We start from the raw sequence: 288,358 nt of genomic DNA on the forward strand, positions 1-288,358 counted from the left end.
GATGTGGGCTTGCAGGTATATACAAGTTGAGCCACACAGGATCGCATTTATGCATAAGTGTGCAGATAGGGTAGCCACAGAAACTCGGCACCAAATGTGCATATGCAGTGATGAAGGCATCCACGGGAGGTTAATACTGTGGGTGAGGGAAATTGTAAAATTGGCATATTATTAGTCTCTAGTGTTCATATGCTAGATAATCAAGAAAGGAGTGTACATGCAATGTGCAGGTTCACAACATGTGTATTATTACAAGTATATCATGCTTTATACGAAAGTTAAGAGGTGTCGTGAGCATGGTTTGGGACAAAAAAATGCATGTTATCCCTACTGTCGAACAATGTGGCAAGAGGAGTAGATAATGAGAGAGAATTTTTGGCATAAGATCCACCGGCCGAAAGTCTGAACATGGAACAAGAACAAAAATGGATATGGGCTGCTAATCATTGTCAAGGGTACTCATAATGAAAACACATGATAGGGATTCCGAAAAAGAATTTGGAATGAGACAGAAAGCTCTCATCTACTAAGGGTAAAAACCAAATTGTCATGTTTAAATGTGTGTGTGTGTGTGTGTGTGTGTGTGTGTAGTTGTTTTAACTTATATAATACGACATAAATGAATTTTTACATTCAAAAGACAACTGGCTCTAGAGAAAAGGCAAAAATTAGTACAAAAACAACTCAATCTAAGAATTATCTTTATACATGGCATACGAGAATCAAGCTACATTATAGTATACAAGATGGTGATCCAATAAAGATTTACTTCCCAAGTGGTAGGAGCAAGTGTATTCTTGGACAAACAATAGCATTAAGCCACAAAAAAATTCCAAGAAAGGAGAGAGTCCTCACCTGCATTCATCCAAACAAGACAACAGATTTGTTAGCCTTGGATGTGTATTACAGGTGTCAACGGACTATATCAATTGTTATCCATGTCCAGCTTACAACTCTTTTGCACTTAAAAACATTGTCCAAAGTGTTCATGTCTTTCAATTCTTTAGTTTTTATTGTACAAAAAGTTTATTATTCCATTTATTGGAAGTAATTATATGTATGGATTCTATATAACCCAATTTTTATAAGACCTTAAATAGATATATAACATATATATCATTTTGATCAAAAGGCCATCACCCCTTTTGATCCAAGTGTCTTCATACCTATTTTATCCCATAGGTTAGTTTTTCAAATATTGCTTTGCCATATTACCAGGCCCTAATTCCTCTTTTCACAAGTATTATAAAGCATAAAGTAATCTAATTAACAACTTGAGATATGTTGTATGTGCCCGGACCGCACATGGCTGCACATGACCGCATTAATCACATTGGGAGTGTCCGGCATGTCTTCGTGTACCTTCATGTGGGAATAAGCCCTTAGAAGGAGGGGATCTCAAGAGGCATAATCAGGAAGGGCTACGTGGATATGAAAGGGTGCTCATTATTTCTACATAAGGAAGGGTTTCCTTTGTACGCTGTATCGGGCTTTCTCATAATCAAAGGCTATGGAATCTGATGTATTCTTATTCTCTCTCTCTCTCTAATGTTGTGTTGTGCTTCTCTCTCTCTCTCTGCATTTCTGTGAGCACAGTCTCGTAATAGGCAGCCATGCCTATTACACTTGGCAACCACGCGCGGAGCGGACTCCCTTTTGTTGAAGAAGGAGGTAGTAGATTTGATGATCGTGAGTTTCCATCTAAGGCGGATGATGACAGTCATTGGGGTGCTTCCAAGAAGTTTGTCCCTGATCCACGTGCCAATGGTGCAAGCCGCAAGGTCTTTAAATACGATTTCTATTCTACAACGAATGGTGTCCCACTGGATAGCTCTGACTCAGAGAGCTGGGCTGCTTCTAAGAAGGCTGTATCTTCGAGAGGGTATAATGTCACTGGTCAGAGGGACAGGGACTTTTGGAACGCAAGAGAAAAGGATGGCATGGATTCTGAGATTTGGGCTCGCAGAAACGCTGATCATGCAATTGAAAGGCCACGACTAGTGCTACAGCCCCATTCGCAGCGCTGGGGAAACATTGTGTTGCAGGCGGGACTGAGATGAGAAGTCGCATACAGGCGGTGTGGTGTTGCACGGCCTACTGGAGGATAGCCAGATTGTGTCGGTCGACGTTGTTGTGGGAGTACTGCATGTGGTGGTCTAGGTATTGCTCATCGGGTTGGTGGGCAAACACAATGCGGAGCAGTCTGGAATTCAGAACGTCAACAATTTAAGGCAGTCCATGCAAGTATCACATGCGGTTCACTCGGTTGCACCCAGCCGGTAGTGGGGAAAGCGGTATGTTGCGATGGCGTTCAACTTTTTAGCGAAGTTTTGTGCAGCTTTCTTCTGAAGCCCGGCACCTGCGACAAGTGCCAGTGTGTGGTGATGCGGCTCTTACAGAATGTGGTGGCTGCCTGCGTAGATCAGCTGAAAAAATAAAATAAAATAAAAATCATCAAATAATCCATACTCACATGTTCACACACTATCATTATTCGCAAATAAAATCCATCTCAGCATTTCACCAATAAACAAGAATGCAGTCGGTACAAACTCTAAATGATGCGGTACATTGTGGAGCGCAAGTTGCGGCATCCAAGTTGCGGGTCCGAGAAGGAAATTGGCTCCGATTTCGGGTTGCGGCATAGATGAAGATGGTTGGTCCAGGAGCAAAGAGCCAAAGAGCCAAGAAGCGGCCTCGACAATCATTCTTGCATCACACTTCTCGAATTTCACAAAAACCAATCAAGGGATGCAATTGAGGGTTCGCGCAGTCCACCGTGCGTACCAAGTGTATGTGCCCGGACCGCACATGGCTGCACATGACCGCATTAATCACATTGGGAGTGTCCGGCATGTCTTCGTGTACCTTCATGTGGGAATAAGCCCTTAGAAGGAGGGGATCTCAAGAGGCATAATCATGAAGGGCTACGGGGATATGAAAGGGTGCTCATTATTTCTACATAAGGAAGGGGTTCCTTTGTACGCTGTATCGGGCTTTCTCATAATCAAAGGCTATGGAATATGATGTATTCTTATTCTCTCTCTCTCTAATGCTGTGTTGTGCTTCTCTCTCTCTGCATTTCTGTGAGCACAGTCTCGTAATAGGCAGCCATGCCTATTACATATGTACCAAAAAAATTCCATTGTTGGGTTAAAGCATCGGCACCCATCGTAGCAGAGGAGAGCTGCGAGACCTTCTCCAGGCCCACCTTCTCGCAGAGGTGGGCAAGATTTTCAATGTCCAGATCCTTGCACGAGGGTACTACCAGATCGAGTTCGAGACTTCCGAGATGGCCTCCAAGGTCATAGCTATGAGTCCACTGGCCATCCGAGCATCACGCGCCCACTTTTGACAGTGGCGACATGGTTTTGACCCGACTTCGGATGTGCTAGTAGAGGAGGCAGACATCCCCATCTCAATCTGCTTTCCGGGTTTACGGAAGGAGTACCTTCCACTTCTCTCCAGGATTGGCTTCGCCATCGGGACTGTCCTGGAGACACCTCGTACGGCAGCATCAGTAGCTGCCAAGGCGGCTAGCATCCCTTCAGTTCGATTTTTGGTCAGAGATACCCACACGCTCCCGAAGGTCATCCTTCTGCCTCGGGTGAGTGGGGGTTGGTTTAGACAGAGTGTGGAGTACTCGGGTCTCCCGAACCAGTGCTTCATTTGCAAACAGATGGGCCATCTAGCAAAGGCCTGTCCACGGAGGAGGCCACGACCTGCACCTCAGCCTCAGCCCCAGCCTGCGAAGGCTGGGCCGCAGCCACAGCTAGTGGCACAGCGCACAGATTCTGAGCCACCCTCCGAGCCTAGGGCTCCAGCGGAGGAGGGATGGCAACAGGCCCGTGGCCGTTGACGCCAGGGGCCACAGCAGCAGCCTGGCACTCAGAGTGGCCCTCAGGTGCCTACTCAGCAGTAGTGGGTTCCCACGGGGAACCGCTTTGGTCCTCTTGAGCAGGAGGAGCCCCCTACGCCAGCCTCCACATCAGCTTCACCCTCGTCAGCCACCCCACCTTCAGATTTCCCCTCTTCCTCCTCATCCCCTCCCCCCCCTCTGCTCCCGCCCACTCCCCACCTCGCCCCCCTGTCTTTGTCGCCCCACCCCGCTTCGCTTCTCCTCCGCCTCCCCCAGCTCCTTCTCTCCCTCCTCCTGCTTCAGTGCCACAGTCGACTCAGGAGACTGGTCCCTCTCCGGCGGCTAGGAGATCTCTTGGCATCGCCTTTGCCACCAGCCGCCTAGCGAGAGAGGGTCAGCCCTTCTTGCGGCCCCCTCTGCAGATTCAGACATCTTCCCTTGCAGCTATCCCTCGTGGTCTGATGAGCATTGACCTCCGACGCCGCTGGGATTTCTTCGATTACGGATTCACTCGCTTTCTTTGCGATTTCGCAGCAGACCACGAGGCAGCCTGCTTCAGGGTCCACGCTCTGTTCCTCGCCGCTAGGGCGACAGAGGCCTTGGACTCAGCAGTTGGTTTCTCCTTTCCCCTCTGTGGTCGGACCGAGACAGAGTGGTCCCTAGACTCAGTGGTGGGATGGTTGCATACACAGATTCTCGAGTTCTCTCACCACATGGAAGAACTTGGAGTTACAGATTTGCTGCAGACTTTGTGGCCACTGGCCAAGTTTGCAGTGACACCCCCAGACTCAGCAGGATGTAGGCACATTGTGGTGTACTTTTTTGCTGATACACAGTGTTTGCCTTGCTATGTATACATTCATGAGGACTCCTGGACAGAGGAGGTTGCTTTACGCACGGCTCGCTCTGCATGGGCTTGGGCCAGGCACTCACTACAGGCTCGCCTATCTAGAGGACACTCGGATGCGGATTACTCCCCATCCAAGCCTGCCTCAAAGATAGCCCGTCTTGCTGCTGCGGCAGCATCTGTTCTCTCTCGCTCCCCATGAGGATCGTCTCGTGGAATGTGCAGGGATTAGGTGGGCCCCAGTTTCAGCGACAGCGGGGCCGATTGCGTCAGGAGCTTCAGCGTTGCCTTGTGGGAGGAGAGATTGATCTCCTTATGCTTCAGGAGCACCATTTGTCTGAGAGCCGCATTCGGCGAGTGGTCAGATTTTGCGGGGACGTTATGATACCTTTTGGTAAGCTGCTTTTGGACCTGGAGGCATCCAGGGTGGGGTATGTATGACTATTGCGGACTCATTGCAGCAGGCCATTGTGGGCCGAGGGATTATTGTGCCAAGCAGGACTCAGTGGATTACTTTGCAGGTTCAGGGTGGGCTTGTGGGCTTCCTGAACATCTATGCGCCCAATGTGGCGAGTGCTCGTGCAGAGTTTTGGTCACAGATTGTTGAGTCTTTGCCACAGGTTGACCATTGGTGTGTAGGAGGGGACTTCAACATGTTGGAGGACCCCTCTGACAGGATCGGAGGCAACCATGCTACTGTACAGGAAGTCGAGTTAGCAGCTTGGGAGAGGTTGTGTATGACTTTGAGGGTCTCGGATACATGGCAGCATTCTAGCTTTGTGAGGCCTCCAAAGAGTCTTGCCTTCTCTAGGTCGGACTGCAGAGTGGCAGGAGTGAATCTATCGCGGATAGATCGCTTCTACACTAGTGACCACTTCAGCGACTTGGGGGGATCAGTGGGCATCCTGGCAGGGACATCCTTCTCGGACCATGCACCATTGATCCTCACAGTTGCAAACAGGCAGAGGAGTGGTAGCACGATGCTTCGCATCCCAGAGCGGGTCTTGTTGGACTCAGCACTCAGAGAGAGGGTAGAGGCTCTCTGGACAGAGGGCATGGACAGCCAGGCTCTACCTGCAGACAGAGTGGCCTAAGGCCTAGCTCAGCTCATCCACTTTTTTCTCCAGGAGTCTTTGGCTCGACGGGCTGCAGCGAGAGAGGAGGAGCAGCGTCTCAGACGAGGCATTGCTTCACTACAGAGGATGCAGGAGCAGCATCTAGACAGTCCATGGTTGGAGGAGAAGCTACAGCAGTCTCTACAGGAGCTTGCTTGCACAGAGGATAGGTGCCATGAGTTTGCCTTTCACCGACAGGCATCTCAGTGGACTCAAGTGGGTGGCAGAGTGACAGGTGCTTTTTTTGAGACAGTGGGACCTCGACACTCGCATGCCAAGGTCAATCAGCTGAGGAGACCCGATGGGTCACCTGTTTGTGAGCCTGAGGATATGCGTGCAATTGCTACTGACTTTTACCGTGAGCTACTGTCGGCTGAGCCCCAGTCAGAGAGACAGGATGCCTTGTCTTGTGACTGAGGAGATGCGCCAGAGGCTAGAGCTGCCTCTTCAGCTTGAGGAGCTGTACACGGCTCTTAGGGCCCTTCCTCGTGGTAGCTGTCCAGGTGAGGATGGGTTGACTCCCAGCTTCTTCTTGGAGTACTGGGACCTACTTGGACCAGATCTTTGTAGTGCCTTTGAGTACATTCTGCACGCAGGAGTGATGCCGGATAGCATGAGTGAGGGCCTGATTTACCTCACTCCGAAGGAGGGTGGCTCCTTGGATGAGATTCGACAGTGGCGCCCCATCACCATCCTCAACTCAGCCTAAAAAATTCTTGCCAAGGCTCTGAGTTTGAGGATTCAGCCACTTTTAGAGAGCCTTATACATGGGACTCGGACAGGTTTTTTGAAGGAACGTAGTATCCTTGACAACATCTTCACTTTCTGGGAGGCTTTTGCCTGGCACGTCTCCGTGGGGAGGACCTTATGATTCTTCTTCTCGGTTTTGAGAAGACATACGACAGAGTTGACTGGGACTTTCTAGAGGGCACGCTTCGCAGGATGGGCTTCTTAGATGCTTGGATCAGAGGGGTGTCAGCTTTGTACAGGCAGGCTCACAGTCAGGTGCTTTTGGCAGGAGGTAGAGGTGAGCGCTTCATGCTCACACGATGGGTCAGACAGGGTTGTCCTCTTGCCCCCTTTCTCTTTCTGTTCTATGCGGAGGCGATGAGCAGATTTTTGGTGTCACAGCAGGTAGGTTTGAGGGGCTTAGCACTCCCTATACGGGGAGATGAGCTTCTGGACGCTGAGTTTACTGACGACTCAGCCTTGTACTTAGAGGGCCAGGAGGCCAATTTACACAGATGTGGGCAGGCTTTGGAGACCTTCTGCTATGCATCGGGCGCATTGATCAACTGGAGAAAGATAGTGGCTTTCTCGGTTGGTAGTGCTCCTGTGCCAGATTGCATGCCAGGAGAGGGTTTCAGGTGGATTCCTCTAGGGACTGCAGTTCGGTACTTGGGTTGTCAGGTTGGTTTGGATTTGTCCCCCGAGCAGCAGATTGCTCCTCTCCTCCTGTCCATCAGGAGAAAGCTGTTACATTGGAGCTCAGCACGACTTTCGCTGGCTGGTAGAGTAGTAGTTGCCAACAAGGTGTTGTTGGCGACTATGTGGTACATCACTTCTTGCTGGATCTTCTCGAGTTCTAGCATCATCCAGGTAGAGAGGCTGATCAGGAACTTCCTTTGGTCAGGTCGCGACACTCAGATTGCCCGAGCCAAGGTGGCTTGGTTGGTCATCACACTTCCTTGTTCTCAGGGAGGGCTTGGGATCATTGATCCAGCACAGCACAGCAGAGCCCTTCTTGGGAAGTTCGTTGTCAGAGGACTTCTCCCAGGCGAGGAGCCCTGGAAGGAGTTCTTGCTGCAGAGGCTTCGTGCCAGGGTGCCTCAGTCAGGAGGCCCTTGGCAACCTTCGACCAGATGGATCTTTACAGAGTTGCGCCGAGTTGGTCTGAGCAGGAGACTGGAGGACCGATTCGCTATGAGTTTGCTTCGTTCTTGGGAGCTATTACGGCGTGGCCTAGAGCAGAGACAGCCGACGTGCACGGAGGAGCGCCTACGGCAGCCCCTCATCTGGAACCCCATGGTTAGCACTCAGAGAGGCCACTTGGTTGGGAATAGGCCTCATGTTTCTTGGGGTCCCATGGCAGCAGGTCCAGCGCGCTCTCTAGGTGACTGGCTAGAGTTCACAGGTTTGTCAGAGGAGGTGCAGCCTATCCAGCTACAGGGCATGAGAGGGGTTCAGAGCATGTGTCAGGACATCTCAGAGTCAGTTCCAGTTGAGTGGCTCATGCCTCTTGAGCGAGTAGCACCACGGTGGATGGGAGCCTTCACACAACTGGAGGTTCTCATTTCAGTCAGGGCTTGCTCAGAGACTGCTGTCCCAGCCTTGTTCTTCGAGCTTCAGGGTGGGGGGCGATTACAGCGAGTTGCAGTCTCTCTCTCTCTCTCTCTCTCTCTCTCTCTCTCTCTCTCTCTCTCTCTCTCTCTCTCTCTCTCTCTCTCTCTCTCTCTCTCTCTCTCTCTCTCTCTCTCTCTCTCTCTCTCTCTCTCTCTCTCTCTCTTGCTCCTCCCTGTCCCAATGTTAACTATAGATTATGACTAAGTAGCAAACACAGTTCGTGGAGAGTCAGCGACACTGTCTTTGGGACTTTCCCTCGGCCCAGCAGGTGTGGCTACGAGTTCTTCGGCTGATGCCTGCCCTCTCCACGGCTCGACAGTACACTTGGGGGACAGCGGCGTGGTCCACCCTCACGGGCCCGGCACTTCAGTTTGAGCTATCTTCCACCAGCAAGATGATAGTGATACAGGGGGGGCGACCTACACTCCAGCCTGCTACAGACCTTACTCCACAGGAGTGGTGCAGTGAGAGAGAGGAGTGTTGGGAGCTCATCAGCGGCCTAGCTCTCTGGTTCATCTGGCGGGCCCGTTGTTTTCGCATCTTTGAGGCTCGCCTTATGCCACCAGCAGAGACTGTTCGTGACTTTTGGCTAGAGCTGATCCATACTCTCAGAGGACAGCTTGAGGGACTATAGGGCAGCTCCGACCGCATGCGGAAGTGCCGCGAGGCTTTCCTTCGACTCTGGCGCCCTGGGCCTTTCTACACCATGGTCCAGGGGGTGCTCAGATGGCACTACTGTCCACCTATGTGGCTTTTCCCTCCTCCCATCTCTTGATTTAGCCCCATTGTATATATGCTGTTTTTTCATTGGGAGAGTCTCCCCATCATGCTTGTTGTAGCCCTCTCTTGCAGAGGTGGATGTAGCCCTATGGGCAGTTTTCATTAACTAATAGAAGGATCTTTTTCTCGGAAAAAAAAAAGTATCATCAGGGAAATATTTCCAAGCAAGGACACAAAAATCGAGCCAAAAAGATAAGAGTTTTCAGAAGCCAACTATGTCCAGAGGCACAAGGAGGTAGTAGTGAAAGCTTCCCCAGAAAATTATGAACCGTAGCTAAAACTAATCCAAAAATATATATCTTATGTATTGAGACCATATGGTACACCATGTCAAGCAGCAACATTTTTCTACCATCCTCATGTACTTACTGCAAGTTTTGACACCATCCGGTTGATATCTCTTCCAACTCCAAAATGAAGAAAAGCCGCCACCAACATGCAAATCCAATCATCTATATTATAAAAAATCGATAATAGTGTTACATCATCGACCTACAATGCATTAACTAGAAACATAGTGTGGGCTAGCAAGTGAACTCCCCAATCCATTTAACAAATGATACCCAATAATACAATATATTCAAGGCTAAGTCATCGACCTGTAAAGTATTAACCAGCAACATAGTGTGGGCTAGTAGGTGAACTACCCAATCAATTAACCAATTGCATCCAGTAAAACAATATATTCAAGGCTAAGTGAGGCTAAATTGAGTCAACAAAGAAGTGGTCAAGAAAAACCATTTTCAATAAAGGTATCTCTCCTAAATAAACCAAGTATTTTCAACTTTATGCAGTTGACCATAGTGAATACTACATCAGTATTAGTCTTTTAAAATGATGTGAAACCATCAGATTCTCACCCAGATCATATTGCAGGCCAACAAGCAAAAACAATGACCCTATCCCATAAAAAATAATACCATGATTCATGAATAAATAGGAGGAGGAACACCTCTAGCCAGTAGATCCACACCGTAGTACAGCTCAAAAAAACCAGAGCCAAAAGCATAAACTTGGTTTTGCACAGCCATTAAGTACACCCTAGGCAACCATATACTGTAATTTTAACCTTTGTTAAACCCAACAGATTTATTCCAATGCCACAGTCCAAAATCATTTAATGCATACATCAACATTGTAACCAATTCACGGCCAAAGCAAGAGAAGAGACAAGTTATATATGTTTTCAATAACAACACCAGTACGGCACCAACCAGAGCAATTGAGTAACGCCTGGTGAGCTCCAAAATGTAACAGTTTAGGATATGAAACTCAGCAACAACCAGGCATCAATGATTTCCACAATGTAGACAAAAAGACAGTAAGCAAATCACGCTCCTCACTTCACATTGTGCAAGCCAGACAAGATTCAAGGCTAAATGAGGGATGAGAGGATCCCTCACCTTTGTAAATAATTTCCATCAGTTGAATAAGGTTAGTGATGATTGTCGGCTCAGCTCCAAGAATTAGCACAGCACGAAGGAGATTCAAACCTCTCCTTAATGAATCGTAGGAAATGAAAGTCCGCCCGGTCTGTCTAACGTAGAAAACATTCCCAAGGCTTCATATATAAGATCAACTACAAGATGGATATTGCAGCTCCATGTGTAGTATGCAGATACACCGCGATGGCGCATGTGGGGGAGAGGAGAGAGAAGAGGGAAGAAGGAGAGGGGGACCATTGAAAGAGTTTTCATGCGATAGGCGGGGGCAACAGCTTGCATCAGAATGGGCTCACGCTTGGGATGAGAGATTGCATTTAAGGATGTACACAAGATGATGCCAGGGGTAATAAACCCATTTAAAGCCAGTGTAGGGTATTGTTCTCCCCCACGAGACTTGGCAGTTTAGTCAAATGTAGTTTAGGGATGAGTTCCATTAGATGTGTACAAGCAAGATGTCCTAAGCCAATAGAAAGGTTATACAGATATGACATCGGCTTCATTTTGTGACATTGACTCGGTTCCTTTTGGTATTTTTTGATGACACCTCTCATTATGTGGCGGATTTTGACATGCCGACCATCTTCCTATGGACGGCTATACTTGCGACATGCATGGGTGAGGTACCTCTATCATAGAGGAGTGACACCCGGCATCGGCACTGAGCACACCGATCATGCTCTATGATACGGTTTCGGCTTTGAGCACCTTTGACAGCTATTCAACTAGCACATTTCCATCCGATGGCAAAAATCGGCATCGACATTCCCAATCTACATTGACACGTAGCTATCCTTTGGCATGTAGACAAGGTACTACGACATGGTAAGATTATCCAACGATATCTTATTAAGTTTAAAAATTATCCTTTTGAAGATGCTAGATGGATGTAAGGAATACGGTTTAAGGATAGTATGAACCTTGTCAATGCTTACAATGCTACACTAGAGTAAGCAAACGTAAATGCTTTCTAAATGAACAATGTTTTTGTCTTATAAGACTAATCCTCTTTTGTGCACAAATTTAAATAGTATGCAAGCTTAGAATCATGTTTGTGATGACGACGTCACGCAAACACCAAGTAGAATTTGTCACTTTACTTTGGGTGTATGATATGGATTAAAGCAGACATGATTGCGGCAACTACGTCTCCCAAGCACCAAATAGACTAGTTATTCTTTCTAGAATAATGTTGTATGGTGAAAAGGGATCCTCTATCCTCTAAGAAACGTAGATTAATGACTAAGACCTTATCTCTTCTACCTTATAGTCAAGGACAACTATGATTTGAAGAGAGAGATATTGTCATAAGATCTAATATCTAACCAATCCAAATGATTTTCTCATATTAAACTGATTATTTAATGTGGGAGAATAAACAGGAACACGGGTTAGAATATAGACATGTGCTTATGAATTTGTCTCAACACGGGGCTAAGTGTAAAGGGGTCTAAATGAGAGATGATATGTTAAAGAGAAATGCTACCTAATGGAGCTTAAAACCTTAGGATCAGCTTCATTAAAGACCTTCAAAAGTTAAAAGTCCTTTGACCTTATGCAAGCTAGGGCTGACCTTGAGGTGGGAATCCTACCCAAGCATGAGATGCTTGTCGTGCTTGCCCAAGCTTGAGGTGCTTATCATGCTTAAATGACCAAGGTTCTTGAAGTGTTCAATTCAAACATGATCTCTCAAGAGGCATAAACAATTTTCAATTCAAACATGATATCTTAAGAAGCATAAAAGACACATGTCAAGATCCTCCCTATTTGGCCCTCATGATGTGCTTGAATCCTATTGGATAGGCTTTAAAGGGGTCCAATGAGAATTTAGCGCAGTTAAAATAAATAATTAAGTTCTTTTTCTCAAATAGGAAAAAGAGGACACATGTCCAAATGATATAATTTAAGAGAGAGAGAGAGAGAGAGAGAGAGAGAGAGAGAGAGAGAGAGAGAGAAAGGTGGACCAAGCATGAGAGGGGGTATACTCTCCCACACCCACCACTCTCTCATTTTGTGAAGTGTAAAGTGCAAGAGCTCCATCTCCTTCTCCAAGCTTGTTGAGAAGTTGAGAGCCTACACCAACACTCTTGGCTATGGAATGAAAATCCAACCAAGAGACAAGTTTCAATGCTTAAGCTTTCTATCTTCTTCATCTTCATTACTATACTATTATGCTATGCTAAGCAAGAAGAGTGATGACAAGTAAGAAACTATTTATTTCTCCTATGAATGATTCTTCTTCCACTTCCCTACCCTCATGCCCCGCTAGCTCTCTTCACCTTCGAAGGTGTTTGAGGCTTTGGGATTGAGGCTTGGGATAGTTAATGCATTTTGCAAAGTTTATGTTATGCTCATGATGCATGAAGCTTTCTATCTTCATTGCATCATCTAGGTCACAAGGAACACAAAGATTGTATTGTATCAAGTCTCTCTTGATGGGAGAATCTATAATGCAAACGCCTTTTGGAGGGGGGACCGGCTCCAAGTAAATCCGGTCAACTATTTTCATGTTCTCTCACACTCTCTCTTGAAAAAGTATTGTTCATGCCAAGTTAATTAAGTACTATGTTTATGTTGCTACCATCAATTAAGGTCACATCTATGTTCTCAAAGTAATCTCACAAAAATGCTCACTCTAATTCTCTTAATTCCATTATTCCCAAAGTTTATAGGCCATTTCCATTACATTGGTATCATAGCATTTGGTTTCTCTTTTCTTGCTTAAGAAGAGAGGTCCTTAAGTATCCTATTAATGGTTGATTTTGTTACTTATATTAGGGTAAGCGGGACTAGGATCTTTTATCGGTTTTGTTGAGCCCACTATGTGGTATATGGTGCACACCTCGAGAGCTTTGCCCATGGCTTTACCATTATTGAGTCATAAGAAGCCCGAACGGAGGTGTAGATACTTGAGTGCTAATTTTCAAATGCTAAGAGGAGTAGCAACTAAGGTTTTTAATTGCCAAAGAATACACTAAGTAAACACATAAGTATGATTAGCATGGCTGACAATAACCAAGAGAGTAGAATGAACATTGATAGCTTTGATTTTGCACATGAAGGTGATAATGATGAATCAATGATGCCCCCATGTTTGTCAATTATCTTGTTATTAGGTTGCAGCAAGCTATAGGAAACCATGCTTTGCAAGCCGAAGTTACTCAACAACTTTGTGCTTATGGGATTTCCCTTCCTCTCCAAGAGGAGAGAGAGCTTAGGAGGCCTCTTGATGAGACCCCTAAAAGAAGACTCTCTCCCATACGAGAGAAGGAATCCAAAGAACAAGTAAGTAATGAATCTCTAAGTACCTCTGAAGATGTGGCTCCATAAAGACGGCGGTCTAGACGATCACCAACTCCTCCCAAGAGGAAACAGTCAACACACAGTCCTTCTCCTCGTAACTCCAAAAGGGAAGAGAGGAAACAAAGGAAGAAAAGGTCAAGAAAGAGGTCACCCTCTTCTCCTTCTTCTTCACCTTCCTCCTCTTCCAATGAAAGCTATGGCTATTCTCCTAGAGAATACAAGAGGGGAGAACATCACAAATCATACCCTGTATGGAAAAGGTCGCAAAAGCTCAAGAAGTTTAAAGAGGGAGGAAAGAGTATCTCTTTTCTCACCTATGATGGCACTTTTGGTGCCATAGACAAAGTATTGGCGTTCATCTAGCAATTTGATGCATCCTTTGGAGACGAGGGCTTCACAGAGTCCTCCAAGCTACACCATGTAGCTACGCACTTCCAAAAATCGTCTCGTCAATGGTGGGCTAGCCTTCATGGCAACGATGAATCCCCAAAGACATGGAGAACTCTACGAGTTTCTTTCATGAAGCAACTCCTTGCAAGCGATGCAAAGAACAAAGTACTTAAAAAATGGCACAGTTTGAAGCTTCTCTCCACAAATATGTGGACAAGTTTTGGGATTTACATCTCAAGGCTACTATCTTCCAAAAGATAGACTTTGCGAAGCAAAAGGCAACAATGTTGTGGGATTACCTGAAGAAATGGCCGAGTATGTCAACTCCCAATGACCTGGTTATATCACCGAAGTAATCCACCACACCATGGTTGCTTCCCGTATCAATTTCTAACAAGGGGCTAGACGGAATGTCAAGCCCATAGAAAACAAAAACAAAAGTGATGCAAAGTGGAAAATCAATGCCCAAAATTCTTCCCAAGGCAATTCCAATAACAACAACAACAACAATCGATCCAAGGAGAAGGGAGTTTACAAAGGTAAAAACAAAATCTCTCCTGAAGAGCTTGAAGCTTTTCGCAAGGACCATAAGCGTTTTAAGTGTGGGGAGCAAGGGCATGGTTATTATTCTTGTCCCAAGAGAAATGCTCATAGTGAAACTCCTAGAGCTTCCACCATGGAAGCTCCAAAAGAGGATCCGCATTGCAAAGGATCACCTCTCTCCTATGCTTGGGGAAAGGTAAGGTAACATGATCCCTTTATCTTGTTTGACCCTAGCTCTACTCACAACTTCATATCAATGAAGTTGGCCACCTAGTCGAGCATTCAAGCTTTTGAGATGGGAGATAATGTAACTATTGACACAGCTTCCAAGGGACAGCAAGCCTCCATTACTCCCTTGATTGGGAAGTTGAGGCTTTATCTCCAAAGCTATGTCGACAAACAAGACTTCTTCATCTCTCCTCTCGGCTCCTCTCAAACATGAGGATGCTATCCTAGGGGCACCATGGTTCAACCACATGGCTGCCAACATGAAGTTCCCTGAAAGGAGAATCTACTTCACCTACAAGGGAAAGAGCATGTATATAGATGCTAATGAGTCTAGTCATACTACACCACTTGTAAATTCACCAGCTTTTGATAAGTCAATGAAAATCTCAGTTTCTGCGTACATGATTTTTGTCAAAGAATCCACTAATGACGCTAATGATTTATCAAATGAAAATGGTAGGAATCAAGAAGAAATACACTTGTCTACTTTTCTAAATGGATTCCAAGATGTTTTTATCGATGATATCCCTATGGACTTACCTCCAAAACAAGGGGATGATAACCATCGAATTGAGCTCCTACCAGGAAGCTCATTGCCTAACAAGCCTCCTTATCGAGTTTCCCAAGCTCAACAAGAGGAGATCATGAGGCAAGTACAAGAATTGGTAGACAAAGGGATGGTGAGGCCTAGCTCCTCTCCCTTTTGTTCTCCAGTCCTTTTAGTGTAAAATAAAAATGGTCAATACCGTATGTGACGGTGGACTATCGAGCACTAAACCATATCAATATCAAAAACAGATATCTTGTGCCTTGGGTAGAAGATCTGTTTGATAAGCTACAAGGCTCTACCTAGTTCGGTAGGATTGACCTTAAAAGTGGCTATCATCAAATAAGGATAGTGGATGAAGATACCCTAAAGACTTCAGTTCGTACAATGTTTGGTCTTTATGAATATCTAGACATGTCTTTTGCCTTAGCCACATTCAATCGTTTGATGGAAAAAATATTTAGACCCTATCGCAAGTTCACTGGAGTGTTCTTTGATCATATCATCATCTACTCCAAGTCCTTGGAGAAACACAAGCAACATATCCAAGTGATTTTTCAAGCATTGAGGGAGAACAAGCTTTTTCTCCAACCAAAAGAAAAGCAAATTTTTCCGTCAAGAGATTCAATACTTAGGTCATATTATCTCTCAAGATGGTATCCGTATGGTTCCATCAAAGTTAGAGGTAATAAAAGCATGGCCTAATCAAAGGAATCTACATGAGCTAAGAAGCTTTATTGGTATGTGTGCATACTATAGATGCTTCATAGCAAAATTTTCTCAAATAGCAGGACCATTACACGACTTAACAAAGAAGAACGTTAAGTATTCATGGACTCCTAAGGAGCAAAATGCTTTTGACAAACAGTCATTGCCAATCCCTACTTCACCATGGGAGAGTATATCCACGGATTTTTTCTTTATACTACCCAAGTTTATCCATGGGAATACGGGAATATGGACAATAGTTGACAGATTTAGCAAGCAGGCACATTTTATTCCTGTCAAAAAGACTATTAAGACACACCAAATGGCAACCCTCTTCATATCTCATATTTTCAAACACCATGGATTATCAACATCCATCATGTCAAATAGAGATCCTAGAATAATTAGTAATTTTTGGAAAGGTCTCTTTGAAAATCTAGGTACAAGATTGAATTTCTCTTCGATGTATCACCCACAAACAGATGGCCAAAGTGAGATAGACAATTGGTCTTATGATACTTGACCTACTAAAGACTTATGTTACAGAAGTAGATCAATGCTCACAATGGGAGAAGTACTTATCCGTTGTAGAGTATGCGTACAATAATATTGTCCATACTACTACGGGAAAAGCACCTTTTGATATCATAGAGGGAAAACTTAAAAGTCCCTTGCTTCTTAAAGTACATGGGAAGATCTTCGCTGCTGATGAGTATAGCCGTGACCTACAAGAATCTTTTTAAAAGGTTAAGGAGGCTATATCCATCTCTTAACAAAGGCAAAAATTTGTTGCTAACAAGCACAGAAGGGCCTTAACGTTCATAGAAAATGATTGGGTCTTACTTAAGTTTCCCAAGGCTTGATTGAGGCAAATGACAGGCAAAAATCCTACGGGCCATCAAAAGTATTATGATAAACTAGCAAAAAGATACTATGGTCCTTTTCAATTCTTGAAGCCAATCAATGACATGGCTTAACAACTCAAGTTTCACAAACATTGGGTCATACACGATGCTTTTCATGTGAGCCTACTTAAGCCCTACAAAGGAGAGCCACCAAGAGAACCAATTATTGAAGACCCTCCAGAAATCGAAGACCAAGAAGAGGTGCTACAACCCAAAGCTATCCTTCGGCATGAAGATAAGGTATTATGACATGGTAAGATTATCCGATGGTATCTTATTAAGTTTAAAAATTATCCTTTTGAAGATGCTAGATGGATGCAAGGAACACAACTTAAGGATAGTATGAACCTTGTCAATGCTTACAATGCTTCACTAGAGTAAGCAAATGTAAATGCTTTCTAAATGAACAATATCTTTGTCTTATAAGACTAATCCTCTTTTGTGCACAAATTTAAATAGTATGCATGCTTATAAGAATCATGTTTGTGGATGAAGAAGTCACTCAAACACCAAGTAGAATTTGTTACTCTACTTTGGGAGTATGATATGGACTAAAGAGCAGACATGCTTGCAGCCACTACATCTCCCAAGCACCAAATGGACTAGTCATCCATTCTAGAACGATGTTGTAGGGTGAAAAGGGATCCTCTACCCTCTAAGAAATTTAGACTAATGACTAAGATCTTATCTCTTCTACCTCATACTCGAGGACGACTATGATTTCAAGATAGAGGTAATGTCATAAAATCTAATATCTAACTAACCCAAATGATTGTCTCATATTAAATTGATCATTTAATGTGGGAGAATAAATGGGAACAAGGGTTAGAATATAGACATGTGCTTATGGATATGTCTCAACATGGGGCTAAGGTTAAAGGGGTCCAAATGAGAGATGGTATGTTAAAGAGAAATGCTACCTAATGGAGCTTAAAGACCTTAGGGTTAGCTCCATTAAAGACCTCAAAAAGTTAGTGTTAAAAAGTCCTTTGACCTTAGGCAAAGCTAGGGCTGACCTTGAGGTGGGAATCCTACCTAAGCATGAGATGCTTGTCGTGCTTGCTAACTAAGGTTCATAAGGTGTTTGTGGGAACCTTGCCCAAGTTGAGGTGCTTCTCATGCTTAAATGACTAAGGTTCTTGAAGTGTTCAATTCAAACATGATCTCTCAAGAGGCATAAATGATTTTCATGCTTAAATGACTAAGGTGCTTGAAGTGTTCAATTCAAACATGATATTTTAAGAAGCATAAAAGATACATGTCAAGATCCTCCCCATTTGGCCCTTGTGATGTGATTGAATCCTATTGGATAGGCTTTAAATAGTTCTAATGAGAATTTAGATGCATAAAAATAAATAATTAAGTTCTTTCTCTCAATGAGGAAAAAGACGACACATGGCCAAATGATATAATTAAAGAGAGAGAGAGAGAGAGAGAGAGAGAGGGGGGGGGGTGGACCAAGCATGAGAGGGGGTATACTCTCTCTCTCTCTCTCTCTCTCTCTCTCTCTCTCTCTCTCTCTCTCTCTCTCTCACACACACACACACACACACACACACACACACACACACACTCAATGTTGTGTGAAGTGCAAAGTGCAAGAGCTCCATCTCCTTCTCCAAGCTTGTTGAGAATTTGAGAGCCTACACCAACACGCTTGGCTATGAAATGCAAATCCAACCAAGAGCCATGCTTCAATGCTTAAGCTTGACATTTTCTTCATCTTATTACTATGCTATTATGCTATGTTAAGCAAGAAGAGTGATGATAAGTGAGGAACTATCTCTTTCTCCTATGAATGATTCTTCTTCCTCTTTGCTACCCTCATTCCCCACTAGCTCTCACCACCTTCGAAGGTATTTGAGGCCTTGCGACTGAGGCTTGGGATAGTTAATACTTTTTGCAAAGTTTATGTTATGCTTTCCATCTTCATTGCATCACCTAGGTCACAAGGAAAAAAGATTGTATTGTACCAAGTCTCTCTTGATGGGAGAATCTATAATACAAACGCCTTTTGGAGGGAGACTGGCTCCAAGTAAATCTGGTCCTCAACTATTGTTATGTTCTCTAACACTCTCTCTTGCAAAAGTAATGTTCATGCCAAGTTAATTAAGTACTATGTTTATGTTGCTACCATCAATTAAGTTCACCCTCTATCTTATCAAAGTAATCTCACAAAATGCTCACTCTAATTCTCTTAATTCAACTATTCTCAAAGTTCATATGCCATTTCCATTACAAAAAAAATTACAACTTGCAACCACTTTTTTACATATTGGTATAAACTAAACAGAATTTGGAGCGTGAAGTGAAGTAGAATCAGTCAGTATTGCTCAAAAAATCAGTATAAGAAAAAGTTCCAACCCTAGGTCCTATTTTGGCCATCAAAAACTAGAGCCAAGTCAAACTCTTTTAGTATCTCAGCTCGTGACAACCATAACCAGCTCTCTGCAAGCATAGTATTGTCATAGCAATTATTGCTCTATTATAGTAAGTAATCACAATCGGTAAGTTTTAGACCCAACTAGATGACCAACTCCTTATGCAATAGCAGAGTGGGACAACCTAAACCATACAGTAAATCATCAAGGGATGATTGATAAAATTCAATTATACTTTATTATGAAGCCCTGTAGTAAATAACACGGGTTGATTAATATAATTCCCTTTTATATTATGCATGCTTAATTAAAATTATCATGCTAGACCTTGCAATAGATAATCCCAGATACCATATTTTTTCACAAAGTAAATGATGATTTGCTAAAGGCATTCAGAAACCATTAGAGTCAGTTCAGCTCCAAACTATAAATCAACAGTTCTCTCAACTAAATTCATATCGAAGTAGCGTTTTCCAACCATCGAGGCTTATCTGTTGGAATTAGGGTTGTAGAGAGACACACACAGCTTGGAGAAGACGAAGGAAGCTCAAGGCACACAATAGAGAGTGTGTTACTTAGTATGCAATGGAAAGATAGATGGCCCTAGAGTGATGGGCGTATATGCAATGCTCGGGGGAAAAAACCTCCTAAAGAGGGAAAGAATGCCCCGGCGGTCCTAGTGTGTTCACAAACATCACTACCACATGTATATGGTAACAAATCCCCCCTCGAGTGATGTGATGATCAGTCCACAAAGGGGAGTAAGCCCAAAGTTTTGTGGAAAGCTTCAAGCTTCTCACGAGGAAATGCCTTTGCGAAAAGATCTGCAAGGTTGCCTTGTGTTGGCACATAAGCCAAGTTGATCTCTCATGCTGAGAGCATCTCCATGACATAGTGGTAATGCACCTCAATGTGCTTTGTGCGAGCATGAAAAAGTGGGTTCCTCGCAACTGCCAATGCGCTCTGACTGTCAGTGTAGATAGTGTTGGCAATGTCCTGTCCAACACCCAAATCAGCCATAAGGTGCCTGAGCCATACACTCAACCGTAGCTGTGAAGACTGCCCTATACTTAGCCTCACAACTTGAAGTGGCCATAGTACGTTGCTTCTTGCTCAACCATGATATACATGAACTGCCAAGCATGAAACGAAAACCACTTGTGGACACTCACGTGTCGAAACAACCAGCCCAATCTGAGTCCGAAAAAGCATGTAAATATGGTGGCAATGATCCCCCCTTGGGATAAAACAATCCAAGATGTAAAGTGCCACTAAGGTAGCAGAAATCCTCTTGACAGCCTGCCAATGCTTAGACCCTGGGCTATGCATAAATATGTTGACTTGTGAGACTGCAAACTGAATATCCCGCCTCATGTTTATTACATAAATGAGGCAACCAACAACAGTTTGATAAAGAGTGACATGAGCAGGATCCCCAGCATCATGTAGACTCAACTTGAGACCTGTTTCCATGGGAGTGGCAATAGGTTTGCAATCCTCAAGTCCAAACTTACATAGCAATGTCTCTATGTAAATTTTCTGACACAAGGCAATACCACCATCACTTTGCTTAAACTGTATACCCAAGTAATGATGCAACAGCCCCAAATCTTTCATCTTGAAAGTAGCGATCAAATCAACCTAAAATTCAACAATATGTCTATTGTCTGGTCTAGTGATCAGCAAATCATCGACCTAAAGAACCACAATGAGAAGTACATCACCCTCACGCTTTACATACAATGTGCTTTCTGTTGGGCTTTTACAAAAGCCTCGTTTGACCAAATGAGTGTCAGCTTTCTCATACCAAGCACGAGGAGATTGCTTCAACCCATACAAAGCCTTCTTACATCTGCACACTTTGTCCTCTTGTCCTTTTATGACAAAACCGCGAGGCTGCGTTACATAAACTTCCTCAAATATGTCACCATTCAAGAAAGCAGTAACAATGTCTGATTGATGTACATCCCAACCAAATGAGTTGCCAATGCACTCAAAAAATGCACAGTAGTCATACGACAAGTGGGAGCAAAAGTCTCTTCATAATCTATGCATTTTTGCTGTGCATAACCTCTTGCAACAAGTCGAGCCTTATGGCAATCAATCTCACCATTCGGCTTGCGTTTCAACTTGCAAACCCACTTCGTACCAATGGCCTTTTTGCCAGGAGGCAAATCACATAAAGTTCATGTGTCAATTTTTATAAGTGCACCATATTCTGATTGCATGGCAGCCATCCAATTTTTTGAATTTTGTGCTTCATCAAAAGACAGAGGCTCCTCAACGTCATGTAAGCTAGACACAGTCAAAGCATAACAATTTGATGCATAAGATGCACGGCGAGAGCCTGAACGAGTACGACTAGACAAAGGTACATCCAATTTATTGTCACGCAAAGTGTGCACAAGCCATTTGGGCATACCTCTACCCTGCTCATTTTCAGCCCATTCCTCATCAAGTACATCATGTACATCTGCAATAGGTTGATCTATAACATTTTCAGAAACCCCCTAGGCTGTACATTTGCCTCATTGGAACTTACATTCGTATTTCCACCACTGAAAAGAGGCAACAAAGTGTCAAAAATGTCCTTTGAGCTTACATTACTGTCTCTAGTACATGACAGCAAGGGCTGAATAGAATCTTCCACAAACACTACATCTCGTGAGACCAGAATACCTTTTGTTTGTGGATGATACAACCTGTAACCTTTGCTTTCACCACTATAACCAACAAAAATACATTTGACACCCTTATCGTCCAATTTTTTGCGTTGTGTTTGTGGCACCAAAGCATATGCCAAACAGCCGAAAACACGCATGTGCTCAATAGAAGGTTTTCTATCATGCCATGCTTCATATGGAGTAATAGACTGCAAAGCTTTCGTAGGACACCTGTTTAGTACATAAGTGGCACACATGATGGCCTCAAGCCAAAAAGAATGCGGCAAAGCTTGACTTTTGACCATACATCGTGCCATTTCCGTAAGTGACCTGTTTTTCCTCTCAGCAACACCATTTTGCTGAGGTGTATAAGGCACTGTACATTGGTGTTTTATCCCACGACTACCCAGAAATGCATTGAATTCATGAGACATATACTCCCCCCCTCGATCGGAACGGAGGGTGACCATAGTACATTTCGAGACATTTTCTGCCATAGCCAGAAATTGTTTGAAGCACATAAAAACTTCGCACTTCGCTTTAAGCGAAAATACCCATGCATGCCTAGAGTAATCATCAATGGAAGTCACAAAGTAAAGGTAATTGCCCAAGGATGGAGTTTGCATGGGCCCACAAACATCACTATGCACAAGCTGCAACCTGCATGTTGCTCGAACTAAACCATCCTTTGGAAACTTAGAACGTTGCATATTACCCAAAATACAGCCTTCATAAACATGTTTGACAGGTGCTTCAAGAGGCGGCAAAGAAGCAACCATATCAGATTTCTGCAAACGCAGCTCTGGAAAAATTCAAATGACCAAAACGTGCATGCCAAAGTTTTGCATCTAAAATAGCCCTTGAATCTGCAACAGCATTTGCAAAAAAAATTCCACACTTGTCATACAAAGTGAGCTTATACAGCCCACAACACAATAAGCCAAATGCAACAATTTCATCACCAAAACTGAGATCATAACTGTACATCTATCATCCACAAATTTGACTACAAGTCCAAGTCTAGCAAGTGCAGATACAAACAAAAAATTCTTCTTAATCCCAAGTACATAAAGTGCATCAACAAGTGTGAAAGAACTGCCATTAGCAGCAATAAGCACAATCTTTCCAACTCCTTGGACTGGATAAGAGGCATTGTTGGCACAAGTGACTGAATTCCCATGAGGGACAGACTCGAGAGAGGTGAACAATTCACGATGTGAGGTAATGTGCTTTGTAGCACCATTGTCGAAATACCATACATGTGAATCTGCAGCAACTGAAATGCATGCATCATAGACAACAAGATTGTAAGTGCACTCTGCACTAAAAGCCCTTTCTAAGATTAAGAGTCCTAGATTTATTGGAGGTAGAACTAATCTTCTTCTTTTCCCTCTCTCTCTCTCTCTCAAAAGAAGCTTATTCATATTACTTGAAAAATCTCTGAGAGTGCCCAGATGATTATAAATCTAAGAGAACTAAAGCAATAATTTGGAACTGTGAGAACCAAGTACAACTAGCTACATGTGCAAATGAAAAAAACCAACAACTACAAGAAAAGCCTTTCCTAAAGATAGTAAAATTCCATGGTAAGCTAAATGGAGAGAAGATGACAACAACCTTGAAAGATAGGTCGTTCCATCAAAACCACACTCGCAAAAACTCTCTCTCTTTGTCTCTTAAAATATTCCACACACACACACACACACACACACACATATATATATATATATATATATATATATATATATATACACACACACACACACACACACACACACACACATATGAGTGAAGGGTAAGACTGCATCAATGAAAAGCAAATTGTATGAATGAAAAACCTTTTGACAATGAAAAATAAAAAAACTTATTTTGTTTTTTTTCAACAAAAGACTTTCAACTCTACTTGAGTAAATCATAGAAAAAAGATAAATTTGAGGAGGGTTTTGCTTCTCAATGCAAATTTGGCTTTTAAAGATATATTTAGATTTTTTAAAAAGTGATATTTGTCAAGACCATTATTGATATTATTTTTACAAATTGTGCTATTTTTTATTTTAAGATTTAAAAAAATTATTCTAAAGAGGCATTCCTATACTCGTTCTTAAAGTTCTTGAAAAATTTGACACCTCCACGTGTCACAAGAAATTGTGCTACCCCCTCCCCTCCCCTCCCCTCCCCCATTGAGTTGTTGATTGTTTCAATGAGTGTGTGTACGCATGCGTACGCGAGACGTGCGTACATGAGAGAGAGACTGAGGAAAACTCAAAGGCTAAGTATGTTTCTACAAATAGAGAGGGACTCGCTTGCTTATGGCAAAGTTAATCCGCCCACATACCAACTCCAAATGTAGTTCAAGTTCGTCACCGGGAGAGAGAGAGAGAGAGAGAGAGAGAGAGAGAGAGAGTTGGTAAAGAGAGAAAGTTTGTGAAATCCCATTATCAGATTTGACAAGAGTACATTTGATTGTGTGAATCGTTTTCTAAAATCATGGCTAGGCCACTGTGAACGTACGGGCATGCGTGTGTGTGTATTTGCACGCGCACACACGCGCATATGTTTCCACTTTTGAAGAAGGTGAGGGAGGGGAGTGCCATAGTTACTTCTTCACGACCACAACAATGCACAGGTCACATACTACTGTATATATGTACATGCTGCCACCTTTGAGGGAAGGTGAGGGAGGAGAGTGTCACGATTGCTTCTTCTTAGCCGCAGCAACGCGCATGTCACATACTAGTAGCCATTATCAAGGTATGAAACACAGGAAAGCTAGGTATGTTAGTTAACAAGTGAAACATTCTAAGCCAGCAAATAGTCAACAAAAACCAGAAGTGGAATGTTGTTTAAACCTGTCTAAAATGCACGGGATCATCTATCTCTTCCAAAGCCTCACTCTATCTCTTCCAACTCCAAATTGAAGAAAAGATGCCACCAACATGAAGATTCAGTCATCTATATATTAAAAAAATGGTAGTCATATTACATCATCGCCTTTCAACGCATTGACTAGCAACATAGTTTGGGGCCAGCAAGTGAACTCCACAATCCATTTAACAAATGATACCCAATAATACAATATATTCAGGCTAAGTCATCGACCTATAAAGTATTAACCAGCAACATAGTGTGGGCTAGTAGGTGAACTACCCAATCCATTAACCAATGACATCCAGTAAAACAATATATTCAAGGCTAAGTGAGGCTAAATGGAGTTAAAAGAAGTAGTCAAGAAAAACCATTTTCAGTAAAGATAGCTTTCCTAAACAAACCAAGTATTTTCAACTTTATGCACTCGACCACAGTGAATACTACATCAGCATTAGTATTTAAAAATGATATGAAACCATCAGATTCACACCCAGATCATATTGCAAGTCAGCAAGCAAAAACAGCGACCCTATCCCATAAAAAGCAATACCATGATTCATGACAAAGTGGGGGGGGAGCACCTAGCCAGTAGATCCACACCGTAGTACAACTCAAAAAAAACAGAGCCAAAAGCATAGCAAAATTTGGTTCTGCACAACCATTAAGTACACCCTAGGCAACCATATACTGTAATTTTAACCTTTGTTAAACCCAACAGATATATTCCAATGCCACAGTCCAAAATCATTTAATGCATACATCAACATTGTAACCAATTCACCGCCAAAGCAAGAGAAGAGACAAGTTATATATGTTTTCAATAACAACACCAGTACCGCACCAACCAGAGTGATTGAGTTACGCCCGGTGAGCTCCAAAATGTAACAATTTAGGATATGAAACTCAACAATAACCACGCATCAATGATTTCCACAACGTAGACAATAAGACAGTAAGCAAATCACGCTCCTCACTTCACATTGTGCAAGACCAGACAAGATTCAAGGCTAAGTGAGGGATGAGAGGATCCCTCACCTTTGTAAAGAATTTCCATTAGTTGAAAAAGGCTGGCAACAATTGTTGGCTCTACTCCAAGAATCAGCGCATCACCAAAGAGATTCGATCCTCTCCTTAATGAATCATAGGAAATGAAAGCCCGCCTGGTCTATTTAGCGCAAAAAGACATTCCCAAGGCTTTGTATACAAGATCAACTACAAGACAAAGATTGCAGCTCCATGTGTTGTATTCAGATACACCACGATGGCGCAGGTGGGGTAGAGAAGAGAGAACAGGGAAGAAGGAAGAACGGGGGCTAGGGAAAGAGTTTTCATGCAATAGGCGGGGTCGACAGCTTGCATCAAAATGGGCTCACGCTTGGGATGAGAGACTGCCTTTAAGGATGTGCACAAAATGATGCCAGGGGTAATAAACCCATTAAAAGCCAGTTTAGGATATTGTTCTCCCCCATGAGTCTTGGCAGTTTAGTCAAATGTAGTTTAGGGATGAGTTCCATCAGATGTACACAAGCAAGGTGTTCTAAGCCAGTAGAAAGGTTATACATATATGAGACAAATATGTTATACGGGGATGACATCAACCCACGACCAACCAACACACATGACTTAGATCCCACCTAATGCATATAAACCAAAAAAGGGCTATAAGCCAAAAAAGGGGGGGTTTGACCCATAGGCAAGCCATAAGTTTTTCTAACCTCTAATGCTCCCAATAGGAAGTCGGCACAATACAAGGCATTATAACCATCAAATCACAATATTGAGACCAAAGCAAAAGTGAATGTGTGTGTGAATTCATGGAGAATCCCTAGTAAAGCAAAATGACCAATTGTGTGTGTGTGTGTGTGTGTGTAGAATTTACTAGAATTATGCAAGGTGAAGCTTCACTTTAGCATTCTAAAACAATAGAATGCAAGAAAAGTGAAGACACCCTTACACCTGTTCTGAGAATGTCCGGCAATCGGAGGCTTCACAGGCTCCGTCTATAGATGGGTGTAAACCCATTTGGACATTAAACACGACCTTGCGATGGGCTCTAGACGCATTGATAATAAGGATCTCCTGACTGAGATTTGTATAGTAAGAGCGACGTCTTTAAAAATAGTTTTCCAGTCTAGAAATGCAGTACTCTTTCAAAAAAAGTGTGATCCTTTGTACAAAGAACATGTACTGGAAACTTGCTGGTGGCTTATCCTTAACAGAAGAAAGTTGCAATGCAAGCTTCGCAAGAAAGTGTCGGAGGAATCCGTAACAAATATCTTGAAATGTGTAATATATTATAAGGGTTTGTGTATGGTCAATGGTTTCAAATCCCTTGAGGGGCCTTGTGCCCATTGAACAGACCATTTGGCTTTCTAAAGGAAGCCTTAGAGGAGAGTTGGCTTAGGCAGACTTTCAATGTTTTCACTGATGATTGAGAATTACCTTCAATGTTATTTCAGTTTTAAAATAGTAAATGGATTGTTTTATTTCACCCTCACATTGCCTCGTGACATGTCTTTACTTTTCTTGCATTCTATTGCTTTAGAATGTTAAAGTGAAGCTTCACCTTGCATAATTCTAGTAAATTCTATAGATGCAGGCACGCACACACACATATGGATATAAATATATGTGATTTTTTTTTATTTCACATTTCATTTCATAGCCTCACATGGCTTGACTTTTCTTACATTCTACAACTTAATTCTAGTCAATATTTGAGAAAGTCTTTTTAATAAGCGTTCGTTTAGCCAAGTTTCCTTCCCACAAAGAAGCGAACCGGAAATACTAGCATAAATTAAAAATTTACAAAATCTTTGAACTATTTTCTCACATATTTTACTTTTTTTTTTTTCTTTACCATGGTTTTCAATCGGCTAATCTCTATTTTCAACCGACTCAAGACTAAGCTAAGGCAATCCTTTCCCGAACATTGATTCGAAATGAACTCAACTTAATAATTTAGCACTTTCTTATTGTTTTAAAAAGCCATGGTGACCCTTTTACTTGTTTGTATATGATGGAAACCCCTCTACAAAGGATATGCCAAGGGTTGCATGTATTATTTTGTGTTAATTCAAATTTAGCTAGAATGAGCATTTCTTTATAATTTTTTAAAAAAAAGTCAAGACATATCAAGATGTGAAATGAAAGATGAAATAAAAAGATCTATTTAATATTTTACAATCGAAATAACACATTAAGATAAGTCCAAATCATCAAATATTGAAAGTATGCGTAATCCAACTCTCCTCCGAGTCTTCTTCTAGAAAGCCAAAAACTTAGAAAAGAAAGTCCTAGGCTTGAAATGAATGGACAATTTACAAATCGTAATAATCTCTTAAAACAAAAAGTTGAAAAAGAAGTCCCCCGACTCTTCTATTGTGAGTTTTGCAACAACAAAAAAAAGTGCACTTTTCTCCCCTTTTTTTTTTTTCAGTAGTGAATGGATGTATTACAAAGCAACTTCACGAATCACGAGTCTTGAGGGACCGACGGTTACATCAAGAAGTAAGATTGTTAACCCATTTGCGTTATAAGAGCCAAGCACGTGAGGATGTTATTCTTGCAATTTCAACGAAAAGACTAAAGGGATCATGGCACTATTTTCTTTTCCTCAAGTTCCTACTCTGTCGCCCGTTGAGAAAACATGAAGTCAATGTCCTCCTTAGTCCTCCCCCCTCCACATTCACACATGAGCTTTTGGAGAGCAAAGAATGCATGCATTCAAGAAAGTGACGCATACCTTTGCTCTCGCCAAGAACAACGCTTTGAACTTATTCTACACAACTAAAAAATCCCTCTTATCTACCACCCCCACAATCATCTGCATGTTGATTTATTTGTATATAATTCATATGTTGGTAAGCAACCCTCAGGACAAAATGACGCGGAGCATTTAAGAGGGGGGGGTGAGGGGATCAATGGACGAAAAGACCGTGCGCAGTCGTCGAGGCGATGCACGTCATAGATCTCTTATTAAAACTAAACCCGGCCAAGAACTAAACCCGGACACAGAGCCTGTCCAAGTTAGTCCTAGGGGAGTCCAAGTTTTGCGTTTATAACATTTGGTAAAATGGCTTTGGTTTTAAACGTGCGCGGGCGGGCGTAGTGGTTAGCCCATGCTTTAAAAAACATTGAGGGGCGACGTCGCGGTTCAAATCTCAGCTCCCCAACGACGCTGCCATTTTTTGGTGGGCTTGCTCGCCTCGAGATCCTCGCCATAGTTCTTTGCCGTTGATCCCCTTACTCGCCCCCACGTGCCCCACTGTGTCACTTAGTGTCGCGGGTGAGCAACATTATGGGAATTTGAAAGGTTCAATTAAGTGGGCAACACAAGCTATAGAAGAGAAAAGATGAAGATCTTTTTTGACTACTTATAAAATCTAGAGAGAGCTATTAACAATACAACAAGGTGAAAATTCAATATGGCCTACGTAAGGCTACTTAGAAGAATTTCATAATAGAAGGCTTCTTTGTGAGAGAAAAATAAACAGTGACACTAGTATTTTGGAACATCGGGTATCACAATAAATTATTATGAATTTTGAAAAAAGTGCAACAATGAACTATTAAGATTTAATATATTTCAAAAGCATAAAAATTAATGTTTGACACAATACTCAATGCCCCTCTTCAAAGACAAAGGTACACAAATGTCAACACCCTCTCACAAAGGCCTAAAAGAAATACATTCAAAAACTTTATTATCATTACCTTGCCAGATGGCAATAATCAGAATGCTTCATCCAATGGTCGAGAGATGCACTCAAAATCCAACCCTTTACTAACGACTCCTTATGTATTCCAAAAAAAAGATCTAGAGAGAGCTTGGTAGAGAGTGAATGGAGGGTGATGCAAGTTCAAAGGAGGAAGAGAGCCTAAAGATAGCAAAGGAACAAAGAGTCAAGACTCAAGAAGGATAACATAGCCTTAAAAGGCATGCATGAGAGGTTCAAAGGAAGAGGAAGCCCATGCTAGGAAAGAGAAAGAGAAAGGGGGGGGGGGGGAAGAAAAATGCTACAAATCTATGCTACAATGCTTATGTCTTTGTTTTATCAAAGCGTGATGTGAAGCTTAAATGCTAAAATGAGCAACCTGGTTAAGAGATAGACGGTTCATCAGAGTCCTCTAGGTTGTTGTGCTCGTGGCAAGGGTCGTTCAGCCCAGTGGCAACATTGACTGACTATTCAAGTTTGGCTTTTGTGTTAGCTTGCATCTACTAAGGTTCAATTGTTTCTCAGTATGTTGTGCTCCTCTGATGGGGTAGTCTGGCTCATGGACATGGTGATGTTGGGGTCTTCACAAAATTCTAGGTGGTGGATTCTTGATTCTTTGGTCTCTAGCTAGTTTTCTTTGGTATTAGTCTTTTTTTTCCTGATGGTTTAAAAAAAATTAAAGAATGTAGAAGATCTTTCTTCTTATGATGTGGTTTCTATGGATGGCTTGTGGAACCTCAAATGTATGCCAAGTGAATAAATGCACACAATTTCTTGTATTTACGAGAAGATGATATGTCGAGTGTGTATGGGAGAGGGAATAATTTCACAAGCACTATTGATATCAAGCACGGTTGCCCACTTTCACCAACTCTCTTTGGGCTAGTCATCGATGAATTGGAACACATAGGATGGTACTTGAGTCTATGCAACAAGAAGACATGGATTGTGGCTAGACAACTTTTGCTTGAATAGTAAGCTAATTTTCAGTGGGTCTAAAACAAAGGTTATGCTTGTGAAAACTCTTAACAAGGAGAATCCAGACATTGTGTACAATAAAGATCCTCTTGAGATGGGGCAGAGCTTGGAGTACCTTGGTCTTGAAGTTTTGGCTAATCATAAATGGAGTAATTTGTTGGAATTAGGGTTGCAAAGAAACATACACAACCTGGAGAAGACGAAGGAAGCTCAAGGCACACAATAGAGAGTGTGTTACTTGGTGTGCAATGGAAAGATAGATAGCCCTAGAGTGATGGGCGTATATACAATGCACGGGAGGAAAAACCTCCTAAAGAGGGAAAAAATGCCCCGGTGGTCCTAGTGTGTTCACACACATCACTACCACATGTATATGGTAACAAATCCCCCTGGAGTGATGTGGTGAACGAGAGCTGGCACATGAGTAAAGGGAAGTGCCGTGCCCTGAGGACATGGTCAGTCCACAAAGGGGAGTAAGCCCAAAGCTTTGCGGAAAGCTTCGAGCTTCTCAAGTCGAGCCTTATGGCAATCGATCTCACCATCCGTCTTTCGTTTCAACTTGTAAACCCACTTCGTACCAATGGCCTTTTTGCCAGGAGGCAAATCACATAAAGTCCATGTGTCATTTTCTATAAGTGCATCATATTCTGATTGCATAGCAGCCATCCAATTTTTTGAATTTTCTGCTTCATCAAAAGACAGAGGCTCCTCAACATCATATAAGCTAGACACTGCCAAAGCATAACAATCTGATGCATAAGATGTATGGCGAGAGCCTGAACAAGTACGACTAGACAAAGGTGCATCAAATTTACTCTCACGCAATGTATGCACCAGCCATTTTGGCATACCTCTAGCCTGCTCATTTTTAGCCCTTTTCTCATCAAGTACATCATGTCATTAAATATCTAATATCTAACCAACCCAAATGATTTTCTTGGAATTAGGGTTGCAAAGAAACACACACAACCTGGAGAAGATGAAGGAAGCTCAAGGCATACAATAGAGAGTGTGTTACTTGGTGTGCAATGGAAAGATAGATAGCCCTAGAGTGATGGGCGTATATACAACGCACGGGAGGAAAAACCTCCTAAAGAGGGAAAAAATGCCCCGGTGGTCCTAGTGTGTTCACACACATCACTACCACATGTATATGGTAACAAATCCCCCTGGAGTGATGTGGTGAACGAGAGCTGGCACATGAGTAAAGGGAAGTGCCGTGCCCTGAGGACATGGTCAGTCCACAAAGGGGAGTAAGCCCAAAGCTTTGCGGAAAGCTTCGAGCTTCTCAAGTCGAGCCTTATGGCCGATCTCACCATCTGGCTTTCGTTTCAACTTGTAAACCCACTTCGTACCAATGGCCTTTTTGCCAAGAGGCAAATCACATAAAGTCCATGTGTCATTTTCTATACGTGCATCATATTCTGATTGCATAGCAGCCATCCAATTTTTTGAATTTTCTGCTTCATCAAAAGACAGAGGCTCCTCAACATCATATAAGCTAGACACTGCCAAAGCATAACAATCTGATGCATAAGATGTATGGCGAGAGCCTGAACGAGTATGACTAGACAAAGGTGCATCAAATTCACTCTCACGCAATGTATGCACCAGCCATTTTGGCATACCTCTAGCCTGCTCATTTTTAGCCCTTTTCTCATCAAGTACATCATGTCATTAAATATCTAATATCTAACCAACCCAAATGATTTTCTCTCATATTAAACTGATCATTTAATATGGGATAATAAACGGGAACAAGGGTTAGAATATAGACATGTGCTTACGGATCTATCTCAACACGGGGCCAATGGTAAAGGGGCCCAAATGAGAGATGGTATGTCAAAGAGCAAGGTTAACTAATGAAGCTTAAAAGACCTTAGGGTTAGCTTCATTAAAGACCTCCAATGTTTAGTGTTAAAAGTCCTTTGACCTTAAGCAAACTAGGGTTGAGCTTAAGGTGGGAACCCGGGGTAAACTTAAGCAAGCTAGGGTTTTGCTTGAGGTGGGAACCTTAAGCAAGCTAGGGCTGTGCTTGAGGTGGGAACTCCATCTAAGGTGCTTGTCATGCTTGATGACTAAGGTACTTGAGGTACTTGTCCCATTTAATGAGGAAGTTGTTTGAGAAGCTTCCTATGCATGGGGGTAAGATGCTTGAGTCAAAAAGAGAACCTACACACTTAATGAGGAAGTTGCTTGAGAAACTTCCTATGCATAAAAATCTCGAAGTTAGGGGAATTCTAAAAGAGCACATGGGACACATGTCAGACTCTCACTAAGCTTAACCACATGGTGTGATTGAATGCTATTGGTTGGGCTAAAGAGGGGTCCAATGAGCTTCTACTTCCATCTAACAAATATCTAGATATTTTGAAGCTCTCTCTCTCTCTCTAAGGGGTAAGGAGGACACTTGTCAAAAGACTACCCATGTATTTGACTGCATGCTGCATGTGATTGGCTAGGGGGAGAGGGGTTTAATGAGCTTGCAACATGCAAAAAGGTCACCACTCGCCCAAAGCAAGGAGGAGGGGTGCTAGGGGGATATACTCCACACAGACACTCATTTGCAAGGCATTCTCACTTGGTGAAAGTTGAGGAACACCACCTCCTTCTCCAAGCTTGTGAGAGTGAAAGCCTACACCCACACTCTTGGCTATGGAATGCAAATCCAACCAAGATTCATGCTTCAATGCTTAAGCTTTCCCTCTTCTCCATCTTCATTACTATGCTATTATGTATGCTAGCAAGAAGAGTAATGATAAGTGAGGAACTATTTCTGTCTCCTATGGAATGTTTCTTCTTCCTCTTCCTTATCCTCATTCCCCGCTAGCTCTCTCCACCTTCGAAGGTGTTTGAGGCCTTGGGATAGTTAATGCTTTCTTCAAGTTTATGTTATGCTTGTGATGCATGAAGCTTTCCATCTTCATTGCATCACCTAGGTTACAAGGAACACAAAGATTATATTGTACCAAGTCTCTCTTGATGGGAGAAACTATAATAGAAATGCCTATTGGAGGGGGGACCGGCTCCATATGAATCCGGTCCTCATCTATTGTCATGTTCTCTAAACTCTCTCTCTTGCAAAAGTATTGTTCATGCCAAGTTAACTAAGTACCATATTTATGTTGCTACCATCAATTAAGTTCAACCGCTATGCTCACAAAGAATCTCTCAAAAGTGCTTTACCTAATTTTCTAATTCCACTACTCCCAAAATTTATAGGCAATTTCCATTACACTCGTATTAGAGCGTTTGGTTTCTCTTTTCTTGCTTAAGAAGAGAGGTCCTTAAGTAGCCTATTAATGGTTGTTTTTGTTAATTATATTAGGGTAAGTGGGTAGGATCTATTATCGGTTTTGTTGAGCCCACTATGTGGGATATGGCGCACACCTCGGGAGCTTTGGTCTTAATAATGGAGTCTTTTTAGACTTGCCTACGGCTTAACCATTATTGAGCCATAAGAAGTCCGAAAGGAGCTATCCCTCGACCATTTCACTATGTTAGACTCACTCCACTAATCTCCACTACTCTCTATAATTAACCAATTCAAGCCATGGGTGTAAATACTTAAGTGCCTATTTTCAAAGGCTAAGAGGAGTAGCAACTAAGGTTTTGAATTGCCAAAGCATACACTAAGTAAACACTTAAGTTTAATTAGCATGGCTGACAATAACCAAGAGAGGACAATGAACATTGATAACTTTGATTTTTCACATGAAGGTGCCAATGATGATCCACCCATGTTTGTTAATTATCTTGTTCTAGGTTGGAACAAGCTATGGGCAACCCCACTTTGCAAGCCGAAGTTACTCAACAACTTCGTGATTATGGGATTTCCTTTCCTCTCCAAGAGGAGAGAGAGCTTACGAGGCCTCTTGAAGAGACCCCCAAAAGAAGACTCTCTCTCATACGAGAGGAGGAATCCAAAGATTAAAAAAGCAATGAATCCCTAAATTCCTCCGAAGACGTGGCTCCACGAAGAAGGAGGACTAACCGATCGCATAGTAAATGAAGATGTCCTAAAGACCGCATTTTGTACAACGCTTCGCCTTTATGAATATCTAGTCATGCCTTTTGGCTTGACTAATGCACCAGCTACATTCAATCGATTAATGGAGAAAATTTACAATATCGCAAATTCACTGGAGTGTTCTTTGATGATATCATCATCTACTCCAATTCCTTGGAGGAACACAAGCAACATCTCCAAGTGATTTTTCAAGCATTTAGGGCGAATAAGCTTTTTCTCAATCAAAAGAAAAGTGAATTTTTCCTTCAAGAGATTCAATACTTAGGTCATATTATCTCTTGAGATGGTATCCGTATGGATCCATCAAAGTTGGAGGTAATAAAAGCATGGCCTAATCCAAGGAATCTATGTGAGCTAAGAAGCTTTATTGGTATGTGTGCATACTATAGGCGAATCATAGAAAAATTCTCTCAAATAGCAGGACCATTACGTGACTTAACAAAGAAAAACGTTAAGTATTCATGGACTACTAAGGAGCAAAGTTCTTTTGACAAGCTCAAAGAGAAGCTTATCTCCCAACCAGTCCTTATGCTTCCGGATCTCTCAAAGCCATTTGAGGTCCAATGTGATGCTTGTGGTGATTGCCTTGGAGCAGTTTTGCTTCAAGAAGGGCATGCCATAGCATATGAGAGCCGAAGGCTCAACACGGATGAACGGGTCTTAGACATTTATGAGAAAGAGCTGTTAGCTGTTCTACATGCCCTAGACACATGGAAGCACTATCTATTGGGGACTCCATTCATCTTACGAACAGATCATCAAAGTCTCAAGTACTTCATGACGCAAACAAAGCTTTTAGACAAACAAATGAGGTGGGCAAATTTTCTTTCACAATTTAATTTCCACATTGCTCACATTGCTGGTAAGCACAATCAAGTGACTGATGCACTTTCACGACGACCAAAAGTTAATGATGTGTCAATAGCAACTCACAATGATCTATCTTCTATGATAGATGAGTATGCTACCGACCCTGACTTTAAAGACATAATGTCAGACCTTGCTTTGGGGAAGAAAGAGGAACCATTCACCTTGCAGGATGGTTATCTTCTCCATGGAAATAGGCTACGTGTTACCCACTCCCTTCGTGAGAAAGTCATGTATGAATCCCATGCTCCTCCCTATGCGGGGCATAGAGGCATTCAACCTACTCTTCGAGGAATAGAGACGTACTTTTATTGGCCTACCATGAAAGTGGACATACAAGAGTATGTTTCAAAATGTGTAGTATGCCAAAAGACCAAGTATGATAGAGGGAAGCAACCTGGATTACTCCAGCCATTGCCAATTCCTAATTCACCATGGGAGAGCATATCTATGGAATTTATCTTTGGATTACCAAAATCTATCCATGTGAATACGGGAATATGGACAATAGTCAACAGGTTTAGCAAGCAAGCACACTTTATCCCTGTCAAGAAGACTATTAAGGCACACCAAATGGCAACTCTCTTCATATCACATATTTTCAAACACCATGGAGTGCCAACATCCATCGTGTCAGATAGAGATCCTAGAATGACCAGTAATTTTTGGAAAGGTCTCTTCAAAAATCTAGGTACAAGATTGAATTTCTCTTCAGCCTATCACCCACAAACGGATGGCCAAAGTGAGATAGCCAATCTTACGATTCTTGATCTACTAAAGACCTATGTTACAGAAGTAGATCAACGCTCACAATGGGAAAAGTACTTACCTCTTGTAGAGTATGCGTATAATAATACTATCCATACTTCCACGGGAAAAGCACCTTTTGAAATCATAGAGGGAAGACCTAAAAGTCCCTTGCTACTTAAAGTACATGGGAAGATCTTCGTTGTCGATGAGTATAGCCGTGACCTGCAAACATCTTTTTAAAAGATTAAGGAGGTTATATCTATCTCCCAACTAAGGCAAAAAGCTGCTGCTGACAAGCACAGAAGTGCCTTAATGTTCAAAGAAAATGATTGGGTCTTACTTAAGTTTCCTAAGGCTCGATTGAGGCAAATGACGCAAAAATTCTACGGGCCATCAAAAGTATTATGCTAAACTAGCAAAAAGATACGATGGTCCTTTTCAAATTTTGAAGCCAATCAATGAGGTGTCTTATCAACTCAAGTTACCTAACCATTGGCTCATACACATTGCTTTTCATGTGAGCCTACTCAAGCCCTACAAAGGAGAGCCTCCAAATGAACCAATTATTGAAGACCCTCCCGAAATTGAAGATCAAGAAGAGGTACTACAACCCGAAGCTATCCTTTGGCATGAAGACAAGGTACTACGACATGGTAAGATTATCCGACGGTATCTTATTAACTTCAAAAATTATCCTTTTGAAGATGCTAGATGGATACAAGGAATCCAACTTAAGGATATTATGAACCTTTTCAACGCTTACAATGCTACATTAGAGTAACCAAATGTACATGTTTCTTTTAAATGATCAATGTTTTTGTATTATAAGACTGATTCTCTCTTTATTGTGCACAAATTTAAGTAGTATGCATACTAAGAATCATGTTTGGGATCACGACATCTCTCAAACACCATGTAGAATTTGTCACTCTACTTGGGAGGATGAAATGGACTAAAGAGCAGACATGCTTGCGGCAGCTATGTCTCCCAAGCACCAAATGGATTAGTCATCCATCTTGGAATGATGTCGTAGGGTAAAAAGAGATCCTCTATCCGCTAAGACAAAATGACTAATGACCATGACTTTATCTCTTTTACCTCATAGTCGAGGACGACTATGATTTCAAGAGAGAGGTAATGTCATTAAATATCTAATATTTAAACAACCCAAATGATTTTCTCTCATATTAAACTTATCATTTAATATGGGATAATAAACGGGAACAAGGGTTAGAATATAGACATGTGTTTACGGATCTATCTCAACACGGAGCCAATGGTAAAGGGGCCCAAATGAGAGATGGTCTGTCAAAGAGCAAGGTTAACTAATGAAGCTTAAAAGACCTTAGGGTTAGCTTCATTAAAGACCTCCAATGGTTAGTGCTAAAAGTCCTTTGACCTTAAGCAAACTAGGGCTGAGCTTGAGGTGGGAACCCGAGGTAAACTTAAGCAAGCTAGGGTTGTGCTTGAGGTGGGAACCTTAAGCAAGCTAGGGTTGTGCTTGAGGTAGGAACCCGACCTAAACTTAGGCAAGCTAGGGTTGTGCTTGAGGTGGGAACCCGACCTAAACTTAAGCAAGCTAGGGTTGTGCTTGAGGTGGGAACTCCACCTAAGGTGTTTGTCATGCTTGATGACTAAGGTAATTGAGGTACTTGTCACATTTAATGAGGAAGTTGCTTGAGAAACTTCCTATGCATGGGGGGTAAGATGCTTGAGTCAAAAAGAGAACCTACACACTTAATGAGGAAGTTTCTTGAGAAACTTCCTATGCATAAAAATCTCAAAATTAGGGGAATTCTAAAATAGCACATGGGACACATGTCAGACGCTCACTAGGCTTAACCACATGGTGTGCTTGAATGCTATTGGTTGGGCTAAAGAGGGGTCCAATGAGCTTCTACCTCCATCTAACAAATATAGAGATATTTTCAAGCTCTCTCTCTCTAAGGGGTAAGGAGGACACTTGTCAAAAGACTACCCATGTACTTGACTGCATGCTGCATGTGATTGGCTAGGGGGAGAGGGGTTTAATGAGCTTGCAACATGCAAAAAGGTCACCACTCGCCCAAAGCAAGGAGAGGGGGTGCTAAGAGGATATCTCCACACACACACTCACTCATTTGCAAGGCATTCTCACTTGGTGAAAGTTGAGGAACACCACCTCCTTCTCCAAGCTTGTGAGAGTGAAAGCCTACACCGACACTCTTGGCTATGGAATGCAAATCGAACCAAGAGTCATGCTTCAATGCTTAAGCTTTCCCTCTTCTCCATCTTCATTACTATGCTATTATGTATGCTAGCAAGAAGAGTAATGATAAGTGAGGAACTATTTCTGTCTCCTATGGAATGTTTCTTCTTCCTCTTCCTTATCCTCATTCCCCGCTAGATCTCTCCACCTTCGAAGGTGTTTGAGGCCTTGGGACTGAGGCTTGGGATAGTTAATGCTTTCTTCAAGTTTATGTTATGCTTGTGATGCATGAAGCTTTCCATCTTCATTGCATTACCTAGGTTACAAGGAACACAAAGATTGTATTGTACCAAGTCTCTCTTGATGGGAGAAACTATAATGAATCCGATCCTCAACTATTGTCATGTTCTCTAAACTCTCTCTCTTGCAAAAGTAAGTACCATATTTATGTTGCTACCGTCAATTAAGTTCAACCACTATGCTCACAAAGAATCTCTCAAAAGTGCTTCACCTAATTTCCTAATTCTGCTACTCTCAAAGTTCATAGGCAATTTCCATTACATTATCATGTACATCTGCATCAGTAATAGGCTGATCCGTAACATTTTCAGAAACCCCCATAGGTTGTACATTTACCTCATTGGAACTTACATTCGTATTTCCACCACTGAAAAGAGGCAACAAAGTGTCATAAACGTCTTGTGAGCTTACATTACTGTCTCTAGTACATGACAGCAAGGGCTGAACAGAATCTTCCACAAACACTACATCCCGTGACACCAAAATACCTTTTGTTTGTGGATGATACAACCTGTAACCTTTGCTTTCAGCACTATAACCAACAAAAACACATTTGACAGCCTTATCATCCAATTTTCTGCGTTGTGTTTGTGGCACCAAATCATATGCCAAACAGCCAAAAACACGCATGTGCTCAATAGAAGGTTTTCTATCATGCCATGCTTCATATGGAGTAATAGACTGCAAAGCTTTCGTAGGACACCTGTTTAGTACATAAGTGGCACACATGATGGCCTCAAGCCAAAAAGAATGCGGCAAAGCTTGACTTTTGACCATACATCGTGCCATTTCCGTAAGTGACCTGTTTTTCCTCTCAGCAACACCATTTTGCTGAGGTGTATAAGGCACTGTACATTGGTGTTTTATCCCACGACTACCCAGAAATGCATTGAATTCATGAGACATATACTCCCCCCCTCGATCGGAACGGAGGGTGACCATAGTACATTTTGAGACATTTTCTGCCATAGCCAGAAATTGTTTGAAGCACATAAAAACTTCGGACTTCGCTTTCAGCGAAAATACCCATGCATGCCTAGAGTAATCATCAATGGAAGTCACAAAGTAAAGGTAATTGCCCAAGGATGGAGTTTGCATGGGCCCACAAACATCACTATGCACAAGCTGCAACCTGCATGTTGCTCGAACTGAACCATCCTTTGGAAACGTAGAACGCTACATCTTACCCAAAATACAGTCTTCATAAACATGTTTGACAGGTGCTTCAAGAGGCGGCAAAGAAGCAACCATATCAGATTTCTGCAAACGCAGCAAACTGGCAAAATTGAAATGACCAAAACATGCATGCCAAAGTTTTGCATCTAAAATAGCCCTTAAATCTGCAACAACATTTGCAAAATTTTGTCCACACTTGTCATACAAAGTGAGCTTATATAGCCCACGGCACAAAAGCTCAGATGCAACGATTTCATCACCAAAACTCAGATCATAATTGTACATCTATCATCCACAAATTTGACTACAAGTCCAAGTCTAGCAAGTGCAGATACAAACAAAAAATTCTTCTTAATCCCAGGTACATAAAGTGCATCAACAAGTGTGAAAGAACTGCCATTAGCAGCAATAAGCACAATCTTTCCAACTCCTTGGACTGGATAAGAGGCATTGTTGGCACAAGTGACTGAATTCCCATGAGGGATAGACTCGAGAGAGGTGAACAATTCACAATGTGAGGTAATGTGCTTTGTAGCACCACTGTCGAAATACCACACATGTGAATCTGCAGCAACTGAAATGCATGCATCATAGACAACAAGATTGTAAGTACACTCTGCACTAAAAGCCCATTCTGCATCAACATCAGCATTACAGTCTCCTTTTATAGAAGACTCAACAATGGCTGCATTTGTAGTGGAACCAGCATTTGCAGTGGAACCACCCTCTTTCTTCTTAACCTCTTTGGCCTTTAACTTAGGACATTGCTTGATCAAGTGATCATTAGATTTACAATAATGGCAACGCAGATTCTTTTTGCCCTTATCACCAGAATCGCCAGACGATGTGCTGCCAGCAGAAGCATTGAGAACAGCAGTTTTGCCACTCGCAGCAGAACCATAAGAAGTGACTGCATTGCTGTTACCACCCTTTCTTTGAGAAGCAATAAAAGCCTGTTCAACTCCACGCTGTCTAGTCCTGTTTTTTTTGGAAAGTGACTCTTGCAAGAGCAATGTGCATAATGCATCAAACTTGACAACTTCTGGATTTCCTTGGGTCATAAGTCTCCAAGTACTAGCAAAAGTCTGGTAAGAATCTGTTAAGGCATCAAGAACAGTCTGCAAAAGGGAACTGTCTGAAATGACTTCACCTGCAAAAATAAGTTGTTTATTGATATCCTTGACACTAGCAAGGAGAGTGTCCATATCATCTTCCTCATGCATAATCTTCGACTCCAGCTCTTTACACAACAAAGCAATTTTAGCCTCATTGCGGCTTGCATAAAGACCAGCCAAAATATCCCAAGCCTGTTTTGCAGATTTTGATGAACGAATGTGAGGAACAATGGTGCGCTTCACAGACAACGCAATCAATGCATGAGCCTGCACATCCTTTACATCCCAACAAGGTTGTTTTGCTGTAGGCAAAACAACTCTAATAGTAGCAATCCTTGCAGCAAGACCTGCAATATCCTAAACATCGCCTACATCCTCAGAACCACGACGTACATGAATGCCCTGCACAATATTCTAGACGCCCTTTGACACAAGAACGTGTTGCATCATATAAGCTCACATAGGGTAATTGTCCCCATCCAACCTGTCCTCAACAGCAAACATCTTGAAGATTGTTGTTGTCCGCCATGGTAAATGTTGCACCTACTGTGAAAACTGCCCGAAAATAGGAGAAATGGAGCGGGAACAACACGTGCTAAATAGCACAAATTGTAGAAGACTGTAAGGCACCTGTTATGCAAAAAACGACATTGACAGAATTATTGCACAAAATGACAAAATAGAATGTGCAGCATGGGCCGAAATGAGCCCGAATCCAAAATCCAAAATATTTGTCGACCTGCGAGCGCTCGCCAAACCTCACTGTAATCGGAGAAAGTGAGCAAGCGTGTGCTGGAGACCTGGTGACTAAGCCCGGGAGGACGTAACCTACTCTGATACCAATTGTTGGAATTAGGGTTGCAGAGAAACACACACAGCTTGGAGAAGAAGGAAGCTCAAGGCACACAATAGAGAGTGTGTTACTTGGTGTGCAATGGAAAGATAGATAGCCCTAGAGTGATGGGCGTATATACAATGCACGGGGGAAAAACCTCCTAAAGAGGGAAAAAATGTCCCGACAGTCCTAGTGTGTTCACACACATCACAACCACATATATATGGTAACATGATTGTGCTACACAATGCTTGGTAGATGCAAAGAGAACCTATTTTGCATTTGAGAATAGGTGCAATGCTGGAGAGATTAAATGTTGAGTTCTTAAGAAGTATCTCTTTGCAGCTTGGTGACATTGATACATCTTTATGGAGTTGATGTGTAGATGGCAAGAACAAGGGCACCTAGGTTTGTAATTACTAGGACCAGTTACTATGGTGACTAGTACAATGTACAGCCAATCGGAAGGCTATAAATAGGGCCCATTACTCAGTTTTATGGGCTATTCTTGGCTATTGATCACTTCTATTCCTTTTAGGAGCTAGTATCGGAGCTTTATATGCTCTTGTATCTTGTAATCCTAATGAATCTCTAAGCATACTAGACTCATTGTTGTACTTGTGTCTACTAATCTGAATACACATTCCAGTTTCAGTCTCCAGTTCTAGTGTTCATTCTCATTTCCAGCTCCAGTCTTGTCTGATCTAAAGTGCTAAGCTTATCTGAACTAATTCTAACTATCAACCTGGAATAGCTTTCATAAGTGTTCAATTCATTCCATTTTGGCGATCATGGTAGTTTGATCTAAGTTGCTCTTGATAGAAAAACTACCTTCCAATTGGTGTTAGAGTCATCAGACATCAGTCATGCTGCCCAAAAGAGTTGCACGGGGTAGAAGGCCAATTACCAGATTTATGGATTATCCGAATCGTGTCAGTCCAATATAGGAAGAATCAAAGCGAGGCTCTGAGACTGAGAGAGAACCTGGGAATGAGATGGATGTTCCTCTAGGACCAAGGATAGTTGATCAATCAACAAGATTCTCAGTACTCAACTCATTCCTGGCACAGACAAGCAGAGCGAGCAAAACGATGGAATCGATCGCATGGATCTCAACACAGTCAAAAACATACTGAAGAAAGTGGGGGCATCAAGAGAAGTCATAGATAAGGCACAAAGAAGAGGGTAGAGGACACAATGACTGAGATTGAAAAAGATAATGACTAGGAAGTTGATACCGACCATTACAATAAAAGGTGGTCCAAAGACAAGAAACCAAGTCACAAAGCCATAACCAGTCGCGTTGAACATTCCACTAACATAAAAAATTCATTTCTAGTTTTCAAAGGAGGCAAGAAGGATGACCCCGATGTCCATATTCAGACATTTGAGCAGTATGCAGAACTAAGGATATTGACAAAGATGAATGGGGGGTATATTTTCCTTATACGCTAAAAGAGGCGGCCAAGAAATGGTATTACCACCATTACCTAGCTTGCCAGCTCAGGTCCTATAATAAGCTCATTAAGGCTTTCTAATTGGAATACTCAGACAACAAGGGAGATGAGGACATCCTATGCGAGCTATACAAGATCAAACAAGGCAAGTTGTTGGTTAGGAGCTACGTGGAAATGATAAAATAATAAACCAGACAATTGCAAGAGCCTCCATCAAAGAAACAAATGAGAGCCTCGTTTCTAAATGGGGAAAGACATAAGGATGCAAATTAAAGACATGGTGGTTCAGTGCAGAGTGCAAGAAAAAATTTGGACTGTCAGATCCACTTACTTCTAGAGTGCCATGCCACCACTAACAAGGGACCACAAACCATGATGACTCTGGGGGAGCAAGGGAGGAACCTCAAAAGCCTCTATCACCTAGTCCACATAGCCAAGAAAATGATGCAGTAAGAGAATTAAGTCGTAATGAACTTCATTGAATTCATCCTAAATGCTAATGTACCATTTACCTGCTAAAGAGGCTGAGCTACCAAGGTTCTTCCCAGCACTATATCCGACATATCCATAACCATTTGATCAACAAAGCTACATTAATATAGTCGATAAACTAAGGGAGTGGTATGAAGGAGCCACAATCGAATGGATAGCCTGGAACCAGGTTCTAGATGAAGCTCTGAAGAAAGACCAAGCTAATGATTTTGATATGAGCTCTACATAATTTCAAACTAAAGATGGGACAGTGGCGGGTCCAGATTCATAGGCTCCTCAAGCTCACCAACCAACTGCTCCAACTCATAATTGTATATTCAAAGATTCCATAGAAAGAGCTAGCTAGCCGAGCATCCTCTGAACCCCAGGTCAAAGAGATGGATGAGATTTTGTTTGAGGCCAGAATTAAATGTAATCAGTCATTACCAGAAAGATAGGTTCACATGGCTTCATATTGCCACAAGCTAGCTAGAGCAAGACTACCAGAGGACAAAGGATTCTCTATGATACTCACACAAAAACGTGGAATACCCTCACACCATACGAGTTTGAAATGAAGAAAGCACAAAAGGATCAACTCAAACAAGAGGCTCTCTATCGCCTGATTTAGAGGGGAAATCAAGAAGGTTTCAGTGCACCACCTAGAGTTCTCTACCGACCATCGAAGAAGAAGGCTCCAAATAAAAAGAAGTGAGTTCATTTGACTGACATTGCGTAACTTATCAAAAGTGACTAGAAATTTTGGTTTATACCAATTACTGTGATGACTGGTACAATGTATAGTCAGTCAAAGAGCTAGTCAAAAGACTATAAATAGAACCCATTAATTAGCTTTATGAGCTATTCTTGGCTATTGATCACTTGTATTCCTTTTAGGAGCGAGTATTTGAGCTTTGTATGCTCCTGTATCTTGTAATCCTAATTAAGCTCTGAGCATACTTGACTCACTATTGTAATTGTGTTTATTAATCCGAATACACATTCTAGTTTCAGTCTCCAGTTCAAGTGTTCATTCTCGTTCAGAGTATTTGGCACAAGTTGATCCCTCAATGCCTCGCATGTGGGTCAGACGAGGAGGATGCAAGGATGATTCACACTTGCCAAGTGGAAAGGGAAAGTTATTTAACATGGATATGAAGCTATCTCGAAAGGTCAATAACTTTTGTATCATTAATGCAAAGGTTATGACCAAGTGGGTGGACTTGTGGACAATGGCAAAGGCAAGGCGTTTGCAGGAAAGGGAAGCATGGAAGCAAGCGCATGGAGGAAGGAAGGCACCCCCACCGCCTAGACACCTTGCATGTTTCCCAGATCTCATTAGTGCCGAGTGGATTCATGAGAGAGTGACCGAAGCAAAATCACGCGGAGAAGACATCACCAACAAAGAATAGGAGTATGCACGAGGTTGCATACCAAAGGTAGAGTACTCATATACTTAAACCATATTGTATAGTTTTTTCTTGCTTTTATCTTTGTAACTGATAAAGGATATTTTCTTATTTTGGAGTGCCTTTCCTTTAACTCTATGTGGTAAAAGGGTCAACACTTTCGTACACACCACATTGATGAGCATCAGACCACCATGGACTATGGCAGCATGGGCAATTTTGACACATATGGTGATGAAGCCACGTATTGTGGGACTATTGAAAGGATACTAAAGGTTATTTTTAGAACCTTTCATACCCTCATCTTCAAGTGCAAGTGGTTTGCAAAAGTGTCTAGACGGCATGAGAATGGCATGTACATGATGGACTCTAGTGTGTATCACACAGGGAGGTATGATAATTTAGTTTTGGCATGCAATTGTGAGCAGGTGAGTGACTACCTTCTTTACCCTTATTTGCTTGTAACATTAATTATACCAGTGTTACTCACTTTGAGCTTCTCTTCTATAGGTCATCTATATCCCAGCATTCCACCAACCAAAACTTTGGTTCGTAGTTCCCGTAACACCTTGGGGGAGAACCATTTTTTCCGCTACTAAAGTGAAGACCATCTTCGACCCTCTTCCATCTCCTACTTTTGAGGGGGAGACAAAGATGATTCAAGTCCCACGGCCACGAGTCTTAGCAAGGATGATTGCCATGATGATGATGATGATGAGATGGAGGATGACGAATTCAAAGATGATGAAACCAACACATCCACAAACAAAACTTCTATTTTTCTCTTTATTGATTTAGGAGCCATGGGCTTAGAATTGGATGACGCTTCTTGTAGAGATCTTTTGGAAGATGATTCATAAATATTTTGTATACTTTAAGTTATGAAATTTTTTTGTTATGTCGTCCATTCACCTCACCTCTCTCCCCCCCTCTTTCTCTCTCTAATTTTGTGAAGCATGCTAAATTATGTTAATCAAGTGGTAGTGATTAATCTAATTGATAACAAAAGTGTAGGCCATGTGCACTTTGTTGCAAGACAAAGCTTTAAGAAACTAACATAGGTGCTACCATTTGGTAAAATGTGGGCACAATTCACTCTATCATGCCCATGCCTCGACAGAAGATGTCATCCATGTTTAGCTTCTCATCTCTAACAGTGCTTGATTTACATGGAGGCGCATGCATAACTTTAGGATGGAGAAGGCCCTTTGTAGTTTCATGTTTATCCACATAGCTAGCTATTGTTTCATGTTTTAATATATTTTTTTCTTTTTTTAAAACTTTAATATAATAAGGCTAAGGTGAGTGGTGAGACGTTGATGAACTCTTGCAAAGGAGATTTCTTTCCCCTTCTATGATGTGTTATAGGTTCACCAAGGCCGATGGCTTCCATCAAGGGGGCAACAGACGCATGAATTTCAGTAACTGTCACACTGGCTTTTGGATGATGTGGCTCAATTATAGTAGGGGAAAAGGGTGGATCAACATGCAAGGGTCAAACAGAGACCACATAGCATGGTAGGGATGTGGTAGCCTCCAACCACTATAGTAGATCTTCGTCAGACGCGTCAGGTGGGGTAGGTTGTTCCAGGTCGGGGTTGGACTCCACTGACAAAAAACTATGATGAACCACTGGATCCATACCTTCTTCAAGTCGAATTGGCTACATTGGGGAGCCTGGAGTATGTATCCACTTGGTGTTTTTCCCCCAATCGTGAAGGGCTTTAGTGTGCCGCAGCCATGGTCTACCGATGAGCAAAGGAAATCTTCCCTCAACCTGGGGAAGACCACGACAAAATCCAAGTTAAATGTGAAGTCTTGTATTTACATAGGCACCTAGTCCACTATGCCCTCTGGGTATACTACCCTCTGGTCGGCCAATGTAATTGTGAAGGGAGAGGGGCAGGTAGGCTACATACCTTAAGCCAACATAGTGAATTCCGAAATCAGATTGATGCCAGATCCACCATCGACTATGACAACGAAGAATTGGTGCCCAACAATAGATACAATGAGACGAGGACTCCTATATATAATTGGTGAGGGGAGCGGCGGGATATGAAATCATGTAGGACTCTGAGGACTGTACAGAGAGGTGCCTACCACTAGGCCTTGCACCCGGGTATAGAGACTGAATGGCTGAAAGGGTGTCACTTCTTAGATTTGCATCGAGCTTTAGCATGGCATAAAGGGAGACTTCCTGAAAGGTGTTCTTCTAGATAGTTTCCGTTGTAGGCTTCTCGCTTTTGGTCAAGGTGTTTTTTGGGACTTTCATCTGCTGCAAGTCAACTACTGCTTCCAAGAAGGCCCCATCAATATCAGATATCATAGAAGTCGGTCGGCTATTGGCACCACGGGGTGGCTTGTAAGACGTTGCAGACGGACTAGGTTGTTGAGGAGAAAATGGAAGAGTTAGACCTTCAGGAAGACTGAGGCCTATGGCTGCTCGTTTGTGACCTAGTGAGGACACCAATGGGCTCCTCCACTTGTTGCACACTATCCTTAGGGGTAACCACGTGTGTATCAAGTGATGGTTGAGGAATGGTGCTTACCGCAATAAGGTTGATCTTTGAAAATGTGAGCTCTTGTTGGTTTTGACTGAGGTTGGAAGAGGTGGATGCCCGTTGCTTGGGACAATCTTTACTGTAGTGATCCTTAGCCTCAGGGCAATGACCGCAAGGCGAAGACCTTTCAGGCAAGGGATGCTTGCTTTGGTAATGCCCATAGTCCTCGCACTTGTAGCACAAAATGGGGCGATTGTACGGACGTGGCGGGGGACAAGGTGGTCTCTGCTCTTGCTGCACAAGGGTGGAAGCCGAGGTGTAGAAGATCTGAGGACTTGCGGGGGCACTAGCACTATAAAAAATTTGAGATGGAAAGGCGCTTTGCATACCTTGCATAGTAGGAGGGGTTGTCACAGAGGGGGCATGTGGTTTGGATGGCCATAGGGAGAACCATATTGGATGCGGGAGCCAAGCCGTGTTGAAGCGTAGGGGTGAGGTTCTGCTGTACTTGCCGCAATCCCTTCAGATAGTAGCACTCCTTGTCATCATGGCCGGACTTCTCACATAAGTGACAGTAAGCTCGAAGCGGGCATTCCTACTGAGGATGCACGGGAGAACAACATGAGCTACACCAGATCATAGCCTTAGATTCCTGATGAGCCTTGAGCTCCTCCAGGTCCTGCTTGATCTGGTCCAAAGCTTCTTGATGTGGAGGCTTCTCCCATCGAAGAGAAAATGATCTCTCCTCTTGAAGAGCTCGTTGTAACTTCAGGGCTTCGAGCTCCTTGCGTAAAGAAGTCAAAGGGTCAGAGGGACTTTCCAAAAATATTGAGACAGTCTCTACTTGAGGATAGTCAATGAACAACTTCCTGGTCCCCTCTATCCTAGTAGCAACAACAATAAATTCTTCCAGAGTGGCTTTAGGTCAGAGACTCTCTTTGAGTTCTTGTTGAGAAGTCAAGAAGAGCCTTCTCTACCCACTTCTCGACCATGAATTCTCCTGGTTGTTGAGGAAGCTTTGCGACTAGAGACTTTGTCCTTGTCATGAGTTCTGCAAAAGTCTCATGTGGCTATAGCATGAGGTTGGGCAATTTTTCCAAAAACTTTTCTTGGAAGTCCCTTGGTTTGAAAGCTTCACAGAGCTGCCTTTGTAATGTGGCCCAAGTCATAAAATGTTCTCAGCAAAGTGCTAATACCATTTATCGGCTAAGCCATCCAAGGTCGAAGGGAAGAGCACTAGGTAGGTGTCTTCTCTGTTGAGCCCACGACCCCTGCAGAGGGAGACAAATCTCATAGCATGGTCGTCTGCATCCTTTGTGGAGAGTCCTTTGAAAGTCGAAAACTTTATATTCACCTTGTGAGCTCCTCCATGGCTGCATGTTTAGGAGCTTGTTGTTCAAGAGCTTGCTGTAACACAGGGGGTGAGAACTGTACTGGGGAAGGTGACCTGGGAGGTGAAGGACTGTTTGAGAGAGTGGAGGTAGCCGCGTGGGAAGGTAGAGCTAACATGGCTGGTGGACTTCTACTCGGCACAAAGGGTTGGCGCTTTCGATCTTCAGAGGACTCAGTAATGGACTTTGGTGATATTTGGATTGTCTCATTTGTGTCATGCAATAATAAGAAACCACCCAAGCTTTGGGCACTAAGACTTTTACTTAGCTGGTCCAGACTCCACTAGACCAGTGTGAGTGACCTGGATGAGAGACTAGCCAAGGACGAATGACTAGACCGGATTAGAGACTTAACCAGGACGAGTGAATAGACCAGCTGGTCTAGGGCTGAGCTAGATAGACCAAGCTGGACTACTCTAGTCCAAACTAGCAAACCAACACATGCAAGAACTTAAACGAGCTAGCTCCTTGACCTGTAGGCACAACGGAGTAAAACTTCAGGTGAGGTCCCACCGGGCGTGCCAAAAATGAGAGCACATGTAGAGGTAATAACGTGTAGTGTTCTCTACTCCTTAGTGCAATGTGCGTGAAATCTCACTCCAACAGAATGAAAACACTGTAGACGAAGAACAAAATGGCAAACAAGTGAGAGCACATGTAGAGGGAATAATGTGTGGTGTTCTCTACTCCTTAGTGCAATGTGCGTGAAATCTCACTCCAACGGAATGAAAACACTGCAGACAAAGAACAAAATGGCAAACAAGTGACTCAACAATAGACTCGACAATAGAACCTGAACAATATGGAACTCGACTAACTTAGATGAACCTGTACATACTCTGGCATGTCAACACACTCTGCTCCAAGCCCAGAACTTGTGCAGGGAGGGTGTTGTGTGTGATGTAGACTCGACTCGACGCTAGACTCAAAACTCATAAACCATCTAGAACCATCTATCCGACTCAAGCAAATGTGAGCATATATACAACCCTAAAGGGCAACTAACAGATAACATCAAACATCTCTGATTGTCCAGCTGCACCTATCCCCAAACTGTGGCAGAGAAGAATTGGCCACGATGTTCTCTAAATCACCACTACTGCCACGTGTCAAGTCCACCAAGTGTGAACTCACGACCAATTGTAACTGTCTTGTCTTTCCGTATAGAGTAACACTGTAGCCCAGATCCAAATTGTGATTGCCTTTTTTCTTTCCAACATTGAACATCGGATGCGAGACGACCAGTCTTAGTCTCCTCTCTTGTGTGGGGTATGGACACGTGTCAACTGTAGAGTCTCCTCTCTTCTCTCTTGTGTGGGGTAGTGGACTCGTGTCAAACTTTGGTTGGAGGTATGGAAGACTGACATAATGCGTTTGCAAGTTGCTGGACTAGCATTTAAAACTAACATCAAATATATGAGCTTGGGCAGCGCCCGTGCACGGCCCACGCTTTTATTTTGTCCTTTTTGTAAACTTTTTGCGTTACCTTCCTCTCTTCTGCTACAACAACCACTTGATGCCTCCACCAAAATTTTTCCTGAGGTCCATCTACTTCCTTCGTGTTCTCAGCCCTTATTATTTCCATCAGCAGTGCTTCGCCATAGCCACGAAGCAGGTTTGCAAGCGCGAAGACGACATAAATTTTGCCGTATTTTCTATTTCCTTCCATCTGGCAGCAGCAGCGACAACAACAACCAAATAACAAAATTATAGTCTATAGAACATCTGCCTACGGCTTGTGTTTAGGAGCCAATCAGATTTTTTGTCGCTCACGATTGCCAGTTCTAATTCTTCTACCTCGCAAATCTTTGGAGGCTTAAAAGACGGAGAGCAAAGAAGGCTTTTCTTCTTTAATTTTTTTTTGTAGATGGTGCTGCTACAAACAATGCCAGAAAATCACTACGATGGGTGGTAATTGATGGTTAGCTTCCATCAGGAGCAGGCATTGCCATTTTACCTCAATCCTCATATGCAATCTCTCGAACTTGGTGCATGAATTTTCCATTTCTTGCAGTTGACCTCGCCCATGGAATTTTGTGGATAGCAAATTCATGCGCCAAGTTCGAGAGATCGCAAATGAGGATTGAGGCAAAATGGCAATGCCTGCTCTTGATGGAAGCTACCATCAATTACCACCCATCACAGTGATTTTCTGGCATTGTCTGTAGCAGCACCATCTGCATAAAAAATTAAAGAAGAAAGCCTTCTTTGCTCTCCGTCTTTTAAGACTTCAAAGATTTGCGAGGTAGAAGAATTAGAATTGGCAGTCGTGAGCGAAAAAAAATATGACTGGCTCCTAAACACAAGCCGCAGGGAGATGTTCTATAGGCTATGCTTTTGCTATTTGGCTGTTGCTGCCGCTGCCGCCTATGCAGATGGAAGGAAATAGAAAATGCGGCAAAATTTATGCCGTCTTCGCGCCTGCAAACCTGCTTCACGGCTATGGCAAAGCGTTGCAGATGGAAATAATAAGGGCTGAAAACACAAAGGAAGTAGATGGACCTCGGGAAAGAATTTGGTGGGTTGTTGCAACAGAAGAGAGGAAGGTAACACATAAAGTTTACAAAAAGGACAAAATAAAAGCGTGGGCCGTGCACGGACGGTGCCCAAGCTCATATATTTGATGCTAGTCTTAAATCCTCATTGCGATCTCTCGAACTTGGTGCATGAATTTGCCATTTCTTGCAGTTACAAATTTGATCCATGAGCAGGCCCTTGGCATCGAAAGTGTATCCAAGGGCATCGAAAGTGTATCCTGCTTAGTGCCTCTTATATCTAATTATTGTGCTTCTGATCGCAACATTAAGGCAAATTGAGATTAGTGGTATTTCTTCAGCTCGTCTACGCTTTTGCTTTGCATATATGGCTCACCTCCTTCATGCACCAGCAACCTGTGTGAAGCTAAGCTTTTGGCCCTTTTATTAAAGATTGGTACTGTTGGCCATTGACGACTTCTCCGCATGAATCGGATACATACAATTTTTCAAGCAATTGCTTTGAAATGCTCAGAGTGACCAAGTTTGCTGGGATGTTGATGAAAAGTGGCCGGCAGAAGCAATTTCAGGATGACAGTTTGTAAGATTTGGCACGACCTTAAGCGAAAAACCTGTGGATGAAAGCACCCTATTTGTCGACTTCCCACAGAGCCCAGAAATTACCTTCCGTTGCCATGGATCGAATCCAAGACTTAATGATGGCTGGCACAAACATTTTTCATCACGAAAGGAAGCCATCTTGGCCTGTCAATAGCTATGTCAGTAGATCCACCATGCAAGCTGTAAGCGTCTATCGTGTTAGCTGGCCTATAATTTTCATTCCCATATGTTCTTGCTTAGGTGCATTGTCTCTCTGCAGTTGGAGTCTGATGCTGGAGCTCCTCCACCCCAAGCCTGGAGGCGGAAACTGGACTCTCATGCTAATTTCTTGAAAGAGTTTACTCTTACATTCAAGGAAACATTTAAAATGGTAGTAATTCACTTTTCACACTAGTGACAGGATAGATAATCCAATTTCTTGGTTTAGCACTCATATATTCATTGCTTTCAGATTCGACTAGGATTGAGAGTATGGCAGTATGCTCGATCTGAGCGTGCTAAGGGAAGGGTAGGTTTACCCATTGTTCACCTCAATGTGAAATTAAATGTGGCTTTAAAAAAGACATGAAAACTGTATGCTTTAGGATTACAACTGGTAAATTTTGTGACTACTTGCAGAAAGCTCCCATTGACCCGTTTCGAACCGGGCCAAAACCAGCTGCTTCTCATGGTGTCCCTTTGGGAGGGATGGGGTAAATACTATGCTTCACTTTCTCTTTTTTAAGTACTTTGTGTGTTTTAAGTTCTTTTTAAAAGACAGTATTTTGTTTTTCCAGGGGAGGGAGCATCAATAGAGGCTTTAGAGGTGAATTTCATCAATTTCAGCTTTTGCCTGGTATTTGTAAGGAAGAAGTTGTGCCTGGAAACCAGTTCTCTGTAAGTCTTGCAAATGCAGGCTAAACTCTCGACACTGTCTTGTTGGTTGACTGAGTTATTCACTAAGTTTGCCTACGTGGTTAGGTTTTTGTAACTCGTGAGAATGGGAAGTCGTATTCATCTGTTCTTGGAACTGGGATTTCTGGAGACAAACGGTATGGTTTTAGGTAGTTGTTTTACCACATTGGGGTTTCTCTGCTCATAGCCTTCTGAATTGGGTTGGCATTTTTTGTGTACAAGGAAGAAAGATGACAGTGATGGTGTGGCTTCCTGGGACTGGAACTTGCATGGTCAGCATTGCTCATACCATGCTTTATATCCGCGCGCTTGGACTATATATGACGGTGAGGTTTTGTGTTTGTTTTGTTTTGTTTTTCCTTCCTGGTCATGTTTGAGAAGTTTTTTTTATGCTCTGTTGTCCCCGTGCAGGTGAGCCAGATCCAGATTTAAAGATTTCTTGTCGCCAAATTTCTCCCTTTATACCACACAATTACAAAGAGAGCAGCTTACCCTCTTGTGTGTTCTCTTATACTGTAAGGATTCTCCAGTTGTTTGCCCTTTTGTACTGACAAAGTATACAAAAAGTCTTTCTTATGCCAATGGCTTTTGGCGCAGTAGTTCGATGTGTGGCTGTGTTTCAAGGAGGGCGAGCTATGTCCTCCGTACGCTAGATATGCCCAGATGTATCTATGAATGTATAGTTAAGAAATTATGGATTGCGTCTTTGGAGCGAGTATAGATATTTTGTCCACATACTTTTGTATGAATGTGTGCTCCTGTGATTGAGTGTGAGAGCATATATTGATACCTAAGTTGTACACCCCATCCTTTATTGAGCGCCGATGATGCCAGTGGAAATGTGATAGGTTTCAGTCAATGCTATGCATGATGTTCTTTCTATTTATTGTCTCATTCATGACCATTGCCAACTTCACAACGCTTGGCAATTCTTTAGAATTGCAGAGTGTGAGCCATATATATTGAACAAACTTGCAAGTAGACAATACACGAGTTATATGAGAGAGAGCCCCTGCACCAGACGTACTTCCCCCATCTCTGCCATACGCTGTTAGCTACTGCTGGCATTATCCAGCACCTGCTGCTGCTTGCCAGCAACCCCTTAAGCTGCTGATATACCCTTGCGCCTCAGCCGCTCACCCGGGCCCTCATGCTGTCTTGTGATGCCCCTTGCTGCTGCTCACTTTTCTCATTGCCGCTTGCCACCCGGCAACACTTCCCATTAGTGCCGCTTATCCTCTCCTTGTTACCTCGCCGCTTGCCTATCCTCTTTTCCGTCTTCTGCTTCCCCTTTGGTGATGTTGGGCAGGTTTAGAAGTGTGAAAATCTGCTGCGGAGCTCCTTCACATCTATATTTGTAAAGATTCTTACTACAACTATCATACTCAATATATGTGATTAAGACCTATAATTGAGCTTGAACTCAAGAGACTAGAAGAATGTTGCTTGGCTGATTGAAATTGAGTTACAATGGCCTCCTTATATAGGAGATGAAAGGGCATGAATGAAAAGACATCTCATGGTGAATAGACATGACGGTTAATAGAGAGACACGTCTCGTTGATGAATAATTGCAACCATTGAATGGAGAGTCGTGACCATAGAGCAAAGGGTTATGGATAGTCGTTGAAAGAGTGTGGCTGTTGATGAAGAAGCATGTCCTGTCCTGGGGCGAAGAGTAGTGACCTGTCAAGAGTAGGGGTCCTCTTGGGCTAGTCACTCTTTGCATCTGCATCCATGAGAATTGTGAAGATAGAGTGTGATGTAATAGTCTCAATCGTGACATTTCCCCCATTAAAAATGAAGCCTTGTCTTTAAGTTATGTCTAATCTTGTGTCAAATAATTTTATAGTAGCAACGGAGCCCGAAGATGGAGGCGGGGGGAGGTGGTGGCGATGCTGAAGTTGAGGTGGAGGGGGTTGCTCAGAGGACTCCTGCTGAATATGCGTTGTGGGTCGAGATCCCCTGCGAGGACAACTCTTCATCTACATCACCATGCAGAAATGGTGTCTTGACATCCAATTGTTCTAATCAAGATCCAAAAGAGTAACCAAAGCAAGCCACACCTGAGTGGTTGTCATTTTCACAACAGAAGAAAAGACCTCTTGAGAATGTGCATTGATTACAGAGCTCTTAATAAAATCACCATCAAGAACAGATTTCCGATTCCAAGGATCGATGATATTCTTGACCGACTTCAGGGATCCTCTTGCTTCAGCAGGATTGATTTGAAAAGCGGATATCATCACATCCGAGCCGGGAGATATCTACGAGACAGCGTTTCGGACGAGCTTCGGTTTGTATGAATTTTTGGTGATGCCTTTTGGCCTTACCAATGCTCCAGCGACTTTCAACCAAATGATGGATAGGATTTTCAGAGAATATAGATCATTTGTCGGCACTTTCTTTGATGAGGATGAAGCAGAACATTGATACCATCTGCTACAGGTCTTTCAGGCATTGCGAGATCACAAGTTAGTTATCAATGCCAAAAAGAGTAAATTTTTCTTGCCGGAGATGCACTTTTTGGGACACATCATCTTAGCAGCAGGAGTACAGATGGACCCGGCCAAGATTGAGACTATACGTGATTGGCCCGAATGTTCATGAAGTTAGAAGCTTCTTGGGCTTGTGTTCTTACTTCCGGCGGTCCATTCGAAAATTTGAAGAGGTAGCTTCCCGCTTGCACTTTCTAACACAGAAAGAATAGTGGTTTGTACGGTCCCATACGTTTTGTGCACGTACGACGATGTGCGGTACTAAACGAACTAAAATTTTTTATGATGTACGATGACGCTACGTACGTTCAAAATAAAAAAACAAATAATTCTTAAGTCTTAAGGCTTAGGCCCTTGGGTTTAAACTTTACACTTGAAGAAACTTGACATTTGTACAAATTACAATTTACAATACTACAATGTAAAGAGTCAAGACTCAAAGACTAAAGAGAATGAGCATTACATAAACCAAAATGATCATTGATAAGTAGAGAGTCAAGACTCAAGACGATACAAAAAAGTGGGGGGACCAAGGGGACCAGGGGCTACAAAGTACTCAAAAAGTGGCACACCATAATGGAGAGACTAAATAGTAAAGTCTAAAGTAACTAATCTAAGAGCTTCTAGTCACTAGTGCTCTGTCACATACTGGTGACATGGCATGCCCGGACACACTCACACCGGCTAGCAGCAAGGCACATGCCCGGAATGTACACGTGGCAGACAGTACGGTAGTTCCACAATTTCCGGCGCGATTCCCGTGACAGGCTGACGTGGCATCCGTACGAAATTTCCGTGAATTACGGCGCAAAAAGCGGGCAGCTGTACAGAAATCTTGCTTTTGTGTTGGCTGAAAATTATTGGCAGCTTGTGGCTCCAATGCTTTATTTTTAGAAGCTTTTCACTTACAGCTTTTGGGCATCCTGTAAGGTGCAGCGGATGTGAATGTTGAACTTTGCTCAAGATGAGTGCTCCGAACTGTGCTCAAGGGTTCCTTTTAATTACGGAAGGGAGAGCCTTTCGTTCCCTTAGTGAGAGAGTGCTAATGATCACAAACAAAGTGGTAAACACTGTGAATGAAGGTGCTGAAACTGAGAGATAGAGAGAGAAGAATACGACACCAGAATGTTGTCAAACCCTCCTCCAAGGGCCCCACTCTCTATGGCGAGAGGGGTCTACTATTGATTGCACAAATCTCTACAATGGTCTGAATGCAATGGTCTTGCCGACGATGTCGACGACGATGATGACGACGACGAGACGGGCTGAAAACTGAAAACGCCAAGGGCTGAAATCTGCAAATCTTGTATTTGCTGAATTTTGACTCTGTCGGTGACGACGGCGATGATGATGGACGACGATGATGCGTTGAAAACGTAGATGCTGAAATCTGTGAATAGCGGGCTGAATCTGCAAACGCTGGCTGATCTGATTGTGAGGCGAGGATCCTCTGCGAAAAGGTGAGATCTACGAGGTTTGGGGGCTGTTGTACGGAGTCTAATCGCTGAAAATGTAAAACGCTGATGCTGTGGGCTGAACTGTTGCGGGGAACCTGCAAAATGCTGGTAGATCTACAAGTTGCAAAAACGCCAGGGCTGTTCCTGCAAAAACGCTACACAATTTGCTGTGAAGTGCTAACGCCAAGCTGATCTGCTGTCTGCAAAACGCAAAGGCTGATATGATGAAAACACTAGGCTGTCCTTGAGCCAAAACGCTAGTCTTGTTGAGAAGGTGCACTGTGAGCGGTTGGACTCCTGCTGCCTCTTCTGCCAGAAAGTGCTAGCGCTAGTTTTCTTATATATTAGCTTGGCCAATTTTCCCTACCTAGTTTCCCAACAAAGTTACTTATTAATAATAAGTGAAAAATGGCTAAAATAGGGAAATTAGGTTCTGTGCACTGTAAAATGCTCCTGATGGATTCTGAGGGTAATGTTGATGATCATGCTGTGAGAGGATATACATCTACTCTAAGTGCTTGGACATGCGCGATCTGTGAACACTCACAAAAGTGTCAGAACACTTCCTAAGCTAACTGAACCCTTGTCATGAAGTAGTTGTCCACGCACACATAGGGCTAGATGTGCACGTGACATCCCCTCCTTTTTAAAGTGAGATACTGGTACCGAACTGTATGGCGTCGAGGGAGATCGCCAACAGCGTCTGGAATCATGGAAAGAACTCTTCACCGGCCCACTCTTATGCGTGGGTCATGCGATACTTGAACTTCATAAAGGTCTGCAACGCTTGCTTCTTTGGGCCGGGCCAAAAGCGACAGTCATCTGTGGCTCCTTCAATGCTTCAACTTCGTCTATAGTCATGCGTCTACCTTCTTCAAGAATCTCCGAGGATGAAAATTCCTGAAACCACTTCCAACACAAAAACATGAACATACCCATTCCATGTAAAGTGACTGGAAAAAGACTATTCTTCTGAAAAGACTGTGCATGCAATGTAGATGAACATAGAGACGGAGTGCCAACCCGTTCATCAAACACACGCAAACAATGGAATCGAAACTTGTCTTTCTGTTCTTAATCTATGAACTGTGGCAAATCACAATGGAAATGCCGATGCTTGATGCTCAATCTTTCTTGTGCTCTTTCGGATACTGTGTCATGCCAAGGAAGAGACATGGAATGTGAATTCCTTGGGTGCAAACATTTCATCTTTTCATGAGTAATCCGCATACATCCATGCTCATTCATGAGTGAATCGTGTTCATTGTACCATATGGCATGCCTATGAAAAGGGATCACATAAGAACAATGACTAAAATACAAGAAACCATCACGAATGAAACACTCAAACAATGCGTGCTGACTAATCATGCGCACACATAATACTTTCTGTGGGGGTTCTTGGGACCTAGACTCAAGAGCCAAGATCGGTTCTTCGTGATTGATCGAATCTGCAACGAGGTTAGCTTCACTAGACAAAGTCTCAACTAAACTATCATTCTTGTGAACAATCACATCTTTATCATGCAAAACATATGTGTTGTCCTTTGGAGAAGACAAGATTGAGAGAGTCTCCTTCTCCTGATTCTTTTCAAGCTTTGCCTGCACATCAGAAATGAGAGATGAAGAATGAACAACTTGCTTTCCACAAATGACAATGGGAGAGTCACTCTTGGCATTGAAAGTGAAAGTATTAGCTGCCCAATCAATGAGAGGATTATACTCACAAAACCATCGAATGCCAAGAAGCATATCACATCCTGAAAGAGGAGACACTACAAATTTTTTGCGGAAGGACACTTGTTGAATAGTGACTAACACATCAAGGCATTGTCCTGTAATGAGAGAGTCCATACCGGGAGCGAAGCCCGACACCTTGAAAGGAGATGTCTTGCGAACCTCGCGCTTTTGACAAGAAAGAGACTAATCACATCATGCATACTACCAGAATCAAAACAAGACAACCATGTGTTGACCATTCACATGACCATAACACTTCATGAGAGACTCATCAATGGGAGGATCATGAGAAATTTGGGACACAGTCGTGTTCTCATTTATTGCATTGACAGAGGATGTGGGTTCTATGGGTTCTTTAGATTCATTAGAGTCAAGCTTAGGACATGTTCTTTTTATGTGACCCTTGATGTGACAATGATAACATTGACCTTCCTTAGAATAAATGCTTTGTTCTTCCGATGTGATGTATCCTCCTAAAATTCCTTGTTCTGCCTTTTCATCTAGAGTGAGCTTAGGTTTAGCAAATGTGTTTGCTTTACTCTTAGGTTCATTGAAAGAGTTCTTCTCTAAGAGACTAGAGGAAGATTGGTTAGAAGAGTTACCATTCTTACCGTTCTTACCGTTTAGGTTTATTGAAAGAGTTCTTCTCTAAGAGACTAGAGGAAGATTGGTTAGAAGAGTTACCATTCTTACCATTCTTACCGTTCTGAGGGTTTTGAGAAGTCTGAGTAGTACCTTGAGAAGTCTTGGTCTCCTTCGGCTTTCCCTTATTGTGCTTCATCTCCTGCACGAGTGCAATCGCTACCGCCTTGTTGAGATCTATTGGATTGAGTACTTCGACATCATACTTGATATACTCATCCAATCCATAAAGGAATGCCTCCTTGCGCTCAGCATCCATTTGTGTAATTGGGTGCCGAGTTGCAAAACACGATTAGAGAAAGACATAACTGGCATACCATTTTGCTTGAGACCGTGCCAATCGTCCTTCAATCGTGCTAGGTACTGGGGTGGCATAAACAGCGCCTTGAGCTTGTCTTGGAAGTCGGCCCAATTGAAGGAAAGGGGCGCGCCTTCATCGGCTGCCTCTAGGTGCGCTGCCAACTGTGCCTCTTGCCATGCGTGGTACCAATTAATGGCATCACCGGCAAGGTACATGGCTGCCTTTAAAGCCTTGCTATTTCCTATCTTCTTAGTTGTCGCAAAATAAGCATTAAATTGATGTAACCAAGAATGAATAATAGTAGCATCCATCAAAAGAATCCTAAAACACATCAAGAGAGGCATAAGCTATAAAAGACTAAAGTTGAAGAGATTAAGCACAAATTGTAAAAGTTTAAGGCTTGCCGCTTACTTGGCCAAGAACCCTCAAAGCAAGTCTTTGAGAGTCGGCAATTGATAGCCAAAGCTCTCCCACCAAAATAGAGGCTTCACCAAGGATTGCGGCTTCCAACACAAGTTGGAAGTAAATGCGGTGCCTCGTTGGTCGCTATAGTTGATTACCTCTTGGAGAAATGCTCCAATGTCCTCTTCTTTTAGCACCTTAAAGAGGTAATTGTTGCGCTTCTCAATAAGCTCTTGATTTGCAAAGAGTTCCGGCTTCTTGTAAGCTGGATGCAAGAGAGCCGCAAAGTAATGGATCGGTCTCTTCATCCAATCCCACCACTTTTTGATTAGGATGAGAATGTCGTCTCTCTTGGGAGAGTCCTCGAGGTAATCACTACAAGAAGAGAGAGGAAATGTACTAATTAGAGAAACATACAAGTAGATATATAGAGAATGTATTATGTAATATGTAGTTATACCGTGTTCCATCGGGAGGCCCATCTAGGATTGTAGACTTCTCAATCTCCTTGTAAGCTTCCTCCATGAAGTGCCATAGAAGTCCAATAGTTGCCCCCTCCATGTCGGTCATGCGGAGAGCCTTGTATAAGGGCAAGATCGCAATGACAAGACCCTTAACTTCTTGCCAAAACTCCTCCCGCAAGCAAAGCCGTTGGATGGCTTTTGCATCTTGTTGTGAAGCGATGAACTCTCCATTCATCCATTCCTTGAACTCATTGGAGACCATGGTCTTTTGTATTTTGTTTTGCACATCATAGAGCCGCTTTGCACCACCACTTGCAAGCGTTTTGCTTGCCCCCCACCCGCTCAAAATAGCGGCAATGCTTCTCAAAGGCTTCATGAAGAGGAGGCGACATTATGTAGTATGTAGCTACTAGTATCAATAGATTATAGAGAGAGAGAGAGGGAACTTGGAAGGATGGGGTGGGGGTGGGAGAGAGAGACAGGGAGACGTGAATTTTGAGAGCTGAGATGGGAGCTTGAGAGGGAGAGAAGATGGAGAGCTTGTCACTTGAGAGCTTCAATGGGAGCTTGAGGGGGAGAGACCCAAGGGAGAGAAGATGGAGAGCTTGTCACTTGAGAGCTTCAATGGGGGCACATGGGAGCATTGAGAGGCTAGAGCTTGTAACTTGTGTTGGAGAACAAGGTGGAGGAGCTGCTTAAATGGGAAGAGGAAGAGCATGGGAGAGGGAGAGCATGAAGCATTATGCATGGGAGAGGGAGAGCAATGGGCATTGGGCATTATGCATGTCACATGTGGTACATGGTTGCAAATGTGCTCCAAAACAACTTCAAAAAACGGCTAGTAATGTTCACTTTTCAACATTCAAACTGCAGCCAATGGTCATAAACGGCTACTAAAATCGGACAAACGGATCATACGAAACGTACTAAACGGAACGTGACCGGCCGCGCGGAACAAAACGTTCGTATGACGAACGAGAACAACCGTGACAAGGAGTCCCTTTATCGTAGGGACTACCTTTCAGACATTGAAAGAGAAATTGACTACTAGACCAATATTGACTTTGCCGGATTTGCAAGAGCCATTTGAAGTATATTGTGAGAAGAAGGCCATGTGATTGCCTATGAAAGCTGATCGTTTCAAGGCCAGAATTGATAGTATATATTTATGAGAGAGAGCTTTTGGCAGTGATCCATGCTCTTACTCAGTGGCGACACTACCTACTTGGAGCCGATTTCACGGTCTTCACTGATCATTAGAGTTTACGCTACTTCTTATCACAGAAGCAGCTTTCGGAAAAGCAGATGCGGTGGGCTAACATCTTGTCACAGTTTTACTTCCAGATTGTCCACGTTCAGGGACAAAAGAGCTTATGGCAGATGCTTTGTCTCGGAAGCCGCTAGTCTTGGCTATTCTCGCGATTCATAAGGAGGTAGTAGCGGGATATTCCATACGGGATGGCTACTTGATGAAGAAAACGATATTGTGCGTTACAGAGACGTTAAGGGAAAAGGTTTTGACTGAGTGCCATTGTCCATCTTTTACGGGTCACCGCGGCATCGACACCACCTTGAAAGATGTGGAACGTTACTTCTTTTGGCCGAGACTCAAAAAAGATGTGGACCACTTTGTACGCAGTTGCTTAGTATGCCAAAAGGTCAAGTTTGACAGTCATAAAGCATAGGGATTGTTACAGCCTTTACCCATTCTCACCCGCCCCTGGGAAAGTATTGCTATGGATTTCATTTTTGATCTCCCAAAGACACTTAGTGGACATGATGGCATGTGGACTGTCATCGACAGATTTAGCAAGCAAGCTCACTTCATTCCAGTGAAGAAACCAATCAAGCCGGATCATTTAGCGAGACTGTTCATTGCACAGATTTTCAGACTACATGGCATGCCTGAGACAATAGTTTCCAATAGAGATCCCCGATGGGCTATTTGGGAGAACATTGGCACACGGTTGCAGTTCTCGTCATCATTCCACCTGTAGACAGATTTGCAATTTTCGATAGCAAATTCAGTTGTTCTGGATTTATTGAAGTCTTACATTTTTGATCAAAAGACTCGATGGGAATTTTTTTTGCCCTTGGTGGAATTTGCCTACAATAACACGATCCACTCTTCGACGGGGGAAGGTGCCATTTGAGATTATTGAAGGTGCTTCGAAGATACCACCCTTCCTTAGTACGAAAGATAAGATTTTTGAAGCCGACCAATATACGAGGGACTTGGGACACTGCTATTGCCAAGGTCCGGGAGGCTTTAGCGAAATCTCATAAAAGACATAAGAAGGCAGCAGATTGACACCGTCGCGATTTGAAATTAAAGGAAGACGATTGGGTGCTCTTACGTTTTGAGAAGACACGCCTAAGAAAGAAAAAGGGAAAGGAGCGGCTTTTTCCAAAGCTTAGCATGAGGTATTTACTATACTGGCTGTCACGTGACACATCCAACCCTATGTGTCCGTGGACAAGCTACAGCATGACCAGGGTTCAGTTCAGTCAAGTCAGTTGTCACTGGAACCGAATAATAGAGATCGATAGCAAAAGATAGAGAAAGAGATCTTTGTATTGATGAATCTTTGTAGAGTTTTGATACAACAGAGGAGCAAAATATATGGGCGCACTCCGTTGTACGGAGCTCGAACCTCCCGACCACCCCCGAGCTTTAGTTCGCTTGCATGCAGCGTCTCACTCGCACTCGCACTCTCACTCTCACTCTCACTCTCACTCTCACTCTCACTCGCACTCGCACTCGCACTCGCACTCGCAGAAGAAGAGATCGGTGAAGAATCCCCAAACGCACCACCCGTCGTGCTTTTATCCTTCTTTTCCTCGAAAAGCCTGCACGATTTTCGTACCAAGTATATACGAGAATAATATAAGAACGTGATCGCTAAGTGATCCGTAAAGGTTAGATTTCTATCATGACACTTTGCACAGATCCTGTTTCACACATTGATTTCTGCATCGCCTACAAAATAGCCAAAAGAACATACTCGTGTAACCAATTCAACATGATAATCAAAGTAAAAAAACAGCCAAAAGAACATACTCGTGTAACCAATTCAACATGATAATCAAAGTAAAAAAACATAATTATATACCTTCATAATCTCAATTGCCATACTCTACCATGAAGAAACAATCCACTTCTTGGTTGATAGCAGGAAAGAACAAAGCAATCCAGGTACTCAAAACGACGGGAATAGGTCTAGTCTACAAGGCAACGCGGACAGAATTGCAAAAAACGTCTGTGTTTGGCTAAAAACACAACTTTTAGGTCGCGACTCATAAAAGCTCTATTTTTGGATCTCCACTACTTTTTCCACTTATTTTAAGTCTACCCATGCATTTTAAGCTAAAACACATAAATATAAAATATTGATATTAATAAAAATCTCAATTTTACTGTTCATAGACAGACTATCTGTTATTCATTAATCTTTATCAAATCCGTCTTTAGTGTATTATTTAAAAAAATAAATATATATGTTCTCTCTTAATATCTCAACTCATTCGTATAAGCTCTATTTAATAGACTATTCAACAATCTTTCAAATCGTACTAACGAAAGATATGCCCTGCTACATTCTTTTCGACTTTAAGAACTTCAAAAACTAGTCCTATTACATTCTCCCCTTATCAAAATTAACTCTGTCCTCAGAGTTGGTCTAAAGAGAGGAAAATTCTGTTTGCAAAACACTAAGATCAATCCATGATGCATTCTCTACTGGATAGTTCTGCCACTTAACCAAATTTTCCACAATGTCTCTATTTCTCAGATGTTTAAAACGCCTATCTAGTACTAAGTCTGGTTCTACAGTCAATGGTCCGTCATCTTTCAACTTAGAGTTGTCCTCTAAAACATGATGCACATTAGGAACATACTTTTTCAATAAACTCACATAGAATACATGATGCACTTTAACATGAGAAGGCAATTCCAATTTGTAACCTAATGAACCAATGCGCTTCAAAATTTTAAATGGACCAACAAATCGTGGAGACAATCTTCTATCATTTCCAAGAATCAAACGAGACTTCTCAGGAATAACCTTTAAAAAACCATATCACCAGTTTCATACTCCACAACACGATGTTTCTTGTCATAATACAGTTTATGTCTCTTTTGAGATTCTCTAATATTCCCCCTGAATTTGGCCAACTCTCTATCCATTTTCTCAAGCATCTCACGTGACAGTTCTACCTTATTCCTCGAATTAAGAAAATGAATAGGTGTAGGATAGTTATAGCCATACATTGCCTCAAACGGAGTCATCCTAATAGATGAATGATATGAACTGTTATATGTAAATTCAACCACCAAAGGCAGATATTCATTCCAATTAGATTGGTTTTCATTGACATACATTTGTAACATATCTTCTAGAATACGATTCACTCTCTCCGTTTCCCCATCTGTTTGAGGATGAAAAGCAGTAGACATGCGTAACTGGGTACCTATAGAGTCAAAAGTCGCTCTCTAGAAATGAGAAGTGAACTTAGAATCTCTGTCAGACACTATGCTCTTGGGCATGCCATGCAAACGAAATATCTCTTTCATAAACAAGTATGCAATGGTCAATGCAGTATAAATTATTTTTACAGGAAAGAAGTGAGCTTGTGTTGTGAGTCTATCTACCACCAGAAAGATCGAATCATACCCTCCACGAGTAGTAGGAAGTCTAATGATAAAGTCCATGGATATACACTCCCACTTCTGTAAAGGAATGTCTAAGGGTTGAAGGTCACCAGGCATCCTCTTATGCTCAATCTTAACTTGTTGACATTGAAAGCACTCACACACATAATTCTTAACATCCAATTCCATATGCAGCCAAAAGAATAAGGTTTTAATTTTTTCATATGTCTTATTTAATCCAAGATGACCACAAAAAGGTGAATTATGACACTCATGCAGAATTTGACTCTTAAAAGCAGAATTTGCAGGAATACACAAGCGGTCATAATAATACAGATTTTCCTTATACAAGTGATATCTGTTCTCATACCTCTCACCAATATTCTCACTCAAGAATTTCAAAATAGGCATATAAAAAGAATCATTTTCAACTTCAGCATGCATATCATCAATCAAATTGAATCGCACAACAGTCAACAAATTACCCATGGGCATACGACTCAATGCATCTGCAACTTTATTTTCTTTTTCACACAAATACTTCAAATCAAAGTCATACTCAGCCAGTAATTCAATCCATCTTCTTTGTCTGTTATTTAACAATGGATGAGTGAAAATATACTTCAAGTTTTGATGATCAATACGCAATTCAAATTTTACACCAAGCAAGAGATGACGCCAATGCTTCAATGCATGAACAACAGCAAGCAATTCTAGATCATGTGTTGCATAGTTCAATTCATGTCGTCTTAATTTCCTAAACTCATATGCAACCACTCTTCCTTCTTGTGTCAAAACACAACCTAATTGTTAACTACTAGCGTCACAGGACACAACAAATGGTTTGCCCATCTCAGGAACTTTTAAAACATAATTTTCCGCTATTTTAGCCTTCAAGGTCTCAAAAGCAGTCTCACAGCTAGAAGTCCACACAAAACCCTTGTCTTTCTTGGTCAATTCGGTCAAAGGACTTGGTATCTTAGAGAAATCTTTAATGTGTGCTCTCTCATATTGTGCTAGACCCATAAAGCTTCTTACATCTCTTACTAACATAGTCTTAACTTTATCAAGATCAATGTGAATCCCCTCTTTAGAAATCACTCTTCCCAAATACACAATCTGATCCTTTGCAAAAGAATACTTACTTGCTTTGGCATACAATTTATGTTCATGCAAAACCTCAAATGTTTTCTTTAAGTGCAATGCACGATCTTCTTCATTCGTAGAATACACAAAAATATTATCCAAGAATACCAGAATTAAGTCATCAAGATACGGGTGAAAAATATTATTCATTAAACAGATGAAAGTTGTTGGTGCATTAGTCAAACCAAAAGCAAGAACTCTAAATTCATAATGTTCATAACGTGTACGAAAAGAAATCTTTAGAATGTCCTCGACCTTAATGCGGATTTGATGGTAACCAGAACGAAGATCAACCTTTGAAAATATTGTGGAACCACTCAAATGACTAAGCAATTCATCTATGTGAGGAAGAGGATATTTGTTCTTAATGGTCTTTTTGTTTAATCCCCTATAGTCGATGCATAACCTATATATACCATCCTTTTTCTTTTGGAATAACACAGGACTACCCCAAGGAGATACACTAGGTTTAATGAAACCCTTTTTCAAAAGATCATCAAGTTGTATCTTGAGCTCTTTAAGCTCATCAATATCGAACCTGTATGGAGATCTGGAATAAGGTGTCGCTCTTGGATATAGATCTATGGCATGGTCTACCGCTCTAGGCAGAGATATACTAGGAAGATCGTCCGGAACACATCCTTAACTTCATGTAAGAGATCCTCTATAAATTCTCGATTTGTCTCTTTATGTTTATCCCTAGATTCTCTTTAATCTCATTAGCAAACACAAGCAACGTCTCACACAAGCAAACACAAGCAACGTCTCATACTCTTATCTAAGTCACCTTATCAATTCCATTGCCAAAACTAGATTTAGAATCTCTTTCTTTCCACAAAGAGTGTGACTTATCATCATCAAATGATTAAAGATATATATTTTTTTCTTAACAATCAATCAAAACATGATTTTCAATGATCTAATTGATACCAATGATAACGTCATGCATATCAATGTTTATGTTATAGAAATCATCTTTATGATTTCGACTCTTCAAAGAAAAAAAAAACAAATTTTCTACTAACTCTTTCGTGGAACTATTATTACCACTAGTTAAGTCCACAAGTCTTTTAACTTCTCGATTTAATTTCAAGTTTAATTTATCAATCAATTTAGACGATAAGAAGCAATGAATACTATCCAAATCAATTAAGAAATTCAAATTTTAATCTCAACTTCTACGCATAAATTCGATCTCACAGAAGCTTTCAAAGGACGTATCAAAGACATAAAACATCACAAAGAAGAGGTAGATGACTTACCTTTATCGTACGCATCGCCAAAAGTCTCCAATTGAGCCATCTTGGTACGTATTGTCTTATCAGTCACCTTGCTCGAGCATTCGAAAGTCTCGTGGTCGTGTTCTCGATATTGAAAGTATAATCCAAATCTTTGAGTTCTTCAATCCACGCTTCTAAATCTTCGCATATCTTTCTTATGCCATCAAACTCTTTAAGCTTAGCCTTCGTTAAGAATGATTTGGTTGTCGCTTCTCCCATATCGTCATCGTTTCTTTTGGCGGTACCCCAGTGCCACCACCATGATTATTGTTTCCAGGTGGATTAGCATGGTTTTCACCTTCATGTTGGCCATCAAGGTCTACATAGATATCAAGCTCTCGTGCTGCTTTGCCCCGCAGAGCCTCAACACGCTCCCGATTTGCAATTTTCAGATCTTCTCATAGTCGCCGAATCAGGTCTTCTTGCTCCTTCATCCTCCTCTCGTATCCTTCCATGTCCAGAATCAACCGCTTGCTCTGATACCAATTGTCACGGGAACCGAATAATAGAGATCGATAGCAAAAGATAGAGAAAGAGATCTTTGTATTGATGAATCTTTGTAGAGTTTTGATACAACAGAGGAGCAAAATATATGGGCGCACTCCGTTGTACGGAGCTCGAACCTCCCGACCACCCCCGAGCTTTAGTTCGCTTGCATGCAGCGTCTCACTCGCACTCGCAGTCTTACTCTCACTCTCACTCGCACTCGCACTCGCACTCGCAGAAGAAGAGATCGGTGAAGAATCCCCAAACGCACCACCCGTCGTGCTTTTATCCTTCTTTTCCTCGAAAAGCCTGTACGATTTTCGTACCAAGTATACCTACGAGAATAATATAAGAACGTGATCGCTAAGCGATCCGTAAAGGTTAGATTTCTATCATGACACTTTGCACAGATCCTGTTTCACACATTGATTTCTGCATCGCCTACAAAATAGCCAAAAGAACATACTCGTGCAACCAATTCAACATGATAATCAAAGTAAAAAAACGTAATTATATACCTTTATAATCTCAATTGCCATACTCTACCATGAAGAAACAATCCACTTCTTGGTTGATAGCAGGAAGAACTGTATGATATTGTATGTCTGTCTGTCCCTGTGTACACTACACTGCTGCTGCCTTCTATTTGTTTTCATCATAACTTTTACAAACGAACTCAGAACAAAGCAATCCAGGTACTCAAAACGACGGGAATAGGTCTAGTCTACAAGGCAACGCGGACAGAATTGCAAAAAACGTCTGTGTTTGGCTAAAAACACAACTTTTAGGTCGTGACTCATAAAAGCTCTATTTTTGGATCTCCACTACTTTTTCCACTTATTTTAAGTCTACCCATGCATTTTAAGCTAAAACACATAAATATAAAATATTGATATTAATAAAAATCTCAATTTTACTGTTCATAGACAGACTATCTGTTATTCATTAATCTTTATCAAATCCGTCTTTAGTGTATTATTTAAAAAAATAAATATATATGTTCTCTCTTAATATCTCAACTCATTCGTATAAGCTCTATTTAATAGACTATTCAACAATCTTTCAAATCGTACTAACGAAAGATATGCCCTGCTACATTCTTTTCGACTTTAAGAACTTCAAAAACTAGTCCTATTACATCAGTCTAGAATAGGAAGTGATCTGGTACTTTTGTGAGTCTGTTCGTAGACCGTGCATGTCCAGACACTTAGATTAGATGCATATCCTCTGGTTGCACACCGCATGATCATCAGATTCCAGTCAGATCCCATCAGTAGCATTTTTACAGTGCATAGACCTATTTTCCCTATTTTTGACATTTTTCACTTATTATTTTTAAGTGACTTTTGTTGGAAAGTAGGTAGGGCAAATTGAGTAAGTTTGTATATAAGCAAACCTAGGCTAGCACTAATTGGCAGAAGAGGCAGCAGGAGCACCTTGCTCAACAGGCAACTTCTCAGCAAGACCCGTCCCGGCAGGAGACTTAGCGTTTTCAGCCAAGGATAGCCAACGTTTTTCTACATTGCAGATCAGCCCCAGCGTTTTGCATTGTAGACCAACCCGGCGACAGCAAGACACAGTAGAAGCCTAGCGTTTTTGCAGAAGCACAGAATTCAGCCCTAGCGTTTTTGATTTGCAGACCAACCTCAACGTTTTTGCAGATCTTCGCGACGGAATGAGCCCTAGACTCAGCGTTTTCAATCTTCAGCCTTTAGACACCGTAGGTCAAGTCCTGAACCTCGCAGATCTCACCTTCCTGCAACAGATGTAACTATATCAGACCTTGTAAATAATTAATGTATTTACGAGAAAAGACTTATCTAATTAGTTGTGTGCACATCAGAATAGATCTAGCAGTTTCTGGGGCCTCAGGTGGGCCCAAGTTTGGGCCAGAGCACCTCAGGGAGACCCTAGCAGAAAAATACCCTGAAGACCTAGTGATTGGGAAATCGGTTCTTCAATGAAGGGGTAAGCAGTAGCCTCAGATTTTAGGTTCAGAAAATTACGTGCGCTAGTGCAAGCATAGGAATGAGATGGGGTCCTTAGAACAACAGTAATCCTAAGGCGTGAATTATTTTTACGGCCTTAGGATAAGTGAATTAAATTATTTTAAAATTGTCTATGCTGGACCAAATGGCCGGACAAGTGCGAACAGGTAATGCCAGAGCAATGCCGGTACGGCATTGCGCTGGGGAGCAGCTAACATTTTCATTTGTTGTATCTATGTGTTCAGTTGTGCACTTAATTGCACATTTCATTAATTAGCATAGAACTTTTAAAGTCAAAAGTTGAATGGTTTTTAAATTATTGAGTAAGTGTGTCACTTGGCACACTTACCCATGCAATCTCTCTCTCTCTCTCTCTCTCTCTCTCTTCATGCTAGCGTCCTCTCTTCTGGCTGGCTATATGAGAGCAGCCCCTCCCCCTCTTGCCAGGTTGGCAGTGCTCCTACCCCCCCTATTGTGAGTATGCTCTACGCATTGGAGCCCTCCTTGGAAGCTTGAGAGCAGCCCCTTGCGACATATGTGGTGGTCTCGTGCTCCCATTGTCTAGAACAAGGGTTCTCATAGCCATAGCCAGCTTTCGGTAAAGTTTCATCGTGAGAAGTTGCAACGGGCACTCTCTTCGTAGAGTGTGGTGGCTGTAAATCTCTGTTTTCAGCCCCTAATCATCTCTTTTAGGGTGAATTTCAGCAAAATACACATAGAATCTAGTTCTTCTCTACCTACACTACGCATACACAAAGTTTGGTGCGATTCCATCGTGAAAAAGGTCTCTATTTCGGCTTTGGAAGGTGCTCAGGTAACATTTTCAGGTTATGTGCAGAAAATAACAGCAAGCATGTGTGCGTGCATTTTGCGTATTTCTCCCTTGTTTTTGTTGCAGGAATGATTATGCAAAAAGGGACACAATTAGCGGAAGGTAGACTCTCATTTTCGAGAGCTTCCGTTGAGTTTTGGTGGAAGATAGACTCTCATTTTCAAGGGTTTCCCAAAATCTCATAGCAGAGGGAAAATCCTCTTAGTATTCTGAGAGTAGCTTTCGCACTCTCTCAGTCAGAAGCAAAAAAGAAAGAATAGAGGACGGGCAATTGCCCTGTTCCTGTGCTTGTAAAGATTCTCCCTTAGTAATAAAGCTAATCTCTTTATGGGGGGGACCAGTCCATCTTCTGGTCCCCTATGAAGTGTCAAGCTCTCTCTCTCTCTCTCTCTCTCTCTCTCTCTCTCTCTCTCTCTCTCTAATTCTCTTGAATATTTGAAGTTCAATTAAAAGTCAGTTTACGCTTCCGTATTTTTGTGACAGCAGATCCTCGCCGCATGGTCAGACTCCGCAAGGTTTACCGATTCAGCCCGGAAAACATAGATTTCAGCATCTACGTTTTCAACGCGTCGTCGTTGCATCGTCGTCATCGCCGTCGTCACCGACATAGAGTCAGAATTCAGCAGATAAAGATTTGCAGATTTCAGCCCTTAGTGTTTTCAGATTTGAGCCCGTCTTGTCGTCGTCTTCATCGTCGGCAAGTCCAAGTATTGTAGAGATTTGTGCAATCATAAGTAGACCGCTCTCGCCATAGAGAGTGGGGCCTTCGGAGGAGGGTTTTACGACGTCTCTGGTGTCGTATTCTCTTCTCTATCTCTCAGTCTCATGCACCTTCATTCACAGTCTCTATTCACTTTGTTTGTGTCCATTGCACTCTCTCACTAAAGGAACGGAAGGCTCTCCCTTCTGTAAGTAAAAGGAACCTTGAGCACAGTTCGGAGCACTCATCTTGAGAAAAGTTAAAACATTTATTCCGCTGCACCACATTACATTGGTATCAGAGCTTTGATAGTGTTCTATATCACTGAAGGAAAAGTAACTCTGCTCCTAATGGTACGCTAAAGTACGATGATGTTACTAGTGCACGTTTGTCAGAGGAGATGCGTCGAAAGACCATGACTAGCTCGCATCATGGCGAAGCTCATTATGTGCAAAGGGATGATAAGCAACGTAAGGGCCATTCTTCGCAATGTGAGTCCAAGAAAGAGGGCAATAAAGATGCATCAAAGGGTAGATCAAAGTCTCGTGGTTTCCGCAATGTTCAATGCCATTATTGTGATAAGTTTGGTCACATAAAGAAGGATTGTTATGCTTGGAAGGATAACAAAGAGAAGGGCAAAGGTAAAGGCAAAGATCATGATGATAAAGGGTGGGAATGAGCAACCTTGGTGTGAGCGCAAGGCCGCCAAGGGGTGCGCCCGCGGAAAAGAGCAGAACTCGGGTGAAGAGAAGATCCTTCTCTAACACAGATTGCAAGCGAAAGAAGACCCTCAAGAACCTCAAGAACTCAAGACCCCCAAGACCCCCAAGAACCCAAGTTCCTTGTGAACTTAAGAACCCAAGACCACAAGAACCCACGAGAACCCAAGACTTCAGTGGATGGTCATCACTCGAAGCGGAATGGATACTTTGCTTAGAGGTGATGAGCATGAGAGAGGCGAAGAAGAATTTTCCCCACCAGGAGGTTTTTCCGACCCTCCCCCTTCCCCATCTACGCCAAGGATTGCACTAACTCCTATGGAGGAGTTGAAGCAGTTGTTTATGGAAAGAAAGTTAGAACGCGAAGAAAGAGAAGCAGAAAGAAAGGGCTACGAAGAAAGCGTGGCAGCCATAGAGCGTAAGTACGACTTGGAGGCCAAAGAAAGTCAAGCCAAATTGGATCGCGAGAACCATGAAAGACAAGCAACATTTGATCGCGAGACCAAAGCAAGACAAGAACAGAGCGACCAATACATGAAAGAGTTCTTTCGACTCTTTTCTATTGTGCAGGCGCAGTTTGCATAGATTCAGGAGAAGGGGACTCTCTTGGTCTCGTCTTCTCCAAAGCATGATACACAGGATTTGCATGATGATTTGAATGATAATGATGAGCATGATGATTTGGATGACACTGACAAGCATGATGATTTGCATGAAGAAGATGTGATTGTTCACAAGAAGGATGAGTTAGTGGATACTTTTTCTAGCGAAGCTAATCTAGTTGCAGATTTGATCAATCACGAAGGATCGATCTTGGCTCTCGAGCCTAGGTCCAAAGCACCCCTTCAGGAAGAACTGATCTTGGCTCTCGAGCCTCGGTCCAAAGAACCCTCACAGGAAGTATTATGTATTCGCATGATTAGTACGCACGCATTGTTCGAGTGTTTCATTCGTGATCGTTTCTTGTATCTTCGTCAACGTCTTTATGTGATCCCTTTTCCAGGCATGACATATTGTACGTTGAGCACGTTTCACTCATGAATGAGCACGAATGTATGCGGATTGTTCATGAAAAGTTGAAAAGTATGTATGTAAGGAAGTCACATTCCATGTCTCTTCCTTGGCATGACACATTCGTAGAATGAGCACAAGGAAGTATGAGCACCAAGCATGGGCATTTCCGTTGTGAATTGCCACAGTTGATTGCTTTAGATTAGAAGAGAATGATTCGATCTCATTGTTTGCGCGTGTGTAGTGAACGGTTTGGCACTCCGTCTATTGGTTCATCTACATTGCATGCACAGTCTTTTAGGACGACAAGATTTTTCCACTCACTTTACATGGAATAGGTATGTTCATGGTTTTGTGTTGGAAATGGTTTCAGGAATTTTCAGCCATGGAGATTCTTGGAGAAGAAGGAAGCATGACTCTCGACGAAGTTGAAGCATCGAAGGAGCCACAGAAGACTTTGTGTCGCTTTCGGCGTGGCCCTAAGAAGCAAGCGTTGCAGACCTTTATGAAGTTCAAGTACCGCACGACCCACACATCAGAGTGGGCTGGCGCAGAGTCCCCTCCAGGATTTTGGATGCTATTGGCGATCTCCCTCGACGCCATACAGTTCGGTACCAGTACCTCACTTTGAAAAGGAGGGGATGTCACGTGACACATCGAACCCTATGTGTCTGTGGACAAGCTACAGCTTGACCAGGTTTCAGTTCAGTCAAGTCAGTCTAGAATAGAAAGTGATCTGGCACTTTTGTGAGTCTGTTCGCAGACCGTGCATGTCCAGACACTTAGATTAGATGCATATCCTCTGGTTGCACACCGCATGATCTTCAGATTCCAATCAGATCCCATTAGTAGCATTTTTACAGTGCATAGACCTACTTCCCCTATTTTTGATAGCGACAACAAGACACACAGAAGCCTAGCGTTTTTGCAAAAGCACAGAATTCAGCCCTAGCGTTTTTGATTTGCAGACCAACCTCAGCGTTTTTGCAGATCTTCGCGACGGAATCAGCCCTAGACTCAGCGTTTTCAGTCTTCAGCCTTTAGACACCGCAGATCAAGTCCCGAACCTCGTAGATCTCACCTTCCCGCAGCAGATCCTCGCCGCACGGTCAGATTCCGCAAGGTTTACCGATTCAGCCCGGAAAACGCAGATTTCAGCATCTGGGTTTTCAGCGCGTCGTCGTTGCATTGTTGTCATCGCCGTCGTCACCGACATAGAGTCAGAATTCAGCAGATAAAGATTTGCAAATTTCAGCCCTTAGTGTTTTCAGATTTGAGCCCGTCTCGTCGTCGTCTTCATCGTCGTCGAGATCGTCGGCAAGTCCAAGTATTGTAGAGATTTGTGCAATCATAAGTAGACCGCTCTCGCCATAGAGAGTGGGGCCTTCGGAGGAGGGTTTTACGACGTCTCTGGTGTCGTATTCTCTTCTCTATCTCTCAATCTCATGCACCTTCATTCACAGTGTCTATTCACTTTGTTTGTGTCCATTGCACTCTCTCACTAAAGGAACGGAAGGTTCTCCCTTCCGTAAATAAAAGGAACTTTGAGCACAGTTCGGAGCACTCATCTTGAGCAAAGTTCAAACATTCATTCCGCTGCACCTTACAATGGCCCTTTCCAGATAAAAGAAAATATAAATGATGTCTCCTTTATACTGAAGCTTCCCGATTCTTGGAAGATTCACAATGCATTTTATGTGAGTCTATTGAAGCCCTTTAAAGGCTATGTGTCGGATGATGGGGAGCCAGATGAGCAACCCGAAGTGGAGGAAAGTGAGGAGATACTCGTTCTAGAACAGATATTGGTACACAAGGACAAAAAGATAAAAAGTAGAGTGATTAGGCGGTTCTTGGTTAAGTTCAAGAACTATCCTGCATTGGATGCGAAGTGGATGGAGGAGGAGGACCTAGCAGATACTCCTCAGATTTTGAAACTTTACCTTTACCTTGAAGCATTCGGTTTAGCATAGTCTACTCCGATAGAACCCCGATTTCAGCAAGGGTGAATCTAGTGCAGCGGGTTTGCACAAGAGGGGAGTCACTCCGGTCCTTTGTCAACGGATTATCCCGATTTTGAATAGAGTCAGTGATGTCCCCTTTGGGTTTCAGGGATACTAAAGGGCTGAGTAGTATTTTACTGTATGACTCTATAATTGGAATTCCTGAAAATGGAAAATGATTGATTTGTATTTGACTTGTTTGAGTGCAAGAACTGAAAGACGAAATGACTGCAGCATTTCGGTCTCATAAATCTCTATAGACATGATTGCAATAAGGATTAGTTAATCGGGCATCCGTGAGGTCCCGAATGGATCTAGATGCGATTACTAAATACGTTGCCGATTGATCATGTTCTGAGATTTGGAATGAATTTGTATATGATTTGTCATGTGATGTCTTGTGATGCCAAGTGATGTTCGGTGATGTGACTGTCGTCTTGTACAAGTGCTACATGTGTTGTGATTAGTGCGACGGTACTAACAGTCAGTGTCTACTGAGACAGTTTATGGCCTCTGTTTGTTTTGCAGGCGTGATCGAGGGCGATTACAATTCTTTCAACAGGGGGGTATGTCACAAACTGGTGACATGGCTGGCCCCTGGACACACACACCTTGCTGACACAGCCCCAAAAAATGCACCGGAAAACGCATTGATAGGCTGACGTGGCAATGCCGTACAGATTTCCGCAAAATCCGCTGACTGCTGATGTGGTAGGATCTCCGCAAAACGCGCTGAGTTGCTGACATGGCAGTACGTACCGATCTTCGCAAATCACGCTGGCTGAATTTGGGGCAGCTTTTGGATTATAGTTGCTTTTGAGTTTAAGAAACTTTCGAGTTTGAGATTTTGGGGCTCTGCTTTTGGGGCATCCCTTGTAAGAATAAATAGGTCCAAGGGCCTCATTATTCAGGGCATCTGGATGCAGAGTGAGTGTGAGTTCCCGCGGACTCTTGTACTTTGCACGCATATTAATATAAAAAGAAATACCGAAAGGGGCGCCAGTCTTTGGGGCCAATATCTCTTGCCACGGAACTACGCCGGGCCGTGTCGTCTTTTGTGAACTGTTTTAAAGTGAATCTCTGTTGTGTCGTGGTAGAATCTTGACTTGGGGTGTCCAAGTTTGTTACATGCCCGAATAGCAACCATATCATCTTGAATGTCAACTATTTCATCATTGAGCTGATTTTGCCCGGTTGCCCATCAATTTCAAGTTGATTTCTAGCCCTCTGCCTATCATTGTACATGTCCTGTCCAGCATCTTAAGCTCAAAGATGATAGGCTGATTTTCATGCATAAAACATGGCTGGTCAGGTTGAAACTTAACCTTTTTTTTGTCCCTATTACTAGGAAGCACATTAGTCAACAATTTTGACTCATTGAAAACTACATCATGGCTGTGTATAATCTTTTTAGAGAGAGGATCCAAGACTTTATAGCCCGTTTCTCCCTCATCTTTATAACCCATAAAGATACCTTTAATGGACTTCATGTCCAGCTTTGTCTTTTCTCTACGAGTACCTGTACATAGGCTTCACAGCCAAAACCCTTATGGTTTGCTTGACCAAACCTCCTCAAGGATGTCATTATCTAATGCAAAGCTGGGAGACCTGTTGCAAATATGAATTGAGATTTTCAACGCCATTTCCCAAAACTATTGAGGGAGAGCAACAACGGACAACATGCAACGGACTCGCTCACACAACGTACGATTTATCCTTTTAGCCACCCATTAGAAGAGGGATTATAGGGAGTTGTAAGCTCTCTTTTTATCCCTTCTTTCTTACAAAACTCAACAAAGGATTTTGATACATACTCAGTACCATTGTTAGTTCTCAAGCACTTTAACTGCTTGCGTGTTTGTGTGCATACATAGGCATAAAACCTTTTAAAAGCACCAAAGGCATCATTTTTGTTTTTTAAAAGATGCACCCATAGCTTCCTAGAAGCATCATCAATGAAAGTGATAAAATACTACATACCACCATAAATTTTGACAGGCATATAGCATATGTTAGAATGCACAAGTTCAAGCCCATGAGACTTTTTAGTACCTGCAATCGGGCTTTTTATACCCTTTTTTTCCACACTGATAACATGTGACCTCCTGCTTCTTGTCCTTCCTTTTGCTCTGGCTCCTAGATCCATTAGAGGAGTTACCTGATTGCTTACGCCTCCCACTAAGCTGATATGCACCACTTGTTCAACCACAAGACTTTCTCCGTATCTCCTCATTTGAGATAGAGCCTCTGATTCCATCATAAGTGAGAGTAGGAGAGTTACTCAAAGAGACCACTAGTGTCTCCCATGAGTCAAGAAGTGTCATCAATACGATTTTTTTTTTCCACTTATTGTCGAAAGCATGTAGACCTGTGTCCTGGAGCTGACTCAATATACCTGTAAAAGCACTCAAGTGCTCGGAGGCGGCCTTCAATTTATCTAACTGAAGGTTGACTAGCTTCCGCATAAGATGCACCTGGTTAACCACAGTTTTGTTCTCATAAGTGGCCTTAAGCTTCTCCCATATGGCAGAAGCTGGTCATGTAGAGCGTCGCTCCACCATCACTACCCTCTTATCTCTCTAAAAACTTTTCTGTTCCCTTGCCTCTCTAATCTCCGTGTCACGGGCACATCTAACCCTATGAGCATGTGGACAATCTAACTCCTATTTCTAGGGTTTAGGATAGCTAGGAAGTGTTCTGGCACCCTTGTGAGCTTGTACGCAGGACTTGCATGGCCAAGCACTTTAGATTAGTTGCACACCCCTGATTGCACACGAGCTCAGCCAGTGTTTGCTAGGTGTAGGAAATGGGGAGTGTTCCCATACAGTATCATTAGTACCAAGCCTAGGTAGTAACTGCATACGAAGCACCTCTTATTAATGATGCCTTAAATTATTGATAAGTGACATTAGGCTAGCATTTGCAGAAGTCGTGGGTTTTTTTATGAGCCCGCTCAACCTAAAACTTTTGCCCTATATAGCATTTTTGCTAGCAGCATTAGCTCATCAGCACCATAGCGTTCTTCCATCAGGAGTACAGATCGGCCTTGGTGTTTTCCAGATTCCAGATCAACATTGGTGTTTTTGTACCCATTAGCATCGCGTCAGAAGACTAGTTCTAGCGACAGTATCTTCAGATCGAGCTCAGATCAGCCAGTGTTCACAGATTTCAGCCCATTCCCATCGTCATCATTAGCACCCTTGACATCCAATAGAAGATCAGTCATAGCCTTGTCAGTTTACAGATCCTATACGAGAACTACTACCGTTTTGCCCTTAGCCTCGCAGATCCCATCAACATCTTAGCATTTAGGACCATTGTATCAACATTTGTGCAATCTAAAGCAAATATCTCTCGAGCGATAGAGAGGGGGGCCTTGGAGGGGGTTTGGACCCCATCGAGTGTCTGTCTTCTTCTCTATCACTCATAGAACCTTCACTCACAATATCATTCTCTCTCTTCTCTCTAGTCGTTTCATCACCATAAATCACTTCTGCTGCACATTACATTCCGGCATTACCTCCTTCATATGAGAAATCTGCGAGTGTGATGTCGTCTTCAAGAAAAATACCCATCTTCTGTCACAAACTGCTGACGTGTCAAAGCCCTGAAGAAGGGAGCCAACTTACAGATGCCGGCCGAGGGGCCTAAACCCTAAGAAGAACAAGTAGCATAAGAAAAAGAAGAAGTCCTACCAACTTATGGGGACCCCGTCCGATGGGGCCCCAGTGACATAAAGGGATCAAAATAAAGCAGGACTCTCACACACACACACACACACACACACACACACACACACACACACACACACACACACACACACAAAACTGATGACATGGCAGTTGTACGGACGCTCCGTGTTTTGCGCTGACTGATGACGTGGCAGTTGTACTGAGTTCCGCAAATCGCGCTGGCAGCTTTTTAGCATTGCTTTTGGACGAAAGCTTTTGAGTTTTGAAGGCTTTTCATGTAAACTGCTTTTGGGGCCTAAGGCCTTTAAATATGTGCTAAGGGCTCATTCTTTGGCATGCTTTTTGGAGAAGGTGCAGAGTCTGGAGTACCGGCTTGTACAATGTTGATGCAATATAAAGAAATACCGAAAGGGGTGCCAAGGTTTGGGGCCAATACTCTGTGTGGTGGAATTCCGCCAATCCGTGTCACGTGTCGTCTCTCTTTCTCTCAGTTCAGTTGTTATTGAAGTGCTAAAAGTCTGTTCAGTCTGTTCTTTGCTATTGGCACGTGGTGCTCGTCTTGTGAGAGTGGTATCGGAGCATCAGTCGTGTGCTTTTCTGAAAGCATACCGGTCCTACCAAAGAGTAGACAAAGCAAACCAGAGACTAATGGAATTTTATTTGAAGTATCTTCGGTCCCGACCTCGGACTTATTAGCCACTCCCACCCTTCATACATCGCGCATCGGGCGCAACTCTTGTCTTTACCGCTCATGTCTTACAGGGCATAAGCCAAAAAGATCACTTGTAAGAGAAGGATCCAAGATTTGTTACGAGTCACTGCTTTTCTCAAAAGCAGTGCCATGCAGATGTTGATGTCTACAGCTACCAAGCCGCACACTCCAAGGACTTGGCAAGCTTTCAAGAAAACTTTTTGTCCGAAGTTATATGGTTTCTGACATCTCTCTTCAGAGTGCAACTTTTGGCAGAGTGGGGTATCGTGAAATGCTTGCCATGGAAACCCTAGTAGATTACAACTTGAAATTTCTCGACCTCTCTCAGTAGATGTCTCTTCACGAGCAGATGACCTTGGAGGTCCAGTGCGATTGCTATCTTGGGACTACCATCGCTGCCAAAGAAAACATTGTCTGTCCAAGAGCTGATGGACCATGCTGTGCTCGGCTACGACCTTATGGAATGAACCTAACCCTAATTTTTGGTGCAGGTTTTAGGATGGAAAGTCAGTCGACTTTTCGAGCTCAACAGATGTCGAGATTGCTTTTTAAGTTTGAAATCTGTCTGAGAACTTGTTTGGTGATCCTGTTGGAATTTGTTTGAAATGGATGGTATTTGTTTTGAACCTGTTTTGGTGCCGATCTGAAATGTTTGATTCTTGTTTTAATACTGGTTTCATTGATTGGTGATTTTACTCTCGTGTGGAGAAGTGAGAAATACTGTTTTGGTATTGTTTGAACCTCGGAACGACGCAGGCCGATGCCTGGGAAGCGTTTCGTTGTATGTTTGAAAACCTCGGAACGACGCAAGCCGATGCCTGGGGAGCGTTCTGTTGTATGCTATAAAACCTCCGAATGACGCAGGCCGATGCCTGGGGAGCGTTTGTTTGTATGCTTGTAAAATAATTGTTGTTGTGACTCCCGGCCCGGATCTGGATGGTTATGCGGGAGGAGTATTAAGAAGTTAGAGCAGTGGTTACTCTCAGCAGCTCCAAACGACGCAGGCTGTGGTATGGGGGGCGTTTGGTTGTAAAAGGCCTCTATATCTCTTGACCCGGACCTTTTTAGGTTATGTGGGAGGAGTGATGAGGGAGTCGTTGAATATCTCCCGGCCCGGACCTTGTTAGGTTATGCGGGAGGAGTGTTCATCAACGACTTTATGTTTCTATGTCTTGTAACATGCATATGTGAGCATTTGTGTTGCATTGTAATGTGCCAACCACTGAATATTCCTAATTGGTTGAGATTGCATGGGTTGTAATTTTAGTGCATCAAGACACCCGTGGAAGATCAGTGCGGTCTGGTGTGATGGCTAATTTTACTACGTCGGAATATCAAGAGTTCCGATTTGGACAAAAGGAGAAGCCAACTCCTTGATCAAAAGAGCCGAAAGGAGAAGCCAACTCCTTGATCAAATGAGCCGAAAGGAGAAGCTAACTCCTTAACAAAAAGAGCAAACTAATTGTCCCTCGGAACGACCCTTGGAAATTTTTGAGCTAACTTGAGTTGTTTTGCAGATATGCTGTAATCGCGGACTATTACTCTCTTGCAAGAAGGGGAGATGTCACAAACTGCTGACGTGTCAAAGCCCTGAAGAATGGAGCCAACTTACAGATGCCAACCGAGGGGCCTAAACCTTAAGAAGAACAAGGCATAAGAAGAAGAAGTCCTACAAACTTATGGGGACCCCGTCCGATGGGGCCCCAGTGACATAAAGGGATTAAAATAAAGGAGGACTCACGCACACGCGCAAAATTGATGACGTGGTAGCTATACGGACGCTTCGTGTTTTGCGCTGACTGATGACGTGGCAGTTGTATGGAATTCCGCAAATCGTGCTGGCAGCTTTTTGGCATTGCTTTTGGACCAGAAGCTTTTGAGTTTTGAAGGCTTTTCATGTAAACTGCTTTTGAGGCCTAGGGCCTTTAAATATGTGCCAAGGACTCATTCTCTGGCATGCTTCCTGGAGAAGGTGTAGAGTCAGGAGTACCGGCTTGTACAGTGTTGATGCAATATAAAGAAATACCGAAAGGGGCGCCAAGGTTTGGGGCCAATACTCTCTGGGGTGGAATTCCGCCACTCCGTGTCGCATGTCGTCTCTCTCTCTCTCTCTCTCTCTCTCTCTCTCTCTCTCTCTCAATTCAGTTGTTATTGAAGTGCTAAAAGTCTGTTCAGTTTGTTCTTTTCTATTGGCACGTGGTGCCCGTCTTGTGACATCTTCTTACCCTCTCAAGGGCCGGGAGATCTTGCTATTGGAGTGGTATATGTTTTCGATTGCATAGTAGAATGTATAACAGAGGATATGTATCAATGCATTTGACAGACTCAACTCAAAGGGAGATTACTGCCTGTCAACTCTTTGTATGAAGCACCTCTGGGGCAGATCTGGTGTAGGAATGTGATCTGGCTTGATGTCGGGTGGAGAATGGGCACCATGCGAGAGATTTGGGGCGGGTTTGCATGCAAAAATACAGATTTGGCTGTGCGTTCAAGGCTAAAAACGCAGCAGATCTGCAGCAAAGATCTGAGTCAATGATGGGGAGATAATGGGGCAATGATTGGCAGCAGAGGCACGTACAAGAGGCAAAGGCCACCTGCAGGGATGGGGCTGCAATTTGACTAGAAAAACAAAGGTAATGGCTGCAGAGAAGGGGTGCGATGGCCTCCAAAATGCCAGGTAGCAGGTATGGCTGAAAACACTGGGCTCTCCTTCAGATAGCTTGCGTTAGAGATGACCTGAGGGCCTCCTTTTATCCCAGTCCCGTGACCTTGAAATTCAAAGCTCAGTTAAATGGCTCACAGCATGTGCAATATGCAGACACAGTTTCAGTGCGGGCCCTGTTTCTTACAATTGGCTGAACCATTTGACCCTGGCTCTGGGCCGCGACTTGTTCCTATCCTACTCTCCATGCTAGCGGTGTTGGATGAATTTCAAGAATTACCTTGTAAAAGCCATCTATGCAAAAAGGCCAAACGACTGACAACCTAATCTAATGGACTCGTGCAGACATGCAGGTCCAGCGAACAGGTACACAAAAGTTCCCCATACAAAGTCCCCTAGGTTCCATAGACATCGCTTGGCTCTGGGAGTAGGTTTAGCATCTCCATGGGGGGCACACTACACAGACCTAGTGTGCACCTAAAAGGCTATGTTTATGTCCTTTCACTCTGATTTGGTTTTTTATATATACAGAAGTGCAAAACGTTGCCATTATCTGCTGCCACATTAAGTACAGAAAGTAAAGAATTTTTTTTTACTTGAGCTCGTACTTTTGTGTGTACTCTTCAACCTTTTTATAAGATTATGCCATTTCCGCTTAAAGGGTCTTTCATTAGATTTTCATCTATTCTTTGATTCGCACTTTCAGCTTGTAAACATGGGCAAAGATGCTGCAACTGTGAGCTTGCTTTTTACGTGGACGGTAAGTGGCTCCCCTTTTCATTATCTGGAGTGCTATTATTGTCATAATTGTCATTCTTGTCTAACTTTCCATTGATGCTACATACAGAACTCTGTTGGTGGAAGCTCTGATTTGTCTGGTGGTCATCACAACCATCCTTTCATGTGAGCTTTTTTTGCTAGGGTTCTGTTTGAAAGTTTTTGTTATTTTTGGTGGTCTAAACTTCGTTCTTAATTTTTATACAGTGAAGAGGATGGCGTTCGTGGCGCACTTCTTTGTCATAAGTAAGTGTTGTCTCCTCTTTCTAATTTGCATGTGATAGTTCTGTTACTAATGCTCAATAGCTTTGGTTCTTTGCTTTGCAGGATAGGGGATACTTCTCTTCCCCTAACCTTTGCAATTGCAGCTCAAGAGACTCCGGATGTTTCTGTGTCTGTGTGTCCTTCATTCACATTGGTAGGAAAAAAGAATGGTTTTTCTGCAAGGCAGATGTGGTCGCAGATGAAAGAGGTCTTATGAAATGCCGTTCTTTTCCATGAGCTCATAATATTTTTTATGTATGCTAATGATGACTTTATTTGGCAGCATGGATCATTTGACTCTGGTAATTGGGACATTAAACCCTCGCCAGCTTCATCTCAAGGGTCCTCAATTGGAGCTGCAGTTGCCGCAAAAGTGGTGGTTCCACCCCATGAAAAGAAGACTGTAGTATTTGGCTTGGCATGGGACTCTCCAGAAGTAAAGTTCATCAAAGGAAAATCATATCACAGGCATTTTCTTAGCCCTGCAGAAATCTCATGACACTGTAGAGGCTTATGGTTACCAAGCTTGTTATGACCGATCACCTTAACAAATTATGCTTTTACTTACTGTAGAGCCTTGTGGTTAGTGTGGTGTTTGAGAGGGATATATCTTACATCTTGGATTCCATGCTACAGTCAAAGATGGCGACTGTTCTCACCATGACAATGTCAAATAATAACCAGTGCATGAAAAATGCCATTTAAGCATGTATTATGCCTACGTACCAACATTTGGTGATGACATATTTTCACACATTTTCAACATAAAATGCTGTAGATTCTTAAATCAAAAGTATCATCTTTTGGTCATCAATCAATTATCCCTGCATGGGTTGTTCTAGGCATTGAGTGAGGGGCAAAAGTTCTTTGAAATAGACTGAGGATGATTCCTTTTCTAAGTGTCCTTACAATGATACCTTTTCTTGAATACAGAAGGTACACACAGTTTTATGGAGTCGATGGAAAAGCTGCTGGAAATCTTGTTCATGATGCCATCTGTGGTATGATTTTACTTTCTTTGAATTAGTTGCTTGTGCTTCTATTTGTATAAGTTGCAAAGCAAGATTATTACAGGGCAGGTGAACTTCGTCGTGACTGTTAAACATTTAATTTAATACGTTTTAAGTGGTGTAGCTTTGTGTTCGCAATTGTGTAGGGATGATCAAGTTGAAAATGTTGTATTGTTTGAGGTCGCTATATTGAGGTTGTTTCTGACCTTCATAGAACGACCTCCTTACACTATGGGTGAAACCCAATGGTTGTTAGCCTATCATCTTACAAAGATGGAGTATGTTCTCAAATAAGGAGGCCTCAGCTTTGTGTACCATACAAGGCTGCCTAATATTCATAACATGTACAAGGTGTTTTCTAGAGTCATGAGGCTTCTGCTTTCAGAGTGCATGTCGTTGATATATCAAGCTCAACACATGGTACGCTCGGATGACTTCTCACCTATATTTATCACTAGCACGAGGTAGCGGACGCAAGGGTCATCGCGAGTGGTTTTACAACTAGACTTCAACTACATGGTTCACCTACCGAGAGTGATCGCCGCTTATCTTGCTAGCTCTCTCACTAGTGGTTTCACATTGACTGCTCTACATAGTTCTCATTATGTTGTATTTTCTACTTTTGCTTTGTAGATTTTATCTTCATTTTTGAGTAGTGAGAAATAGCATTTTTTTTGAGTCTCCATCTCCATTGTGTGCTCTCTTGATAGTTCATGAGCCCATATTGCTGCAACATACATCAAAGCTAGGGTGACCAAAGTGTCGAAGAGCCACTCCTTGGTGCGGGGCTCGTGAAAGTGTGCGAGATGACATCTCTTCTCTAGCATGGCCAAAGTTGCATATTTTTGTCCCTTGCCGCCTTTGCCATGGTGAAGCGCTTGTTGGGAATTGTGGGCTTTGTCCTATGATGGTGTGTATCTCCTCTATCCTACTGGGATGCATAGGTGGCACGGAACCATGTGGTAGCATGTGGAAAGTTACCTAAGGGTGTGGGTATCCATGGGGGTCATTGTAACAGACTTGGACACTCCAAGTCAAGAATCTACCGCGACAGGACATGAATTCACTTCAAAACAGTTCACAATTTGATTCGACACCGGCGGCCCGGCAGAGTTCCGTGCCAAGAGGTATTGGCCCCAAGCTGGCGCCCCTTTCGGTATTTCTTTTTATATTAAATCTGTTGCACAAAGTACAAGGGAGTGGGAGGGTCTCACTCTCAGACTTTGTGTCGAGATGCTCTGAGAAGTGGGAGCCCAGACCACGCTTATAAAGAGTTACAAGGAATGCCAAAAGCAGAGCCCCAAAAGCTGCCCAATAAAAGCATTCACAAATCAAGCAACTTTTAAAAATAAAGCTCTTTCTCTCTCTCAAGCTTGCGTGGAAATTAAAGCAACAAATTGCGTAGGATTTCTAGCCCGAATCTGCGTAGAAAAAGCAGCCCGCACTCAGCCATGAAATGCACTGCAAAACGCGCAGGGTCCGTACGGCAGTGCCACGTCAGCATTCAACAGATTTTCCGGGCATGTCATCCAGCCGGGGAGGGTGTGTGCCCCAATGTCCAGGGCCATGCCATGCCACGTCACCCATTTGTGACATACCCCCACTTGAAAGCATTGTAATTGCCCTTGATTACGCCTGCAAAACAGATAGAAGCCATAAACTATCTTAGCAGACACTGACTGTTAGTACCGATGCACTAGGAACACACACCTAGCACATGTACTAATTGATAGTCACATCACATGACATCACTTGACATCGCAGGACATCACATGACATCACTTGACATTGGAGGACATCACATGACAAATCACATTCAAGAATTTCATGCGGATCTCAGACCATGATTAATCGGCAACGTATTTAGCAATCGCATCTAGATCTAGTCGGGACCTCATAGATGCCCGATTAACTAATCCATATTGCAATCACGTCTATCGAGATCTTTTAGACCGAAATGCTGCAATCATTTCGTCTATCAGTTCCTGCACTTAAACAAGTCAAGAACAAGTCAGTATTGGGAATTCCAGTTCATAAAGTTATACAGCAGAATACTGTCAGCTCACAGTATCCCCGAAACTCAAAAGAGACATCAGTGACTTTAGTATCAAAATCGGGGCAATTTGTTGACAAAGGAGTGGAGCGACTCCCCTCTTGTGCATACCCACTGCACCAAATTTTGCCAGCTGAGTTCGGGGTTCAATTTTGGAATAGACTAAACTAAACCAAAAGCTTCAAGGTACAATCTGAGGAGTATCTGCAAGGTCCTCCTGCTCCATTCACTTCGCATCCAATGCGGAGTAGGTCTTGAATTTAACAAAGAACCGTCTTATCACTTTACCTTCTATCTTTCTGTGCCAATATCTGTTCTGGAACTAGTATCTGCTCGTTTTCCTTCACTCCGGGTTGCTCATTTGGCTCCCCATCATCAGGCACATCGCCTTGTAAAAGGCTTCAAGAGACTCGCATGAAAACATTGTGAAGTCTCCAAGTGTCAGGCAGCTTAAGTCTAAAGGAGACATGATTTATCGTCTCGGAAATCTGGAACGGTCCATCTTATCTCATGCTAAGCTTTTGAGAAAGCCGCTCCTTTCCCTTTTTCTTTTTTAGGCGCGCCGTCTCAAAATGTAAGAGCACCCAACCGTTCTCCTTGAATTTCAAATCGCGACGATGTCGATATGCTGTCTTTTTCTGAGATTTCCGCAAAGCCTTTCGAACCAAGTCCAAGTCCCTCGTGAACTGGTCGGCTTCAAAGAAAAATCTTATCTTTCGTGCTAAGGAAGGGTGGAACCTTCGTAGCAAATTCAATAATCTCAAATGGCACCTTCCTTATCAAAGAGTTAATAGTGTTTCTGTAGGCATATTCCACCAAAGGTAAAAAAAACCCTTTTTCCCATGAATTCTTCAGATTCAAAGAAGAAGATTTCAACAAATCGAGTACCACTGAATTAGCATTGTCCGTCAGTCTGCGGGTAGAAGTTGAAGGAATGATGACGAGAACTGCAACCTCGTGCCAATGTTCTCCCAAATAGCCTTCCAAAACAAACTCGTGAATCTGGGGTCCCTGTCGGAGACAATCGTCTCAGGCATGCCATGTAATCTGAATATCTGGGCAATAAACAATCGTGCCCACATTGTGTTTTCGGGAGATCAAAATGAAATCCATTGCAATACTTTTCCTCCAGGGGCGGGTGGTTATGGGTAAAGGCTGTAACAATCCCTGTACTTTATGCCTGTCAAAACTTGACCTTCTGGCAGGGAGTACCTTTCGCTCCTTTTCAGGATAGGATTAGACATTGGGACTGTCCTGGAGGCACCTCGCACGGCAGCCTCTGTAGTTGCCGAGGCAACCGACATCCCCACAGTATGTGTCCTGGTTGAGGACACCCACACTCTCCCGAAGGTCATCCTACTACCTCGGATGAGTGGAGGTTTGGTTCCGTCAGAGCGTGGAGTATTCGGGCCTCTCAAACCAGTGTTTTATTTGTCGTCAGATGGGCCATCTTGCAAAGGCTTGTCCACGGAGGAGACCCCGACCTATAGGACCATCTTCGGCTGCTAGGAGATCTCTCGCTTTTGCCACGAGTCGCTTCGCGAGAGGGTTTTCTTTGTACCCCCCTTCTGGCGCAGACGTCCCCCTTTGCAGCAGTTCCTCGCGGACTGACGAGCTTCGACATTCGTCGTCGTTGGGATTTTTTTGCCTACAACTTCACACGGTTTCTCAGCGACCCCTCACTAGACTTTGACGCAGCTTGCTTCAAAGTTCATGTATTGTTCCTTGCAGCTAGAGGGATAGAGGCCCTGGACTCTACGGTTGGCTTCTCTTTTCCCCTATGCGGCAGGGATCAGTGTCACAAAGTGATGATGTGGCTGCCCGCTATACACACACACCCTCTGTTGGAAATCCTAACCCTAGCCCTAACTGCAGAAATCAGAAATTTGCTGACGTGGCAAATTGACACGTGGCAGCTGTACGAACCCCCGCGAATTGCAGCGAGATTTGCGGCAGAAGGACAGAACAGCGGCAGATTTTTGGCATTGCTTTCCTGCTTTATTTTCTATGCTGGTGAATGTGCTTATTTCTACGCAATTGAGAGAAAGCCTTTGCTTTATTTGCTAAAGAAAAGCCTCTTGCTTTAATTTATTAAGCAAGAGAGAAAGAGAGAGAAAAACATTCAGGCAAAGATCAGCCGACTCCCTCGTCATCCGGAGATGTGGGAAGGGATCACAACGAAGATTCCGGCAAGGAGTATGGCCCGCCTTGGCCTACTCAGGCGGAGCTTCGAGAGATGGAGCGTCAACAATTGATTGGCGACGCAACAAAGATGATGCTTAATTTTGCCAAGGACCCGAAAATGGCAAAATATATGAGCAAGACCTCTTTGGAGAAGGTGCACACGCAGTGGCAGAAAACCACAGAACCACCCCGAAAACCCACTCTCAAGAAACCTCCTACTTCCAAGAAGTATACAGAGAAGGAATTAGAAGAGGTGGTCGATGCACGAATTGCTCAGCTTTTTGATGCGCAAAACAAAGCTAAAAAGCACAGCAAAAAGGAGAAGAAAGGCACTGACTTCTTGGGTTATTTGGGTCGTCAGTCAACATTTGAAAAGGCAAAGAAACAGAAGAAGCGTGTTCGATTTGAAGGAGTACCCAGTTCTTCTTGTTCTTCTTCTTCTGACAGTTCTTCTAGCTCATCTGACTCGAGCGAAGAAGACCAAAAAGGTAAAAAGCAAAGCAAGAAACAACGCTTCGGAAAGGGCAAGAAAAAGGCAAAGAAGTCTAAATCTCGCCCAGTTAGAGACAGTTCTACAAGGGACTCGTCTACAGCCAGTTCAGACTCTGACGACAGCAACTTTTATGCAAAGAAGAAAGAATTTTTATAATGCCAACCAGTATGACTTTCTGGAAGACAAAAGCAAGAAAGTTCGAGAGTTTAAGGAAGGTGGATAGTCAATTAAATTTGACACGTTTTCGGGATATAGAGATGCTTCGAAGGCTTTGTCTTTTGTACAATAGTTTGACATCGCTTTCGCGGGAGGACGCTACTCAGAGCACTCTAAGATTCGGAGAGCTGCCTCTTACTTTAAGGGGAATGCTCGAACTTGGTGGTCCACGCTTCCTTTAAACAAGAGTGCGCCAGTTAAATGGATGAAATTTAAGAAGCTTTTCATTTCTTCTTGGCTGACTCGAGAGTATGAACACGATATACGAGCTGCTTGGAACCATCTTCGGATGACCAAGAAAGATACAGTGGACGCTTATTGCGAGAGATTCTGGAGCTGTTTTCTACCCTCCTCTTCATTCAAGAAGACCTCGTTCAAGGAACAAATTGAGCAGTTTACCTTGGGTCTACCTACAGAGATCTGACATCACTGCTTGAAACAGAAGTCAGCTTCTATTCAGGAGTTGATGAGTCATGCGAAACGGGGTTTTGCGATCCACTCTGGTAGTTTGACTTACCCCACGGATGAGATCATGACACAAAGAGCTGAACAGACTTCGACAAATGAAAGTAGAAAGAGAAAGAGCAACTCAAAAAAGAAAGATGCATGACCTAAGCTTACTCCTCAGGAGAGAGCTCGCTCATCAGGGAAGGGAAGTGCTTTGGATGCGGGGAAACTGGACATATCTCTGCGAAGTGCCCTAAAAAGGCACAAAAAGAACAGAATGACAAGGACGACGGAAGAACTGAGAGTTTGAGAGCAGCTGAGGAACATGGAAGAAAAGGCAAGATGAAAACAGGATTGGTTCCAGATTGCGTGGGTAGCGATTGTAAGGTGCAGCGGAATGAATGTTGTTCTTTCTCAAGATGATTGCTCCGTAATGTGCTCAAGGTTCCTTTTGTTCTTAGGGAAGGGAGAGCCTTCCGTTTTTAATGAGAGAGTGCAATGATCACTCACAAAGTGAATGGACATTGTGCATGAGAGTGTGTGAGATTGAGAGATAGAGAGAGAAGAGAATACGACACCAGAGCAAGGTTGTAAGGTATGTAGTATTCGGTACGTGTTCGGTACGTACTGTACGTTGTACCGTATGGATTGGGCCATAAGGTACATAAAATTCGTAGTATATTTTTTAAAAGCTAAAAATACAAAGAATTTCAAATTTATATACAACCTATCTAGTTTAAAAACACTGCACAATACTTAAACATAGCCACAACTTTCAAAAAACACTTAAAATCACCCCACAAGTTAAGTAACGGCTAGATAACTCTGCAACACAATTAACGCACACTTCCAAGTTGAATACAAAACTTACAATCTTTCGCGAGGTCAGGACTCTAGAGTGTCTCCTTGCAGACTCCAAACACAAAGAGAGGGAGGGAGGGAGGGAGAAAGAACCTTATCGGTGGCGGCAAATCCTTCCTTGGTCTCTGTGCAGAGACTCTGTTCTACTCTCTGATTCTCTGTTGTGATAATAACCAGTATAGGATAGGTGGACTTATTAAAGGCCTCGCCCACCTAATCCGACCACGGGGAATAGGCACTGCTGGCGATTTTTTTTTTCCAGAGGTTTATTTTTTCAGAGGTTTTTTTTTTTTGTGTGGGTACGTACGGAATCGTACGGTGCGTACGGATACCGTACGGACGTACCGTACGGTACGGAACCATACCGTACGTACGTACGGAAACAACCTTGCACCAGAGACGTTGTAAGACCCTCCTCCGAAGGCCCCACTCTCGTTGGCGAGAGTGGTCTACTATTGATTGCACAAACTGGTACAAAGTGGATGCACATGACTGATGCAAGTCTAGGCTAGGTCGATGTCGACAACGGGGATGACGAGACCAACTCTAGGGCTGAAACTGATGCACTTTTATCTTCTGTCTAAAACCGCCAATGGCTGAAATCTGCTGAAAACCAAAACGCTGGTTTGGGGCTGATTCCTGCTGGTTGAAAACCGCTGTTTTGGGCTGTCCAAACGCTGAAAATCTGATGCCATGCACTGCTGAAAATGCTGGGGATGTGGGCGATCATGGGCTGCTGAAAAACGCCAGCAAAGGGGGAAAACTTGCGGCGATGGAGCCCTGCTGAAAACGCTAATGTGGGGGTGTTGATGGCGATGAGCATCTGCTGAAAAATGCCAGCCAAGGGAGGACTATGGCGATGCTGATGAAAACGCTAGAGGCTGGGGTGTCTTGCTTGGAGGGAAAACGTCACCAAGGGGGGGATCTTGCTGAGAGAGAGAGGGGGAACTTGTTGCCTGCGGCCTGTGTTCTCCTTGCTCTTCTGCCAATTAGTGCTAGCCTAGGTTTGGTTATATACAAACTCACTCAATTTGCCCTACCTACTTTCCAACAAAAGTCACTTAAATTAATAAGTGAAAAATGTCAAAAATAGGGAAAATAGGTTAACTGCACTGGAAAATTCCCCTGAAGAATTCTGATGGGAATGCTTATGATCATGCTGTGTGCAACTAGAGGATATGCATCTACACTAAGTTCCTGGGCATGCACGGTCTGCAAACAAACTCACAAGAGTGCGAGAACACTTGCTAATCTAGACTGACTGGACTGACTGAACCCTGATCATGCTGTCAGCTTGTCCACGGACACATAGGGTTGGATGTGTCACGTGACATCCCCTCCTTTTCAAAGTGAGGTACTGGTACCGAACTATATGGCGTCGAGGGAGATCGCCAATAGCATCCGGAATCCTGGAAGGGACTCTTCGCCAGCCCACTCTAATGTGTGGATGGTGCGGTACTTGAACGTCATAAAGGTCTGCAACGCTTGCTTCTTTGGGCCGCGCCGAAAACGACACAAAGTATTTTGTGGCTCCTTCAATGCTTCAACTTCGTCGAGAGTCACGCTTCTGTCTTCGTCGAGAATGTCCATGGCTGAAAATTCCTGAGACCATTTCCAACACAAAACCATGAACATACCTATTCCATGTAAAGTGAGTGGAAAAAATCTTGTCTTCCTCAAAGACTGTGCATGTAATGTAGATGAACAAAGAGACGGAGTGCCAAACCGTTCACCATACATACGCAAACAATGAGATCTAATCTTTCTCTTTTGATCTAAAGTAATCAACTGTGGCAATTCACAACGGAAATGCCATGCTTGGTGCTCATACTTTCATGTGCTCTTTCTACAATTGTGTCGTGCCAAGGAAGAGATATGGAATGTGACTTCCTTGAATGCATACTTTTCAGCTTTTCATGAACAATCCACGTACATTCGTGCTCATTCATGAGTGAAACGTGCTCAACGTACAATATGTCATGCCTAGGAAAAGGGATCACATAAAGCCGCTGACGAAAATACAGGAAACGATCACGAATGAAACACTCGTACAATGCGTGCTGACAAATCATGCGAACACATAGTACTTCCTGTGAGGGTTCTTTGGACCTAGGCTCGAGAGCCAAGATCGGTTCTTCGTGATTGATCGAATCTGCAATGAGGTTAGCTTCGCTAGAAAAAGTATCCACTAACTCATCCTTCTTATGAACAATCACATCTTCTTCATGCAACTCATCATGCTTGTGAGAAATCACATCTTGATCATGCAAATCATCATGCTTGTCAGTGTCATCCAAATCATCATGCTCATCATTATCATTCAAATCATCATGCTTTTCATCATGCAAACCCTGTGTGGCATGCTTTGGAGAATAAGAGACTGAGAGAGTCTCCTTCTCCTGAATCCGTTCAATCTTCGCCTGCACATTAGCAATGAGAGATGGAGAATGAACAACTTGCTCTCCACGAATGACAATTGGAAGTCACTTTTGGCATTGAAAGTGAACGTATTTTATGCCCAATCAATGAGAGGGTTATGCTCACGAAACCATCGAATGCCCAAAATTTTATCACATCCTGAGAGAGGAGAGATAAAAATTTTTCTACGGAAAGCAGCTTGTTGAACCGTAAACAACACATTAAGGCACTCTTTCGTGATGAGAGAGTCCATACCAGGAGCGAAGCCAAAGACCTCGAGAGGTGATTTCTGACTAACCTCTACGCGGGCTCTCTCAACAAGAGAGGGAGTGATCACATCATGCATACTGCCTGGGTCAAACAATATGACAAAATGTTTCCCCGTCATATGACCATAACATTTAATGAGAGACTCATCAATGGGAGGGTCAGGAGAAACTTGGGGCACACTCGTGTTGTCATTGATTGCATTGACAGAGGAAGTGGGCTCTGTGGATTCTTTAGATTCATTAGAGTCAAGCTTAGGACATGTTCTTTTTATGTGACCCTTAATGTGACAATGAAAACAACGACCTTCCTTAGAATATGTGCTTTGCTCTTCCGACGTGATGTATCCTCCTAAAATTCCTTGTGCTATCTTTTCATCTAGAGTGAGCTAAGGTTTAGCAATTGTGTTAGCTTTACCCTTAGGTTCATTGGAAGAGTTCTTTTCTGAGAGAGTATTGGAAGATTGGTTAGAAGTACATCAAATTCAATCTAAGAGGAATCTTTTCCATGATAAGAAGAATCCTACTTCTACGTTGTCTAACTCTACAATCAAATTGGTTTCTAGTGCTGCCTTCACATCTTTTCTTTAGAATAAGATTATCTAAATAAACATATTTCGTTGGTATTCTAACAAAATTTGATGTTTCAAAGAGGAATTTACAAACACACATAAGCAATCATGATAATACAAATAATCCTTATGTAAGCAAAATTTCTTCTCAACCATCTCTCTTGATTTCTCAGTTTAATTTCAGGTATAATTTCTCAGCCAGATTAGAGGACAAGAATCAATGTATACTACTCGAATCAATCAAGAAATTCAATTTCAAATCTTAAATTTTATGCATGACTTTGATCATAGAAGCTTTCAAATGATGCATCAAATACATAAAGCATCATAAAGAAGGGTTAGATGACTTACCTTTATCATCCGCATCGTTAATAGTCTCCAATTCAACCATCTTAATACATATTTCCTTATTAATGGCTTTGTTCGGGCATTTGAAAGTCTGGTGGCCTTACTCTTCTTGAAACTTGATTGATCTCGCAGCTTCTCCCGTATCATCATCGTCTTGATCATCGCTCCTCTTTCGTTTCTTCTTCTTTGATCCTTCATCTCTTGGAGACGACGATGGACCGTTTCCATGTTTAACTTCCATCTTCTCCTCCACTTTGTCTTCCTGCACCAGCTATTCTCTTTCCTTTATCCGCTTTCTCATATCTGTTAAGATCTTCATTGAGCCATCGAATAATCTCCTCTTGTTCCTTCAATCACTGCTGATATGCTTCCATCGCTACCCCAGGATTGAAACCACTCTGATACCACTTGTGACGCGACACGGGAGAGCGAAATACATTGATAATAAACAAAGAATATACAGAGTACGCAGAGTAAACAGATGGAAATAAAGAGTTTGTATGGATATAAAGTAATCATTACAAGAAGAGCATAGCTCGTTTCATAACCTCCCGACCACCCCCGAGCTATCTCAATCACACTCTCACTCTCACTCTCAATCTCAATGTTGTGCACAATCTCAATCTCAATCACACTCTCACTCTCAATCTCAATCATAATCACACTCTTAATCTCAATCTCAATCTCTTGATGGCAACAACGATCATAATCGAAATTGCAACACGATCACAATCCCAATATCATTACACCCTGCATCGTCTACAAAATAGCCAAAAGAACATACTCGTGCAACCAAATCAACATGGTAATCAAATTCAAAACATCATTTTATACCATCATAAAAGATTATAATCACTTCTTGATTGGATCAAACAAAAGAGATAGTACCTGTGTATATCTGTTTGTAAGCTAACCTGTTGCTGTTTGTAGGTTATCCTGTTGCTGCTGGCAATTTGTTTCTGTCTAACGGTAAGGCTTTGGCCTCTCAACCTATGGGTTGTGGGTTCAAATCCCCCGTTGGGTCACACTCTAGAGGGACACCTTGTGCTCACCTGGTGTTCACGTTGCTAGGGCTCTTGCCCTTGGACACTCGAGTGCATCCTCCTCCTGGGGTGGGTCACTCGAGGAGGAGGTTCCTAGCTGGTTGCTACGAGTTCTCTCCGCCGTTCCCAGCATGTGGTGCATCAATTAGGTGGCCATGGTGATGCCTACGCGTGGCTCTTGCCCGATGGTACGCGGCCCTTGCCCGACCATGTAACATGGCTAATATTTGGAAGGGATAAGCACCTCCCCCTGTGGGCCCTATGGTGTGTCGAAAAAAAAAAAAAAAAAAAAAAACGAACTCAGAACATAGACTTCCAAATACTCAAAACGACGGGAACATGTCTGGTCCTCCTTGGCTACTATTCTACCTGCCTGGGCGCGACCTGCTGCTGCACTGCCGCGAACTGTTGCTGCCCTGCCTGCGCGCGCAATAGCAGCAGCCCTGTCACGCGCCCTGCTGCCTGTCTGGGTTCGCGCGAAATCCTGCTGCTGGCCTGCCGCGCGCCAACCTCTGCCATGCTGCCTGTGCGCACCCTGTCCTGCCTGCCTGGCGAACTGCCTGTAGCCCTAACAGCCCACCTCTGCAAACCCTAACTTCGTGAAACCCTAATTCCACGAAACCCTAATCCGGTAAACCCTAATTCCGTGAAACCCTAACTGCCCCAAACCCTAATTGTGCGCATCCTTCTACCGCCTGCAAGAGAGAGAGAGAGAGAGAGAGAGAGAGAGAGAGAGAGAGAGAGAGAGAGAGAGAGAGAGAGAGAGAGAGAGAGAGAGAGAGAGAGAAAGTCCAAGCTTCCTTTCGGGTCTTCCTTTTCCCGTTTGCCAGTCCAGCCCATTCTTCATGGCGGCTTTGTCGGTCTCGAGTGCTACACACGGCGCTCCATCACCACTTTCCTGTCGCGTGGACTGTACTGGCGACGTGTTGACACGAATTGACTCCAAAATACAACACTTGGCACAGCATGCCTTGGTTGGCCGGATGATTGGACAGTCTCCACCTCGCTCTTCTATACGTGATTGGTGTCAGATTGCATTGGGCACTACTCAGGGACGGGTCTCGGAGCTTACATTTCTTGGCAGGGGCATATTCATGGTACGTCTTTCAGATCCCGCAACTGCCTCAGCTCTCCTGGCTCGCTCTCCGATACTCTCTGATCGTAGGATGATATACTTGACGAGGTGGTATCCCGAGTTTACTACTGAGGAGTTTGACAGTCGACACCTTATTCCCAGATTCCCTCTGACGCTCTCCTTCCCGGATATGCCTCTCCATTTTATTGATGAGCATCTCCTTCAGATGATTGCTGCTCATTTTGGCACAGTAGTTCCAGGATCATGCATCTTCTCCTTTGGCCCACCTCGCATTCAGGTCCTGGTGTTTGGGGATACTTCATTACCAGATACAGTTACTGTGGTTGTGCGCGATCGAGACTACTCTTGCCAAATGGTAGTCACTGGCCGCCCAGGATAGTGCTTACGTTGTCACTAGATGGGACACTTGGCACGAGATTGCCCCACCCTGCCACGCCATCGGCGACAACAACAGCCGGCTCATGGCACTCATGCTCAGCCACGTGGTCAGCGTCAACAACCGGTTCCTCCTACTACTACTCGAGCACCTCAGCAGCCTGCAGGTGCTCCTCGAGCTTCGACCCTCCATGTTCCTCCCTCCGCTTCAGTTCCTACTGAGACTGCATGGCAAACAGTGGGTCGTAATCATTCCTTCCGTCCTCGTCAGCAACCTACAACGCATGCAGCCCCCAGAGTTACCTCTCCTGCTCCCTCTCAAGTTTCCACCACCCCCTTACCCCTTGCTTCTCCTCGCCATTCTTCTTCTTCAGCACAGGATCACTTACCTCTGCTACCAGCTCCTCCTTCACTTGCCGTTCCCCCGCCCGCTCCTTCTCCTCTTCCCGAGGTCCCTATTCCCATGCAGATGGATCATTCCCGGCTATTACCTCTCCCTTTTCCCCCCCCCCCCCCCCCCCCCCCCCCCCCCCCCCCCCCCCCCCCCCCACCTTCTGGTCCTCCCCCTCCCTCAGCCGCTCATACTTACGTCCCACGCAGTTTTCTCAGCTCCTGCCCTCTTTCCTGGGGCACTCATCGGGCTGAAATGTGCGGTGACTTAGAAGGACCATTGCGGGTGCAGCTCTACCTTATGCATCTCAAGCCAGGTTGTGTTCCCTCTTTAATAGGCAGTCGCTCTCAGCCCACCCATTCTTTTTTCCTTCCATTCCACGCAGCTCAGGAATGGTCTGAGGATCAGGTTCTACATTTTGTGCATGCCCAATCTATGGCTCAGCTTCATTTATGGTTGTCTACTTCCGCTCCGGATGTACTGTCTCCACACTTCCCTTCCTGTATTGGTGCTATGGAATGGAGTGATGTTTATGCTTGCTATTCATTGCCTATGGTCATTCATGTATCCTCAGATGTGGTGCTTCCTATGTCTATGCGCATTTGGGGTGTCAAAGCTGCAGCATCGGTAATGCAATGTAAACAAGCTGAGGTCCGCAGTTGGTGCAATGAGACACCATATTTTAGAGAGGGCTTGCGGGTTGCTTTCCTACCGCCCGAAGCTCACCCCTTGGATGGCCCAGCTGCCTCCAAGAAGATGCGTAGTTAGTCAGATGCTTTACCAATTCTTTCATGCAGACTATGGATTTACATGTAGTTTCTTGGAATGCTAATGGTTTACAGACTTCTCGAGAAAGAGGTTCCCGCAAGCTTTTACTTCGCAGAGATTTACACGCTCATGTAGTAGGCATTGTGGATATATTACTAGTACAGGAGCATAACATTGCCACTCCCTTTGGTAATCTCATGCCCTCGGGCGCTTACACTTTTTGGGAGCCTGCTCTGGGCATTCATGGACAGAGTTGCGGTGTATGCATTTCAGTGGGGCCACATTTCTTGGCCTCAGTTCAGCAGCATGGCACCCTTGTCGCTGGCAGAGCAGTCTATGTTTCTATTGGATTCGGGACTCTATCATTGGTTTTATGTCAGTCTATGCACCCACTACTCCTCGGGAGAGGGCTACTTTTTGGTCCTCCTTGGCTACTGTTCTACCTGCTGTAGACTCTTGGGTTGTTGGAGGCGACTTCAACAACGTCGAGATCGACTCTGATTGGCGATCCATCACACCTCCAGTTCTATCATCCATTTCTCCCGATGAGCAGTCAGCTTGGGATCGATTTCTTCTAGCTATTCAAGGTGTTGATGCTTGGCACATCCCCTCTTTTGGTCACCACCCTGCTACACTTCATTACTCGTGGGGGTTTCAGAGACAGCAGGGGAGATTATTAGAGCGACTTGATCGTTTTTACATTGGCCCTTGGGCAGCAGCTCTAGGTGGATTTACTACTATTTGGAGAGGGACCAACCTCAGTATCAAGAACTCTCAGTATGTAGTAGTGTTTGTTGTGATGATACAGCATGTGCATGCCCCTCGTCTATCCTCTTAGCTTGCTTGTCCTCTTTGGTGACAAACTCAAGATCTCTCTCATCATGAATCACTACATTAATAAGAGTTAGGTTAAATCAAATGGCAATTAAATATTATGTTATCTTAAAAAGATAACTCAAAGTTACAAATAATACTATCAAAAGGTCATGTCAATGGAAGTGTACTCTATAGGGTTAATGTATCCCTTGTAGATGGACATCTTGACCTCTATTGTTTATCTCCTTCACTAGATCCTCTGCACAGAGACGAGGCTGCCGCATCCCTGACAGTGTTCTTACCACCGAAGTTTTGCAGCAACAGATTCGTGACTTATGGTCCACGGGTGCAGATTTTGTGGCAGAACATTATGACATTGGTTGCGGGGTGACAGATAGACTGCTTGAGATTGACTCCGCCGTTCCTTCACAGTGGGACGCAGTCATGCAAGGCAAGGTTCAGATGCCTCCACATAGTGGCTGGGAAGGTCTCTTTGCTCAGAGCACTCTCTTGTTAGTTTGTTTGGACACCATGCTGTTCACAGTTGATACAGACTACTCTCAGGGGATTCATGCTAGATTGACATATGATACTACCTCTCCGCACCTTGTCTATCCCGGTGCTCAATGGGAGGCCATACGAGTAGTTGGCTCTCGCGGGAAGCGTCGTTGTGTTGACCCTCGTTTCGCTTCCGCTGATGTCGCCCTTTGGAGGCTTTGGGTGTGGGAGGGTCGTGCCCTATCTCAGCTATATTGGGACCCAGGAGAGTGGCATTGGCCTCACTCTAACCCCACCAGTGCACCTGTATCATTCTTTGAGTACACTGTCAGAATTGGAAGATTAGCATTGATGAGACAACACCCAGAGCAGCCCACTCGTATGCGTTTTTGGTTACATTCAGGTCTCTCCCATGCCTATCTACAACAGTTTTGGTCAGCCATCTGGGATTTACATGCGGCTCGTCGTATTTCTTTTTTCATGTGGATGATTGCACATGGAGGACTTCTAGTTGGGACTTGGCTAGCTACTATGGGTCATGATCCGTTATGCACTCGATGTCCTTCGCGACTACATGGGTCACCTGCACACTGTCTTTGGTCATGCTCCTCTTCTCATATAGTGTGGCTAGCAGTTTGCTTTTTACTTAGCCGAGCCGGTGTTCAGCATGGATTTCTCACTTGGGGCTCTGTCTCATGGTTGATGCCGATGCCCGGACCGCATCTTTTCTACGAGGGCTCAGACACAGATCCAGCTCTTACAGGTGGCCAGATTACATGGCATTATGCCCCTCCTCTGTGGTTTCTCCTCCACCATCACACAGACCACCATGAGATTGTTCTAGTTGAGTTGTCACTATAGTGGCTCTCACCCTTACCTTCAGCTTGTACACCCCACGTGATAGGCTATTTTGGCATCCGTTGGGGATTATATTGTACTCAGTAATATACAGCCCTGATTTTTCCAAAAAGAAAAAAGAAAAAAAGAAGAGTTATCGTTCTTATCGTTCTGAGGGTTCTGAGAAGTTTGAGAGGTACTTGTGGAAGTCTTGTTCTCCTTAGGCTTTCCCTTGTTGTGCTTCATCTCCTGTGCGAGAGCAATGGCTACCGCCTTGTTGAGATCGATTGGATGGAGTACCTCGACATCGTACTTGATATACTCGTCCAATCCGTAAAGCAATGCCTCTTTGCGCTCATCATCCGACTTGCGTAATTGGGTACCTAGCTGCAAAACACGATTAGAGAAAGACATCAATAGCATACCATTTTGCTTGAGAGCGCGCCAATCGTCCTTCAATCGTGCTAGGTACTGAGGTGGCATAAACCGCACCTTGAGCTTGTCTTGGAAATCAGCCCAACTAAAGGAAAGGGGTGTGAATTCGTCGGCTTCCTTTAGGTGCGCGGCTAACTGTGCCTCTTGCCATGCGTGGTACCAATTGATGGCATCACCGGCAAGGTACATAGCTGCCGTCAAAACCTTCCTATTTTCTGTCTTCTTAGTTGTCGCAAAATAAGCATTAAATTGATGCAACCAAGAATGAATAACGGTAGCATCCATCTTACCATCATACTTACTGAAAGTCAACTTCTCTGTGACTGGGTTGTTGGAGTCCGCATCTCGACTTGCGCCACTTGAGGAACTACCAACATCTTTGGTTGGTTCAGACTTCGAGGCAAGAACTTGTCGAACCAATTCTTGAGTGTGTAGGTCTCTTTGAACCTCACGATCGGCCTCCAAGGCTGCTCGTCTTGCTTCGGCTTCCTCCTTTCTTTGTGCTTTTCTTTCTTTTCGTGCATCGTGCTCGCGTTCCAAAGCAACGCGAGTCGCTTCTTGTTGTGCCAGCGCAACGCGATTCGCTTCTTGTTGTGCCAGCGCAACGCGAGTCGCTTCTTGTTGTTGTGCCATCATGTCCAACAGCGACTTGACCATCGCCTCCATAGGATTTGGTACAATCCTTGACGTAGATGGAGAAGGGGAGGATCGGAAAAACCTCCTGGTGGGGAAAATTCTTCTTCGCCTCTCTCATGCTCATCAACTCCAAGCGAAGTATCCATTCCGCTTCGAGTGATGACCATCCACTGAAGTCGTGGGTTCTTGTGGTCTTGGGTTCTTAAGTTCACAAGGAACTTGGGTTCTTGGGGGTCTTGGTTCTTGGCGTTCTTGAGTTCTTGAGGTTCTTGCGGGTCTTGAGGTTCTTGAGGTTCTTCTTTCACTTGCAATCTATGTTAGAGAAGGATCTTTTCTTCACCCGAGTTCTGCTCTTTTCCGCGGGCGCACCCCTTGCGGCCTTGCGCTCACACCAAGGTTGCTTTTTCCCACCTAACATCGATTGCCGGCCGCTAGGTGCACGGTCCGCTCTCAATGAGTGAAAAGAGGCACAAGGGGAGGCTGAACAAGCCATCTTTCCTGAGATTCCTGTCACTCTTCAAAAACACGATTAGGAATCGACACGCCCAAGTGAACTTGGGTTCGTGCGACCTCAACAAGCAAAAAAATTCTGTGATTCTTTTGGTTCTTTCCTTGAGTGATACAGAACCCTACCAAAGTTGTGATACCAATGTAAGGTGTAGCGGAATGAATGTTGTTCTTTCTCAAGATGAGTGCTCCGTAATGTGCTCAAGGTTCCTTTTTTTCTTAGGGAAGGGAGAGCCTTCCGTTTTTAATGAGAGAGTGCAATGATCACTAACAAAGTGAATGGACACTGTGCATGAGAGTATGTGAGACTGAGAGATAGAGAGAGAAGAGAATACGACACCAGAGTCGTTGTAAAACCCTCCTCCGAAGGCCCCACTCTCGTTGGCGAGAGTGGTCTACTATTGATTGCACAAACTGGTACAAAGTGGATGCATGTGACTGATGCAAGTCTAGGCTAGGTCGATGTCGATGACGGGGATGACGAGACCGACTCTAGGGCTGAAACTGATGCACTTTTATCTGCTGTCCAAAACCGCCAATGGCTGAAATCTGCTAAAAACCAAAACGCCGATTCCTGCTGGCTGAAAACCGCTGTTTGGGCTGTCCAAACGCTGAAAATCTGATGCTATGCACTGCTGAAAATGCCGGGGATGTGGGTGATCATGGGCTGCTGAAAAACGCCAGCAAAGGGGGGAAACTTGCGGCGATGGAGACCTGCTGAAAACGCTAATGTGGGGGTGCTGATGGTGATGAGCATCTGCTGAAAAACGCCAGCCAAGGGAGGACTATGGTGATGCTGATGAAAACGCTAGAGGCTGGGGTGTCTTGCTTGGAGGGAAAACGCCACCAAGGGGGGGGATCTTGTTGAGAGAGAGAGGGGGAACCTGCTGCCTACGGCCTGTGTTCTCCTTGCTCTTCTGCCAATTAGTGCTAGCCTAGGTTTGCTTATATACAAACTCACTCAATTTGCCCTACCTACTTTCCAACAAAAGTCACTTAAATTAATAAGTGAAAAATGTCAAAAATATGGAAAATAGGTTAAATGCACTGGAAAATTCCCCTGATGGATTCTGATGGGAATGCTTATGATCATGCTGTGTGCAACCAAAGGATATGCATCTACACTAAGTGCTTGGGCATGCGCGGCCTGCGAACAGACTCACAAAAGTGCCAGAACACTTGCTAATCTAGACTGACTGGATTGACTGAACCCTGATCATGTTGTAGCTTGTCCACGGACACATAGGGTTGGATGTGTCACGTGACACTAATCCGAGCACGATGGACGAGAGTACAGAACTTTGCCGAGCTTGGGGCAAAGTGAAAGACCAAGAGGCCCTGATCTTCTTCTATGGAGGAGCCAAGGCCAACTTCATTTCACCGAATTGGCGGCGCGGTTCGAGATCACTCCCGATCGGATGGGACCACTTGCGGAGGTTGTTCTAGCGGCACCCGGCAGGGACGTAGCCATTACACCTGTCATTGGCAAACTTCGGTTGCATTGTCGGGGGTATTTGGGGCATTAGGACTTTTACATAATGCCTTTGGAAGGTTGTGATGTTCTCTTGGAAATTCCCTCGTACCACAAGAACAACGCCATGGTCGACTGTCGGGTGAGAAAAGTGACATTGACTACAGAGAAGGGCAGAACCATTGTGCTTGACATTAAACTGAAGGGCGAGTCTGTCCTATTGTATCGGCTTCGGCCATTTCCAAATTAATGAAATCCAGTCTGTTTGTTTACTCGATCTTTGTGAAAGAATTGAGTGATGAGGATAGGACAAATATGTATGAACTTTATAAAGAACGCCAAGATTTTTCCCACTCTCATGCCGATTGCTTCTCAGAGGGCCTGCCAGGCGAGTTACCACCTGCTCGTCCCGGATCATACCATTGATCTGATTCCTGGAAGCACACCACCGAACTAGCCACGTTACCATGTGAGCCGAGCACAGGACGAAGAGATTATGAACCAATTGAAAGACCTCTTGGAAAAGGGTCTTGTCCAGCCTAGTACTTCACCGTATTGCTCTCCAGTGTTGTTGGTTTTTGAAGAAAGACGGATCTTGGAGAATGTGCATCGATTATAGAGCTCTCAACAAATCACCATCAAGAACAGATTTCCAATTCCGAGCATCGATGATATACTCGACAGATTACAGGGATCCTCGTGTTTTAGCATGATTGATCTGAAGAGTGGATATCATCAGATCTGAATCGCGCCGTGAGACGTCTACAAGACAATCTTTCGGACAACTTTTGGATTATTTGAGTTTTTGGTGATGCCTTTTGCCTTAACCAATGCTCCTGCGACATTTAACCGGATGATAAACCGGATTTTTCGAGAGTACAGGCTATTTGTTGGCACTTTCTTTGACGATATCATTGTTTTTTCCAAGAATGAGGCAGAACATAGAGATCATCTGCTTCAGATCTTTCAGGCATTACGAAATCACAAGTTAGTGATTAATGCAAAGAAAAGTGAATTTTTCCTACCAGAGAAACACTTTTTGGGACACATTGTGTCAGTAACAGGAGTGCAAATGGATCCGACCAAGATAGAGGCTATCCGTGATTGGCCCGATTTGAAGAATGTCCATGATGTTAGAAGCTTCTTGGGACTGTGTTCGTACTACTGGCGGTTCATTCAAAAGTTTGCAAAGGTTGCTTCCCCTTTGCATATCTTGACACAGAAAGGAGTCCCTTTCTCGTGGGGACCCACAGAGGTGACTGCCTTTCAGACTTCGGAAAAGAGAAATTGACTACGGGACCAATTTTGACTTTCCGGACTTGCAGAAGTCATTTGAAGTATATTGTGATGCTGGTGGTCGTAGTCTGGGTGCGGTCTTAATGCAAGAAGGCCATGTCATTGCTTACGAGAACCGATTGTTGTCAATGCCTGTTGTCAATGCCTGAATTGACAGCACAAATTTATGAGAAAGAGCTTTTGGCGGTTATCCATGCTCTTACTCAGTGGCGGCATTACCTACTCGGAGCGGTTTTTACTGTCTTTACAGACCATCAGAGTTTACGCTACTTCTTGTCACAAAAGCAGCTATCGGAAAAGCAGATGCGGTGGGCGAACATCTTGTCACAGTTTCACTTCCAGATTGTCCATGTTCTGGGACAGAAGAATGTGGTGGCACATGCTTTGTCTCGGAAGTCGTTGGTTCTGGCTATTTCCGTGATACATCATGGGAGCTTCGAGGATATGGTCGACCAGTATGCCACAGATACAGATTTTGCAGACGTTTTCACACGGATACGGGATGGGGAGACAATAGAGGGATATTCCATTCGGGATGGCTACTTGATGAGGAAAACCATGTTGAGCGTTACACAGCCGTTGAGGGAAAAGGTTATGACCGAATCCACTGTCCACCTTTTACGGTTCACTGCGGCATTACTACCACCATAAAAGGGGTAGAGAAATACTTCTTTTGGCCGAGACTCAAGAAGGATGTGGAAGAGTTTGTGCGCAGTTGCTTGGTATGCCAGAAGGTCAAGTTTGACAGGCATAAAGCACAGGTTTGTTACAGCCTTTGCCCATACCCCCCTGGGAAAGTATTGCAATGGATTTCATTTTTGATCTCTCGAGAACACAGAGTGGTCACGGTGGTATCTGGACTGTTATTGACAGATTTAGCAAGCAGGCTCATTTCATTCCACTGAAGAAAACAGTCAAGCCGGATCACTTAGCGAGATTGTTTGTGGCCCAGATTTTCAAATTACATGGCATGCCTGAGACGATTGTCTCCGACAGGGACCCCAGATTTACGAGTTTGTTTTGGAAGGCAATTTGGGAGAACATTGGCACGCGGTTGCAATTCTCGTCATCGTTCCACCCGCAGACTGACGGGCAATCTGAGATTGCCAATTCAGTGGTTTTGGATTTATTGAAGTCTTATATCTCGGATCACAAGACTCAATGGGAAAAGTATCTACCTTTGGTGGAATTTGCCTACAATAACACGATACACTCTTCGACGGGGAAGGCGCCATTTGAGATTGTTGAAGGTGCTACGAAGGTTCCACCCTTCCTAAGCACGAAAGATAAGATTTTTGAAGCAGATGAGTATACGTGTGACTTAGACATGGCTTTTGCCAAGGTCCGGGAGGCTTTGCAGAAATCTCAAGAACGATAGAAGAAGGGAGCGGATCGCCATCGTCGCGATTTAAAATTGAAGGAGGATGATTGGGTGCTCTTACGTTTTGAGAAGGCACGCCTGAGAAAGAAAACGGGAAAGGAGAGGCTTTTTCCAAAGCTTAGTATGAGATACTACGGACCTTTCCAGATCTCCGAAAAGATCAATGATGTCTCCTTCCGACTGAAACTGCCTGACACTTGGAGGATTCACAATGCATTTCATGTGAGTCCCTTGAAACCTTTTAAAGGTGATGTGCCTAAAGATGGGGAGCGCGATGAGCAACCCGAAGTGGAAGAAAACGAGGAGATCCTTGTTCTTGAACAGATTTTGGCACATAAGGACACAAAGAATAAAGGTAAAGTCCGAAGGCGGTTCTTGGTTAAATTCAAGAACTATCCTGCATTGGATGCGAAGTGGATGGAGGAGGAGAACCTAGCAGATACTCCTCAGATTGTGAAACTTTACCTCGAAGCTTTTGGTTTAGCATAGTCTATTCCAAATGGAACCCAGAATTCAGCTTTGCCGGAGATCTGGTGCAGTGGAATGCACAAGAGGGGAGTTACTCCGCTCCTTTGTCAACAGATGCCTTGATTTTTAGAATACTAGAGTCACTGATGTCTCTTTGAGCTTCAGGGATACTGAGGGCTGACAGTATTCTGCTGTATGACTTTATGAAATGGAATTCCTGAATATGAAACTGATTTGTTCTTGACTTGTTTTGAAGTGCAGGAACTGATAGACGAAATGACTGCAGCATTTTGGTCTAAATGATCTTGAATAGACATGGTTGCAATAGGGGTTAGTCAATCGGACAGCATCTTTTTGTGTGTTCCTAGTACGTAGGTACTAACAATCAGTATCTGCTAAGACGGTATATGGCCTCTGTCTGCTTTGCAGGCGTAATCGAGGGCGATTACAATGCTTTCAAGAGGGGGGTATGTCACAAAGTGATGACGCGGCTGCTTGCTATACACACACAACCTCTGTTGGAAACCCTAACCCTAACTGTAGAAATCAGAAAGTTGCTGACGTGGCGAACTGACACGTGGCAGCTGTACGGACCCCGCGAATTGCGGCGAGATTTGTGGCAGAGGGCAGAACAACAGCAGATTTTTGGCATTGCTTTTGTGCTTTATTTTCTACGCTGGTGGATGTGTTGATTTCTACGCAATTGAGAGAAAGCCTTTTTTTTATTTGCTAGAGAAAAGCCTCTTGCTTTAATTTATTAAGCAAGAGAGAAAGAGAGAGAAAAACCCTTGCTTTATTTTTAGAAAGCTTTTAAGCTTTTGATTTTCAGCTTTTGGCATCCCTTGTACCTCTAAATATGTGAGCAGGTCACTCACAACTCAGAGCATTTGGACCCAGAGTCTGAGTACGCCTGCCCGCACTCTTGTACTTTGAACTCAGGTTAATACAAAAAGAAATATCAAAAGGGGCGCCAGTCTTTGTGGTCAATATCTCTAGGCACGGAACTTCGTCGGGCCAGTGTTGAATCAATTGTGAACTGTGAACTGTTTTGAAGTGGTTATTTGGTGCTATCGTGGTAGATTCTTGACTTGGAGTGTCCAAGTCTATTACAATCAGCCCGAGTCACTCTAGACTCAGTGTTGGAGTGGTTGCAGGCACAGGCCCTCGAGTTCTCTCATCACATGGGAGACCTAGGGGTTACAAACTTGGTTCAGACTCTGTGGCCGTTGGCCAAGTTTTCAGTGACACCTTCAAACTCGGCAGGATGTAGACACACTGTGGTTCACTTCTTTGCTGACACGCAGAGCCCGCCATGCTATGTACACATACATGAGGACTCCTGGACATAGGAGGTTGCCTTGCGCACGGCTTGTTCTTCTTGGGCTTGAGCTAGGCACGCTTTGCGGTCACGCCTATCTAGGGGACGCTCGGTTACGGATTATTCCCCATCCAAGCCAACCTCAAAGCTAGCACGGTTAGTTGCTGCTGCAACATTAGTTCTCTCTCGTTCTCCATGAGGATCGTCTCATGGAACGTGCAGGGATTAGGTGGGCCCCAATTTCAGCGCCAGAGGGGCCGACTGCATCAAGAGCTTCAGCGATGCCTTCTGGGAGGAGAGATTTATATTTTTATGCTACAGGAGCATCATTTGTGTGAGAGCTGCATTAGACGATGTGGTCAGCTTTTGCATGGGCGGTATGAGACATTCTGGTCAGCTGCATTTGGACCTGGTGGTATCCAGGGAGGGGTATGTATGACTATTTTGGACTGCTGCCTTGCGGACTCTTCGCAGCAGGCCATTGTAGACAGAGGGAATATTGTGCCTGGCAGGGCTCAGTGGATTACTATGCAGGTTCAGGGTTGCCTCTTGGGATTCCTGAACATCTATGCGCCCAATGTGGCGAGTGCACGTGCAAAGTTTTGGTCTCACATTGTAGAGTATCTGCCGCAGGCAAGCAATGGTGCATTGCGGGTGACTTCACCATGTTGGACCCCTCTGACAGGATTGGAGGTAGCCATACTACTGTGCATGGAGTTGAGTTGGTAGCTTGGGAGAGGTTATGTATGACTGCGGGTTTCAGATGTGTAGCAGCATTCTAGCTTTGTGAGGCCCCCAGACAACCTAGCCTTCTCTTGGTCGCGGACCGCAGAGTGGGAGGAGTGAATCTATCTCGGATAGATCGCTTCTACTCTAGTGACCACTTCTGTGACTTGGGTGGGACGGTTTGCATTTTGGCTGGGACTTCTTTTTCGGACCATGCACATGTGATCCTCACAGTGACAGATAGACAAAGGAGGGGGAGCACGATGATTCGCATCCCTCAGAGGGTCTTGCTGGACTCTGCGCTCAGAGAGCAAGTGGTGGCTCTTTGGACAGAAGACTTAGACATGCACGACTCTCTTGCTGACAGAGTGGCCTTTGGACTTGCTCAGCTTAGTAGGCTCTTTCTTCAAGAGTCTACAGACCGCGCCTGGCTGCAGTGAGAGAGGAGCAGCGTCTCCGACGGGGCATTGCTTCCTTGCAGAGGATGCAGGACCTGCATCCAGACAGTCCCTGGTTGGAGGAGTAGTTGCAGCAGGCTCGCTAGGAGCTTGCCAGCATAGAGGAGAGGCGCCATGAGTTTTCTTTCCATCGACAGGCATCTCAGTGGACCCAGGTGGGTGACAGAGTGACAGGGGCTTTCTTCGAGACAGTGGGACCCTGACATGCGCACGCCAGTGTAAGCCAGTTGAGGAGGCCTGATGGGTCAGTTGCTTCAGAGCAAGCGGACATGCGTGCAGTTGCTACTGACTTTTGCCGTGACCTGCTGTCAACAGAGCCTCAGTCAGAGCATCAGGATGCATGTAGAGAGCAGGTTTGGGCACAGATGCCTTGTCTTGTGACTGAGGAGATGCACCAGAGGCTTGAGCTCCTCTTCAACTAGAGGAGCTCCACGCGGCCCTCAGAGCACTTCCCCGTGGTAGTGTCACAAAACGGGAGCGTACACGAGCACTTAGAAATCTGAAAAATAAAATACTTTGCAAAGGTGAGAGAAGGGAGAAGAGCTTTAGTATTGGGGACCAAAAGATGGGCTGGTCCCCCCCCGTCAAGAGTATTCTTTATCCAGGGAGAATTCTTATACAAGCACGAGAACCCCAGGAAACCCCTCCGTTCTGTAATCTTAGACCCGAAGGTCGTGCTTTCCCGTAAAGGGCTTGGGCACAAGGCCGTTCCTTCCCGCAAGGGACTTAGGCGCGAAGCCGTACTCTCCCGTAAGGGACTTAGGCGTGAAGCCGTACTTCCCGTGAGGGGCTTTCCCGTAAGACGGGAGATTCCTGCAAAACAAACCACACAAAGCAATAATTCTCAATGCGTATCAACACCTTATACCTGTCGCTCCTTGCTCGGAAAAACGACCTCCGTACTTAGTCGTCACACGAACACTTGCAATTTCCGTCGCCAACCCTTACTCTAGAATCCCAGCGCTAGCTTCTTCTGTTGCTTCCGACGTGTCCAAAACTGGAACACTTGCTGCCCTTTTATAGGCCCTTGCACCCGGCGGGAATAGGAGCCGAAAAAGCAGAACCCTGGCGCCCCTAGAGAGAGGAGAGAGAGAGATCGCTGAATCTGGCCTGCGTAGCTTATTAGCACACGAACACTTGCAATTTCCGTCGCCAACCCTTGCTCCAGAATCCCAGCGCTAGCTTTTCTTACTCAGTTCGGATTTCCTCCTTAGCCTACGGAATGCCCCCTTACTGATGCACCCGTCACCCATCATGTGACGCATCAGGGGCACTCGTAACCCGGCCCTTTCCACCGAATTTATGGAAACTCCTTCGCGATGTTTACCGTCACCCATCAAATGACACATCAGAGTTGTCCGTTCTTGATGGCAGTTCCTATAGCTACAATCTTTTAACAGTTCTTAGTGCACACAATAAAATATCCTAAAAAAAAGATTAATCATTAAAAATAAAAAAATAGTCCAATTAGCAACATCCCTCTGGCTTCTAAACAGTTGACCTCAACTGGAGTGCTTGGACATATACCTCTAGTATCTCGGGATAAGCTGCTAACTCCTCCTGCGTCATCCACTGAGCATCAAGATTCGAAGAGTTCTTAAACTTAATCAAATACTTCCGTGTTATTTTTCCGGACTTGAGAGGCCGCTCCTGATGACTTACTATCTGCTCCGGTTGGAGTATTTCTTCTGTTTCGTCAACCTCAGGAGGTTCCTCAGCACTAGGCTGGCTCGGAGGCGGTCCCACATACGGCCGGAGTAAACTGACATGGAAAGCATTATGGATCCTCCAATTAGGCGGTAGCTCTAATCGGAAGGTGACATCATTCACTCGCTCAGTGATCTTAAACGGCCCATAATAACGGGTAGAAAGTTTTACCACCTTCCCCTTATGAGACGCTTGTTTCTTAAGTCTTGCCTTCTCAAACTTGAGTAAGACTAACTGTCCGACTGTTAAGTCTAGATTCCTCCTGTGCTTGTCTGCAGCTTTCTTATGCTTTTCCTGAGAGCGTAGAATAGCTCTCCTAACTTGCCCGTAGGCTGTGTCCAAATCCCGGACAAATTCATCTGCTGCAAAGATCTTATCCTTAGTTAAAAGGATCGGTGGAAGCAAAGGCTTACCATAGAGAATCTCAAAAGGTGCTTTCCCCGTCGATGAGTGTATGGTATTGTTATACGCATACTCGACAAGAGGCAAATATTTCTCCCTGTCAGATTGCCGGTCTGACACATAAGCTTTTAACATATCCAATACTGTGGAATTGGCTATCTCACTTTGCCCGTCCGTTTGAGGATGGTAGGCAGATGAAAAATTCAGCTTCGTACCAAGATTATCCATCAAGGCACGCCAAAAATTTCCTGTCATGCGAGGATCTCGATCACTCACAATAGAGTTAGGCATTCCTTGATGCTTAAAGATCTGTGCCAGAAAGACCCTAGCCATATGATCTGCTTTGATCGTTTTCTTGACTGGTATAAAGTGTGCTTGCTTGCTAAACCTGTCCACAATGGTCCAGATCGTGTCATTTCCAGTCTGAGTTCTAGGGAGGTCCATGATGAAGTCCATGGCAATACTTTCCCAAGGTTCATTAGGCACAGGCAAAGGTTGTAGCAACCCAGGCGTCTTATGCCGATCATACTTCACTTTTTGGCAAACCAAGCATTCCCTGACATACTTATCAATGTCTGCTTTAAGGCTAGGCCAAAAGAAATATCTTTCCATTGCTAAAGTCGTAGGGAGAATACCCCGATGACCCGCATAAGGTGAAGCGTGTGCTTCATCCATGATCTTCTTTCTTAATGGTTCTGCCACACATATGGCATGATGGTGGTAGAGATAACCGTCCCGAATGGAATAGGGAAACTCATTCTCTCCACGATGTAGCTTTCCCCAAACGGTGGAGAAGTCTGGATCATTCGGATACAAATCCGGTAGTGCTTCTAATTCTTGATGATACACCGAAGTGATAGCGTTCACCCTTGGCCGCCTAGACAATGTGTCCGCGACCACATTCTTACTCCCAGCCGTGTGAAGGATCTGGAAGTGAAACATAGACAAAAAGTTTGCCCATCTCATCTGCTTCTCAGATAGTTTCCTTTGCGTAAGAAAATACCGCAAACTCTGGTGATCAGTCTTGATCACAAAATCCGCTCCTAGAAGATAGTGCTTCTAGTTGGATAAGGTGTGAATCACAGCCGTGAGTTCCTTTTCGTAGATTGATGCATGCAACTCTGCATCTTTAAGTCGTCTGCTTTCGTAGGCCACTGCATGGCCTTCTTGGTTTAGCACTGCTCCGATGCAATCGCCTGAAGCATCACAGTGAACCTCAAATGGTTTCCTTAAGTCAGGCACTATCAAAATAGGTCCATGGCTTAGCAGGTACTTGAGCCAATCAAAAGCTCCTTGTTGTCTCGATCCCCATCTGAAAGGAATCTTCTTCTTTGTCAAGTCATGAAGTGGTCCTGCTACATGAGCAAATCCTTGGACAAACCTTCGATAATACGAACATAATCCCAGGAAGCTACGTACATCATGTACCGTAGTGGGAATATGGAACTGGCCCATAGGGCTGTAGGCGTTGGCTTTCACCCGAAATTCTTTACTTTAAACACACACACAGAGCACTTTGCAAAGGAGACCTGTAACTGGAATTAACACTTGAATACACACACGGCTCGGAAGCTAGAATGCCCCGAGCATACGCCGACAACCTGTAGGCCCCAAAATTGGCGCCCCTTTCGGTATTTCTTTATACTTTGAGAGGGTAAATTTACAAAGTAGAGTCCTAGGAATCCTTTATCTGTATCTCAGCTAGATACGACCTGTTAGGCCAAATTAGCATAAACCAATTCCCCTGCTTGAACTCACTTCCACTGGCATAAACCCTCTGATTCTTGCCCAAAAACAGTAAATTCAGCACGCTGTATTTACTGGTTTTTGCCCTGTTTTCAGCCCCAAACAGTCCCCTAGCTGTCCTCTGCCAGTGGGGCACTATTCCCAATGGTTCTGGCATCCATATGGCTGAAAAACAGTCAATTTACAGCGCATACACAGCGCTGAAAATGCACATGTACGGTGAGGTTATGACCCTCACCAGTGCCTGCTTTGGAGTAGCAGCTAGCTACCCCTGTTCCTGCTCAAGGAGGCTCTTGCCTCAACACAAAAGCATGAACCCACACAGCTGTACATCAGTCAAATGAGGAGCCCTCTTGTGGGGCATCACATAACTGCACGTAGGGGAGAGAGAGAGCAGTGTGTAGTGTGCAGGTCATCACTCCTAGCACCACACTGTACATAGAGAGGAAAGCATGCACTCCATAGCTCTTAACCTGTGACAGGTTCTCAAGGAAGCATCCTCCCAGCATAAATCGAGCGCCCTCTCTTCTGCCCTTGACCTGTAATGCATCTGTGAACGAATAGATGCAAAAAGGGGAAGATTTCCATGGCTGCCAAAACCTGCGTATCGCTGAAAACGTAGCAAAACAACCCTGTAAACACGCATCTGATGCCTTCCAATGCTGAAAATGAGCTCCTTGGACCTAGGCAAAGTCATGGGAAGCTCAATAATGGAGAGAAATGGCTGAAAATCAGAGTTAACAGCCTTCAAAACTGCTCCAGAAAGTCAGTTACGAGTTCTCTTCTCCCAAACTTGGTAAATTGACCAAAAAGTGTCACTTGGCACTCATACATGCAATTTCCCTGCATTGGGTTTTCTGCTTAAAAATCTCTCAACTAGTGCATCAATTGACTTTGCAGCAGAGTACTAAAATGTTCCCCTTGTCATACCGGAGGTAATGACGCGAACACATTTCACGGCCCAAAATAGCAGTTCCCTAATTTTTAGGAGATGCTTCCGTTGGGCTCCCTGTGATCTTCTGACCATCTATCCTCATTGGGACCGCATCCAAAAGTGCAATGTGGCCCAACTATCGGATACTTTTTGTTGGTGATCCCACCTTGACTTTATGCCTTTATTGAGTTCACTTCCTAGTATCCACCAACTTGCTAAGTGCCACGAGGGGACCTATATGATCTTGCTCTGAGCCTAGACATCCTCTTACTATACGAATTCCAGTGCCGAACACTTCCTGTCTGTGGGTGAAACTACCGTTCACATTGGCCATACAATGTCCGACCATTTGCAACTTCAAAAAGAGGGTCTCAAAAAGTAAACAAAAATCATTGGAAAGAAACCAACAACTAAGGTTAGCAGTTGCCACGTCCTCGTGACAGAATAGGCCAATCCTCTACCACTCGGATCTTGGCAGGATCCATACTCACTTGATTGTGAGAGACTACATGGCCGAGATAGTGTATCTCTGAGAGGAAGAACTCGCTCTTCTTTGCATTCACATGCAACTCATTCTTTCGCAATTCTTGAAACACTAAGTCCAAGTGCTTCCGATGTTCCTCTTCTGACTTAGAGAAGATGAGTATGTTGTCAAAGAATACTCCCGTAAAAGCTCGATACGGGCTGAAAATGCGGTCCATCATGCGATTGAACGTCGTAGGAGCATTGGTCAAGCCGAAAGGCATTACCAAAAATTCATATAGTCCAAAGGTTGTGCGGAAAGCAGTCTTATGGACATCCTCAGGGGCGATCCGTATTTGAATATGCCCACTCTTTAAGTCTATGCGACTAAAGACACTTGCACCCTGCAACTTATCAAGTATATCATCAATCCGAGGGATCGGAAAGCGATTCTTGACCGTGATCTTGTTTAAAGACCTATAGTCTATGCACATTCGAAACGTGCCATCTTTCTTCTGCACCAGTAGAACTGGAGAGCAGTAGGATGAAGCACTTGGCCGTACCAACCCGTTCTCTAGAAGCTCGTTGACTTGCTTCAGAATTTCCTCTTGCTGAGCAAGACTCACCCGATAAGGGGGTTGATTGGGAGGCGAGCTACCCGGTATGAGATCTATGCGGTGATCTTCCGGGCGTACCGGAGGGAGTTCATTAGGAAGTGTTTCCGTGAAACAATCTTTGTACTTTTCAATAAATTGAAGTCGCTTAATTTCCAGACTAGAGAGAGAGTCCCTACTAGTTTTATCCTTCTCACGTGCAAAAATCAAGTAAGCAGAAACACACTTCTTCATTTCTTTCTTAATGGAGATATGGCTTACAATTGGGAACTGCCAATCTCCTTCATCATCATGAATCTTTATTTTCTTACCCCCATGATCAAAAGTGAGGGTCTTTTCCACATAATCGGGAATAGGTGTCATGTGGAAGTGCCATGGCATACCCAAGATGATATCACATCCCTCGATGGGTGCCATCAAAAATGATTCGCGGTCCTTGTACTCCCCAATCCGAAGATTGAGCTGTCCTTGCACGGGAGTTGCATTGGTTGTCAACCCCTCGAATGCCGACCCGGATGTAACCGGTGTGCCAAGCTGAGCCGGTGTGAGGCACAATCGTTCCGCAGTATCCAGGGAGATGAAGTTATCCGTGGATCCTGGATCATAAAGAATCAGTACTCGCTGGTTGTTCAAAGACCCCCGGCCCTTCAGAAGTTGACGCTTCCCTTTCTTTGTTTCTGTGTTTCCTTGAACATCTGGAATTGAGTTCGAGCTTGGTGGTGCGGGTTCCTTCCTTGCTTTCTCTTGCCTCGTAGAAGCTTGTTCTTGCCGTTGCTGCTTTAGCGGGCAATCCGGTTTCATATGTCCTTTCTCGCCACAGTAGAAGCATCTTCCTTCCTCTCTGAAAGTTTGAAGTTGAGTAGGAGAAAGATACTTAGTTCGCTTGCCATTGCCCTCTGGCTTCTTAGAATGATCATAGTCCCTAGATGGAGGACGTTTTCTTCCTTGGCCCCCTTGGTCATCGTAGACCCCTCTTTGTCTTGCACGGTAAGTGCTATGCTCCATTTTTCTGGGTGTCCCAGTTGAGTGCAAATCCTCAGCAATGATTGCTGACTCCATCATCCTCTCAAGAGTATCATGCGGATACACTTTCATACTCTTTCGAAGCTGCGGTTGAAGACCTGCTTCGAACTTTCGTTTCTTTTCCTCGTCGGCAATCTTCATGAAGGGAGTGACCTTCAGAAGAACCGACCAATACTTGTCCACATAGGTTGTTACTCTTTCATGTTCCTTCTGGGCAAGCCAGTCCCATTCCTTCTGTATGTCCTGCTCAAAGTCAGGTGGAAGAAATTGTTCATAAAATTCAGATTTGAAGCTCTCCCAAGTTCTGGCCTGAGAACCTTCCAGAATCTTGGCTAACCACCAATTACTTGCCGTTTCCTTGAGGTGCATCCCCACATGGCGTAATTTGGATCTTTCTGTGAAGTGCCCATTGGTAAAGGCGACTTCAAACTGTCGGATGAAGGATAGTGCTTTGGAGATGTCTCTCCGTCCGTTGTAGGTTTCGAACTTGATGTCCTTGTCGCCTGATTTGAAGACTCTCATGCGATGTTGAGACTTGCGACCATGCTTCTTGAATCGAGGCTTGTCTTTAGGTTGATGTAGGGTAGTCGTAGTAGCGGCTTCCTTCTTCTGACGAGATGAACGAGAAGTAGAAGTATAATCAGGAGAGTAGGATGGAGATGAGATAGAGATGTCCTTGCTCTCGTCTAGCAAAGAGAGCGCTTTTTCCTGGCCTTTCCTTGGAGTAGGCCGTTCATTCCGATCCGAAGATCCTTTGTGCACCTCGGCACGTTCTTCTTCTCTTTCCTCCTGCGGTCTTATGCCAACAGTGTGGTCTGGATGCCTGGCTGCATCGGTTTCATTCGTTTTCTTCATTCCGCCCAAGAGCTTTTGGACATCTGGCAATAGTAGGATTAGTTGCAAATCCGCAAGCTGAGCTCGCACTTGTTGAAGCTCCTCTTCAACGCTTCTCCCTTGGCTCGACATGGTTCTTCCCGTTCTTCCCGGAATCGTCTTTCTTTGCAGAGAAAGAGAGGAGTCCGAGCTCTGATACCACTGTCACAAAACGGGAGCGTACACGAGCACTTAGAAATCTGAAAAATAAAATACTTTGCAAAGGTGAGTGAAGGGAGAAGATCGACACAGTATTGGGGACCAGAAGATGGGCTGGCCCCCCCCCCGTCAAGAGTATTCTTTATTCAGGGAGAATTCTTATACAAGCACGAGAACCCCAGGAAACCCCTCCGTTCTGTAATCTTAGACCCGAAGGTCGTGCTTTCCCGTAAAGGGCTTGGGCACAAGGCCGTTCCTTCCCGTAAGGGACTTAGGCGCGAAGCCGTACTCTCCCGTAGGGGACTTAGGCGTGAAGCCGTACTTCCCGTGAGGGGCTTTCCCGTAAGATGGGAGATTCCTGCAAAACAAACCACACAAAGCAATAATTCTCAATGCGTATCAACACCTTATACCTGTCGCTCCTTGCTCGGAAAAACGACCTCCGTACTCAGTCGTCACACGAACACTTGCAATTTTCGTCGCCAACCCTTGCTCCAGAATCCCAGTGCTAGCTCCTTCTACTGCTTCCGGCGTGTCCAAAACTGGAACACTTGCTGCCCTTTTATAGGCCCTTGCACCCGGCAGGAATAGGAGCCGAAAAAGCAGAACCCTGGCGCCCCTAGAGAGAGGAGAGAGAGAGATCGCTGAATCTGGCCTGCGTAGCTTATTAGCGCTGAGTTTTTTTAGAGAGCCTTGCTTTATTTTATTATAAGAGGGTTGGTCACTTAAAAGTGACCGGCCCCTTAATAAAATAAAGCGTGAACCTGTTCAAACTTTAAAAACTCACTTAGTTAGTGAAAATAATGCTACACGAACACATTCCAGGCGTCCCCGGGTGCAGAACACGAGCACAGATGCAATGCAGACACAGACTCCTCGGAAAGCATCTGCCCTCCCGCGAATGTTCCTGCTTTTCGTAAAAAGCTTCATTGAACCCATCTTTATTCTTGTGCTTGCGTTCTTATGCGTATTTTCTTACTCAGTTCGGATTTTCTCCTTAGCCTACGGAATGCCCCCTTACTGATGCACCCGTCACCCATCATGTGACGCATCAGGGGCACTCGTAACCCGGCCCTTTCCACCAAACTTACGGAAACTCCTTCGCGATGTTTACCGTCACCCATCAAATGACACATCAGAGTTGTCCGTTCTTGATGGCAGTTCCTGTAGCTACAATCTTTTAACAGTTCTTACTGCACACAATAAAATATCCTAAAAAAAAGATTAATCATTAAAAATAAGAAAATAGTCCAATTAGCAACAGGTAGCTGTCCAAGTGAGGATGGTTTGACTCCAGCTTTTTCTTAGAGTACTGGGACTTCCTTGGCTCCAATCTCTACAACGCTTTTCAACACATCCTACACACAGGAAAGATACCTGACAGCATGAGTGAGGGCCTGATTTACCTCATTCCCAAGGAGGGTGGCTCCTTGGATGAGATTCGATAGTGGCAGCCCATCACCATCCTCAAGTCAGCCTACAAAATTCTTGCCAAGGCTCTAAGTTTGAGGATGCAGTCACTTCTAGAGAGCATTATACATGGGACTCAGACAGGTTTTGTAAGGGAGCGCAGTATCCTTGACAACATCTTTACTTCTTCTCGATTTTGAGAAGACCTACGATAGAGTTGACTGGGACTTTTTGGAGGGCACTCTATGCAGGATGGGCTTCTCAGATGCCTGGATCAGAGGTGTGTCAGCTCTTTACAGGCAGACACACAGTCAGGTACTTCTGGTAGGTGGTAGAGGTGATCGTTTCATGCTCACACATTCGGTCAGACAAGGCTGCCCTCTTGCCTCCCTCCTCTTTTTGTTCTATGCTGAGGCGATGAGCAGATTTTTGGTTTCAGAGCAGGTTGGTCTACGTGGCTTAGCGCTCCCTATTCGGGGCGACGAGCTACTGGATATTGAGGTTGCACACGACTCAGCTTTGTACTTAAGAGTGCCAGGAGGCCAACCTTCACAGGTTTGAGCAGGCTCTTAAGACTTTCTGTTGTGCATCAAGCGCACTGATCAACTGGAGAAAGACAATGGCTTTCTCGGTTGGTAGTGCCCTACTCCTGATTGGCTACCAGGTGAGGGTTTCAGATGGATTCCTCCAGGGACTGTAGTTTGTTTTAATGGGACGTCACATACTGGTAGCACAGAGAGAGGCTCGTCTTGCTGCAGCACCTCATTGGCAAGAGGAGCGTCTCACACCTGAGTTCTTGTCAGCTTTTTGGGCGAGGTTGTGGGACGCCAGACAGCCACGGCCAGTCACTTTGTTCCAGTAGTTGGTTGCACATAGAGCTAGAGCAGTGGGGAGCTGGCTTGTACATAGTGGTCTCTCAGCAGCATGCGCAACTTGTGACCATCATGTGGAGAGTTAGTGTCATTATCTTTGGGACTGTCCTGTGGCACAGCATGTTTGGCTTCCTGTCCTTCGGCTGATGCCAGCTCTTTCCACAGCACGACAGTACACTTGGGGGGTAGCTGCTTGGTCCACTCTCACGGGCCCGGCACTACAGTTTGAGCTATCCTCCACAACCAGGATGATAGTGATGCAAGGGGGTCGACTGTAACAGACTGTTGACGTGTCAAAGCCTAAAGAATGGAGCCAACTTACAGACGTGGCCGAGGGGCCTAAACTGTCACAAAGTGATAATGTGGCTGCCCGAGAGCAGAAACCCTAACCCTAATTTTTGCCAAAAACCCTAATTGCTGAAACCCTAATTCTGGAAACCCTAACCTAAAACCTGCAAAACCTAATTCTGCTGCTAGAAACCCTAAAGTTGCAGAAACCCTAACCCCTAACCCTAAGGGTAGCATGGAGATTTCCGAAAATTGCGCTGGCATGATGACGTGGCAGGCTGTACAGATTTCCGTGATTTACGCTGGCAGCTTTTTGGCTTTGCTTTTGGACCATAAGCTTTTGAGTATTAAAGGCTTTTTTACTGTAACTGCTTTTCAGGCCAAGGGCCTTTAAATATGAGGCTAGGACTCATTCTTTGGCACGCTTCTTGGAAAAGGTGTAGAGTCTAGAGTACCGGCTTGTACTATGTTGATGCAATATAAAGAAATACTGAAATGGGCGCCAAGGTTTGGGGCCAATACTCTCTGGGGTGGAATTCCAGCACTCCGTGTCGCGTGTCGTCTCTCTCTCTCTCTCTCTTTCAGTTCAGTTGTTATTGAAGTGCTAAAACTCTGTTCTTTTCTATTGGCACGTGGTGCCCGCCTTGTGACAGTGGTATCAGAGCATTAGGCGTGTGCTTTTCTGAAAGCATACCGGTCCTACAAAAGAGCAGACAGAGCTATTGATGGAACTTATTAGCCACTCCCACCCTTACTTCATCGCACATCGGGCGCGCTCCCGTCTTCACTGCTCATGTCTTACAGGGCATAAGCCATAAAGATCACTTACAAAAGAAGGATCCGTATTTGTTTGGAGTCACTATTTTTCTCAGAAGCAGTGCCATGCAGATGTTGATGTCTACAGCTACCAAGCCGCACACTTCCAAGCACTTGGCAAGCTTTCAAGAAAATTTTTGCTCGGAGATATGGTTTCTGACATCTTCCTTCAGAGTGCAACTTCTGGCAGAGTGGGGTATCCTGAAATGCTTGCTATGGAAACCCTAGCAGATTATAGCTTGAAATTTCTCGACATCTCTCAGTAGATGTCTCTTCTCGAGTTGATAACCTTGGTGGTTCGGTGCGATTGCTATCTTGGGACTACCATCGCCGCCAGACAAACACTGTTTGTCCGAGAGCTGATGGACCATGCTGTGGTTCTCTACAACCTTATGGAAGAAACCTAACCCTAATTTTTGGTGCAGGTTTCAGGATGGAAAGAGAGTCGACTTTTCAAGCTCGGCTGATGTCGAGATTGCTTTTTAAGTTTGAGTTCTATTTGATCTTGTTTGGTGGTCCTGTTTGGAATTTGTTTGAAATGGATGGTATCTGTTTTGGACATGTCTTGGTGCCGATTTGAATTGTTCGACTCTGGTTTTAATATTGGTTTCAATAATTGGTGATTTTATTCCCGGGTGAAGTAGTGAGAAATTATGTTTGAGAATGCTTGTTCATACTCATGGCCAGGACCCTTGTGGTTATTTGCGGGGGGAGTATTGAATGATTGAAAAGTGATGTTTTTACTCATGGCTCTGAGCCTTGTAGTTATTTGGGGGGGGAGTATTGAATGGTTGAAAAGTGTTGTTTTTACTCATGGCCCGGATCCTTGTGGTTATTTACGGGGGGAGTACTGTTGTTGTTACTCATGGCCGGGACCTGGATGGTTATGCGGGAGGAGTATTAAGAAGTCTGAGCAGTGGTTACTCTCAGCACCTCCAAACGACGCAAGCTGCGGTTTGGGGGGCGTTTGGTTGTAAAAGGCCTCTATATCTCATGGCCGGGACCCTTTTAGGTTATTTGCGGGAGGAGTGAGGAGGGAGTCGTTGAACAACTCATGGCCCGGACCTGTATGGTTATTTGCGGGGGGAGTGTTCATCGGCGGCTTTATGTTTCTATGTCTTGTAACATGTATATGTAAGCATTTGTGTTGCATTGTGATGTGCCAACTACTGAAAATTCCTAATTGGATGAGATTGCCTGGGTATGTAATTTTAGTGCATCAAGACACCCGTGGAAGATCACTACGGTCTGGCTGTGATGGCTAGTTTTACTACGCCGGAATATCAAGAGTTCCGATTTGGACGAAAGAAGAAGCTAACTCCTTGATCAAAAGAGCAGAAAGGAGAAGCTAACTCCTTAATAAAAACAGCAAACTGATTGTCCCTCGGAATGACCCTCGGAAATTCTTGAGCTAACTTGAGTTGTTTTGCAAGATATGCTGTAATCGTGGACGATTACTCTCTTTCAAGAAGGGGAGATATAACAAACTGCAGACGTGTCAAAGCCTAAAGAATGGAGCCAACTTACAGATGTGGCCCTAAACTGTCACAAAGTGATGACGTGGCTGCTCGAGGCAGAAACCCTAACCCTAATTTTTGCCCAAAACCCTAATTGTTGAAACCCTAACCCTAAAACCTGCAAACCCTAATTCTGCTGCTAGAAACCCTAAAGCTGCAGAAACCCTAACCCTAACCCTAACCCTAAGGGCAGCAAGGAGATTTCCGAAAATTGCGCTGGCATGATGACGTGGCAGGCTGTACGGATTTCGGTGATTTACGCTGGCAGCTTTTTGGCTTTGCTTTTGGACCATAAGCTTTTGAGTTTTAAAGGCTTTCTTACTGTAACTGCTTTTCAGGCCAAGGGCCTTTAAATATGAGGCTAGGGCTCATTCTTTGGCATGCTTCTTGGAAAAGGTGCAGAGTCTGGAGTACCGGCTTGTACTCTGTTGATGCAATATAAAGAAATACCGAAAGGGGCGCCAAGGTTTGGGGCCAATACTCTCTGGGGTGGAATTCCGTCACTCCGTGTCGCGTGTCGTCTCTCTCTTTCAGTTCAGTTGTTATTGAAGTGCTAAAAGTCTATTCAGTCTGTTCTTTTCTATTGGCACGTGGTGCCCACCTTGTGACATCGACCTACACTCCAGCCTGCTACAGAGATTACTCCACAGAATTGGTGCAGTTAGAGACAAAAGTGTTGGGAGCTTGTTTGCGGCCTGATATTCTAGCTCATCTGGCGGGCCCGCTGCTTCAGCATCTTTGAGGCTCGCCCTGTACCACCAGCAAAGACAGGTCGAGATCATTGGCTAGAGCTGATCCATACTCTCAGGGGACAATTCGAGAGATTCCAAGGTAGCTCCGACCGCATGCGAGAGCGTAAAGAGGCTTTTCTTCGACTCTGGCGCCTTGGGCCTTTCTTCACCATGGTCCAGGGTGTGCTCCGATGGCACTATCGTCCACCTCTGTGGCTTTTCTCTCCTCCCATCTCCTGATTTAGCCTCATTGTACATATGCTGTCTTTTGATTGGGAGAGTCTCCCCTTATGATTGTTGTAGCCCTCTCTAGTAGAGGTGGTTGTAGCCCTATTGGCAGTTTCATTAACTGATAGAAGAATCTTTTTCTCGAGGGAAAAAAAAAAAAGTATGCAAATTCCAAGTTTGGTAAGCAGTGGTTGCAAACTCTTGCTCCCCAAGGGCCCAACAACTATCTCATTCGTGAAGGTTTGTTGTATTTTCGTCACCGTCTATGTGCGTTGCCCTCTCTCAGGACAGCCATATTGCACAATGCTCATGATTCTCTCACGGGTGGGCATAGAGGAATGAACATTACTTTTGGAAAAATAGAAAGATTCTTTTATTGGCCTAAAATGCGAAAAGATGTGTTTCGTTATGTCATACAGTGCACCATTTGTCAAAAAGTAAAAGCTCCTCGGGGTAAGCAGCAAGCTCTTGCTACCGCTGCCTATTCCCGACGGGCCTTTTCAGGACTATTTTATGACTAGCCTTCCACCTAGTTTGCATTCAAGGAACACTCAATGTTTGACAATTGTTGACCGTTTCAGCAAATTTTGCATGTTGATTCCTTGTAAGGCCACAATCACTGCACAAGATGTAGCACGGTTGTTCATTAAGCATTGGTACCCCCTCTATGGTTTGCCAAAGTAAATCGTTTCATTGGATGTTAAGTTCACTCAAATTTTTGACGCGCTCTTGAAAATTTTGGCACAAAGTTAAATTTTTCATCTGCTTTTCATCCACAGTCAGATGGTCAAACCAGAAATTTACAATCAATTGGCTTTTGACATTTTGAAGTCATATGTGCAGGATCAACAGTCTCATTGGGAGCTCTATCTCCCATTGTTCCAAGCAATTTTGATGACTCTTATTCCTCTGCCATTGGTAGAACTCCGTATGAGGCAGCTTTTCAACAGTCTCATTGGGAGCTCTATCTCCCATTGTTCCAAGCAATTTTGATGACTCTTATTCCTCTGCCATTGGTAGAACTCCGTATGAGGCAGCTTTTGGCCTTCCGTTCAGTCACTTTTGACTCGCTCGGTCAATCGTTGGATGAGATTTTTGAGAGTGTAAAGCTTCGGCTAAGCAAGGCTCACGAGTCTTATTCACGATAAGCTAACAAGCATTGCCAGGATGTTACCATCAAGGAAGGGGATTGGGTCTATTTGAGAATCATGAAGCAACGTCTTAAGCAAGTCGGAAAGAAGAGTCCTAAGTTGTCTTTTAGAATGTATGGTCTATATCCTGTCATTAAAAAGATCAATGACGTTTCTATGAAATTACAATTGCCTAACTCATGGTCAATGTACAACGTTTTCCATGTTTCTTGCTTGAAAGTGTTTCAGGGTACACCTCCAACGGACATTTCCGAAGAAGAAGAACCAGAGATTATCGATGAAGCCGATCCGCAGGCCGAGGAAGCAGACTGAGATGGGTAGGTCTGCCTCCTCGACAAGAACGTCGGTATAGCTGGGTCGAAACCGTGGCGCCACTCTCAAAAGTGTGCTCGAACTGCTCGGATGGCCAGGGGGCTCATCGCAATGACCTTGGACGCCATCTCGGGAGTCTCAAACTCTATCTGGCAGTAGCCACGCTCGAGAAACTGAACATTGAGAATCTTGCCCACCTCGGCTAGAATTCAGGCCTGGAGAAGATCACACACCTCTCCTCAGCTAGGGTGGGTGCCGATGATCTTGCAGATGACGGAGGTCGCCTGGAGACGCTCCACCTCTGCTGCGAGGCTCGCTTGCTGTGTGGACGATAGAGCAACTCGAATGGTGGGCTCTGCAGGGTCGGGCGAGGAGGCTTCTTGAGAGTCCCTCTGAGGTGGAGCATGAGCCTCCATCTGTGTCTGCTGCTGTGGGAACGCGAGACGGAAGCAGACTGCCCACTGAGGAAATCCCAATAAGCAATGGTAGGAGGTTAATCCCTTCGGAGCAAGTTGAGAGGCGCCTTCTGGGGGAAGATGGCCAGCGAACGGTAAAGGGGGTGGAGGAGCACAGGAGCGCGAGGGCAAGGGGGCAACACGCAGGTTGGCAGTGCTGCACTCGTGCAGAGCATCGTGCAGCGCATACTCGGGCTGGACAGCGGCGGGTAGGCAGCGCGCAGGGTAGCGTGCAGTGCAAGGGAGGAGGTGCAAGCAATGGCGAGAGGGAGGGGATGCAAGTACGCGCGCAGAGGGGGGCGTGAGCAGCAGCGAGCGTCACGGTTCTCATACTGGTTCTTTATGCTGTTTGAAAGAAACACCCTGAATAGAAACTGTGGATCTTGACTCAACAGCCCGGATTTGTCCTTTGCGACTTAACACATCTGCAACAGGGTTAGCTTTACCAAGCACATACTCAATCAAACGACCAAATTGCTTAAAAAATTGTGACCACCGTGCTTGGCGATCACTCCAATGTGCACTAGGCATAGATTGGAGCCACTGGAGGGCTTGATGATCTGTGCGAACTGTGAACTCTCTACCATACAAAAAATGCTTCCAATGCTTGAGAGAGGGAGTAATAGACAAAAGTTCTTTGTCATAAATTGAATAATTCTTTTCGGCACTATTTAACTTCCGACTGAGAAATGCAATTGGATGGCCATGCTATGAAGCACAACACCTATGGTGACATTGCTTGCATCCGTCCATACCTCAAAGGGGTCGTCCCAAGAGGCAAGGATGAGACACGATGCTTCTGTCACCGCAACCTTAAGAGCTGCGAAAGCCTCAACGGTGGCCTCGGGCAAAACCACGCGTTGCCGGCGAGTTTTCACCCCTTTCAAAACATCTGTCATGGGTGCGGCAATGCGTGCAAAATTCTCTATGTGCGAATTATATTCTTAGGTGCAGCGGAATGAATGTTTGAACTTTGCTCAAGATGAGTGCTCTGAACTGTGCTCAAGGTTCCTTTTTGTTCTTTTGGAAGGGAGAGCCTTCCGTTCTTAATGAGAGAGTGCTATGATCACAAACAAAGTGAGTGGACACTGTGCGTGCAAGTGTATGAGACTGAGAGATAGAGAGAGAAGAGAATACGACACCAGAGTTGTAAAACCCTCCTCCGAAGGCCCCACTTTCGTCGGCGAGAGTGGTCTACTTATGATTGCACAAACTGGTACAAACTGAATGCATGTGACTGATGCAAGTCTAGGCTATGTTGACGATGACGACGGGGATGGCGACACCGACCTAAGGGCTGAAATCTGCAATCTTTTATCTGCTGTCCAAAAACGCTATGGGCTGAAATCTGCTAATCTTCTATCTGCTGAATTCTGACTCTATGTCAATGACAATGTCGATGACAACGATGCGACGAGGACGCGCTGAAAACGCAGATGCTGAAATCTGCGTTTTCCGGGCTGAAACTGTAAACCTTGTGGAAACTGACCGTGCGGCAAGGAACTGCTATGGGAAGGTGAGATCTGCGAGGTTCGGGACTTTATCTGCGGGTGCTAACTGCTGAAAACTGAAAACGCTTATGGTCCTGGCTGTTCCGTCGCGGTAAAGCTGCAAAACACCGGGGCTGATCTGCAGACCAAAAACGCTAGGGCTGAAATTATGCAACTATCGCCGGTTGCTCTACAATATGCAAAACGCTAGGCTGATCTGAGTTTCTGTTGTCGCCGGAATTTGCAAAAGCAAATCGCTGGCTGATCTGGTGATGAAAACGCTAGGTCTTGACTTTTGCTCCAAAAACGCTAGGTCTCCTGGGGGGGGGGGGGGGGGGGGGGGGGGGGGTTTCTGCTGAGAAAGTGCCTGTTGAGCGTGGAGCTCCTGCTGCCTCATCTGCCAAATAGTGCTAGTCTAGGTTTGCTTATATACAAACTTACTCAATTTGCCCTACCTACTTTCCAACAAAAGTCACTTAAAAATAATAAGTGAAAAATGTAAAAAATAGGTAAAGTAGGCTAACTGCACTGGAAAATTCCCGTAAAGGATTCTGATGGATTCTGATGGGAATGCTTATGATCATGTTGTGTGCAACCAGAGGATATGCATCTATACTAAGGGACTGGACATGCACGGTCTGCGAACAGACTCACAAAAGTGCCAGATCACTTCTAAATCTAGACTGACTTGACTGACTGAACCCTTGTTGTGCTGTAGCTTGTCCACTGACACATAGGGTTGGATGTGTCACGTGACATCCCCTCCTTTTCAAAGTGAGGTACTGGTACCGAACTGTATGGCGTCGAGGAAGATCGCCAATAGCATCTGGAATCATGGAAGGGACTCTTCGCTGGCCCACTCTGATGTGTGGGTCGTGCGATACTTGAACTTCATAAAGGTCTGCAACGCTTGCTTCTTTGGGCCGCGCCGAAAGCGACACAAAGTCTTCTGTGGCTCCTTCGATGCTTCAACTTCGTTGAGTGTCATGCTTCTTTCTTCTTCAAGAATCTCCACAGTTGAAAATTCGTGAAACCACTTCAACACAAAAACATGAATAGATTGTGCATGCAATGTAGATGAACAAAGAGACGGAGTGCCAAACTGTTCACCACACACACGCAAACAATGAGATCGAATCTTGTCTTGCTGATCTAAATCAATCAACTGTGGCAATTCACAACGGAAATGCCCATGCTTGGTGCTCATACTTTCATGTGCTCGTTCTACGAATGTATCGTGCGAAGGAAGAGACATGGAATGTGACTTCTTGAAATGCATACTTTTCAGCTTTTCATGAATAATCCGCATACATCCGTGCTCATTCATGAGTGAAACGTGCTCAACGTACAATATGTCATGCCTAGGAAAAGGGATCACATAAAGACGCTGACTTAAATACAGGAAACGATCACGAATGAAACACTCTTACAATGCGTGCGTATCAATCATGCGAACACATAATACTTCCTGTGAGGGTTCTTTGGACCTAGGCTCGAGAGCCAAGATCGGTTCTTCCTGAATGATCGAATTGTTCTGTGGGGGTTCTTTGGACCTCGACTCGAGAGCCAAGATTGATTCTTGTGATTGATCGAATCTGCAATGAGGTTAGCTTCGCTAGAAAAAGCATCCACTAACTCATCATCCTTGTGAACAATCACATCTTTTTCATGCAACTCATCATGCTTGTGAGAAATCACATCTTGATCATGCAAATCATCATGCTTGTGAGAAATCACATCTTGATCATGCAAAGCATCATGCTTGTCATTGTCATCCAAATCTCATGCTTATCATCATCATTCAAATCATCATGCTTATCATCATGCAAATCCTGTGTGTCATGCTTTGGAGAAGAAGAGATTGAGAGAGTCTCCTTTTCCCGAATCTCTTGCATCTGTGTCTGAACTTGAGAAAAGAGTTGCAAGAACTCTTTCATGTGTTGATCGCTCTTTCCTTTGATGGCGGCTGCCATTCTTTCTTGGTGTTTGCGCTCCATTTCTTCTTTTCTTTCTGCTCTTCTTTCTGCATGTCTGCTTTGCATTTCTGCTTTCTTTCTTTGCATTCACGATCATTCTGCCATTCTTTCTGTATGTCTTGCTTCGCGTTCTAACTTCCTTTCCATAAACATCTTGTCGAAAGCCTCCATAGGAGTTAGTGCAATCCCTGATGTAGATAAAGAAGGGGGAGGGTCAAAAAACCTCCTGGTGGAAAAAATTCTTCATCGCCTCTCTCATGCTGACCACCTGTATGCGAAGTATCCATTCCGCCTCGGGTGATGACCATGCACTATGATCTTTGGTTCTTAAGTTCACGAGGAACTTGGGTTCTTGAGGGTCTTGGGTTCTTGGGTTCTTGAGGGTCTTGAGGTTCTTGAGGTTTTCTTTCGCTTGCAAACCGTGTTAGAGAAGGATCTTTTCTTCACCTGAATTCTCCTCTTTTTTGCGGGCGCACCCCTTGGCGGCCTTGCGCTCACACCAAGGTTGCTTTTTCCTACCTCACGTCGATTGGCTGGCCGCTAAGTGCACGGTCGCTCTCAATGAGTGAGTGAAAAGAGGCACAAGGGGAGGTTGGACAAGCCCTTCTTTCTTGGGATTCCTGTCACTCTTCAAAAACACGATTAGGAATCGACACGCCCAAGCGAACTTGGATTCGTGTGACCGCAACAAGCAAAAAAAATTCTTGTGATTTTTGTGGTTCTTTCCTTGAGTGATACAGAACACTGCCAAAGCTCTGATACCAATGTTAGGTGCAGCGGAATGAATGTTTGAACTTTGCTTAAGATGAGTGCTCCGAACTGTGCTCAAGGTTCCTTTTTGTTCTTATGGAAGGGAGAGCCTTCCATTCTTAATGAGAGTGTGCTATGATCACAAACAAAGTGAGTGGACACTGTGCGTGCAAGTGTATGAGACTGAGAGATAGAGAGAGAAGAGAATACGACACCAGAGACGTTGTAAAACCCTCCTCCGAAGGCCCCACTTTCGTCGGCGAGAGTGGTCTACTTATGATTGCACAAACTGGTACAAACTGAATGCATGTGACTGATGCAAGTCTAGGCTATGTCGACGATGACGACAGGGATGGCGACACCGACCTAAGGGCTGAAATCTGCAATCTTTTATCTGCTGTCCAAAAACGCTATGGGCTGAAATTTGCTAATCTTCTATCTGCTGAATTTTGATGCGATGCCGATGACAATGTCGATGACGACGATGCGACGACGACGCGCTGAAAACGCAGATGCTGAAATCTGCGTTTTCCTGGCTGAAACTGTAAACCTTGCGGAAACTGACCGTGCGTCGATGAACTGTTGCGGGAAGGTGAGATCTACGAGGTTCGGGACTTTATCTGCGGGTGCTAATTACTGAAAACTGAAAACGCTGATGTTCTTGGCTGTTCCGTCGCGATAAAGCTGCCAAAAGCTGGGGTTGATCTGATAAAAAACGCTAGGGCTGAAATTCTGCTGCTGTCGCTAGTTGCTCTGCAATATGCAAAACTCTAGGCTGATCTGAGTTTCTGCTGTCGCCGGAATCTGCAAAAGCAAATCGCTGGCTGGTTTGGTGATGAAAACGTTAGGTCTTGGCTTCTGCTCCAAAAACGCTAGGTCTCCTGGGGGGGGGGGGGGGGGGGGGGGGGTCTTGCTGAGAAGGTGCTTGTTGAGCGTGGAGCTCCTGCTGCCTCTTCTGCCAAATAGTGCTAGTCTAGGTTTGCTTATATACAAACTTACTCAATTTGCCCTACCTACTTTCCAACAAAAGTCACTTGAAAATGATAAGTGAAAAATGTCAAAATAGGTAAAATAGGCTAAATGCACTGGAAAATTCCCCTGAAGGATTCTGATGGGAATGCTTATGATCATGCTGTGTGCAACCAGAGGATATGCATCTACACTAAGGGACTGGACATGCACGGTCTGCGAACAGACTCACAAAAGTGCCAGATCACTTCTAAATCTAGACTGACTTGACTGATTGAACCCTTGTTGTGCTGTAGCTTGTCCACTAACACATAGGGTTGGATGTGTCACGTGACATATATGCTTGACCTAAACCAAGAAAAGAATGCACATCATATGCAGTTTTGGGCAAATCCCAATTACGAGCCTGTTCTACCTTCGTGGGATCGAGCTTGACACCTTCTGTAGAAATGATATAACTCAGATAAGTAACTTCAGTGAGAAAAAACTCCGATTTCTTAGCTGCAATGTACAACTGACACTTATCCAAACGGGCTAAAACCCTTTCTACATCCTTTTCATGTTGTTCCCACGATGCTGGAAAATGAGAATATCATCAAGAAAGATAAACACACATGCCAGTCATATTGCCGAAACTGCCTACCATGAGACGACTGAATTACCCACGGCACGTGTCAATCCGAAAGGCATAACCACATACTCCCATTGCCCTCGCTCTGTGCGAAAGGCGGTCTTGTAGATATCGCCTTTGAATACCCTTACCTGATGGTATCCACTTTTGAGATTGACCTTGCTGAAAACCTTTGCCCCATTGAGCCTATCGAGGATATACTCAATGTGAGGCATCGGAAACTTGTTCTTGATGGCCATCTTGTTCAAAGCCCTGTAATCAACAGTGAACACACAAACGAGACGAACCATCCTTCTTGCGGACAAATAAAATAGGAGCAGCAAAAGGACTTACACTGGGGCGTATGAATCCTCCGGCCACCAACTCCGTGAGTTGCCGCTCTAACTCTTCTTCTTGAATCTTGTTCAAACTGTAGATAGGGAGCCTTACGACTGGCTGTGCCCCCTCCGTGTGTTTGATGCGATGGTCCTCCGGCCGCTCAGGAGGGAGACGGGGTGGAAGATCATCCTGCAAAAAGAGGTGCTCATACTTGGTAAACAAAGCTGAATCCCTGTGTAGATCCTTGCGGCTCTGAGTAACTGGAGAGGCATAGATGAATGCCGCTTGTGCTCCTCGTCGTAATTCACGCTTCCTCTATACATGAGAATTGAGAGGTAAAGAATGAAGACCCTCCTTACCATGAATGATCATGGGAGAGTCACTTTTGGCATTTAGAGTGAGCGTATTGTTTGTCCAATCAATGAAAGGGTTATGCTCACGAAACCATCTAATGCCCAAAATCTATCACATCTTGAGAGAGGAGACACTACAAATTTTCTATGGAAGAAAGCTTGCTGAACAATGTGACACATCAAGGCATTCTTGCGTAATGAGAGAGTCCATACCGGGAGCGAAGCCCGACATCTCGAGAGTTGTCGTCTGGCTCACCTTCAAGGGGGCTCTCTCTGCAAGAGAGTCACCAATCACATCATGCATACTACCTGAATCAAACAATATGACAAAACAATGACCCTTTACATGACCAAAACGTTTAAAGAGAGACTCATCAATGTGTGTGCCAGAAACATGTGGAGACTCAGATTGGTTCACTAAAGTGCTTGTGGTAGCTGTCGGTGCTTGGGTTCTTTAGGTGGTGCTGTCTTAGGACATGCCTTCTTTATATGACCCTTGACGTGACATTGATAACATTGACCTTCCTTTGCATAAGTGATTCGTTCTTCTGGCGTTATGTATCCTCCTATAATTCCTTGTGCAACTTTTTCATCTGGGGCTAGCTTAAGTTTAGCAGGTGTTTTAGCTTTACCCTTATATTCATTTTGAGAGTTCTTTTCCGAAGGATTAGAGGAAGATGGGCTAGAAGAGTTACCATTCTTACCATTCTTATCGTTTTGTGGGTTCTGAGGAGTCTGAGAGGTACTATGAGAAGACTTGTTCTCCTTAGGCTTTCATTTGTTGTGCTTCACCTCCTGTGCGAGAGCAATCGCTACCTTCTTGTTGAGATCCACGGGGTCGAGTACTTCAACATCAAACTTGATATACTCGTCCAACCCGAAAAGGAATGCCTCCTTGCGCTTATCATCCGATTTGCTTAATTGGGTGCCGAGCTGCAAAACACGGTTAGAGAGATATAAGTGGCATACCATTTTGCTTGAGATTGCGCCAATCTTCTCTCAACCGCGCTAAGTACTGAGGTGGCATAAACCTTGCCTTGAGCTTGTCTTGGAAGTTGGCCCAATTGAAAGAAAGAGGCACGCCTTCTTCGACTTCCTCTAGGTGCACGGCCAACTATGCCTCTTGCATGCGTGATACTAATTAATGGCATCACCGGCAAGATACACGATTGCCGTCAAAACTTTGCTATTCCCTGTTTTCTTAGTTGTCGCAAAGTAAGCATTAAATTGATGCAACCAAGAATGAATAACATTAGCATCCATCTTACCGTCATACTTACTGAACGTCAACTTTACAGTGATTGGATTGTTGGAGTCCGCATCTCTACTTGTGCTACCTAATGAACTGTCCACATCCTTGATTGGCTCGGATTTCGAGGTGAGTACCTGTAGGATGAACTCTTGCATGCGTTGGTCTCTCTGTGCCTCACGCTCTAACTCCATGGCCGCTCGCCTTTCTTCGGCCGCTATGCGTTGAGCTTCGCGTGCTTGCTCACGCTCAAGCTCCATAGCTCCCCTTCTTTCTTCGTGGTCACGATCCATGGTGGTGTGTTGCGCCTCTTGTTGTAGCATCATGTCCATCATCGACTTGACCAAAGCCTCCATAGAATTTGGTGCAATCCGTGGCATAGATGGGGATGGGGGTGGATCGGGGAACAATGCTCCTGGTGTAGAAACTTCTTCTTCACCAACTCCACTCTCATCACCTTCACGCAAAGTATCTATTCCATTTTGGGTGATGACTATACACTGAGATCTTGGGTACTTAAGTTCTTGAGGAACTTGGGTTCTTTTTTTTTTTCCGAGAAAAAGATCCTTCTATTAGTTAATGAGAACTGCCCATAGGGCTACATCCACCTTTGCAGGAGAGGGCTACAACAAGTATGATGGGGAGACTCTCCCAATGAAAAAACAGCATATATACAATGGGGCTAAATCAAGAGATGGGAGGAGGGAAGAGCCACACAGGTGGACAGTAGTGCCATCTAAGCACCCCCTGGACCATGGTGTAGAAAGGCCGAGGGCGCCAGAGTCGAAGGAAAGCCTCGCGGCGCTCCCGCATGCGGTCGGAGCTGCCCTGTAGTCCCTCAAGCTGTCCTCTGAGAGTATGGATTAGCTCTAGCCAAAAGTCACGAACAGTCTCTGCTGGTGGCACAGGGCGAGCCTCAAAGATGCGGAAACAGTGGGCCCGCCAGATGAACCAGAGAGCTAGGCCGCTGATGAGCTCCCAGCACTCCTCTCTCTCACTGCACCACTCCTGTGGAGTAAGATCCGTAGCAGGCTGGAGTGTAGGTCGCCCCCCCTGTATCACTATCATCCTGCTGGTGGAAGATAGCTCAAACTGAAGTGCCGGGCCCGTGAGGGTGGACCAAGCCGCTGCCCCCCAAGTGTACTGTCGAGCCGTGGAGAGGGCAGGCATCAGCCGAAGAACTCGTAGCCACACCTGCTAGGCCGAGGGACAGTCCCAAAGACAATGACGCTGACTCTCCACCAACTGGTCACAGGCTGTACATGCGGCCGAGAGACCACTATGTACAAGCCAGCTCCCTACTGCTGTGGCTCTGTGTGCAACCAACCACTGGAACAAAGTGACGCGCCTCGGCTGTCTGGAGTCCCACAGCCTCTGCCAAAAAGCTGCCAAGAACTCGACTACGAGGCCCTCCTCTTGCCAATGACGTGCTGCAGCGGGGCGGGCCTCTCTCTGTGCTGCAAGTATTTGACGTCCAAGCCGAATAGTGTACTGAAAGAAAGGGACTCCTGGGCGGTCTGTAGAAGAGAAGGGGTCCCTCCATAGCCACTCACCAGGATCCCACTGTACTCGTGCCAGTGGACAGCACTCCCAAGCCCATAGCCTCTGGTGTCTTGCCTCAAGAGCTGCTAGGTTAGGGTCTATGACACAAGTCCTCCCACAGATGCCCACAACTCGGATCCTCTGGAAACAGCACTCTGCTACCTGCGGGGCCTCTACTGCAACTCGCTGTAATCGTCTCCCACCCTGAAGCTCGAAGAACAGGGCTGGGACAGTCTCTGAACAAGCCCTGACTGAAATGAGAACCTCCAGTCGTGTGAAGGCTCCCATCCATTGGGGTGCTACTGGCTCGAGAGGCGTGAGCCACTCAGCTGGAACTGACTCTGAGATGTCCTGACACATGCTCTGAACCCCTCTCATGCCCTGTAGCTGGACAGCCTGCACCTCCTCTGACAAACCTGTGAACTCTAGCTAGTCACCTAGAGAGCGCGTTGGACCTGCTGCCATGGGACCCCAAGAAACATGAGGCCTACTCCCAACCAAGTGGCCTCTCTGAGTGCTAACCATGGGGTTCCATACGAGGGGCTGCCGTAGGCGCTCCTCCGTGCACGTCGGCTGTCTCTGCTCTAGGCCATGCTGTAAGAGCTCCCAAGAACGAAGCAAACTCACAGCGAATCGGTCCTCCAGTCTCCTGCTCAAACCAACTCGGCGCAACTCTGTAAAGATCCATCTGGTCGAAGGTTGCCAAGGGCCTCCTGACTGAGGCACCCTGGCACGAAGCCTCTGCAGCAAGAACTCCTTCCAGGGCTCCTCGCCTGGAAGAAGTCCTCTGACGACGAACTTCCCAAGAAGGGCTCTGCTCTGCTGTGCTGGATCAATGATCCCAAGCCCTCCCTGAGAACAAGGAAGTGTGATGACCGACCAAGCCACCTTGGCTCGGGCAATTTGAGTGTCACGACCTGACCAAAGGAAGTTCCTGATCAGCCTCTCTACCTGGCTGATACAAGAACTCGAGAAGATCCAGCAAGAAGTGATGTACCACATAGTCGCCAACAGCACCTGGTTGGCAACTACTACTCTACCAACCAGCGAAAGTCGTGTTGAGCTCCAATGTAACAGCTTTCTCCTGATGGACAGGAGAAGAGGAGCAATCTGCTGCTCGGGGGACAAATCCAAACCAACCTGACAACCCAAGTATCGAACTGCAGTCCCTGGAGGAATCCACCTGAAACCCTCTATTGGCATCCAATCTGGCACAAGAGCACTGCCAACCGAGAAAGCCACTGTCTTTCTCCAGTTGATCAGTGCGCCCGATGCACAGCAGGTCTCCAAAGCCTGCCCACATCTGTGTAAATTGGCCTCCTGGTCCTCTAAGTACAAGGCCGAGTCGTCGGCAAACTCAGCGTCCAGAAGCTCATCTCCCCGTATAGGGAGTGCTAAGCCCCTCAAACCAACCTGCTGTGACACCAAAAATCTGCTCATCGCCTCCGCATAGAACAGAAAGAGAAAGGGGGCAAGAGGACAACCTTGTCTGACCGATCGTGTGAGCATGAAGCGCTCACCTCTACCTCCTACCAAAAGCACCTGAGTGTGAGCCTGTCTGTACAAAGCTGACACCCCTCTGATCCAAGCATCTGAAAATCCCATCCTGCGAAGCGTGCCAGTCAACTCTGTCGTATGCCTTCTCAAAATCGAGAAGAAGAATCACAAGGTCCTCTCCACGGAGACGTGCCAGGACAGAAACCTCCCAGAAAGTGAAGATGTTGTCAAGGATACTGCGTTCCTTGACAAAACCTGTCTGAGTCCCATGTATAAGGCTCTCCAAAAGTGGCTGAATCCTCAAACTCAGAGCCGTGGCAAGAATTTTGTAGGCTGAGTTGAGGATGGTGATGGGGCGCCACTGTCGAATCTCATCCAAGGAGCCACCCTCCTTTGGAATGAGGTAAATCAGGCCCTCACTCATGCTATCCGACATCACTCCTGTGTGCAGAATGTATTGAAAGGCACTACAGAGATCTGGGCCAAGCAGGTCCCAGTAGTCCAAGAAGAAGCTGGGAGTCAGCCCATCCTCACCTGGACAGCTACCACGAGGGAGGGCCCTAAGAGCCGTGTGCAGCTCCTCAAGCTGAAGAGGTATCTCTAGCCTCTGGCGCATCTCCTCAGTCACAAAACCTATCTGAGTCCCATGTATAAGGCTCTCCAAAAGTGGCTGAATCCTCAAACTCAGAGCCGTGGCAAGAATTTTGTAGGCTGAGTTGAGGATGGTGATGGGGCGCCACTGTCGAATCTCATCCAAGGAGCCACCCTCCTTTGGAATGAGGTAAATCAGGCCCTCACTCATGCTATCCGACATCACTCCTGTGTGCAGAATGTACTGAAAGGCACTACAGAGATCTGGGCCAAGTAGGTCCCAGTAGTCCAAGAAGAAGCTGGGAGTCAGCCCATCCTCACCTGGACAGCTACCACGAGGGAGGGCCCTAAGAGCCGTGTGCAGCTCCTCAAGCTGAAGAGGTATCTCTAGCCTCTGGCGCATCTCCTCAGTCACAAGACAAGGCATCTGCGCCCAAACCTGCTCCCTGCATGCATCCTGTCTCTCTGACTGGGGCTTAGCCGACAGTAGCTCACGGTAAAAGTCAGTAGCAACTGCATGCATATCCTCAGGCTCACAAACAACCGACCCATCGGGTCTCCTCAGTTGATTGACCTTGGCATGCGAGTGCCGAGGTCCCACTGTCTCAAAAAAAGCACCTGTCACTCTGTCACCCACCTGAGTCCACTGAGATGCCTGTCGGTGAAAGGCAAACTCACGGCGCCTCTCCTCTGTGCAAGCAAGCTCCTATCGAGCCTGCTATAACTGCTCCTCCAACCATGGACTGTCTGGATGCTGCTCGTGCATCCTCTGTAGTGAAGCAATGCCTCGTCTGAGACGCTGCTCCTCCTCTCTCGCTGCAGCCCGTCGAGCCAGAGACTCCTGGAGAAAAAAGTGGCTAAGCTGAGCTAGGCCTAAGGCCACTCTGTTTGCAGGTAGAGCGTGGCTATCCATGCCCTCTGTCCAGAGAGCCTCTACCCTCTCTCTGAGTGCTGAGTCCAACAAGACCCGCTCTGGGATGCGAAGCATCGTTCTCCCACTCCTCTGCCTGTCTGCCACTGTGAGGATCACTGGTGCATGGTCCAAGAAGGATGTCCCTGCCAGGATGCCCACTGATCCCCCCAAGTCACTGAAGTGGTCACTAGTGTAGAAGCGATCTATCCGCGATAGATTCACTCCTCCCACTCTGCGGTCCGATCTAGAGAAGGCAAGACTCTCTGGAGGCCTCACAAAGCCAGAATGTTGCCATGTATCCGAGACCCTCAAAGTCATACACAACCTCTCCCAAGCTGCTAACTCGACTCCATGCACAGTAGCATGGCTGCCTCCGATCCTGTCAGAGGGGTCCTCCAACATGTTGAAGTCCCCTCCTACACACCAATGGTCAACCTGTGGCAAAGACTCAACAATCTGTGACCAAAACTTTGCACGAGCACTCGCCACATTGGGCGCATAGATGTTCAGGAAGCCCACAAGGCCACCCTGAACCTGCAAAGTAATCCACTGAGCCCTGCCTGGCACAATAATCCCTCTGCCCACAATGGCCTGCTGCAATGAGTCCGCAATAGTCATACATACCCCACCCTGGATGCCTCCAGGTCCAAAAGCAACTGACCAAAAGGTATCATAACGTCCACGCAAAATCTGACCACATCGCCGAATGCGGCTCTCAAACAAATGGTGCTCCTGAAGCATAAGGAGATCAATCTCTCCTCCCACAAGGCAACGCTGAAGCTCCTGATGCAATCGGCCCCGCTGTCGTTGATTGGGGCCCACCTAATCCCTGCACGTTCCACGGGACGATCCTCATGGGGAGCGAGAGAGAACAGATGCTGCCGCAGCAGCAAGACGGGCTATCTTCGAGGCAGGCTTGGATGGGGAGTAATCCGCATCAGAGCGTCCTCTAGATAGGCGAGCCTGTAGTGACTGTCTGGCCCAAGCCCAAGTGGAGCGAGCCGTGCGTAAAGCACCCTCCTCTGTCCAGGAGTCCTCATGTATGTATACATAGCAAGGCAAACACTGCGTATCAGCAAAAAAGTACACCACAATGTGCCTACATCCTGCTGAGTCTGGGGGTGTCACCGCAAACTTGGCCAGTGGCCACAAAGTCTGCAGCAAATTTGTAGCTCCAAGTTCTCCCATGTGGTGAGAGAACTCGAGAACTTGTGTATGCAACCATCCCACCACTGAGTCGAGGGACCACTCTGTCTCGGTCCTACCACAGAGGGGAAAGGAGAAACCAACTGCTGAGTCCAAGGCCTCTGTCCCCCTAGCGGCGAGGAACAAAGCGTGGACCCTGAAGCAGGCTACCTCGTGGTCTGCTGCCGAATCGCCGAGAAAGCGAGTGAATCCGTAATCGAAGAAATCCCAGCGGCGTCGGAGGTCAATGCTTGTCAGACCACGAGGGATAGCTGCAAGGGAAGATGTCTGAATCTGCAGAGGGGGCCGCAAGAAGGGTTGACCCTCTCTTGCTAGGCGACTCGTGGCAAAAGCGCTGCCAGGAGATCTCCTCCTAGCCGCCGGCGAGGGACCAGTCTCCTGAGTCGACTGTGGTACTGGAGCAGGAGGAGGGGGGAGGAGGGGGGGGGGGGGGGGGGGGGGGGGGGCGGAGGAGAAGAGAAGCGGGGTGGGGCGACAGAGACAGGGGGGCGAGGTGGGGAGTGGGGGGGAGCAGAGGGCGGGGGAGGGGATGAGGAGGAAGAGGGGAAATCTGAAGGTGGGGTGGCTGGCGAGGGTGAAGCGGAAGTGGAGGCAGGCGTAGGGGGCTCCTCCTTCTCAAGAGGACCAAAGCGGTTCCCCGTGGAAACCCACTGCTGTTGAGTACGCGCCTGAGGGCCACTCTGAGTGCCAGGCTGTCGCTGTGGCCCCTGGCGTTGACGGCCACGGGCCTGCTGCCACCCCTCCTTTGCTGGAGCCCTAGGCTCGGAGGGTGGCTCAGAATCTGTGCGCTGAGCCGTTGGCTGTGACTGCGGCCCAGCCTTGGCAGGCTGGGGCTGAGGGTGAGGTGCAGGTCGAGGCCTCCTCCGTGGACAGGCCCTCGCTAGGTGGCCCATCTATCTGCAAATGAAGCACTGGTTCGGGAGACCCGAGTACTCCACACTCTGTCTAAACCAACCCCCACTCACCCGAGGCAGAAGGATGACCTTTGGGAGCGTGTGGGTATCTCTGACCAAAACTCGAACTGAAGGGATGCCGGCCGCCTTGGCAGCTACTGATGCTGCTGTACGAGGTGTCTCCAGAACAGTCCCGATGGCGGAGCCAATCCTGGAGAGGAGTGGAAGGTACTCCCTCCGTAAACCCGGAAAGCAGACTGAGATGGGGATGTCTGCCTCCTCTACTAGCACATCCGAAGTCGGGTCAAAACCATGTCGCCACTGTCGAAAGTGGGCGCGTGATGCTCGGATAGCCAGTGGACTCATAGCTATGACCTTGGAGGCCATCTCGGAAGTCTCGAACTCGATCTGGTAGTACCCCCGTCCGAGGATCTGGACATCCAAAATCTTGCCCACCTCTGCTAGAAGGCGGGCCTAGAGAAGGTCTCGCAGCTCTCCTCTGCTAGGACGGGTGCCGAGAACCTTGCAGATGACAGAAGTCACCTGCAAGCGCTCTACCTCTGGGGCAAGGCTCGCTTGCTCTGTCGGCGAAAGAGCAAGTCGAATGGTGGGCTCAGCAGGGTCGGGCGAGGGGGCTTCAGGCGAGTCCCTCTGTGGCGGAGCTGGAGCCTCCATTTGTGTCTACTGCTGAGTCGAAGAAGCGGACGGTGAAGATAAAACTGCAACCGAGAGCACCGAACACTTGTCCGAAGAAAAAGTGTTGCAGAGCCAGGCGCAGAAAACCTTCGGGGACAATGAGGACGGGGGGGGGGGGGGGGGGGAGGGAGATCAAGCTGTTTCGCCAAAAAATAGCCAAGGAATGGGGGGAAGCGGGCGGGCTAGGGGGCAGCTAGGGGCGAGGGCGGTGGGTAGTAGGGGCAGTGGTGGTGGGCTGGGCTGGGCGAGGGAAACAGCGCGAGGGCGAGAGGGGGCAGGGGATGCAGCGCGAGGGCGAGGGGGGGGGGGCTGGGGGCAGCGCGAGGGCGAGAGAGAGAAGGGGGTGAGGGGCAGCGATGGCGCAGGGGGGGAGCGTGCAGCAGCAGCGAGCGTCAGCCGGGTCCAGCACCTCTGTGTTGCAAGTTTGCATTCTAGATTCTCAACTTGGGTTCTTGAGATTCTTGAGATCTTTAGCTTGCAATCGGTGTTTGAGAAGGCTTTTCTCTTACCCGAGCTCAACTCTTCCCTGCAGCACCCCTTGGCTACCTTGCGCTCACACCAAAGTTGCTTTTCCCCACCCCCCGTCGATCAGCCGGCCGTTAAGTGCACGGTCCGCTCTCAATGAATGAAAAGAGGAACAAGGGGAGGCTGGACAAGCCCTTTCTTGGGTTACCTGTCACTCTTCAAAAACACGATTAGATAATAGAAACTTCTTCTTCACCAACTCCACTCTCATCACCTTCACGCAAAGTATCTATTCCATTTCGGGTGATGACCATACAGTGAGATCTTGGGTACTTATGTTCTTGAGGAACTTGGGTTCTTGAGGTTCTTGGGTTCTTGAGGTTCTTAAGTTCTTGAGGTTCTTGAGTTCTTTAGCTTGCAATCGGTGTTTGAGAAGGCTTTTCTCTTACCCGAGGTCAACTCTTCCTTACAGCACCCCTTGGCGGCCTTGTGCTCACAGCAAAGTTGCTTTTCCCCACCCCCCGTCGATCGGCCGGCCATTAAGTGCACGGTCTGCTCTCAATGAATGAAAAGAGGAACAAGGGGAGGCTGGACAAGCCCTTCTTTCTTGGGTTACTTGTCACTCTTCAAAAACATGATTAGATAATAGGAACCGACACGCCCAAGTGGACTTGGGTTTACGTGTGACCACAACAAGCAAAAAATTGTATGTGGTTCTCTCCTCGAGTGACACAGAACACTAATGTAAGGTACAACAGAAGTGAATGTTGATATTGCTCAAGATGAGTGCTCCGAGCTGTGCTCAAGGGTTCCTTTTACTTACAGAAGGGAGAGCCTTCCGTTCCTTTAGAGAGAGAGTGCAATGATCACAAACAAAGTGAATGCTATTGTGAATGAAAGTGCTGAGACTGAGAGAAAGAGAGAAGAATACGACACCAGATGGTTTTCAAACCCTCCTCCAAGGGCCCCCCTCTCTATGGCAAGAGAGGTCTATGCTATAGATTGCACAAATCTGGTACAATGGTCTAGATGCAATGGACTTGCCGAGGATGTCGGCGACAATGACGATGACGACGAGGATGCGCTGAAAACTGAAAACGCTAGGGCTGAAATGTTGAAATCTGGAAAACGCTGACTTTCTGCTGAACATTGACACTGTGTCGACGAGGATGGCGATGACGACGACTCGACGACGATGCGCTGAAAACGCAGATGCTGAAATCTGAAAACAGCGGGCTGAAACTGTAAACGTTAGCTGATCCGACGGTACAGCGAGGATCTGTTGCGGGTGGGTGAGGTCTGCGAAGCTAGGGGCTGGATCTGCAATGGCTAAGGGCTGAAAACTGAAAATGCTACCTGACTTGGCTGATCGGGCGACGGAAAACTACAAAATGCTAGGCCTGATCTGCAACAGAAAACGCTAGGCTAATCATATTGGCTGAAAACGCTAGGGCTCTTTGCTGGTCTTGTTGAGAAGGTGCACTGCAAGTTGCTGGAACTTCTTGTGCTGGAATTGAGAGCCCTCTCCTCTGCTTATATATGTGCTGAAGGTTCGGTCAAGCAATCATCCCTACAACCCCACGACCTTGAAAATGTGGCATAATAAATAAATAAATAAATAAAATGCCTGCAACTGAACTGCCCCAAAATGTCATTGAAATTTGGGTGAATTGCCTTGGACAATGCAAATGCTGGGTGGTACTGGGTGTGCAATTAGAGGATATGCAACTACTTAAGTGCCTGGACATGCACGGCCTGCGCATAGGCTTACAAAGGTGCCATAACACTTCCTAGGCTAAACTGAACCCTAGACTTGAGATAGCTTGTCCACATGCACATAGGGTTAGATGTGCATGTGACGCGTGGGGTACCTTCAGGCCAATACTCTACTCGACCTAGCATGTCAGGGGCTTATAGGCAGCCCTTACCCTCCACTTGAAGTATAAGTTCAGTACCCAGTACAACACCTGCAATACCCCAGCCCTCTAGCGTTTCTAGCCATTAGAACCCTTGGCATTTTTGCAACCCAGATAAGACCTTCATCATTTTTGGCCATCAGCACCAGCATTTTCCATCTGTACCCTTAACGATAGCAGATCTACCAGCCGGTGTTTTCAGTTTCCAGCCCTAGCAGTTTTTGGAGCATTTCAGATTTCAGCATCCATTAGCCTCATTGATTCCAATTTTCAGCCTTAACCTTGTTAGTTTGTAGAGCCAAGTCAAATCAGCCCTAGCGTTTTCAGTTTTCAGCCTTTAGCCTCATAGATCCAAACATCTATTGCAAGATCCCGTTAGCATCTCAACATCTAGATCCATTATATCAGCATTTGTGCAATCTAAAGAAAATACCTCTCTAGCAATAGAGAGGGGGGCCTTGGAGGGGGGTTTGGGACCACCACATGTGGTGTTAAGTCTTCTTTCTCTCTCTATCATGCAGAGAACCTTCACTCACAATATCTACAGATCCTATGGAGCTTGGGAATTATCGTACTATCATGATTGGACACACATTGGCACGGTTGTACGCATCCATTCTTGAGCAGGAGCTGAGTAAATGGGAAGAGAGGGAGGGTATACGCACAGCCAGGTTGGCAGGGTTCAGGAGAGGTTTTTCTACTCTTGACCACATTTTGACACTCAAAGCCATTATTGAGGAGGGCAAATCACATGGGAGACGGATTTATTGTAGCTTTGTGGACTTCCGCAAAGCATTTGACACATTGCCCAGAGCTAGATTGATGCGCAGACTACATAGCTGATTTGGGGATTATGGCATTATACAGGTCAATAGTGGGGCATGTACGCACTCTAGAGGGGTTATCTACATTAGTTCCTCCAATATCGGGGTGAAGCAGGGCTGCCCGCTCTCTCCTACTCTTTTTGGTATGTATGTGGATGAGGTTTCTGACTATATTGAGAGAGAGGGTGATAGAGGTGCATAGTTGGCAGGGACATGGATTCCACTATTGCTATATGCTGATGATATTGTGTTGACCTCTGACTCTCTAGAGGGGATGCAACATCACTTGGATGCTTTGCATAGGTTTGCCCATGACAGTGGTTTGTTTGTCAACCTTGGTAAAACCAAGGTTATGGTGTAAACACCACCCCACAGTGGACCAGGAGATCAGTACCCGCATTCACATACGGCCATGAGATAGTGGAGTATACAGATGCTTACACCTACCTTGGGGTGGTCTTTAGGGGACCAAATATTTTCATTGAGGAGAGCAGCAGAGACTAGACTGACCAGAGCACATGCAACATTGGGTGGATTGGAGAGGATGTGTTCACAGATTTAGTTTCAGGAGCCTCGGACGAAGCTCTGGCCTTTTGACACTCTGGTGGCTTCCGCATTGCTCTATGGAGTTGGGATATGGGGGCCTTCATTAGACCATCACGGGAGGTCGGGTCGCATTGATGGATGGGGAGACATGGAGAAGCCTCTAGTCTCTATGATTTCCCGGCTTATTAGAGCCAAGGCTTCAGTACCACATGACATTATTCGAGCAGAGTTAGCTGCCCCCCCACTAGTGGTTGAGGCGCTTACCAGATCAGTCTCCTTTATACACCGCTTGTGGGACCTTCCTAGAGACAGATATGCCTGCCTAGCACTTGAGTCCTCTCGACAGTTAGCTATGCAGGGAGATACAACATGCTGGTATGGGAGTTGACATCATGGCACCCCCTCTGACTCTTACACAGTCCAAGATCACCCGGTTGATCCGCCAGGACCGGACTCAGCTAGATATTAGGAGGACTTGGATACAACTGGCACAGGAGTTGGGCACGAAGATGGCTTTCTATAGAGAGCATCTTCTCCAGCTTACTGAGGGTTTTGTGACGAGGCCCAGATATATGGACACCCACTTATCTCCTGGGATACGATGTGCTATTGGCCAGATACACACATCTTCACACCAGCTTCGAATCGAGACTTGTAGATACAGCGGAGTACCAGCAGAGGCCAGGACATATCCCCTATGTCACATGGAGCCTGAGACAGAGTTGCACTACACATGCCACTGCCTAGTTTACTATGAGATACGAGGCCGCTTTCACTGCTTGTTTAGAGAGGGCTTTGGGCCACTCTCTAGAGTCATGGGGTATGAGGACTAGAGATGTTTGGGTGTGTTTTTGCTCGAGCTGCGTAGACACAGAAAGAGCCTAATGAGAGGAGAGGCTAGCCAGTCGCAGAGACGGATCACAGACTCCTTTAGAGCGTACACTGGCAACCGGAGGAGCAGCTACTACAACAGAGCTCACATTCTCCTCACACTAGAGGCACGTTGATTGATCGAGCATCCGAGCTAGGGAGATCCAGACGCCCACGAGTGCGGAGGACTACATAGCATTGATGGAGGTTGCATCAGAGGATTTGGATCACTTTGGCCCCGACATGCACGACGCCCTGTCAGACTACTGACCATGGAAGAGATTGATGAGATCCGCCAACGGCCGATGATGGATCTCCTGTGATTTAGTGTGGACATGGTAGACGGATATATTGCAGCTTTGTGGACTTCCGTCTATCATGTTTCTCCAGCACATGGTAGACGGATATATTGCAGCTTTGTGGACTTCCGCAAAGCTTTTGACACATTACCGAGGGCCAGATTGATGTGCCTACTTATGGAATTTTGGGGGTACCCACAGAGCTGATATGGGGGATTATGGCATTGTACAGTTCAGTGATGGGTCATGTACGCACCCTTGAGGAGATATCTGACATAGTTCACTCCACTATCGGATTGAAACAGGGATGCCCATTGTCCTCTACTTTATTTGCTATGTATGTTGATGAGGTCTCTGATTATATTGACAGAGGAGGAGATAGAGGTGCTCAGCTTGCAGGGACATGGATCTTTCTTTTATTGTATGCTGACGATATCGTGTTGATATCAGACTCACTAGAGGGTATGCAGAGACATTTGGACGCATTGCATAGTTTTGCAGGGGATAGTGGATTGTCTGTCAACCTTGGTAAAACCAAGGTCATGGTATTTAATACCACGCCATAGTGGGCTAGGAGATCAACACCTACATTCACATATGGTCAGGATAGTATGGAGTACGCTGATGCATACACATATCTTGGGGTGGTCTTTAGTGGACCGAGGTTCACACTGAGAGTGGCAGCAGACACTAGATTGACTCGTGCCTATGCAACCCTAGGTGGTTTAGAGAGGATTTGTTCGCAGGTTCAGTTCCAGGAACCTCGAACAAAGCTCTGGCTCTTCGACACTTTGGTCGCTTCAGTTATGCACTACGGGGTTCAGGTTTGGCGACCATCTGTTGACAGTGCTGGATGGAGTAATATGGAGAGGCCCTTGGTATCTATGATTTCTAGGCTGATTAGAGCCAAGGCCTCAGTTCCACATGACATCATACGAGCGGAGCTAGCTGCCCCACCTATGGAGATTGAGGCACTTACCAGATTAGTATCATTTGTACACAGCTTATGGGACACCACCAGGGACAGATATGCTAGGCTTGCTCTTGAGTCATCTAGACAGCTGGCATTACAGGGAGATACATCATGTTGGTATGTAGAGCTGAGCTCATGGTTTCAGAGGCATGGTTTCAGCATGGACAGGCTGCCCTCTTTCCAGTATTCTCTTGATGCACCATCTTTGGCTCTTACATGGATGGAGATTACTAGACTCATTCAACAGGATCTTATCCAGCTTGATACAAGAGGACATGGATAGAGCCATCACGGGGGTTGGGTACGAAGAGGGTACGAAGAGGGCTTTCGATAGAGAGCATCTTCTCCAACTCACGACATACGGATTTGTCACACGGCCCAGCTACATGGACACACATCTATCTCATGGGTTACGATGTGCCATAGGCGAGATATGCACATCTTCACACTAGCTTGGGATTGAGACAGGTAGATTCAGAGGCATACCAGCAGATAGTAGGATATGTCAGTTATGCCGTGCAGAGCCAGAGACAAAGCTTCACTACATATGTCACTGCACAGTCTACTATGAGATACGGGGACACTTTCACTGCTTATTCAGAGATGGTTTTGACTCGTTAGATAGAGTCATGAGATATCAGGATCAGAGATGTCTCGGATTATTTCTACTTGGGGCCACCACACAGAGCTCGGTTCCCACCCATACACACACCAATGGTACTCTCATTGACCGAGCTATGGAGTTGGGGAGATCGAGACGACCACGACTGAGGAGGGGAGCCACGCAGCACCGATGGAGATTGCGGCAGAGGATCCACAAGATTCTAGCACGACACCCAGAGTGTCGATCAGGATAGACTTCATGCTATTGCTATACTGTATCATGGTGACACTGAATCCCCATTTTGTACCTTTGTGGCATTACACCATTGCTCAGCTTACCAGCCACCCATAGGAGTCAGTAGCACTCGTATCTTAGTTTCTAGTTTGTAGTTTTCTTTGTTTGTACCCAGATTTGGTACTAGACTCACCATTGTAATCAATTTGGTCTCATAGGTCATTTTGGCCTTTTGTAGACGTTAATATATCATTTCATTTCATTTCATTTCATTCATTTCTCTCTCTCTCATTGACAGGATGAAGACAAGGAGAGCACATGATCATGATGGTCTGGTAGTAGAGCATTTCATCCATGCCAGAGATATGCTTGTAGAGCTTCTTGCTATGATGTTTAATCGAGCCATGTATGAAGGCTTTCCTGAGACTTGGAGTATGTCTACGATTGTGCCTATTTTCAAGTCAGGAGATCCCATGATTCCCAAGAACTATCGCACCATCATGGTTGGTCACTCAATGTCTAGGCTGTATGCATCCGTTCTTGAGCAGGAGCTGAGTAGATGGGCAGAGCGAGAGGGCGTACGAGCACTAGGGCAAGCAGGATTCAGGAGAGGTTTCTCCACTCTTCACGAGATTCTGACACTCAGAGCTATTATTGAGGAGGGTAGACACCATGGCAAGAGGATTAACTGTAGCTTTGTGCATTTCTGCAAAGCTTTTGACACAGTGCCGAGAGCCAGACTTATACGCAAACTACAAGAAATGGGTGTGCCTATAGAGCTGATATGGGGTATTCTGGCTTTATACAGGACAGTGATGGGGCGAATACGCACTACTGAGGGAATGTCTGACCTGGTCCACTCCACTATTGGAGCGAAGCAAGGATGCCCCCTATCTCTGACTCTTTTTGGGATGTATGTAGACGAGTTCTCAAACTATGTATAACGTCAGGGAGACAGAGGGGCTCAGCTAGCAGGGACATGGATTGTGTTGTTACTTTATGCTGATGATATTGTGTTGATCTCTGACTCTCCAAAGGGGATGCAACGTCATTTAGATGCTTTGCATACATTTGCTCGTGACAGTGGATTGTCTGTCAACCTTCGGAAAACCAAGGTTATGGTGTTTAACACCACACCACAGTGGGTCAGGAGGTCAGCACCCACATTTACGTATGGCCAGGAGACTGTGGAGTACACAGATGCATATATCTATCTTGGGATAGTTTTCGGTGGACCTGTGTTTTCACTGAGGAGAGCATCAGAGACTAGACTGACGTGAGCATATGCTGCCTTGGGAGGGCTGGTGAGGATGTGTTCGCAGGTTCAGTTTCAGGAACCGCGGACAAAGCTCTGGCTTTTTGACACTCTAGTGACTTCAACTATGCTCTATGGAGTTCAGGTATGGGGACCCTCAGTAGACCATCATGGGAGATCTGGCAATACAGATGGATGGAGATATATGGAGAGGCCTTTGGTCGCTCGGACGATTCGTACTAAGGCTCAGTGCCGCATGAGAATATCCGAGCCGAGCCAGCCCCCCCCCCCCTCGTGGTTGAGGCACTGACTAGATCAGTATCCTTTATACACAGTTTATGGGATCTCCCCAGGGACAGATATGCTCGGCTTGCCCTGGAGTCGACAACTAGCGCCTGTCTCTCACAGGGACATATCACCAGACTCATATGCAAGGATCTGATTCAGCTAGATACCAGGAGCACATGGATACAGCCGACACAGGAGTTGGGCACGAAGATGGCCTTCTACAAAGAGCATCTTCTCCAACTCACGGAGGACGGTTTTGTGACTAGGCCTGCATACATGGATATGCACTTCTCTCATGGGATACGATGCGCTATTGGGCTGATACGCACATCCTCACATCAGCTTCAGATCGAGACTGGCCGATTTTGAGGGGTACGACCAGGGGCTAGGATATGTCACCTATGTCACTTAGAGCCAGAGACAGAGTTGCACTACACATGTCATTGCCCGGCGCATTATGAGATACGCGGCCACTTCCACTGTCTGTTCAGAGAGGGTTTCAGACCATTTTCTAGAGTCATGAGATCAGAGATGTCTCGGATTGTTCCTGCTAGAGCTACGCAGACTTAGGGAGAGCTTGCCGAGGACATCAGGGGAGAGACAGTCTCATAGACGAATCACAGATTTCTTTCCACCAGCCGGGGGAGAGCCAGAGGAGTAGTCATCACAGCAGATCTCAGAGCCCACCCACACTAGAGGTACGTTGATTGACCGAGCCATTGAGCTAGGCAGATCTAGATGCCCACGACCTCGAGGGATCTCCCACCATCGACGAAGGCTGCAACAGAAGATACAGATCACTCTAGCTTGACATGCAAGACGCCCGACCAGAGTACTGATCATGGAGAATGTTGATGAGATTCGACAGCGACCGATGAGAGATTTCATTTGAACCCACCCAACCACCCCCCCCCCCCCCCCCCTCCCTTATCCCGCTTCAATTCCGAATCAGCTTCAGACTCATTTCCTTAGTGTTTTAGTTTTAGTTTTAGTGTTAGTTCTTTGTACTTTCCGTACTCATAAATGGTATCAGATTCACCAATTGTAACTTTTTGGTCTCATAGGTCATTTTGGCCTTTTGAAGACGTTAATATAACATTCCATTTCATTTCATCTCTGTGTGTGTGTGTGTGTGTGTCGCGCCATGCCTGTCCACCACCCTCCTTGCTAGTGCTGCCACACCGTGCAGCCCCCGCACCCCCCCTGTAGCTGTTCGCACCCCCCCCCCCCCCCCCCCCCCCCCCCCCCGGTGGCTGCTTGCGCGCTGCTGTCGCTACCTCATTGTTGCAGCAAGGCCCTCTGCCCTGCCGCTACCTCACTATTGCAGCAAGGCCCGCTGCACTTCCGCTGCACCAGGCCTGCTGCACCTGCTGCCCCGAGCCCGCTGCCCCCAACCACACACATACACACACACCCCCCCCCCCCCCCCCCCCCCCCCCCCTCCACACACACACATTCACACTCACATTCAGCCACATACATACCCACACAATCACAGCCACATCTTTTCTCTTTCTCAACAATGACGAAGGGAGTGAGCAAGGAAGAAATGGGGAAGGAGATGAGCAAACTCGACGACACGATCAAGGAATACAAGAAATCATTGGATACCACTCTCAACACCATTATGAACCGGATCTCCAAGCTAGAGAGAGAAGGGGAGACATATATCAAAGAGAGGGAAGCATGGAAGAAAGAGAAGGAGAGATAGGAGATGAAGAAGGAGCAAGAGAAGGAAGAATGGTGGAAGAAGCAAGAGGAATGGACCAAAGAAAGAGAAGACATGAGGGAGCAAATCGAGTTCCTCAAAGCCTCGATTGCATCCCTCACCCCTGAAGAAGGCGAGATGCACACTGACACGAAGGAAGCCCTCAAAGAAGAACTCACCAAAGCTTTGACCGCTAGCATCGAGGACAAATTGGAAGCTACTAAAAGTGTGTGGGTAGAAGCAGGGTTGTTCTCGTCCGTCATACGGCTCGTCCCGTCCCGTCCCGTCCGTTTCGTCCGGCCATTTTTTTTAAAGTCCGTTTGACTGGCTTAAAAAACGTTGACTGCGCTTTTGATTGCAAGGAATTTACGTGACTTTTTGGCATAGGATCCCTCCTAGGATCCCCCCTCTCACCTCCCACATGCCTTGAGCATTGCTTTGGATTCCATTAGCTCCTCTCTCTCCCTCTCCCTCTCACATTGCTTTGGATTCCATTAGCTCCTCTCTCTCCCTCTCCCTCTCTCTCATTGCTTTGGTCCTTTACCTTGGATTCCATTAGGGCCTAGGCTCCTCTCTCTCTCTCTCTCTCTCTCTCTCTCTCTCTCTCTCTCTCTCTCAAAGATGCGGCGGCCTCTGTTTTGGAGGATGTGCCTATTCGTAGATCCAACACTATGGACCCTAGAGAGCCGGAGTATGACGAGGAGGGAAATCTCCTTAGTGAGGGAGATTATGACACACCACAATCCGATTCATGTGAGGATGAAGATGACATCGATGAGCATAGCTCACAAGAGGAAGATGATGATGATGATGAGAGTGGAGAAAGCTCTTAGACTTTAGTGTCTCTCATATCTTTTTTGACCCTACTTCCACTTTTTGCACGATTGAGGCTTAAAAGGCTTACTTTTTTGTATCATCTCGATTATCAAATCTCAACTTAGCTTTTTGATTTATGACATATGTAATGCGAATCGCAGTTCATACCCATCGTGTCTCATTGTCTTGATTCTCAACTCTTGAGTGTTGGCACTTGGCACTTGCAAGTTGCATTCTTGTCCAATGTGATAATCAATTGTCTATTTGTCCTAAGTGTAAAATCTAGGGTTAAGAATTGCGTGTTTTTATTTTTGAACGTACGTAACCATGTCGTACGACATAAAATTTTCTAGTTCGATGAGTACTGTACGTCTTCGTACGTGGACAAAACGTACGTGACTGTACGAGACCACCCTGGGTAGAAGTAGTCAAGAAGAACATCAAGAAGGAGGCAAGAGAGGAGGAAGGCCTCATTGTGCACACTACCCTTGAGGAAGAGAAGATGAGACAAGCCCGACACCTCAACATTTGCGTCACGGGCATTTTAGAAAAAGAAGGCCCCACCCCCAAGCTTTGATAGAAAGGCTTTATGCAAGAAACTCGGATACAAGGAAGAGGAATCACTCCCCTTCCTCAAATCTTGGAGAGCGGGTAAAGATCTCACAAGGAAGAGGGCCCTCATCCTACACTTCTCCTCCGAAGAAGCACGGTCTACTTTCCTTCGCATGAGGGTGATCTTGAGAGGACTAGATGGACCACCTATCTACCTAGACGATGATCTCACACCAATGCAAGTGATACACCGACGCACATGCATGCCTAGAGTACACCAAGCTCGCCAGGAGGGGAAGAGGGCTTCATACAGAGATGGCCGAGTCATCATTGATGGCAAGGCGGTAGCATAGGGACTCGCGGCCTATGGGACACTCTACGAGGAGATACATTTGGCAATTTGGAACTGCAACGGCTCTCTATGGACACACCCAGGGAGACTGGAAGAGGTGATGCATGGTAGAGACATCATTCTACTCACAGAGACACACGAGAGCTCAGAGAGAGGTCTACCCCGAGTACAGGACTATCAATGGGAGTCTACACATAGGAACTGTACACGATACAACACCTCGAGAGGATCTGGCGGAGTAGCAGTCCTCTACCGCCGTTCACTTCACAGCAGGATACAGACAGTAGCACGCGATCCAAAAGCAAGATACATGTGGATAGGGATTGAGCTATCTGAGGAGCACATCCTCTACATTGCCATATGCTACTTTGCACCTAGCGGCACTAGTTTTGCACAGACAGATGGAGGAGAGACAGAGGAGGTCCACACACACAGAGGAGAGGAGGAGGATGATTCACACTTACCATATGCATGTCTCAGAGAGGAGATCATGGAGTACTCTAGATTTGGTGAAGTCTTCCTCACGGGGGATTTCAACGCCAGGACACAGAGTAAACAGTGTGATATTTACGACCTCGACGACCCAGAGCTACTCTCCACCATGGAGGACACAGGGGCAGAGAGGATCTCTAGAGATACCACCACACCCACACCATATGGGAGACACCTACTTCGCTTGGGATCACAGCACCATCTCGTTATTTATAACGAGATGGCGCAATGGCCATCATCCGGCGGCTTGACTTGTATACCCCCATCAGTAGCCAGTGGAGGTAGCACAGTTGATTACATCATCGGCTCCAAAGAGGCAGCCCATTTGCTCACATCTCTCACCGTCCCACCACTACCTATTGGGGCTGACCACGCATATCTCGCCCTATCTCTCACTGGCTCACCCATCCCACATACACCACCTACATCCAAACCACACACCACCATACACTTCACACATGAGCTAGCCAGAGTTTACTCATCACATGTATATGAGGGGATCTACACCCTTGATCCAAACACACCACTCTCTACACTCACTAGCCAGCTCTCTGCAATCTTACACACCTCAGCCCTCAGCTGCTTTCCACACATTACCCATACTGGCTGACCCCCACCCTCTGGGACGATACCCCAGAACCGATGGTACGACGGGGAGTGCAGAGGTCTATACAGACAGCTACGGGCTTAACGATCCTTAGAGGAGATCACCGAGAGCGAGGTCAGGCGACAGATGAAGGCCATCACACGCCGTAAACGGCGGGCCTTCGAGGAGGCGGAGGAGCTTGAGTTATACCACCTTCTCATGAGTACAGACTGCGCCACAACATGGAGGATTCTCAGAGAGCCACACCCCACCACCCCCCTGGAGGGGTATCCATAAATCTGGCGACACCCTTGACCCAGGGAACTACAGGACTATCATGATTGGTCACACATTGGCCAAATTGTACAGGGCAGTTCTTGAGGCAGAGCTTAGCACACATGCAGAGGCATCAAGGATACGCGCACCAGGACAGGCAAGCGATGCACTTTCTCGACTATCGATCACATCTTCGTGCTTCGCTGCCTGATCGATGGAGCAAAAGCACTGAAGAGGAGACTCAACTGCTGCTTTGTGGATTTCCGCAAGGCTTTTGACACTATCCCTAGAGAGAGACTCTTTCAGCGCCTTCAGGAGCTACAGATACCATCTGAGATGATATGGGCCATTCATTCTTTGTATGCACAGGTCTTTGGTAGAGTGCGATGCTCAGGTGGACTATCGGATTCCATTGCTAGCACCATTGGGGTGAAGCAAGGATGCCCCCTCTCCCCTACTCTATTTGGTCTCTACATTGACGAGATATCAGATTACATTCTACGAGCAGGTGGAGCGGGATCAGACTTAGCAGGTATACCAGTCCATATTATGCTCTATGCTGATGATATTATTCTAGTTTCTGAGACACAAGAGGAACTACAGAGCCACCTACGAGCCTTGGATGATTTCTGCACACATCGAGGGCACACAGTGAACCTTGGCAAGACCAAGGTCATGATCTTCCACACCTCCAGGACAGTTCTGAGCAGAGCAGTACTCATAGCAGCAGGCGTGCAGGTCGATGTGGTTGATTCATATGGTGACTTTCACTGGCACGACTGACAGATTTTCCATGGCCCAAGACCGGCTTACACGAGGATATGCAACGCTGGCCACCTTAGAGTGCAGATGCCATCAGGCCCACTTCCAGGAGCCTCGCACCAAGGGGTGGCTTTTTGACACTCTAGTCACACCTGCCATGATGTATGCAGCCGCAGTATGGGCACCAGGGCTATCAACATCTCTATGGTCATAGATAGAGCGCCCACAAATCATCATGATCTCCCGTTTGCTCCTAGGCAAACTCTGAGTACCACATGACATCATTAGAGTAAAGCTAGCTACACCTCCGATGCTAGTAGAGGCCCTCTTTCAGACAGTTTGTTTCATCCAGCGCATGCGAGAGCTCCCACCAGACAGACTCACCCGCAGAGCTTTTGAGGCATCGATACAGCTGCATCAGGAGGGAGACACGAGGGCATGGTACCCACAGGTCATAGAGTGGTTTACATCCCATGGCTTGGACATCATGGATCTGCCTCCTTTTCAGTATGATCTTGACTCCCCTCACGTATGCCTCTCACACATCGAGAGGAATCGAGTTCTCCGACAGGATCTCTGGCAACTATACATCAGGGAGACATGGATCACACCTAGAGAGTCTCTTCCTACGAAGAGACATTACTACAGAGACCACTTCCTGACCATTCTAGCAGATGGGTTCATCTAGAGACCGAGATAATGGATGTCTACATGCCACATAGAGCACGGGTCGCCATTGGACAGCTCAGAGTATCATCACACCAGCTAGAGATTGAGGCAGGGAGAGCTGCACATGTTCCCAGAGCAGAGAGGATATGCAGACTTTGCACAACAGAGGTTGAGAGCGAGGAGCATTATGTATGCAGATGTAGAGCATATGAGGAGATTAGAGGCAGATATCCGACCTTGTTTGCAAATCAGCCCACCTTACATCAGATTTTTGAGTCCAGAGACCAGCGGCAGTTCGGCCGCTTCCTCATAGAGGCACAGCAGCATCGGGACTCCCTCCTCCAGGCGGCATTAGATGGGAGAGATGAGCGCCAGACACAACTCACGGACTTTTTTCAGAGGCCCACAGCAGCACCATCAACTCCGACCATCCATAGAGGAGTGACTCTACAGCAGTCTGAGGAGGTTCGAGCTCGCAGACGCCCACGTACCCATGGACGTAGGGCACCTCGCCTACACCAGAGAGAGATTCAGGAGATCGAGGAGCACTACTATAGATCTTTGGAGGAGCAACACATTCGAGCTTTCGCAGATCCAGCCGCCATCTTACGTGGATTGTTCACACCCTATCCGCCAATGCATTATGTATTACATCCTGACCATGGGACTGGATGGAGCTAGAGATAGGATAGCATCTCATGTTTGTACTTACCCCAGCATATAGGTTTGCATATTCCCCCATTTTTGGAGCTCCCCCCCACCCTTGTATCACTTACCTCCTCCCCCAGTCATTACACAGGATAGCTTACTTTTACTTTTGTACCTTTTATCCTTTATGGATACACAAAGGACACCCACCTCATGTACTTTGATTTGTCTCATAGGCCGACTTCGGCCTTTTTATAGACGTTAAAAATCTCTCTCTCTCTCTCTCTCTCTCTCTCTCTCTCTCTCTCTGTGTGTGTGTGTGTGTGTGAGACTGTTGCACAATCTCTCATGAAATAAAAGGAACCTCGTGTGCGTACTGAGCACTCATCCTTAGTTATCACCTTAAATCACTTCCGCTGCACATTCCAACTAGCAAGGGGGTGCTACTTTATTTGGTTAGCTGCAGTAGTTTGAGGAAATGTAAGCAGCTTGTAAGCCTTCCGCTGTCAGACAAGCACATTTTTACGTTGTCCTCGTGGAGTCTGTCAGGAACAGATCAGCCTTTACTGAACAATATTCACATGCAGTCATGATTCATAAAGCTATTGTGGTGTGGGTAGAAATTTCCTCTTCAGTTTAGCTATTTTGGTAATGTTTGGAACTTGATCCCAGATTTGATGATAAGCATGTGGAAGACATCCATTTATTGTGCTCTACAATATGGTTGCTTGGTTGTTTTCCAGAACATGAACAATGGGAGCGAGCAATTGAGAGTTGGCAAATGCCAATATTAAACGACGAGAAACTTCCAGAGTGGTAAAATGCATTAAACTTCATATCTCCTGAATAAGTAATACAGGTAAAGTTTTGTTCTAACTTCTAAGGGGTTTTCAACTTCTATTGTTTTTTTGGGCTATGGTATGTGTGTTTTTCAGGTACAGAGTGACCTTGTTTAACGAGCTATATTACCTAGTTGCTGGTGGCACATTATGGACTGGCAAGTAAATAATTTTCAATTTTCAATAGCTCTGTTCTATAAATTGTTTGACTTTTTTTTTGTTGGGTGTTTTGTTGTACAGATGGCTTAGGTCCTGTTGATGAGGCAGATAAGGATGCTGGAGATGATCGAAGTTCTGCAACTTCGTACTACTCTGATGACATTCCCTCTGAGACGGAGGATTCCTTAGAGACAAAACAGTGTGCGAAGCAAGCAATAAAGGATGGCGTTGTGGTTTTAAATCAAGATGCGGAGAAATTATCAAACTGTGTGTCTGGAAAAAGTACACCAGGCTCTACTCATCAGTCAAGAGATTCATTGTCAGAGGTCTCTTCTTCAATTTTGACTGCAATGTCTGTCACGGACTCTAAAAAAGCCTGTAGTAGTTCTTCATTTCAGCTGTCGTATGGTACTTCTCTGCTAAGGGACGACGAAGAAAATGTTGGACAATTTCTCTACCTTGAAGGAGTTGAGTACCTTATGTGGTCCACATACGATGTACATTTCTATGCTTCTTTTGCTCTTCTTTCCTTATTCCCTGAACTCGAGCTGAGTATTCAGCGTGACTTTGCTGCTGCTACTCTGTCTTACAACAACGAGAAAGTGCAGTTTCTTGCTGAAGGACAGATAGGTGCAAGGAAAGTACTCGGAGCTGTGCCACATGACTTGGGTCTTCATGACCCTTGGAATGAGCTAAATGCTTATAATCTTCATGATACTAGCAGGTGGAAGGATCTCAACCCAAAATTTGTACTTCAAGTGCATAGGGACTTTGTTGCAACAGGAAGAAAGTCCTTTGCACGAGCCCTTTGGCCAGCCGTTTATACAGCAATGGCGTACATGGACCAGTTTGATAAAGACAGAGATTGCATGATTGAGAATGATGGATTTCCTGACCAGACATATGATACATGGTCTGTGACTGGTGTAAGTGCTTATTGTGGGGGCCTTTGGCTTGCAGCTCTTCAAGCAGCAGCAGCTTTAGCTGCGGAAGTTGACGATGACAAATCTGCGAAGCATTTTCGCTCGAAGTTTTTACGAGCAAAGAAAGTATACGAGGGAAAGCTATGGAATGGTTCCTATTTCAATTATGATGAAGGAACTGTTGGCTGTAGCACCTCGATACAAGCAGATCAGTTGGCTGGCCAATGGTATGCTCGTGCTTCTGGCCTGCCTGGGGTTTTTGAGGATTTTAAGGCACGAAGGGCTTTGCAGACAGTTTTTGTATATAATGTGATGATGATGAATGGGGGAAAGATGGGTGCAGTCAATGGAATGAACCCGGATGGTACCATTGATGAATCATGCATGCAGTCACGGGAGATATGGACAGGAACAACATATGCAGTTGCGGCAGCCATGATACATGAAGGCTTGGTGGAAGAAGCTTTCAAAACTGCAGAGGGAGTATTTAGAGCCGGATGGTCTAATGATGGTTTCGGGTATGTGTGACTTCGCTTGCAAGATGCTTATGCTTGTTGTGTTTTCAAGTTTTATCGTACTGTATGAACTGTGTTTCTGTTTAGATTGCCGTGGGTCTGGATTTGTCTTGACCTACTCTTGAAAATGTAATGATTGCAATTTCTCATTAATGTTGTCTTAGAACCTGTTAAGTCTGGATGTAAGTGTTTCAGATTCCATATAATGCAAGGAGTGCATTGGCGCCCAAACTTGAGGACAGAAAGAGGGAGAGGTCTCGGCAAACGTCACCTTTTGAAGTTCTGGTCTTAGGACTTGGGTTTTCTTATTTCTTCTTAGAAGCTTGGTTGCTTCCAATAGGAACTCATGCAATTTCAGCAACCTTCTCAGCTTTCTCATGTTTTCATATAATTGTTGTTTGTATGTTAAGAGCAATGTTCTCTTTGTCGTTTGTCAGCTGACTAGCCATGTTCTCTTCCAGGTACTGGTTCCAAACCCCAGAGGCATGGACCGCCAGCGGCCAGTTTCGGTCACTGGCATATATGAGGCCTCTTGCAATCTGGGCAATGCATTGGGCACTTCATCTTCCAAAAAAGATTCTGCAGGCTCCCAAAGTTCCTTCAATGGACAGAGAAGTTGAGTTGCATCACCATCATGTAGGCTTTGCGAGAGTTGCGGAGGCTTTAAGAATCGTCCCTGCAGCTCAAGCGGAAAATGTTTCTGCCTTCCTGCAATACCTCTTTGAATGCGTTTGTAGAAGGGGAAATGTTCATTCATCATAAGCATTATTGTTTTAATAATGTTTGGCTAGTCTTTGTGGGGTGCCAAAAAAGAAGTGCTCTAAGTGCAAGGTTTTCCTTGAGCAGCCAGATGGAAAAAGTCATCTAGTGCTTGTTCATTGACTTGCAACTGATACACAGGTGTAGTCACACAAAGAGGGCTTTGCCCAGTGGCGGCACCGCAGGTTTGCGTCAGTAACATAGCTGTGTCATCGGAATGGAATAATTCCATGTCTATTTTTCTGGGGGGTCATTCCTTCAAAAAATTGATTAATACAATCTAATGCGATTTTGGTGATATCTTAAAGCTGTCATTGGAATCGATCACTTCCATGTTTCTTTTTTTTTGGGGGGGGCAGTGTATGGCTGTTTGGATGATCCCCCCCCAACCTCAAATCAAACCACCCCCCCAACAATATATTATGTATCTTGTATCCTAGCTTCCCCCCTTCCCCCCTACCACAGGAACACATTTTTGTTACTATGTACTTTTGTCCTTTCCTAAAGGATGGGGGAACACACATGTATATTTGATTTGTCTCATAGGCCTACTTTGGCCTCTAATCGATGTAAAAATCTCTCCCCCTCTCCCCCCCCCCCCCCCCCCCCACCGCCCAAAAAAAAGAAAAAAAAAAGAAAAAGTAAATGGAGCTTTTTGAAAAATCACTTAGTCAAGAATGAGCTGCGGACTCTCATGAAAACCCCTCATTGCTGCAGCCACTGCATTGCTGGCTAATTTTGTTTGTATGATGTAATCGGTAGCATTTCTCGGTCGTGTAGATGACTAGACTAACTGTCGTGAATGATTGAATGAGTTATGTGTGATTATGTGCCCACATAGCTATGTCTCACCAAGTTCAGCCTTAATTGTTATGCAATTTTAAATCGAGATTCTTTGGTAGAGGTGAAGGGCCCTGGCTTTTTTGAAGCACGTAGTTGCGAGGAATCGGGTTGTGTACATTACATAAGGATAAATGGAGCAATGGGTAATGGTCATATCTCTAGGGTTACATGTAGAAATAAATGATTTGAGCTCACTCGGAAAAATGAAGTAGATGCTCACTGAGGTAGCCAAGTGAAACAGATGAGAACCTAAGGAAATGGTTGAATGAGTTGTGAAGAGGAAAGGAATACAAGAAATTGGAAACCATTGAAGGTAATAAGTAATAATAGGAGGTGGGCTTGAAATTTGCATGTATATCTGACTTGTGAAGGAAAGGACGCATACGTACTCAATGTGATTGTGGGGATATTTTGAAGTTTTTGATCTGGGTGCACGCAGTGAGCAAGGATGGTAGTAAAGAGGGAACTTTGGTTACTCCAGGGAGAATTTGTTTTGCTGAGGATTAAACACCCACTTAAGAAAGAACACATTGTTGACATTTGGGGCAAGGATGACAGTGTAATAATCTTAACATTACTCAATCTTACAATGTAACAATCTTAACGTTACTCAATCTTAATGCTCCTAGCTGGTGGGACCTTGAAAACGGCAATTTGAAAATGTCTTTATTGCTCAATGGAGGTTCACCAGTCAGACACATTGTGATAATCTTTGACATCAATCAACATTGGGACCATGGAAATGGCAATTTGAGACGGCATTTGGATGGCTCACTAGAGGTTGAAGAGTCCAACACACATTGTGAGGTAAAATTGAGATGTCTAAATCAAGGGAGATTACCTACTTGAGATGCAGGGACATACTTGGGAGTCTATTGTCCTCAACAATGTAATACTTGGGCAAGTAGAGATTCTAATTTTGGTGCAAGCAGAGAATTTGGGGGAGCAGTGATTATAAAGAAGCATGATTAGAGAAAAAAAACTAGATATAATGATACTCAAATTGCGACTCGAAGCATTCACTAGTCTGTTCTGTATGATACCACATAAGCATATAATAGGAGTTTTTTTTGGAAGTGTTCAACATATAAAATAGGGTGTATCCCCCCAAAATTTTCACACACATACCATACGTTGGGGGGGGGGGGGGGGGGGGGGGGGGGAGACAGGATACTTTAGGGTACTACTTAAAAATTGAGGGGTCCTCTCTCTCTCTCTCTCCTTTTTGGGAAAAGTTTGTGTTTAGATATCCTTTTAAGTATTTCCATACAGAATCCCAAATAAGGCAAATTCACATAATAATTTGTACGCTGTGCCTTACTCCAATATCACGAGCTTCTAGTGAGGAGGCGAAATTTTTCTTGGAGTTATTGAAAATGTATTAAACTATTTGTATATATAAGGTAGGGGAGTCATGCTCCTACTACAAATACCATTTATAGGGGGTTGTCTTAGCGCTTCAATCTCCATAGGTAGAGGGTTGGCCTCTTACATAAAGGACCATATATATGGTTTTTTTTCCTGGCAGGTGCATGAATGCGGCGTCCCTCCCTAGTATGAGTGAATCCCCCATGAATTGGAACATGTTATTTTGGATTGACACATCCAATTTATTCCTGAAAGTTTCCCATGCTATTACAAAGACAATGATACTCAGATCTTGCACATGTTTTCTTATGGCTTGAGAGCATGAGAGCCATATGATTCATACATCTCATTCATTACTCTATGAAGAAGACTAGGGTATTTACACAATCTAGTTGATGATGTCTTGCTTCCTCTCCTCATTCTAAACGCATGCACATGAGGACATCTCATTTGGTACTTTACATGGATAAGTGGGGAGGGAGGCTTATGGTGATGTAGTTAATGACGACATGATTATTTTGGTAGGCATTGGACGAGCTCATGAAATCGATTCAATCCTTTTGAGACAATATCCCAAATGGTAGGAGGTAGGATGAAGAGTCCCTAAAAACGTAAGTAAGAGGTGACTATGTACATCCATAATACTGAAAAGGGTGAACTAACATGAAAAGAATAATCTTACTCATGATGTGATGATAAGGGTCCAAGCAAGGGCCTGCGAAATGGTCGAGGAGCGGCCGTGGGCACAAGCCTTTGCACACACAAGAGGGTCGGGGCACCCTCCATGAAACATGAAACCAAAAACTAAGAACCTTATATGTTAAGTGTCTGTTGTGTGTGCATTCTCTTTTTCTATGCAAAATGCCTTGGAAGGTTATGCAAAAGATGCGTAACAAAGAATTGACTCTCTCTTTATAAGTACACAAGGCAAGGATGCAAAGAGTTAAGTGAGATGTAAAAGGATAGGAATTTTCATGGATGTGACTTGCATAGATTGCATAACAAGTATTAAGGAATTGAATGAGAAACCTAGCTATGGGCAATGGTAAGGATGCATAAGCACAATCAATCATCGTATATATGATTGATAACGTTGACATTGTGGCATACCCATGACACGGTACCATTTTTCTCTGACGTCAAAGACGCTTTGAGCAAGGGAAAGAAACCAAAGAATCCATGGGAAGAAAAAAAAAAAAGCACTAAAGAGGTTGACTAGTAGTAACAAGAGGTTCGTTGGGAGGAATCCATAAGGGCCTATCACGGGTTTTTTTAATTGGGGAGGTGGATCGAAGTGATTGTAGTGAAGAATTGATTGGAAATGAAGCGCTTTGTCCTTGGGCATTTTGGAAAGGATTGAATATGACCTAAATTGTTCCTTCCGGATTGCTTCAGTATGATGGATTAAAAGGGTGCCACCCTTTGAAAAGGGCAAAGCACTTTCTAAAACTAAAGCGAGGGTGCCGTGAAGATGGAGAACGCATAGCTTTTTTTGGGCACAGAGAATCAAACGTAAAGCGCAGGAGAGTTTTCGATAAAACAAAAAGAAATATATTAAACTTAAGCGTAGCTTTAAAGGACGGCTAAAGGTAGATGAAAGTCCGAAAGATAGGGCGTGTAATATCGATTGTACACCTTCCGTGTGACCCGTTGTGTTGGTCCTAAGCAATGTCTTTTGCAAAGCGACCCACGTAGGCAAAAGTAACTATGCGGGTACCTAGTCCTGCCAGTAGTTGAAATGCACGACTACCTTGATAAAAGAATGGCCACCTTTAAAGTTGCAAAAGCAAAAGGCTCGGGCCGTAACAGGATGAACCAATATAAATGAGTGTAAGCTTCATAGCCTAAACACGATCAGTGCTAACCACACATACCAAAGGCTTGTTATTATAGTAGCAAGAGAAGTCAAAGCGATGACAGTTGAGAGGTTGTCACTGAGCAGCGTTCCCATCCGTACGAGAAGAGGGGTTAATCGGCAAGGCCATACACTTGTGGAGCTTCTCGCGAAGTATAGCTCACATCCAAACATCTAATTGAGGAATGGGGCAATGCCCATGGAGCTCCGAAAACGAAAGGCCTGCTAAGCCATATGCCCGTACTAAGTGCAACGGGATTCTTAAAAAAGAATAGGCTACCTTAAGGACTTAGGACCTTGGCCACGAATAGCCAGAGATGCATGCAAACAAAACAAAAATTATAGCGTCCAACCCAAGGCCTTGACCAAACATTCAGACCCTCCAATCAAGCAGGGATTGCAAGCAAAGTGGGAGGATTTAAGTTCTTAAGAAGAGCCATGTGAGGCCTAAAGATCATGCATAGTTCAGAAATTGAGCCCTAATAGTAATGGTGCGCTTTATGCTAACACTTATGTATTAGCTAGTTATTAATTGGAAACATGCAGGATGGTGATGAATTATGATTAGTCTAAACCTTCAACCTCATTTAACATAACAAATGAAGGTTGAAAGTGGTTAGAAGAGAAGCTTTTATGGGGGATCCGTTAAAGTGGTTCCTGGCTACACCTTGGAGGAGACTACGCTGACCCTTATAGCGATAGAAAATACATACTCAATTCATATTTTTCAATGGTGGGAAATTATATACCATTAGTCCATATAGATAGGGGTGCATGGATACATAATATCGAATGGAAGCCAGGTTAAGGCATAGGGTCAACTTGAGCTGCAAGAGTCAAAGCTAAAATAATTGAAAAAGAGAATACATAATGTATTGCATGGTCACCCTTAGGTCTTCACAAACCTATAGAATTCTATTGTTGAGCTACTACCGGTATGGTGTCTGATCTCAACCATGGCATAAATAGGCTTGGTAAAGTAGGGCAAATCCGGTGGTTAGGTAGACGCCCCATAGTTTGAGGTGTTGCTATGTATTTGGTTGATTATCCCTATGAAGGAGGCGAAGGGCCCATGAAAGGAGGTAGACCTTCAGTATCACCTTGAGGAAGGCCCACTAAATGTGGACTTTGAACAATAGTGAGGAAACATAGAAATTAGTTTATGGCATGATTCATACGGAAAGGCCCTTTTGTTAATGCTTGCCTGTTTAGAAAAGACAAAAAAGATTAGGGGGAGAATTTGGTTATGTAGATTTTCCATTTTGCCGTTATTTAAGGGTTGCTATGCAAAAATTCATAACAGGCAATCTTTTATTTGTTTGAGGGTTATAAACAAAAAGCTTGGTCATAAATTTGGAGAGTTTGCTTCTATATGAAAGGCCTCGAGAACAACTAAGATCAAGCCAAGATAGAAAGTACAATAATAGGATACAACAAAAAAAATGAATTTGAATTCAATCAGACAATCCAAGCTACCATTCAAATTCTAGCCGGTTTAGTGAGGGCGACGTGGAGTCACTAAATGAACTACCTGTTACATGTTGGTCAAGGCATTGTAGATGTCCATAACAAAAGAGACACAAATTATTCCAATGCTAGGAAACCACAAGCAACATCCTAAATGACGCACCTCAGGAAACAAAAAGAGAAAACCAAAGCATGTCGTAAAAAGAGCACACTAAGCCTAACCGATCCTTAGGCTTCGATTGTGTCTTTGAAGCACAATTGGGTGTAAATACCACAAACGTGAGGTGCGGGAGAGATACCAAGCCTAGCTTTTCAAAAAGAAAAGCAACACCATGCCTTCTTTGTATATGCAATGATCGCTGGCACATGTGCCCAGACAAGGAGGGCTCAAGCCCTTCAAGAAGCCTTGCAGACCACATATCTAACCTGCGGACGCAGAAGGCTCATAATACCCGCCTACCTATCGCGGATCCCATGAGAAAAAAACATAGCCCTGCAATGGAAAGAATAGGGATGTTGCCCACCCACCCAATAGGGATGTTGCACGCTCAAGCAGTACAGAGATATCGTTTGGATTAAACTGAATAGCTATGAATCGTTTTGACACATGCCGATTGGCTTTGTGTTTGCCCTTTGGTAGAGCAGAGAATAAGTCTTGCAACAAGGGAAGGAAAAACAAACCTCAAGACTTTAATGCCTGAGCCGCCTGATTGAAGTGAAGCTAGCCATTAATAGGCACCTCATTTGGATAGAATCATTTTAAACTCTATGAAATAACGTAAGCTAAGGCTGAAGGCTTTGAATGAATTGTCTTTTCTTTTTTTGACTTACCCACAACAAAAAACACATAGGTAAAAAAGCTTCACGTCTTTGAAAGGCACGGTGTAAGAACTATCAGAATCAAGCAGCATCATTCTAGCAGAGAAAATCAAGTGCACAACAGCGTAAGAGGCTTGGATTGTAAAGAATCAAGCGCTTATTGGATTATAAGTCCTCAAGCCAAGCCAAGATCTACTTCATGCAATATAGGTAACTTGGGTTAAAAATCTGTGTGATGGGCAACCATCTTGCATGGTTTGAAGAGCACCTGATTTAGTCTGTGTTGGTAAATGGAAGTTCTTTACACGTTTTTTAACAGCCAGACAAAGTAACTCTTGACTCCATCCACTGTTATGGAAAATCGTTGTGTTAGGATGTAGATTCTAGATATCTTTTCTATTCAATTTTTTCCAAGATTTTTTTTCAAAAAAGAAAACAAAAGAACTAAAGAACCTAAAAGGACATTTATTCATGTATTATTTTTTCCAGTTTAATGATGCCCACCATTACTTCGCAATTGACGACACTGTTGATGACGCTAATTGAGAGGGCGATCGATCTAGTACCTGCATGAAAACATTGTAAAGCTTGATTATGTATTGTATGAAGTCGTTGCACTTACTCTTGCTTGGTAACGAACACAAGGACTAAAGCATGTGCGACAAGGAGGTTAAAGTTTGAATAAATTTACGTGTAAACTAAAAAGTCTACACAACTTAATAGCATAAAGCAAGCCTACTTTTGGTTTTGAGATGAGGGAAAAGCTTAGCAAACTGAAGTTCCTTTTTGGGGATGGCTACCTAGTGATAATTAATTATTGACATGCTTTGCAAATGGGGAACGCAAACACATGCTACCTTGCTTTAGCATATTGAGGGTTTCGATCAATTGGGCTAATTGGGCTAAATAATCTTCCCTTAACCCACCCATTGTACAAAAGGGAAAGGATAAAGCACGTTACCTATGTTACTGGGGATAAGACACTAAATGGCATCCCAACAGTGAGATCTTCTGGGGAGAAAGCCCCGAAGAGAGGTCAGAGGGCCCATACTACCTGCCTACCATTAGGAAAAATATGAACCCTCTAGGGGCCCTTTGGGATTAAGGTCAATTAGAGGCCAGCCAATGAGAAGAGGATGGTGGATACACTCTATGCCCTCAAAAATGTAGGGAGACAAAGTAGTCTTACACTTTTTAATGGGCTCTTACATAGTGAGAAGGGGGAAGGGGGGGGCGGGGCGGGGGCGGGGCGGGGGGCATATGTAACCTCCAACTTCTCTCCTTTTTGATCCGGTTTTGAAAAAATCCCAAAATTTTGAAAATTTTTAAAAATTTCAAAACTCAAATCTTATTTTCTTAAAACTCCCTAAATCTATTTTATGGTCAAAAAAGCAATTTTTGACCTTAAAAAGTCAAAACGTGTACACAAAAACCCTAAATTTTATTTTTTTAAAAAATAATATTTTGAAAAATCTTTTTTTACTATCCAAAACCCCCCCAAAAGTAGTCCTTAGGCAAAAAGTGATTTTCTTGCTCTATAACCCCTTTTCCAACCCCTCCTTGGTTGTAACCATCACACTCATCCTCTACTCCAACACTCTCTCTGCACCATCTCCATTGCTGCAGCAAGGAAGCTCCTCTCTCCTCCCCTACCACCTTCCATTGCCACACCAAGCAAGGGTTATCCACCTTCTCCTGCCATTGCCACACCAAGAAAGGGTTAACCACCTTCTCCTACCACTTTATCCCACCTACATTGTAGCAACAAGCAAGGTCCTGCTCCTCCTCCTAATTTTCTTTGTTCAACCATGGCCAGCTCTACTTCGCAAAGGCGGCCAAAGGATGAGGTCACAATACTTGCATGCCACAACACAAGAGGTATTGATGATGAGTGGGTGCCACAAGAGTTCACCAAAGGTGCTTGAGTATACATGCAACCATCTACTATTGGGCCTCATCGTGTGCGGAATCGTGCAAACTTGGATCATCATTAAGGAAAGCTTCTTGGCTTCAAGGACTGCAAAGACAAGGGGACCGTAGCCATTGTGCAACATGTTTTCTCAATGTCAATCATGCAATTGCAACAACCACCTCCATTTCCAGCACATTGAAGTACATGTTTTGAGAATACAAAGCTAGGTGTGAAATCACAATGTAATGTTATTATGGATTCATACTTAAGATTTGCCATGCATTTATAGTCATATTTCCATCCACGTTGAGGAGCAGCCACTACATAGTCTCTCCGACACATTCAATGCTATACATGCGGATATTGGAGCAATAATGTTCGCACATCTTTGCCCAACCAAACTAGTTCAAAGAAGGATTTTCTTCTATTCTCACTCCTATATTGTGCCTACTTCTACACAAGAGTTTGGAACGCTTGAACCCATCAAAGTAACTTCCTTATTAAGTATGGAGTGGCCGGTGCCAGATTTGTGGTCGGTAGCATCTTTCAAGCAAAAGATGATAATAGTTGTCCAAAACTCTTTGAAATACTCTAAAGCTTCTAGGTCTGTGGGCTTGAGTTGGTGTTTGCCTATTCACTATTTTGTGAACATTTTTAAAGAGTTTGGATTTGTGGAGACTACCACAATGCTTGTATGTAAAGATGTGCATTATGAGGAATTAGAAAGGCTTTTAAAAGAGGACTGGGGTTTTGTGGAGGGCATGCACAATGGGGACCGGTACCATTGTAAGGTTGGAGTTTTAGGTATTAGAATGCGCATTGAAATCCCGCACCTCCTTGTACATACGATTCCACTATGATCGTTGGATGTGCAAGCTTGGAGTGTGGAATCCCTTATAGAGTGTAGATGGCACTTTGGAGGCAGTCCAAGTGAACAAGCATTGGACTCTCAGTAATGTGCGAGAACATTTGGTTATTATGGGTTTTGAGGCCCTTCAACAAGCACAATTTCGTTTACAAGGTCACAAGGTGAGAATCCTTCCACCACATTTTCAATACATCATAGTTTGTCGATCATTGGATGCTTATTGTAATGAATGTCCGCAGATTGGGAAGAGAATGGAAGACAAATTGAAGGTTGAGGAGGACTGGGGGATGGATGGAACTATGCTATCGCTCTTATAACTTTGTAGCTCTTGCAATTTTGAAAATGGTCCCCGATGTAATCAACATGATTTGCTTCGGCAAATCATGTCTTTGAGTATAATTTTTCGCATTGAGATGAGAGATCATTTTTTGGTGAAAGTGTCCTCTTTTTGTCTTTAAAAGAGGGACCATTATAAAAGGGGGGCCGCATAACTCATTAAATTTTTTCACTTTTGCAACTCTTGAGCTCCTCCACTCTCTATCTACACCCCCAGGCTAGACATGGATACTTCCACAGCCTCTGCATCAACACCCACACCCACCCCTTTGTCACGCTTCATCCTCTTCCTCAAGGACACCAAATACAAAGGGAAGTTGGACCTCCATACCTTCTTTACTCGTCTCCATGACCTTGACGCCACAATTGCCCTTCACATGGATGCATTTGCCGAGATTTTTGAGTTCATGGAGGAGCACATCATAAAATATTCCGTATCTATCTCCCCACATGCAGGGATCTGGGTGCCTTGCAATCTTTTGCGCTACATACACAAAGGTGATCGTCCATTTTCCAAGCGGTTGCAATGATTCCAAGAAATTGCCACCGACGCAGGCCATTTCTTGGACAAGCAAGCCCCAGGGGTGTCAGCGCTCAAGAAGCGCAAGTTGGGGGTGGGGTACCTTTCTCGGCTAGCAACATTCATCTTCTTGGTGAGCGAGGAACCTGATTTGGAGGAGCTCCATTTACCACACCTTCAGGTTGGGTCCTTTATCAAGGACACCGAGCAGCAGGAGGTTATCCCCATGAACCTTGTAGTGGAAGGAAAGACACTTCGGCTCGAGTACCCTAAGGGGCTCGAGGAAGTGGTTGAGGAGAAATCCATCGTTGTGGCTGGCCCTAGTGACACTCCACCGCCACTACCATTGACGAATGTGGCTATCCCAGAGGTAGAAACCAGCCGCTTCTCCTCAGTGGTAGTGGATGGGGAGGAGTATGTGTTTATGCATAATTTGGAGAAAGCATTTGGCCTGTGCATGGTTGAATTCTTAAGCGTGCTATGCAACAACACCAAATGTCCCTTAGACATTATGCCAGATACCCTAGAAAGCAAGCTCTTGCCACTTGGGGACTCTGTTTTGCTGACACTATTGCAGTTGTATGTGTGGAGGTCCTGGTAGCAGAGCAATTGCACGTGGCTGAGGAAGAAATCCAAGCCACACAATCCAAGGTTGAGGCCGCTAGGATGCCTATGCCACTACGCAACCCCCCATCTGATGATCCAAAGCTCGTAGCTGCGGTGCTTGGGAGCATTGACTTGGATGGCTTTTTTCTCAAACTTCATTGGTTTATGATAGGACGTCATGGAGGTTGATGATTTTGCTGCAAGGACGAGTGGCAAGCGGACGGGGCTTTGGACCTCAGTTTTCCCTTGGGCATTACCTAGGACAACTCCCCCTCTGGCGATGTGTCCATTGTCCATAATGAATTTACTCCCCAAGCCTATTTTATGACTTGGTCGTTGAAAGCTTTGAGCAAGGTTTTGTGTTTAAGCACCATTGCTCAAACTGCACATCTTGTGTTCCTAGTGCGTAGATCCCTTGTAAGCATAGCATTTGCACTGTCTTCCGTGGTAAAGTGCTTGCCCAGATAGGGATACATGCTTCCATTGGCTCAACTGACCCAAAGGCCATAGCGCACTCCCTCATGACTGGGGAGTTGCCTTACGCGCAAGAGAGGCGCCAAGAAATGGTCAAGAAAATTATGAACTTCTAAGATACATGATGTAAAATCAACTTTTTGGAAGTAATAAAAAATATTCCGAATTGTCTCTCTATCTTGTACATTCTTCTAAATGTAATCTGTCAATCTTGAAAATTGTTGTAATTGGTGATATGTTTCAATAAGCTGTGTCTTTTTTGCTTGAAGTAACAACACAGTGGACGTTGGATGCACATGATACTTCTTTCAACTTACCTTAATTCTGGGGAAAGTATAAAACACATCTAAGTGAAAAGAAGTGGTTTCTCTAGACTAATGATGCAAAACCAATTGCTTTCAGTTAATCTATGTTTTTTAAGTATCATGGGGGGTAGAGAAGCCTACCAGGTGCCAAAAAAAGGGTGGCCACAAGGGCATGTAAATGGCCCATCCATCAGTTTTGGATGGCCAATTTGCGTGCCCTTGTGGCCACCCTTTTTTTGGCATATGGAGCATATGTTTGCACTCAAGAAGAAAAGGTGAGATCAACTCTAAATTTAAGTTTTCAAGCACACTATCACCTGCTTCAGCTCTACCTAATACATCCCTGCACCAAAAGGCCCAATTACATTGGACATTTGAAAAATCTAATCTAATGTTACATAGACACTTGGTTTCACAATATGTTAACTTTTTTGATATCCTATGGGGTAAACAAAGCTTGAAATTGCAAAAGAAAGGGTAGCCACAAGGGCGCGCAAATTGGCCATCCAAAACTGATGGATTGGCCATTTGCGCACCCTTGTGGCCACCCTTTTTTTTTGCACTTGCTAGGCTTCTCTGCCACATAGGATACCCAGAAAGTTAATGTTTGATTATATTTAACTCTTCATGTTCAGAAACAATAAATTCAAAACACATGCATAATAGACACAGTAGACACAACTGTTAATCATATTGTCATTGCAAAGTCATCTCATTATAAAGGTAAGGGTGTGCAATACAAAAAGAGGGGTAACTTTGGCTAATGCTCGAAGTCTCATCGCAATCGAGGTGCAAGCTGCATATCTTTTGGCTGTATTGTCACTCGCTTTGCATGAATGGCGCATAGGTTGGTTCGTCCAACACCGAAATGATGTGGGCCTTTGCAGCTTCTTGAATAGCCTATAGCACTATTGCTTGCATTCTATACTGATTTCCATAGCTTTGAAGCACCTCCTTCACTGTGCGAGCAAAGGGGCGCGTCAAATTAAAAGCTCTGTAGTCTTCTGGTAGTGGAGGATTTTTGCGAATGCCCTTGCTATTTTTCGGCGTCGCTACGGTTGTCTTGGGGGCACTTGCACATTTGTTGGCTGGCGGCGTATAGGCTTCTTGAAAAAAATTGACTTGCTCCTGTTTACATGCTTAGGGGCTGGATCTGCAGCCTCTTCTAATTCATCCTATTCCCTTGGCTCCCAATCTTGTGTTGTGGGGAGAGCTCCCTAGCCTCGAGGCAGTGTCTTCCTCCCAACGGGCACCCGGTGTGTGCACGGTATATCAGCTCACTGTCATGGTGGCTCTGTCTCTGATTCAGTGTCTGTATGGACCACCCGAGTCCTGGATGGTCCTGCTTGTGATGATTGGTGGCATGACGGCGCCTCCTCCCTATCGAACTCAGGTGTTTGCTGGGCCTCTTCTTCTCTCCAGCACTGGGCGTGTTGTTTCATTCTTTTTCTAGGTGTTTGTTCTTGTGGACGTGAAGATTCTATAGCCCTCCAAAACAGCCAAGTTTTTGTGGCTGTTTTCTTGTGCCTTTAAGCCATGTCGGCTTCTCACATCCTTGGAGGGTGTTTTTGTTGGCAAGTGGATGCTCTTTTGCGTTTTGTTTGGTGCGTGCCATTTGGTATGGTAAGAGATCACTTGTTCTTAAGAAATGAGTGGTTTATGAGAGCATGCAATATTTATAAGGGCCCATTTAAAAAGGGCCCTGTTCACACTAATTTTGGAAAAAAACAATTCTTTTTAAAATGAACATGTCATTAAGAGTTGGACCCTGCATTCACGTGCAGTGACTCGCACAGAATCCACTCTGACCCTTATCGCACTCTGCATTGCCGCCATGTAGCATGCTTGGTGGGACCTTGCGACATTTTCCACTTGCTGCTATGCTCTTGACGACTCCATTTCTGCACTTCAATAGCAATCTTCGGAGCTTACGAGCAAATGTTGTGCAAAGAAAACCAGTTGAACATCTCCTCCAAATACCGTGTCAGGTATTTTTGAAGTATACCCCCCTTGCTCGATAATGGGACTTCTCCATGCCTTGAGTACTAAAAATTTTAAGTGATCCATACTTGTGCATAAAAAATGCACCATGCGCAAAGAAGATATGTTGTTCACATGCGTAAACGATCCACATTATTTAATGAAAACAATCCCTTGTAATAAATTCACCACTAACATGGCTTACCATGTAATGTGTGATGTTATTTTCACCCCAAGAAAGGGTGAAGACCTTGGTAAAATCCGCCAAGGGTTCTTGAAATGATTGGCGTTGTTCTTCTGTTGTGTTGTTAAGGCCCATAAGCTTCACCATTTTATCAAAATGTCCCCAAACTTGCTTGCGCTTGTTTGCAAGCTCGCCATTTGAATCATTGTCAGTAGTAGCTTTGCATAACTCCTTCCAAAGATCCCAAAGGTTACTTGCTTGTTGGTTGGAGCTGTTTTGAGCAGCATATCGACCTAGCTTTCCTTAGGAAACTTTCTTCAAAAAGTGTCTGGCTTTTTGTCCACTCATTGACACTTGTTGAGAAATTTCATGGGCCTCCCCTGTGTTCTTTGCAGCAACAATAGACACATTTCCACCGTGACAGCCAATGGAATTCAAGAGTACCTCCACTCTTTCGATCGCTTCTTGGGACTTTTCCAATGGTTTCATTGTGAAAGCATAGTCAATGTGGAGCTTCAATAGCCTATCAAAAATACGCATGAATACGTGTAATGTACAAAAATGTACATTCGATAGAAGAAATGGAAAGATTGGATTCCAAGCGTGGTCCTTTTGATAACGGTCTGAGGCATTGAGCATGGGACATCTCAAAATAGACGCTTCCCATTCTCTATCTTCATCTCCAACATCACGACAATCCAACCCTTGTTCTCCATGCCCTTGCCATGGAAGCATGGAACCGACCTTTGCAGTGCTCTTGTGTGATTTTTGTCCGTTAGGTTTGTACCCTCGAGTGAAAAATGGACAAGGCATGAGAGAAGAAGCCTCTTGTTTGCAACCAAGTAAACACTTTATGGTCTTCAAGTCCCCACCTAAGTGCCACTCCACATCATAACTACCAAAACCCTCAACCTCCAACTTCTGACCTGCAATTTGGGAGTGTATTACTTCTGTGATCCATGGAGTTCTCTCAAAAACCCATGAAAGTACTCCATTGGTCTCTTTGGGCACCTCAATAGCACCCAACCACCAAATGTCTTTCTCTGATTGCAAGCTAAAAGACGGGGTGGGAGATGGCTCGACTGAATCCCTTCGTTTGGTTTGCAAAAGGGCCTCATTCATTAGAGTGATACTTAGCCTCTCTAACCTTCGACCTTTCACTATTTGACACTCATCGAGTTTCAGCACAAAAGGGACCTTTGTGCCAAGCACTACAAAACAAATAGTGCCAAGACCTCATACTTCAAAGTCTATGATAAGAACAAACCAAAAGAAAAAAGTATAGCGTGTCACCTTCTTCAGGTAACTCGTAAAATCTAGCATGGTTTGTTGAAATTTTCTAAGGTCCACAAAAATATTGTTCCACATTGTGTAAGGGAAGCCCTTCTCCGAAGGTCTTATGGATTGTTTCTTATCTTTCTCCCTTGTCTTTGTTGTGCATGAAGCATAAAGGGAAGTTGGCATTGTGTGCTCAATGTGTAGGTATGTCCCAATGCGGGAGAACACATCTTTGTTTGTGGCCTCCTTTGCAAGGTTGACCTTGTGAGGAACTGGAAATAGGTTTTCCACAATGCCATGCTCTTTGAGGGCATTCTTTAGGAATTGGAAAATAGCCTCATAGGCTTTGGTACTGATTCCAGCCTCATCACAAGCTTGTTGCACGTCAGCATCCCTAACCGCATTTCTCAATTTACGCATAAGGTCCTTTGGTGACTGCATCCTTAATGTGCTTACCTCTAAGTGATTGCAAGATAGAAATCACATCCTGGGTATTGAGACAACTAGTGAGAAGGTTGACTCGATCATCTTGGCTTGTTCCACCGCATGCCTCCTGGGTGATGTTTCTAGCAACCAATACAAATAAATGTTAGAAAATAGTGTGCAATAAGAATGCATCATGCAAGTAAAGACCAAATCACCTTGTGGCTGTCACTTGTTGTTTGCATGCTCCTCCCGAATGTGCAAGAGTTTCAATGGATGAATACATGCGTTTGCATTCCCTTGCACCTAGGGGTGTTTCTTTCAAGTATGTGATGGTGTTGGCAAGCTTCATAATGTGGGATTCCTTTTCTTGCATTTGTTGTTGAAGAGTTTCAACCACCCTCTCCGAAGAGGGAACACTCTCTTGTAATGCCACCGTCTTGAGGTGAAGATCTTGACATTCGTGCATCCACATATGCAAAGAAGCACCTGCACCTATACACAACCGCTTGCAATAGTCTAACAAGCCTACTTCTCCCCTCCCAAGAAATTGAAGAAATGTTGAAAGGCTATTGAAGGATGGATGGAAATGGCTTATAGGATTGTAAGGTACAAACGGCCGTCCACCCAAATGTCAACATTGGTCTCGCGAGCGGCGCGACGTTCCTGTGATGACCTTTGATCACCCTCACATGCGGTCTTCGGTGCAAACGCCGTGGATAAGCGAATATGTATGCTTTTGGTGTGTGGAGTACGTGGTGGTGGAAGCAAACCATTTGTGATGTCTGTGAGCACCATGGAAGCTACTGCGTGATGAAGCAAAGGATGAAAAGATAGAGAGGGAGGGGTAGGGAGATTGAGGAAGATGGGAGGAGAGAAGGAGGGAGGGGGGGGGGAGGGAGAGATTGGGGAGGAGGAGGAAGGTAGGGGCAGGAAGGGAGAGGAGAGGGAGAGAGGAGGGAGGAGGAGGGGAGAACAAAGTATTTTTTACTTTTTGGGAGAAAAGATTTTTGAAAAAAATGGACTTTCTAAGCCTGTGGATTAAAAAATGGGTCAAAAATGATTTTTGGATATGTATATATGTTGGGAGTTTTAAGTAAAAAATAAGTAAAAATGTTTTTTTTTCAAAAAGTCAAATTTTGACTCTTAGTGACCCACGTTTTTGTTGATGTGGTCACACCCCTATGCTTCCTTCACTTTAAAAAAGCCAGAGAGGGAAAGTAACCCCTTAGGTCCACATCCTACATTTGTCTAAAAAAAGGTTAGAAAAGCCTACTCAAAACTACCTTCTTCAATTCCCTTGCCCCCTTAACCCCACACAACATTAGCCTTAATCCCTAAAAATTAGGATTCCTTACAAGGCCCATGCAAGGTCCATATTTCTCCTAATGCCTTTGCCAAAACCGGGAAGCACACATTTAGTGAATGCTAAGTAAAAGGGAAGGAGCCGGAGGGAAAAGGGGTAATTTCCTATACTTCACCTCTCATCCATCAAGTTAGAGAGCCGTGTGATAGGTGACTATCTAGCCCGGTTTAGAGAGCATTTATGTAGCCTGCACTAGTTACGGGAGGGAAATGATACATAGAAAATGCAACAAAATTTGCTACCTTTCATATGCTTTGCCCTTGTCAAGTCGAAGAAACGGGGCTCTGCTTGCCTTTCTCATTAGGCCCAGGTGGAATTTTAACCCTATCTCACAAACTGCAAGGCAATAAATAAAAGAAAAAAACAAAAAGGATTTTTATAAAGGAAAATTACGAAAAGACCTCCAAAATCAAAAACTTCCATCGGGCACTTATTACGACTTTGGTTGTGTAATAGTTTTCTTGTATGAAGAACTAAATCTCCTCTGATCCCACTACGATTAACATAATTGATAACAATCTTTTGTTTTTTTCTTCTTCTCTTTTATCTTTTTTTTTCCAATGGTAAAGACGTTGCTTGACGCTCTACGTAGGGTATGTTTGCAAAGAGAAAATTGCGTAGGTATATAGGGAATGCTTTACGTAAGAAAGCTAAGAATATGCGTTGTTAGTCTAAGTTTAATAGGGATGCCTAATGCGAATGTACGAAACCCAGAAAAAAAGATACATGCAATACTTACATTATGCCTGTTGACGCTTGTACCTAGCAAATGCCTAATTCAGGAAAACTAAGAAAGTCTTAGTGAAACAAGCACTAATATCTCGATCAAGCCAGTAAAAGCCAATTTTTCCTATTAAAGTGCTTTTCCAATAGCTTAGGAGATACTTTGGGGAACAAAAAAAAAAGGAAACCATTTGTATAGATTTGTAGATTTATATCTTGATGGATTGAAAACTATGAATGTGTGAAGGGAATCTGTATCTGCTGTCTAGGTTGATTGAATGGCACTTTAATAGCTTAAACTGAATGTATAAAATTTGGTTCAACATCCTTACATCTCTTTTCTGATTATATCAGTTACTCAAGGATATAAATATTCACTCGTTATGGGATTCTGGGTGTCAAAGTGTGGATTCCATATTCCAAACATGTTTCAAAGAACAAAAAGAGACTCAATTCGGATGATGTATCCAAAATGTACAAAGTTTAGGAAATGCTAAAAGGGCAAATATAGACGTTGAAAAACGAACGATACATGACTTGATTTTGGAGAATATGGCATTAAAAGTTGTTCAATGGGTCATATTCTATATAAACCATTGAGGCCATGCGTCGTGCTATAAGCAGACATTCTAGAGAAATGGTTCATTATGGGTAAGAATCTTCGTAGAACCCACAGAAGTGAGAATGGAAAAAGGAAAGGGAAATCCTACAAGTTGGATGGCTCATGTGGTGACAAGATAGATCTCATCTGAAATAGATGGTGTGAGTTTGCTAAATGCTTAAGAGGCTGGGGCATTAGCAGCGCATAGACTATATATGTTGATTAAGTTCGTTCAATGGTTGTAATTGCTTGCAATATAAAGAAAAAATAACTGCCCACAAGAACGCTTTGCGAAGCGAAGGAAGTGGGCACCCATCCTAAGACCATGCACGAAGACAATTCGAGCACCAAATGATGAACACAGGATGCTAGAAGAGGGGACTGACCCAAGCAACGAGGGGGTGTACTTGCCCATATACTCCCTCTCATACACACTCATTCTCATAGTGTGTTGTGCAGGACCTCCATCTCCTTCTCCAAGCTTGAGAATTTGAGAGCCTACACCAATAACTCTTGGCTATAGAGTTGAAATCCAACCAAGAGCCATGCTCCAACGTGCAAGCTTTTCATCTTCTTCATCTCCATTACTATGCTGTTATGCTATGCTAAGCTACAAGAGTAATTACAAGTGAGGAGTCTATTTCTTTCTCGTATGTTACTTCTTCTTCCTTTCCCTACCCTCATTCCTTGCTAGCTCTCTCCACCTTCGAAGGTGTTTGAGGTCTTGGGGCCGAGGTCGGGGACAAGTTAATGCTTTGGTAAGATAGTTGAAAGCATAATCTTGGTGCATGAAACTTTCCATCTTCTTTACACCACCAAGGTCACAAAGAAAACAAATCTTGTATTGTACCCAGTCTCTCTTCATGGGAGAATCTATAATAAGGCTTTTGGAGCGGGGACCGGCTCCAAGTAAATCTTGTCCTCAACTATTGTCAAATTTATCTCTCTCTCTCTCTTTTACAAGTATTTTTCATGCCAAGTTAATTAAGTGTAATTTTCATTTTGCTACTCTTAATCAAGTACTCTTCTTATGCTCCTTAAAGAACTCTTGTAAAGGAAATGATCACTATGGTTATTTAAATTCCGCTACAATCCATGTCATAGCCATATTCCATTACAATGGTATCGGAGCTATTGGTTTCTCTTTTCTTGCTTGAAAAGAGAGGTCCTTAAGTTTTCCATGAAAGTTTGGACATGTTCATTGCAAGAGAGTAAGTGGGACAAGGATCAATTAACTTGGTTGAAAAGGACTTAGTTTGCAGTACACTGTTGGGAACTATAGACTTAATAATAGAGTCTTTTGGGGCTTGCATTTGGCTTAACCGTTAGCAAGCTCAACAACGAAGGATAATTGATCGAGCAATGTTAGACCCTCTCCAGTACTCTTTGCAATCAACAGACTCTAAACCATGGGTGTGGCTACTTGAGACCTAATTTTTTAAAGCTAAGAAGAGTAGAAACTAAAGTTTCGAGTTGCCAGAGCACAAAGTAGAATATACATAAGTAATTAGCATGGATGACATTAATAAACAGAGTAGAATGGATGTTTACAATTTTCACTTTGCACATGAAGGTGCTAACGATGATGCCCCATTGTGGGTCAACTATCTTCTCACTAGGTTACAACAAGCTATGGGCAACCCTGATTTGCTAACCAAAGTTACCCAACAAATTTGTACTTATGGTATTTCTCTACCTTTCCAAGAGGAGACAGATCTTAGGAAGTCTCTTGTAGAGAATTCCAAAAGAAGACTCTCTCTTGTGAGAGAAGAAGAGGAGTCCAATGAACGAGAAAGAAGTGATCCACCGAATTTCTTTGAAGATGTGGCTCCACAAAGACGACGGTCTAGACAATCTCCAACTCCTCCCAAGAGGGAAAGATCATCCTATAGTCCTTCTCCTTGTCATCTAGAAAGGAAAGAGAGGAACCAACGGAAGAAAAAGGTGAGAAAGAGGTCACCCTCTTCTTCATCTTCATCATCTTCCTCTTCTTTCCGCAAAAGCAGTGGCTATTCTCCTAGAGAATACAAGAGGAGAGGACATCACAAATCCTATGCTGCTTGAAAAAGGTCCTACAAGCTAAAGAAGTTCAAAGAGGGAGGAAAGGGCATCTCTTTTCTCACCTATGCTTGAACCTTTGGTGCTGCTAACAAAGTATTGGCCTTCATCCAGCAATTCGATGCGGCCTTTGAAGATGAGGGCTTCATAGAGTCCTCCAAGCTACATCATGTAGCTATGCACTTTCAAAAATCTTCTCGTCAATGGTGGGCTAGACTTTGTGGCAATGGAGAAGCTCAAAAGAGATAGAAAACTCTACGAGTTTGTATCATGAACAAATTCCTTGCAAGTGACACCAACAAGCTATGGGAAACCCTGTTTTGCTAGACAAAGTTAGCCAACTACTTTGTGCTTATGGTATTTCTCTACCTTTCTAGGAGGAGACAGAGCTTAGGAAGTCTCTTGTAGAGAATTCCAAAACAAGACCCTCTCCTGTGAGAGAAGAAGAGGAGTCCAATGAACGAGAAAGAATTGATCCATCAAATTCCTTTGAAGATGTGGATCCATAAAGACGATGGTCTAGACAATCTCCAACTCCTCCCAAGAGGGAAAGATCATCCTATAGTCCTTCTCCTTGTCATCTAGAAAAGGGAAGCGAGGAACCAACGGAAGAAAAAGGTGAGAAAGAGGTCACCCTCTTCTCCATCTTCATCATCTTCCTCTTCTTTCGGAAAAAGTAGTGGCTATTCTCCTAGAGAATACAAGAGGAGAGGACATCGCAAATCCTATGGTGCTTGAAAAAGGTCCTACAAGCTAAAGAAGTTCAAAGAGGGAGGAAAGAGCATCTCTTTTCTCACCTATGATGGAACCTTTGGTGCTACTAGCAAAGTATATTGGCCTTCATCTAGAAATTTGATGTGGCCTTTGGAGACGAGGGCTTCACAGAGTCCTCCAAGTTGCATCATGTAGCCATGCACTTTCAAAAATATTCTTGTCAATGGTGGGCTAGCCTTCGTGGCAACAGAGAAGCTGAAAGATATGGAAATCTCTCTGAGTTTTCATCATGAAGCAATTCCTTGCAAGCGAAGCCAAAGAGAAAGCGCTCATCAAATGGCAGAGTTTGAAGTTACTCTCCAATGAATCTATCCACAAATATTTAGACAAGTTTTGGGATTTACATCTAAAAGGTACATTCTTTCAAAAGATAGAGTTTTCTGAGCAAAGGAACAATTTTGTGCGGGGTCACCTGAAGAAATGGCCGAGTATGCCAACTCACAATGGCCTGGATCTATCACCGAATTCATCCACCGCATATGGTTTCTTTTTGTCTTAATTTCCAACAAAAGGGGCTAAACGGAAAGCCAAGCTCATGGAAAACAAATATTAAAATGATTCAAGGGTGAAGAACAATGCTCAAAGATCTTCCGAAGGCAATTCAAACAACAACAAGAGCAAGGAGAAAGGAGTTTACAAAGGTAAAAATAAACTCTCTCGTGAAGAGCTAGAGGCTCGTCGCAAAGATCAAAATTGATTTAAGTGTGGGGAGCAAGGACATGGCTAGCATTCTTGCCCCAAAAGAAACGTCCGCAATGAGACTCCTTTAGCTTCTATGGTCGAAGCTCCAAAAGAGGATGCTCATTGCAAAGGATCATCCCTTTCCTATGCTTGGGAGAAGGTGAGGGATCATGATTCCTTCATCCTTTTTGATCCTGGCTCTACTCACAACTTTAGATCAATGGAGTTGGCCACAAAGCTGGGCATACAAGCATTCGAGATGGGAGATACTGTAACTACCGATGGAGCTTTCAAGGGACAACAAGCCTCCATTACTCCCTTGATTGGAAAGTTGAGGCTTCATGTCCAAGCTACATCGACAAAGAAGACTTTTTTATCTCCCCTCTCCAACATGAAGATGCTATCCTAGGGTCACCATGGTTCAACCGCATAGATGGAAATATGAAGTTCCCTAAAAGGAGAGTTTATTTCACCTACAAGGAAAGGAGCATGTATATAGATGCTAATGACTTGGTTCGTACAGCACCTCTTATAGATTCACCTACTTTTGATAAGTAAATGAAAGCTTGGTTTCCTCTTACATGATTTTTGTCAAAGAGTCTCTAAATGATGATAATATTTTACCAAAACAACTAGTAGGAATCAAGAAGAATTAGAGTTTTCTAACTTTCTAAATGGATTCCAAGATATTTTTGTTGATGAAATCCCTATGGATTTACCTCCAAAACGAGCATAGAATAGAGCTTCTATATGGGAGCTCACCGCCTAATAAGCCTCCTTATAGAGTTTCTCAAGCTCAACAAGAGGAGATTATGAGGCTAGTGCATAAACTGGTAGATAAAGGGATGGTGAGGCCTAGTACCTCTCTCATTTGTTCACTAGTCCTACTAGTGCAAAAGAAAGACGGCACATATCGTATGTGTGCTGACTATCGATCACTAAATGACATCACTATCAAAAATAGATTTCCCATACCGCGGGTAGAAGATCAGTTTGATAAGCTACAAGGCTCTGCCTACTTCAATAGGATTGACCTTAAAAGTGGCTATCATCAAATAAGGATAGTGAATGAAGATATTGTAAAGACTGCTTTCCCAACATTTGGTCTTTATGAATATCTTGTCATGCCTTTTGGCTTGACAAATGCTCCAGCCACATTCAACCGCTAATGGAGAAAATTTTTAGGCCCTACCACAAGATTACTGGAGTGTTATTTGATAATATCATCATCCAGTCCAGTTCTTAGGAGGAGCATAAGAAACATCTCCACGTAATATTTGCTTTGAGTGAGAATAAACTTTTCATTAACCGAAAGAAGAGTGAATTTTTCCTTCAAGAGATTCAGTACTACTTGGGTCACATTATCTCTCAAGATGGTACCCGTATGGGATCCATCAAAGTTAGAGGTAATAAAAGGATGAACTAACCCAAAGAATCTACAAAGATTTAATGGTATGTGTGCATACTATAGATGCTTCATAGAAAAATTCTCTCAACTAGCAGGACCATTACATGACTTAACCAAGAAGAACGTTAAGTATTCATGGACTGCTAAAGAGAGAAATGCTTTTGACAAGATTAAAGAAAAGCTTACCTCTCAACTAGTGCTTACACTATCAGATCTCTCAAATCCATTTGAGGTCTATGTGATGCTTGTGGAGATATCCTTGGAGCATTCTTGCTCCAAGAAGGTCATGTTGTAGCATATGAAAGTCAAAGAGATTCAATATCGAGGATGAATGAGTGTTGGGCATATATGAAAAATATCTACTAGATGTTCTTCATGCCCTAGACACATGGAAGCACTATCTTTTGGTGACTCCATTCTGTTAGGGAATATGATGTAGCTAAGTAGATATTTAAGTAGTTTACTTAATGGAGAGAGATAATTTTTAACACAAGAGAGATTATAGAAGAGAGAGAGAGAGAGAGAGAGAGAGAGAGAGAGCACGCGATATATGTGGTTCACCCAATGTGGGCTACATCCACGTGAAAGCAATCACTCAATGGATTTAGTACTTCAAAACAAGAAGTAGATTTCAAAGGGATTATACCATTTTGGAGGTCTCATCTTGCTTCACTCTCACCACCTCATGCCCACCTTGTTGCATAACCACCACAATGCTTCACTTCTTCAATCCTCTCTACTACTACTTTTGTGTGTAGAAAAGGCCTCCTTTTATACTCCAAAAGGGCTGCCCTCTCTTATGAGAGGCAACCATGTGTAGCCGCCCTTTTGTAGACAAGCCCGACTTGGACTCTCCAATACGCCCATTTGTGGCCTCCCTTGAGTAGAAAAATCCAAGAAAAGTCTCCCATACGTTCATTTGTGACCGTCCTTGAGAAGACAAGTCCGATTTGAAATCGGCCACCGGCCAAAGACTTCCGGCCATCGGCCAACCGATCGGCCATTTTTAGACCACCTTTTCGTATTATTTTGGTGAAGCCAATCTCGAGGAAAGCTAGAGACTGGCCATATAAATTTTGGTTTCCAGCGAGTGATTTTCTTCACGCACGATGGCTTTTCCTCATAACGAGGCCTTACAAATGTGCATTTTTACTATTGAAATTACACGAGGTAAATCAGGCTCCATACTTAACAATCTCCAACTTGGAGACTAATCATCAAACCAAACCTATGACTGCTTTCCATCCTGGCTTCTTATCCTTGAATGCTGATTGAAGTTGAGTAGAAGCTCAACTTCTCCCTGTTGACCACCTTTGTAAATATGTCTGCAGGTTTTCACTTGTATGCACCTTTCCTAACTTTAACTGTCCCTCTTCCAAAAGAGTGTGTATGAAGTGATATCTCACCTCAATTTGCTTTGTCCTTTGCTAGATGGATAGTGCTTTGGCTATCACTATACAAGACACAATTGTCTTGTTTGTATCCAAGCTCTTCTAAGAATCTGTGAAGACAGATAATTTTTTTGCTTGCCTCTGTCATTGCTACATACTCTGCTTCCACCGTAGAAAGTGAGACCACTTTCTGCAGCTTTGAAACCTAGCTTATAGATGTGCCTCCAATCGGGAAGACATAGCCAATAGTGCTCCTTTGAGTATCTTTGTCACTTTCCATATCTACATCAACATACCCTTGCAAAAAAAAAATCAGCTTCTCCAAAATACAATGCATTTATTGTTCTCTTTTTTAGTTACCTATCCACTTCACAGCTTGCCAATGCTCTTTACCTGGTTTGGCCATAAACTTACCTACAACTCCCATTGCATGTGTAATGTCTGGCCTTGTTCAAACCATAGCATACATTAGAGAACCTACCGCTACAGCATATGGAACTTTAGACATATAGGCTATATCCTCTTGTGTCTTTGGACACATATCCTTGGTTAGTTTAAAGTGATTAGCCAAAGGTTTAGAAACCGATTTTGCATCTTGCACTTCAAACCTTTCTAGTACCTTCTTGATGTAATTCTCTTGAGATAGCTTTATTGTCTTCTTTGTCCTATCCCTTGATATCTTCATACCAAGTGTCTTCTTTATAGCACTTGAATATTCCATTGAGAAATGTTTAGACAAGTTCTCTTTTACTATGTGATGTCATGCATGTTAGCACTTGCAATTAGGATGTCATCAACATACAACATTAGGATGATGACCTTCCCATCTCCCAAATTTTTTGTGTAGATGCAGTGATCTGGGTTGCATTTTGTGAATCCATGATCCAACATCCATCGATCAAAATTCAAGTACCACTGTCTTGATACTTGATTTAGACCACACAAGCTCTTCTTTAGTTTGCAAACCATTTTCTCCTTACCTTTTACTTCATACCCCTTTGGTTGAAGCATGTAACTTTCCTCCTCTAAATTACTATAAGGGAATGCCGTATTTACATCCATTTGCTCAAGATTTAAGTCATGAGAAACCACGAGGGTTAAGACAAGCCTAATTGAGTTCATTTTTACAACAGGAGAAAATATTTCATTGAAGTAGATACCTTTCTTTTGAGAAAACGCTTTTACAACAAGCCTGGAATAATACCTTTTCTTCCCACCTTCTTCTTCCTTCAGCTTATACACCCATTTGTTCTGTAATGCCCGCTTGCCTTTAGGCAATTCAACCAAATCCCATGTTTGGTTCCAATATAATGAGTGTATCTCCACTTGCATGCTCTTTATTCATCCTTCTTTGGATTCGTGATGCATAGCTTCTTCTTATGATTCTAACTCTTTAGAATCTGATACCAAGATATGGTTGAAGGAAGGAACAAACCTTTCTAGAGGTCTACTTTCTCTCGTAGATCTTTGGGGAATAGTTTGAGGCTCCTCATTTGGTTGACGTTGTTGCATGTTGTCATTGTTTGCACTCCTTGAGTCTTCACCATCCTCAAGCTCCATGTACTTATCACCCATTTCTTTTGTTTGTTTGTTTTCTTTCCAAGTAATCTTTGTACATATTTTGTTCGTCAAAAATTACATCCCTACTCCTTAATATTTTTTCATCTTCAGGATTCCATAGGCGATACCCAAAGTCACCTTCTCCATAGCCAATGAAGAAACACTTTGTGGACTTTGCATCTAGCTTTGACCTTAGGCTTCTATCTATGTGCATGAAAGCCTCGTACCCAAACACTTGAATAATTCACCAGTTTACCTATCCATGCCTTCTCTGGAACTCCCCCATCCAATGCCATTGAGGGTAACCGGTTGATCAAGTAGAAAGACTTACTTACTGCTTCTGCCCAAAGCTCAAGCGGTAAGCCTGCATGAAGCCACATGCTTCGTGATCACTCCATGATTTTTTTGTTCATCCTTTTGGAAATGCCATTTTTTTGAGGTGTCCATGGGGTTGTTCTTTGCCTCTGAATGCCATTGCTAGCACAAGAGCTTTCAAAATATTGGCTACAATATTCGACTCCATTGTCGGATCTAAGGCATTTAACCTTGGTACCTGCTTCATTCTCCACAAAGGCTTTCCACCTTGAAATATGAAAAACACATCGGATTTATTCTTCATCACATAAACCCGTGTTTTCCTAGTTGCATCATCTATGAATAGTACATAGTACAATGAGCCACCAAGGGATGGTGTACTTGCATGACCCCAAACATCAGAATGAACCAATTCAAGTTTTTTTATTTTTTCTTTCATTTCCTGCTTTTAGGAATTTTACCCTCCCTTGTTTACCATAAACACAATCTTCACAGAACTCCAAGTCCACTTCTTTCAAACCTGGTAGAAGCTTATTTCATTGAAGGATTTGCATTCCTTTGGCACTCATATGCCCAAGCCGGTAGTGCCACACCGCACTATCGACTTCTATAGTGTTGCACAAGCTGAAGGTTTTGTGCTGACAATATACGAGTAAAGTGTACCAACCTTTTCTCCTTTGGCAACCACCAAATATCCCTTTGAGATCTTCCAACAATTGTTTTTGAATGAAAACAATAGTCCTATAGAGATCAAATTTTTGCGCAGAGAAGGAACATGCCTAGCATCTTTAAGCTTCCATTCATTTTTGTTAGCAGTTTTAAAACAACCTGTACCTTTGCCGACAATTTCACAAGCTTCATCATATCCCAAGTATACATACCCAAGATTACCTTTGGTGTAATCTTGAAAATGCTTCTTGTGCGGTTTTGCATGGAATGAAGCCCTGAAATTTGCTATCCAAGAATTAGACACATTGTCTTATGAGAGAATTAGAGCATCTTGATCTACTTTACTTACCACATTGGACTCTGATGCTGGCTTGTTATCTTGAGACTCCAACTCCTTCTTCTGCTTAGACCATCAATCCTTCTTGACATGGTTCTTCTTGCCTTAGTTCCAACACTCAAGAATTGACTTTGTGTGTGACTTGCTTTGCCTTGAGCGATCACGCCCCTTTTGGTTTTTAAATCTCTCCTTTGGCCTTCCTCATGTTTTCGCTGACAATGCATCACTTGATGATTCACCTGTGCTTCTCCTTCACATTTCCTCACTTGGGAAAACACCCACAATATCATCAAACTTAAGAGTATTTGTGCCAGAGATAGAGTTACTTACAGCCATCACAAGGCTATCCCAACTATCCTGTAGAGATGATAGTATAAGGAGAGCTTGCACTTCATCATCAAAATTGACTTTCACTGATTGAAGTTGAATTATATTGGTGTTAAATTCATTTAGGTGTTCTTCAATTGAACCATTCTCTACCATCTTTAGATTGAACAAGCGCTTCATGAGAAATACCTTATTGGATGCCAATGGTATCTCGTAGAGGCTGTCAAGTAACTTCATCAAGTCTTCTGTGGTCTTCATCTCTGAGACGTTGCAGGCCACCGTAGATGCCAAGCTATGATGCCAATCTTAACCGGATTATTCCCAATGCCTTTTGGTCAAGGACAATCTATGCTTCATCTGCCATCGTTGTGGGCTTCTTTGCAAGACCACCTAGTGGAAAATAGAGGTCCTTTTGGTAGAGATAGTCTTCAATTTGCAGCTTGCAATGTTGGTAGTTTTACTCCCACTCAATCAAAGAAATTCTTTCCTTGAGATAATTTAGCTACAAGCAATCCTTGCTTTGATACCATTTGTTAGGGAATATGACGTAGCTAAGTAGATATTTGAGTAGTTTACTTCATGGAGAGAGATAATTTTTAACACAAGAGAGATTATAGGAGAGAGACAGAGAGAGAGAGAGAGAGAGAGAGAGAGAGAGAGAGAGAGCACAATATACATGGTTCACCCAATTTGGGCTACGTCCATGAGAAAGCAGCCACTTAATCACTTTAGTACTTCAAAACAAGAAGTAGATTACAAAGAGACTATACCTTGTTGGAGCTCCCGCCTTGCTTCACTCTCACCACCTCATGCCCACCTTGTTGAATCAACACCACAATGCTTCACTTCTTCAATCCTCTCTACTACTACTTTGTGTGTAGAAAAGGCCTCCTTCTATAGGCCAAAAGGGCGGACCTCTCTCATGAGAAGCAACCGTGTGTAGCAGCGCTTGTGTAGACAAGTCTGACTTGGACTCTCCAATGCCCCCATGTGTGGCTGCCCTTGAGTAGACAAATTTGAGCTGAATTCTCCCATGCACCCATGTGTGTACATCCTTGCGATGACAAGTCCGATTTGAAATTGACCACCGATCATTGAATTTGGCCATCGGCCAAAGACTTCCATCCATCAGCCACCTGCCATTGACTATCGGCTACTGCGAACCGACCAACCGATCGACCGTTATCCAACCACCTTTCTGTCTGGCCATAAAATTCCGAAAAATCCAGTCTCGAGCAAAGTTGGAGACTGCCCGGCCGTGGAAATTTTGGTTTTTGGCGAGTAATTTTCTTCATGCACAATGGCTTCTCCTCATAACGTGGGCCTTACAAATGTGCATTTTTACTACTGAAAATTACACGAGGTAAATCAGGCTCTGTACACATTCATCTTACAAACGGACCACCAATGTCTCAAGTATTTCATGACACAGACCAAGCTTTCTGACAAACAAATGAGGTTGGCAAGTTTTCTTTTACAATTTAATTTTCATATTGATCATATTGTTGGTAAGAATAATCAAGTGGCTGATGCATTATCACAATGTCCAAGGAAAAAAGTGGTGTCTATAGCAACTCACAATGATCTATCTTCCATGATAGATGAGTATGCTATCAACTCCTATTTAAAGGACATAATTCAGCCCTTGCCTTAGGGAAGAAAAAAGAACCATTCACCTTGCAAGATGGTTATCTTCTACATGGCAACATGCTATGTGTTACTCACTCCCTTCGTGAGAAAGTGATGTATGAATCCCATGCTCCTCCCTATTTGGGGCATAGAGGGATTCAACCTGCTCTTCGAGGAGTAGAGCCATATTTTTTTTGGCCCACCATGAAAGTAGACATACAAGAGTATGTTTCAAAATTTGTGGTATGCCAAAAGAAAATATGATAGAGGGAAGCAACCTGGATTACTCCAGCCATTGCCAATCCCTAATTGACCATGGAAGAGTATATCATGGATTAAATCAAGTCTACCCATGGGAATACGGGAATATGGACAATAGTCAACAGGTTTAGCAAGCAAGCACACTTTATTCCTGTCAAAAAGATTAACAAGGCACACAAAATGGCAACCCTCTTCTTATCTCCAATTTTCAAAAACCATGGATTGCCAACATCCATCATGTCAAATAGAAATAACAGAATGACCATAAATTTTTTAAAAGGTCTCTTTGAAAATCTAGGTACAAGGTTGAATTTCTCTTCAGCCTATCACCCACAAGTGGGATGGCCAAAGTGAGATAGCTAAGCTTAGGATTCTCAATCTACTAAAGACCTATGTCACAAAAGTAGATCAACGCTCACAATGGGAGAAGTATTTACCACTTGTAGAGTATGCGTACAATAATATTGTACATACTACTACAAGAAAGTCACCTTTTGAAATCATTGAGGGAAGACCTAAAAGTCCCTTGTGCTAATTGAAGTACATGGGAAGATCTTCGTTGCCGATGAGTATAGCCAAGACCTACAAGAATCTTTCCAAAAGATTAAGGAGGCTATATTCATCTCTCAACAAAGGCAAAAAGCTATTGCTAACAAGCACAGAAGGGCCTTAACGTTCAAAGAAAATGATTGGGTCTTAGTTAAGTTTCCCAAGGCTCGATTGAGGCAAACTATGGGCAAAAACCCTACGGGCCACCAAAAATATTATGCTAAATTAGCAAAAAGATACTATGGTCATTTTCAATTTCTAAAACCAATCAATGAAATGGCCTATCAACTCAAGTTTCCCAACCATTGGCTCATACACAATGATTTTCATGTGAGCCTACTCAAGTCTTACAAAGGAGAGCCACCAAGACAACCAATTATTGAAGAACCTCCCCCCCCCCCCCGAAATCAAAGATCAAGAAGAGGTGCTACAACCTGAAGCTATCCTTCGATATGAGGACAAGGTACTATGACATGGTAAGATTATCTGACAGTATCTTATTAAATTCAAAAATTATCCTTTTGAAGATGCTAGGTGGATGCAAAGAATACAGCTTAAGGATAGTATGAACCTTGTCAATGCTTACAATGCTACATTAGAGTAAGAAAATGTAAATGTTTCTTTTAAAAGATCAATGTTTTTGTCGTATAATACTAGATATCTCTTTTTATTGTGCACAAATTTGAGTAGTTTGCATGCTAAGAATCATGTTTGTGATGACAACATCTCCCACACACCAAGTAGAATTTGTCACTCTACTTTGGAAAGTATAATATGGACGAACAAACATTCTTGCGGCAGCTAAGTCTCCCAAGCACCAAATGGAGTAGTCATACATTCTGGAATGATGTCTTAGGGTAAAAGGGGATCCTCTACCCACTAAGAGATGTAGACTAATGACCTTGAGGAGGTGGGAACCCTGCCCAAGCTTGAGGTGCTTGTCGTGCTTGTTGACTAAGGTGAATGAAGTGCTTGTCGTGCTTAATGGCTAAGGTGCTTGAGGTGATTCATGACTAAGGTGATTGAGGGTCTTGAGATGTTCCAAAAGGTCAACAATATCCCTACACAAGGGGGGGCAAGTCCTAGAAGTAGGGGTTTGAGAGAGAACACACACACACACACACACTCAAGGCAAGCCCAAGACTAAAGAGGCAACAAGGACACATGTCAAGCTCCTCCCCATGTTACCATCATAAGGTGTCTAAAGCCTTGGCTTCTAAAGGGGTCCAATGAGAATTTAGCTTATCTAATTAATTTCCAAGAATTATTCTAGCTCTCTCCCTCTCTCAAAGAAGGACACTTGTCCTAATGCTATCCATGTTGCTTGATATGCACAAAACATGTGATTGGCTAGGCTTGAAGAGGTCCAACCACATTCACAAGCATGATCTAGAAGAGGGGGTCGACCCAAGCAAGGAAGGGGTGTGCTTGTCCATATACTCCCTCTCACACACAAAAATTCTCATAGTCTGTTGTGCAAGAGCTCCATCTCCTTCTCCAAGCTTAAGAAGTTGAGAGCTTACACCAATAACTCTTGGATATGGAGTTCAAATCCAACTAAGAGCCATGATCCAAAGTGCAAGCTTTTCATCTTCTTCATCTCCATTACTATGCTAAGCTACAAGAGTAATTACAAGTGAGGAGTCTATTTCTTTCTTGTATGTTACTTCTCTTTCCTCTTCCCTACCCTATTTCCTTGCTAGCTCTCTCCACCTTCGAAGGTGTTTGAGGTCTTGGGACCGAGGCCGGAGAACAAGTTAATTCTTTGGTAAGATAGTTAAGGGAATAATCTTGGTGCATGAATATTTCCATCTTCATTGCACCAACAAGGTCACAAGAATAAAAAATTGTGTATTGTACCCAGTCTCTCTTCATGGGAGAATCTATAATACAAAAGCCTTTTGGAGGATGGACCGGCTCCAAGTAAATTCGGTCCTCAAATATTGTCAAATCTCTCTCTCTCTCTCTCTCTCTCTCTCTCTCTCTCTCTTACAAGTATTGTTCATGCCAAGTTAATTAAGTGCAATTTTCACTTTGCTACTCTTCATCAATTACTCTTCTTATGATCCTTAAAGAACTCTCTTAAAGGAAATGATCACTATGGTCATTTAAATTCTACTACAATCCATGTCATAGCCATATTCCATTACAATGGTATTAGAGATATTGGTTTCTCTTTTCTTGATTAAGGAGAGATATCCTTAAGTTGTCCATGAAAGGTTGGACCTATTCATTGCAAGAGGGTAAGTGGGACAAGAATCAATTACCTTGGTTAAAAAGGACTTAGTTTGAGGTACACCATTGGTAATTATAGACTTAATAATGGAGTCTTTTGGGGCTTCCCTTTGGCTTAACCATTATTGAGCTACTAGCAAGCTCAACAAGGAAGGATAATTGACCAAGCAATGTTAGATCCTCTTGAGTAATCTTTGCAATCAATAGACTCTAAACCATGGCTGTGGTTGCTTGAGACCTAATTTTGTAAAGCTAAGAAGAGTAGAAACTAAAGTTTTGAGTTTCCAAAGCACAAAGTAGCATATACATAAGTTTAATTAGCATGGATGAGAATAATAAAGAGAGTATAATGGATGTTTACAGTTGCAACTTTGCACATGAAGGTGTTGCAACAAGCTATGGGAAACCCTGCTTTGCTAGACAAAGTTACCCAACAACTTTGTGCTTATGGTATTTCTCTACCTTTCTAGGAGGAGACAGAGCTTAGGAAGTCTCTTGTAGAGAATTCCAAAAGAAGACCCTCTCCTATGAGAGAAGAAGAGGAGTCCAATGAACGAGAAAGAAGTGATCCACCAAATTCCTTTGAAGATGTGGATACATAAATACGACGGTCTAGACAATCTCCAACTCCTCCCAAGAGGGAAAGATCATCCTATAGTCCTTCTCCTTGTCATCTAGAAAAGGGAAGCGAGGAACCAACGGAAGAAAAAGGTGAGAAAGAGGTCACCCTCTTCTCCATCTTCATCATCTTCCTCTTCTTTCGGCAAAAGTAGCGGCTATTCTCCTAGAGAATACAAGAGGAGAGGACATCGCAAATCCTATGGTGCTTGAAAAAGGTCCTACAAGCTAAAGAAGTTCAAAGAGGGAGGAAAGAGCATCTCTTTTCTCACCTATGATGGAACCTTTGGTGCTGCTAACAAAGTATATTGGCCTTCATCTAGCAATTTGATGCGGCCTTTGGAGACGAGGGCTTCACAGAGTCCTCCAAGTTGCATCATGTAGCCATGCACTTTCAAAAATATTCTTGTCAATGGTGGGCTAGCCTTCATGGCAACAGAGAAGCTGAAAGATATGGAAATCTCTCTGAGTTTTCATTATGAAGCAATTCCTTGCAAGCGAAGCCAAAGATAAAGTGCTCATCAAATGGCAGAGTTTGAAGTTACTCTCCAATGAGTCTATCCACAAATATGTAGACAAGTTGTGAGATTTACATCTAAAAGCTACATTCTTATAAAAGATAGACTTTGTCGAGCAAAAGAAACAATTTTGTGCGGGGTCACCTGAAGAAATGGCCGAGTATGCCAACTCACAATGGCCTGGATCTATCACCGAAGTCATCCACCACATTATGGTTGTTTCTTGTAATAATTTCCAACAAGGGGCTAAAAGGAATACCAAGCACATGGAAAAAAAGATCAAAATGATTCGAGGAAGAACAATGCTTAAATTTATTCCCAAGGCAATACCAACAACAACAACAATAACAAGAAGAAGAAGACCAAGGAGAAATGAGTTTGCAAAGGTGAAACTAAACTCTCTCTTGAAGAGCTAGAGGATTTTTGCAAAGTTTGACTTCCTTAAAGTGCCAAATAAAGAGGACCTTCTAGACCCCACTCTCTGCCTAATGGAACCGATTAGTTTCCTTTCCTATTACGTAGGAATGATCTATCCCTTAAGCTACATAGTCAAACGGGGAAGCCCAACATCCCCAAGCCCCCTATTCCTTTGTTGCATGTGCACCTCTCTTTTTTTTGAGGGCCCAAAAACACTTTGTCTATCCAATTTCACTCCACCGTATGATTGATAGCCGACAAGTACACAACTTGCTATCAATGACCTGGCCTCTTAGTTTAGTGGTTTGCTACGTAAAGGATGGCTAAAGCCTAAAGACAAAGGCTCTCTAGCGTTCTCGTGTAATAGTCAAATTAGAATAACCAAATGTAGATATTTGTGTGGTTAATGTACAAATCATCAACAAATGATTTGCGATGTTGAGAAGTCCCCACTTATGCTTGGTTCGGGATCCCTGAGGGATAGTTTGGCCTCAGGCAAAGCTAATTATGTATGCCTATGCGGCGTGTCAGCCAAAGAAGAAGACTGAATTTTAACCATAGCTGCTCTCCTTGTCTTAGTAAGAGATTTTATCATACTTGATTTTGTGAATTAAGAAAGTTGAGTTGTGCTCAATACAAATCCACAAGGTTTCAGAGCCTCTCTAATTCCAAAAGCATGCCGCACACAAAAGAAACAAAAAAAATATCTTTCTCTTATGAAAAGCCCCACAACAAAGGCTAAACCGAACAAGAGCATGGTGCAATTAATGATTTTCTTTGTTGTCAATCTATTTTTACAAATTTCATAAATGCCATTATGGAGTGTATCTATTAGCAAAAAAGCTAATGTCAAATGGAGTAAAGTAGTTGACCGACAAAGATTGCTTTGCTTTGATTTTACTTTCTTTTAAAGCTTGCAAACTTTCTTTTTCTTCTTTTTCTTCTTTTTCTTGTTTTCTTTCTTTATCTTTACTTACAACTTGATTTTCTTTTCTTTCTTTGTTTTTATTTGCTTTAAAATTGCTGACAACATGTAGTGCGAGGACAAGATTCGAACCTACAATCTTCAAGTCATGAGGCTGACGAGTTGGCCACTTAATCCACCAGCAATCTTGGCCTTAGCGTTTGGGGTTGGTTGCCCACCAGTATAGGGACCACCTAGTCTACCATCGGCAGTCTCGAGAGGTTACATTAACCTAGCACCTAAAGATCTCAAAGGAATGATACCCCTAGGCGAGATACATAACGCTAAGTTAGCTACAACACTTAGGAGTTGATATGCACAGTAATTAGTCTCCATCATTTACGGCTAGGACAGGGGTATCTAATCCCATTTGCTCCCCACTTTCATCTCTTAGTGTCAGTGTTGGCCTAGCAGAGTGTCTTTTCCAAAGGTGTTTGAATTGATTCTACACATGAAAGAAATTGAAGCTTTACTGTGGTTTTAAGTCTTTTTTATAATCCATTTGTAGTATCCATAACTTTTTATTTTGAAGTAGACTTATCATCTCATTAGGAGTTGCCTTGTTACCACCAAAATTGCAATGCCGATAACTTAATCATTATCTTGTCCCTCACCCTCAAAGCGTACAAAATCAGTGACCACTCCATATAAAGCCTCAAAGCATATGCGTAAAAAATCAACGACCACTCCGGCCTCAAAGCATACAAAATCACCGATGGTAAAATATCTTATTTGTTCCATCGTTTGCTTTGCAGGGAATCGGACCGTGGTTCACATTGTAATGGATGGTAAAACTTTGATTTCTTGTGGTTCAGTCTTGGAATTGACCCATTAGAGTATGTTTTTTGGTTTGCTACTTTAGTTTTGCAATGCGCCATCTTTCATTTCTTGTTGCCTCTTGCCATCTTCCATTTCTTGATGCTTCTAGATAACTTCATCCTTCCATTGAGTGTAAATCTGCTATGCCTCATTTTTTCCCCAGTTCTTGTTATTAATTTTGAAACAATTTGAAGGTTGGAGTAAGGCTAACAAATCAGGTGTTGGGAAACTAGGCATTTTGTGTAAATCATGAACAAAGGAGTTGTCATCCTTTGCATTTTCTACCCGTAGCTCTAAAGCTTTAATTCTATCAAAATAGTCTCTTCTTTTGTTCACGCACGAGTTGTAGCTCTTTTTTGGCTTTCTTACTCGTGTTGTGTTTGATCCTACGCTCTTCCTCAAGTATCTCATGCTCATTGCATGTACAAACTTGTTTACATGCATGGTCCACGATATCCAAGTAGAGACGAAAAGGTTGTACCTTTGAAAGGAGTTTTGCTAAGCCGGGTGAACTGGTAAGCATTGATCTCAAGCCATACTTTGTGCATTGATCGCCTAAAGATGCTTGAAAAAGGCTAATGCAAGTTGTTAACTGAGTCAATGTCAGTTAACAGAAGATGCTAAAGGCCCTAGCCTTACAGATGTACATCGAAGATCAACATGAAGAAGCAGTTTAGATTAAAGTTACACATTTTTTGTTAAGTATGGAGCCTGATTTACCCTTGTAATTTTCTGTGGTAAAAGCGCACATTTGTAAGGCCCCCATTATGAGGAGAAGCCATCGTGCGTGAAGGAAAATCACTCACCGGAAACCAAAATTTTCACGGACAAGAATCAGGGGCAACTTTAAAGGCCTTGGGGGCGGAGGCCCCCGAGACTTTTTTTTCCGCCGGAATATTATGGTCGGACGGCGGCCGGAAAGTGGTCGGAAAACAACCGGTCGGTTGGCCGGTGGCCGGTAGTCAATGGCCGATAGCCGGTGGTCGGAAGTCAATGGCCGGTGGCCGAATTCAAAAGCGAACTTGTCTTCTCAAGGGCGGCCACACATGGGCGGATTAGAGGGTCCGATTTGGACTTATTCACACAAGGGCAGCTACACATGGCTGTCTCTCATAAGAGAGGGCAGCCCTTTTGGCCTATAAAAGGAGGCCATTTCTACACACATTTCATAGTGTGAAGTTGATGCAACAAGGTGAGTGTGAGGTGGTGAGAGTGAAGCAAGGCGGGAGCTCCATTAAGGGTATAATCCCTTTGTAAACTACTTCTTGTTTTGAAGTACTAAAGCCATTGATTGGCTGCTTTCCCGTGGACGTAGCCCACATTGGGTGAACCACGTATATCGTGTGTACTCTCTCTCTCTCTCTCTCTCTCTCTCTCTCTCTCTCTACTCTATAATCTCGTGTATATAAATCTGTCTCTCTCCATTAAGTAATCTACTCAATTATCTATTTAGCTACGTCTTATTTCCTAACAACTGGTATCAGAGCAAGGTTTGCTCATAGCTAAATTATCTCAAGGAAAGGATTCCTTGAATTGAGTGGGAGTTATGGCGGAGGAAGGGAAGCTCAAGATTGAGAAGTTCAACGGCAAAAACTACCAACATTGGAAGATGCAGATTGAAGACTATCTCTACCAGAAGGACCTCTATTTGCCACTAGGCGGTCTTGCGAAGAAGCCCGCAACAATGGCAGATGAAGCATGGATTTTCCTTGATCGAAAGGCACTGGGAACAATCCGGTTAAGCTTGGCGTCAATGGTGGCCTTCAATGTTTCAGAGATGAAGACCACGGAGGACTTGATGAAGTCACTTGACGACTTCTACGAGAAACCATCGGCATCCAATAAGGAATTTCTTATGAAGCGCTTGTTCAATCTAAAGATAGCAAAGAATGGTTCAGTTGCAGAACACCTAAATGACTTTAACACAAACATAAGTCAACTTCGATCAGTGAAAATCAATTTCGATGACGAAGTGCGAGCTCTCCTTATACTATCATCTCTACCGGATAGTTGGGACAGCCTTGTGATGGCTGTAAGTAATTCTATCTCTGGCACAAATACTCTTAAGTTTGATGATGTTGTGGGTGTTATCCTAAGCGAGGAAATGCAAAGGAGAAGCACAGGAGAATCATCAAGTGCTGCACTATCAGTGGAAACAAGAGGAAGGCTTAAGGAGAGGTTCAAAAACCAAAAGGGTCGTGATCGCTCAAGGCGGAGCAAGTCACGCACAAAGTCAGTTCTTGAATGTTGGAACTACGAAAAGAAGGGCCACGTCAAGAAGGATTGCTGGTCCAAGAAGAAGAAGGAGACAGAGTCTCAAGACAACAAGCCAACATCGGAGGCCAATGTGGCAGGTAAAGTAGAGCAAGATGCTCTAATTCTCTCATTAGACAATGTGTCTAATTCCTGGATAGTAGATTCCGGGGCTTCATTCCATGCGACACCACACAAGCAACATTTCCAAGACTACACCAAAGGTAATTTTGGGTATGTATACTTGGGAGATGATGAAGCTTGTGAGATTGTCGGCAAAGGTACAGTTTCTGTCAAAACTGCTAACGGAAATGAATGGAAGCTTAAAGATGTTAGGCATGTTCCTTCTCTTAGCAAAAATTTGATCTCTACAGGACAATTGGATGATGAAGGTTAATCAAATCAAAACAATACAGGTGGTAGGGGAGACCAGTCTCAAGGCAGAGGGAGTCAAAGAGATCGTGGTGCAGGATCAAGCAGGCAGCAACATACTCCAGATAGCAAAGAATGTTGGACTTGTGGTGAAAGAGGTCACATGTCACGTGACTGTCCAAAGGGAAAAGCAAGTGGAAAGAGAGAACTGGGCAACTATGCATCTACTAGCAGAGATGCAGATGACAGCAAAAGCGAGCGCATGTTTGTTATGCAGCATGTAATGAATACAATGACTGCAGAGAATTCCACCCAAGATGATGTTTGGTATGTGGATTCATGTGCCTCTAACATATGACGTCTCGTGGAGAGTGGTTTAGAGATATGCGCAAACCAGATGTGTCAGGCTATGTGCAGACAGGAGATGACACAGCTCACCCCATTGCTCATGTAGGGGACATACCTCTAAATACGAAGAGTGGGAAATCAAAGTACTTAGCAGATGTACTTCATGTCCCAAACATTACAAAGAATCTTGTTTCTGTTGGACAAATGGTGGAGCAGGGTTTGCAGGTTCGCTTCAATCCAAATGGCTGTTATGTAGAAGATTTCCAGAATGGCTGTAAGCTGATCACAAAGGGCAAATGTGTGGGCAGAATGTTTACACTGAATGTAAACATGCCTGAGCTAAAAGCTGCATTATTTGCACGGGGCGCAGGTGTTGTGGCTGATGTTGACATTTGGCACAAACGCATTGGCCATGTCAATGAGCAGTGATTGAGCAGCATGCAATCAAAACAGATTGTAAAAGGTTTGCCCAAATTCAAGGTGGATGGTATGCATAAAGTGTGTGTAGCATGCCAGTTTGGAAAACAGTCAAAGGGCTCATTTCCACATGAGCGCAATGTATGTAAAAAGCCACTTGAGGTGGTGCACACAAATGTTTCGGGTCCAACCGATACTGCAAGTATACATGGTTGCAGGTATTATGTCTCTTTCATTGATGACCATACAAGGAAAGTATGGGTCTACTTCATGTGTAACAAAAGTGAAGTGTTTGGTCACTTTCAAAACTTCAAAGTCATGATTGAGAAGGAGACAGATATGCAAATCAAGACATTGAGGTCAGATGGAGGGGGAGAGTACTTCTCCAATGATTTTTTAAATTTTTTGCGAATGCATGGTATACGCAAGCAGTTTACATGCAGATATACTCCACAGCAGAGTGGTCGCAGAAAGGAAAAACAGGCACATTGCAGAGGTTGCACGTGCACTGATGAATGAGAAGAACATGCCTCATCATTTCTGGGCTGAAGCTATAAATACAGCTGTGTACATTATGAACAGGACACCTACAGCTGCGGTGCATGATGTAACACCTGAGGAAAAGTTTACAGGTACAAAGCCTGATTTGGCACACTTGAAAGTGTTTGGCTGCATAGCTTACGTGCATGTACCAGATGAGTTGCGTAGGAAATTGGATCCTAAAGCAGAGAAATGTATTCTTGTGGGATATTCCCTTGAACAAAAGGGGTACAGGTGCTACAATCCTACTACACGAGAATTACGAGTGAGCAGAGATGTAGTCTTTGATGAGATGAGCAGCTGGTACAGTAATGCACATGGAACTATTGGGACTGATGTAAAAGATGATGTGGTTCTACAAAATGTGAGGCCACAGTCTCACAGGTTTTGAGTGTACCACAAGAGTCCTCTTCTCGTGGCTCTGTTGAGAAGCCATGGAATGGTAGACTACGTACGCAGGTTACTCCACCAGCAGGTATAGGGAATGTATCACAAAAAGGAAAGGAAAAGGTTGATGAACCTCCCTTTATGGCTGATGCATCATCAGATGCATCATCAGGTTTTTCACATGTAGACATGGATTCAGATGGTTTTGAACAAAGTCTTGATGAGGAATTTGGAATTCCGGCTGTCAGGACACCTGGTGTAAGGAAAGTACAAGAAGATGTTAGAGGGCAAAGGAGTGACCCAGGACCGCGCAGATCTAACAGAGTCAGAAATTCAGTTCAGAAATTGACTTATGATGGGTATCTAGCTCATCACCAAGCCTACATGGCTAAGGTGATACAGGATGTGGAGCCCACATGTTTTGAGGATGCAGTTGGAAATGTGCATTGGGATGATGCAATGAATGAAGAGATGGCTGCATTGGAAGCAAACGACACATGGGAGTTGGTGCCATTTCCAAGTGGCAAGAAAGCTATTGGTTGTAAATGGGTGTATAAAACCAAGCATAAGTCTGATGGTAACATTGAGCGTCACAAGGCAAGGCTGGTCGTAAAGGGTTATGCACAGACGTATGGCATAGACTATCAGGAGACCTTTGCTCCAGTGGCAAAGATGACGATTGTGAGAGCTGTCATAGCAGTGGCTGCATCTAGAGGATGGATTATGCATCAAATGGATGTAAAGAATGCCTTCTTGAATGGCGAGTTGCAAGAGGAAGTGTATATGGATCAGCCACCTGGTTATGTCGATCCAGGTTACCCAGATTATGTATGCAGACTTCTCAAAGCTTTGTATGGTTTGAAGCAGGGCTCTAGAGCATGGTATGACAGGATTGCCAAGTATCTTGTCAATATTGGTTTTAGGAGAGCTCATGCTGATCATTCACTCTATGTATGTGAGAGTGATGTGGGGATTGTGGTCATTACCATATATGTAGATGACCTTATAATTGTGGGTGACAATGTTATGGAGATTGACCATGTGAAGGGTCTTCTCAAACAGGAGTTTGAAATGAAAGATTTCGGCGAGTTGTGCTACTTTCTTGGCATTGAGTTGATCAGGACTCCAAAGGGTGTATGGCTGTCACAGAGACAGTATGCTTTGGACATGTTGTCAAAGTATGGTATGGCTGATTGTAAGCCAATTTCTATTCCCTTGGATGTGAATGCAAAGCTGAGTGTAGAGAAGGGTGATGTTGTTGAGGATGTCAAGATGTACAGGAAGATTGTGGGTAGTCTAATCTACTTGACTATCACGAGGCCAGACTTGAGCTACACAGTAGGCTTGGAGAGTTAGTTCATACAGCTTCCAAGGAAACCACATTTGGATGGAGTACGACGCACACTTAGGTATGTGCAAGGGACTCTTGACTACGCATTGTTCTATGCAGCAGATGTGCCATTAGCATTGTATGGGTATACAGATGCTGATTGGGCAGGTAGCATTGTTGATAGGAGATCTACGAGTGGCTTCATGTTCTCTTTTGAGAGTGCTGCTGTTACTTGGAGCAGCAAAAAGCAGCCTACGTTTGCTTTATCGAGCACAGAGGCCGAGTACAGAGGTGCAGCAGTTGCGGCGTGCGAGGTAACTTGGCTACGCACAATACTTGAGGACTTGGGAGTGCAGGTGGACCAGCAGATTGTCATCCATTGTGACAACCTCAGCAGCATGCAGTTGGCTAGGAACCCAATGTTCCATGCCAGGACCAAGCACATAGAGGTCCATTACCACTACGTTCGAGAGCGAGTGTTGGCGGGCGACATCGACTTGGTCTATGTCAGCACAGAGGAGCAGATAGCGGATATCTTTACCAAGGCCCTCGGAGCTGAGAAGCTTCGACGTTTCCGGACTATGCTTGGACTCTGCGACATGCAAAGCTCGAGGGGGAGTGTTGAGATGTCGAGCTCTACATCTTGAGCGGGCATCCACTATGGGTCTTGGCCGCTTACGGCATTTACTCACTGGCGCGTTAGGTGACCGACACGGAGGATCTCTGCCAATGATTCTACAGCTGGACTACACTTATAGTGCCAGCCTAGTACGCTTCTAGCGTGTTCACACTTAGTGACCGCATGTACATATGTGCTACTTTTCAGCTTTAGTACTTGGTCATTTTGTACTCTCTTTTCTGTACGAAGAAGAAGAAGCTTTTCATCTCTGTGTGCTTTGTGCTTGTTTTGTGTAGCTCTCTTGCATCCTCATTCTTTACAATAAATTCTCTCATTTCTTTGAAGTTTGGAGTGTTGGAATTGTGAACCTTTTCAACCTTTCAACTTTTCACCTTTCAAGCAATAAAACAAAATGACTCTTGCTTTTGAAGACTTTCCTTTTCCTTTTGAAAGCCAATTGAAAGGTGGTTCAACTTGCCATAAAAGTTTAGAACTTAAGAAATTGTTCGTATGTACGCTATCAAAATTTTACCGATTTACCAAAATTGTTGAAATTGCTAAGATTTTGCAATTAACACATTAAACCTTAATTTTAATCGAACATTTCGAATAACTCCAAAATGGAAAAGCATGTGTGTGTGTGTGTGTGTGTGTGTATGTGTGTGTGTGTGTGTGTGTGTGTGTGTGTGAGAGAGAGAGAGAGAGGGGTCTCAAAGAGAGTGCCAAAACTTTTTTCTTGGTTGAAATAATTTTAAAGTAAATTTATACATATATAGTGGAGCTTAAATTTTCCAAGCAAGGAGAGGACTCCCACGTGTCATCCATTATAACTTGCACAACCGTTTAGGTTTGGAACTCCATGAAATAACTGCAGCTCGATGACCTTGGCGTTTAAAGATCCCAAACCAATCTCGGCCTGCAAAACAGCTACTTATGTGTGTGTTCATGTCCATGTTGTGTGTGTGTGTGTGTGTGTCTGTGTGTGTGTTTCAATAATATTAATACATAGACAATTCAAAAGACACTAGAAACTATGTCAGGAAAGAGGGCTGTATAATTCCATTATCATGTCAAAAAATGGTCTTATACACAAGTGGGGAAATTTAAAAAGCTTCCCTAGTAAGGATGAAGAGATACAAGTCCTGCAAATCTCCAGACCATCAAAAATTTGATAGCTTAGAGTTGAGAAGGTAACCCTCACCTGCATCCATAGAGACAATATAACATTTAGTTAGTATTGGCACTGACTGCAGGTGATGCATAGGTATCCCACTTGTTATCAATGTCACCCAACTTTAAAATTGCTATCAATTGAAGTAAAGAGATGAAAACTTTTAACTAGTGCGATGGGAAAAAATGTTTTAGACTTATGTGTTTCACGATATCAAAGACCATACAACTCTATCAGTTTAACAATCATAAAAAACCAAGCTGTATGGGGACAAAATGTAGTTTTTTTTAATTAGCAGAATTCCTGATATCAAAACAGATTTGTCTAACCAAAACAAACTTAGATTTAGAAATTCTAAGTGGAGCTCTTTCTAATTTTACAAGCTCTAAAAAGGAAAGGTCGGAGGCGAGCATTGGAGGCTATCTTTGCCCCGAAGTGGACTACGTACGCCCGTCTCTCCACTTGGCGGAGTTTGGCATTTATTGCCGCAATTTTTTAGGTTCTGAAATTGTGCTCATGCGTGCCGTTAATGTATATTTTGGTGTTTCCTGTAAATATACAAGTATTAGCTCCCAAGGTAAATAATAATAACTTGAATTAGTTACTACCTTTTAGGTGTTTTTTTATTCCTCGTGATCAAAAAAACATTTATCATTGGGATGAGAGGAAAAGGTATTAGTAACAAGTGTTTACATCATCCCATCTACGGGTCATCTTAGTCATATCCCAAAAAAATTTGCTGCTATTAAGGTTTTAGCAGAAAGAAACTCTCAACAGCCCAATAGCTAGGTTCATTCCGGTCTTCAGAGAGCAAAAGAGATGACACAAAGGTAAATATCAATACTCTTACTAGGTGACGGCCCTGCCAGAATTATCAATTACAAGAAACATATCACAAAGTTTCAAAAAAGAGCCATAAGAAGTATAAGCCCTCTCTTAGCATGTAAAAAGAGATGACACAGTCAGCTAGTACATGTAATAAGCTTTTAGAAAAACAAGCAAAGTGCAAAAACTAGTTACAGCCAAGTGGAGTTGGCCTAAAAAACATCTGTCTGAGATTTATAAGACTTAAAATACCAAGAAGACTCAGCACAGTCCTGGTAGCATACTCCCGAGGAGATCCTACCAAGTTCCAAAAATCCCCAAAAAAAAGGTCAGTAAATAGCAAATAAAAAGAGGGACCAGTCTGTCAAGAAACTGCAAATCAATCAAATATATAAAAAATGTGTTACAGAGCAGAGCTATTGTTAGAAAAAAAGATATTTAAAGTAATCAACCAAAGGAAAACCACTCCCAAGCTTTATTTAGGCTTTTAAACAGCAACCACCAAAGTGATGACAACTGCTAGATTTTTTTCAAAACCAGGATCGTGTTTTTTAAGCATTGATCCAGTAGATCCCAGCTCAAAAAGAAACAAAGGTATCCTCTTCCCCATCTTGGAGGTTCAAGGAAACCATAACATAAACACATAAGACCTAGTGTAACAGGTGTCAGCACTCATTATTTACAAGGGTAGCTCAGTACTGAGTAGAAACTAGTTATTACGGCACTATATGGATGTTATCATCATCTACTAAGCCATAAGTATTTACATAACCTGATGTACGGAAGAAAAGTAAGTTCTAACTGATAACCGTTAGCCAGCAGCCAGCTTATGAGCGCCATATTTGGTTATGGCTAAACATCCAAAATAAGCAAGACCCAGTCCAAAATCTAGTACAGAAAATCAATCAGCACTCAATGAAAAAGGGCCATGAGATACCCTTTAATACAAAAAACCTGGATAACTTTTTAAGAAAATTATTCTCAGAATTTTTCCAGATCAGCATGATCAAAGTTTTCCACTATAGCAACATTCCCAAAATCTCTGGCCAGCAAAAAACAAACCAACCCAATGAGATGCTTCTACCTATTTAACCATGGATAGAAAACTATAGCCAAGATACGAAACCATCGTAGGCCACATGCTATTGAAACATCCAGGCCTAAAGGACACAAACCAACTATATTGTGTGAAGTAAAAGAGAGACACAAAACCATTTAGACCGCTTCCAGATCCGCAAGCTATCTTGACAAAAAACCAAGAATCCGGTATCCGAATGTTGCCAAAGTTGTGTTCTTGGACACCATAGCAGCCAAAAAAACACAAAAAGCTGTACAAGAATGATGCTCAATTCAAATGCAGGTATAAGCATTCAATCAACAAAGAGACAGCCAATACCACAAAATAGCATAGTTGCATTAAGTCACAAGCCAACTATATAGTTGCATAAGCAAAAAGTTCAGGTTAGTAACAAAACAAAAGAGACTGCAGCCATGATTAGCCATTCCATTATCCAACACATTGACCAGATTTTCATAGAATTATATTGATGCACCTCAGCCCCAAACAGAGAAGCGGCCTAGCTCCCAACCAGAGCTCCAAAACTCAAATATTCCCAAACCCATAGTCAACCTTAGTGGAGTTCCAGCATGCCAAGTTCTATCAAAACCATCGGCTATATCAAACAAGCCATAATGCTGTCATGAGATGTAGGAAAAAAGACCATAAGAACCAGTCCATAAGCCATATAAGTCCTATTAAAATAAAGAAGAGCAGCAACAACACATGAAGCTTAAAAAGCAAGGTATCCACCTCATAGTTGTATAGGTAAATTGATTGCAGAATATAACCGATACGGCTTTCCAAACAAATAAATAAATTTCATGCCAATAGTGCAAAAGTGAATTCAGTCACAATCAGTTGCCCCCTTAAGCAAAGCGGTGAAATGGCCAGACTTTCATGGAGCCATATAGATGTAGCTCAACCCCAAACAGAACAGTAACACATCTCCCAAACAGAGAACCATTCATATACCATAGGCAGACCTAGAGAAGCTCCACTAGGCCAAGTTCCACCAAAATCACCAGTCATAATATGTATGTTATATTGCTGTAATGCCACACATGGCCTATCAGAATGGAGAAGAGCATCTACAAAACCACATGAAGCTGAACCTAAATAAAGCTCAATATAAATGCAGGCATAAGCATTCAATCAACCGAGTTCTGCGAGTATCCTTAAGTCAGGCATGGTATTCACGCCAAAAGACCAAAATCCCACTACTTAGTTATAACCATAGAACATAAGTTGCTTGGCTAAGCACAAGAGCCCTTTAAAAACAGTCCGGTCTCCAAAGCAAGCAAGCCTAGACAGAAGTTCATAGAATAATCGACAAAATCTGGATATCCTTTACTAGTACAAAATAGAGACAGAACCTGGGTGATATTTTAACCTCAGAATTTTCCAGATCAGAGTTTTCTCATTACAGCACCATCCCCAAAATCTCCGGCCAGCAGAAAACAACCAATCCAATGAGATTTTCCTACTCATTTAGTCATGGGTAGATAACCAAAACAACGATATGAAAACGTCGTAGGCAACTTACAGTCGGAGTATACCGGAAACAACCAACTACATTGAGTTAAGTAAAGGAGAGAAAAAAACTATTTAGACTGCTTCCAAACCGCAAGCCAGCTTTTTACCACAAAAATTAAACAAGAGATCAAGTATTTGAAAGCCCATGTCCAACAGTAATACCTGTGTTTGAGTTGGAGCAACCAGCTCCACAACTGCCAATTTATCTTTCCCTTTAACCATCACTCAAAGCTTTTCCCCAACAAGAGATAGTGCGACTACTAAGTGGTATTTGCAAACACACAACGAAATGAACAAGTGCACAACACTAAGTGAGCTCCAAGAGAGCTCATCTTTATATACAACTCGCGCAGCAGCTGGAGGAGTGGGAGAGATCCATACGGACGATCCCCGAGGTTAATGCCTTCGGTGGTGTTCTGAGTGAGCAGAGCAGAGCGTATAGGAACCCGCGCAACAAAGTGCAGGAGTGAGGGAATGAGTGCGCCGTGTAGAGTGGGGAGACAGAACAGAGATCGCAGGCAGGCTTGATTTGGGGGAGGGCATTAAGTGTAATGGCCATATGCCCCCCAATATTAGGAGATAATAAGTTTTATCATGTAAGGGTAGTGCCCCATGCAAGAGAGTTTAATAATCTAGTTTAAAGGTAGGTAGTATTAGAGTAAGTGTACGAGTGTGTAGGAATAAATGTCAAGAGTAATGTAGGTTTTTGACTAGCTAGCGGCCTTCATAGGTATTGTGTGTGTGTGTGTGTGTGTGTGTGTGCCCCATGCTAGGGGGTTTAGGAATCTAGTTTTAAGGTAGGTAGTGTAAGAGTAGGTGTAAAGGTCCCGGTAGCGCCCATAGCTAGAGAGAGTTAGGATAGATAGTGTGTGTGTGTGTGTGTGTGTGTGTGTGTGTGTGTGAGAGAGAGAGAGAGAGAGAGAGAGAGAGAGAGATCACAACTGTCCATAGGCGATGTGTGTGTGTGTGTGTGTGTGTGTGTGTGTGTGTGTGTGTGTGTGTGTGTGTGTGTGTGTGTGTGTGTGTGTGTGTGTGTGTGTGTGTGTGTGTGTGTGAGAGAGAGAGAGAGAGAGAGAGAGTAGTTGGTCCCATAGCCAATCACGAACAAAGGCAAGTAAGCCAAGTTGACGAATCTAGGACAGGGAGAAAATATAGGAGGGGTGGCGAGCAATTGCAAGTTAACAACGATAGAAGGTGGAGTAAAATGTTGACTTTGCTTAAAGGTTTTTGTGCTAAATTTCTCTAAACTTTGTAGGTGTTCTCAACTTCAAATTAGAATTTAAAGGTAAGTTTCTAAATTTGTGGGTGGGATTACACTAGACTTGGGTCTTTCCCTATTAACTTCATAAGAGGAAGTCTCAAAATTTGTAGGTGGGATTACACCAAACATAGGATTTTTTGAGCACTTGGATACATAGTGCTTTTCTATAAACTTCATGGATTTTCTCACCTTCAAATCTAGAATTTAAAATTTGTAGGTGGGATTACACTAAACCTAGCCTTTTCCCTAGCACCAATACTCGGATATATAGTGCTATATAGTGCTCTTTTTCAAAAACTTGATAAACCTACATATGAGAAAAATATATCTAAAGGTCTTTACATGATTTTCCTAAATTTTCCTATGAAATTTGGAGATTTTCCTTTAGCATTTGAAGGTTTTTACAAAATTTGGAGGTTGCCATCAAGGGCTCTTGAATCCCACAAAAAAATGAAAATTGAAAAACCTACATATGATAAACTTTTAGAGACAAATTTACTATAATTGAAGGGTTTCATATTTGAATTTCTTAGTTTCTGTGTTTAATGATGATTCTATGTCTCCCCTTTGATCTGTATTTTCATATTGCTAATTTCTATGAACTTTGTAAGTTTTCTCACCTTCAAATCTAGAATTTAGATGTAAACTTCAAAATTTGTAGGTGGGATTACACTTAACCTAGGTTTTTTTTCGAGCACTTGGATATATAGTGTTTTTTTCCAAATACTTGAAAAAACCTCCATATGAGAAATTTTAAAGGGGAATGTACTATGTTTGAAGATTTTTACATGATTTTCCTAAAATTTTCCTCTAAAAGCTTGGAGATTTGCATCTAAAATTTGAGGATTTTTACTAAATATAGAGGTTTCCATCAAGGGACAATCCTACAAAAATTTATTATGCATGAGAAATTTCAAAAGAAAATTAACTAAATTTGAAGGTTTTCAAGTTTGATTTTCTCAATTTGCATGTATGATGATGATTGAATGCCTCCTATCTGATTTGTAATGCATCCCTACTAATTGGTCCCGAAGTCAGCAAAACTTGCAACTCCTCAAGCTCTTTACCTTGTGGATCCCTCTTTGTTGGTGTCAATCTTTGGGCTTTCACTAAGGAACTTGAGAAGGCATCACTCATAGTTTCCCTTCCTAAAAACTTACATCCAAGTCACCCGCTTGCGTGCCAGCCTAAATGATGTCAACATTGGCTTGCACCTTGAAGGTATGTTAGTATTATTCAATACCAACATTCAAGAAGTTGACATGAATGGAAAGAATTCATGATGACATTCCTATCATGGGCTCTTGGAGAAGCCCAAAAAAAAGATTGTGGTTGAAAATGCTTTACTCAACATGTACACTAAATGTGATCATGTACTAAAAAACACACAACAAGCTCTTGATGGTATTAATGTTTGTAGTTTAGGATGCCGCATATGTCTGGAAGGAGAAGGGTGCGGGTAAGGAAGTTGTGAGTAGTTTTCACATGAGGCAAGGTGAGGACTCGTGTCGGATACAATTTTGTGTCCTTATATCTCAAAGGCATGTGGCATCATGCAAGTACTTGGCATAAGCAAACTAAAATGGCTATTGAGGGGCTCTTTAAAAAAACCATTCCGTTTCAAAATGTTTTGGTGAACATGTACACCATATTTAGATGTAGCCTCTTGGAAGGCACTTATGTGGCCCTTGGCACCCCCATTCTTAGGGGTTCTTACTCTTTACGGTCACTTTCAAGGAGTAAATTGACCATATTTACATTAAACTTAGATTTTCTTCAAGCACTCAGGCACAAAATGCTAAATTTGAAAAACCTACCTATGAGAAATTTTAAAGGTAGATTTATTGTGTTTAATGGTTTTTACACTAAATTTGTATAAACTTTGTAGGAGTTCTTACCTTCAAATCTAGAATTTAGAGGTAAATCTCAAAATTTGTAGGTTAGATTACAACAAAAATAGGTTTTTTTTAGCATTTAGAGACACAATACTTTCTCCCAAAAACTTGGAAAACCTACGTATGAGAAATTCTAAAGGAAAATCTACTATATTTGTAGGTTTTCTTTTGCAGGTGAGATCACACTAGACCTAGGTTTTTTTTAGCACTCAAATACACAATATTTTTTCCAAAAAAATTAGAAAATCTACTTATGATTGCAGTAAGCGTACACTCAACTACATTTCTAGGTGTGATTGCACTAAACCTAGCCCTTTTTCCAGCATTGGAATACACAAAATCAATGTTACAAATGAAAGCTTCGAGACTTTTAGTAGGGAGGGGAAGGTGTCAAAGTGCCTTACACATTATTTGTTGAAGGTGCCATTGATCCAACATCTAATGATGATGGTGAAGAGGCAAATTCTTCCTCATCTAGACCTTGCATGATGGTTAGCACATTAATGGTTTCTTGAACTATTGGTTTGCTTGAATGTGGGATGGGTATGGAAATAATCCTTTGAAGGCTAGCAACCCAACAACATGCTTCGATGTTTGTAAACCATTCTTCATCTCTTTCTCCATCAAGCTAGGAGCCAATCCCGTGGACTCGAGAATGTCAAGTCTAATGTATAAGTCATCCAATGAGCAAACATGAGCTATGCTTCTTTTGACCTCTTGTAAAGGCTTGGAATCATTCATTTCAAGCATGCGAGCTCGATGTGAGTGCAACCAAGTGGCAATGGTACTCCTCACAAGATGGATCATTGGGTGATGATGGCACTACATATCTTCTGCACGTCCATGGCCAATTGCATCTCTCAGATGTGGTACACATAGGCATGGCACGATAATTTTCCAAGACATGCGTGCATGCCTGATCGTACTGATGATGGAGAATAGTCGTGCTTGTTAGTATACTAACCACAAAAGCACCTTGTGCACCACAGAAGCACCTTGTTCTTGGTACAATCCTTGCTTGTGGATGCACTTACGCATCTAGTACATGCGCGAGTTACACGGCATGGCTCAAAAATTTTGGCAAACAAAAAACCAAATCTATGCATACCTTACCTTTGAATGTCAGAGACGAAGTGTAGTCGCGCCATCCGAAAGCTACATCAGTCTTGTCATCACGCTTGCTTGGATGCAAGAGCTACATCACCATTGATGCCTTGGCAATTCAGAAAACACATAGAAATTCCGTGAAAACACGACCTTGTCGTGCATGGTAATGGCTTGCATGTCTTTACATTTCAAAAATTATGTGTCTCGTGCCTTGTCTGGTATTGCTGCAAATCCGGAATCCCATGCCTTGGAAAATCACGGCACTACGGTCGAAGCCTGTGAGTAAAACCGTGGTGGGAGGAACCCCTAGGGTGCCCAAGAGTAGGGTGGCCTCTTGGGCACCCTAGGGCGCCCAAAATTAAACTCAATATGAAAAGCATGCAAAACATGGCGACTTGTTGTCCGAAAACTACACAAGAGAAAATCCATCACCACGCGGGCAGGGCTTCTCGCCTCGAGCCCTGCCCATGAAGACATCTCCCCCTTGTCCCTATGTGCATCTTTTGATGTTATGCATGCCCTATTTGGCACAGGACAAAAATATCGAGCCCGTGTGTGCTAGCGGAGTTTCATGCACATCCCAAATCTGACAGGGAGTCCTCGATGGTGTAGAGCATGGAGATCGAGAAAGAAAAAAATCCACGCATAGAACGTTATGCCCTTCTTCACTTTTCCTCTCTGCCATGGCTTTGCATGCCGCCACAGTCGCGGGCTCCCCCCATCTTCGTGCTTTGATAGAAAGATCGAGTGAGAGAAAAGAGAGAGAGAGAGAGAGAGAGAGAGAGAGAGAGAGAGAGAGAAAACCATGCCCCCATGCTTCTCTCTGCTCCTTCCCCTTCCTCTCTGTTGAGCTCTGATACCAATGTGAGAATAGAGGAGACTGAACCATGCAACTCTCCACCCAACCGTGTCATATATAGACTCCTAGTCTCTAAATATAGCACCCCTTGACCGAATGTCCGTCCTGGTCCTTGGCCTGACATGAAATGTAGGACAATTTTTTGTCTTATGATGACCTCCACATGTCCCACACAAGTATGGTGCAGCCGAAGCTATGTTGAGCATAGCCTACTTGTCTATATGGTAGACGTAATGCATTGCTCATCCTTTTTATCACCATATCCACAAATTGATCTGGGGTCATATTCCTCATAGGATTTTTTGCAAAAGACTCACTACTTGCATCATTCCTAGAGACCACATGATTTTCAGATCTTTGGTTATCGTCCATGTTATAGTTGTCACTGAAATCCATGGCATCGAGACAACACTCGTCGAAGTTTCTGTGCTTCTTTGCATACAAATGCTATGAAGTTTTTTGTTTAGCAAACCTTCTAGAAAGGCTCATACCAATTGTTCTTGGCTTGATTTCTCTTCTTCTGAGAATCTAGCAATGTATTGCTTCATTTGTCCCACACAATCTATAACCAACTCCTCTTTCCTTGCTTGAAGGAATAGATCTTAGTCACAATGTTGTGCTTGATCCCCATTCTTGATTGAGTGGCTATGAAATCTTTCTCTAAGTGTTGCTAGCTGGTCTTAGCACTAGAGGTTGAAACCACAACAATGCTTTTCCCTCAAGCATCAAGCCAAAGCCTTCTACTCGCGTGTGTGTGTCCCTTACCTAATCTGCCTCGATTGCCTGTCGAAAAGAAGCCACGTGGTCATATGGGCCACCGTTCCCATCGTATTTCTTACCAGTTTCTGTAAGGTTGAAGGCCTTACTTTTTTTCCTACTCATTCTCGTACTTACGTCCTAATTCTTTGCCTCGTGTTTTGATTTCTAAGAGTTTTGGTGGGAATTCCCCCCTTGTCTAGACTCTCTCCTACCCCAAATCCCATCCTTCTCGGTGGAGGATCAGACGTGACCGTAGGTCAAAAATAACTAGTAGTTGTTTCTCCCAATAATGAGCTAGGTCTAGCCGAAACAACCTTAGGACCTATGGTCTCTCCAAACAAGTCCATCTCTTCTAGTTTATCTATCGCTTTAGGTGACGGCGGGTTGAAAACTGGTTTGCCATGTTTAGTGAACCGCCTAAGTATTTGCCACTCAAGAGTTTGATAGAGATGACCCCAATCATCAATGTAGCACTTTCTAATTGCTTTCGGGTTCTAGTGCAACACGAGTGCAAATTCGAGATGCATAGGATCCGTATGTGTGTGTCATGTAGTATCGAAACTCCAATACAAGAAAACGAACGGATCAGCTACACTCACTTTGTGTACAATGAAGCTCTTTGCTCTTTCTCGCTCAAGGCCCAAATCAAAACCACTTAGTAAATCATCAAAAGGGTTTGATGACATACCTAGATTTTTTGTGTTTGATGGTCCTTTAGTCGATAGAGGAGCTGCCTTGTTGACTACGTCCTTCGTTGATTTCTTTGCTTCCTTGGGCTTTCTTGTGTTGGGTCTCCAAATTCTCTCTCCCATTTGAGTGGTGAATTCTAGATCGTCAGTATTTTATTAAATTTTATTTGTTCTCGTTTATATATATTACAAGAGTCTTTCCACATTTTCCTGTATCTAGCTCACTAGTTTGAGTTCCTCCTATTAGTATATTTACAAATAATGCACCCATTTAAGTGTTTAAAAATCTTGGTCAATGCTCTATGAGAGATCCACATACACATGGAGGAGCCCATTCTTGGGAGCATAAGGAAAACCAAACCAAGAGGAGGTCACCATAAGACTTTGGGGGTGGAAAAAGGTACCTGATTTTGCTGAATTTTTTGCGTATGCTTCCACTCAAAATTCTTGAAAATTTTCTTCACAAGAAACGTGGCTCATGAGCTCAAATTTTTGGTCATATTTTTTAATAATTTTTGGAGTTATGAGCTAAGAAATATGGCAAAAATGATGAGACCCAGTCTGCCCATGTCATGTTGATTTTTGGTCATATTTTTTAATAATTTTTGGAGTTATGAGCTAAGAAATATGGCAAAAATGATGAGACCCAGTCTGCCCATGTCATGTTGATTTAACTCACCTACTAGTTTTTCCCTCATCCTCACCAACAACTTACCACCATCAACAACCCCATTGTAATTTTCATCTCCTCTCTCTACCAATTAAGCTAGCTATAGCTAGTACCCATATAAATATCCCATTCCCTCTACCCCACCTCTCTCTCTCTTCTGTTCTCTCTCATTAGACTCCAGCTTTGGCACATGCACACATAGCCAAACAAGGGTGGCCCACCGTCACATGGCCTTGTTTGAATAATTATCTCCTATTTTCTAAATTGTTGAATTTTCCCTCCTCCTTCCTTATATAAGGAGGGGTCTCTATCTCAACAACACATAATACACTACAACATATGCACACTACCCCATAGCCACACACACACACACACACACACACACACTTGTGCTACATACTAGTAGTATGAACCCTAATCACATAATCACAACACCATCACCATCATCGTCACCATGCACAAAATGAGCACCATATCTTTACACACTTGCAATGAAGGATTCAAGGTGCATCTTCAAGGTGCACCATATCTTTACACACTTGCAATGAAGGATTCAAGGTGCATCTTCAAGAAGAAGAACACTCATGCTATTCCTCGCCATCACCTCCCATCTTTCCATTATGCACCCTACAATCTCGTCCCTTTCTCATATTCTTGCCCTATGCCACCCATTGTACTCATCTTTTGCAAGCAATAAACACACTCCATCTTGGTACCATATCTTGTGTTGTTTGGGATATAGTTTATTGTGAGTATGGTCTATGCTTCTTTCTTTCCATTTTGCTTATGTTGAGGTGTGGGAATTCACCACCTCTTGTATAAAAACAAAACATACATATGTATTTCCCCTAATCCTTCATGTTCCTTGCGATATACCTATATTAAGGTGTGTGGATTTTCCACCATACACACACATACTCTCTCTCTCTCTCTCTCTCTCTCTCTCTCTCACTCTCTCACTCATATTCTTATCATCTTGCTACTTGAATCTTAAGGTGTGCGGATTCGCCACCTCTTGTATGAGAAGAGAGCATACTTGCATGTTTCCCTTACATCTTCATCTCCCTTACTATGTGCATGAGTAGCAAGACCATTCTCACTCACTCACCGTTCCTCTCATCTTGTTTTCCGACCACCCCATCCCACACTTGGGTGTGGGTCTTTACATGGTTTCCTATGGTATGCTTGGTCGTGTATATGTTTGCGTCCTAGCCGCTTATCTTGCTAGGTGCTACCCCCCTTGTATGTGATAGAGTCTTCTATCCACCATAGATGATTCATGGGATCTAGCTACGGAGGTTTAGAGGCCACCGTCATGGGTTGCGATTTCCTTGCATCAATGAGTAATCCGTAAAGTGAGAATGGGTGTATATACAATGCATGGGGGAAAAAACCTCCTAGTGAAGAAAAAAGTGCCCTGAGGGCCCTAAGTATGTTCACATATGTCACTACCATATCATATCAATATTAGGAGTCAAGTTAGAACTTCTAGTGTTGGGAGCAAGCATTTCAAAAAAGAAAATACTCATGAAAAGTTACACTGACATTGTTATAGTGAATATCAATAGCCTTGTCTCGCTCAATCAACTTATGTTTTTTATTATAAAAAAAAATTTTAAAAAAATGGGCTGTTTGAAATAAAAACTAAAAATATGAATAAATACATGTTTGTTCAAACATTTATATAATTATGACATTCAAGTTTAAATGTTATTACAAGTGAACTGTAAAGAGGAAGAATCAGGAATGAATGAAGGAGACAAGTGGAAGAGCAGAAGCAATGTGTAACGAAGAAGAGGATGAATAGTGCGTGAGAGAATGTTGATGAGACGAAGATGAAAGTGTAGAAGAATATGATAATAGAACGGGTCACTACAAGAGGTTATGTGCACTTGTGACGCTTTTAGTGACGGAAATACATTGCGTTTTTATACTTCCAGGTGTCGCTAAGACTGTCGCTACGGGAAAGTCGCTATAACCATTGCTATATGCATCGCTATATAGCGATGCATATAGCAACGGTTATAGTGATGATTGCAGTCCTTCTATAGCGACGCTTATAGCAACGTTGCAGAACCTTATATAGAGACGCTTATAGCGACGCTCGAGAGTACACATTGTGCAAAGTCAATAGGATATCAAGCGATAAAAAAGTTTTAAATATTTTAGGGCTTCATTATCACAATTATGTAAAGAGGATATGAAGCTATTAATGATAGTTTTTCGTAGTATAGCAGAGGAGATTGTGTTATGCAGTAAATAATTAAAAGTATTGAACAAGCGCGCAGTCACCAGGTACATATATATAATCTTTTGAACATTCTAATCCTGCTTCAAAATATGTACAATTCTTATACAAATAAGCTGTCAACCATTTGTCTTATAAATTTTTGATAGTTTTTACAAGGAAGTAAATTTTATCTATGTGTAAAACGCCCGTGTTTTATACAAAATGACCAAGTTCATGTACAAGTATGTATTTTTTTTTGCTTTTCTCAGAACGTGTAATACTCGAAACTGCTCGCACCAAGTCTCTGTAAAAGCAGGAAAAACATTATTTCACAGTAAAAGTAGTGAATATGCATCTAGTCACGGAAATGAATACCTAAATTTACATTTCCAGTGAGCATGCTACAGACTCCTGAAGAAAGAAACATAAAAACGTGAGAAGTTTTAACTAAAAAATACTTTTTTGTAAAAAATATGCCAATGACAATATATACCTGTGATAATTCAACAATTTTAGTCTTTTTGAAAGATCCTTCTTCGTAATCTACAATAGCATTTGCATTCTTTATCTTGAAGTGGCCTTGAATACGTGCAGTAATTACTTTTTTGTAAAACTCTTTTTTATGGTTTTGAAAGAATGTGTTGATTGCCTCATTTATAACAAGGAGCTTCATGACCCAATTATTTGTTATAGACACATTCATACGAATCCCATCACTCTGAATTGTCCCATTCAAATAAGGGATGGGCTTCACTCGAGTATTTCTGGTGTTGGTATTAGATGTAGAGTAGAAACTATCTTGGACTCTGCAGCTACAGCGTTCACATCCGATATAAAAGGGACGGGTTGGAGGTGCAAAAACCAAACAACCATTCACATATACAAATAGCATGCTTCAATCTTCATATGTACATGTATATGTAGAGAAGTGTTCGTATACATATATACGGTTTTTTTTTAAGGTATTTGAGTATAATATGTAATACTGTAAATTACCTCTTTTAACATTTTCCAAAAATCGACAACATTCTGTAAATGATGTTTGCAATCGTTGTCAGTAACAGGGACTGCAATTGAAGACGTGCGAAATTACAAAGACCGTTTGCCTCTATATAAACTACATAACAAATTTTTAAGCACGAACATTGCGTAATTCTTATTGTTAAACTCATTCAAAATAGTGTTTCGATCTTCTTCACATCCACTCATGAAGACAACCTTCATAAATATATTTTCTAGAGAACATTGATCAAGTATATATAATTTTGGCTAAAATCTGTATAAAATTGAATCTAGTACTTACATGATGTCGACCATATTCATTCACACCATCTATAAATTGTATATGGAAAATGGGTTTATCTTTGCCTATAACTTCTAGCCCTCCATCTTGGATTACTACTGCAGAGATTGTATCTTCTTTCTCAGCATGTTCTGAGATATGAGTCAATTCAACAAGTTTTGCATTCGAGAAGAACATAATTTCTATGTTCTTAGCTGGGAGTTTCTGTATCACTGTATTATTGTCAGGGATAATAATTACTGGAGCATCACCTTTGTTGTATGGAGGTTTTTTTAGTTGGATCAAAAAATGCTCTATCTTGATCCACGTTCGTTTCTAAATAATGGACTCAAATTTGTTTATCTGAGATTTATTAATTTACAATGTAAACATTGTGAATCCTTCTTCATCGACAACGTCTGCTTGCAGGAACGGGGCCATGTTCGTGGAAGAAGCTTGGTCATATGTTCCGTATCTATTAAGAATGAGCCCTTCAAAGACTGTACCAGATCTCATTTGTTCAGAGGAATTGCTAACCTTCATTATAGATGTGTGAATAGCAACGTTCTATTTGCGAAGGAGGTTCAGTAGATGAGTCCAAATGAAAATGAAAAAAACATTAGTACTATTTATTTATCAGAATAAACAATTTGTATATAATACATGCATATATATTCTATATTATTTTTACGTTACTTATTATTCTCAAATATTTTCTTGATATATATACATATATAGATAGATAATTACAATATTTATTATAAATAGTATGGTTGACTATGAGCTTTCTTTTGAATAATCTAATAAGTAAATGCAAAATTTATCGTATAAAAAAGATGTTTTTTTTAAAATGTAATTTACACCTGCTCGTCATTGATTGAGTCCATGGTGCACTACTTTTCTTTAAAAGAATCTGCGAGAAAAACGGAAGAAGAAGAGGAAAACATAAGTATTACTTTTTTTGAGAAATCTACAAGCGAAGTAAAAGAAAAATACAACATAAGTGCTAATTATCAATGTAAAAGTATCCACAATTAAACCATGAGGTAGGTATAATTCTTACTATGCAAAAACAAATTCAATAAATACTTTATATACTCTTTTTTTTTAATAGCATAATGCATTTTGCATTATTGATTATAAACAGTGTAGGTGGACCATATTATTTTGTTAAGCACAGTACTAAACATAGTATCTGTGTAGCAAAAATCCTTTTTTTCTTGTAAACATACATAATAGTTAAGTATAACCGGTATGCAAATAACTTATGGCTCGTGTATGTTTATGTAAAGCATATATTATACCACTTGTACGCTAAAGTAGACAAGAAACCAGCCCAGTCTCAGAAAGGGCCTCCGAACCGAGTCTCAAAAACGGTCGCGACTGCCAGAAACAAGCCAAATCGGGTCCACAAAGGGTAGATACAACAGTTTTCGCAACTCAACGTACATCCATTGTCAACAATATTGCAAGGTGCAATATACGTGCTGAAACAGGTGCCAAACAAAATGTGTAAGCAGTAAACAAATCCCTGCGGGGAGTAAAACCACTCTCAAAAGAGCTCAAGTACTATCAAAAGTGCCAAAACAATGCATATGCGCATCAACTACTCCCATTGAGATATGTGCCGATGCAAAACACTGCAACCTGTAAGAAACCTGGATGTCCTGAATGTATGCAAGAACCTGTGAGGAGGTGGATGCCTGAAAAACCTGAGACAATGTCGATGCCGAAAAGTGCTCCTAATCATCCCATAAACACCATCTCAATAACACATACTAGCCATAAAACGGCTATATACCATCCCAAAATAGTCTCTGAACAACCTGCACTTGTGTCCTATACCTGTACCTGTACCTCTAGGAAAAGTGAAGTTGAAAAATACAACTCCTAAAGCGTAGCTCGGATGAAGCTTTCGACTGCACAAACAGCTTTGAAAGGGGGGTAAAACCCCAGGACACCTAAAAGGAAACGCTCTTGGAATGCTGAATTTTCCGATGCCGAAATCAAAAACCTGTTTGCACTTTTGAAAGTGCGCGCGTGCAGACGCGAAAACGGCAAGCACAAACCTTGCTCTAATACCAATTGAAGGTGTCACGAGAAGCATGTGCGAGTGCAAGTGCAAGAGCAAAGAGAGAGAGGGACCTGCTTTGGGTGGAGCGTACATCAATGTTATCCTATTGTAGCTCCTTATTCTTTTGTGGTAAAGAATAAGTGTATATTGGTTAAGTTAGTAGATGGGTTAGTAGTAAGTGGGATGTCCAGCCAGTTGGCGTGAATCCCAACAATCCTTACTTGCTGACTCTAGTTTTCTTGCTTCTTGGATAGATGATCTAATCCTGTAGGTAATTTGGCCTAGCTTGGCATTGATGTTTGGAGAACAGGTACAGGTACAAGGTTGAAGAGTAGAAATATGAGCTATTAAGGTATGTTGAGTGGGACCCTCATACTCTTGTTTTGGGAAACAGACTATCCTTACTTATTGACTCTACCTTTTTTGCTTCATGGATAGTTGATCCATTCATGCAAGTAATTTGGCCTAGCTTGGCATTGATGTTTGCAAAACAGGTACAGGTTCATGGTTGAAGAGCAGATTTGAAGGCAACTAAAGATGAAGACAAAGTCCCATGTAGCTATGTACCCATGTAATACACTTTTTTGCCTAAACCTGCCTTCGTGCTTTGTAATTAATCATTTTCTATGAATTTTGAGAACATAAGAGTTCCAACATGTATCTGACTTTTTTATAGTATTTATCCATCCCCAAAAATGAGCTATTTAGTAAGTTTCCCTAGGTTTTAGCACTAAGTGGCCGAACATACAAGTGTGAACAATTTTGTAAAAGTCTTTAATCATAATTCATTTTTGTGGAGTATTAGGTACTTCTTATCACATTCTGTAGAATGGGCTATGGAGTGATCTTCAAACCAGGCACTCTAGTGTTGTACAACTTGTAGAGTGCGCAGGTGATGGAGAAGGTAGGAAATAAGACTACACACATCGAGACACACACACACACACATAATTGTTACCCTACAGCAGCAGCCATTCAACGTGCTGCTCTTCTCTTCTTCTCTTTGAACTATTATCCAAAGTATATTTACAACATAGTATAGTCAGTGTCCAACCGCCCATAGCACAATGGACATATTCTTTAAAATCATGTTCTTTTTGCGCAGGTGATGGAGAAGGTAGGAAATAAGACTACACACACCAACACACATCGAGACACACACACACACACAATCGTTACCCTGCAGCAGCAGCCATTCAACGTGCTGCTCTTCTCTTCTTCTCTTTGAACTATTATCCAAAGTATATTTACAACATAGTATAGTCAGTGTCCAGCCGTCCATAGCACAATGGACATATTCTTTAACATCATGTTCTTTAACACTCCCCCTCAAGCTCAAAGTGAGCTTGCATATGATGGATTCCCAATGCTTCACGAAAGTAGCAAAACTTCTCCTTTCCAAGAGCTTTTGTGAATATATCCGCAACTTGATCATTTGTCTTCACATACACCAAATCAATCTCATTTGCCAAAACTTTTTCTCTAATGAAGTGATAATGTACCTCAATGTGTTTAGTGCAAGCATGGTAGACTGGATTCTTTGCCAACATGATGCTGCTAATATTGTCACAATATATAATGACACTGTCAAGATAGTCAAAACCAAAGTCTACCATAAGTACTCTCAACCATGACTCTTCACATGCTTCCAAAGCTGCTCCACGATATTCAGCTTCTGTACTTGATAATGCTACAGTTGATTGCTTCTTGCTACTCCAACTTATCATACCATTACCAATGGAAAATGCATAACCACTTGTAGATCTTCTATCCATAAAATCTCCTGCCCAATCTGCATCTGTGTAACCATAAAGACAAAGCTTCCCATTCTTTTCATAAAACATTCCATAACTGACAGTGGCTTTCACATATCTCATAATCCGTCTCACTGCATCAAGATGACTTTTACATGGCTTTTGCATGAATTGACTCACAACACCCACTGCATAACTCAAATCTGGCCTTGTTATTGTCAAGTAGATAAGGCTTCCAACCATCTTGTGGTACATAGTGACATCCTCAATGTAATGTCCATCATCAAACAACTTCACATTTTGATCAAGAGGTGTATCAACCGGTTTGCACGCTGTCATTCCATACTTCTCAAGCATATCCAATGCGTATTGTCTTTGTATCATCCAAATTCCTGATAAAGTGTTGACAATTTCAATTCCCAAGAAATATCTCAACTCACCAAGGTCCTTCATGTTGAATTGTCTCAACAAACTCTTCTTGACATGCAAAATTTGCTCATCATGACTTCCAGTGAGAATCAAGTCATCAACATAGATAACAATAACGACAATCTCTCCATCAACATGCTTCAAAAACAATGAGTGATCAGCAGTAGATTGTTTAAATCCAATCTTCTTCAAGAATCTGGTTATCTTTTCACACCAAGCTCTAGATGCTTGCTTCAAACCATACAATGCTTTCTTCAACTTACACACATAATATGGAAACTCTGGATGTTGATAACCCTCTGGTTGTATCATATAAACTTCTTCTTCCAAGTCACCATTCAAGAATGCATTATCCACATCCATTTGCCGTAACTTCCAACCGAACATACTTGCCATTGTTATCACCAATCTGACTGTTGTCATCTTTGCAACTGGACTAAATGTCTCATCATAATCAAGACCTTTTGTTTGTGCATAACCTTTAGCAACAAGCCTCGCTTTGTATCTTTCCACACTACCATCTGACTTGCACTTGACTTTGTATACCCATTTTGAACCAATTGCTTTCTTTCCACTTGGCAAGCGAACCAAATCCCAAGTGTCATTCTTCACAAGAGCATCCATCTCATCATCCATAGCTAACTCCCATTCTGATTTTCCAATTGCCTCTTGAAAACATGTAGGCTCTTTATGTTGCACCCGTGAAACCATGTATGCATAATATGTACGCATGTAACCGTTGTATGTCAATCTATCAACTGGATAACGTACCCTCTCTGATCTTCTCAACTGTGGTGCCCTCTTCTCTTCAACTCTTGCATATGGGGGTACATATTTCTCAATATTCTTACTACCAGGTGTCCTCAAATGTGGTAAACCATGCTCTTCATCGAGGCTCTCATCTCCAGAACTCTCTTCAACCACTTTCTTCTTGCCTTTTTCGTCTTGCTTCTTATCTCGCAAACGACCGCTCCATGGGTTGACACTTCCTATACTCTCCTCTGCCATATGTGGTCCTAAAATAGTTCTTGTTGATGGTCCTGGCTTATCAACAACATGACACACATTCTCTTGCTCTTCATACTCATCTTCTATCATCACTGGCTTTGGTTTATACCATGGTTCATGCTCACAAAATCTGACATCTCTACTGACATAAACTTGTCTTGTCGTAGGATCATAGCACTTGTAACCTTTCTTTTCAACTGGGTAGCCCAAGAATACACACTTCACTGCCTTTGGCTCCATCTTCTTTCTTGCTTCATTTGGCACATGAACATAGCAAACACATCCAAAAACTTTCATGTAGGAAACTGTTGGCTTGATCCCATAAAGTCTCTCATAAGGTGAAATTTCATGAATGGCAGTTGTTGGTGTTCGATTCATAATGTATACTGCTGTATGAACTGCTTCAGCCCAATATGTTAATGGCATATTAATCTCATTCATCATGGCTCTTGCAATCTCTGCTATGACTCTATTCTTTCTCTCAGCAACTCCATTTTGTTGTGGTGTGTATCTGCAAGTAATCTGTCTTCTTATGCCTTGTTCACGTAAGTAATCATCAAAACTGTGTGACATGTACTCTCCCCCTCCATCTGTACGTAAGCATTTAATTTGACAACCATTCTCTTTCTCAACCATAACTTTGAACTCCAAGAATACCTCAAATGCCTCTGACTTTGCCTTTAGAAAGTAAACCCATGTCATTCTGTTGTAATCATTCGTGAATGTGATAAAATATCGACAACCATTTGGTGTAGCATGATCACAAGGTCCTCAAATATCTGAATGAACAATTTCCAAAGGACTTTGGCTAATTCTCCCCCTCTTTGGAAATGGTAAACGAGATTGCTTTCCAAATTGACAAGCTTCACAAACATGATCAAAATTCAATCTTCCAAACTTTGGTAATCCACGTACAATTTGATTTGATTGCATATGCTTTAGTCTTCCAAAATTGACATGACCAATTCTCTTATGCCATAACTCTGCCCAATTATCTTGAGTGGCTGATTTGTTTGCATACATACCACTGTGTAAACATGGATCTCCAGCTTCGAATGAGAACAAGCGACCTTTCTTTCTTCCACGTGCCAATATCTTGACTGGTCTGCCTTTGTGAAACTCCTCTATGAAGCAACCATAACGATTAAAACGGACTTGCAACCCTTGATCTGTTATCTGTCCAACTGATACTAAATTCTTTGTGATTGAAGGCACATATAGAACATCTCCCAATGTGTTGTATGTCCCGTCTTTTTCTAGCAATGGAACTGAACCAACATGTGTAATCCGATGCATAGTATCATCACCTGTAGCAACAAACTCATCCTCTTCTAATTTCTCTTTTTTGTCAAACCATTCACCATGATATGTCATATGATTTGTGGCACCACTATCTAAATACCAATCATCTGTATGATGTGGCTTCACCATGCTTCCAACAACATGCTCCATAGGAAATAAATGTCCACTCGATCTATTGTCATATATATTTTGATCATGAGGATTGTATCCAACAAAGTTTCCTCCATGTCTGCCATAACCTCGGCCTCTTCCACCACGATCACGATTTTGATTTAGCCTTCTGTAACATTCTCTTTCAAAGTGACCATAAATGCCACATCTGTTACAATATCCATCTCTTTGAGGATGTACAAATCGTCCACCTCCACGTCCACGAGATCGGGCTCTCCCCCTTCCTCTTTGGCTATAATCATTGTAACTTTGACCTTGTTGATTTTGCCATTGACCTCTTCCAGCATTGTTTCCACGACCATAGTTTCCTCTTCCACCTCTATTGTTTCCACGACCTCTAGAGTAAAAAACTTGATCTCTAGAATTGTTATTTGATGTAGAAGGACCTGACTTGCCTAACTTCACCTCTTCTTGCAAACAAAGATTTACTAACTCTTCAAAATCAGGCATGTGTCCTCGAACAGATATAGATGTGTCCAATGACTTGTATTCCGGTCACAAACCATTCAATGTCACTGAAACTAAGTCATCATCTGGAACTTCAACATTAATACTCGCAAGATCTTCCTATATTTGCTTTATCTCTGTCACATAATCTGATATGGATCTATTTCCTCGCCATACACAATGTAACCTTTGCTTCAAGTGAACTTTTCGTGGTTCTGTATTGGAGCTGTTCATTCTTGCTAGTCTGTCCCATGTTTCCTTTGGAGATTGAGCCTTCTTCACATGTGGTATAAAGAAGTCACTAATGCATAGTGAAATCCAATGCATCACTTTCCTTGAATTCTCGATCCACTTCTTGTAAGCTTCTACTCCTGCTTGCCATGTTTTATGTGCTTCAACATTCTCTTTATTTGGTTCCAAACCAACCTCAGGACACTCTTGTTCACCTGTAATGTAATCCCATAAACCTTTGCCCATGATAAAGTTCTCCATCCTATAAGACCATATGCTGTAGTTCTCTCTAGTCAGCTTCTCTCCAACAATCTGTGTGACTTGAGTTGAACTTTCTGCCATCTTCACTCTCTCAATTTCTTCCAAAGGATTTTGAAAAAATTTCAGCAGAGTTTCGTTTGTATTTGGACAATATCTCAAGTGACAATCTCAACCAAAGTGCTCATAAACACTGACAGAAAATCTCTCACTGCCGAGGGAAAATCCACTGACTCACTTTGCCACAGACTGACTCAATACTATTCATAAATACTCTAAAACAATGTCCACATGGACCTGTATGCAAATGCAATCCATACGTTGTCATGTACCACATATCCATACATCCACCTTCTTCCCATAGTCGTAAACGACATATGAGGTCTTTCGCGGGGCCAGTCGGAGGTTCGCTCCAGTACCTAATCCACCTTGCCAAGGTACCAAAGCTCCCAAGGCAAGGCTTCAAAAAACCTCACTCGACCCTCACAAAGGCTGCAGTTTTCCAAAATACATTGACCGCATATCCATACATAACCACAAAGTACTCAATCTGACAATATAACCGCCTCAACTTCTTCCCGCAACCTTTCTTACATAGGCGGCTATCCATAACGGACCCACAACAACCAAACATAATCTTCGATAACACAATATCATGATGCAAAAGCTCTATGTCGCTCTCCAAAACCTGTGTAAATGCTGAATTCTTCACCTGTAACCTGTAAATCTACTGCCGAGTGCAAAACTGGACATCTCCTATGCTTGTGTGAGCTAGCTGTTTGCTGCAGAAAATTGTAGATTTTGGCAAATCTGAGTACGCCAATGCGTCCGGAACGCCCAAAAACATAAAGATAGACTCTGGATCACTGTATTTTGAGTTCGGGTGAGAGAGTTATGACCAAAAAACCTCTCTTTTTTGCTGTTTTCCAGAGCTGCGGAAACCTGTGTATTGACTGTAGCTCCTTAAACTGAGCTCTGATACCACTTTGTAGAGTGCGCAGGTGATGGAGAAGGTAGGAAATAAGACTACACACATCGAGACACACACACACACACAATCGTTACCCTGCAGCAGCAACCATTCAACGTGCTGCTCTTCTCTTCTTCTCTTTGAACTATTATCCAAAGTATATTTACAACATAGTATAGTCAGTGTCCAGCCGCCCATAGCACAATGGACATATTCTTTAACATCATGTTCTTTAACACAACTCCCATCTCTCCCTACTCTCATTGTAACCATATTCAGCGATAGCTTTTTAACTATGAGCTTCTCAATGCAATGAAGGATTACATTCTCTTACTCTCTTAATCTCTTATTTGATTCAAGTGCTTTATGCTTAAGCTTAAGATTATGTCTATGTGTATGAATGAGCATTGAAGTACTATGCTCTCTATTCCTTTACTCATTCATTGAAGTTGCTATTTTATTTGTGGGTTTAGTTAATTGAATCTATCTTAGTGTCTAATGATTAACACAATGGTGCTCCCTTATTTTATGGATGAAGTAGATTTAAGCTTACTTAATGTGTGTGTGGGTTTAAGCTTTTTTCTTGCATTGCATTGCTTTGATAGTTTGCCTTGCATTGAGTGCTCATTTGCTTGCTAATGGATAAGGTTAATCTCTTGTTAAGCTTGCTTACCATTGGGGGTTATTGGATTGAAATCAATGACTCATTTGCTTTCCCATTAGTCATTGCATGCTTAAGAATGGATAATAGAATGCATGGTCTCTCTTTATCATTTGCAGCATTCCTGTTCGGCCAATGACTTTGCACCTCTTTCTCCTTGACTGACGTCAAAGGCGTTGCTCCTTCTTTCTTCTTGTCTTTCTTGATTTGATCCTCCTCCCTTCTTGTCTGCTGCCCTACTTCTTCAGATTCAGAATCCATGCGTGCAAGCCAACCCTAAACCCTTCTTGTTCCTCACTTGTGCATAGGTCTAGCTTAAGCAGAGACACCTCTTCACTAGGAAGGATTAACTGATATGAAAAACCAAAAGAAGATGCAGATGACCTAGAAGGCAAGTATTTTTTTGATGACCTAGTTACAGAGCTAGGTTTGCTTCTTGATGACTCAAAAGACGACGTGCTCACATAATAAGATGAAGATGAAGACTTAGACTCAAAAGATGATGATGATGGAGACGAAGACCCTCATGAAGAATGAAATGTATTGCTAGCTATGCTCTTCTCAATGAACCCTTCTTGCACAAAAAACATGCAAGTAGAGTTTGAGGTAGCCGATAATTTCGGAGAAGTAGTCATTGGCGATGAAACTATCCTGACTATATGCTTAATCCTAGCCATTTTGGAAAAATCCACGTGTCCTTCACGCATTGGTTCCTTACTTTCTCTTTCTGCTGACAGCTTTCTCTTCTCTCTATTCTGGATTACCCACTAATGATGCGTAATTCAAACGTTGGTGTAAGGACATGCTCAAAAACACTAGACAAGAGTGTAAGCGTAACGTAGATTTGAGGGAACATGAGAAAACTGAAGGGTTACATCTAGACAATCTGCACAAGAGCGTGGTAACAAGAGAATGACGTACAAGATTTGTGGTACATTCCATTTCCACCACAAAACCGATTAGAAGGCCAAAGTATGGCCGATGCCCAATTGAACGTCAATAAACCCATGAGTTTCTTGAACATGTCCACCACCACCACAATGATGATAAGGCTTAAAGGTGACTTAGAATTGGCCAAACCCTTACGATCATTCTTGAATGATGAGCTAGCAGTCAATTTGCATAACTTGCAAGAGGCCTCAATCGAAAATGGGCCATATATGTTAGAGCAAACCCTCGAGGTTGTACCTAACACTGAGACCCTGGACAAGGAAGATCCCAATTCCCTATTTAAACTTTGCATAAACACACTTGGTGATTATTCTGAAGAAGATGATTCCAATGTGGTGCTACCAATTGTTTGCAAAGGTAATACCATCATGGCTATCCTTGATGGTGGTGCTGGGGTAAGCATTGTAACAAAGCGTTGTTGGGAAAAAAATGGGATGACCAACCATAGAAGTTGCTAACCTCACAGTCAAACTAGCCAATGGTAGTCTAGTGAAGGGTTTGGGTTTACTCAAAACTTCAAGATTAAATTTCTGGATCACTATGTTTACCATACAATTGCAGTAATGGACTTTAATGACAAGCCATGCTCCTACAAGATGATCCTAGGTCGACCATTCATGCGTGCATATAACATGATCCATGATTGGTCCCAAAATCATGTGTATCTAATTCTAGAAGATGAAACTGTAGGTGTAGATCTAAAAACAGGGAAGGCCCATTCAATGGCACACAAATTATTCAAAGCAAATTTTGACACAATAGTCGTTTCTTATTCTAAACCTACCACATCCATCAACTATTGCAAAAATTTGCAAAAGGATATTAATCTAAGAATACATAATTACACAAATGACCAAAGCCAACTCCATGATATGGATTGGAGCCATTTGTTGGCCACTATCAATGTATGGGGTAAACGAGGAATAACGTGTTAATGCAGAGGGAACACCATTACCAGCATACATTCCCTTGTGTATGATTTCAGTTGTTAGTCACAAAGATACATGTGATACAGAACTACAAGAAGGAAAGGTCTTGCACACCATAACAAAACAAGATGATACCAACCAGAATCTAATTGAGCCATTCCACATTGGTCTTGAGCTACACACTCTAAAAAACACAACAACAGAACCAACCTTAATAGACTTAGGTGTGGATTTAAATATCCTTTTATATGAATTTTGGGAAGCTTTAGGCAAACCAAGGTTGATTTTAACCCCAACATGCATCCAAATATTTCCTAAAACCGTAACATTAATTCTAGGCACCATTTTCATGAAAACTGGCATACAAAATCAACCGCTTTATGATTTATTTTATGTTGCTAATAACAAAGATCAAGCTATGGAAAGAGTAGTTCTAGGTAGGTTGTGGATGTATCTCACTGACTGCAAATTGGATTGAAGAACGTGACAATTCGCGATTAAAGTAAAGTCCTCAACCCTCAAGGGAGAAGGTTATAATCCAAGAGTGCAACTCATGACGCCTACACCAGTTGGTCAGTCTAAAAAACCCAAGGCTATTCCAAACCCACCTGAAAGATGGATCCAAGATGTAGAAAGCCTAGAAGGACATGGCGGCCTTGTCGAAGAATCTCTCCTACAAAACCATGGCTATGGCAAAGGAGTAAACAACATTTGGTTGCAAAAAGCATCAAGAACCTCGTTGTTGCCTCAATCAATACAAAGGAAACCCAATCCTCTCAACGCTCAATCCAACAAAGGCAGATTGACAAGGCTAATTCCAAAAGGAACCAAAGGATTTCAAAGAAACATCCAATGCGAAAGACAATGGTGCCATGGACAACAGCTCGATGGGTTCCCAAGGCATTCCTTCAAGCACAACAATACTATGAAGGGGCTACTTAATTATGGCTTCCAAGGATACCAAATCAAAGAGAACTGCAACACCTCCATGACAATCAACTTCATCTATGACAAACCATCTTCCTCCACCAAAGAATGATAAGCGAATGCAATGGAGAGCAGAGTGGAAAAACCCCCAAAGGGCATGAAGGGTACAAAGGCTTGAACAAAAACACTCATTGCTAAGTATTACAACATTAACTTCAAGCCATAAGGAAAAGTGGGTGCCTAAACTCATTTTTGTTACAAAAAGGCATTCCTTAGTAGAATAACAAGCTTCTACATCAAACAGTGTTTTAGCTAGGGGTACAACCACCATGATCAATTTTGAAGTCGAGAGTTCACTGAGCATGTACCTAAAAACACATCACTCTTCCTCTGATTCAGAATTTGATTATCTGACAATTAAATAAAGAGCTCTGCTACTTAAGTTTGTAATTATTTGAATGTCATCAATACGAAACTCTTTCTTTATGTACGGTGACTCTAGAGTTAAGTTATGATGCTTGTAGTTTAAACTACGAGCATAAGAGTCAGAGTCGGGCATTCCTAAGACAAATGTGCTTGGATATCACTCCTAGAGCTTTAAGTCGTATCTACTTAGTATATAGATTTCATGTAAAAATATCTCTACTTTCTTTTTTATCTTTTTGTGTTCAATTAGCTCAAGCTGGAGAGTTGAGCATATGTAAGTCTTTTGTCACTCATGCTGGACAAGGTGAGCATAAGAGTCCAAGTCTAAGTATAAGCTAAAGAGTCTGGTGGAGAAGAAGAGTCCCACACTCAAGTACATACACACATTAAGGTATAAGTGAGGCAACCTCTACTATGAATGCCACTTAACTAATTGTGGGCAGCCATTTGGACTTCCAAGTTAAAATTGCTGCCACATATCACTTATGTAACCCTTAGATCTCCTTGCACCATATAAATATTTCCAATGCATTGATTGTGTAACATTTATAGGGTGTCCCACCCTATGTAAAGAATGAGGATGCAAGAGAGCTACACAAGACAAGCGCAAAGCACACAGAGATGGAAAGCTTCTTCTTCTTCTTACAGAAAAGAGAGTACAAAATGACTAAGTGCTAAAACTAAAAAGTAGCACATATGTACATGCGGTCACTAAGTGTGAACTCGCTAGAAGCGTACTAGGCTGGCACTATAAGTGTAGTCCAGCTATAGAATCACTGGCAGAGATCCTCCGTGTCGGTCACCTAACGCGCCAGTGAGGAAATGTCGTAAGCGGCCAAGACTCGTAGTGGATGCAAGCTCAAGATGTAGAGCTCGACATCTCAACACTCCCCCTCGAGCTCTGCATATCGCAGAGTCCAAGCATAGTCCGGAAATGTCAAAGCTTCTCAACTCTGAGGGCCTTGGTAAAGATATCCGCTATCTGCTCCTCTGTGCTGATGTAGACCAAGTCGATGTCACCCGCCAACACTCGCTCTCAAACGTAGTGGTAATGGACCTCTATGTGCTTGGTCCTGGCATGGAACACTGGGTTCCTAGCCAATAGCATGCTGCTGAGGTTGTCACAATGGATGAAAATCTACTGGTCCACCTGCACTCCCAAGTCCTTAAGTAATGTGCGTAGCCAAGCTACCTCTCACGCCGCAACTGCTGCACCTCTGTACTCGGCCTCTGTGCTCGATCAAGCAACCATAGGCTGCTTTTTGCTACTCCAAGTAACAGCAGCACTCCCAAAAGAGAACATGAAGCCACTCGTAGATCTCCTATCAACAATGCTACCTGCCCAATCTACATCTGTATACCCATACAATGCTAATGGAGCATCAACTGCATAGAACAAAGCGTAGTCAAGAGTCCCTTGCACATACCGAAGTGTGCGTCGTACTCCATCAAAATGTGGCTTCCTCAGAAGCTGCATGAGCTGACTCTCCAAGCCTACTGTGTAGCTCAAGTCTGGCCTCCTGATAGTCAAGTAGATTAGACTACCCACAATCTTCCTGTACATCTTGACATCCTCAACAACATCACCCTTCTCTGCACTCAACTTTGCATTCACATCCAAGGAAATAGAAATTGGCTTACAATCAGCCATACCATACTTTGACAACATGTCCAAAGCATATTGTCTCTGTGACAACCATACACCCTCTGGAGTCCTGATCACCTCAATGCCAAGAAAGTAGCGCAACTCGCCCAAATCTTTCATTTTAAACTCCTGTTTGAGAAGACCCTTCACATGGTCAATCTCCATAGCATTGTCACCCACAATAATAAGGTCATCTACATATATGGTAATGACCACAATCCCCACATCACTCTCACGTACATAGAGTGAATGATCAGCATGAGATCTCCTAAACCCAATACTGACAAGATACTTGGCAATCCTATCATACCATGCTCTAGAGCCCTGCTTCAAACCATACAAAGCTTTGAGAAGCCTGCATACATAATCTGGGTAACCTGGATCGACATAACCAGGTGGTTGATCCATATACACCTCCTCTTGCAACTCACCATTCAAGAAGGCATTCTTTACATCCATTTGATGCATAATCCATCCTCTAGATGCAGCCACTGCTATGAAATCTCTCACAGTTGTCATCTTTGCCACTGGAGCAAAGGTCTCCTCATAGTCTATGCCATACGTCTGTGCATAACCCTTTGCGACCAGCCTTGCCTTGTGACGCTCAATGTTACCATCAGCCTTATGCTTGGTTTTATACACCCATTTACAGCCAATAGTTTCTTGCCACTTGGCAATGGCACCAACTCCCATGTGTCGTTTGCTTCCAATGCAGCCATCTCTTCATTCATTGCATCATCCCAATGCACATTTCCAACTGCATCCTCAAAACATGTGGGCTCCACATCCTGTATCGCCTTAGCCATGTAGGCTTGGTGATGCACTAGATACCCATCATAAGTCAATTTCTGAACTGGATTTTTTACTCTGTTACATCTGCGCGGTCCTGGGTCACTCCTTTGCCCTCTAGCATCTTCTTGTACTTTCCTTACACCAGGTGTCCTGACAGCCGGAATTCCAAATTCCTCATCAAGACTTTGTTCAGAACCATCTGAATCCATGTCTACATGTGAAAAACCTGATGATACATCAACCATAAAGGGAGGTTCATCAACCTTTTCCTTACCTTTTCGTGATACATTCCCTGTACCTGCTGGTGGAGTAACTTGCGTACGTAGTCTACCATTCCATGGCTTCTCAACAGAGCCACGAGAAGAGGACTCTTGTGGTCCACTCAAAACCTATGACTGTGGCCTCACATTTTGTAGAACCACATCATCTTTTACATCAGCCCCAATAGTGCCATGTGCATTACTGTACCAGCTGCTCATCTCATCAAAGACTACATCTCTGCTCACTCGTAATTCTCGTGTAGTAGGATTGTAGCACCTGTACCCCTTTTGTTCAAGGGAATATCCCACAAGAATACATTTCTCTACTTTAGGATCCAATTTCCTACGCAACTCATCTGGTACATGCACGTAAGCTATGCAGCCAAACACTTTCAAGTGTGCCAAATCAGCCTTTGTACCTGTAAACTTTTCCTCAGGTGTTACATCATGCACCGCAGCTGTAGGTGTCCTGTTCATAATGTACACAGCTGTATTTACAGCTTCAGCCCAAAAATGATGAGGCATGTTCTTCTCATTCATCAATGCACGTGCAACCTCTGCAATGTGCCTGTTTTCCTTTCTGCGACCCCATTCTCTTGTGGAGTATATCTGCATGTAAACTGCCTGCATATACCATGCATTCGCAGAAAATCTAAAAAATCATTGGAGAAGTACTCTCCCCCTCCATCTGACCTCAATGTCTTGATTTGCATATATGTCTCCTTCTCACTCATGACTTTGAAGTCTTGAAAGTGACCAAACACTTAACTTTTGTTACGCATGAAGTAGACCCATACTTTCCTTGTATGGTCATCAATGAAAGAGACATAATACCTGCAACCATGTATACTTGCAGTATCGGTTGGACCCCAAACATCTGTGTGCACCACCTCAAGTGGCTTTTTACATACATTGCGCTCATGTGGAAATGAGCCCTTTGACTATTTTCCAAACTGGCATGCTGCACACACTTTATGCATCCCATCCACCTTGAACTTGGGCAAACCTTTTACAATCTGTTTTGATTGCATGCTGCGCAATCTCTGCTCATTGACATGGCCAATGCGTTTGTGCCAAATGTCAACATCAGCCACAACACCTGTGCCCTGTGCAAATAATGCAGCTTTTACCTCAGGCATGTCTACATTCAGCGTAAACATTCTGCCCACACATTTTCCCTCTGTGATCAGCTTACAGCCATTCTGAAAATCTTCTACATAACAGCCATTCGGATTGAAGCGAACTTGCAAACCCTGCTCAACCATTTATCCAACAAAAACAAGATTCTTTGTAATGTTTGGGACATGAAGTACATCTGCTAAGTACTTTGATTTCCCACTCTTCGTATTTAGAGGTATGTCCCCTACATGAGCAATGGGGTGAGCTGTGTCATCTCCTATCTGCACATAGCCTGACACATCTGGTTTATGCATATCTCTAAACCACTCTCCACGAGACGTCATGTGATTAGAGGCACCTAAATCCACATACCAAACATCATCTTGGGTGGAATTCTCTGCAGTCATTGTATTCATTACATGCTGCATAACAAACATGCGCTCGCTTTTGCTGTCATCTGCATCTCTGCTAGTAGATGCATAGTTGCCCTGTTCTCTCTTTCCACTTGCTTTTCCCTTTGGACAGTCACGTGACATGTGACCTCTTTCACCACAAGTCCAACATTCTCTGCTATCTGCAGTATGTTGCTGCCTGCTTGATCCTGCACCACGACCTCTTTGACTCCCCCTGCCTTGAGACTGATTTCCCCTGCCACCTGTATTGTTTTGATTTGATTGAACCTTTTGAAATTGGCCCCTGCAACCTCTTGGGTCTCGACCACGACCTCTACCTCTACCTCTATTGGAGTTAGAATAGAAGGCCTGTTCAGAATTATTTCTGCCATGAGAAGAAGATGTGTCAATGTTCTTCTCCTCAAGAATAAGCATAGAAATCAAATCTTGGAACACGGGGATGTCGTCTCTTGTATTCATGGAAGACCTGAAATGTACATACTCATCTCCTAGACCATCCAAGCATGCACGGACAATGTCATCGTCTTCCACTGAGACTTTAATAGATCCAAGAGCTTCAATGATACTCTTGATCTTCAAAGCATAATCATTGATGGAGAGGTTGTTCCTCTTAACCTGATTTAGCTCCGACTTTAGTTGAAGCTTCCTGTCCTTGGTGTTCACCTCGAACACTCTGCCTGAGTTTTTCCATGCAATGGCAGGGGTTTCAGCATCCTGTAGATAGCCCATCATGCCATCTGTGATGCTCATAGAAAGCCAATACATCACTTTGCTCTGGCCTTTTTGCCAGTCCCTCAAAGCTTTCCTTTGTTCTGTTGTAGCATTTGCCTCGGGAATATCTGGTTCCTTTTTATTGTCTCCTTCTACATAGTCCCAATAACCTTTTCCTTTTAGGAAATTTGTTATTCTGAACTTCCATGCAGGGTAGTTATTTTTCTCAAGCTTCTCAGTAACAATCTGACTAAAACCGTCAGACATCTTGAAGCACTAAGACAAAATAACTGCAATCTGCAAATCTGTTGAACCTGCTATCGTGGTACCTGTAACGCTTTCTACACTCAACGAGTGTCCACAATCAAGTGTACATACAACCACTGTACTTGTACAGTAAATCTCTGTATACTGCACTTTGGAGACCTGTTCAGAAACTTGTACGAAAAACGAACGAAGGGATTGTGATGCTCTTGCTCTCTTAGCCTCTCTTGCCTACACCAGGCTCTGATACCATGTAAAGAATGAGGATGCAAGAGAGCTACACAAGACAAGCGCAAAGCACACAGAGATGGAAAGCTTCTTCTTCTTCTTACAGAAAAGAGAGTACAAAATGACTAAGTGCTAAAACTGAAAAGTAGCACATATGTACATGCGGTCACTAAGTGTGAACTCGCTAGAAGCGTACTAAGCTGGCACTATAAGTGTAGTTTAGCTGTAGAATCACTGGCAGAGATCCTCCGTGTCGGTCACCTAACGCGCCAGTGAGTAAATGTCGTAAGCGGCCAAGACCCGTAGTGGATGCCAGCTCAAGATGTAGAGCTCGACATCTCAACACCCTAGGACATATGCACTCTTCAATTGTTGCACTCATGTACTTGCACCTGCACAAACTCAACTTTCACAACTACAACTACATAATAAAAGATGAAGTCTACCCAAGCTATCATGAAAGGAGAGTAACTAATGATGTCTCCACCCACGTCTTCCCTAATGAGCCTCACATAAAAAACAGGAGGATCGCTCACTTCATGGCTTGAAGTGTAGAAGTTTTCTCAAGCATCATTCATCAAGAAAACCATACAAAATGGTGCTTGCCTTTCCTCCAAAATGCCCAAAAGCTACAACCTCCACATCAATGTTGAGAGGTAACTGAAGGCTAAAGACTACATCTCCGACATCACCAACAACATTATTCAACTATCCAAAGTGGCGGAGATCCTAAAGCATCAAACACGGCTAAGATGTGGGCTTGTGGAAACCCAAAGAGGCACAAGTTCTCTACTAACATAATTCTTTTGGGTAATAATTCTATGTATATATGACTTTGTCTTGATTTTGACATTTTTTATTTCTTTTCTCACTACACAACATCTTGGACCAAGGGTGGTTCATAGCATGGACATGTGTATAAATGCTTTGCATGAATGAGCATTGAAATTATGAAAGGAGAGTGCAAAAGTCATTTTAGAACCTATGGACACAATTTAAGCAGTCTGGAATGCTTTCATTGTTCTATTTGTAGACGTGTGGAGTATACAAGGGATGGAGAAATCACACTATAGAGCAAGGGGGGTGTATTTCAACAACACACAACATGGAAGAGGATCTTGTGTAAAAGGAATACACACAAACTATTTGCATGAAATGTTGAATTGGTTATATTGCATGACTTTTAGAAGAGATTTAGCTAGGGAATGAGCCTAATAGTCAAAGATAGAAAAATAGGCATGCAAGGATGCAAAACTAGATCCTTTCAATAATTGGTTTGGAACTAGCACTCTAAGTAGGCATGCGATTTGGTGGGCACAAATGAGAAGACAAGGTCATACCCACACAAGGACTTTTTAGTGTAAATAGGCTTTCAGCGTTTTTTCAAAGGTTCCCTAAAATTTCTTACTATAAAAGCTCCAATCTTGATTTTCATCTCACTATTTGTAAACGTAGAGCACAAGATCCAAGAGGGCCACATCCACCAAGAACACCCTCACTCACTCAATCAGTCAATATGAATAAAGGAATGTCACACACCAAGAACATACCTAGGGTGGACATGCCAAACCAAAACACAGTACAAGGCACAAAAACACCCACCCATGATACCACTAAAGATAATTTTGCCAAACCCCTAATTTTCCCACAATGAGACCATATTCAAACTATTGAGAGCTTAGAGGAGAGAAGTCCTTCACCTAACCCAAGGCCAGCAAACACGCAAGGGAAGGTCTCTTGCTTGAAAATAATTGTACAATGCCAACACTGAGACACATATAGGGACTCAAATGATGAAGAATATAAATGGGATGTGACCAATATTCCACCTTTGCATCCAATAATATGTCGAAAATGATTTCTAGAGGGAGCGGGTCCTCTACCAAATCATCCAATCCACAACCAAGAAGAAGGTGAGAAGGAAGAGCAAGTAGAAATGGTGAGAAGGAATCACCATATCCACCAAGGACATGCAGTTGGCTTAACCCATCCATGAGGAACGTGATGGAGTCTAGGTTTTTGTGAAAAATATTCTATCATCCTTTTTCATTTTTGAGCTCTAGAAAGCCCTTTGTAGCAAGCTTTAATGTGGCTATCTATGCTTTGTAATAATTATTTTACTCAAGTTAATGAAGATGACTTTTTTGGTGCTAAATTTTGTGTTTTCAAAGTCATTTTGCTTAATACTTCTCTATCATTGTCACCTTTTAATACTTAATGCTCTAGAGATGCCATGGGAGGATTGCCACAATAGTGCAATTTTTGCATTCCATTGCCGTTGGAAGCCAAAAAAAAAAAACACTTTTGGGCTTCCTCCCTTGGCATGCATTTAGGTATTATTTGGTGTATCATGGTTAGGGCCAATCACATGGTACTTTACTTAAAAATTAAACTTCTTTGTGGAAAAAATAATTGATAGATGATAATAGAAATAATTGGTTAAAGACCAATTTCATTCATATCACAAAAGGGTTACATATAGAAATTATGATAACATTCTTACAAGGTTAAGGTATCTCCTTTTGTTGTTGGGTATAGAATACTCTAGTAGGGACTCATTTATTTCTTCAGGATTCTCCTTGCCTAGGCTCTTTGCTATACCGGCTCTTTGCTATACTCATGTGGGCAAGAACCTTATCCCTAAATCGACACCTAAAAATATCTAAGGTGGCAAGGGCTTTCTTTACAAGAATAATAGGTTTGGTGCTTTGTGCCATAGAGGTAGCACAAAGGACCTTTGACAATGCTTTTAGAAAGTAGAGGTTGAATGTGGTTTGAGATTTGTAGTCCTTGTGGTGGATGATGAAGATGGCATCCACTAAAAGCTGAACAAGGTAGTGCACCAACACCACATTGTGTCTATGCACCTTGGCATGCTCTCTACTTCCTCCCCCCTTCCTCCTCCTCTCTTAGCAAAGGCATCAATTTCAACCACCCTCCTCTATAAATGGTTGAGCATTTAAAACCTAGAATCTAAAGTTAGAAATGTTATATTCACAAAGGGAAGAAATTTACCTCTTGTTCAACATCATTTTGTGCCAATGTGGTGGTGGTAGAGAGGTCAATTAAGGACTTCTCATGGACTATACAATTCTCTTTCAATCCACTAGTAGAGGCAACCTTCTTAGCTTCCAAGCCCTCTTGTGTCGATACATATTCCTCCTTCACCGCTACAACTTGATATGTGTTGTTGCAAACCGTGTCCTTGACCAATGCAATTTTCTTTGTGACAATGTCACCCAAGGAAAGAATGTTTTTTTCAAGTCATGGGTCAACATTTGTGTCAAGTCTTGCATCAATCCATGTGCATATCATGCCAAGGAACTCATTCATGTGTAACTTGGTGGCCTTCTCAAGGTCATGAAGAAAAATGTATTCTTCATCATCAATAATAACTATGCTCAAGAGATTGGGCTCAATCTCTGGGATCACATCAGTGTATCATGTGGGGAATATGTCCTCACTTCCTCTTCCACTCTAAAGGACTACTCAATTACAGATTGTGCATCCTCTAGGTAAACATTAGTGACAAGCTCCTCTTTAGCTTCCACACCTGTAGCAAGTGCCTTAACTTCTTTGTTATCTAATATATAACCCTTTAGCCATAGGTTAGGCATCTCCACCTCATCATATAACTCCTAAGTAGATATGAGGAATGCAAAGGTAATAGAATGGGGCACGAGATACTCCTCCATCTATGCATGATGTGACTCATAGTGTTGGGATATGAAAACATCTAAAATAAACCTCCCTTGCTAGCCCATGAGGTGGTGGAGAGGAACTCACAAAATCTCTCAAAGGTAGAAGCCATGTGTGCATGAAGGTAACACAGAGCTTGAGCTTCCTTGCTATCGTGTAAGATTGAAAAATGAATGTCAAGCCTATTTATACTTTAAAAAATTTATTTAACCTTTAACATTAGATACCCAGACAAAAAAACTACTCGTCAAAAAGTGTTGAAGACTATAAAAGAGAATGTTGAAATATTTCAAGCATATTATCACTCTAAAATTGTCATGATCTCTATAATTTTTTCATCTTGAGTGACATTTTCTTGCAAACTTGCATCACTTGTTAGCTTGCCACCCGTGGCTTTGTTTGGCTCCATTGCCAAGGTCCTCATATGCACCAGTACCCAAGTTATCCTTCCACACTTTTCCTTCTTCAAGCTCCCTTGCATTTATGTGAGATGTTGGTAGCAATGGGCATATTGATGAGAATTCAAGATCTCCAAGTTGCCATGATTGTGACACCATGGTTATCCCTTCCTTAAGCTTCCTAATCTGTAAAATATAACAATTAGAAAAGTAAGCATAAATTATTTAAGCTAGTGTAACTTGGGTAATCATAACTTTCTTCTCATTAACTTAAAACTTTAGTCTTCCACATTGTCAAATCCCATGATGCTCAAATGTTGATACAAAACTACTAGGCTTCAATGCTTACTTACTGCTACTCACTCAATCCATATGTGAGGTCTCCAACCCCGAGAAGATTGGGGCGACTTGATAGATGGCCTTCCTTTATTCTCCTTTTTTTTTGACAACACCCTACTCCGTTTTCACAAAGTACAGATACGAGTAACAGAAGAGAGGAAGTCCTCTATCCATCGTTTACGTGGTTATAAGGGTCATACGCCACAAGCTACGTCGATAAATCTAGGATTCTAATGAAGCTGTTCCCTAACATAAAGATGAAATCCCATTGATATATTTAGAATCCATAAACGATGCCTTTTTTCCCATGTTTAAGAGGCACGGCCGCCATCCATAAACCATAAATACGATATGAGACTTAGTCTATACTAAATAGTAATCTTGTGTCACGTAGATTAGGGCCATCTCGACTCTTGGCACAATGAGTCTTTAATTTCACTTCTCTTAATAAGAGGGAGTGGAGAGTTTCTCGATTAATCGAGACCATCCATCCTTGACTGGCAACTTGAGCCAGCCCCCACTTTCCACCCCACACTCACACTTTTTACCACACTGTTTTACATATACAAACAGTGTTCCTTAATTAATTCCAACACATGTTCTTTTATGCAGCCCTTCAAACAATACCAAAACAATTCAAACAAGGCCTAATGAAGACAACCCTATATTTCAACAAAAAAAACTTTTCCAATTGCTCATGAGTTTGTCGCTACCCACGAACTTCCTCTGTCTAACCAACGGAGCCTTTGCAAAGGATTGTCGCTAACCGTGAATTACGCAACCTTCCCATCTCGCTAACCGTGGGACATCTTGCTAACCGTCAGGCATCCCGCTACCCGCGAGGCATCTTGCTAACCATCAAGCATTCTGGTACCCGCGATCCTGCTATCCACGAGGCATCCCGCTAACCGGGAGGAACAAAAGAGAGTCGATAACCTCAGCTTAATCTCCGCTAACCGCGGAATCATCTCGCTACCCGCGAGGAACAAAAAATATTCTTTCAACAATTCTTCTCTTTAAATGATTCTTCAAACATGGTCAGCCAATTCTTCATATCAATCAGAATCCAGTTATCAAACAATAACAATTTATTAAGCAATAACAATTCAACAAACAATGATAATTTATCAACAGTTCTTTTACTAATCTATGAAAACATATACTTGTTTCTTGTGATAGAATCACGTTTTTTGGACAGCTTAAGGGGTTACTTATGCTTAGCTTCCCAAGTCAAACATGAATAGCAATGAGGAATTATAAATTTGTCTTACCGAATTTGGAGCGTGTGCGGCTAACTCCTGTGCTGAAGGTTGGACGGCTTCGACTTCTTCTTTGGTTGATGCTTCCGCATGAGATACGTTCGGAGTAGACACCTTCCTTCCCACTTTCCTTGGTGGTGCAATGGCATGGGCATCCTTAGAACTTCGCGTTACACGCTTTGGAGCCATAGCTTCGGAATAGAGAAAAGAAAAGCGTGTTGTTGGAGAGAGAGAGAGAGAGAGTGTGTGTTCACAAACCGGGAGACGGCATGTCAACGATTGGAGATAGAGATGGCTAAAAGGTGAGAGGTTAAGGGAGAGAGCCTCCCTCCGAAGCGTCGTTGCAAGAGAGCTTCCGCTTCTGTAGATGTGTGTGTTCAAAGTGAGAGGAGAAGGGTTCTTTATATAGGCCCTAGGGGGGTGCTAAGAATCCTGAGAAGGTTTCAAGAATAAGAGAAGGAAAAGCTTGCGCGTCGTCGCGGCTCTTTTATAATTTTAAAAAAAAAATATATATATATATATATATATATTATTTTTTTATTTTTTTAAAAAAAAAAATTTTGACGTTCGCGAATTTTATGCGCGATTTTTAAAAAGCTCTATACTTACAAGTTCCCATTCTATCTTGAGAGAGAGAAAGAACGAAGTATCCTAATTTTGACTCACCTCTCATTCTTTCCTAAAAATACTATCTCTAAGCTTTTTTTTCACACATAGATTAGGTTCCCGCATAAACCTATTGTTCCACATAAAGAAAGATCATAAATAAATAGATTCTGAACCCGATTTTCAATCCGATTGCTCTGATAAACTCATGATGACTCACAAAATTGAGAATCTCAATTACTTTGCAAAATAACTGAAATGACTTATATGGATAAATGTTGGGTACATTACATCATCCATTTGGCATTATCATAGCTACTTCAATAGGCACTATTTCTTCTTCTAATTCTTGAAGTGGAATCCATTTTCCATGCTTTTGCATACATCTATGATATTACATATGGATATACAAAATAGAGCAAGCATTCAAGGACCTAAAAGTCACAGTGGAATGTACTACATTGTGCCTACACACATCACCTTGATGTGACCCCTTTTTAACACCCAATCCTCTTCAAGGAATCATTTAATGAGTTTAACCTCCTTGCAAATAAGGATAGTTTTTGTTTGATGTACTGACCTAGAGTTGAACATGTACATAAAGACATAGATTGGACAAAAAAAACCATTTCAAACCCATTGACATTGATACCTTTGAAAATTTGAATGATGTCTTGATATCATACACTTCAAGCATAAGATGGTCCAAGCATCACATTTAGGCCATTTTGTGCTAAGAGAGACATTAGGGATTTGTTCTTGCTTTCCAAACAAACCTACCTTTTTAGGTATAAGATATGAGTGTGAGAAGAAAAAGATATTATTTTGTGCTAACTCAACTAGTTTTTGGGAAGCAAACATAACCTCACCAATGGATGTGTGTAGTGTGCTGAAAACTCTAGTGAGGCTTTGGAGTGTTTTCTCTTTTACATAGTTAGCGTCGTGGAAGATATTTGTGAATCGAGAACCATTATAATGAAATAAAAAAGAATAGTAGCTTATTGATAAACCATATTCATATTATACTTACACTTTGAAAAAAACATAGAATGTGAATTTCTCCCATGGCATAAATGTCTCCTATAGTGCACAAATGTTGCACTATGGCAACCAATCCTTTCTTCTTACTTTTCTTGAAGCCTAGTAGCCACCCTTCCAATGATGTAGCATATTTCTTGGTTGTTGCACACGATGTGGTCCCTTTGAGTATGGCTTCTTGTAAACCCAAGATCCATAAAAAATCTTGGTTGTTGCACACGATGTGGTCCCTTTGAGTATGGATACTTGTAAACCCAAGATCCAGAACAAATCTTGGTTGTTGCACACGATGTGGTCCCTTTGAGTATGGCTGCTTGTAAACCCAAGATCCATACCAAATCTTGTTGGTGCCCAATGTCCATGCTTATCTTTTTTGTTATGCAAGAGAAACTATTCCACCTTCTCTCTAGGTCTTCTTGTAGTACTAGTGGAGGACATGGCTATAAGAAATAAGGGAGAAAAATAGCTTCTATGATAACTGGAGTAGGAGACAACTGAGAGAGTGGATGATAGGGGAGCAAGTGTAGGTTTTACTATACCAATGGAAATTTCGGAAGAAGGATTATATTTTTTGTTAGTAATAGGGAGCTTAGGAGAAGTACATTAGACTAAAGAGTGTGTCGTTAGAGCTTTATGGCCATGGAGAGCTTGAAAGAGGAGGGAAATCTTGAGAAGAGCCTTTTCTGTAGCTCTAGAGAGCTTGAAAGAGGAGGGAATATCTTAAAACAACTTTTCTATAACTATAATAGGTTGAAGGAAAGTTTGAGGGAGGAACACACTTTTCACAACAAATCAAAATTTTTCATATTTTTAGGTTTTTTGACCCATGAGATTGTAATTGCTGAAAAGAGAGGTGGGAACTCCCACAACTTCGGGAAAAGGATGTGGGGGCATAAAAATGATAGTGATAAGGAAAATTAATAAATAGACAAAATGAATACTCTCATATGAAATGCATAATTCTAACAAAGAGGTACCAAGATCTGCAGGGAGAGGAGGAACATCGACTTGAAACAATCAGTGAATGAAGGTATCAGCCCTAGTATGAGAAGACTAACAACTAAAGACACTACAAACTTGTAATTGCCATAAGGTAAATAATACAATAATTTTTGGGAGAACTCCACAAAAGATGATCATACAGTAGGATATATGGGTCTAGTGTCCAAATCGCTCTCAACCGATGTCCACTGGTTGGCTGTGATCGTGTGCATCTGGCTATATGTAACTAAGTCAGACTTTGTAAATAATTAATTTATTTACGAGAAAAGAATTATCTAATTAGTTGTGTGCACATCAGAATAGATTTAGCAGTTCTGGGGCCTCAGGTGCGCCCAAGTTTGGGCCAGTGCACCTCAGGGAGACCCTAGCAGAAAATACCCCGAAGCCCTAGCAATTGGGAAATCGGGTCTTCAATGAAGGGGAAGATAGTAGCCTCAGATTTTGGGCTCAGAACATTACGCGCGCTAGTGCAAGCACAGGAATGAGATGGGGTCCTTAGAATAATAACCCTAAGGCCTGAATCATTTTACGGCCTTAGGATAAGTCAGTTAAGATATTTTTAAATTGTCTATGCCGGACCAAATGACCGGACAAGTGCGAACAGGTAATGCCATAGCAGTGTCGGTACGGCATTGCGTTGGGGAGCAGCTAACGATTTCATTAGTAGCATCTGTGTGTGCAGTTGTGAGTTAATTTGCACATTTCATTAATAGCCTAGGGATTTTTAAAAGTGAAAGTTGAAGGGTTTTTTAAGTTATTAAGTAAGTGTGCCAAGTGGCACACTTACCAATGCAAACTAACTCTCTCTCACTCTCACTCTCACCCTCTCTCTCTTCCTAGCGCCCCCTTTCCTTGATGGCTATTTAGGAGGCCCTACTCCCCCATTTTCAGTGTTGGCAGTGCTCCTACCCCCCCTATTGTGAGTATGCCCTACGCATTGGAGCCCTCCATGGAAGCTTGAGAGCAGCCCCTTGTGACATATGTGGTGGCCTCGTGCTCCCATTGTCTAGAACAAGGGCTCTCATAGCCATAGCCAGCTTTTGGTGAGGTTTCATCGCGAGAAGTTGCAGCAGGCACTCTCTTCGTAGAGTGTAGTGGCTGTAAATTCTCTGTTTTCAGCCCTTAATCACCTCCTTTAGGTTGAATTTCAGCAAAATCCATATAGAATCTAGTTCTTCTCTACCTACACTACGCGTACACCAAGTTTCGTGCAATTCCATCGCGGAAAAGGTCTCTTTTTCGGCTCTGGAAGGTGCTCATGAATAATTATGCATAAAGGGACTCAGTTAGCGGAAGGTAGACTCTCATTTTCGAGAGCTTCCGTTGAGTTTTGTGGAAGATAGACTCTCGTTTTTGAGAGCTTCCCAAAAATCTCATAGCAGAGGGAAGATCCTCTCAGTATTCAGAGAGTAGCATTCGCACTCTCTCAGTCAGAAGCAGAAAGAAAGAATAGAGGACGGGCTATTGCCCCGGGCTATTGCCCCGTTCTTGTGCTTGTAAAGATTCTCCCTTAGTAATAAAGATATTCTCTTTATGGGGGGGGACCAGCCCATCTTCTGGTCCCCAATGAAGTGTCAAGCTTTTCCTCTCTCTCTCTCCAATTCTCTTGAGTATTTGAAGTACAATTAAAAGTCAGTTTACGCTTCCGTATTTTTGTGACAGTGGTATCAGAGCAAGGTCATCTCTCTCTTCCTTAAGGGATTGATGACCCTTGGCAGACTGCAGAAATGGGAGGACGCGAGATAGAGTTCTCTCTCCTTCAACAGTAGGCGGAAGAGTTGTAAAAAGTTCTCTCCCATCCAGAAGTCCAAAAGATTCTCCATACTCTTGAGAAAGGGAAGGAGAAAATGCCAATGGGGTCGGGAGAAATCCCGCAGAACCCAAAGGCGCCAGAACCAAGGAAAGATCCTTTGATTGGAACCTCCCGCATGCACGAGAGGCACAGGAAACCTCTAGAACGTCATGTGCGGTTTAACCCAAAGGTTCAAGAGCAGGATCCCCCTGATTCCCCTTAGTTCTCTTTCATGAAGGATCTGGATGACATAGCTGCTCCGGAAGACATGTTCCTGGAAGATCCGTCGCAGCAAGAAGTGCAAGGGAAAAGACTCCTATCCATAAGGAGTCTAAGCATAGAAAGAAGGAGCATCATAAGAAGAAGCACCACAAGCAGAAAACATTCAAGTCGGTAGACAAAGATGTGAAATTTGACACCTACAATGGGAGGCGTGATAATGACAAAACGTTGGCTTTCATCCGCCAATTCGAAGTTGCATTTGCTGAAGGGAACTTTAAAGAAAGATCCAAGCTTCGCCATGTCAGTATGTACCTGAAAGGCACCGCCAGCAGTTGGTGGTTAACCCTTATCCTAGAAGATCGCAAACCCCAAGATTGGACTGCTTTCAAGAAGGAGTTCTACGCACAGTTCCTTCCTCCAGATTATGAGGAAGAGGTAAAGAAAGAATGGGATCGACTTTCACAGTCGGAGAACGAAACTGTTCCATGCTATGTGGATAGGTTTTGGGATGTTCTCTTGAAAGTCACTCCATTCAAGAAGATTGATGATTCGGAAAAGATGCGCAAGTTTGAAGCAGGATTGCATAAAGCCTTGCAAAAGTCTATGAAGCTTTACCCTCGAGGTAACTTGCAGATACTTATGGAATCAGCCTGCATAGCTGATGGAATACATGACAAGGGTACTCCCAGGAAGATGGAGCAAAGCACTTACCATCCCAAGTAGAAGGCTCTCCATGACCAGCCTACCTCTACTTCTTTTTCTCAAAAGAAGAAAAGAACCGCCTCCGAAGCAGAAGCAAAGCCAAATCAGCCCAAGAAAGGGAGATATCTCTCTTCTGCTGAGTTACGAACTTACATTAGTGAAGGAAGATGCTTCAAGTGCGGACAAGTTGGTCATATGAAGGGTGACTGTCCTACCAAACCTCCACAACCACCCTCTTCCAATGCAGTCCCAGATGTACAGGGAAATACAACAACCAAGGATGGAAAAGAAAAAGCTCTTCTTAAAGCATGGGGTAGCATCAACAACCAACGGGCTCTTATTTTGTTTGACCCTGGCAGTACAGACAACTTCATCTCTACCAAGTTAGCTGATGACCTGAACTTACAGCCCAATCATTTTGGAGTTTCTATTCAAGCACAATCTGCTTTCAAAGGGCAGAACTCAAACTCTACTCCAATCATAGGGAAGTTGAATCTAAAGGTCGACGACTACAAGGATCAAGAGTCTTTCTTACTAGCTTCGCTTGAAGGATGCGATGTTATCTTGGGAATGCCTTGGCACTACAAGATGCATCCCATTCCGGACTATGTTCAGAAAACCTTATCCTTTGCTCATAAAGGAAAAGAGTATCTTGTACTTGCAGATGCAGGTGATTGGCGTATTCCTATCGCCAATCACATTGCCATCAAGAAAGAAATGAAAAAGTGTGTTTCAGCGTACTTGATTTTTGCAAGAGAGAGAGAGATGTGTCTGTTTCACAACTTTCTTCCTCTTTAGAGCAAAAAAGACTTAAGTTATTAGAAATTTATCAAGATTGTTTCGGAGATGAACTTCCAAATGAACTCCCACCTCCTCGACCTGAGGATCACACAATTGATTTGATCCCAGGAAGTTCTCCTCCAAATCAGCCCCCTTATCGAGTTAGTCTAATGTAGCAAGAGAAAATTCTCAAGCAGGTTAACGAACTTTTGGAGAAGGGCTTAATAAGGCCTAGTACTTCTCCATATTGTTCACCTGTCTTGCTAGTACAGAAAAAGGATGGCACATTCCGCATGTGCATAGATTATAGATCTCTAAACAAGATCACAATCAAGAATCGATTTCCAATCCCTCGGATTGATGACATTCTTGACAAGTTACAAGGAGCAAGTGTTTTTAGTCGTATAGACTTGAAGAGCGGTTATCATCAAATCCGCATAGCTCCTCAGGATGTGCATAAGACTTCATTTAGAACAACCTTTGGGTTGTATGAATTCTTAGTGATGCCTTTTGGACTCACTAATGCACCAGCCACATTCAACAGAATGATGGATAGAATCTTCCACTCATATAGAAGCTTCACAGGCGTTTTCTTTGATGACGTCTTAATCTTCTCAGAGACAGAAGACGAACACTATAAGCATCTCGCCTTAGTGTTTGAAGAATTATGCAAACACAAATTCTTTGTGAATGCTAAGAAGAGTGAGTTCTTTCTAAAAGAAATCCACTATTTGGGCCATATAGTATCTCACAATCAGGTGAGAATGGACCCTGATAAGATTCAAGCAGTTGTAGAATGGCCAACGCCAACTACAGTACATGATGTACGAAGTTTCCTTGGCCTCTGTTCCTATTATCGACGTTTCATTCGAGCTTTTGCCGCGATAGCAGGTCCCTCCATGACCTGACAAAGAAGCGGATTCCATTCCATTGGGGGTCTGGACAAAAACAAGCTTTCGAAAAGCTTAAGTATCTACTCAGTCACGGACCTGTTCTCACCGTCCCTGATCTTCGCAAACCTTTCGAGGTATACTGCGATGCACCTCGAGACTGTGTAGGAGAAGTCTTGAACCAAGAGGGTCACGCGATAGCCTATGAAAGTCGGCACCTTAAAGATGCAGAGTTGCATGTTTCCATATACGAGAAAGAGTTAATGGCAGTAATTCATGCTCTTTCCATTTGGAAACACTATTTGTTGGGAGCTGATTTTATTATCAAGACAGATCATCAAAGTCTTCGCTACTTTCTCACACAGAGAAAGTTATCAGAAAAGCAGATGAGATGGGCCAACTTTCTTTCAATGTTCCATTTTTAGATTTTACATACTTCTGGAACGAAGAATGCAGTTGCAGATGCTCTCTCCAAGCCTCCAAAGATCAATGCACTAACAACAATTTATCATGAGGAACTAGAATCTCTTAGCGAGATGTATCCTCAAGATCCAGACTTCGCCACAACTTGGGCAGATCTTCAAGCTGGTCACTCAAAGCCACCTTATTCCATCAGGGATAATGCACTCTATCGTCAACAAGCAATATGCATAGCTCAGCTATTACGACAGAAGGTGATGGATGCGGCACATAATTCTCCTTGTGCCGGGCATCGAGGCATTGCTTCCACCACTAGTGCCCTCGAAAGGTATTTCTTTTGGCCAACACTCCGTGCAGACATTGAAAAACATGTACGTGAGTGTTTAGTCTGCCAAAAAGTAAAATATGACAGACATAAAGTTTATGGCAAGCTTCAGCCGCTCCCTGTGCCTAACACGCCATGGGAAAGTATTGCCATAATTTTATTACGGATCTTCCTTGATCCAAGAATGGAAATGATGCAATCTGGACTATAGCAGACAGATTCAGTAAGTAAGCACATTTTCTTCCAGTAAAGAAGACGATCAAAGCTGATCACATGGCTAGAATATTTCTAGCTCAGATTTTTAAACACCATGGATTGCCAAAGACTATTGTCAGCGATAGAGATCCCCGCATGACTAGTCTATTTTGGCAGGCATTGTTTGACAACTTGGGAACTAAGCTTGACTTTTCATCAGCTTATCATCCTCAAACAGATGGTCAAAGCGAAATCGCTAATGCCACTGTTTTAGATCTCCTCAAGTGCTATGTTTCGGAACGACAATCCGAATGGGAACAGTACTTACCAATCGTTGAGTTTGCGTATAATAATACCATACATTCCTCAACTGGTAAAGCTCCCTTCGAAATTATTTATGGGAAGCCACTCTTACTTCCTATTATGGTTACCAAAGAAAACATCTTCGCCGCAGATGAATTTGTGCGCAATATTGATATTGCCCATCAACAAGTAAAGCAAGCGATTCTTCGTACTCAAGAGCAACAGAAGAGAAAAGCAGACAAGCACAGAAGGAATCTCAATCTAGAAAAAGGACAATATGTCTTGCTTCGGTTTGAGAAAGCTAGATTGAAAAAGCGGGTCGGAAAAGGAAAAGTTGTCAAACTTTCCCATAGATTTTACGGCCCTTTCATAGATTTTACGGCCCTTTCAAAATTACAGATAAAGTCAATGACGTGACTTTCAGATTGGATTTGCCTTCTCATTGACGCATCCACAATGCTTTTCATGTCAGTCTCCTCCGACCATATGTTGGACCTCCTCCAGTGGCGCCAGTACAAGAAGATCCTCCAGAAGTCGAAGAGACTGAGGAAATCCTTCAACCTGAACAGATAATACACCACTCGGAGAGACAACTCAAGTCGGGGAGTTTACATCGCAAGTATTTAGTCAAGTTCAAGAATTACACTCCTTTAGATGCAAAGTGGATGACTGAGTCCGATCTTAAGGACTACCCAGACATCTTGCACAGTTATGTTGACGCTCTACAGTTGAGGTCAACTGTTTAGAACCAAGAGGGATGTAACTAAGTCAGACTTTGTAAATAATTAATTTATTTACGAGAAAAGAATTATCTAATTAGTTGTGTGCACATCAGAATAGATTTAGCAGTTCTGGGGCCTCAGGTGCGCCCAAGTTTGGGCCAGTGCACCTCAGGGAGACCCTAGCAGAAAATACCCCGAAGCCCTAGCAATTGGGAAATCGGGTCTTCAATGAAGGGGAAGATAGTAGCCTCAGATTTTGGGCTCAGAACATTACGCGCGCTAGTGCAAGCACAGGAATGAGATGGGGTCCTTAGAATAATAACCCTAAGGCCTGAATCATTTTACGGCCTTAGGATAAGTCAGTTAAGATATTTTTAAATTGTCTATGCCGGACCAAATGACCGGACAAGTGCGAACAGGTAATGCCATAGCAGTGTCGGTACGGCATTGCGTTGGGGAGCAGCTAACGATTTCATTAGTAGCATCTGTGTGTGCAGTTGTGAGTTAATTTGCACATTTCATTAATAGCCTAGGGATTTTTAAAAGTGAAAGTTGAAGGGTTTTTTAAGTTATTAAGTAAGTGTGCCAAGTGGCACACTTACCAATGCAAACTAACTCTCTCTCACTCTCACTCTCACCCTCTCTCTCTTCCTAGCGCCCCCTTTCCTTGATGGCTATTTAGGAGGCCCTACTCCCCCATTTTCAGTGTTGGCAGTGCTCCTACCCCCCCTATTGTGAGTATGCCCTACGCATTGGAGCCCTCCATGGAAGCTTGAGAGCAGCCCCTTGTGACATATGTGGTGGCCTCGTGCTCCCATTGTCTAGAACAAGGGCTCTCATAGCCATAGCCAGCTTTTGGTGAGGTTTCATCGCGAGAAGTTGCAGCAGGCACTCTCTTCGTAGAGTGTGATGGCTGTAAATTCTCTGTTTTCAGCCCTTAATCACCTCCTTTAGGTTGAATTTCAGCAAAATCCATATAGAATCTAGTTCTTCTCTACCTACACTACGCGTACACCAAGTTTCGTGCAATTCCATCGCGGAAAAGGTCTCTTTTTCGGCTCTGGAAGGTGCTCATGAATAATTATGCATAAAGGGACTCAGTTAGCGGAAGGTAGACTCTCATTTTCGAGAGCTTCCGTTGAGTTTTGTGGAAGATATAGACTCTCGTTTTTGAGAGCTTTCCAAAAATCTCATAGCAGAGGGAAGATCATCTCAGTATTCAGAGAGTAGCGTTCGCACTCTCTCAGTCAGAAGCAGAAAGAAAGAATAGAGGACGGGCTATTGCCCCGTTCTTGTGCTTGTAAAGATTCTCCCTTAGTAATAAAGATATTCTCTTTATGGGGAGGGACCAGCCCATCTTCTGGTCCCCAATGAAGTGTCAAGCTTTTCCTCTCTCTCTCTCCAATTCTCTTGAGTATTTGAAGTACAATTAAAAGTCAATTTACGCTTCCGTATTTTTGTGACAGCTGTCTTGCTCCCGTGTAAGTCCATACACCACCAGACGTACCACACACGTACTGCAAGTATGTATGCAATACCTGCATATCTCCCTCGTGCACTATGCCATCATCAGTCAACAAACGACTGACAACCCCAACGACAAATGCTCCCACTGCAGCTGCGCTAATCGGTCTCAAGATCAGCATCTCATACATGAGACCACCGAATGCTGATGCAATGCTAGCGGGCCCTGCTAGCTCTACGGAGCATGCATCAACATATATATCCCTGGCAATAGGCATCTCTGACTGACAAGGCGTGTCAGCCACATTTTTCTCCTGACTGTCTGCAAAATACGCATCAACCTGTCGTGCAACCTCAGAGCAAACCAGCTACTCTAGGTGTCTGCTGGAAGACATATCCTGCACAACTATATCCCCATGCTCACTGTCGAGCATAGAAAGGAATGATTGCATAATCCCTGATGTCTCAGCCTCCTCTGCAAACATGACCACTCAATCTGGTGTGACTCACTAGAGCGCTCATGCTCTAACTCCTTATGCATACTCTTGCACAACTTCCTCCTGTCGTAACTCACTAGAGCAAGACCGCTCTACCTGTCTATCCTCCATAGAAGTATCTCGCACAACTAAAACTCCTGGGAAAATTTCTCCAGAGTTTCGACGCACAATGGCTATCAACACAAAATAACCATTGTCCTGCAAGCTCAATACAATGAGCAATCAATGCACATCAAACTACACTCAACATACATGCATAAGCTCTGCAAACCTGTGTCCAACAAATGCTCACAAAGAGTACCACAGGTGACCATACATATCATCCACAACCAACCTCTGCACTTTCTCACAAGATCTACTACTCACCACATAAGCATACATAGAGCATTACCCGCTCAAAGACCATGTATGATGCAAGCCACAATACTGCAGAAGAACCACTCAACTGCAATTGGCAACACCTGTGGGAGTACTAGACTCAACCTGTACCTGGGAGTCAAACCCGATCTTGTAACACTTGCAAATGCTCAGAATCGAGCAAATCAAACCAATCCACCTCTCGCTTGCCAATCTACACAAGACGGGTTTCTTTGCGGCTGAAACCTATCTTCTAATGTAGTGCTGAGAACGAAATTCTGAGGGCATAAACAGCTTCGAAAGGGGGGTAAAGCTCCAGATCGCCTGTTTTGCTGGAAATGCTCCCGGAACGTCGAGTGTGAATTTCCAAGCTCCAGATCCAAAATCTACCTGAATAGTGCGCTCGCGTGATTACGCAAAAACGCACTGAACTTGGCTCTGATACCAATTGAAGGAACTGTGCACGAGAGAAGAGGAAGGAGAAGAGCACACAACACACAGATATGGGTGGGGAGACTCAATCAGTGAGTAGCCCCCTATACACTTATTCTATGTATAAGGTATACAAGTCAGTGGGCAACCAGACTCTGGGCGGCCGGGCAAGGCACAGGCGCCTATACCCCAACACAACATGCAATCAGCATCCACAAGGGCATGCTAATTGAGTCAAGGATATCAGCTTGCGCAGAGCTTGCAAGGTGGATTCTGCAAATTGAGTCTCGAAGCTAGTTTTTGCAGTATTAATTAGAGGGAGTACCGAACGGTGGCATCGATGAAGAGAGAGACATGAGCTTTTCGATACAGTACTCTGCTTGAAACACAAGATTATGCAAACTATTACAATCTAGTGTTTGTAATGACATTTATGTATGCAAAGTGCGATGTTATTTCAAAAGCAGGGCAAGTTGTTCACAGCTCAAAAAAGAAGGCCTGGAACCACTTGAAAGAGGTGTTGGATCTCTGGGACATTGGTGAAACAGGAGTGTTCTCGTGGCAAAACTTCTGCAAAGGATCTCTTGCCAGAAAATCCCGTCTTCATCGAAGTTATATCTCTATCTCGCTGGCTAACTCTTTCAACAGAGTTAAGAGTAAAGTCCATTTCAATTCCTATCTCTCGGACCACTACCCGGTCATCACCACATGCTGGAAAAAGACATTAAGATCCGTGATCAGTGGTTTCACAGGCATCCTTCTCTGTTCAAGCTTTCGATTGTTCAGGATTCAATCAACCGTATTTGGTCCTCTCACTTCGCTGAAAACATTACCCCAGCTGCTGCTTGGTCGGGGGCAATTAAATCTACCCAGTAAACTCTTTCTTGTTTCAGAAAGGAGGTGCCTATCATCAGAAGAAGAAGAAAGGATCAGATTTACCAGTCCCTGCACAAATTGGAATCTTCTCCTCATAATGAGAACACTCGGACCGAGATCTCTACCCTCATATCTAAACTCAGACAGGAAGAAGAAATTTCTAATAAACACGCCTCTATCTTTTTCAGAGAATGGTGGGTTGGTAAAATCGACCTCCCCACCAAACAAATGTTCAAAATGTTGAGAAAGAAGCAGAGTCGGGACTCTGTTTCCTTCTTTGTCTCCCCAGGGGCCCTATTTAATCTAAAGAAGCCAATCTGGAATTTGTCCGCTCCCACTTTTAGGTTGTCTTCAGCCCCAAGGAGGTCATTCCTCCATACATTCAATAAGCCAGGAACTCTACCTGGCAAAACAAAAGCAAAGTTATCCCTGCTGTTTCTCAGAGCTAGACTGACCTCCCTGTATCAGTTACTGAAATCAGGTCCGCCATTGAGCAACTCACCCCTCATAAGTCCCTGGGCATTGATGGCCTTCCAGCTGAATTCTTTCATGTCTTTAAGGATGTTCTTTCTCCCTTCCTCCTGAAGGTCTGGGAAGAAGCAGTACGGTTCGGTGCTTTCCCATTCTCGATTAACAGAGGGATTATAAAGTTGTTGCGCAAGAGGGTGCTAGGGAAGACCTATCCAACTGGCATCCCCTGACCATGCTGACTACTTGCTACAAAGTGTTCGCCAAAGTAATTGCAAGCCGGATCACCCTCCTTTTAATGCAAGGATTTGTATAGAACAGAAAGGGTTTATAAAGGGCAAGAGGATCATCGATGCGGTCATAGCTCTTTGGGAAGGCATTGAACATGCAGAAGACATGGATTATGACTATATGTTTGGGAAAATTGATTTTGATAAGGCTTATGACCGCCTCGAATGGTCCTTTATTCTCCTCAGCCTGGAACATATGGGATTTGGACCAGGGCTGATTTGGTTTGTAGCTACTTTGTTTGGACATGGAAGAGCCAGGATCGCTTAATGGTTCCTTTTCAAATGTTTTTGAGGTAAATCATTCCATTCAACAGGGTTGCCCCCTAGCCAAATAGTTGATATTGGTATCACTAATTGATATTGATGATTGAATTGGCCAAATAGTTGATATCGGTATCACAAATTGGGTTGAATGTTGAGATAGATTGCTCAATTAATGTCCAGTTGTGAAGAATTTTGTGTGTTGCCATGCTAATGATTGATCTAAATGATGAACATGGCAATCTTGCATTCATTTATGTGCTTAATTGTACCCAAAAATCACTCAAGTTTAGACATACAAACCATAAATGACAAACCTAACAAGGTTTGGATGATTAAGGGCATAGAGATATGAGCAGTTGAAATTTGCGATGATTGGAAGATTGGAATTGAGTTGGGCCAAGGAATTTTGATCACCTGTTTGAAGTATGTGTATTACGTAATCGATAGTTTGAGAGCAAAATTTATATTTTCCCAATCTGATGTGTATAGCCAAGTAATCCTTGATTGGCAGCTATGTGAATGAAAAGGGGATTGAGGGAGCACAAATTGATGAACAATGGCTTGAGGTTACAAAAGAAGGATTTTGTTTCTATGAGCAATTTTTTGATGTGTGCATCATCTTCCCTCCCTCACTAGCAGACACGTTAGTTTTGACCCACTCTCAATCTTTTGAAAGATTTTCCAATAAAACAAGTTTAAAACACACACTACTCTCCATGTTTCTAGTGTGGGAACCTACCCTCTTCAAGGTATTGTTTCAAAAATAAATAAACCCACACAATGCCCGGCTGGCAGCTTTTTGGTTTGGCTCGACGCTCCCCACACACACCCACTTTCGCAACTGACTCTGGATTCACACTCACACACACCCTTTTTCCACAAGAAGCCATACCAGGGCCTGCTGCCCAGTGGTGCATCAAGCCTCATACACACACACACACACATGCCGCGACTCTGCAGCCTGATCTCCTGTCGAGATTTTCTCCATAACTCTCTCTCTCTCTCTCTCTCTCTCTCTCTCTCTCTCTCTCTCTCTCTCTCTCTCTCTCTCTCTCTCTCTCTCTCTCTCTCTCTCTCTCTCTCTCTCTCTCTCTCTCTCTCTCTCTCACCAACGTTAGGATTTGACGGCCATCCACCATGCCAAAGGCTTTCAAATTGTCATAGGAACGGCAAAGAAGGAACCAAGATGTCCACAACACGGTGGAATGAAAAATCGCCCATCCACGTGGATTGGGAGGATTTTGAGTATATTGTCTACGGAATGGCATCCACAAAAATCGCTTGTCCAAAACAAATTTTGATAAATATATTTATATATATGTTAAATGGTTATAAAAGACACTACAGACGTAAGGTTAAAGCTCACTTCTCCAGTGCTCAGATGTCCAACCTTGGTCCGTGGTCACATGTGGACTACTTGACCAATGACGCCATATCTAATCAAGTCTTGTCAAATTTATAAAAAAAAATTGCTCGTTTGATCTTTTGCAATTAATCCTAGAGTATAATTGTCATGAAAATTTTTCCGTCATGCAAAATTTTGGAATGGTGGCTTGTGTCTCAAAGAGGCTTTGGAATGGCCTTTTGAAAATTTGCCATGCCATGAGGAATGGCAATCGTAAAATGAAGTTGTCCATTGCAAATAAGGGATGCTTAGCAAATCCTAACGCTGTCTCTCACTAACACACCCACAAGGGTCAGGTCGTCAAACACACACACACACACTGCTTGGATGTTTGCATCTCACCTACCTCTGCCTACTATACTTGCTCGCTGCCCCACCCAAAGCCGCTGGCCCCACTGCTCGCAAAATTGCAGCCCGCCAAGCCCAGTTGACCATGCCATTCTCTATTTTGGCTTGTTGTTGCGGCCCTACTTTGTTGATTCCATTCTCTTACACTATCACGATATTGAATTCCTCCTTGCTTAGGCTATGGTCACGTGAGGCTTAGCAAACTGTCTGACAAGTTGCAGCTTTTCACCGGCATAGTTTTGCAACCATGCCTTTTCAAGGATAGTTACAAAACTAAGCAGTTCCTACCGGTCACTGCCCTGCTTCTCTCTCCTTATGCGTCCGGTTCTTCCTCTCTCTACCTGTTGCTCCCGGTTCTTGCTCTGAGCGCCTGTCAGCAGTTTTCGATAACTAAGTCTCGTGTGACCATAGCCTTAGCTGCGGACAAATCTACCTGCAGTGTTGTGGCACAGTTGCTACACCTTGCCATGCTATACGCATGCATTATTGGGCTCCTCACCTGATAAACACACTATCCCTCATACCCTCTCGGTCATTCTCGCAGGTGATCTGTGGTGGCAGCCAAACTCAATAACTGGGCAGACCACCACACAATTTGGTCTTGTTTTTTTTTTAGCCTCGTAGTTTGCCTTGCAAACACACACATTTAAGGTCACCTAAAGCTTATTGAGATTTGAAAAGTGGCTCCACAGTTAACCTTGAGCATAGGGTGGTTTGAATGAGAAAAAATTGCATCTCAAGTTAACCTTGGAAAAACTCGTAACACTCGATGATGAGCAGACCTTGGGTTACAATTTTCACTCGCGTAAGAGGGGAGTACCAATGGAAGGGGTAAAATGGCAAAAAGCTCTTCATAAAACACTTTGTCTCATTCTTTGCCATGCATGCCACCAAGTGTGCTTGTTACAAGAATCCACTTCATGCATATTCGTTGTTGGTTTGTGCACGAAAGCATTAAAGTTTTGGGATTTTGATGCTTGGTTTAATCGGGAACTTCTTTTATGCATAACCTTTTGATTTATATGCTAAAATTGCTTCATGAGATCGTGCAAAATCAAATTTTGTGCATTTTATTATGATGATTTTCTCATAAAATGCATAAACAATGAAAGCTTTGCATATCATGCCAACTTAATGCTTGTTTTGAGTGTAAATATTCGGCACTGACTTGGAGGTATTGGCATTGAACTTGCATTGAAATGAAGATTTCATTGATCACCAGAAGAGAATTAAAAAATCATTGCATCATTTGCTCTTCTCTCTTTTCTTGGAGATATATTTGCTATGCATGAGCTAGGGTTTGAGCAACGATTAAGCACCTTGATTGAGCGGGTTGAGACTTTAGTGCTTAAATTGAATAAAAAATCATGGAAAGCACTAAAATTGAGCTTCTTGATAGCAAAAAGAGGTCACTAAAGTTTTGGCTTCACATTGATTGTGCATTTTTAGTGCATGATATTGATGTAAAATCATTGCATAGCAGTAATTGGGCTTCTTGAATGACCAAGAGTGAGCATTAAACTTTTGGGCTTGTGGTTGATTGTGCATTTTTTAGTGCTTACTTTGAATGACAAATTCTTTGAAGCACTAACAATTGAGCTTTATTTTGAAGGGGTGTGGCAGGAGTGTGGTTTCTTTGATACAAGAAGGGGTCATCATCGCAAAATATTGCAAAATTTGGCTAGTTAGAGCCATTCCATTTCTTTGGATTTAAAGTTGTATAAATGCTAGCTCATAGCTTAGTCAAAAGTTAAATTTTTTCATTTTGAGCTAGTGTTTACCCACCTTTTTTGAGATTTCAAGTACATAATTTGGCTATTGAGAGCCATTCACTTTCGTTCCATTAAGAGTTGCAGTCATCTCTAGCTCATAGATTGCTCTTAAATTGAAAATTTCATGTGAGCTAGTTGTTAGCCAACTTTTTGGAAAGCTTTAAATTGTAAAATTTGGCTTTTAAGAGCCACTTCATTTCACCAAAGTTGCATTATTTTCAGCTCTTGCCTTGATTTAAATTCCATATATCATTGAGCTAGAAACTAATCAACTTTGAATCATGCATGAGAGATTGTAAATTGTAAAATTTGCTTATGTAGAAGCATTTTATCTCTCATTGTTGATGTGTATGCATAAATTTGCTATCAAAGAGCATCATGTGCATAACCAAAGACACTTTTTTCCCTTGGGTTTTTTTCCTTTGGCAAATTCGCGTATGCAAGACCCTAGCATTAGGTTTTCATGTATGTTTTCTCTGTGTGCTTTTGGATTTCAATAAAAGGACTTTGGGGCTTGTGTTTACCCTTAGCTTCAAATCGGCTTCTTTTGCAAATGAAAAGATCAAGAGGCTTCTCTACACAAAGTGGATGCTTGCTCAAGGATGCTCAAAAGAGCATGAATAGGTGTAATCCTTCCATGATTTTTCTCTTTTATTCATTTTTGAATTGTCTATGCTTGGCTTAAGTAATTTTTCTTCTAAGCTATGGTTTTTTCATGTTCAAAAGCTACGCATACTAAAGTTTCAACACTTTGCTTTGTGAATAGTAACTCATCTAAAAATTAGTTTTTATGTATGTTAATCATAGGTAATTGGCCTTGACCTTAGGTTAATGTAGGTTCATTTCTCATTAGTCCTAGATTCTTAGTGATAGTCTTAATACCCCATTTATTTTTAACATGACCTAGGTCTATGATTAGGCTTTAGTCTTTTAGTCCAATTGCCATTAGCATCTCATGTTGGAAGCAATAAAAAAGTGCTAAAAAATGAGACATTGAAGCAAAGAAGTGTCAAGAAAAAGTAGCAAAAATGCTACTAAACACATGAAAAGAAAATGTCTATGTTATGTTGTGTCTATGTGAGGCCTAGCGCCTTATTGGAACTTAGCAGGCGAGGGGAATCACCTTGACTCGCTTGGTCAAGGCCCTAAACTGATGCCCTAGGCTGATAGGGGTTAGCCGTTGCCTTGGTAGGTTAGTAGTGTTTTGGAACACCTTCTTGACGGTTCAAGGAGCCGAGAGTCGCACCTAGACTTGCCTTGGGGTGGTAGCCTTGCGATGTGTTTTACTTTTTTCAATGAATGACAAAAACAAACCTTCCATGAGCTTCAAAAAAGTTGGGACAATGTACTAATAGATTAAGAGTTTTTTTATAGCTCGTAGACATGATAGACTTGAATGATTTATATTGGTCACGTAGTTTTTATGCTAGTAGGTTTATGAACTTGCATTAGCTTAGGGTCATAATTGATTGCTTGTGTTTCATGCATAAAATTGAAATTTCAAGTGGTTTAATCTTCATGATAGTTTGAGTGTTTTCTTTTGCTTTATGTTGTCTAGTTTTTTACTATGCTTCACCCATTTTTTAGAAGCAAAATATTCACTTTGCATGATTGTTCACTGTACGTCATGTTTTTTATCCTTGTTGGCCTTTGATGCTCATTACTTGCTCTTATGTTTTGCAGCTCAATATTTCTTCCATGGACTTGCTTTCTACCATGTCACTGTGTCTTGCTTCACCGGCACACGAGGGTGTGCGCCAAATTAGGAAGGGGGGAATGTTAGTAGCGGCTAACACAGGCTACACCGAATATGTGTCAAGCAGGAGATATGCTGTGGATGTCACAATATTTTTCACTCACTTTGTATGAGTCTTGGGCTCACTTGGAGTTCCAAAGTTGTATATGCTAGCCTAGTAGGCTCAAGCTTAAACCCATAGTAGAAGGGATTGTGGTGAAAGACTTTAAAAGGAAGCCTTTATGCAAGGAGGCTTTATTCTTAAGTATCCACTTTTGAGAGCTCTCTCTCTCTCTTGAGTGTTCACTCTATGGCCTAGCCTTGAGCTTAATGTGTATGCTTAAGAGGCTAGTGCTAACCATTGTAATTAGAGTAAGCTCTTCTTTATTAATCTAATCTTTATTTTCTCATTAGTCTCTTCTTCTCTACATTTCATCTTGTCATGTAGTAGTATTACACTTTCATAATTCTAGATTTGAGAGATGTATGTACTTCTTGCTATTAACCACTCCTATTTGTGATATTTAGCAACACTAATTAGGTTGATTAAGTTGGGTCTTGATCTTGTAATTAGTGTGTGTGCCCTATTGTTTGCTTGTGTGTAGATAGGTTTTATGAAGCTCTAGCACCATTCACCTCGTGTGATTGACATGTGGTAATTAGTGTGTGCTTATCATTAGTGTGCTTGGGATTGCTAGTCTATGGTAAGTCGGACTTCGGTGGGCTTGATGTGTGTAGTACTTCTTTGATTAGTGATGATTAGAGTAGGTTTAGAGTTAGTCTTGCCATGGCTAATCTCTACTTGCATTGGAGAGGGGATCTCTTCAATCCTCTATTCCATTCATCTGATGCTCATGCTTCCATGTCCTAGCCGGGTTGCCGATCCACGGATTTGATAATTTTGTCTGGGTTGCGATTAGGTCGTGCTACAACACCTCCCAATAATTATATTGGGAGTTTTTTGGAAGAAATGATTGCATATATGTACATACACATGCATGGTGCATCAAATAAAGGATTTTTCATTTTCCAGAGCCAGGTGGTTACGTGGGGCCCACATGTGTACAGGTAGGACATCATGTTCATAGTACATTAATTTTCATTATCACCAGTATACCAGTGTGTTTTTTCTATAATAACGAGGAGTTGGTAGCGCATAAAACTTCTCAAGGAAGCTATCAGCGGGCCGACGCCATGAGGTAAGCAAGTGCGTCAAGTAGCATCCAGTGGCGTCAGGAGGTCGAATGGGGTCAATATTTGCACGTGGATAAGTATGGACACAAGGTGGGTGTTTTTTTATGATAATTATACAAAAAGGTCATCATGAGAACTGTATTTGGGGGCCACTTCACGTGATTGCGGGATGCATTATTGAGAAAAGTTGAGTGCCAGGTGTGCGGATGGATGTAAAAGGGTGACAAAAATGCATCGCGTGGCCATTTTTTGGCATGTTCGGAATCAGTTTGAGGTCAATCAAAAGGCCAAAGGTGGCCAAGGGATAAAGTGAAGTGTGGACGCTGAAAAACTTGAGTAAAAGGTAGAGAGAAGAGGAGGAACAGCTGCAACTGAGTTTTTGCTGTTTTTGGAGCCTGTTTTGGCCATAAACTGTTCATCCGAGGTTGGAGTTGAGCACTTTGACATTGTAGAGTGGGATTTTGGGACGTTCCGAACGCAATGGAATTGTACATTTTGTCAAATTCCTCACTATTTTTCTGCTATTTTGGCTGTGTAAGTTTCTCATGTGAGCGAAGCCTCTACTCAAATTTGTAATTGTATCTGGAATATTTTATCCATATTGTGTGAGCTATTTGCCCAATTGGTGTTGGCCCAAGCTTATTTTTATCTAAACATCAGAAATCTTCCTCTTTTAAGCGGAGTTTTTTGGGTGTGTGTGTGTTTGTGTCTTTGTGTTGAGTGGGCAAATGGATAGTCTCTCTCCTCTCACTCCATCGGTGTGTTCCCTGTCTCGGCCAGGTGGGTTGTGTAAGCCGAGTGGTGCCCTATAGCGTGTGTGTGTGTGTGTGTGTGTGTGTGTGTGTGTGTGTGTGTGTGTGTGTGTGTGTGTGTGTGTATCATCCCAGGAGTGTGTGTTGGGTTATTATAGAGGCGTTGTGTGTGTTTCCATCCGGCTCACGACGGTGTGTGATGCCTACTCTGGGTACTTCCAAATCAACATCGCCGAAGAAGATAAAAAGAAGACCACCTTTGTCACACCATGGGGGTGCTTTTCCTATAGAGTCATGCCTTTTGGTCTCACTAATGCCCCAACCACCTTTCAAAGATTTGTTACATATGTGTTTCAATATTTTTTTGGCAAGTCAATTCTTGTATTCATTGATAATTTTTGTATCTATAGCTCACGCTCATTGCATTTAGACAAGGTAGATAAAGGCCTATCTAGGCTACAATCTTTAAATGGGCAACTCAATGTAGATAAGTATCATATTGAAAAAAGTAAGGTTACTCTTTTGGGTCATGTTGTTTCAGCAAGAGGCATTGAGGCTGATCCTACCAAGGTTTAAGCACTTGTGTCTTTGCCCTCTCCTACTACAACAGAGCAGCTGGTCTCTTTTCTACAAGAGGTGAGGTACTTGAGTAGATTCATTCATCTTCTCTCTTAGGTAGTACACCCTCTACAACAAGTTACACACAAGGCAATCTTTTCACTCGGAGTGAAGATAACAAGCAGCAGTTCAATGAGTAAAATAGATTTTAGCCTCCCTCCCACCATTGCTCCTCCAAAGTGGGATGAGCCATTTTATGTCAACCTTAGTGTGGGAAATGACACCCTTGGGACAATTTTAATGCAAAAGTACCCTCACACTTCTTTTATGAGTCTTATCTACTTCTCTAGTAGAATGATAACTAGGCCAAAAAAGGGCTATACTCCTACTGAGCAAATGGTGCTAGCACTCATGTTTGCTATAACAAAGTTTCACTCCTATTTGCTGCCTAGGCCATTTGTAAGTTTAAGAGTGGAAGAAGTTTTTCCCTATGTATTACAACACATGGATGTCTCTTCTAGAATTAGAAAGTGGCTAATCAGATTGCAAGAATTTGATTACACCATGCAGGTTGAGAAGTCTAGAAGGGTTAGTCTAACAGGAATTCTTACTCATTGCCATTATGGGAAAAAACTACAAGTCAAAGAAGCACCAACACCTGTGTTGGAACTCCAAGATTAGAGGGATCTCACTCTCTCTACTTTGATGCAGCCTACAAACGCACTATGAACAAGGCTTTAACAGGCTTTGTCATCTTTGATGAACATGGGGAAAGATTGTTCTCCAAAGGGCAGGTATTGAAGAAGTCCACTCGAACAATGAGGCTGAGTATGCTACCTTATGTTATAAAATCTAATATCTAACCAACCCAAATGTTTTTCTCATATTAAACTGATCAGTTAATGTGGGATAATAAACGGGAACAAGGGTTATAATATAGACATGTGCTTACGGATCTATCTCAACATGGAGCCAATGGTAAAGGGGTCCAAATGAGAGATGGCCTGTCAAAGAGCAATGCTACCTAATGGACCTTAAAAGACCTTAGGGTTAGCTTCATTAAAGACCTCCAAAAGTTAGTGTTAAAAATTCCTTTCACCTTATGCAAGCTAGGGCTAACCTCGAGGTGAGAATCGTACCCAAGCATGAGGTGCTAACACGCTTAAAGAGGGTTGTGGGAACCTTTCCCAAAGCTTGAGATGATTTTTATGATTAAATGACTAAGGTTTTTGAAATATTAAATTCAAAGATAAGTTCTCAAGAGTCATGAACGTCCTTCATTGACTAAGGTTTCAAGTATTCAATTCAAATCAAATGACTTAGGAAGCATAAAAGACACATACTTGCTTGATTGAATAAGTCCTTGAAGTATTCCATTCAACTAAATAACTTAATAAGCATAAAAAGACACATGTTCAAGTGATTCTCCACATGTGGCCCTCATGATGTGCTTGAATGCTATTGGTTATGTTTCAAAGGGGTCCAATGAAAATTTAGCTACATAAAAACAAATAATTAAGTTCTTTCTCTCAAAAGAGGAAAAAGAGGACACATGTCTGAAGGAAATAATAAAATAATACGAGAGAGAGAGAGAGACAAATCATAGGCAAAATCACTTGATTGTTAAGATTCGCAAATGTAATAGTTACAACACAATTGTCATTATTGAGAAAATACATGGTTTTCCAATAGTTACAAAAGACATATACACGTCATCTCATTATACATGCTATGACAAAAGAAAACTAATGCTATCTGACTACAGCTAGACTAATGTCGTCTAATCAAACGTCTCAACGGATCCAAGTGGCGTATCTGTCCGATTCTGCAGAAAAAACAATAAGACTTTCTGTAAGTATAAACATATAATTACAAAACAATCTATTTTCTTAGCTTATCATTAAAATACAACAAATGTAAAAGAGTTAAGTGAACTACTAACCATTCCACCGCGAGAACTAATAATGTCCATCAAGGCATTTAAGCCCTTTTTGCCTGCGTACTTGCGCTCATACGGTGTGGGGTCACGTCCTATCATCGACCACTGTTCAAAACATACAAGAAATCCATTATGTTAGAATTTAAAAGTACAAATAGAGGTAACTACCAAACCTAAAGAGCAATGCAAACACTTACAAAATTAGCCTCAAATGATGCCCACCTGTCACTCCCCAAGTGGTGCGAGCTCCTTGCCTCTACTCACGCTTTGGCTACCTCCTTTTGTTGCTTCCACTTGTCAGATTCTCGTGCACTCCTCGCTTCGAATTCTTCCAATCTTATTTGGCCAACCAATCTGGTCTGTTCCACCCATGCTTTATTTCTTTTTGTACTTTACAACGCTTGTGCTTGCAATATTTGTGCATTCGAACCTTCCTCAGGTCTTCATTGAAGTGCTCATCCCGACTTGACACAGGAAACTCGTCCTGCAACACATAGTGGGCTCAACAAGACTGATAACAAATTCCATAGGAGAAAGAAATAGTTCCTCACTTATCCCCACTCTTCTTGCTTAGCATAGCAAAATAGCATAGTAATGTAGATGAAGAAGATGGCAAGCTTAAGCATTGAAGCATGGCTCTTGGTCGGATTTGCATCCTATAGTCAAGAGTGTTGGTGTAGGCTCTCCACTTCTCAAAAAACTTGGAGAAGGAGATGGAGCTCTTGCATTTTTCACTTCACACAATGAGAGAATGTGTGTGTGTGTGTGTGTGTGTGTGTGCTCATCCCGACTTGACACGGGAAACTCGTCTTGCAACACATAGTGGGCTCAACAAAACTGATAATAGATTCTAGTCCCACTTACCCTAATATAATTAACAAAATCAACCATCAATACGCTACTTAAGAACCTCTCTTCTTAAGCAAGAAATGAGAAACCAAAAGCTTTGATACCAATGTCATTGAAATGGCCTATGAACTTTGAGAATAACAAAATTAACAAAATTAGAGTGAGCATTTTTGTGAGATTACTTTGAGAACTTGGAGGGTGAACTTAATTCATGGTAGCAACATAAACATGGTACTTAATTAACTTGGCATGAACAATACTTTTGCAAGAGATAGAGTATTGGAGAACATGACAATAGATGAGGACCGGATTTACTTTGGAGCCGGTCCCCCCTCCAAAAGGCGTCTGTATTATAGATTCTCCCATCAAGAGAGAGACTTTGTTACAATACAATCTTTGTGTTCCTTGTGACCTTGGTGATGCTATGAAGATGGAAAGCTTCATGCATCACACGCTTAACATAAACTTTGCAAAAATCATTAACTATCCCAAGCCTCAGTCCCAAGGCCTCAAACACCTTCAAAGGTGGAGAGAGCTGGCGGGGAATGAGGGTAGGGAAGAGGAAGAGGAAACATTCCATAGGAGAAAGAAATAGTTCCTCAATTATCATCATTCTTCTTGCTTAGCATATCATAATAGCATAGTAATGAAGATAAAGAAGAAGGCAAGCTTAAGCATTGAAGCATGGCTCTTGGTTGGATTTGCATTCCATAGCCAAGAGTGTTGGTGTAGGCTCTCCACTTCTCAATAAACTTGGAGAAGGAGATGGAGCTCTTGCATTTTTCACTGCACACAATGAGAGAATATGTGTGTGTGTGTGTGTGTGTGTGTGGGGGGGGGGGGGGGGGGGGGGGGAATACTTCAAGGACTTATTAAATGAAGCAGGCATGTGCCTTTTATGCTTCTTAAGTCATTTGTTTTGAATTGAATACTTCAAGCCTTAGTCAATCAAGCATAGACGTTCATGCCTCTTGAGAACTTATCTTTGAATTTAAGATTTCAACCTTAGTCATTTAAGCATAAAAATCACCTCAAGCTTTGGACAAAGTTTTCACAACCACTTTAAGTGCCTTAATACCTCATGCTTGGGTACGATTCTCACCTCGAGGTTAGCCCTAGCTTACGTAAGTCAAATGAATTTTTAACACTAACTTTTGGAGGTCTTTAATGAATCTAACCCTAAGGTCTTTTAAGCTCCATTAGGTAGCATTGCTCTTTGACATACCATCTCTCATTTGGACCCCTTTACCATTGGCCCCGTGTTGAGATAGATCTGTAAGCACATGTCTATATTCTAACCATTGTTCTCGTTAATTATCCCACATTAAATGATCAGTTTAATATGAGAAAGCATTTGGGTTGGTTAGATATTAGATTTTATGACAGTGAGAGCCACTTTTAAGGTCGATCCTACTGAAGTAGATAGAGCCTTGTATTTTATCAAACAGATCTTCTACCGAAGGTACAGGAAATTTGTTTTTGATAGTGATATTATTTAGTGCAGGATAGTCCACACACATGCGGTATGTTCCATCTTTCTTTTGCACTAAAAGGACTGGAGAACAAAAGGGAGAGGAGCTAGGACTCACCATCCCTTTTTCCAATTTTTATACTTGCCTCATGATCTTCTCTCGTTGAGCTTGGGAAACTCGATAAGGAGGTTTGTTAGGCGGTAGGCTTCCTGAAAGGAGCTCAATTTGATGTTCATCATCCCTTCATTTTGTAGGTAAGTCCATAGGGATATCATCGATGAACACATCTTGGAATCCTTTTAGAAAGTTAGACAAGTCTAACTCTTCTTGATTCCTACCATTCACCTTGATGAAATAATAGGACCTTTTAGGGACTCTTTGACAAAAGTCATGTACGCAAAAACTGAGCTCTTCATTGATTTATCAAGGGCAAGAGGATTTACAAGTGCTATAGTACGACGAGACTCGTTAGCATCTATATACATGTTCTTTCCCATGTATAAATGACGCAGATTCTTTTCTCAGGGAACTTCATGTTAGGAGCCATGCAATCAAACCATGGCGCCCCTAGGATAGCATCCCCATGTTGGAGAGAAGAGATGAAAAAGTCTTCTTTGTCGACATAGCTTTGGACATGAAGCCTCAACTTCCCAATCAAGGGAGTAACGGAGGCTTGCTGTCCCTTGAAAGTTGTGTCAGCCGTTATAATATCTCCCATCTCAAAAGCTTGAATGCCCAACTTGGTGGCCAACTCCATTGATATGAATTTGTGAGTAGAGCTAGGGTCAAACAAGATGAAAGCATCATGCTCCCTTACCTTTCCCCAAGCATAGGAGAGAGATGATCCTTTGCAATGAGCATCCTCTTTGTGAGCTTCGATGGTGGAAGCCCTAGGAGTCTCATTGCGAGCATTTTTCTTGGGGCAAGAATGATAGCCATGTCCTTGCTCCCCACACCCAAAACACTTATGGTCCTTGCAAAAAGCTTCAAGCTCTTCATGAGAGAGTTTCTTTTTACCTTTGTAAACTCCCTTCTCCTTGGACCTATTGTTGATGTTGTAGGAAATGCCTTGGGATGAATTTAGGGCATTGGTTTTTCCCTTTGCATCATTTTTGTCTTTGTTTTCCATGGGTTTTATTTTCGTTGGAAATTGATGTGGGAAGCAACCATGGTGTGGTGGATTACTTTGGTGATACAACCAGTCGTTGGGAGTTGACATACTCGGCCATTTTCTCAGGTAATACCGCACAAAATTGTTGCTTTTGCTCGGTGAAGTCTATCTTTTGAAAGACATTAGCCTTGAGATGTAAATCCCAAAACTTGTCCAGATGTTTGTGGATGGACTCATGAGAGAGAAGCCTCAAACTCCGCCATTCAGCGAGCACTTTTTCCTTTGCATTGCTTGCAAGGAATTTCTTCATGATGGAAACTTGTAGAGTTTTCCATGTCTCTGGGACTTCGCCATTGCCACAAAGGCTAGCCCACCATTGACGAGCCAATTTTTGGAAGTGCATAGCTACATGGCGTAGCTTGGAGGACTCCGTGAAGCCTTCGTCTCCAAAGGCCGTATCAAACTGTTGGACAAAGGCCATTACTTTGTCGATAGCACCAAAGGTGCCATCATAGGTGAGAAAGGAGATACTCTTTACTCCCTCTTTGAACTTTTTTAGATTTTGTGACATTCGCCATGCAGGATAAGATTTGCGATGTCCTCCCCTCTTGTATTCTCTAGGACAATAGCCATAGCTTTCATCGGTAGAGGAGGAAGGTGAAGAAGAAGGAGAAGAGGGTGACCTCTTTCTTGCCCTTTTCTTCCTTTGTTTCCTCTCTTCCCTTTTGGAGTGACGAGGAGAAGGACTATGGGTTAACCGTTTCCTCTTGGGAGGAATTGGTGATCGTTTAGTCCGCCTTCTTTGTGGAGCCACATCTCCGGAGGAACTTAAGGATTCATTACTTTCTTGATCTTTGGATTCCTCCTCTTGTATGGGAGAGAGTTTTCTTTTTGGGGTCTCATCAAGAGACCTCCTAATATCTCTCTCCCCTTAGAGAGGAAAGGAAATCCCATAAGCATGAAGTTGTTGAGTAACTTTTGCTTGCAAAGTAGGGCTGCCCATACCTTGTTGCAACCTAGTAACAAGATAATTAACAAACATGGGGCACATCATCCTTAGTACCTTCATGTGCAAAATCAAAGCTATCAATGCTCATTCTACTCTCTTGGTTACTGTCAGCCATGTTAATTAGACCTATGTGTTTACTTAGTGTATGCTTTGGCAATTCAAAACCCTAGTTGATACTCCTTTTAGCCTTTGAAAATAGGCACTTACATATCTACACCCACAGCTCGAATTGGTTAAATATAGAGAGTAGTGGAATGGGTCTAACATAGCGAAGTTGCCGAGGGATAGCTCATTTTCGACTTCTTATGGCTCAATAATGGTCAAGCCATAGGCAAGTCTAAGAAGACTCCATTATTAAAACCAAAGTTCCCGATGTGTGCACCATATCCCATGCTGATGACTCTGTCTTTTAATTCATTTGGAACTTCACTCCATGTGTTTAGTATGTAGTGTCATGCAATCTTTAAACAAAGATGGCTACCACATACCAGATTGTAGGATTCTTTGTGCAACAATGTAGCCAAGGTAATGTCCAACACTATGGCCATCATGAGCATCGACAATGAGGCTAGTGACCTCATGGGGTTTACACATCTTCTAGAGATGCCATCTAGACCACAATTGTAGAGCTATCCTCCAAGAAGGTAAAATGCTTACATTTGAGCAGCAAGTGATGCCTTTGATGGGGGCTAAGGTTGGGAGGGTATTGCACGGATGATAACAGGAAAAAGAATATCACCATACCAAGTAGGATTTGTATCCACTAAAAAGAGAGCTATATCTGGAAAATCATCATTGATGCCAATTGGAGGTTCACCTGATTCAATCCTTGATATGTGATCGGCCATCACATGGTGACCACCAGCCCTTAGGATTATATCAAAATTAAACTCTTGAAAAAGAAGTAGCCAATGCCATACTCTGCCAGCAACCTGTGGTTTGTAGAGTAGATATTTAAGGGCATGATGATTCAGTAATCACAAAAATATATACACCCAACAAATAATGACAAAAGTTTTTACAAGCATACACTATAGCTGGGCCTTCCCATTCAGTGGTGGTGTAATTATGTTCACCCTTATTCAAAAGACGACTAGCATTATAGATGGGCCTATCGATGTTATTGGTAGATTCGGGTTGGGTGAGAACATCACCTACTGCAGTGATACTGGCATCCTTGTGAACGTGAAAGATAATAAACCAATTGGGGGAAATGAGGATAGGTGTGCATGCGAGCCTAGATTTTAGGTACTCAAATGCATCATGTTCTTTAGTCCCCCAAAGGAATTGGGTTGTGGGACTAGTGAGGTTTGTTAATGGTAGGGCAACATCAACATACATGTAAATGAAGCACCTATGATAGCCAGTGTGGCCAATGAAGCTCTGAACAGCCTTAGAAGTGATAGGGTGTGGGATCCTAAGAATGGAAATGATTTATCAGGATCAAGAGACAGACCTTTAGAAGAAATGAAATGTTCTAATAGAGTACCTCGAACAACGAGGAAGTGGGATTTGAATGGATTGAGCTTGAGCCTAGAGCTGCGGCATTTTTCAAAAACTTGGGCTAATTAGTTAAGATGCTCAGGGAAAGCTTCTAAAGGGGTGCTAGTAGAAGATCCACTAAAATTAGAAAAACTATCCATGAAAACCAAGAGAAATGTTAGAAGGATCCTTGAATATTGTAGTGACCGGGCGTTGAAAAGTTGTTGGAGCATTGCAAAGACCAAATGGCATTTTGTTGTAGACATATGTACCCCATGGTGTGACAAATGCCATCTTGAGCTTGTCATCGTGGTGGATATCCACTTGGTTGTACCCACTAAAGCCATCCATAAAACTATAAAGAGCATGACCAACAACATCTTCCAAAACCTTGTCCACCATGAATCTCCGGATCTACCAAGTCAATGTACCTGATATGCTCTTTCTCATTATCAATGAGGATCTATCTTTGTCGTAACTCTTGCCACTTCCAGCTTTGCCACTTCTCCACCTTTAAGCCCAAGGCTTGCACTATCAGTTGTTCCATAATATCAACTGCTATTTTTGATCCATCGAGAGCATAGAATTCACCCTTCTTCTTCTTCTTAGCAAATGTGCTGAGAAAATCCAGACAAGCCTATAGATTAACACCCCATGGCAGGCTATCTAACACGGGACCCAATGTTATAAGTGTCTCTCTATTATTCTCCTTTATCATTTTGTATGTTGAGTTGGTATGAGCATAGACTGTTAGGATTTTTGCATTGATCCTTGATGTGGGAAGTCCTCTCACCATGTGGCCATTGACTTCTTCGAGTACTTCCGTGGGGAGGATCGATGCCTTCCTTGAGACTAAAACTTTCTTAGATGTCATATTCTCTGCAAAACAGTTGTATGAGACCTTGTGCATAATGGAGCATGAAATGGACTTGTATGAAAACCACCAAGGTGAAATATGCAGTGAATTGATAATCCACAATAAGAAATAAAACAACATAAAAAATTACATACACAAGATATTATCCCAAAGATTATTAGTAGAAGACTCCTGCCTTTTTGGGTTTTCATGAATCTTCCCCCTCTGTGTGGAATTCAGATTTTCACACATCAAGGACTGATCATGCCCTATAGGGATTTTCATAATTAGTTTTATCATTATTTTGTTTTTTTATTTTTCCATTTTTCATTTTTATTGTTGGTATTCTTCTTCCCTGTGCATCTTGGTGACGATGCCTGAAGATTTTTTAAAGCTCTTTGGAAGTTTCTTGGAGCAATGATAACCCCAAATGGATAGTTGTTATGGTAGTGAGCCTCCCTTGGTAGTTGAGGCCATAAATGTTGAAAGAACATGTTCTCGTATTCTGCTCGCTCTTCCTCAAAAGGTATCCAGTGTTGGAAGGCTTCAAGAAGGTCTTCTTCAGGTTCTGCCTCCGCAAAGAATATTGAAATTGGTTGGTCATGGTTGTAAGCTAGCGATACTTCTTGAATGCTTGTGGTGGGGGGTTGGGGCCTTGAGAACCTATTAACCCACCATTGGGGCGGCTGAAAATGGCACTTGAGTATGCTGCTTGTGATAATTGCAGTATCCTTGGTGAGGTGGTAGGGGAGGGGGTCCTATCACCAACATCCGGCTCTTTTATCTTTAACCTCTCCTGATTTTTTGTGAACTTTGGTCGTGGTGGTGGGAAGATGAGTACCCTATCATCATTGGAATTATGGTTACATGGGGTTTTAGATGGACTTCCTATCTCCATGACCATTGACTTTGAATTGACAAGGGGGTTGGTCATGCTGATCCGGGGAGATGGATTTAGAGATAACATTGATTCCTTGCCCTTTGTATTGGATGATTTTGGCTCAAATACCTGTGATTGGGGGCTTTTTGATTGAGTCCATCCTTAGGGACCCAAATATACCAGTTATCTTGTCTAATGGCTGGTGTTTGCTTGAGGCATTTTGGTTGACGTGAGGTTGACCCTTGAGAATCCAAATATGGATGTTACCCTCATAAATCCTTGAGCTTTTAGCATCACCTTGGGCACCTAGTGTTGAAGTTGTTGAAGCTTATTGTGAGCCTGATCCTTGTTCCTTATTGGTGTGCATTTAGGAATCCACTGCTATCTAGCATTTTGTTGCATCACCCTCGTTTTGTTTTTTTGTGTTTTAATGGTTAGGTGTGGATAGTGCGTGAGTGATGTTAGTGGGGTTAGTCATTAGTTGATGATGCATGGAAGATGGGACCAACTCCATGGATGCGGTTATCGCTTGATAAGGGGTTTGTGCGTAGTGAGTGCAGAGTGTAGCTGTAGAGTAAGTAGGGAGTACTGTTGATACCAGGTTTGCTTCCCAATCAAATTGGCACCTTGTTGCAAACATCCAAGTGCGACCTAGAAGCCTTCCATTTGGCCATTAGCACAATGGATAGTTGTATGTAAAACACCGATGACATAAGATCTCTGCCCATTTACGCCCCTCACTTTGATATTGGATTGGGTCAGGGCAGGCCCTCCCAATTGATTCCAAGCATAAAAAATATGAGGTAATGGCCAGCACCTATATCAATTAAATCATTATAAAGTACTCTACCAGTGGGGCCATACAATTCGATTTGGGTGCGTAGAGGTGGGGATTCACGGTCAATGGATTCACAAGTGAATACCTCATATGTCCACACATTTGCCTGGAGTTTTGCTTTATTTTTTGGTTCTCGTTATTTACCCTCTTTTGATGACATCTTGGATGTGTTTTAGCTCTTTTTCTTTAGCAGCTTGTTTATCTTGAGCTACTTGGATAGTCTCAATTGTCAAGGGATCGTAATATCATTTGAACTTGCTACCGTTGAGGAATCCTACTAACTAACTCCATCTAAGGTTTCTACCCATATAGTTCCTTGAGGGCTTATTTCACATACTTTGAATGGGCCCATGCTAGTTGTGAGGTCCCTGCCTCTTGTCGAGAGGAGCGGAGCACCTTTGACAGGTCTCCAATCCTGAGAAAGAAAAACCAATGGAAATTGCCTTAGCTACTATGTAGCCACGGGCATGAACCGTTAGTGAACGATTGGTCCTATCTTGCTATGGCGAAGCGTGACCACCATAATCCTATCTAAAAACTATCTATAATCAATTATACCTAAAGGTATAAATCTTAGAGTGACCAACCTGTGCGCTTTTTTTCCCATGTTTCAAAAGCACAGCCGCCAAGGTTTGTCTCTTTTAAGATTTATGACTATTTTTAAAAAAAACCCCGACGGGTGGACCCGATGAGTCGGGTAACTTTCCAATGCTAGAAATTGTTTTTTTTATAATAGTCATGGGATTTCCTTTCCTCTCCAAGGGAACAGAGATCTTAGGAGGCCTCTTGATGAGACCCCCAAAAGAATACTCTCTCCCATACAAGAGAAGGAATCCAAAGATCAAGAAAGTAATGAATCCTTAAGTTCCTCCAGAGATGTGGCTCCACAAAGAAGGCGGACTAAATGATCACCAATTCCTCCCAAGAGGAAACGGTTAACCCATAGTACTTCTCCTCGTCACTCCAAAAGGGAAGAGAGGAAACAAAGGGCAAGAAAGAGGTCACCCTCTTCTTCTTCTTCTTCCTTACCTTCCTCCTCTACCAATGAAAGCTATGGCTATTCTCCTAGAGAATACAAAAGGGGAGGACATCGTAAATCTTACCCTGCATGGCAAATGTCACAAAAGCTTAAAAAAATTAAAGAGGGAGGAAAGAGTATCTCTTTTCTCACCTATGATGGCACCTTTGGTGCTATCGACAAAGTATTGGCCTTCATCCAACAGTTTGATATGGCCTTTGGAGACGAGGGCTTCACGAAGTCCTCCAAGCTACACCATGTAGCTATGCACTTCCAAAAATTGGTCGTCAATGGTGGGCTAGCCTTTGTGGGAATGGTGAAGTCCAAAAGACATGGAAAACGCTACAAGTTTCCATCATGAAGCAATTCCTTGCAACCAATGCAAAGGACAAAGTGCTCACTGAATGGTGGAGTTTGAGGCTTCTCTCTCATGAGTCTATCCACAAATATCTGGACAAGTTTTGGGATTTACATCTCAAGGTATTTCAAAAGATAGACTTCGCTGAGAAAAAGCAACAATTTGTGTGGGATTACCTGAAGAAATGACCGAGTATGTCAACTCCCAACGGCTGGTTGTATCATTATAGCAATCCACCAATCCATGGTTGCTTCCCACAGCAATTTCCAACAAGGGGCTAGACGGAAATAAAACCCATGGAAAACAAAGACAAAAATAATGCAAAGGAAAAAACCAATGCCCTAATCCTTCCCAAGGCATTTCCTACAACATCAACGATAGCTCCAAGGAGAAGAGAGTTTACAAGGTAAAAACAAACTCTCTCATGAAGAGCTTGAAGCTTTTTGCAAGGACCATAAGTGTCTTAAGTGTGGGGAGCAAGGACATGGCTATCGTTCTTGCCCCAAGAAAAATGCTTGCAATGAGACTCCTAGGGCTTCCACCATCGAAGCTCACAAAGAGGATGCTCATTGCAAAGGATCATCTCTCTCCTATGCTTGGGGAAAGGTAAGGGATCATGATGCTTTCATCTTGTTTGACCCTAGCTCTACTCACAACTTCATATCAACGGATTTGGCCACCAAGTTGGGCATTCAAGCTTTTGAGATGGGAGATATTATAACGACTGACACAACTTTCAAGGGACAGCAAGCCTCCATTACTCCCTTGATTGGGAAGTTGAGGCTTCATGTCCAAAGCTATGTTGACAAAGAAGACTGTTTCATCTCTTCTCTCCAACATGAGGATGCTATCCTAGGGGCGCCATGGTTTGATCGCATGGATCCCAACATGAAGTTCCCTGAGAGAATAATCTACTTCACCTACAGGGGAAAGAACATGTATATAGATGCTAATGAGTCGTCGTATTATAGCACTTGTAAATCCTCTTTCCCTTGATAAATCAATGCAGAGCTTAGTTTTTGCGTACATGACTTTTGTTAAAGAGTCCCTAAAAGGTCCTAATGTTTCATCAAAGGTGAATGGTAGGAATCAAGAAGAGTTAAACTTGTCTAAATTTCTAAAAGGATTCGAAGATGTGTTCATCGATGATATCCCTATGGACTTACCTCCAAAATGACGGTTTGATGACCATCAAATTGAGCTCCTATCAGAAAGCTCAACGCCTAACAAACCTCCTTATTGATTTTCCCAAGCTCAACAAGAGGAGATCATGAGGCAAGTACAAAATCTCGAAAAAGGGATGGTGAGGCCTAGCTCCTCTCCCTTTTGTTCTCCTGTCCTTTTAGTACAATAGAAAGATGGAACATACCGCATGTGTGTGGAGTATCGCACACTAAATAATATCACAATCAAAAACAAATTTCCTGTATTTTTGGTAGAAGATCTGTTTGATAAACTACAAGGCTCTACCTACGTCACTAGGATTGACCTTAAAAGTGGCTATCACTGTCATAAAATCTAATATCTAACCAACCCAAATTCTTTTCTCATATTGTATTGATCATTTAATGTGGGATAATAAACGAGATCAAGGGTTAGAATATAGACATGTGCTTACAGATCTATCTCAACACGGGGCCAATGGTAAAGGGGTCCAAATGTGACATGGTATGTCAAAGAGCAATGCTACCCAATGGAGCTTAAAATAACTTAGGGTTAGATTCATTAAAGACCTCCAAAAGTTAGTGTTAAAAAGTCCTTTGACCTTACGCAAGCTAGGGCTAACCTCGAGGTGAGAATCGTACCCAAGCATGAGGTGTTAAGGCACTTAAAGTGGTTGTGGAAACCTTGCCCAAAGCTTGAGGTGAGTTTTATGCTTAAATGACTAAGGTTTTTGAAATCTTAAATTCAAAGATAAGTTCTCAAGAGGCATAAACATCCATGCTTGATTGACTAAGTCTTGAAGTATTCAATTCAAAACAAATGGCTTAAGAAGCATAAAAGACACATGCTTGCTTGATTTAATAAGTCCTTGAAGTATTCCATTCAATCAAATAACTTAATAAGCATAAAAGACACATGTTCAAATGATCCTCCACATGTGGCCCTCATGATGTGCTTGAATGCTATTGGTTAGGTTTTAAAGGAGTCCAATGAGATTTTAGATACATAAAAATAGATAATTAAGTTCTTTCTCTCAAAAGAGGAAACAGAAGACACATGTCCAAAGAAAAGAAAAAAATAATACGTGAGAGAGAGAGAGAGAGGACCAAGCATGAGAGGGGGGGGTATACTCTCCTACACACACACACACACACATTCTCTCATTGTGTGGAGTGCAAAATGCAAGAGCTCCATCTTCTTCTCCAAGTTTGTTGAGAAGTGGAGAGCCTACACCAACACTCTTGGCTATGGAATGCAAATCCAGCCAAGAGCCATGCTTCAACGGTTAAGCTTGCCTTCTTTTTCATCTTCATTACTATGCTATTATGCTATGCTAATCAAGAAGAATGATGATAATTGAGGAACTATTTTTTTCTCCTATGGAATGTTTCTTCTTCCTCTTCTCTACCCTCATTCCTCGTTAGCTCTCTCCACCTTTGAAGGTGTTTGAGAACTTGGGACTGAGGCTTGGGATAGTTAATGATTTTTTCAAAGTTTATGTTAAGCTCCTGATACATGAAGCTTTCCATCTTCATAGCATCACCAAGGTCACAAGGAACACAAAGATTGTATTGTAACAAAGTCTCTCTCTTGATGGGAGAATCTATAATACAGACGCCTTTTGGAGGGGGGACCGGCTCCAAGTAAATCTGGTCCTCATATATTGTCATGTTCTCTAATACTCTATCTCTTGCAAAAGTATTGTTCATGCCAACTTAATTAAGTACCATGTTTATGTTGCACCATCAATTAAGTTCACCCTCCAAGTTCTCAAAGTAATCTCACAAAAATGCTCACTCTAATTCTCTTAATTCCGCTATTCTCAAAGTTCATAGGCCATTTTCATTACAGGTTAACCCTAGGGCTTGAGTGGTGTGCACAAAATGGTATTCAACATCTCAATGTTTTTGGTGATGCAATGTTATTGGTGAAACAGCTGAATGGTACTTGGGCTTGCAAGAATCAGGGTCTCCTAAGTCATTTGCTTTATGTGAAAGCTCTTTTAAGTCAATTTAGGAAAGTACAACTGCACCATGTTTCTAGAATAGAAAATGAAGAGGTTGATGCTCTTACTAGTGCACAACTACAAACTATGTTGGTAGGAGAAATTGCACTAAACCCTTCTTTATTACAAGGGAGTGATTGCGTGGCTGACACTATCCAATTCTTAGAAATAGGTAAATGGTCAAGTGGTCTTTCAAAGGGGCAACAATGGTTAGTTCGTAAGGCATCTAGATATCGCCTCATCAATGATGATCTTTACTGCAAGGGTAAGGATCAAATCATGAGGAAGGTGCCTCTCTCCATTGACATTAGGGAGATACTAGCAAGTTGTCATGAAGGGGTTTGTGGAGGGCACTTTGCACTTGACAATACTTGTAGGAAGATATACAAGTTGGGTTTGTTTGGCCTAGTCTACAGAGGGATGTTCACCATTGGTGCAAGACATGCAAAGAATGTCAAAAATCAAGGGATCAGAGGCTCACCTATGAGCCACAAACTCCTATCATCTCATATGGTCCATTTGAGAAATGGGGGATAGATGCCATAGGACCCCTTCCTTATGCTCAATCTGGAAACCGCTACATCATCATGGGCGTGGACTACATGACCCGATGGGCAAAAGCAGTCGTAATAACTTGCATCACTACCAAGGAAGTGGCCAAATTTATCTTTGAGAAAATTTGTTGCAGGTTTGGAACTCCTCTTGTGATCATCTCAGATAGGGGGCCAAGATTCGAGGAGATCTAGTGGGAGAACTCATGGAAAAGCTAGAAATCTCTCACCGAAACTCCATGCCATACTATCCACAATGCAATGGCCTAGTGGAAAAGGTCAATGGTATGATATGCATAATCATTACCAAACAGATAATCAATGGACCTAATGATTGGGATAAACACCTCACTTCTGCACTTTGGGCTTATAGAACATCACTTGGATTCACCCCATTCCATCTTGTTTATAGTAAAGAGGCCATTTCTCCCATAGAAGTCCAACTAGTCAACCTTAGAGTGCTAGCTAGAGCAACACAACCTTCTGCAGCACATTTGAGAAATCACTTTTTAGATCGGGCTTAAAACGAGGCATGCTCGTGCTTTGGTATGATAATAGGTTTGACACCAAGAAAGATTAAAAGTTCATGCCTAGGTTGGAAGGGCCATTCATTATCTTAAAGTATTATGCACATGGTAGCTACAAGCTCATGGATGCAGCAGGCAAGCTCCACAAGACTAGAGTGAATGGATGGAGACTCAAGCCATATTTTCAAAGATCTCTCTTGGATTTCTTCAAGGAGGCTACCTCTTCTAGTAGCAACACTCCACTAGAAGAGGGGCTAGATGCATGAATACCTCTACCCTTGGGGGGAGGGATAATGAGGCATTCTTTTTTCTTGCGCAAGAACCCTCCCTTAGCTTTCTCATACTCAAGCATTTCACATTCACCAATATTTATTTTCCACTAGTTAAGTACTTTTCCCACTTATTTTTTTCTTGAGAACTTTTCTTTTTCATGGAGAAAAGAGATAAACATTATTAAATATATTTATTATGGTAGCAATAGCAATTTCCTTACTTATTTTATATTCTTACATTTTTTATAAGTACTTTATTAAATTTTATTTTTTCTCATTTATATATATTACAAGAGTCTTTCCCCATTTTCCTAAATCTAGCTCACTAGTTTCCATTTCCTCCTATTAGTATATTTACAAATAATGCACCCATTTAGTGCTTAAAAATCTTGGTCAATGCTCTATGAGAGATCCACATACACATGGAGGAGCCCATTCTTGGGAGCATAAGGAAGACCAAACCAAGAGGGGGCAACCATAAGACTTTGGGGGTGGAAAAAGGTATCCAATTTTGCTGAATTTTTTGTGTATGCTTCCACTCAGAATTCTTGAAAATTTTCTTCACAAGAAACGTGGCTCATGACCTCAAATTTCTGGTCATGTTTTTTTTTATAATTTTTGGAGTTGTGAGCTAAGAAATATGGCAAAAATGGTGAGACCCAGTCTTCCCATGTCTTCATGTTGATTTAACTCACCTACTAGTTTTTCCTTCATCGTCGCCAACAACTTACCACCATCAACAACCCCCTTGTAATTTTCATCTCCTCTCTCTACCAATTAAGCTAGCCATAGCTAGTACCCATATAAATACCCCATTTCCTCTACCCCACCTCTCTCTCTCTCTCTCTTCTGTTCTCTCTCATTAGTAGACTCCAGCTTTGGCACATTCAAACATAGCCAAACAAGGGTGGCACACCGTCACATGGCCTTGCTTGAATAATTATCTCCTGTTTTCAAAATTGTTGAATTGTCCCTCCTCCTTCCCTATATAAGGAGGGGTCTCTATCTCAACAACACATAATACACTACAACATATACACACTACCCCATAGCCACACACACACACACACACACCCTTGTGCTACATACTAGTAGTATGAACCCTAATCACATAATCACAACACCATCACCATCATCGTCACCATGCAAAAAATGAGCATCATATCTTTACACACTTGCAATGAAGGATTCAAGGTGCATCTTCAAGAAGAAGAATGATGGATACACTCATGCTATTCCTTGCCATCACCTTCCATCTCTCCATTATGCACCCTACAATTTTGCCCCTTTCTCATCTTCTTGTCCTGTGCCACCCATTGTACTCATCTTTTGCAAGCAATCATCACACTCCATCTTGGTGTCATATCTTGTGTTGTTTGCGATATAATTTATTGTGAGTATGGTCTATGCTTTGTTTTTTCCATTTTGCTTATGTTGAGGTGTGCGAATTCACCACCTCCTGTATAAAAAGAAAACATACATAGTATTTCCCCTAATCCTTCATGTTTCTTGCTATATACGTATATTAAGGTGTGCGGATTTTCCACCATACACACACATACTCTCTCTCTCTCTCTCTCTCTCTCTCTCTCTCTCTCATATTCTTATCATCTTGCTACTTGAAACTTAAGGTGTGCGGATTCGCCACAGGCTTGTATAAGAAGAGAGCATACTTGCATGTTTCCCTTACATCTTCATCTCCCTTACTTTGTGCATGAGTAGCAAGACCATTCTCACTCACTCACCATTCCTCTCGTCTTGTTTTTCGACCACCCCATCCCACACTTGAGTGTGGGTCTTTACATGGTTTCCTATGGTATGCTTGGTAGTGTATATGTTTGCATCCTAGCCGCTTATCTTGCTAGGTGGTGCCCCCCCTTGTATGTGATAGAGTCTTCTATCCACCAAAGATGATTCATGAGATCTAGCTAGGGAGGTTTAGAGGCCACCATCCTGGGTTGCGATTTCCTTGCATCAATGAGTAAGCCGTAAAATGAGAATGGGTGTATATACAATGCATGGTGGAAAAAACCTCCTAGTGAAGGAAAAAGTGCCTTGACGACCTAAGTATGTTCACGTATGTCACTACCATATCATATCAATATTACGAGTCAAGTAAGAACTTCTAGTGTTGGGAGCAAGCATTTCAAAAAAGAAAATACTCATGAAAAGTTATAATGACATTGTTATAGTGAAGATCAATAGCCTTGTCTTGCTCAATCAACTTATGTTTTTTGGAAAAAAAAGAGCTTTGTTGGAAATAAAAACTAAAAATATGAATAAATACGTGTTTGTTCAAACATTTACATAATTATCATATTCAAGTTTTAATGCTACTACAATGTTATTACAAGTGAAGTGTAAAGAGGAAGAATCGGGAATGAATGAAGGAGACAAGTAGAGAGCAGAAGCGATGTGTGAAAAAGAAGAGGATGAATAGTGCATGAGAGAATGTTGCTGAGAAGAAGATGAAAGTGTAGAAGAAGATGATAATAGAACAAGTCACTACAAGAGGTTATGTGTACTTGTGACGCTTTTAGCGACGAAAATACATTGGGTTTTTATACTTCCAGGCGTCACTACGGGAACGTCGCTATATGCGTTGCTATAGTGACAATTGCAGTCCTTCTGTAGCAACGCTTATGGTGACGTTGCAGAACCTTATATAGAGACGCTTATAGCGACGCTCGAGAGTAAATTCTTTTGGGTGGCAAGAAATTCATTCCTTGCCACCCATCAACCATATTGAATGTTTCCAGAATCAAGTATATCTAAATGAATCCAGGATAAGCACATATTCACCTTTGAAAGAAAGTGCAAGGTATAGACCGAAAGTAGTCACCCACAAGAAAATATAACCATTAACTCAATCATGCACATATTGTTTACAGAATAAAAAAACAAAACTGACAAAAGAAATTGGACGAATAATAAATTGACGAAAGTAAATCAATCACAATTATACACATCATAAGCAAAATCACTTGATTGTTAAGCTTCGCACATGTAATAGTTACAACACAATTGTCATTATTGAAAAAATACATGGTTTTCAATAGTTACAAAAGACATATACACGTCATCTCATTATACATGATATGACAAAAGAAAACTAATGTTATCTGGCTACGGCTACACTGACGTCGTCTAATCAAACGTCTCAACGGATCCAAGTGATATCTTTGTCCGATTCTGCAGAAAAAACAATAATACTTTCTGTAAGTATAAACATATAATTACAAAACAATCTCTTTTCTTAGCATATCATTAAAATACAACAAATGTAAAAGAGTAAAGTGAAATACTAACCATGCCACCACGAGAAATAAGAATGTCCATAAGGGCATTTAAGACATTTTTGCCTACGTACTTGCGCTCGTACGGTGTGGGGTCACGTCCTATCATCGACCACTGTTCAAAACATACAAGGAATCTATTATGTTAGAATTCAAAAGTACAAATAGAGGTAGCTACCAAACCTAAAGAGCAATGTAAAAACACTTACAAAATCAGCCTCAAATAATGCCCACCTGCCGCTCCCCAACTGGTGTAAGCTCCTTGCCTCTACTCACGCTTTGGCTGCCTCCTTTTGTTGCCTCCACTTGTCAGGATTCTCGCGTGCTCCTCGCTTCGCATTCTTCCAATCTTATTTGGCCAACCAATCTGGTCTGTTCCACCCATACTTTATTGCTTTTTGTACTGTAGAACGCTTGTGCTTGCAGTATTTGTGTATTCGAACCTTCATCAGATCTTCATTGAAGTGCTCATCCCGACTTGACATGGGAAACTCGTCATGCAACACATAGTGGACTCAACAAAATTGATAATAGATTCCAGTCCCACTCACCCTAATATAATCAACAAAATTGATAATAGATTCCAGTCCCACTTACCCTAATATAATTAACAAAATCAACCATCAATAAGCTACTTAAAAACCTCTCTTCTTAAGCAAGAAAAGAGAAACCAAATGCTCTAATACCAATGTCATTGAAATGTCCTATGAACTTTGAGAATGATGGAATAAAGAGAATTAGAGTGAGCATTTTTGTGAGATTACTTTGAGAACTTGGAGGGTGATCTTAATTGATGGTAGCAATATAAACATAGTACTTAATTAATTTGGCATGAAAAATACTTTTGCAAGAGAGAGAGTATTAAAAAATATGACAATAGATGAGGACCGGATGTACTTAAAGCCGGTTCCCTCCTCCAAAAGGTGTTTGTATTATAGATTCTCCCATCAAGAGGGAGACTTTGTTACAATACAATCTTTGTGTTCCTTGTGACCTTGGTGATGCTATGAAGATAGAAAGATTCATACATCACGAGCTTAACATCAACTTTGCAAAAAGCATTAACTTTCCCAAGTCTCAGTCCCAAGGACTCAAACACCTTCAAAGGTGGAGAGAGCTAGTGGGAAATGAGGGCAGGGAAGAGGAAGAAGAAACATTCCATAAGAGAAAGAAATAGTTCCTTACTTATCATCACTCTTCTTGCTTAGCATAGCAAAATAGCATAGTAATATAGATGAAGAAGATGGCAAGCCTAAGCATTGAAGCATGGCTCTTGGTTGGATTTGTATTCATAGTCAAGAGTGTTGGTGTAGGCTCTCCACTTGTCAAAAAACTTGGAGAAGGAGATGGAGCTCTTGCATTTTTCACGTCACACAATCAAAGAATGTGTGTGTGTGTGTGTGCGCGCACGTGTGTGTATGTGTGTGTGTGTGTGCGTGTCCCGACTTGACATAAACTCATATGCAACACATAGTGGGCTCAACAAAACTGATAATAGATTCTAGTCCCACTTACCCTAATATAATTAACAAAATCAACCATCAATAGGCTACTTAAGAACCTCTCTTCTTAAGCAAGAAAAGAGCAACCACATGCTTTGATATCAATGTCATTGAAATGGCCTATGAACTTTGAGAATAGCGGAATTAAGAGAATTAGAGTGAGCATTTTTGTGAGATTACTTTGAGAACTTGGAGGGTGAACTTAATTCATGGTAGCAACATAAACATGGTACTTAATTAACTTGGCATGAACAATACTTTTGCAAGAGATATAGTATTAGAGAACATGACAATAGATGAGGACCGGATTTACTTGGAGCCGGTCCCCCCTCCAAAAGGCGTATGTATTATACATTCTCCCATCAAGAGGGAGACTTTGTTACAATACAATCTTTGTGTTCCTTGTGACCTTGGTGATGCTATGATGATGAAAAGTTTCATGCGTCACGAACTTAGCATAAACTTTGCAAAAATCATTAACTATCCCAAGGCCTCAAACACCTTCAAAGATGGAGAGAGCTAGTGGGGAATGAGGGTAGGGAAGAGAAAGAAGAAACATGGCATAGGAGAAAGAAATAGTTCTTCAATTATCATCATTCTTCTTGCTTAGCATAGCATTGTAATGAAGATGAAGAACAAGGCAAGCTTAAGCATTGAAGCATGGCTCTTGGTTGGATTTGCATTCCATAGCAAAGAGTGTTGGTGTAGGCTCTCCACTTCTCAACAAACTTGGAGAAGGAGATGGAGCTCTTGCATTTTTCACTGCACACAATGAGAGAATATGTGTGTGTGTGTGTGTGGGGGGGGGGGGGGGGGGGGATTACTTCAAGGACTTATTAAATGAAGCAGGCATGTGCCTTTTATGCTTCTTAAGTCATTTGTTTTGAATTGAATACTTCAAGCCTTAGTCAATCAAGCATAGACGTTCATGCCTCTTGAGAACTTATCTTTGAATTTAAGATTTCAACCTTAGTCATTTAAGCATAAAAATCACCTCAAGCTTTGGGCAAGGTTTCCACAACCACTTTAAGTGCCTTAATACCTCATGCTTGGGTACGATTCTCACCTCGAGGTTAGCCCTAGCTTACGTAAGTCAAATGAATTTTTAACACTAACTTTTGGAGGTCTTTAATGAATCTAACCCTAAGGTCTTTTAAGCTCCATTAGGTAGCATTGCTCTTTGACATACTATCTCTCATTTGGACCCCTTTACCATTGGCCCCGTGTTGAGATAGATCTGTAAGCACATGTCTATATTCTAACCATTGTTCTCGTTAATTATCCCACATTAAATGATCAGTTTAATATGAGAAAGCATTTGGGTTGGTTAGATATTAGATTTTATGACAGTGTGAGCCACTTTTAAGGTCGATCCTACTGAAGTAGATAGAGCCTTGTATTTTATCAAACAGATCTTCTACCGAAGGTACAGAAAATTTGTTTTTGATAGTGATATTATTTAGTGCACGATAGTCCACACACATGCGGTATGTTCCATCTTTCTTTTGCACTAAAAGGACTAGAGAACAAAAGAAAGAGGAGCTAGGACTCACCATCCCTTTTTCCAATTATTATACTTGCCTCATGATCTTCTCTCGTTGAGCTTGGGAAACTCGATAAGGAGGTTTGTTAGGCGGTGAGCTTCCTGAAAGGAGCTCAATTTGATGGTCATCATCCCTTCATTTTGTAGGTAAGTCCATAGGGATATCATCGTTGAACACATCTTGGAATCCTTTTAGAAAGTTAGACAAGTCTAACTCTTCTTGATTCCTATCATTTCCCTTTGATGAAACATTAGGACGTTTTAGGGACTCTTTGACAAAAGTCATGTATGCAAAAACTGAGCTCTTTATTGATTTATCAAGGGCAAGAGGATTTACAAGTGCTATAGTACGACTCATTAGCATCTATATACATGTTCTTTCCCCTATAGGTGAAGTAGATTATTCTCTCAGGGAACTTCATGTTGGGAGCCATGCAATCAAACCATGGCGCCCCTAGGATAGCATCCTCCTGTTGGAGAAAAGAGATGAAAAAGTCTTCTTTGTCGACATAGCTCATGTCCCTTGAAAGTTGTGTCAGCCATTATAATATCTCCCATCTCAAAAGCTTGAATGCTTATTTTGGTGGCCAACTCCGTTGATATGAAGTTGTTAGTAGAGCTAGGGTCAAAAAAGATGAAAGCATCATGCTCCCTTACCTTTCCCCAAGCATAGGAGAGAGATGATCCTTTGCAATGAGCATCCTCTTTGTGAGCTTCGATGGTGGAAGCCCTATGAGTCTCATTACGAGCATTTTTCTTGGGGCAAGAACAATAGCCATGTCCTTGCTCCCCACACTTAAAACACTTATGGTCCTTGCAAAAAGCTTCAAGCTCTTCATGAGAGAGTTTGTTTTTACCTTTGTAAACTCCCTTCTCCTTGGACCTATTGTTGATGTTGTAGGAAATACCTTGGGAAGAATTTAGGTTATTGGTTTTTCCCTTTGTATCATTTTTGTCTTTGTTTTCCATGGGTTTTATTTCCGTCTAACCCCTTGTTGGAAATTAATGTGGGAAGCAACCATCGTGTGGTGGATTACTTCGGTGATACAAGCAGCCATTGGGAGTTGACATAGTCAACCATTTCTTCAGGTAATCCCGCACAAAATTGTTGCTTTTGCTCGGAGAAATCTATCTTTTGAAAGACAGTAGCCTTGACATGTAAATCCCAAAACTTGTCCAGATATTTGTGGATAGACTCATGAGAGAAAAGCCTCAAACTCCGCCATTCGGTGAGCACTTTGTCCTTTGCATTGCTTGCAAGGAATTGCCTCATGATGGAAACTTGTAGAGCTTTCCATGTCTTTGGGACCTCATCATTGCCACAAAGGCTAGCCCACCATTGACGAGCCAATTTTTGGAAGTGCATAGCTACATGGCGTAGCTTGGAGGACTCCGTGATGCCCTCGTCTCCAAAGTCCATATAAAGCTGTTGTATGAAGGCCAATACTTTGTCAATAGCACCAAAGGTTCCATCATAGGTGAGAAAAGAGATACTCTTTTCTCGCTCTTTGAACTTTTTTAGCTTTTGTGACATTGTCCATGCAGGGTAAGATTTACGATGTCCTCCCCTCTTGTATTCTCTAGGAGAATAGCCATAGCTTTCATCGGTAGAGGAGAAAGGTGAAGAAGGTACCTTCATGTGCAAAATCAAAGTTATCAATGCTCATTCTACTCTCTTGGTTACTGTCAGCCATTTTAATTAGACCTATGTGTTTACTTAGTGTATGCTTTGGCAATTCAAAACCCTAGTTGATACTCCTCTTAGCCTTTGAAAATAGGCACTTACGTATCTACACCCACGGCTCGAATTGGTTAAATATAGAGAGCAGTGGAATGGGTCTAACATAACGAAGTTGCCGAGGGATAGCTCATTTTCGACTTCTTATGGCTCAATAATGGTCAAGCCGTAGGCAAGTCTAAGAAGACTCCATTATTAAAACCAAAGTTCCCGAGGTGTGCACCATATCCCATGCTGATAACTCTGTCTTTTAATTCATTTGGAACTTCACTCCATGTGTTTAGTATGTAGTGTCATGCAATCTTTAAACAAAGATGGCTACCACATACCAGATTGTAGGATTCTTTGTGCAACAATGTAGCCAAGGTAATGTCCAACACTATGGCCATCATGAGCATCGACAATGAGGCTAGTGACCTCATGGGGTTTACACATCTTCTAGAGATACCATCTAGACCACAATTGTAGAGCTATCCTCCAAGAAGGTAAAATGCTTACATTTGAGCAACAAGTGATGCCTTTGATGGGGGCTAAGGTTGGGAGGGTATTGCACGGATGATAACAGGAAAAAGAATATCACCATACCAAGTAGGATTTGTATCCACTAAAAAGAGAGCACAATCTGAAAAATCATCATTGATGCCAATTGGAGGTTCACCTGATTCAATCCTTGATATGTGATCGGCCATCACATGGTGACCACCAGCCCTTAGGATTATATCAAAATTAAACTCTTGAAAAAGAAGTAGCCAATGCCATACTCTGCCAGCAACCTGTGGTTTGTAGAGTAGATATTTAAGGGCATGATGATTCAGTAATCACAAAAATATATACACCCAACAAATAATGACAAAAGTTTTTACAAGCATACACTATAGCTGGGCCTTCCCATTCAGTGGTGGTGTAATTATGTTCAGCCTTATTCAAAAGACGACTAGCATCATAGATGGGCCTATCGATGTTATTGGCAGATTCGGGTTGGGTGAGAACATCACCTACTGCAGTGATACTAGCATCCCTGTAAACGGGAAAGATAATAAACCAATTGGGGGAAATGAGGATAGGTGTACATGCGAGCCTAGATTTTAGGTACTCAAATGCATCATGTTCTTTAGTCCCCCAAAGGAATTGGGTTGTGGGACTAGTGAGGTTTGTTAATGGTCAGGCAACATCAACATACATGTAAATGAAGCACCTATGATAGCCAGTGTGGCCAATGAAGCTCTGAACAGCCTTAGAAGTGATAGGGTGTGGGATCCTAAGAATGGAAATGATTTATCAAGATCAAGAGACAGACCTTCAGAAGAAATGAAATGTTCTAATAGAGTACCTCGAACAACGAGGAAGTGGGATTTGAATGGATTGAGCTTGAGCCTAGAGCTGCGACATTTTTCAAAAACTTGGGCTAATTAGTTAAGATGCTCAGGGAAAGCTTCTAAAGGGGTGCTAGTAGAAGATCCACTAAAATTAGAAAAACTATCCATGAAAACCAAGAGAAATGTTAGAAGGATCCTTGAATATTGTAGTGACCAGGCGTTGAAAAGTTGTTGGAGCATTGCAAAGACCAAATGGAATTTTGTTGTAGACATATGTACCCCATGGTGTGACAAATGCCATCTTGAGCTTGTCCTCGTGGTGGATATCCACTTGGTTGTACCCACTAAAGCCATCCATAAAACTATAAAGAGCATGACCAACAACATCTTCCAAAACCTTGTCCACCATGAATCTCCAGATCTACCAAGTCAATGTACCTGATATGCTCTTTCTCATTATCAATGAGGATCTATCTTTGTCGTAACTCTTGCCACTTCCAGCTTTGCCACTTCTCCACCTTTAAGCCCAAGGCTTGCACTATCAGTTGTTCCATAATATCAACTACTATTTTCGATCCATCGAGAGCATAGAATTCACCCTTCTTCTTCTTATCAAATGTGCTGAGAAAATCCACACAAGCCTATAGATTAACACCCCATGGCAGGCTATCTAACACGGGACCCAATGTTATAAGTGTCTCTCTATTATTCTCCTTTATCATGTTGTATGTTGAGTTGGTATGAGCATAGACTGTTAGGATTGTTGCATTGATCCTTGATGTGGGAAGTCCTCGCACCATGTGGCCATTGACTTCTTCGAGTACTTCCGTGGGGAGGATCGATGCCTTCCTTGAGACTAAAACTTTCTTAGACGTCATATTCTCTGCAAAACAATTGTATGAGACCTTGTGCATAATGGAGCATGAAATGGACTTGTATGAAAACCACCAAGGTGAAATATGCAGTGAAGTGATAATCCACAATAAGAAATAAAACAACATAAAAAATTATATACACAAGATATTATCCCAAAGATTATTAATAGAAGACTCATGCCTTTTTGGGTTTTCATGAATCTTCCCCCTGTGCGTGGAATTCATATTTTCACATATCAAGGACTAATCATGCCATATAGGGATTTTCATAATTAGTTTTATTATTATTTTGTATTTTATTTTTTTAATTTTATTTTTGATATTCTTCTTCCCTGTGCATCTTCGTGACGATGCCTCAAGATTTGTTAAAGCTCTTTGGAAGTTTCTTGGAGCAATGATAACCCCAAATGGATAGTTGTTATGGTAGTGAGCCTTAAAGACGAGCACTTTGACCTTGCTCCAAATCTCCCTTGGTAGTTGAGGCCGTAACTGTTGAAAGAACATGTTCTTGTATTTTCCTCGCTCTTCCTCAAAAGGTATCCAATGTTGGAAGGCTTCAAGAAGTCTTCTTCAGGTTCTGCCTTTGCAAAGAATATTGAAATTGGTTGGTCAGGGTTGTAAGCTAGTGATACTTCTTGAATGCTTGTGGTGGGGGGTTGGGCCTTGAGAACCTATTAACCCACCATTGAGGTGGCTGAAAATGATACTTGAGTATGCTGCTTGTGATAATTACAGTATCCTTGGTGAGGTGGTAGGGGAGGGGGTCCTATCACGAACATACCGCTCCTTTATCTTTAACTTCTCCTAATTTTTTGTGAACTTTGGTCGTGATGGTGGGAAGATGAGTACCCTATCTTCATTGGCATTATGGTTACATGGGGTTTTAGATGAACTTCCTATCTCCATGACCATTGACTTTTAATTGACAAGGGGGTTGGTCATGCTCATCCGGGGAGATGGATTTAGAGATAACTTTGGTTCCTTGCCCTTCGTATTGGATGATTTTGGCTCAAATACCTGTGATTGGGGGCTTTTTGATTGAGTCCAATCCTTAGGGACCCAAATATATCAGTTATCTTGTCTAATGGCTGGTGTTTGCTTGAGGCATTTTGGTTGACGGTGAGGTTGATCCTTGAGAATCCAAATATGGATGTTACCCTCATAAAACTAAAAGACTTGAGCTTTTAGCATCGCCTTGGGCACCTGGCGTTGAAGTTGTTGAAGCTTATTGTGAGCCGGATCCTTGTTCCTTTTTGGTGTGCATTTAGGAATCCATTGCTATCTAGTATTTTTTTTCATCACCCTCGTTTTGTTTTTTGTGTTTTGATGGTTCGGTGTGGATAGTGCGTGAGTGATGTTAGTGGGTTAGTCATTAGTTGATGATGCATGGAAGATGGAACCAACTCCATGGATGCGGTTATCGCTCGATAAGGGGTTTGTGCGTAGTGCGTGCAGAGTATAGTTGTAGGGTAAGTAGGGATTACTATTGATACCAGATTTGCTTCCCAATCAAATTGGCACCTTGTTGCAAACATCCAAGTGAAACCTAGAAGCACATTTTCACATAACTCTCTTGCAGGCAAAGCCCAAAAAGAGCCTTCT

The 288,358-nt window shown here is 43.0% G+C and overlaps 2 protein-coding genes, 1 long non-coding RNA gene and 1 pseudogene across 3 annotated transcripts; 3 read left to right on the forward strand and 1 right to left on the reverse strand.

The window, feature by feature from the left end:
- Positions 1–51,838: 51,838 nt before the first annotated feature.
- Positions 51,839–158,626, forward strand: LOC147439998 (uncharacterized). The gene is made up of 18 exons (XM_086485696.1): positions 51,839–52,388; positions 52,466–52,576; positions 52,658–52,714; positions 52,825–52,898; positions 52,983–53,082; positions 53,167–53,237; positions 53,323–53,426; positions 53,512–53,615; positions 83,190–83,243; positions 83,331–83,386; positions 83,468–83,506; positions 83,588–83,732; positions 83,808–83,992; positions 84,458–84,525; positions 155,565–155,637; positions 155,757–155,818; positions 155,901–157,260; positions 157,719–158,626. Exons 1-18 carry the CDS (start codon positions 52,224–52,226, stop codon positions 158,017–158,019), a joined length of 3,129 nt encoding a protein of 1,042 aa, XP_086341822.1. The 5' UTR covers positions 51,839–52,223; the 3' UTR covers positions 158,020–158,626.
- LOC147439999 (uncharacterized) lies at positions 153,810–154,854 on the forward strand. Its single transcript, XM_086484507.1, is given in 2 exon segments — positions 153,810–154,199; positions 154,202–154,854. Coding segments are annotated over 2 exon segments (1,038 nt in total). The 5' UTR covers positions 153,810–153,814.
- Positions 158,627–159,519: 893 nt separating the features above from the next.
- Positions 159,520–163,241, forward strand: LOC147440000 (uncharacterized; annotated as a pseudogene).
- A 116,218-nt stretch (positions 163,242–279,459) lies between these two features.
- On the reverse strand, positions 279,460–279,900 carry LOC147440001 (uncharacterized). Its single transcript, XR_015184485.1, has 2 exons — positions 279,796–279,900; positions 279,460–279,678 (listed from the first exon to the last, which is right to left on the reverse strand). It is a non-coding gene; the product is annotated as an uncharacterized LOC147440001 (long non-coding RNA).
- Positions 279,901–288,358: the final 8,458 nt, after the last annotated feature.

This window comes from Adiantum capillus-veneris, chromosome 16 (assembly GCF_014529385.1).
Source record: "Adiantum capillus-veneris isolate H3 chromosome 16, ASM1452938v2, whole genome shotgun sequence".
Lineage (NCBI taxonomy): Eukaryota > Viridiplantae > Streptophyta > Polypodiopsida > Polypodiales > Pteridaceae > Adiantum > Adiantum capillus-veneris.

Excerpts from the sequence above, each read along its gene's own strand:
- LOC147439998 (XM_086485696.1), top strand. The coding sequence starts at position 52,224 with ATGAAAGCACCCTATTTGTCGACTTCCCACAGAGCCCAGAAATTACCT. Across the intron at positions 83,993-84,457 it reads AAAGGAAAATCATATCACAG|AAGGTACACACAGTTTTATG; the intron begins GCATTTTCTTAG and ends TCTTGAATACAG. Across the intron at positions 157,261-157,718 it reads TGGTCTAATGATGGTTTCGG|GTACTGGTTCCAAACCCCAG; the intron begins GTATGTGTGACT and ends GTTCTCTTCCAG.